General features: G+C 40.9%; 2 protein-coding genes and 1 long non-coding RNA gene across 6 annotated transcripts in view; 1 reads left to right on the top strand and 2 right to left on the bottom strand.

Moving 5' to 3' along the window:
* Positions 1–121,917, bottom strand: part of ccdc141 (coiled-coil domain containing 141) — a 142,616-nt gene extending 20,699 nt beyond the window's left edge. For both annotated transcript variants that reach the window (XM_072261776.1, XM_072261777.1), the window contains exons 1-20: positions 121,657–121,917; positions 121,278–121,400; positions 104,502–104,693; positions 103,832–103,940; positions 98,838–99,091; positions 97,891–98,010; positions 94,930–95,124; positions 83,076–83,248; positions 62,201–62,342; positions 45,960–46,079; positions 44,686–44,877; positions 44,034–44,207; positions 37,190–37,369; positions 34,934–35,059; positions 33,354–33,542; positions 24,895–25,074; positions 24,650–24,799; positions 9,302–9,442; positions 8,994–9,191; positions 3,743–3,926 (exon numbers count right to left, since the gene is read on the bottom strand). In XM_072261776.1, coding sequence (XP_072117877.1) covers positions 3,743–3,926; positions 8,994–9,191; positions 9,302–9,442; positions 24,650–24,799; positions 24,895–25,074; positions 33,354–33,542; positions 34,934–35,059; positions 37,190–37,369; positions 44,034–44,207; positions 44,686–44,877; positions 45,960–46,079; positions 62,201–62,342; positions 83,076–83,248; positions 94,930–95,124; positions 97,891–98,010; positions 98,838–99,091; positions 103,832–103,940; positions 104,502–104,693; positions 121,278–121,400; positions 121,657–121,758 — 3,244 coding nt within the window. In that variant the 5' untranslated portion in view covers positions 121,759–121,917. The remainder of the gene's footprint in view (positions 1–3,742; positions 3,927–8,993; positions 9,192–9,301; positions 9,443–24,649; positions 24,800–24,894; positions 25,075–33,353; positions 33,543–34,933; positions 35,060–37,189; positions 37,370–44,033; positions 44,208–44,685; positions 44,878–45,959; positions 46,080–62,200; positions 62,343–83,075; positions 83,249–94,929; positions 95,125–97,890; positions 98,011–98,837; positions 99,092–103,831; positions 103,941–104,501; positions 104,694–121,277; positions 121,401–121,656) is intronic.
* A 28,291-nt stretch (positions 121,918–150,208) lies between these two features.
* Positions 150,209–288,130, bottom strand: sestd1 (SEC14 and spectrin domains 1). Of its 3 annotated transcripts, none has more exons than XM_072261772.1 (19): positions 287,918–288,130; positions 273,127–273,190; positions 268,190–268,281; positions 260,818–260,926; positions 252,825–252,915; positions 234,983–235,096; positions 223,622–223,735; positions 202,396–202,493; positions 195,864–195,919; positions 188,332–188,543; positions 181,287–181,409; positions 170,443–170,637; positions 169,959–170,073; positions 162,873–163,032; positions 159,976–160,057; positions 159,733–159,855; positions 158,007–158,198; positions 154,162–154,295; positions 150,209–151,212 (listed from the first exon to the last, which is right to left on the bottom strand). In XM_072261772.1, the coding sequence occupies exons 3-19, from the start codon at positions 268,242–268,244 to the stop codon at positions 151,089–151,091; spliced, it is 2,097 nt and encodes a 698-aa protein (XP_072117873.1). In that variant the 5' UTR covers positions 268,245–268,281; positions 273,127–273,190; positions 287,918–288,130; the 3' UTR covers positions 150,209–151,088. The 3 variants fall into 3 exon arrangements, with proteins under 3 accessions (XP_072117873.1, XP_072117874.1, XP_072117875.1); XM_072261773.1 differs by lacking the exon at positions 287,918–288,130 and adding an exon at positions 287,725–287,838; XM_072261774.1 differs by lacking the exon at positions 273,127–273,190.
* LOC140199528 (uncharacterized) lies at positions 197,263–268,027 on the top strand. The gene is made up of 4 exons (XR_011886438.1): positions 197,263–197,418; positions 255,742–255,794; positions 257,702–257,889; positions 265,784–268,027. It is a non-coding gene; the product is annotated as an uncharacterized lncRNA (long non-coding RNA).
* Positions 288,131–288,358: the final 228 nt, after the last annotated feature.

Raw genomic sequence — 288,358 nt, 5'->3', positions numbered from 1 at the left:
TGCGCTCAATAATCCCATGCTAGTCATTAGGACTGCTTGTCCACAGTGCCCATGGTTCTTATCAATCACTGGATCAACTTGTGTTGAGCAGGCAGAAATGTGGGTAAACTCTGCTAGTTGATAGGAAAGGCTGGTGAGTAAAGGAAATATCAGGTACAGTTTTAACAATACTTAAATGCTTATTTTCTGACTTTTAGCAGCAAAATTGGCACAGTACACAGAAATGGGATCAAATAAATGGAAGTAGTACATTACTTTAATACCACATTAACTAGTTTTGAAAAATATTTCATTGACTGAGAACCCAGTTGGGGCATGATGAAGATTTTCTTTGAAATGAGAAGTTTCAATGAAGCTGACTTCCATTCATTCCAGAATGATAAGTGAAAGAACATCTGCCCCACATACAGAGGAGGAAGGTGTAAAAACCTATCAAGTAACCATACAATGGGAGGTAATAATAGCACAGTGCCTTGTTTCTCATTTCAGGACAGCAAAGCAATATGTGAAAGGGTTCGATTACCCAAGGATGGCAGGCAAGTAATACAATGGCTTTTCTTCCTCCTTCCCAAAAGTTAATAATGCATCCCCTGCACACTGCACTTGTGGAATTCAGTAACTCAGGTGTGCACAGCTCTCTAACAATCACTTGTACACAGAAATATTAAGTCTATTCTTTCACTTTTGGAATCCCCAAAATATTAAAACACATTTCTTCTATTATCTGTTCTGGATTTGCTGCTCTTTTTGATTTTATAAATGACTTGTGTGAGGGAATGGCAGGGTGGGTTATTAAATTTGTAGTTGGCACAAAGGTTTATGGTGGATAGTATGGGAGGTTGCTATGGCCAGTGGGTCACTGATAGGTTGCAGAGCTGAGCTGAGAAGTAAGTGGCAGATGAGGTTCCATCTGGAGAAGTGTGAAATGATACACTTTGGAAGATTGGACAGGAAGGCAGAGTACACAGTTAATGGCGGGATTCTTAACAGTGTGGAAGAACAGAAGGATCTCGGGGTCCACAACCATATATCCCTCAAAGTTGCCATTCAAGTTGATAGGGTGGTTAACAAGGCGTATAGTGTGTTGGCCTCAAGAGTCAGGGGACTGAGTTCAAGGGCTGCAAGATAATATTGCAGCTTGAAAAAAACTCCGGTTGTATTATGTTCAGTTCTGGTCACTTCATTGTACAGTAGGAAGGATATAGAAGCTTTAGTGGGGATGCAATGGAAATTTACCAGGACGCTGCCTGATTGAGAGAGCATGTCATACACAGAATGTAGAATGTAGAACATAGAACATTCAGCACAGTACAGGCCCTTCAGCCCACAATGTCAATGTTGTGATGACCTTTTAACCTACTCTAAGATCAATCTAATTCTTCCGAATTACATATCCCTCCATGTGTCTATCTAAGTCTGTGAAATGTCTCTAATCTGCCTCTCTCTTCACCCTTGGCAGCACATTCCATGCACCCACAACTCTCCATGTTTAATTAAAAAAAACAAAAAAAAAACCACACACCTTTGACAACCCTATCTTTCCTTGTCTCCAATCACCTTAAAATTATACCCCTTCGTATTTGCTCTTCCCATCCTGGAAAAAGTCGCAGGCTGTTCACTCAATCCAAGTCTTTTATCATCTTGTAACTTCTGTCAAATTATCCCTCATCTTCCCCCTCTCCAAAGAAGAAACCCCTAACTCACTCAACCTACCCTCATAAGACATAAGCTCTAGTTCAGGCAGCATCCTGGTAATCTACCTCTGCACCCTCTGTAAAGTTTCCACATCCTTCCTACTGCACAATGAGGCGACCAGAACATAACACAATATTCCAAGAATGGTCTAACTGGGGTTTTATAGAGCTGCAACGTTACTTTGTGACTCTTGAACTCAATCCCCCAATTTTATGAAGGCCAACACAGCTTTCACCTTCTTAACCACCCTATCAACTTGTGTGACAACTTTGAGGGATCTATGGATGTGGACCCAAAGTCCTTCTGTCCCTCCACACTGTCAAGAATCCTTATGAGCAAAAGTTGTGCAACTAAGCTTTTCTTTTTGAAGCAAAGTAGGATGAATCCATCACAGGTAAAGCCTTCCCCACCATTGAGTACACCCACATGAAGCATTGTGGCAGGAAAGCAGCATCCATCATCAGGAACCCCCTCCACCCAGGTCACACAGTCTTCTGTCTGCTGTCTTCAGGAAGGAGGTGCAGGAGCCTCAGGGCTCACACCACCAGGTTCAGGAACAGTTATTACCTGTGAACCATCAGGCTCTTGAACCAAACGTTCACTCAACTTCACTTGCTCCATCACTGAAATGTTCCCACAACCTATGGACCCATTTTCAAGGACTCTTCATCTCATGTTCTTGATATTTATTGCCTATTTATTTATTGCTGTTATTTCTTTCTTTTTACATTTCCCAGTCTGTTGTCTTTTGCACACCAGTTGAACGCCCAAGTCAGTGCACTCTTTCATCGGTTCTCTTATGGCTATTGGTCTATTATGGATTTACTGAGTATGCCCACAAGAAAATGGATCTCAGGGTGACATATATGTATTTTGATAATAAATTTTTGTTGGACTTTGAAAGAGCTTTATAGGATGATAAGAGGCATAAATAGGGTGGGAGCCAGCATCTTATTTGCAGGGTGACAAGAGGGCATATTTTTAAGGTGATTGGAGGAAAGTAAAGGGGGGGGGGGATGTCAGATGGAGGTTTTTACAAAGAGAGTGGTAAGTTCATGGAAAATCCTACTGGGGTGGTGGTAGCGACAGATACATTAGGGACAATTAAGAGACTCTTACACAGGTACATGGATGAGAGTAAAATGGCAGGCTATGTGGAAGGGAAGGATTAAATTGATACTGGAGTTAGTTGAAAGGTCAGCTCAACATCATGGGCTGAAGGGCCTGTACTACGCAGTACTGTTCTATGTTCTAACACTAACTAATAAACATTAAAACTTCAGGTGTTCCTCCCAAAGACAGACCATTGATACAACGTGATGGAGTGGTTCTAGAGGTTCCTGGGTGATCCCAGTGGGAAAAGGATGCAGAAGGCCCTGCACAGTCAATGAAAAACTCTGTCCCTCCCAGCTTTAAGAGTGCCACAGCCCTGAGCCCATGCTCAACATGTAGATGCAGCTCGTTTCTGCCTTATGAAACTAAATGTCTCTGTACTGATCACCTAAGTTTGTGACCATGGACTTAAATAGGAATTGCTTCCATAAACCACGTTTTAGGTTTTACAGAATAAACTTTCTCACAAAAGATAAATGTGAAAAATTCTGCTGTAAGCCAGAACCTCAACTGCTAGAAAAGATCATTGACCTGAAAATGTAATCTTTAGTCCCTCTCTAGACGATGATTTCCTAAACTCACAGAATTTACTTTGGCAGTTCACTCTCAGTTTTGTACATCAACATAACTATATATACCAGTTAGTATTCTTGCCTAGAGATCCCATAAGCGTCATGTGAATAAATACATGGAAGGACCACAAGTTGTTCTTTCTGCAGGTGAGATGAGGGCACCCTTGAGGCACAGTGAGTATATGAGTACTGACGGAGCAGAGTGAAGGAAAATTTACATTGCATCCAACCATTTAATACTAATTTGTATACCTTGATATTGCAAAGATGACAGGAGGAGTTAGGGCACCCTCCCTGCAGTGACATTACACAGCTTAGTGAGTGCAATAAAAAAAAGAAATGCAGTAACTATTAGCTCTAACCATATAGCCGTTTTGCCATATCTGTGATTTGTTGGATCCTCTCCTCCTGTTGTGGTACAGTAGGCCATACAAACTTCTCAAACTGCTTGTAGAGAATTGCCACTGCTTCCTTCGTCTTGCACTCGGAAGAATACTTTCCAACTCTAAATACTGTACCACTCGTGTCTTCACACCAGAACTGACTCTGAAATGGAGATTGTAAATATCAAAATCCTGTGTTTTTCTATACATAATATGTATACATATAGAGTCATATAAAAGTATGGCACAGAAACAGGCCCTTCAGCCTGTCTAGTCTATGCCAAGCCATTTAAACTGCCTGCTCTTATTGACCTGCACCTGGACCATAGCCCTCCACACCCCTATCATCCACGTATCTATCCAAACTTCTCTTAAACGTTGACATTGATCTCTCATGCACTACTTGTGCTGGCAGCTTGTTGCACAGTCTTACAACCCTCTGAGTAAAGAAGTTTTCCCTCATGTTCCCCTTAAGCATTTTACCTTTCACATTCCTCCACGATATCTGGTTGTAGTCCCACCCAACCTCAGTGCAAAAAGCCTGCTTGCATTTACCCCATCTATGCCCCTCATAATTTTGAAACCTCCTATCAATCTCTCCTTGATCTTTTACATTCCAAAGGAATAAAGTCCTAAGCTATTCAATCTTTCCTTGTAACCCAGGTCCTCCAGACCCAGCAACATCCTTGTAAATTATCTCTGTACTCTTTCGACCTTATTTACATCTTTCCTGTAGGTAGGTGATCAAAACTGCACACACTACTCCAAGTTACAGTAGTCTTGTACAACTTCAACATAACATGCCATCTTCTGTACTCAGTACTTTGATTTATGACGGCCTACATGCCAAAAACTTTCTTTACAACCCTATCAAACTGTGCCGCCAATTTCAATGAATTATGGACCTGTATTCGCAGATCCCTTGGTCTACCACACTCCTCAGTGCCCTACCATTCACTGACCTACCTTAATTGGTCTTACTGAAGTGCAACTCCTCTCACTTGCCTCCATTAAATTCAATCTACTAGTTTTCAGCCCATACTTCCAGCTGGTCCAGATCTCGCTGCAAACCATGATATCCTCCTCACTGTCCACTCCACTACCAATCTTGCTGTCATCCAGAAATTTGCTGATCCAGTTAACCACATTATCATCTAGATCGTTGGAACAGATGATAAACAACAGACCCAGCACTGACCCCTGAGGCACTCCACTAGTCACTGGCCTCCAGTCACAGAGGCTACCATCTACTCTCTGGCTTTTCCCACAAAACTAATGTCTCATCCAATTTACTCTCTCATCTTGAAAGCCTAGCAACGGAACATTATTGACCAACCTCCCATACGGGACCTTGCCAAATGCCTTGCTGAAGTCCATTTAGACAATAACCACTGCCTTGGCTTCATGAACTTTGCTGATAACTTCCTCAAAAAACTCTATAAGATTGGTTAGACACGACCTACCATGCTTGAAGCCATGCTGACCATCCTTAATCACTCCATGTCTATGCAAATACTCATATATCCTGTCCCTTAGAAAATGTTCTAATAACTTTCCCACCACTGATGTCAGGCTCACTGGCCTATAATTTCCTGGTTTATTTTTAGAGCCTTTCTTAAACAGGAGAATAAAATTGGCTATGCTCCAATCCTCTAGTACCTCACCTGTCCCTAAGGATGATTTAAATATCTTTGCTAGAGCCCCAGCAATTTCTGCACTTGCCTCCTGCAGGATCTAAGACCATAAGACATAGGAGCAAAATTAGGCCACCTGGCCCATTGAGTCTGCTCCACCATTCAATCATGGCTGATCCTTTTTTTCCATCTCCTCCTCAACCCCAGTTCCCGGCCTTCTCCCTATAACATTTGATGCCATGTCCAATCAAGAACCTATCAATCTCTGCCTTAAATACACCCAATGACCTGGCCTCCACAGCTGCATGTGGCAACAAATTCCACAAGTTCACCATCGTTTGGCTAAAGAAATTTCTCTGCATCTCTGTTTTGAAAGGGTGCTCCTCTATCCTGAGGCTGTGCCCTCTTGTCCTAAACTCTCCCACCATGGGAAACATCCTTTCCACATCTACTATGTCCAGGCCTTTTAACATTCAAAATGTTTCAATGCGATTTCCCCCCTCATCCTTCTGAATTCCAGCGAGTACAGACCTAGAGCTATCAAATGTTCCTCATATGATAGCCCTTTCATTCCTGGAATCATCCTTGTGAACCTCCTCTGGACCCTCTCCAATGCCAGCACATCTTTTCTAAGATGAGGGGCCCAAAACTGTTCACAATACTCAAGGTGAGGCCTCACCGGTGTCTTATAAAGCCTCAGCATCACATCCTTGCTCTTGTATTCTAGCCCCCTCAAAATGAATGCTAACATGGCATCTGCCTTCCTCATCACCGACTCAGCCTGCAAGTTAACCTTCAGGGTGTTCTGGACAAGGATGCTCAAGTTCCTCTGCACCTCAGATTCTTGGATTTTCTCCCCGTTTAGAAAGTATTCTGTACACTTATTTCTACTACCAAAGTGCATGACTATGCATTTCCCAACATTGTATTTCACACCTTGTCAGGCCCTGGGGATTTATACAGCCTAATTTGCCTCAAGACAGCAAACACCTCCTCCTCAGTAATATGTATAAAGTCCACGATGTTGGCTGTTTCCTTCTCCTGAGTAAATACAGATGCAAAAAATGCATTTAAGATCTCCCCCATCTCTTTTGACTCCATGCATGGATTACCACTCTCATCCCCCAGAGGACCAATTGCGTCCTTTGCTATCCTTTTGCTCTTAACATATATATAAAATCCCTTAGGATTCTCCATCAACCTTGTCTGCTGAGGCAACCTCAAGCCTTCTTTTAGCCCTCCTGGTTTCTTTCTTCAGTGTTCTTTTGCATTTCTTATAATATGCTTTATGCACCTCATTTGTTCCTACCCGCCTATACCTGCAATGCACCTCCTTTTTTTCTTAACTGGAGTCTCAATATCTCTTGAAAACCAAGGTTCCCTTCACCTGTTATCTTTATCTGATGGGCCCACACAAGCTTTGTACTCTCAAAATTTCTCTTTTGAAGGCCTTTCACTTACTTAGTACACCTTTGCCAGAAAACAACTGTCCCAATCCACACTTGCTAGATCCTTTCTGGTACCATCAAAACTGGCCTTTCTCCACTTTAGAATCTCAGTCCATGGACCAGACTTACCTTTTTGTGTATTTACTTTTAAAAACTAATGGCATTGTGATCACTAGATGCAAAGTGTTCTCCTACACAATCTACTATCACCTGCCTTGTCTCATTCCCTAATAGGAGATCAAGTATTGCACACTCTCCCATTGGGACTTCTATGTACTGATCAAGAATACTTCCCTGAACACATTTGACAAACTTGATTCCATCTTGTCCTTTTACAGTATGGGAGTCCCAGTCAATCTGTGGAGAGTTAAAATCACCTACTATAACAATCTTATGTTTCTTACAACGGTCTGAGATCTCTCTGAATCCGTGCCTCTAAATCCCACGGACTGCTGGGTTGTCTGTAATATAGCTCCATAACGTGGTCTAACTTTTGTATTGCTCAGTTCCACCCATAATGCCTCACTAGATGAGTCCCCCAGTCTACCCTGGCTGAGCACTGCCATGACATTTTCCTTGACTAGTAACACCACCCTTCCTCCTTCAATCCCTCATGCTGCCAGCCCTGCCCCTCCTGCAACCAAATTTCACTAATGGCTGCAATATCATAATTCCAGGTGTTAATCCACACCCTGAACTCATATGCCTTTCCTATGATACTTCTTGCATTGAAACATATGCAGCTCGGAACACTAGTTTTGAGTTTTGATTTCTGACTTTGTTTGAGGTCATAACAACATCTGTCTCCACAAGCTCTCCACTAGCTTGTTCTAGGCTTCTGGTTCCCATCCCCCTGCAACTCTGGTTTAAACCCCCACCCTCGTGTAGCACTAGCAAACCTTCCTGCTGGGATATTAGACCCCCTCCAGATCAGGTGCAAACCGTCCCACCTTCCCTGAAAGAAAGCCCATTGATCCAAAAGTCTTATGCCCTACCTCCTACATGACCTCCTTCACCACTTGTTAAACTGTATAATCTTCCTATTTCTGGCCTCACTAGCACGTGGCACAGGTAGCAATCCTGAGATCAAACCCTGAAAGGTCCTGCACGTTAGCTTAGCACCTAACTCCCTGAACTCACTTTGCAGAATCTTATCACTCTTCCTACCTTTTTCATTGGTACCTACATGGACCACAACCTCTGGCTGTTCACCCTCCCACTTAAGAATGCTGAGGACTTGATCCAAGATATTCTGTCCCCTGGCACCCAGGAGGCAACATACCACCCAGGAAACTCCTTCTAGTCCACAGAACCTCCTTTCTGTTCCCCCAACTAATAATTCCCTATCACCACAGCTCACTTCTTCTGGCCCCTTCCCTTCTGAATCACAGAGCCAGACTCAGTGCCAGAGACCTGACCGCCATGACTTTTCTCTGCTAGGTAATTCCTCAACCCTCATCCCCAACAGCATCTAAAGTGGTACTGTATACCTGTTGTTGAGGGTGTTAGCACAGGTGTACTCTGCAATGGCTGTTTAATCCCTTTCCCATATTTGTAAAAATGAAATAATGGTATTATTTCCACACCTAAATGGCCAGTGATGTTGTGGGGATGGAACTGGACTCTCTGACGGTCGTGTCTGAAAAGAGGATGCTGTCCAAGTTGCATGCCATCTTGGACAATGTCTCCCATCCACTACATAATGTACTGGTTGGGCACAGGAGTACATTCAGCCAGAGACTCATTCCACCGAGATGCAACACAGAGCATCATAGGAAGTCATTCCTGCCTATGGCCATCAAACTTTACAACTCCTCCCTTGGAGGGTCATACACCCTGAGCCAATAGGCTGGTCCTGGATGTATTTCCTGGCATAATTTACATATTACTATTTAACTATTTATGGTTTTATTACTATTTAATTACTTATGGTGCAACTATAACCAAAACCAATTTCCCTCGGGATCAATAAAGTATGACTATGACTAAATAATGTGTTCCATCTATGCCAGGACTATTGAAACAGCCAAAGGTCATTTCAAATGTATGTACATGTTTTTCACTTGCAATTAGTTACACAAGCAAAAATTAGATGTAAAGAACATACTATAGTTAAATTTATTGAGTACATTCAAATACATTGCCTACCTCTTCCATTGCCTTTTGTAAATGTACAGTCATGTCCATGTTTTGTTTGTATTCCTCTACTGTCTTGTTAAGTTCATTAAAATCCCTCTGTAATTCATTCAGGGATTCTTCAAGTGAATTTACTTCTGCTTTGTTCGTGCATATTTCAAGAGCTTTATTGACTTTTGTCGCACACTGAAGCATTTTCTTTTTGAAGTTCTTAATACAGAAAAATATAGATATCAGCTAATGTACATGTACAACAATCAGAGGGTGCAGTTGCACCAAATGATTATGTTCGGTCATTGAAAGTAGGTATACTGTTTTACCTTAATTCTTTCAATGTACATTTCAACTTGCTGGACTTGAGTCCTGGAGACCTTCAGATTGCAAAATTTTTCTTTTTTTTTCAGATGATTGAATTTCAAGTTGTTAAACTTCCTCTTGAGGTCTTTATAGGATTCTTTTAACTTCAAATAAATATTTTGACAAGATTATTTACTTATCTTGACTCTAAAGTATAATTTTAAAGAATCACATCTGAATATCCTTGATACCTTCAGGGGAATGATAATTATATAAATGATAACTGCAGTCAGAAAGAAGTCAGCTTATTTAATAGGCAGCTTCATTTATTACTTAATTGGAAGAACAATGCTTTGTCATAGGACAAATAAAGCATTTAATGGTACCAACAATAAATATTGTAGCCTTAGTTTTCAATGCAGTGCAGAAGTTTATTCAATTTACCGTCATCTATCTACGAACTTTGTAAGAACATTTACTGCTTTGTGAGCCTTCCTTTGAAATGGATTGACAGAGGCACAGGGTATGACAGAAGCACTGTCAGCTCATTTCCAGCCTAGGAACCAAATGCAGTGGCCTAGGTCACAGGCAAGGAAATTTGCTACTCTATACCAACGAGTGCCAATGTCAGCTGTTGTAAAATAATCAAATCAATCATTGCATCACGACGGTTGGAAGATATTTTCTTGCTCTGCAAGGAAAAGTTATAATGCATTAAAGGGTGGAGAAAACCGCATGTATTTCAGGAATTTTTAATCAGTCATTTAAACCTTTGCCACAATGGAAAATACTTCATCATCATATTGGGGTAGAAAGCATATATTGTTTCTCTTTTATAGGTAAAATAAGTGCAAACCACTCACAGCAGTAGGATAGCTTGTTCCTGATCTTTGCAGGCTTTGGTTCTAATGACAAATTTGGCAACATCATATTTCAGGCAGCCTATTTGATTAAGGTTCTTTAGTAAATGCAAGGAATAATCAAAGGAACAGAAATATTTTTCTCAACAATTATCCCAATGATTGCATCCCACTTCAATTTGAATGATTTGACTCATCCCTAAATTGGAATGTATCTGAAGGCATCATCCTACAGCCTGAAATTATTTCTCTGGAGATTGGCTCCTTTTGCTAGCACCAGAGGACATAACTGTACCCCGATGCAATTTTGTAGATGATCTTGGCCTCTTTGTTCTGAGATATGATGATTGCAGAACCAAATTAAATGGACCTGAGTAATTTCTGACTCTCCATGTGGGAGGATGGTGTAAAAGTACTGACCATACTTGTTTGAAATTATCCTAACCCATGACTGGGAAAAGGCCATTAAGATAAATGGATGATTTTGTGATATTATTGTCCAACAATTCTATCCACGAATTTGAAAAAAGTAATTGATTTGAATAGTATTTTCAAAGATGTCTTTTAAATTAATAGAAGGTAAATTGATAACTCTTGCATTTTCTTGTATACAGATTATCCACCAGCTAATGTCTCCCCTTCTATCCAATGGTTTCTCCAGACAAGCAATATTCTAATACCTAGATATTAGTGGGTACCCTGTTCAATGATGAGAGAATAAAATGCAGAGATAATTATTTCCCTATCGGAAGATGCAGGACATGCAATTGTTTTCCCTTTCCTTGTGGTTATTAATTTCACACAAGGAATTCAGTGAAGTGAGGAAACAGCCTCAATGTTACTGTGCTCAATCTAAACTATAGTTTATATTTATGTCGATATGTGTATTACTGAATTAAACTTAAAATTTAGTTCTCCAGAAATTGGGTAGTTTAATTCATTATTGATATTATTTCTTGTTTAAGGTTTGACTTTCAATACTGAAATACATCTCTAGAAATACATATTCATTAGCATGAAAATCACGCCATTATAATTCAGACTCATGTCAAAGAGAGACAGCTGTTCTCGATGACCCAACACCACATCTTTTTATAGGTTTAAAGTCACCAGCTTCTTTTAAATCCCATGATACTGACACCACTTGTAATGCAGTCTCTGAGATGGCTTCAGTTTTTATTTCACAAGAATTTTACCAACTAAGTGTCCAAGTTAGGCCAATATTCTCTCTATATCGAATATTTTCTGATGACTAGTTCAGTAGGTTATGTTTGTTGGTTCAATTTTACCTTCATTCTGGAAGTGTCTGTTCCTAAGCATAATTGTCATATCACAGCTGTTGATAGAGCCTTTGCCACCATTTGCTTAAACCTCCAACCCATGTGGTTTAAATAACATTTATAAAGCTTTTCTAACATTCAGCTTTTTAATACCGTTGTCATAGTCCTGAACTACCAACACAAGTGTTTAGATTTCAAATTAGGAAATACAAATCAGCCAGATTTTGTGGACAAAATAATATTGTGTTACGTTCTTTGACCTTCAATATATGTCACAGTCAAAGAATTTAAACATAAATTAAGCATAAGTATTTCCTTCTTCATATCTCATTATTGAGAACATCTCTTATAGAGTCATAGAGTATGACAGAACAGGAGCAGGTGATGTCTCTGTATGCTTTATTTTGCATCTGAACATAATCACTTCTGTGGCTGGTGAATAACAGGCTTGCCTGCATATTGCCAACCAATAGGCACACAGTATGTTACCTGCATTTTGCCAACCAATAGGCACACAATATGTTACCTCCATTTGCCAACCAATAGGCACACAATCTGTTACCTGCATTTTGCCAATCAAGTGGCACACAATATGTTACCTGCATTTTGCTAACCAATAGGCACACAGTATGTTACCTGCATTTTGGTAACCAATAGGCACACAGTATGTTACCTGCATTTTGCCAACCAATAGGCACACAATACGTTACCTGCATTTTGCCAACCAAGTGGCACACAGTATGTTACCTGCATTTTGCCAACCAATAGGCACACAATAGGTTACCTGCATTTTGCCAACCAAGTGGCACACAATATGTTACCTGCATTTTGCCAACCAATAGGCACACAGTATGTTACCTGCATTTTGCCAACCAATAGGCACACAATAGGTTACCTGCATTTTGAATTGGGTGTAATTAACCAAAAATACAAGCTGCTGCACCCTTCCAGCAGCCCTTTGTACATTTCTGCACATCAGATACCCCGCACTTAAAGGCTCAATTTTACAAATCTTAAAGTTACAAAATGAAACTTGAGGATGCTGTCAAAGCCAAAAATCTTAAATATTCTCTATTAATCTGAGAAATTAGCCCAGTCCAGATTGAAGGAACTTGCTACCTGATAAGCCAGTTAAAAAAAAATCTCCTCTATTCCACAGTTATTTAAGAACCAAGAGCCAGATTATTATGAGATTTTTGAATATAATCACATTGGAGTATAAATATTTGCTTTACTTTTTCAGTTTATTTTACAGGTGAGGAGAATACAGAATACCAGAAGGACATCTATATGTGCTTTATTGACCACAGCAAGGCCTTCGACTGTGTCGATCATGACAAACTATGGATCACATTAAGACACCTGGCCGTACTGGAACATTTGATCATCCTTATGCGCAATCTTTATATCAATCAAGAAGTAGCAGTTCAAATGGGAACAGGAAAAACAGAATGGTTCAGCATCCATAAAAGGGCGTGACATGGCTGTATTCTCTACCCCTGCCTATTTAATTTACACACCTAATTAATCTTCAGAGAAGGAGGAGTATACGAGGAGAATCAAGGGGTGAGATTTGGTGGCAGAACCATCAATAACCTTCATCATGCTGATGACACGACAATACTGGCTGAAAATGAAGAAGACCTGAAGCAGCTGCTAACCAACATCAAGGAACATAGCCTCAAGATGGGTCTGCATCTTAATCTGAAGAAGACTAAGATTATGACTACAGGCAGCATAACCAATTTCAATCTCAGTGGAGAGGAAATTCAACTGGTTGACAGTTTCAGCTTGCTAGAATCAATGATTAACTCTGAAGTGGCAAGCAGTCAAGAAATCCAATTAAGAATTGCCCTTGGCAGAGCAGCCATGAAGGATTTAGAGAAGATCCTTGGGAACAGGAATCTATCTCTACATACTATGATTCCACTATTGCAGGTGATGGTGTTATCATCGATATTATACGGATGTGAAAGTTGGATGGTAAAGAAAGATAGGAAGCGTATCAACGCCTTTGAACTGTGGTGCTGGACAAAATACTACATATCTCATGGACCTCTCATAGGTCTTCAACAATATCAAACCAAGTCTCTCTCTGGAGAGACTTGACAAGACTCAGCCTTTTGTTCTTTGGGCACGTCATGCAAGGAAACAGCTTCCTGGGAAAGGATATCATGCTCGGCAAGATGGAAGGAGAATGGAAGAGAGGAAGGCTGCCAATCAGGTGGCTGGACACAATAAGGACAGTTGTGAATGCAACGTTATTAACCTTTGTGAGGGTTGAAGCTCATTTAGGGCAACTATCCATAGGGTCGCCAAGAGTCGATAGTTAACACTTAACAACAAGGAGGATATCCATGTTAGATAGTTATGTAAGTCACACTTTATACTATAGGAAATGTAGAAATTGTGGCCTAGTGGCCCAACAGCCTTCCAAATACAGGGACCAGGATTCAATCCTGATCACAGATGCTATCTATGTGGAATAGACAAATTTTCCTCATTACCATTCTCCCCTGATTTCCACCAGGTTGTTCTTTTTCCGTCTGCATCGAAAGATGCACTGGTAGGCTAATTCAGCGGTCCCCAACCACCGGGCCGCGGACCAGTACCGGGTCGCAGAGCATGCGCTACCGGGCCGCGAGGAAGCGATATGATTTGGCGATATGAGTCAGCTGCACCTTTCCTCATTCCCTGTCATGGTCACTGATCACCCATTACACATGCGAAGTCATGACCCGCGCGTCATCCATGTCAGGGCGGGAAGGCGATCAACTCCTCAAGCTTGCAAGTGACGACGGGCTGAAAAGTACGTTTGACATAACATCTCTGTCAGCATTTTGGATCAAAGTCAAGGCTAAATATCCTGAGATAGCCACAAAAGCATTGAAAACGTTGCTTCCATTTCCAACATTTTTCTGCGAAGCGGAGTTTTCTGCAATGAATGCAACGAAAACTAAACTGCGGAATAGACTGGACATAAAGAACCCCCTTCGAGTATTGCTGTCTCCCATCACCCCTCGATAGGACCGTCTTGTTGCAGGAAAACAAGCCCAGGGCTCCCACTGATTCAACGATATTGGTGTGTTGCAATGATTTTATATATTCATACGGGGAAAATATGTGCTGTGTGTTTAATATCCAAACGTTGCTTAAAATGTTATGATGCTATTGACTTACTTATATAACCATATAACAATTCCAGCACGGAAACATGCCATCTCGGCCCTTCTAGTCTGTGCCGAGCGCTACTCTCACCTAGTCCCACCGACCTGCACTCAGCCCATAACCCTCCATTCCTTTCCTGTCCATATACCTATCCAATTTTTCTTTAAATTATCATATCGAACCTGCTTCTGCCATTTCTACTGGAAGTTCGTTCAACACTTACTTCAAGCTCCCCTGATAATTGACTTATCATTATATCTGTGCGAGGAAAATATGCGCTCGGTGTTTAATATTAAATTCGTTAGATAAACCCTTTTAGAAACAAAATTGAGCGTATTACCCACTTATCACCTATATTCCGGTAGTGATTAACACCCACCCCCACGAACAGAATCGCCAAAAAGGATTTGCTTCGTGGGGGAGGTGAGCAGCTGGTCACAACGCGCATGCACATTGGTGCCCGCGCAAGGCTTCATGGTCATTGTAGTCTTTTGGGTAAACAACGTATTTGGCTCTACTCTTGTCTGTTGGCAACCCTACCCCTCCCCCCCACCCCGGTCGGCCGCTCCGCAAGAATATTGTCAATATTAAACCGGTCCGCAGTGCAAAAAAGGTTGGGGAGCCCTGGGCTAATTAGCTATTGTAAATCCTCCTTTAGTACATGTAAATACCAGAACAAATCAAAGGGAAGCTAGGTGCATAAATTGCAGGGTTGCATGTAAATAAAGAGGGCAGGGAAGGGAACTCATGACATTGTCCTATTGGCCCTCCATGTTGTAATAATTAAGAATTCTGCTTGCATACACCTACAAAAATAAAGACAAAACTGAACATGAAGAGTAGGATAGAGGTTCATCTTTAGAGACAAATCAACGGTACCGCAGGTAATGCTGCTGTTTCACACTTCTAGTCCAATTCTGACCACCTGTGTGGAGCTTATAGGTTTATACTTAAAAATAAAAGTTAATTACATGCACAAACAACCCCTACAAATACTGAAAAAGTAGAAACTAAAGCAAAATCTATTTTTTAAAACAGAGATTTCCCTCTCTTTTGCCTCCTCATCCATATTCCTGTGATTCTCATTGAAATCAAAGGGTCACGGAACTTGCACCAGACTAACTTAGTATGAATCAGAATCAGGTTTATTGCCACTGTCTTATATGACATGGAATTTGTTGTTGTGTGGCAGCAGTGCAGTAAAAAGATATAAGATTACTATAGATTACAAATTAAATAAATAGTGCAAAATAAGGAATAATGAGGTCATGTTCATGGACCATTGAGAAATATGATGATACAGGGGAAGAAGCTGTTTCTGAATTGTTGTGTTATACTTCCTTCCTGATGGCAATAATAAGAAGAGGGTATGTCATGAACTGTGAGGTCCCTAGTGATGGATGCTGGCTTCCTGAACCTCTGCCTCTTGAAGATGTCTTTCATTGTGAGGAGGTTGTGCCCGTGATGGAGTTGCTAAGTCCATAACCCTTTGCAGACTCTTGCAATCCTGTCCAGACTCCATACCAGGCTGCAATGCAACCAGTCTGAATGCTCTCCACTGTACTGTACATCTGGAAAAAGTTGCATGAGTTTTTGATGACATACCAAGTCTCCTCAATATGTTGAGCCCAGAATAGATCCTCCAAGATGCTGAAATTCAAGAACTTGAATCTGCTTAGCCTTTCCACTGTTGACCCCTCAATGAGAACAGATGCATTTTCTCCTGACTTTCCCTTCCTGAAGTCCACAGTCAACTCCTTGGTATTGCTGACATTGAGTCCAAAGTTGTTTTATGATACCTCAAAGATGTCGCCAGCAGTTTTTGTAGACTTCCTCCAGTTTGCCTACAAAACAGCATATTTTTTTTCATGTATTTCTTTTCTTTTCAAGGTGGCTGGGGTTCTGTCAGAGTCCATGACCTAAACTGCAAACAGTGACTGCTTGTGCAGCCTGGCATTTCTCTCTTCTTTCTTTCTCTCTCTCTCTCTCTCTCTCTCTCTCTCTCTCTCTCTCCCCCCTTCTACTGCTGCTTGTGTGTGGGGGAGGGAGCTCTGATGTTACTATCATTCATTCTTTGAGATGTCTTCATGGATGTCTCTGTGAAGAGTAAGAGTTTCAGATTGTGTACTGTATCCATTCTCTGATATGAAATCGAACTATTTAAACCATTTGAAACACTCAGCCAGCTCATCTATCTCACCTCTGTCCAACTCCTCATTGCAATCTGAGATTTTGCGAACAATAATGATGCCAGCTGTGAATTTATAGATGCATTTGAGCTGTGCTTGGCCACCTGGTTGTGGGTGTAAAGAGAACAGAGCAGTGGGCTAAGCATGCATTCTAGAAGTGAACCTCTATGAATTGTCTTTGAGGAAGAGATATTATTTGTGCTGTTGACTCCCATTAAGTCATAGGTGGAACAGGCTGTTGTATATAATATTTATTAGAAATTACTATAATTGCACATAGAACCATAGAACATTACAGCACAGAAACAGGCCTTTTGGCTCTTCTTAGCTGAGCCAAACCATTTTTCTGCCTAGTCCCACTGACCTGCACCTGGACCATATCCCTCCAAACACCCCTCATCCATGTACCTGTCCAAGTTTTTCTTAAATGTTAAAAGTGATCCCACATTTACCACTTCATCTGGCAGCTCATTCCACACTCCCACCACTCTCTGTGTGAAGAAGCCCCCCCCTAATGTTCCCTTCAAACTTTTCCCCCTTCACGCTTAACTCAGGTACTTTGGTTTTTTTCTCCCCTTGCCTCAGTGGAAAAAGCCTGCTTGCATTCACTCTATCTATACCCATCATAATCTTATATACCTCTATCAAATCTCCCCTCATTCTTCTACGCTCCAGGGAATAAAGTCCTAACCTATTCAACCTTTCTCTGTAACTGAGTTTCTCAAATCCTGGCAACACCTTTGTAAACCCCTCTGCACTCTTTCAACCTTATTTATATCCTTCCTGTAATTTGGTGACCAAAACTGCACAATACTCCAAATTTGGCCTCACCAATGCCTTATACAACCTCACCATAACATTCCAACTCTTATACTCAATACTTTGATTTATAAAGGCCAATGTACCAAAAGCTCTCTTTATGACCCTATCTGCCTGTGATGCCACTTTTAGGGAAATTTGTATCTGTATTCCCAGATCCCTCTGTTCTACCACACTCCTCAGTGCCCTACCATTTACCTTGTATGTTCTTTCCTTGTAAGGTTTTTCCTTCCAAAGTGCAATACCTCACACTTGTCTGTATTAAACTCCATCTGCCATTTTTCAGCCCATTTTTCCAATTGATCCAAATCCCTCTGCAAGCTTTGAAAACCTTCCTCACTCTCAACTACACCTCCAATCTTTGCATCATCAGCAAATTCGCTGATCTAATTTACCACATTATCATCCAGATCATTGATAGAGATGACAAATAACAATGGACCCAGCACTGATCCCTGTGGCACACCACTAGTCACAGGCTTCCACTCAGAGAAGCAATCCTCCACTACCACTCTCTGGCTTCTTCCATTGAGCCAATGTCTTATCTAATTTACTACCTCTCCATGTATGCCTAGCGACTGAATCTTCCTAACTAACCTTCCATGCGAGACCTTGTCAAAGGCCTTACTGAAATCCATGTAGACAACATCCACTGCCTTCCCTTCATCCACTTTCCTGGTAAACTCCTCAAAAAACTCTGATAGATTGGTTAAACATGACCTACCATACACAAAGCCATGTTGATTCTCCCTAATAAGTCCCTGTCTATCCAAATACTTGTAGATCCTATCTCTTAGTACTCCTTCCAATAATTTACCTACTACCGACATCAAACTTACTGGCCTATAATTTACTGGATTACTTTTAGAGCCTTTTTTAAATAATGGAACAACATGAGCTATTCTTCAATCCTCCGGCACCTCACCTGTAGATACCGACATTTTAAATATATCTGCCAGGGCCCCCGCAATTTCAACACTAGTCTCCTTCAAGGACCGAGGGAATACCCGGTCAGGTCCTGGGGATTTATCTACTCTGATTTGCCTCAAGATAGGGCGCCCATTCAGAACAGAAATGTGAAGAAGTCTTTTTAGTCAGAGGGTGCTGAATCTATGGAATTTGTTGCCACGGGCAGCAGTGGAGGCCAAGTCATTGGGTGTATTTAAGGCAGAGATTGATAGGTATCTGAGTAGCCAGGGCATCAAAGGTTATGGTGAGGAGGTGGGGGAGTGGGACTAAATGGGAGAATGGATCAGCTCATGATAAAATGGGGGAGCAGATTCGATGGGCCGAATGGCCGACTTCTGCTCCTTTGTCTTATGGTCTTATGGTCTAAGATAGCAAGCACCTCCTCCTCCTCAATCTGTATAGGTTCCATGACCTCACTACTTGTTTGCCTTATTTCCATTGACTCCATGCCAGTTTCCTTAGTAAATACGGACACAAAAAAAACATTTAAGATCTCCCCCATTTCCTTTGGTTCCATACATAGCCGACCACTCTAATCTTCAAGAGGACCAATTTTATCCCTTACTATCCTTTAGCTCTTAATATACCTGTAGAAGCTCTTTGGATTATCCTTCACCTTGACTGCCAAAGCAACCTCATGTCTTTTAGCCCTCCTGATTTTGTTCTTAAATATTTGTTCGTACTTCTTATACTTCTCAAGCACCTTATTTGCTCCCTGTTTCCTATACATGTCATACATCTCTCTCTTCTTCTTTATCAGAGTTCCAATATATCTTGAGAACCAAGGATCCTTATTCTTATTCACTTTGCCTTTAATCCTGACAGGAACATACAAGCTCTGCACTCTCAAAATTTCTCCTTTGAAGGCCTCCCACTTACCAATCACATCCTTGCCGGAGAACAACCTATCCCAATCCATGCTTTTTAGATCCTTTCTCATTTCTTCCAATTTGGCCTTTTTCCAGTTTAGAATCTCAACCCGAGGACCAGATCTATCTTTATCCATGATCAAGTTGAAACTAATGGTGTTATGATCACTGGAAACAAAGTGTTCCCCTACAGACACTTCCGTCACCAGTCCTAACTCGTTTCCTAATAGGAGATCTAATATTGCATCTCTCTAGTTGGTACCTCTATATATTGATTTAGAAAACTTTCCTGAATGCATTTTACAAACACTAACCCATCTAGACCTTTAACAGTATGGAAATCCCAATCCATGTGTGGAAAATTAAAATCCCATACTATCACAACTTTATGTTTCCTGCAGTTGTCTGCTATCTCTCTGCAGATTCGCTCTTCCAATTCTCGCTGACATTTAGACGGAGATGTAACATAAAGATTTTTACTCCTTGTGTATATGAAGATGTAAATAATAAAGTCAATTCAATTCATTTAGGGTTGAAAAACATGGCATATTTGTTGTATATTTTAAAAAAACAGGAAGTCACTGACTTAAATAATAATAATAAATAATAATAAAGCCCAAGACTGGATGATTGTGGAGTTATTGTTTTACATGAGTTAGGTAAAAGCACTGCAGATTCCCTAAGAGGTAACCACCAGAGTTCTGTTGATTCAGGAAAAATTCCCTTAGATTGGACAGTTATCCAATTCATTCTACCAGCTAAGAGAGAGAAATACCAGTGAAAGTAAGACCAGTTACTTAACAGCAAACTAACAAAATGCAATTAAACTGCATTTTCTGTGTCTGATAGAAATAGTATGATAACATTTTACTGCATGCTTAATAATTCACCAGCAAAGGAAATGTAATATCACATCACAAGTGGAATAAAGGAAATTACAATGGCATGACAGGGGAACTGGCCAAACTTGACTGGAAAGGGACACAAGCAGGAAGGACAGCAGAGCAGCAATGGCTGGAGTTTCTGCAAAAACTGAGGGAAGTGCAGGACAGATATATTCCAAATAAGAAGAAATTTTCGAATGGAAGGACACTGCCGGGGCTGACAAGTGAAGTCAGATCCAAAGTAAAAGCTAAAGAGAGGGCATACAAGGAAGCCAAAGCTAGTGGAAAGATAGAGGATTGGGAAGCTTTTAAAACTTGCAGAAGGAAACTAAGAAGGTCATTAGGAAGGAAAAGATGAATTATGAAAGGAAGCTGGCGACTAATATCAAAGAAGATACTAAAAGCTTTTTTTAAATATATAAAGGGTAAAAGAGAGTTGAGGGTAGATATAGGACCAATAGAACAGGGGTCCCCAACCTTTTTTGCACCACCAACTGGTTTAATATTGACAATATTCTTGCAGATTGGACTGGATGGTGGGGGGGGGGGGGGGGGGAGCGGTGGTGTTAATCACAACCAGAATATAGGTGATAAGTCAACTATACGTCACTTATAAGTGGCTAATACACTCAATTTTGTTTCTAAAAGAGTTTATCTAACGAATTTAATATTAAACACACAGTGCATATTTTCCTTGCATGAATATTGATAAGTCAATAGCATCATAACATTTTAAGTAACGTTTGGATATTAAACACACAGCACATATTTTCCTCATATGAACATATAAAATCATTGCAACACACCAACATTGCTAAATCAGTGGGCGCCCTGGGCTTGTTTTCCTGCAACAAGACGGTCCTATCAAGGGGTGATGGGAGAGAGCGATACTCGAAGGGGGTTCCTTATGTCCAGTCTATTCCGCAATTTAGAAATCATTGCAGAAAACTCCGCTTCGCAGCGATATGATGTTGGAAATGGAAGCAACGTTTTCAGTGCTTTCGTGGCTATCTCAGGATATTCAGCCTTGACTTTGATCCAGAATGCCGGCAGAGATGTTATGTCAAACATACTTTTCAGCCCACTGTCATTTGCAAGCTCAAGGAGTTGATCTTTTTCCCGCACAGACAAGGATGATTCACCGGGGACATTCACAAGTGGGTCACGGACCCATTCCTTTGCACATCTTGGGTCACTGATGACCTCGCGTGCGTTCAAGTTTAACAGTGCGTGACAGGGAATGAGGAAAGGTGCAGCTGATTCATATCGTTTCATATCGCCAAATCATACCATTTCCTCGTGGCCCAGTAGCACATGCTTTGCGGCCCGGTATCGGTCTGTGGCCCGGTAGTTGGGGACCACTGCAATAGAAAATGGCGCTGGAAACATTATAATGAGAGACGCAGAGATGGCAGAGGAACTGAATGCATATTTTGCATAAGTCTTCACAGTGGAAGATATCTGCAGTATACTGGACATTCAAGAGTGTCAGGGAAGTGAAGTATATGCAGTGAAAATTACGACTGAGAAGGTGCTCAGGAAGCTAATGGTCTGAGGGTTGATAAATCTCCTGGACCTGATGGAATGCACCCTCAGGTTCTGAAGGAAGTAGCTGGAGAGATTGCGGAGGCATTAACAATGATCTTTCAAGAATCAGTTGGTTCTGGCATTGTACCGGATGACTGGGAAATTGTAAATGTTACTCTGCTATTTAAGAAGGGTGGGAAGCAGCAGAAAGGAAACTATAGACCTGTTAGCCTGACATCAGTGGTTGGGAAGTCGGTGGAAACGATTGTTAGGGATGAGATTACGGGATACCTGTAGGCACATGACAAGAAAGGCCAAAGCCAGCATGGTTCCTGAAAATAAAATCCTGCCTGACTGACCTACTGCAATTTTTTGAGGAAATTACAAGCAGGGTAGACAAAGGAGATGCAGTAGACGTGGTGTACTTGGACTTTCAGAAGGCCTTTGACAATGTGCCGCACATGAGATGCTTAGCAAGATAAGATCCCGTGGAATTACGGGGAAGTTACTAGCATGGTTGGAGCATTGGCTGGTCAGCAGTAAACAGAGAGTGGGAATAAAGGGATCCTATTCTGGCTGGCTGCCAGTTACCAATGGAGTTCCCCGCTGCCAATGGAGTTCCAAAGGGGTCGGTACTGGGATCGCTGCTTTTTATGATGTATGTTGGTGATTTGGACTATGGGATTAATGGATTTGTGGCTAAATTTGCTGAAATAAAAAGATAGGCGGAGGAGCAGGTAGTGTTGAGGAAACAGAGAGCCTGCAGAGAGACGTAGATAGTTTAGGGGAATGGGCAAAGAAGTGGCAAATGAAATATAATATTGGAAAGTGTATGGTCATGTACTTTGTTGGAAGAAATAAACAGGCAGACTATTATTTACATAGGGAGAGAATTCAAAATGCAGAGATACAAAGGTACTTGGGAGTCCTTGTGCAGGATACTGTAAAGGTTGACCTCCAGGTTGAGATGGTGGTGAAGAAGGCAAATGTAATGTTGGCGTTCATTTTGAGAAGTATAGAATATAAGAGCAGGGATGTGATATCGAGGCTCTATAAGTCACTCGTGAGACTACTGTTGTGTGCAGTTTTGGGCTTCTTATTTTAGAAAGGATATACTGACATTGGAGAGAGTTCAGAGAAGATTCACAAGAATGATTCAACGAATGAAAGGGTTGCTCTATGAGGAATGTCTGGCAGCTCTTGGGCTGTATTCCCTGGAGTTCAAGAGAATGAGGGGGGGATCTCACAGAAACATTCCAAAAGTTAAAAGGCCTGAACGGATTAGATATGGCAAAGTTATTTCCCATGGTAGGGGAGTCCAGATCAAGAGGGCATGACTTCAGGATTGAAGGACATCCATTTAGAACAGAGATGCGGAGAACTTACTTTAGTCAGAGGGAGGTAAATTTGTGGAATTTGTTGCCACGAGCAACTGTGGAGGCCAAGTCATTGGGTGCATTTAAGGCAGACATAGATAGTTTCCTGATTAGCCAGGGCATCAATGGGTATGGGGAGAGGGAAGGGGAGTGGGGATGACTGGAAGAATTGGATCAGCCCATGATGGAATGGTGAAGCAGACTCGATGGGCCGAATGGCCTACTTCTGCTCCTATAGCTTATGGTCTTATGGTCTCATCTTTAATTTTTAAAAGTTTATTTAGAGATACAGCGCAGAAACAGCCCTTCCAGCCCAACAAGCTGCACTGCCCAGCAACCCACTATTTTTTTATAGGTTACATATAAATAGTGGTGTCAAAACGGTTGTTGTACATGTCTAGTGTGGTAGTGTAGTGGGTAGTGCTTGTCCCTCTCACTTTCAGCTTCCACCGCTGGTTAGCAGTCCTGTGAAAAGGAGAGCTGAATGTGTAAATCTCTCTCTGCCAGTACATAGCCTCTCCAATAGCAAGCCATATGTAATGCCTCCTCACAGTGACACTTGGAAACTGAGCTCCTTTTGGACTCAGGCTGAACTACAGAGGAAAGGGAGGAGCTCTGGCCCCTGCACAAGTAGCACATGGGCCCACCGGTGGGAGGAGACGCCCTGGTGCTCGTGAACCAGATCACCAGCTATGAGTAAATAGCCCCAATGCCTCGTGGGCAGCCTCGGGTTATGGGAGTCAACCCAAACAGCAAATCCGGAGTGGAGCCCTTAAGGCGGCTGGTTGTCATTGAACATCTTTCTGGCAGCTCCTGCAGCCAAGCTAATGTCGAATGTATTGCTTTATAAGCATTCCTTTGGACTACACTGATGAGACTGCAAGGGGGATCTTGACGACTGGGTATCTCAGGATCTCCATACCTTTCGCCCAACTTGTGATGACGATAAGCATCACCTATTGCCCTTCGTGACACACAGATGACAACCATATATAAATATAACATAAATTTACATACCAGAAAGTGGTGAAATCAACAATGTGGACCGGGAACCATTGTTTAGAATTTAAAGGTGCTTATTTCTTAGACACCTTTATTTTTAGCAATGACAAACTCATTGTTGCAAATATAGAGATGCTGGAAGTTTCTTTAGATATATTCACCAATTTCAAATCTGAAAAGTGCATCAGTAGTCAAAAGCCAAGTAGATATCAATTATACCAGAGCAAGTTCGTCATCTTGAAGAGGAGCTTGATGGTAGGCTGAAGAAAAGTAAACAGGGGAACAGCAAGCACTGACTGAGAGTCATGTAGCAATCTTGAAATTTGACATGGAAATTGAAATGTACTTGGTGTTACAATTTCCAAAGAGTCCTTCCTCATGGAAATATTGAAATGAATTATTTGAAAAAAATCTTTTATTTTACTAACCTCACTTATTTCTTCCCTTGTGGTACAGTAGTGTAAGTTTGCTTCCAGTTCTTCTACCTGTTGGTGTGCCTTTGCACTCCACAGGGCACTGCCACTTTCTAATTCTTCAAGCTGTTGCTGAAGAGAGACCACTGAAGCCTGGATGAATTTCTACCGAAGGAAATCAGAAAGATGAACAAGCTTGGCATTGGATGTCCAAATCTGAGTAAACAGAGTGACTACTGTGCAATTCAGACTTAACTTACAGAATGCTGTGTAATAGAGATGATGTCCATTGCTAATGTGACGGACAAGTTATACAAATGACACACATGTGCTTGATTTTCTTGATGTAGTCTGAGTTGGATCTTAGCTTGACTGCTGTTGTCTGGGATTGTCAATATTTCAGGATATTCTAGCTCTCCTGACTCCATCATATCCTGGAGCTGAAATAAAATCCATTAAATTATATTTCATACCAAAAATTATGATAGGTGACTAAAATAATTGGGCTAATTAAGTAGACCTAATGTAAAAATCAATTACAAAATGAAATTACATTGAGAACATTTCACATTTTGACAAATAATACATCCACTTTAAACTGTGCTCTTCGAATTTATCAAATTTGGGTAGCACAATGGAATGGTTAATAGATCTGCTGCCTCAGAGTACCAGTGACCCATGTTCAATTCTCAGCTCAGACGCCATTGCCTAGAGTTAAACGTTCTCCCTGTAACTGTATGGGTTTACTCTGGTGGCTCTGATTCCTCTCACATCCCATAGATGCACGAGTTTGAAGTCTAACTGGCCACAGTAAATCTTGTCTGTAGGTGAGTGATAGAGTCTAGAGGAAAATGATAAGAATGTGGAAAGGATAAAAAAGAGATTAATGTAGGATAAATGAAAATGGATGATTGATCATTAGTGCAGACTTGGGGGAGGGGCACTGAAGGGGCTTTTTCTATGAAGTAATTCTCTATGACTCAGCAAATTTCCAAAAATAACTATTTACTTAATAATAACTAAAATTGTAAGAATTGTTCTTGTTTTACAATTCCCATATTTCCAGAGCAAAGCCACTCGAGTTTTATTGTCAAATGTACAAGCAGATATCAGCACACGTGTAATGAAAAATTTACTTGCAGTATCATCACAGACACATGGCATCTAATAAGTAGCATTCTCAAGAATAAAAAAATGTAGATTACGCATATTTTTATAAGAAAGAACCCAAAGAACAAAAAAGTCAATTTTTGCACAAAGTGATCAAAAGTGCAACTATCATACCAGTGCCAAGAAGAGCAGGATGAGCTGCCTTAATGACTATTGCCCAATAGCACTCAGATCTCCTGTGATGAAGTGCTTTCAGAGGTTGTTCATGGCCAGAATTAACTGCTGCCTGAGCAAGGACTTTGACCCATTAGAATTTGCCTACTGCCACAACGGGTATTTAGTGGACGCAATCCAACTGACTATCCAGACTGCCTTGCAGTGCCTAGACAACAGCAAAATATACATCAGGCTACTGTTTATTGATTACAGCTCAGTGTTCAATACCAACATTCCCTGAGTATTAATCATCAACATTCAAAACCTGGGCCTCTGTACCTCCCTCTACAATGGGATCTTTGAGCTCCTCGTTGAGACCGCAGTCAGTACAGATCAGTAGTATCTCTTCCTAACTGCAATCCACAGAGGCACATCCCAAAGACACGTGCTTAGCCAACTGCTCTGCTCTCTCTACACTCATGACTGTCTGACTAAGTACAGCTCAAATGCCATTTATAAATTCACAGATGACTCCACTGTTGGGATAATATCAGATGGCGACAGGGTGGCAGAAGGGAATGAGTTAGACTGGCTGGTTGAGTGGTGTTGCAACAACAACCTAGCACTCAACGTCATCAAGAACAAGGGATTGATTGTGGAGTTCAGAAAGGACAAGACAGGAGAACACACACCAGTTGTCAACAGAAGGTCAGTAGTGAAAAGAGTGAGAAGTTTCAAGTTCTGGGGGGGTGTCAATGTCTCAGAGGATCTATCCTGGGCCCAGTATATTAATGTAATTACAAAGAAGGCACACCCAAGACTGCTTCGTTAGGGGTTTGAAGAGATTTGATTTGCCACCCAAGATTTATGTACATTTCTATAGATGTGCAGTGGAGAGCATTAAGACTGGATGCATCACAACGTGGTACATTATCTAGGTTCCAATGCACAGATTGCAAGAGGCTGCATTCTCAGCCAGTTCCATCCTGAGCCTGACCGTCCCCACCAGCGGGCACACCTTCAAGGGATGGTGCCTCGAGAAGGTGGCATCCATCACTAAGAAACCTCACCATCCAGGACAAGCTCTTTTCCCGTTACTATAATGGGGAGAGGTACAGACTCACACTCAGTGATTTAGGAACAGCTTCTTCCCCTCCGCCGTCAAAGCTTCAGAAGAGCTCGGGAATATTACCTTGTTATTCCTTTATTTGGACTGTATTTTGTAATTTATAGTAGTTTAATGTTTTTGCATTATACTGCTTCCACAAAACAACAAATTTCACACTATTTTAGACAGTAACAATAAACCTAATTCAGACTCTGAGAAACTAACATTCCATGCCTTTATCATCCTTCCTTTGCATGCTAATGCCTTGTTAGTTTTGCTCTCCAGTGTATTCTCTTCAATCGTATTTAAATTATATTTAATCCCATGTCTTTATCCCATTTTACTTTCATGTTATCTTTTTATTGTTGTTTCTCATCTATTGTGCTGACTGCAATCTTCAATTGTGCTTACCATGTCCAAATCCAAATAATTATAATTCAAAGAGAAACTTGAAACAGCCATTGAGCTCAGGTATCACATGCATACCCTTTACCTATTGCCAGACTTGAGCTATCAAAACATTCCTTTAACCCTTAGCAACACGGCAGCACAAAAGCTCAGCTAGTAGAGCTAGCTGTCTCATAGATCGGATGACCCAGCTTCATTCCTGATCGCCAATGCTGCTGTGTATAATTTGTAACTTTTCCCCATGATCAATCATGTGGCATTTTCCCCACGTGCTCCAGTTTCTTCCCAAATGCAGGTTAGCTGGTTAATTAGCCTCTGCAATCTACCGTGGGGTGAAATCTTGGGTGGAGGTGGAGGAATGATGGGAATGTGTGGAGAAAGTAGGAAAAAGGAATAACTAATGTGGCATGGGGTAGTTCTAGCTCCATCATGGAGAGTCCAGAGCCAGTCTGTGAAAGGAGGAGGATTGGGCATGGGGCTAGAAACCTCATCCAGTAAAATCCAAATGCAACGAAAACACCAGTGGAAGCTCTGAAGATATCATCACTGGGAGAGGAAGGATACACCACAAAGATGGGCTGCTCCTGGGAAAACTTGAAAGACTGGCCCAGGACAGAGTACTCAGGCAAGCTGCCGTCAGTAACCTATGCCACTGCAGGGGTGATGGGTTCACTCCCTGGCATAGACTCAGTAAGCAGTAAGAAAAATGGCATGGTAGACATCACCAGCTTCTGTTCTTTCTCCCCCTTCTACTGAAAAAAAGCTTTTATCAGCCCCAGTTAGATTTAATAAATGGTATCGTTGCCATGGTCTCTTTGTTATTAACTTTCAGAGGCTCCTTATTCCAGGTACTGCTGTATAGGTTCATGGTGAGCTTCCTTAATAATTCACAAAGTGAATGAGATGAGGGCTTTCCTAAATAAAAGCTGAAGAATATGCAAACATCACCAGCCACAAGTGCAGAAACTCCAAAGATCTACCTCGAAAGGGAAATCAAGTGGTCCTTACTCACTAGTAAACTGCTTATTCATATTTTTTTTTGGCAGAACTCCTTGACTCCAAATTCTGTTATATCCTTGATCCAAATGTGGACCCAGCAGCTTGTTCTGGCTCAGTCTGAATCCTGTAGCTTCTTTGCCACCACTTTGTTGGTTTATCTTTATCACAAAGGAGTACAGAAAGGGGACACTTCATCACCTTCCTAAGAGTAATTGGGGATAGATAATAAATGCTCGTCTTGCTATCAAATCTTATTATCAATCAATTAATCATTCAATAAATCGATAGATAGGGAAGTAGAAACGTGTCATTGGCATTTGAGCACAAAACTTAAGCATCAAGGCCTGCAGTTTGCGGCAACACAGATAAAGAAGCTCTAGGAGATGTGGACTGTAATGTGAGGTTGGAACTCAGAAGACCAGTGTTAATAGGACTGCAGAGAGGCTGGTGCACGCCTAAAGTACACAATATGGAGTGCCCGGGGAATGGAACTGCTTTGAAACCAATAATAATGAGCAAATATTTAAAATTTCCTCCAGAAGTATTGTAGATTGTCTCAGGTGGGTTGAGGAGTGCAATAGCCTAAATTTTACTCACTTTCTTTAACAAGAATAACATCATGTTGGCATGCTACTCTGCTTTGCATTCCATATCAGGTTGCAGAACTGCCCTACATAAGTAGACTTATGAAAATATGCCCCTCTATAATGGCACAAACCCAGAAAAAATGGTAGGAGCTAATTAGTATATGTCAGTGGCAGATCCATGGTATCATTTAACCCAGTACAAGTGGCATTTATATACCAGTCCACTTACGAGTGTCAGGAATATAATAACAAAGAAACTCTTTGATGCTGTTGAACCCATATAAATTAGACCTGGTGTCAGGGCAGTAAGTGCATTAATTTCAATGGAAAGAAATGTCTACAAGGAAGAAAATAGGTTTCAGTGAATTTATATATTTTTAATTAAGATAGTGAAATTATTTTAATTGATATTGTCAGGAGAGTGACAACTTGCAGGGTGGGAGTCATTTGAAAGCAGCAAGTCTCATCAGAACTGAGTCTTATTTGTGCAAATAAATAGAAAAGCAATGTAAGCGGATTGGCCATTGTTGCAGTGGGCCAGTGTTAGAGTAGCCAGGCTTTGGCTCAACTGGTTTCAGCAAGAGCAGGCCTGGGCTCAAGGTATTAAGTGTTTTAGAGTCATTTACTTGATTGCAGAATTTAAACTTAAGAAGTTCGATCCAAAGGTATAACAGGTGTAGGCAAGATGGTAGTTAAAGCAGTGAGATGTGGGATTGCAGGGCACCTCACAGCCTCACTGATGACTACACCTGCAGGAAGTACAACCAACTTCAGCACCTGACTGACAAGGTTAAGGAACAAAAGCTGGAGCTGAATGTACTCAAGATCATCTGGAAGGGTGAAAAAACTCATAGATAAGAATTGTACTGAAGTGGTCACACCCAGAGTGTGGGTTTAGACAGTAAATGGTTGACCACTGGAGGAAGTAAGGGAAGTGAGCAGTCAGTGCAGGGTTCCCCTGTGGCTATTCTGCTCAGCAACAAGTATATCCCCTTTGGATACTGCTGAGGCAGAATGATCTATCAGGGACAGAAGCAGCAGCCAGGCCAATGGCAATGTGGCTGGCTCTGAGAGTCAGCAGGGAAGGGTAAAGTCAGGCAGAGCGGTAGTGATGGGAGACTCAATAGTCATGAGACCATAAGACATAGGAGCAGAAGTAGGCCATTCAGCCCATCGAGTCTTCTCCACCATTCCACCATGGGCTGATCCAATTCATCTGGTCATCCCCACTCCCCTGCTTTCACCCCATACCCTTTGATGCCCTGGCTAATCAAGAACCTATCTATCTCTGCCTTAAATACACCAATGACTTGGCCTCCACAGCCATCTGTGGCAACAAGTTCCACAGATTTACCACCCTCTGACTAAAGTAATTTCTCCGCATCTCAATTCTAAAAGGATATCTTTCAATCCTGCAGTCATGCCCTCTTGTCCTAGAATCTCCTATCATGGAAAATAACTTTGCTATATCTAATCTGTTCAGGCCTTTTAACATCCGGAATGTTTCTATGAGATTCCCCCCTCATTCTCCTGAACTCCAGGGAATACAGCCCAAGAGCTGCCAGGCATTCCTCATACGGTAACCCTTTCATTCCTGGTCGGGAGGTAGACAGCAGATTTTGTGGCCATGAAAGAGAAGCCAGGATGGTGTGTTGCCTCCCAGGTGTTAGGGTCCAGGATGTCTCAGAGAGGCTGCAGAAGATTTTCAAGTGGTAGGGGGAGCAGCCAGAGGCTGTGCCACACATTGGCACAAATGGCATAGGTAGTAGGGGGAAGAGGTCGTGTGCAGTGAGCACTAAGACTTAGGGAAGAGGCAGAAGAGCAGAACCTATGTAAGAATTGCAGTCAGTGGGATGAGATGAAGTGCAACATGGGGGCAAAATTGAAAAGGGTGACAAATCCAGGAGAGAAGGTGTTATATTTAAGTGGTCATGGTGTACAGAATAAGGGAGATGATCTTGTAGCACAATTAGAAATTGGCAGGTATGACATTGTGAGCATCACTGAATTGTGGTTAAAAGAAGATCATAGTTGTGAGCTTAACATCCAAGAACACACCTTGTAATGAAAGTACAGGCAGGAAAGCAGAGGGGTTGGGTGGCTCTTTGGGGAAAAAATGAAATCTAATCCTTAGAAAGAGGTGACATAGGATTGGAAGATGTAGAATCCTTATGGGAGATAGAAGAGGCATGTAATAAGGGCAATGTTACAATAAACATGGGGGATTTCAATATGCAGGTAGATTGGGAAAAATAGGTTGGTGCTAGCTCCCAAGAGGGAATTTGTAGAATACCTACAATATGTTTTTAGAGCAGGTTGAATCCACTCAAGGAAAAGCAATTCTGTACAGGATGTTGTGTAATGAATCAGATTTAATTTGGGAGCTTAAGGTAAAGAAACCCTAAGGAGACAGTGATCATAATATATTAGAATTCACACTGTAACTTGAGAGGGAGAAGCTAAAGTCAGGTGTATCAGTGAAGTAAAAAGAATTACAGGGGCAAAAGAGAGGAGCTGGCCAAAATTGATTGAAAGGGGACACTATCAGGAGTGAAGGCAGACAGCAATCTATGGAGTTCCTGGGGGCAATTTGGAAGGCACAAATTCGAAAGGGAGGATGAGGCAACCATAGCTGACAAGGAAAGTCAAAGACAACAAAAATTAGTGGGAAATTAGAGTATTGGGAAGCTTTTAAAAACCAACAAAAGGCAACTAAAAGAAAATGTGGGAAAAGATAGAATACAAAGGTAAACTAGACAATACCATAAACAAGGCTACCAAAAGATTTTTCAGATACATGAAGAGTAATAGAGCAATGAGAATGGATATCAGACCACCGTAAAAGGATGCTGGAATGGTGGTAACTGGGTTAAAGAAATGGAAGACGAACTTATTTTTCACTGTAGAAGATACTAGCAGTATGCCAGAAATTTGGGAGTGTCGAGAGGCAGAAATGAGTATAGTTGCTATTAAGGAGAAGGTGCTTTGGAATCTGAAAGTTCTGAAGTCACATGAACCAAATGGACTACACCCAGGGTTCTGAAAGAGGTAGCTGAAGAGATTGTGGAGTAATGATCTCTCAAGAATCTCTAGATTCTGGGGGACTGGAAAATTGCAAATATCACTCCATTCTTTAAGAATTCTAGGTCAGTTAGCCTGACTTCAGTGGTTGGGAAGATGTTTGGAGTCCATTATCAAGGATGAGGTTTCCAGGAGGTGCATGTTAAAGTAGGCCAATATCAGCATGGTTTCCTCAAGGGGAAATCTTGTCTGACAAATCTGTTGGAATTCTTTGGGGAAATAACAAGCAGGACAGACAAAGGAGAGTCAGTAGATATTGCTTACCTGGATTTTCAGAAGGCCTTTGACAAGGTTCCGCATGAGGTAAGAGCCGATGGTGTTACAGGAAAGAAAACAACATGGATAAAAGATTGGCTGCCTGGCAGGAGGCAAAGACTGAGAATAAAGGAGATTTATTCTGGTTGATTGTCAGTTGTCTATTGGTGTTCTGCAGGGGTTGGTATTGCAACTAATTCTTTTCATGTTATATATCAATGACTTGAGTGATGGATTTGATGGCTTTGTGGCCGTTTGCAGATGATACAAAGATGGGTGAAAAGGCAGATAATATTGAGAAAGCAGGGAGGCTAGAGTGGGACTTAGACAGATTAGAAGAATAGACAAAGAAGTGGCAGGTGGAATGCAGTGTCGAGAAGTGAATGGTATGCACTTTAGGAGAAGAATTAAAAGCATAGACTGTTTTCTAAGTGGAGAGAAAATGGAGTCCTTATGCAGGATTCCCTTAAAGGGCAACTTGCCGGTTGAGTCGGTGGTAACGAAAGTAGTTGCAATGTTAGCATTCATTTTGAGAGGAATAGAGTATAAGAGTAAGGATGTGATGCTAAGACTTTGTAAGATATCGGTCAGACTGTAATTGGGTATTATGAGCAGTTTGGGACTCTTATCTAAAACAAGTTGTGCCGGCATTGGGGAGTGTCCAGAGGAGGATCATGAGAATGATTCCAGGAATTAAAGGCTTAATGTATGAGGAGCATTTGATAGCTCTACCTTGTACGTGCTGGAGTTTAGAAGAATGAGGGGGGATATTATTGAAACTTATCAAATATTGAAGGGTCTAGATAGATTGGATGTGGAGAGGATGTTCACTATAATGAGTGAGTCTTGATCCAGAAGGCTTAGCTTCAGAATAGACAGTTATCCATTTAGAATAGAAATGAGGAAGAATTTCTTTTGTCAGTATGGCACTACTGTAATTACATTCATCATTACAGAACTGAAACGTACTTGCACATTCTCACATTACATTCAAGTATTTAAATTTGGTGCAGACCTCTTGAGTTGTATGATGAAATTTAATCGCCATGAGGAGGAGCATTTCATAATCTTTTATTTTATTCTTTACTTGCTGATGAACCTTAATGAAATCCATCATTTTTTCATTTCTTTCCTTTGTAGAAACGCCTTTCAATGTCCAAATCTCTGCTGTTTTTATTCTGTATTCCACCTCAGCATTCAATTGCTAGTAATAAGGAAAAAAAGCACTATTTTAATATTGCAGAATGAATAATTTACAGTAAATTGCAAAAAATGACATAACATTCCAGTACTTGACTTTCAGAGAGACTTTCACATCAGATATTTCAATCATGTTAAAGGTCATTGGATTCAGATTAGATTTTATTATGTTTAAACAACTTTCTACATACAGTAGGACCACCTTTACTGCAAAACATATTCATAATGAAAACAAAAATAAAGAAAACTTAGTTACAACTCTAAGGAAGAAGATTAAGTACACCATTATAAAAGCTATTATTAATGTTCAGTTTACTAAATATTGGAGAGAATCTTAATGACAGCTCACAAGATATTTTCAAGAAAAAGAAAAAAATACATTAAACCTATGTTACTTCCAGCTCCTATCTTCTATAAAGACCCAGCTCTCCTCCATTGCAACACTTAACAGCTCCAATGATTTTCCACTTCCATTAGGTGTCGATCACCTTTTTATGAAGAAATTTTACTAATGGTCATTACTATTGGCTTTTTACTGAGGTTGTAAGATGTTTTTTTAAATCTCTGGGGGATGAGATTTACTTTATGCCACAGTTTTCTCCCCATTTTCTCCTTCCCTGATACCCTATGGTTTGTGATCATTTTAGCCCCAAACCTTATCCTGACTTTCTGTCCACAAGTGCAAATGTCCACCAATCGGGAATAGAACTATTGATGAATTTTCTCTGATTTGTAATGTTATAACCAGCTGTACTATTTCTAAAAGGTTAACTCAGAATCAGAATCAGCTTTAATATCACTGGCAAGTGACGTGAAATTTGTTAATAAGCAGCAGCAGTTCAATGCAATACATAATCTAGCAGAGAAAAAAATAATAAAGTAAAAATAATAATAATAAATAAACAAGTAAATCAATTACAGTATATGTATATTAAGTAGGTTTAAAAATGTGCAAAAACAGAAATACTGTATATTAAAAAAAAGTGAGGTAGTGTCCTTTTAGGAAACGGATGGCAGAGGGGAAGAAACTGTTCTTGAATCGCTGAGTGTGTGCCTTCAGTGTGTACCTGATGGTAGCAGTGAGAAAAGGGCATGCCCTGGATGCTGGACGTCCTTACTAATGGATGCTGCCTTTCTGAGACACTGCTCCCTGAGGATGTCCTGGGTACTTTGTCGGCTAGTACCTAAGACGGAGCTGACTAGATTTACAACCTTCTGCAGCTTCTTTCAGTCCTGTGCAGTAGCCCCTCCAAACCAGACAGTGATGCAGCCAGATGATGGGGTGAAATTATAGCTTTTCATGGCACAGTGCATTTTGTTTTAACATCGATCATCAAGCTTGCAGTACATCTTAATTACTTTCACAACTGCTGTTTGAATGGAAGCACTTCTTACTTGTAACTGGGGTTTAGCTTTATTGAACTTATCTTGCAATTTCACAATAGCTTCAAGATTGCAACCAAGCTCAAAATTAGACTTTGGAACAAGGTCATCTTCCAGCATCTTTAAACCATGAATTGTCTGAATAAAACAAGAGAACTGCATTGACCTTTCATGTGAAATAATATTTACATTCTCAAAATTACTGGTAAGTGAACAACACAACACTTTACATAAACACACATATATATTTATAAACTTGAATAAAAATATACATTAATTGAGACCTAGGCTATCGATTAATGGAGGATGAATAACTAGGATATAGTAATTAATATTAGCATCTGAGGAACAAAACACATGATGCTAACACTGTTCTGAGCAGAATTATCTGCAGCTTAATGTGAAAAAGACTAAGGAGTTGGTGGTAGACCTGAGGAGAGCTAAGGTACCGATGACCCCTGTTTCCATCCAGGGGGTCAGTGTGGACATGGTGGAGGATTACAAATACCTCGGGATACGAATTGACAATAAACTGGACTGGTCAAAGAACACTGAGGCTGTCTACAAGAAGGGTCAGAGCCGTCTCTATTTCCTGAGGAGACTGAGGTCCTTTAACATCTGCCGGACGATGCTGAGGATGTTCTACGAGTCTGTGGTGGCCAGTGCGATCATGTTTGCTGTTGTGTGCTGGGGCAGCAGGCTGAGGGTAGCAGACACCAACAGAATCAACAAACTCATTTGTAAGGCCAGTGATGTTGTGGGGATGGAACTGGACTCTGATGGTTGTGTCTGAAAAGAGGATGCTGTCCAAGTTGCATGCCATCTTGGACAATGTCTCCAATCCACTACATAATGTACTGGTTGGGCACAGGAGTACATTCAGCCAGAGACTCATTCCACTGAGATGCAGCACAGAGCGTTATAGGAAGTCATTCCTGCCTGTGGCCATCAAACTTTACAACTCCTCCCTTGGAGGGTCAGACACCCTGAGCCAATAGTCTGGTCCTGGACTTATTTCCTGGCATAATTTACATATTACTATTTAATTATTTATGGTGCAATTGTAGCAAAAACCAATTTCCCCCGGGATCAATAAAGTATGACTATAAGAAGTTCATGCATTGCACATGGAATGACAAATGCTGTAGATTTCACCAGTCTCTATCAGGTGCTATGGAAGTAGGGTGCGTGCAAAGATCATGTTTCGTTGTTTTCAAATACACCAGTTGTAATTACAAAGAGGCCGCCCAAGTGCTTGCTGCACAAAATCCCTAGAACCATTTGAAACTCCAGTAAGTTGTAAATGAAACATTCCCATTAGCAGAAAGAATATGTGTTCTTTGTAGAAAAAGTTCAGTCTTCTCACACTGAATAGGTAATTTAAAGACATGGAGGGTACAGTTTGAGAAAAATGTTCATTACCTGCTTGGAAAACTAATTAGAGTGGAGTCTAATTTTTGCAGGTACTATTAAATCTTGGTGGGTGGCAAGGTGGAGATATATCTCAACCAAAGGAGCTGTAAGGTGCTCCTTTCCTCCACTAGCCCACAGGTCACTCTTGGGCAAGGTGTGGCACCTTCTTGGTGTTGTGGTAACTAATAATGTTATTCCTACACTACTCAGCCACTCCCACATTGAAGGAATTCACATATTGTATAAGCGGCGTTATCAATAAAGTCTTTTGAATTTCCTGTATGCTGCTGTGTTGGTGTGTGCTCTGCACTATCCCTCCCTAATGAACACAAAAGTTAGCCTCCACACCCCCGATCAGGGTCACCTGAAATCATAGGAGAGGTGGCGGATGGTCATATATACAGCTGGTAGATATCACAAGTCCTGGTTATGTGACCACTGATGCCTGAAAAGTATTGATTATGGCTGGGTCACCAATCTTGTAAAGACCCTGAAGGTATTGGCAAACCACTTATGAAGAAAATTTGCCAAAACAATCATGGCCATGGAAAGACCATGATTGCCCACATCATACGACATGGCACATAATGAACAAATGATTAAATCTTGAGGAGATCAAGGGTGTTGTCTACAGTTTCTATCACAAACCTTAATGATCCCATCTCCTTTCCTGCAGATTAACTAAGGCTGGTCCAAACTACTCAAAACATTTGCCATTGTATTTGAACCTGAGATTAGAGCAGGTTCAGATTACATTTTCAGGAACTAATACATAATCCAATGAAAAATTAATTTAAAAATTATCTACTAGTGAGCAAAAGTCATATTAATAACAGTATTTCACAAATGACATACCTTTTTAAGCTCTTCTTTGAATTTCTTCCACTGTTTTTTGACTGATCTAATTTGGTTTAACTGAAGCTGACAACTTGTCCACTGTTCTGTGAGATTCAATTTTCTTTTATCTAACCGATCAATGGTACTTTCAAGTACATTTTCTGACTTTTTCAAGTTTAAATCCAAACTATCATCTTTCTGAAAAAGGAAAAATAAACTCATATCTAGAAGCAGCTGCATTGTGTGAACGTTTTGCAGTAACAGTTCTTTCTTCATTGCCTCAGTTTGTACTCACAGGTTAATAAAGAGAATTTTTCAGCCAAAGCAGCATAAAATAAATCAGCTTTCATTTGCAATTTTAGTTAAGGACAGCTTGGTCCTCCTGCAGTCGAGGTATGATAAGGGTCTTTTTAAACACACCCTTATATCAACATACTTCTTCTATAAGGGGAACTACCATGAACAAACGGATGGGGTGACCAGGGGATCGCCCTTGCTGCTGGCTATTTCTAATTTCTACATGGAGAATGTTGAGGAGAGGGCTCTGTGATCATCATCTTTATGTCCCAAATGCTTTTTCAAATATGTTGACGACACCTTTGTAGTATAGCCTCATGGACTCCAGGCACTCCAATAGTTCTGAATAGCTTACATCCAAACATACAGTTTACGATGGAGATGGAGAAGGAGAAGAATGGTTGCATCCCATTTCTAATACGATGGAAATCGGACAGTAGCCTCGGAAATGGCGTCTATCAGAAACCCACTCTCACAGATTTATGTATACCTCAACAATAACAGCCACTATCATGCTTCCCAATATAAGAGCAGTTCTTTCTACTTTGAGTAACTGTGTGAAAACTATTTCGCACCCGGAGAATCTCCCCAAGGAAATAAGATGCTTACATACGACATTCCTACAGAATAGCTCCAAGGCAAAGGAAATCAATCGGGCTCTTAAAGGAGCCAACAGAAAAACCAGGAAACCTAACAATGAAGAGGATCCAGCCACTTCAAGTCATCTTCCCTCTACTTCCACAGTTTCTGGAAGGATTGCCAGGATCCTGAAGAAATACCAGATTAATACCCTTCACAAACACATAAGGAAGCTTAAATCACAGTTTATAAAGGTCAAAGATGACCTGAGGATGGTTGGCATTTACAGGATTCCCTGTGAATGCAGAGCAGCATGTAATGGCCAGGCAGTTCGCACGGTGGAAACCTGCAGCAAGTAGCACAGGAGGTGTTCCTTTGTGTTACCTGGAGAAATCGGTAGTAGCAGAACAGTGCACTTGCAATGGCCATAGGACTGACTTTGACAGCATAAAATACTGTGCTGCACCAATGGCTTTTGGGATCACCTGGTAAAGGAAGCCATTGAAATAAAACTGTAGGAAAAGAATTTTAACGAAGTTGAAGGTCTCATTCTAAGTAAGAACTGAAATTTGATTGTAAACAAGGTGGGTCAGTGGAAACCTAATTGGATGAGGACTAACCAATCTGGAGGAGTGAACGATGGGGCTATAAATATCACCAGACTAGATCTGCCCAGGCAACATCCCTGATGAAGTTCATAATTGAATCTGACAGTCTTTATATACATTGATAAACTTGAAGGAGGAATACTTTTCTGCTGGTATCCCACAGTTTGCTGAATTTATAACTATATCAATACCTGTCATTTACATGTCATGTTTGTAATGTTTTGTATTGCTGCTTCAAAAAACTAACTTTAATGGTATTTACACCCTGGGTATGTGCGTCAATGATAGCAAACATGAAATTGAATATATATAATTAATATGAAATCATTGCATAAAGAGGCCAATCACATGAGTTTTAAATGAACAGAATGTACCAGAATTTCATTTATGTTTTGAGTCAGTATTTTCATATTCAAATTTGAACCAATTATATAAAAATGCTGGAGACATTCTGTTATAATATACACAAAATGCTGGAGCATACAGCAGGTCAGGCAGCATCTATAGAGGGAATTGCATAGTTGAAATTTTGGGCTGAGACCCTTCATCAGGACTGGAAAGAAAAGGGGCAGAAGCCAGAATCAAAAAGTATGTTGAGGAGGAGGAGGAAGATACGTGAATCCCTGTGAGAGGGGGAAGCAGGAGGGTGAAGAAGGTGGAAATAATGAGAGAAACTGGGAGGTAATAGGTGTGAAAGGGCATGAACTCTTAACTGTTACTATTTCCACATGTGCCAAATGGCCTATTGCGGTATTTTCTACTTTTATTTGACATTTCTAACATTTGCAGTTTTTGATGTTCATTTCTTGAACCAATTCTAACTCACAAGGGCAAATGAAATTTAAACAGACGCCCCAGGAAGTATTTCCATGTGAGAAGAAAATTCCAGCTGAGTTGAGGAACCTGAATGAAAACTTAATGGTTTCTTGGAGTTCAGGATCGATAACAGGTAAGTCAGGAAAAGAAGATGTAAATGCAAGCATCAATTAGAATGAGTTGAAATTGCAGACAAGCTTGCACTGAATGAATCCTATTCTCTGCCCTGTGAAAAATAGTTTTGAATGCTTCCCATAACTATTCATTTACTGTTTATCAAAAGATTCAGCCAGGTTCTTTAAGCCATCACTGCATCATGTCTGCTAAAATTGCCAAGCAAGTTTCAGGCTAAGTTATCACTACTGGGGTTCATTTGAAAATTCTGTCCTGTGTGTAAGGTCACCTAAATGAGATAGCAGAATTTGCTGTCTCCGATTCTCCTGTCTGAAATGAGGACTATGGTTCCCAGGGACTGGGTAAATGGCCGATGATTCATTAAGTCCCAGTAATCTTACTATTTTGTATTCAACTGATGGAAGAAAAATCAAAAACCCTCTAACTGTTCTGTAGTCAGACTCCTACTGATATTATAAAAACAAGTTACATTGGAAATTGAAATAAAAATAGGAAATATGAATCAAGATCTATGTTTCTTTAAATACCCTTTACATTTTCCACCTTTCAATATTCAGTACACCTTTAACTCAATTTTCAGTCATCAGCCTGAAATATCAGTCCTGCTTCAGATGCTCGTCAATCTGATGAGAATCTCCAGCAATTTCTGTTTATATCTTTTTAGTGAAGGGATTGGTATTAGGAAACTAAATACATAACATCTCTGAGCAAGTTTGTGGTTGGATTCAAAGGATGAAGCATCAACCTGATTAGACGATCTTCTCGACAGAGTTTTGCCTCTTCCAAATAAGTCAGTAGAAAGTTCCTATTGCCCAAGGGCCAAAAAAGCATGCCGAATAATAGCTAACCCGAAGTCTCATGCAGCAGAAAAGGAAAGTGCAATAACTACTGGACGGACCACTAATATTCAGAATCAGAATCAAATTTATTATCATTGACATATGTCGTGAAACTTTGTTTGTGGCAGCAGTACAGTGCAAGCCATGAAAAGTTACAATAAAAAATAAATAATGCAAACGAGGAACAGCGGGGCAGTATCCATGGACCATTCCGAAATCTGATGGCAGAGGGGAAGAAGCTGTTCCAAAAAGGTTGAGTGTGGGCCTTCAGGCTGCTGTGCCTCCTCTCTGATGGTAATAATGAGAAGAGAGCGTGTCCAGATGATGAGGGTCCTTAATGATGACTGCCACTTTCTTGAGGCACTGTCTCCTGAAGACGTCCTTGTTGGTGGGGAGGCTTGCTGAACCTACAACCCTCTGCAGCCGCTTTCAATACTGTGCGTTGGAGACTCCACTCCAGGCAGTGATGCTTTCCACTGTACATTTGAGAAATGTGCTAGCATATATCTGCTGGCATGCTTTCTTTATAATTGCATCAATACCCTTTCCACTGTTGACACTTTAATGAGGACTGGTGTCGGTTCTGACTTCCCCTTCCTGAAGTCCACAATCAATTCCTTAGTCTTGCTGATACCAAGTGTGAGATTGTTGTTTTGATACCACTCATTTAAGGCATCCGTTAGTCTTGCAAGACCATGGATCTGTGCCTGGAAAGTCTTCACTCTCCAGGGCACAGGCTTGGGCAAGGTTGTGTGGAAGACCAGCAGTTTCCCATGCTGCAAGTCTCCCCTCTCCACGAGACCGATATTGTCCAAGGGAAGGGCATTAGGACCCATACAGCTTGGCACCAGTGTCGTCGCAGAGCACTGTGTGGTTAAGTGCCTTAGCTGGGGCTCGAACTCACAACCTTCAGATCGCTGGTCCAATGCCTTAACCACTTGGCCACGTGCCCATGCATCTCAACCACTCAACCAGCTGATATATCTTACTCCTGTATGCCTCCTCATTGTCATGTGAGATTCTGCCAACAGATTTATAGATGGTGTTTGAGCTCTGCCAAAGCCACACACTCATGAGTGCAGAGGGGTTTGAGCAGTGGGCTATAAACACACATCTTCGAGGTGTGCGTGTATTGACTGTCAGCAAGGAGGAGACGTTACTACTGATCCACACTGACTGTGGTGTCCCAATGAGGAAGTCAGGAATCCAATTGCAGAGAGGGGCACGGAGGCCCAGATTTTGAAGCTTGTTGATTAGTATTGATAGGATGATGGCATTGAACACTGAGCTGTAATCGATAAAGAGCAGCCTGATGTATGTTTTGCTGTGGTCTAGGTGCTCCAAAGCCAAGTAGAGAGCCAGTGATATTGCGTCCACTGTAGACATGTTGTCGTGGAGGCAAGTTGCAGTGGTTCTAGGTCCTTACTCAGGCAGGAGTTAATTCTCGTCATGACTTAACCCCTCAAAGTGCTTCATCACAATGGATGAGAGTATCTCTGCCTCTGGGCAATAGTTATTGAGGCCGCTCACCCTGTTCTTTTTGGGCACCAGTATGATTGATGCTCTTTGGAAGGAGGTGGAAAAATCTGACTGCAGCAGTGAGAGTTTGAAGATGTTTTTGAAAACTCCATCCAATCGTTCAGCACAGGTTTTCCGTATCCTGTCAGGTACACCAGCGGGGCCTGACGCCTTTTGAGGGTTCACCTTCTTGAAAGATGTTCTGACATCAGTCTCCGAGACAGAGATCACAGAATTGCCAGCTGTCGTAGGGATTCACACTCGTGTAATTTACTATTTTCTCTTTCAAAGACTGCGTAAAAGGTTTTGAGCTTATCGGGGAATGAAGCATCACAGCCATTTACGCTGCTAGGTTTTGCCTAAAATTAAATAATGGCATGCAAGCCCTGCTACAGCAGCTGTCGTACATTCAGTTGTGTCAGGAAATCTGCACAGAATTGCCTTTCCGCTCTCATGGTGGCCTTCCACGGATCATACCTGGACTTCTCGTAAGATTCTGGATCCCCTGACTTGAACGCCACATATCCACATCTCTAGCCCTCAGCAGACTGCAAATCTCCTGGCTCATCCGGAGATTCTGGTTTAGGTACCGCATGCTTGATATGTTCTCAAAGGCATGCACTCATCCACACAGGTCTTGATGAGGTCAGTAATGAGTGTGGCACATTCATTCAAATCCAAAGACAAATCTCTGAATATGGTCCAGTCCACCAAGTCAAAGTTGCTCTGTAAGTGCTCTTCCACCTCCCTTGACCATACCTTTGCATTCCTCACCACTGATGCTGCCGTCCTCAGTCTCTGCCTGTATGCTGGGAATAGAAGTACAAAGAGGTGATCAAACTTGCCAACGTGCAGGTGTGGGAAGGCAGAGTAAGCACTCTTGATGGTAGTGTAACAGTGATCAAGTATATTGCTTCCTCTGGTACCACAGATGACATACTAGTGGTAGTTTGTCAGAGACTTCTTCAGGATGCAAGATCTCGGTGAAAGCACAAATCAGCTGCATGAACCTCAGTGTTTAATAAAGGCCAGCAAGATATGGAGATGTCAAAAACTGCTGGGAAGCTGGTGGTCCTACCAAATATAATAGTGGGCCCTTTAAAGGACATTTCTTTCCACTTCCTGCCTGTCAGCCTACAAACCAAATTATCTAGATGGCAATTTATTGCTCTAAGTTTTCAGATATTCAGTTGGACAATACCTGGGTGTACTTTGACTAGTCTGTGGAACAGCTCTCCCGATATAAATACTAGTTCTTGGATGTGTGTGACCAGGATTTGTAAGATTGACTAGGCTGGGGGCCAATTTGGTATGCAAGTTAATATCAAGTGGCCCATTCAGCATTGATCTATTCTAGTTTCAGTGTAGAACTGAGTGAATGTTAAGCATTTCAGCATATATTTCACAGTCAACCCTGTAAGTGAGTCTAGACTTAGGGCACAGTACATATAAATCAGACTGGATAAGGCAGCTAGATATTATCTTCTAAGGGCAGTTATGAACCACAATGGGTTTGCATGGCAACCTGATAGCTCTGAGGCCACCATTACTTCCAGCTACTGTTTTTGAAATTTCACTGAAATTACATTCCACAGTTGTGCCATTGTAATTTGAATGAATCAAAAGCGGGGTTAAAATACTATCTACGAGAAACACGAAGGCATTTATGAAAGCAACCTGTCCCAGTGACTGGTGACAGTGGCCAAATAATTAAATAGATAGGATGTGAATCAAATATCAAAATATCTTTTTACCACATGGGTAAAATTTGCTTTCAACGATAGTTCCAGGTCGAGGAGTAGTAGCAGTCTATTTGCATACCACTTCAACCATTTTCTATGGAAATGGAAATATTAACATCAGCCACTACAGTCACATAAATATAACAGGATACACCACACAAAGCTGTCGGAATATAATTTGGGAATCAAGTCTTGAACGGCTATAGAGAAAGAAGGCAAATGCAAATATAAATCAAGAAGTTAGGTGAAGGACAAGCAGTCTAGAATCATATATTTTTTCAAAACTAATTCAGGATTTTCATCAACATGGGTTAATTGGAGTACTTACCATATTTACTGTACTCTTGAAGTTGAATGCCAGATCTTGGAGAACAAGAAAGTTCTTAAGGACTAATTGCCATTTGGAATCAGCAAGCTCCAGCACTGACCTAGCAGTTTCTTCGCTGTCTTTTATTGTCAGAGATTGGTAACAGTCCTCGAAGCTTCTCATAGATGCTTCAACCTAACTTGTATCAAATGTATCACAGATTACTTTCAAAATTAACTCGTCACACAACACGATCTTGAAATTCAGTGAATAGTTTGATGATGGGCAAAAATTATAAACAAAGAAACAAGAAAGCAGATTATTCAGCAACCATATGAAAATACATAGAATTTAAAAAAAAAGGGGGCTAAATTCAATGGCTGCTGAATATGAACATCAAGATTATAACGCAGGTGATTAGTTAATTGAGCAAGGGATCAATATTGTAAGTGGCTAACACAGTGAAGAATCTAAATAGAATTTAATCAATAAAGTATTTTTCATTATTAGAAATATGAGCATATTAATATGCATAATATGAATCAAAATTTTGTAACAAAGTTTAGCTAATCTGAGAACTAAAAACTGTAATTAATTTTTTTACATTTGAAATTAGCATAACAATATTGAAAAGCACAGCAATTGTTCAGTAAGCTAAATGTAAACAATTCACCTCTTCAGCTTGTTTCAGAAAGTTCATGTAATATTGCAAGTGATCAATTCGTGCATTCAAGTTCCAACACAGTCCTTTCCATTCTGCATTCAGAGTAATAAACTTTTCAGAAAAAGATATTACTTCAGAGACTTCAAATGTTTCTGCCTGTTTAATGATGTCTTCAATATGTTTTAATTCACTTGCTATCACCTGAAACAAATACATTACTCCATTAACATACATTGGACCAATCAAAAGAAGATCCATTTATAAATGTTGGGCGGTATTGACCAGAGGAAGAAAAAGTTTACACAGAATTTTTAGTCAATAGCCCTTTACAGACTTGAATTATCAGTACTCTCTATTCATGCTACCTGAAATGATGAGTATTTCCAAAATTTTCCATTTATATTTTTTCCATATTTTGGCATCATCAATGTTTTATTTTTATTTTGATGGAAGGCCACATTTCTTCTTTTATCTATGTGCCCCATGCACCCATATGAAGGATTCCTGCTTTATTACATTACACATTTATTGGTGATTATAACCTGAGTGCATTTTTTCCTTCCTCAGCCAAAATACATGCTGCTTGGTACATTAATTTACAATTGTAAATTACCCCTAGTGCAGGTCATTGATAGGAGAATCAGGTGGAGTTGAAGACCATGGGAAGAACTAATTATGGGTAAATAAGTTGGAATTGATCTGAAAGTTGGTGTAGACTTGATAGGCCAAATGGCCTTCTTCAATGTCATCAGGAAATACAAGGTAATATCAGAACTAAAGTTGCTACAGACTCCTATTTTTTTTAAACCCAACATGATTTATGAACTTTAAAAGGGTTAAAGGAAGTATTTCAATTTGCGGTCTGGCTTTCCTTAACAAAATATCAAGAAAAACAAATCCCTTGCCCCTAAAAAATCTGAATCCATTCAATATTTTTGAAAGAAGAGTGTGCATAACATAATTGTAAAATAGTAACTCAATAGTCACAAACAAGAGAAAATCTGCAGATGCTGGAAATATGCAAATTAAATCTGTAAATTAATAGTGTTCTTTTGTGTGGATAATACTAGCATTAATTTCTCTGTGATTTGATTCATTTGTGATTGATTGACTGGTAAAGTGACCTTAACAGGAATTTATTGGGCTTTCTACCACCAGTATATATATTTTGATTCCTGCAATATTGTTATTTTAATAAGCACTTACATATATAATGATAAAACAATAATACTCTCCCTCCATTCAAAAATAGATTTAGAAAAAAGTCTGTAAATATGCATTACCTTTGCTTGATCAGACAGTTCCAGATATTTGTTCAGAACATCTTTGGTTTCAGAGAGACAGGAACCTGGCTCTAACTTACTGGAAAGTTGAGATCTGCATGCCTGAAGATACCCTAAGACCTTGAGAAACAGCACATCTTTGGTTAAGGCAATTTCAGAAAAAGTAACCTGAAACACTGATGCAATCTACAGCTTATTAGAGCAATCTAAGGTAGTCATTTCTAATGATAGGAAAATGAGAAATTTGTCATACAAGTATTACTTTCATTGGATTAATCCATGTGCTGTTTATAGATATCTTAACCTATGATTTAACAAAGTTAACCATTGTCAACAATACACAAGCTTTCAACTATTGTTATTTGATTGTTCTTAAAATATATTTCTATTCAATTAACAATAACATTTTCTGGAAAAACATGTTCATTTGCTTCAATAACTTAACCTTTGGTGACCTGAAAGAATGGAAGCATTGAAAAGGAAGAAACAGTTCCCTGGAAAGAAATCTATTGTCTCTGCTGTTGAAGTTTGTTTCAACATTGTTATTTAATATAATTTCTTAAAACTTCTTCACACCTTTAGCTATCAAAATGGATTCCTTTGTGTTTTGCTCAGTCAAGCGCCAGACATCAACTCTTTTCAAAAGTACAATTTTATTTAATTTGTTTTATTAGTTATGACAATGTCATTTGTGAAACCATCTAAGTGTTGTGTTATTTCAACAAGTTCTCCTAGACAAAGTTACCATCTGAACAAAAACAGCCATTTATCTGACTGAGCACAAAAAATGATCCGGTTTTCAGCTTGTGTTGAAATGTATTAAACTCTTCCTCTTGGTGTTTGTTACTGAATGTCATCTGTTTGTGCCAGTTCCTTGCAACAATGGACTAAATGTTTTCATTCTCTGATATTATTATACAGTACTTGCACCCAAATTATTAGAATATCACAACACAAATCTGTTATATTCCTACCATGTGTTTGTAAAACTACTAATTAACTAATGAAACAGATTAATGACTGCTGGACAGCAGAAATCCATACCTACCCACATGTGTATAGGCAGAGGCTCACCAAGGAATAGTACTTCTGAAATGATTTGTATGTCATTATTGGTTGCCACCTCTACAGCCTTCTATGAAGAAGAACTTTCTGTCAGAGGTTCAACGGGGCCTTATGAATCACTATGAAAGTAACCATCACTGGAGGCTTCACTACTACAGGCTTCTGCAGCCTATGAGAAGAGACACATCAAGGGTGTTGTTGTCAGCATTTTACAAATGTCTCACACGGCTTACATGCCAAGGGACACAGGACATTTCTATTTATAGGAAACAGACAGAACATACGCTCGGTTTCATATTGCAGGCAAAGTACACAAAAATTGCTATTCATTGCTCACTTTTTGCAATCAGAGCATTCCTCTACTTAAAAGGCATCAAAGTTGACCATACCTTAACTTCAAAAATAGCTTCATGCAGTTGTGTGCCTGATTCCCCACCCCGAATGTCTTCACATTAAAATAGTCAAATGTCCCTATACTTTTTCGACCAAGGGCCAATTTAACAGAATATCTAATCAGAGGAAAGGCATTCTCCATAGCTTATACAGCTTTGAGCAGCCCTATCATTGAAAGTACATCCCAGCCACTCAGCATGTCATGGGGAGAGATTACCGGAAGTTTGAGAAATTGATGTTCATGCTCTCAGGTTGGAGGCTACCCAAACGAAATGTGAGGTGTTGCTCTTCCAACCTAAGAAAAGGCCCTAGACTGACATGTCAGAATGGGAATGAGGAGTGGAACTAAAATGGTTGGCCACCGGGAAGTGCTCTGTGTTGCAGATGGAGTAAAGATACTTGACACAGTGGTCTCCCGAACTATATCGGTTCTCACAAATGTAGATGAGACTGTACTGAGAACACTGGTTACAGTAGATAACCCTGACAGACCTCTTGGTGAAGTATTGCCTCACCTGGAAGGAGGAGGAGTCCGAAACATCAACCGTTTGTTCCTCTGCATAGATGCTGCCTGACCTGCTGAGTTCCTCCAGCATTTTGTGTGTGTTACTCTGGATTTCCAGCATTGGCAGAATCTCTTAAGCAGCCCTTTGATCTTCAAGCACAAGAACAACACCCCAACTTGAGGTTAAGAGGGCCTTTCCACCTTCCACATTAATTGAACATAAAACATACTTGGATTATCTACAATTCATCAAGGGATATCTTGGAATGGTCTAAATGATAACAGTTCATGTGCCTCACAACTCAAATGAGTGAAATAAAATAGCAATTCAGTTAAACTTATGTGATCCATATACCTGTTGTCCATTTATGAGTGTCTCTTCTATACAAGTCTGATAAAACAAATATGTTAAGTTTTCTGGACATCCCAGGATGGAGTCAATAGCTGATATCCTGTGCACTGGAAGCCATGACAGCCCTGACATTGACTGCTCTTCCTGTGTTTTAGCAGCTGAAGTGAGGCAATGTATCCACATTAGTGATTGAGATGTATGAACATTCCATTTCTCATTCTACTCCCCAACACGCAACAAACAGGACAACATAGCAACTACAGGCCTTCTTGTCTCTGGAGGCCAAATCTAGAAGATCAGTTAAGATTTGGAAGGTGTAATCAACTCTGTCTAAATTCTTTGAGCCCGAGGTGCTGCCCAAAGCCCTGAGAGAGTTTGGGGAAGACAACTGAGATAATTTTGACCCAGAGTCTGCAAGGCTGCCATCTGTCAGCTTATTAAGAGAAAACAATAACCAGTTGCATCAACATGTGCAAAACTTTCCCTAAAGCTCATTATACACTCTTTTATGAATGATAATGTTTGAAGGCACCCTGCAGCATCATCTCACATATGCCAAAGTTGAGCTCCTTATTTTTCTCTCTCCTTTTGTAGACTCTTTTGACAAGCTTACCAATACCTTGTACATCCTGTTCATCACTGCTGGCCACAGTGGTCTGTGTTTCCTCCTGTTCAGCAAAGTTTCTGAAGTCAGTAGCCTCTGGCAGTCAATCAGAACAGTTGTCCCTTTTGTCAATCCCTGCTCTTGCTTACTTAAGCTCTAAGAGTAAGCTATTGCAATCCAATCTACCAGCCAAAGACACTTAATCAAAATGGCTGCAAACTCATTTCCTATGTCAGTAGATCTCTAGGGTGATATTTCCTTTGAAGGATGCTTGCTTCACTGTAAGGAGATTTTGTTCTATCTGTATTGCTCTTGAGGAGAAAGGAATAATAACATTAAGTGATGCAATTTAGGAACCTATACATAATCAACCAAATTGTCCAATATTACAGTTCACTGAAGTGAATTTGTCAGATGGGGGAAGAAAGATCAATACTGCAACCTTCCTCTGCTGGGCATCTAACACCATTGCCAAAACTTGGAGATGCTTACTCCTCTTTCATGCCAGCAGGGATATTTAACTCCTGTGAGCTATTTCTGGCCCTGGTTCCCTTTCTAGCAGGTCATAATCTCTACTTCTGTAAGAGAGACATGACATACCTGTGAAAAACTTTGAAGAATGTATGTGTTCTTCAGAGCCCAGAACAATGGAACATAAACATAAGGAACAGTTAAGATAAGAATATTCATTAATAATGCAACCGTCAAATGTGCCTAATGTGCCAACTTCCAATCCACACTTTGGTACATCAAACCACCAGGCTGTGCTCCATGTTGCTGCATTGTAAAAAAACAGAAACAGGAGGATACAGTACAGAAAGTTGTACAACACTGGCCTGATGAAAGAACCAGAACCAGGTTCAATATCACTGGCATACAGTATGTCTTCGCAAAATTAGTTAACTCAGAATTACAGTAAATTATAGAACATAGAATAGTATAGCACAGTACAGGCCCTTCGGCCCACAATGTTGTGCTGACCCATGAACCCTGCCTCCCATATAAGCCCCCACCTTAAACTTCTCCATATACCTGTCTCTTAAACTTCACTAGTGTATCTGCCTCCACCACTGACTCAGGCAGTGCACTCCATGCACCAACCACTCTCTGAGTAAAAAACCTTCCTCTAATATCCCTCCCTGAACTTCCCACCCCTTACCTTAAAGCCATGTCCTCTTGTATTGAGCAGTGGTGCCCTGGGGAAGAGTCGCTGGCTATTCACTCTATCTATTCCTCTTATCATCTTGTACACCTCTATCATGTCTCCTCTCGTCCTCCTTCTCTCCAAAGAATAAAGACCTAGCTCCCTTAATCTCTGACCATAATGCATACTCTCTAAACCAGGCAGCATCCTGGTAAATCTCCTCTGTACCCTTTCTAATGCTTCCACATCCTTCCTATAGTGATGCGACCAGAACTGGACACAGTACTCCAAGTGTGGCCTAACCAGAGTTTTATAGAGCTGCATCATTACATCGTGACTCTTAAACTCTATCCCTCGACTTATGAAAGTTAACACCCCATAAGCTTTCTTAACTACCCTATCCACCTGTGAGGCAACTTGCAGGGATTTGTGGATATGTACCCCCAGATCCCTCTGTTCCTCCACACTACCAAGTATCCTGCCATTTACTTTGTACTCTGCCTTGGAGTTTGTCCTTCCAAAGTGCACCACCTCACACTTCTCAGGGTTGAACTCCATCTGCCACTTCTCAGCCCACTTCTGCATCCTATCAATGTCTCTCTGCAATCTTTGACAATCCTCTACACTATCTACAACACCACCAACCTTTGTGTCGTCTGCAAACTTGCCAATGCATCCATCTACCCTTACATCCAGGTCGTTAATAAAGATCACGAAAAGTAGAGGTCCCAGAACAGGTCCTTGTGGGACACCACTAGTCACAATCCTCCAGTCTGAATGTATCCCCTCCACCAAGACCCTCTGTCTTCTGCAGGCAAGCCAATTCTGAATCCACCTGGCCAAACTTCCCTGGATCCCATGCCCTCTGACTTTCTGAATAAGCCTACTGTGTGGAACCTTGTCAAATGCCTTACTAAAATCCATATAGATCACATCCACTGCACTACCCTCATCTATATGCCTGGTCACCTCCTCAAGGAACTCTATCAGGCTTGTTAGACACCATCTGCCCTTCACAAAGCCATGCTGACTGCCCCTGATCAGACCATGATTCTCTAAATGCCCAGAGATCCTATCTCTAAGTGTCTTTTCCAACAGCTTTCCCACCGCAGACGTAAGGCTCACTGGTCTATAATTACCCAGACTATCCCTACTATCTTTTTTTAACAAGGGGACAACATTCGCCTCCCTCCAGTCCTCCGGTACCATTCCCGTGGACAACGAGGACATAAAGATCCTGGCCAGAGGCTCAGCAATCTCTTCCCTCGCCTCGTGGAGCAGGCTGGGTAATATTCCGTCAGGCCCTGGGGACTTATCCGCCTAATGTATTTTAACAACTCCTACACCTCCTCTCCCTTAGTATCAACATGCTCCAGAACATCAACCTCACTCATATTGTCCTCACCGTCATCAAGTTCCCTCTCGTTGGTGAATACCGAAGAGAAGTATTCATTGAGGACCTCGCTCACTTCCACAGCCTCCAGGCACATCTTCCCACCCTTATCTCTAATCGGTCCTACCTTCACTCCTGTCATCCTTTTGTTCTTCACGTAATTGAAGAATGCCTTGGGGTTTTCCTTTACCCTACTCGCCAAGGCCTTCTCATGCCCCCTTCTTGTTCTTCTCAGCCCCTTCCTAAGCTCCTTTCTTGCTTCCCTATATTCCTCAATAGACCCATCTGATCCTTGCTTCCTAAACCTCATGTATATGCTGCCTTCTTCCACCTGACTAGATTTTCCACTTCACTTGTCACCCCCGGTTCCTTCACCCTACCATTCTTTATCTTCCTCACCGGGACAAATTTATTCCTAACATCCTGCAAGAGATCTAGAAACATCGACCACAAGTCCGTAGTACATTTCCCTGCAAAAACGTCATCCCAATTCACACCCGCAAGTTCTCTAGCTTTATAGCCTCATAATTTTCCCTTCCCCAGTTAAAAATTTTCCTGTCCTCTCTGATTCTATCCTTTTCCATGATAATGCTAAAGGCCAGGGAGCGGTGGTCACTGTCCCCCAGATGCTCACCCACTGAGAGATCTGTGACCTGACCCGGTTCATTACCTAGTACTAGATCTAGCATGGTCTTCCCCCTAGTCGGCCTGTCCACATACTGTGACAGGAATCCGTCCTGGACACACTTAACAAACTCTGTCCCATCTAAACACTTGGAACTAATCAGGTGCCAATCAATATTAGGGAAGTTAAAGTCACCCATGATAACAACCCTGTTATTTTTGCACCTTTCCAAAATGTGCCTCCCAATCTGCTCCTCTGTATCTCTGCTGCTACCAGGGGGCCTATAGAATACCCCCAGTAGAGTAACTGCTCCCTTCCTGTTCCTGACTTCCACCCATACTGACTCAAAAGAGGATCCTGCTACATTATCCACCCTTTCTGTAGCTGTAATAGTATCCCTGACCATATATATATATACACACACACACACACATATATATATGTATGAATAAATACATAAATATATAAAATAGTTAAATAAGTAGTGCAAAAGCAGAAATAAAAAGTGAAATAGTGCTCATGGGTTCAACGTCCATTCAGAAATTGGATGGTAGATGGGATCAACGTGTTCCTGAATCACTGAGTGTGTGCCTTCAGGCTTCTGTATCTACTTCCCGATGGTAACAATGAAAAGAGGGCATGTCCTGGGTGGTGGGGGTCCTTAATGATGGATGCAGCCTTTTTGAGGCATTGCTCCTTGAAGATGTCACGGATATTACAGAGGCCAATGTCCATGATGGATGAATAATTTTACAACTCTCTGCAGCTTATTTCAATACTGTGCGGTAGCCACCGTGCCTAACCACCCCCCCCCCCCCACAACCCCATACAGAAGGTGATGCAGCCAGTTAGAATGCTCCCTAGGCTACATTTGTAAAAATGAGTTTCTCTGCAACTTTTTAGAGTTTTAAGACTGGAACATGTTAAAAGATTTAGCTGCCAGCCTTGGTGAATATATTCACCAACTTTACGGGCTTTATCAGCCGTGTTGAGGACTGTGTAGCAGAAACCACAGATGAACCAGGAGATCTACTCCCTACTGAAATCCATATCTGCACCATTCGAATGAGATGACCTTACCTTTACAAGAAATCAAGATGCAACTTCCATAAAGCTATCAGTGATGTTAAGACACAATATCAGCAACATGGCGATGCGTTGCGGGCAGCTTATAAAACTTCTAAATATACTTCTTTTGAACTACTCACACTGCAATTTGCAGCCTTAATTTCTCTTGAAGTAACATACTTTTAAGCCATCTTAATGAACTAGCAATTTTGCAATCGTCTGAAGGACTCTGTGAACTTAACTCTTAGGCATGCTTTAAGCAGATGAAGATACAACGTCACAGCTGAAAGAGAGGGCGGAAGGGAGATAAGGTGGTGAACTGTATCAGGAAATTTGCTGATGACACCAAGAATGGAGGTGTAGTGATCAGCAAGGAAGGCTATCATGGCTTGCAGAGAGATCTGGATCAGATTGCAAAATGGGCTGAAAGTGGCATTTGGGATTTAATGCAGACAGGTGTGAGGTGTTGCACTTTGGTAGGACCAACCAGGGTGGGTGTTACACAGTGAGCGGTAGGTCTCCAAGAAGTGCCGTAGAACAAAGAGATCTGGGAATAAAGGTTCTTAATCTGTTGAAAGAGGTATCACAGGTAGATAGGGTCATAATGAAAGCTTTTCGTATATTTGCCTTCGTAATCAAAGTATTGAGTACAGGAGATGGGATGTTATGTTGAAGTTGTATAAGATGTCAGTGAGGCCTAATTTGGAATATTGTGTGCAGTTTTGGTTGTCCACCTACAGGAAAGATGAAAAGAAGGTTGAACGAGTATAGAGAAGATTTACAAGGATGTTGCCGGGTCTGGGGGACCTGAGTTATAAGGAAAGATTGAACAGGTTAGGACTTTATTCCTTAGAACATAGAAGATTGAGAGGAGATTTGATAAAGGTATACAAAATTATGAGAGGTATAGATAGGGTAAATGCAAGCAGGCTTTTTCTACTGAGGGTAAGAGGGACTACAACCAAAGGTCATGGGTTAAGGGGGAAAGGTGAAAAGTTTAAGGGGAATATGAGGTGAAACTTCTTCACTCAGAGAGTCATGAGAGTGTGGAAGGAGCTGCCAGCACAAGTGGTGCATGCAATCTCGATTTATGCAAAGTTTGATAGGTACATGGATGGTATGGGTGTGGTCGGTTATGGTCCCAGTGCAGGCTGATGGGAGTAGGCACCTTAAATGGTTTTAGCATGGACTAGATGGGTGGAAGGGCCTGTTTCTATGCTGTACTTTTCTATGGCTCTGTGGGCCCAGTATGATTGATCTTTCCTCGTTAGATAGCCTTTTCATTGTAGGAATCCATGCCATGAATGTCTTTCCTTAAATAAGGAGACCAAAATTGGATAATTCATAACGTAACACTTTACAAAAAAGACACTTCATAACAAATAGGAATGGAAACCAGTATTGAATATTTGCTACTTCCAATGGATTAATTACTAAATAGATTACTTCTTATCCTTGGTGCTTTCTCAAACCAATTCTGGTTATGCAAGTGAAATATCATAGCCTACAAGATTCAAGATTTTTTATTGTCATTTCCAGTACATAAGTGTAATGGAGAATGAAATAATTGTTACCAGAATCCAATATAGAACAAAACAAACACAATAAGATAAAGAATTCAATAATAAAAAACACAATAAATAAAAATACATGTTATATACATAAGAATGTTACATAGCTTATATACATAGATTGATCATATGTACATGAAGTGATGCTAAGTACAGGAGCATCTGTACATAAGGTGACTATGACAGGAAATGATACAGTGGTGGTGGTGGAAGGGATATGGTGAGGTGGGTTAGTAGGTACAGGTGTTGATCTGCCTTACTGCTTCGGAAAGTAACTATTTTTGAGTCTGGTGCTCCTGGTGTGGATGCTACATAGCCTCCTCCCTGATGGGAATGGGACAAACAGTCCATGAGGAGAGTGGTATTATCCTTCATGGTATTGCTGGCTTTTTCCCGGCACCTGTCTGTATATACTGTATGCAGACTGAGTGCTGGGAAGTAGGATCAACCAAAGTAGTTCTTTTTGGATGGTGAGGGATCAGAGATTTGAATGGTCTCCTTGCTGTAAATTTGTGTTACGACATAAATTTGCCTCTGTTTAATCTAAATGCCTAAGAATTGGACAAAGAATCTTTAACCTAGAACACAACCCTGTTTCTATTTCCTTTAAAATTACCTGAGTGCTTCAGACATTTTCTGTTTTTACGTCCATTGTAAGTGTGGTTTTGTGCACAAGAGATATTGAAGTTATAAAATGTTGCATACATTTTCAATCTGTTTTAGCTCATTTGTAATGAGAGAGATATTGTTCAAAAGCAATGGCCCAATTCCTCAGAAAACAATAGGATTGCTATAAGAGATCACCACTGAAAATTATAAGGGTTGCCTTCCTCCTAATGTGCTTATCACCTATCTACATCTAGTTCCTGTATTGGTTTATCCTCAAGGTTTAATTCCATGTTCCTGAAAATTCCAAGTAGCACAGAGTACGGTATTGGCATCTGGCGTTTGATGGGTTGATCAGGGTAGAATTGTTGGCACTGAATTCTAGGAAATCCTGTAACATCATGGAAAACTTTTTTAAAACTTTCAAAAGACATGTCCTTGGTGCTCTCTGAGCCAAAAGACAACCCTACTGAAAATGCAACATTTGTTCCACGTGATAGCGATTAGCTTCCTGGCTTATGTTTGCTAAGCTTGTCTTCCAAACACAGCTGATCAAAAACAGTTGTAAGTAAACTTACAGCTGACAGTTTGTTTAGTTTCTGGTTGTAAAATGAAGTCAGTCTTCAGTTCTTAAAATGTAAATGGAAAGCAATAGGCAGTTTTAAGTTTAAAAAAACACACCCTCTATATAGCTTTACAGACACTGCCTGTGGAAAGTCACTACACCTGTTTTTTTATTGCTCAAGATGCAGTATAGAACAATGGGTTGTTTAATTTGGGTTGTTTCAAACAGACAAGCTTACTCTTAAGTTGCTTAGTTCAAGGAAGCTTGTTGAACAGATGGATAATATCGTTTAGCATATTAATAACTAATGTGTTTTAGTGGGTTTATGTACTCAGAAGTTAGCTTTATGGTTGTTCGTCCACCATTGATGTCGATGAGGACCTCGACACCATTATGATGGTGTCAAGACTAGCGCGTGATTTGGATTTAAGTGAGGGAGAGTTGCGCAGCATCAGCCTCACTCTCTCTTCCCAATTCCCATCTGAATTCAATGGCAAGACAAAGTCTAGATGGCTGGAGATGGGACTAGGCGCAGTGGATGACCAGGACGTTTTCTGTGTCTTGTCCTGCTCTACGCGTTCTACGACGCCTGCAGAGACCGCCTTCTTGACCGTTGGACCTTCCATTGGTCTCGTCCGCTCAATCTGCCGGAGTCTGTCTTCACATGCTGGGATAGACAACTCCCTATCTCGCCGAGGGTTTGAGACCCGTCGGCTACCCTCACCTGGTTTAGCCGGCTTGTCGAAGCCGTTGCCCGGGGTGTGGCCACTGTCACATGCAAACAGCTACAGGGAGCCACAGGTGAGAGCTGAGTGCCAGGTGGGGACCAAAGGTGGACTAACCGCCCTGAAAAGGACGCGACATGTTCCCCCACGAGGTGCTACCCCTCCCTGACACCCCATACACCCTATAAAGTTAGCTTTATAGCATTATTGTGAATTGTGAGTATTAGCTGAAGAACTATGTCTCCACAGACCTCTTAGACCATTCATGTTAAAAGGATAGCTGAGGAAGTATCATATGCATGTGAAGTTAACTATGTGGGAGAAAAGGGGTATAAATGTAGAGAGCTGTTCAAGCTTATTATGAATAGGTAAGGAACATCAAGAAGAAACACTGGGTGAACCAGAATGCATTCCTCCAGCTTCAGGTTCTGCAACGGATGACTTGTTTGTCTGCATTGTGATATGTTTTGTTAGTTTATAGGAAATGTACCTGTGTTATGGAAATTCTTTGTGTTTGAAAAATCCTTTATGCTTTATGATTTATGTTTTGTGCTGTGTGTTCTGTGTATTAGAAATGATTTGTGATTTGGAAATTTTTAATTAGCAATCTCTGTGAATTTTCAATGTCTTTTAAAAGTGTTGTGGGATTTAAATCAGTATGACTGAAAATAAATTAACTGTGTTTTAAACTGCTTTGTTAGCTGAAAATATCTTCTCCTTGGTGGGGAGATGGACCCACCATTCGAATAGTGGGCATCGGCAGTTAAACTTGCCGCGGAAAATAAACAGGGAAGTAAACTATCTTTTGAAGATTGGGTACTTATAGTATAATTTCCCTTTAGTGAGAGTACTTGTGGCTCTTTGTATCTGCTAGGGCTTAAACTCATCATTTGAGTTTAGAACTTCATCGTCAGCAAACCCAATGCCATCACCCCCAGACTACAACAAAATGCCAACCAATGTTTGTGCTCACAATTGTGAGTCTTGGACCCACAATCTTCTGATTAAGGAGCCAGATTACTATTAACTGAGCCAAGCTATCCTCTACATTATACTGCAGTACTGAATAACACCGAGAGGCTGATATTTATAAATCATTCTATCTGGATGCATAACAACTTGATATGGAGACTGTTTGCATGTAGCCGCAAGGAAGTGCAGAGAGTTATAGACACAGCTGAGCGCAACACTGAAACTAGCCTCCCCTCTGTAGACTGTCTATACTTCTCACTGACTCAGTAAATCAACCACGTTATCAAAGACCCTACCAACCACAGACACTTCCTCTTCTCCCCTCTCCTAAATATAAAACTCTGGAAGCAAGTATCATCAGATTCAAGGACAGCTTCTATTCCGCTGCTGTCAGACCTCTTGTAGAATAACACGGACCCTTGACCACACACAGTCTACCTCATTATGACCTTGTCCGTTATTGCTTAACTGCCCTCCATTTTCTCTGTAGTTTTTACACTTGTTATTGTTTTAACTTGTTCTATCTCAAAGCATTGTGTAATAATTGTACTGTATCTGTATGAACAATATGGAAGCTTTTCACTACATCTCGGTTTATGTGACAATAATAAACCAATTCCAGTCATAAACATGAAACAGATAAAATCTTGTTACTTGATTTTCGAATGGACATTTACTGATATTTCAATCAAAATTATTCTGCTAATTTGAAAGATCGATACAGCTGATGTTCTTGGACTGCTTAATATTTATTGTCATTACAAACAAAACGCAAATAATTTCTAAGCAGCATTACAGGGAACATTGAGGAACAGGGATTTTGCTGTACAAGTGCAAGACTCCCTGAAGGTGGCAGCACAGATGGATAAAATGGTAAAGAAGGCTCATGAAATACTTAAAGAAATTTTGCAGATGCTAGAAATCCAAAGTAATACACACAAAATGTTGGAGGAACTCAGCAGGTCAGGCAACATCCATGGACATGAACAAACAGTTGACGTTTAGGACCAAAACTCTACTTCAAGACACCTATGACACTTGCCATGAAGTGCTTGCCATAATTAGCAAAGGCATGGAATGTAGGAGTACGTAGGTTAAGGTAAAATCTTTAAAAACTTTGAGTGGTGAGTTATGAGGTGAGACTGGGTGATCTGTATTTATTTATTATAAACGTGTATAGGTAAGGTAGATAGGAGGACACTTTCCCCCATAACAGAGTAACTAAACCTACTTTTAGTTCAAAGTTCAAAGTAATTATTATCAGAGTACATACATGTCACCATATACAACTCTGAGATTCTTTTTCTACGGAAGTACTTAGCAAATCTACAGAAAAGTAACTGTAAACAATGGACAACACACTGCACACATGCAAATATAAAGAGCAATAAATAACAAGATAAATAACTACAATTAATGTAGATAATAATAATAATAATAATAAATATTTTATTGATCCCGAGAGGGAAATTCTTCCTCTTTTGTTCAAGAGCCTGATGGTTGGGGGGTAGTAACTGTTCTTGAACCTGGTTTTGTGAGTCCTGAGGCACCTGCACCTTCTACTTGTTGGCAGCAGCAAGAAAAGAGCGCGGCCTGGTGGTGAGGATCTTTGATGATGGATGCTGCTTTTCTATGCAAACACAAGGAAATCTGCAGATGCTGGAATTTCAAGCAACACGCATAAAAATTGCTGGTGAACGCAGCAGGCCAGGCAGCATCTATAGGAAGAGGTACAGTCGACGTTTCGGGCCGAGACCTTTCATCAGGACTAACTAAAAGAAGAGATAGTAAAAGATTTGAAAGTGGGAGGGGGAGGGGGAGATCTGAAATGATAGGAGAAGACAGGAGGGGGAGGGATGGAGCCAAGAGCTGGACAGGTGATTGGCAAAAGGGATATGAGAGGATCATGGGACAGGAGGTCCGGGGAGAAAGAAAGGGGGAGGGGGGAAGCCCAGAGGATGGGCAAGGGGTATAGTGAGAGGGACAGAGGGAGAAAAAGGAGAGAAAGAGAAAAATTTTAAAAATATTAATAAATAAATAATGGATGGGGTACGAAGGGGAGGTGGGGCATTAACGGAAGTTAGAGAAGTCAATGTTCATGCCATCAGGCTGGAGGCTACCCAGATGGAATATAAGGTGTTGTTCTGCATTTCTATGACAACATTTCATGTAGATGTACTCGGTGGTTGGGAGGGTTTTACCCATGATGTACTGGGCTGAATCAAGTAGGAATTAGGATGAGCATTTAGAAATTTAGAGAGGATAGGATACGTGCTTAAAAATTTAAAGGGAATTTAATGAAGAACTTTTTCACCCAGTAGGTGGTTGGAATCTGGCTGCAGCACCTGAGTGGTTGGTGAAGGCAGGTAGTCTCACAACATATAAGAAGCACTTAGACAAACACCTGAATTGGCCGTACATAGAAGGTTAGGGAACAAATGGAAGGAAATGGGATAAGCATAGAGAGGTACTTGATTGTTGGCATGGATATGGTGGGATAAAGGGCCGGGGCTATGCTGAATTACTCTATTACTCCAATATATAAACTGTCATATAGGAACTAGTGGCATAATGGTTAAATTACTGAACCAAGAAAATCTGACATCTAGGTTAACAAAATCCAAAGACAGCTGTTCGACACCTATCTTAGCACCTGGAGAATGTAAATTCAGTTAATTAAATATTATGGAATTTTGAGAACCTCAAGTGGCATATGCCCGACTCTTGTGCTTATTACTTGATTCCTTTTGAAGTTATTGTTGAAAATCAACACATATACATAGTTTTCATCTGGAAAATTGTGTAATTGAAAGAACTCAGTTTCTCATCGTTCCTAGAACGGACTCATTTAGAGTTACTTTACTTTACTCCATTCCAGAAACACTGCCCTTTTGGCATTTGAATTCCCTGTAAGTTTGTGCTTACAGCATAGTCATGGACACAGTGAAAGCTTCCATCAAAAAATTCAAGGTAGTTCTGAAGTATGATATTGAGGTCAGCTGGGGTCATTGGGGTCATTGGGGTCATTGGGGTCTCGCTTCCCGCCATTACAGACATTTACACCACACGCTGCACCCGTAAAGCCAACAGCATTATGACGGCCCCACGCACCCCTCATATAAACTCTTCTCCCTCCTGCCATCTGGCAAAAGGCACTGAAGCATTCGGACTCTCACGACCAGACTGTACAACAGTTTCTTCCCTAAGCCATCAGACTCCTCAATACCCAGAGTCTAGACTGACATCTAATCATTTATTATTCTATTGTAATTTGTCCTCTACTGTGCCTATTGTCTTGTTTATTATTTATTGTACTGCCCTGCACTGTTCTGTGCACCCTATGTAGTCCTGTGTAGATCCGTAGTCTAGTGTAGTTTTTGTGCTGTCTCAGTTAGTCTAGTGTAGTTTTGTGTTGTTTCATGTATCACCATGGTCCTGGAGGAACATTGTTTTGGTTTTACTGTGTACTGTACCAACAGTTTATGGTCGAATGACAATAAAAAGCAACTTGACTTGACTTCACTTCAATTTGTTACGCTAGTTCTTCAAAATCTACATACAGACCCTTCAGTAATTATCAACATAATCCTGCTCCTGCAAATTTGCCTTGTTCTGTATTTCAGTATTTCTGTATGTTCAAGACAGCTTAATTTGCATCCTAATTTTAGATGGTCTTTCAAATTTACAATGACTGATAATAGCTGCAATTGCTTATACTTCCATAGTTATAACCATAAAATACAATGAATTAAAGATGATCATAATGGGAAACAACTATAAATGCAAATCATCCTCATATCAAGTTATTAACATAATTACTTATATATTGATTCCTGCTTATTAATAATGATTTCTTGTAAGGACATCACTACCAAATGAAATATTGTATGTTAATAACTGACATTCTTATATTCACAGCCTACTGAGAAGAAAGTGGGCAAGAATACATATTGTTTGTCCATTTCCAACAATCAGCCTGGAAAATGAGATAAAATATTGTTGAATTAAACATTGATGTTAACTGAACATTTTTACACTGCCAAGAGTGCACAAGCAATAATGCATAAGGCCATAATGCATGTGGGTTTCTGCAGATGAAAATATGCATAAATACAATAGTATGTTGGTACACTCTCCACTTACCTGGGTTGTAGTATCTGCAACACTACACAAGGAGTTCAGCTTCATCCAGGAGTAGAGAATTTTCTTGATTGGCATCCATCCATTGCCCTAAAATTTTATGTTCTCAACTATTAACATACTTTGGTTACTGAGTGAGTCACTTACATGATGCATTGGAGGAACTCAATGAATTGGCTTAGCCCCTGATTTTCCCTCCATCTCACAAACCACTCTGACATGTAAATATACCATTGCTAGTTTACTTTGGATGAGATCAAATCTGGCACTCTTCTCTTGACAACACTGCAAAGTATCTTCATCATATAGATTGTAGTATTTTGAGGAGATGGCTCACCACTACTTTGTCAAGGACACTTGGATTCGGGGAATGAATACTTGGAATACCAGACATATCTACATCTCATGAAAGAAAATGAATAATAACATAATCTTTTCTTTGAAGTTTCCAAACACAGTTAAGGAACATGTTTTATTAAAAGGAATACATTTATTTGTATTGTATGCTTATACCTTTTCAAAATGATCATCAAATGAAGCAGTCAGTTGTTGTTTCTTTGAAGTTAATTCCTTATCAGCAAAGCATTGTCCAGTCAGCTGATCTGCTCTCTGTTGAATGTAGCCAATCATCTCCAAAATTCCAAAGGCTCTGAAACTGAACATACAGAGACAGCTGCTGATATGTCTCCGCAGCCAATAAAGGGACTGAGGGAGTACTAAATGAATTCAGGGTATTTATTCACTTAATAAAAATAGCCAGGCCTTTGTAACTTATATGCCTCCATGAAAAGCAAATCATCCCTTTGACCTTGCAAATTTGAGTGTTTGGAAACTGTTGCATGCCAATGTTAAACGGGAACTGCCTTTTAAAAATGCAAACAACAGGAATTCTGCAGATGCTGGAAATTCAAGCAACACACAAAGTTGCTGGTGAACGCAGCAGGCCAGGCAGCATCCCTAGGAAGAGGTACAGTCGACGTTTCAGGCCGAGACCCTTCGTCCTGATGAAGGGTCTCGGCCTGAAACATTGACTGTACCTCTTCCTAGAGATGCTGCCAGGAACTGCCTTTCAAATTTTTTAAACAAAGAATCATTTTTGCACATGAATGAATCTTAACTGGGAGACAAAAGGACTGCAGATGCTGAAGAGCTAAAAGTAAAAGCAGAAAATGCTGGAAACAAAAGCAGGTCAGGCAGCAACTGTGGAAAGAAATAAACAAAGGGACATGTAAAAGCTGTGAAATGTAGTCAGAGTTGTTGCAGAGACAGAAACCAAAAGGGGAATATTAGAAATGCTAAACAGATCAGGAAATAACCATGGAAAGAAAAATTAGGTAAACATATACAAAGTTTTTCTCTCTCCACTGATGGTTTGCGGTTTCTCCATGCCCTACCTGATTGATAGATTAATCAGCTTCCCTGATTAACCCATCAACCACTTGCCTTCATTAATAGTTTATCACCTCAGCAACCTTGGTCTCATTCTATCAGAGACAGCCCCTTTCTCATGTCCATCCCTCCAACCACCCATCCACCCCATTCTCATAATTTCTACAAGTAAAATAAATTGGGTTCCCACATTTCCAGTTCTGATGAGAGCCCTCAATCTGAAAGATTAACTTCCTTTTCCTTACCCCCATGCTGCCTGGCCTGCTGAGTGTTTGCAACATTTGCTGACTTTACTTCCTTGTATCAAAATGTAATTTTAATTCATAAAAATAATTTTTGAAAATATGTTTAACATTGTCTTTATTTCCAAGCTGTGAGCTTTGTTTAGTTTTTAGCTAAGGACTTTATCTTCACTTTAAATCTCTAAAAAAGAAGTCACAAAACTACAGTTTATAAATACATAATATGTATTCTTTTTTTCCTTGTTGTCGTGCTGCCACCTATGGACAGTTTATACTGCACACTGGCTCTCAAAATGAAGGGCATCATTAAGCTTTCAGGACAATTCTGAAAGCATGACAGGCTGACAGCTTGTTCCACACTCACAATCCTCTGAATGAAGAAGTTTCCTCTCATGTTCTCTTTCACCCTTAACCTATGACCTCTGGTTGTAGTCCCACCTAATCTCTTTGGAAAAACCCTATCTATACCCCTCTTAATTTTGTAAACCTCTGTTAAATTTATTCTCAATCTTCTACATTCCTCTACATTCCAAGGAACAAACTCCTAACCTATTAAATCTTTCCTTATAACTCAGGTCCTCCAGTCCCTGCAACATCCTTGTAAATTTTCTCTGTACTCTTTCAACCTTATTTACATCTTTCCTGTAGTTATGTGACCAAAACGTCACACAATATTCCAAATTAGGCCTCACCAATGTCTTATACAACTTCTAACTAACATCCCATCTCCTGTACTCAATACTTTGTTAATGGTATTGAGTGTAAAAGATTATTTTAAGTATGCTTGTGGGCATATTAGAACGAGGACTAGAAATTTATAAGTGTGGCCTCTCTACAATAGTAAGAGAAAACTACAATGAATTCTGGTGATTGGGCCATCAGTTAATCAGTCAGTTGCTTCTTTGGGACAACTCTTAAAGAACAAAAACAGATTGAGAAAATAGTCAGGATTCCCCTCGTTTACTTGGAACACTGCGCTGCTTAATTGGGGCAGGAGACGGTGGCCAAATAGTTGCTTACTAGCGCCAGTCACGTGAACTTGTATGCCCGTTCAACACTACACCATGCTTAGAGCAAACAGTTTTTAAATGGCATCAGTTGTATGTGTTTCTGTTCAAAAAGCAGTGATCTTTGTCACTGATAGCTGACAAGAAATAACAGTAAGACAATTCGGAACTGTTTTGCTCATTGTGGTTTCAAGCATTCTGGCTTGGTGATGCCAGAAATGACTCGGAGTAAAAATGAAATTATTTCACTACTTCAACAAGTTGGGAACTATGAAGAATTTGAAGGCATCGATAATCATCTTGAATCCTACATGAAAATGATGTTTTGGAGGACATAATCATCAAAAGCATTGTATGAAGGTAGTCTATTATCCGCACTAGGTGCCTGCGTTGATTTTATAAATTTACAATTAATCAAAATATCATGGCACTACACTGGATGAATTCCTCCGTCAATATCTATTAGGAACCAATACAGTTTTATACTACTGTAATAGTATTGGTATTGTTCAAATTTCTTCTGTATTTCATTTAAATACATAATTTGTTACTCAGTTAAAGAGTAGTTTGTCTTTTTCAAACCTATTAAACTATTGCCATGAAACTTCTGGTAATTGGGGCAGCCACTTAATCGCGGCCAAAACTTATTGGTCCTGATTTGTCCTAATTAACCAAATCCACCGTATCCAATAAATGGAACACAACAGCTGTTCATTTTATGCTCCTTGTAGGAATTGCCATGTTTCATAAACAGACATGAAAATTGAAAATTTACCTTTTTCAAGAAATTTCCAAACACAGAAATGCTACATTAACATCTTCAATCCCCTAGGATAAATGGCATGTTTTGGCAAAGGCATTATTGAGAAAATTTGTGGCAACAGTAATGTATCAAACAGGTAGCTGATATTTGCTTTTTCTGTTTGATGCTTGTCCATGATATCGAAACATTTCTGATACATTTTGGATATACTGATAGTACATTTCATTAGCAAGACCAAAAATCAGTCAAATAGTTAAACTTTAAAATCAAATTCAATGTTTATGCATCAAATAAGGCAATCTGTTAAAGATATGATCTCCTATTCATTAAATTTTTTTATTCTAATCTGCATAATTTAATCTAAATGAATATGAACTGCAAACACATCCAATATTTTGCTAATGGAACTTTGTTTCTATACAATTCTTCACAAATCCAGGTGCATATATACTATGGGTCGTGATTCAAATGTGTACTCAGTGAGGGTCATGAAGGGAAATAACTCCAACCATTTCCTGGGCAGATCTATCTGCCCATCATGTTTCTCCTCACCTGTTCTACCAATTGTTTGCTAGCCTAACTTACCCATCCCTCTCACCTCTTTATTATAGCAATTTCCCCTCGACTGATACAGGGGCTCAACCCATAATATACACGTTCCTCCAGATATGGCCTCATTAATAACCAATAAAATCCTACTTTTGTATTTAATTCTTCTCACAACTTTCATAGCTTCTTACGTCCTCTTCACAATTCAGTTTTCAACCTTTATTTCTGTCATTTCCAAACTTAAAGCTAGGAATAGGATTTATAATATAATCTACAGCACTACACAAAAGTCTTAGGCACATATACATAGCTAGGGTGTCTAAGGCTTTTGCACAGTACTGTATATTATGTTGGAAATAATTCATAAAATGTGTAGCTTGGATGGTTGATGGCTGGGTTAAGTCGTTCTCCGATCTTGGTAAATTACTTGCAAATGTTTTATCATCATACGAGGAGACATCATCAGTGCGCTGCGAATTGTAGTGTGTCTTCCAAATGCTTGGCCTTTGATATAGTTATCAATGAGATGATTGGTCATCATTACAGAAACTCAATTGTGATGCAGGGAGGAAATCTCTCACTGATTGGTTGAATGGCAAACCTTGTGTGTTGTGGTCTGGAATTTTGCCTGAATAGGCTCATAAATAGGATTGAGCTCTACATCTCTAGTTGCAGAATTGTTTGTGGAAAACCATGCTCCTAGGAATTCTCTTGCATGGCACCTGTTTGCTTGTGCCCTGACCTTCACTGATGCCCAGTCCAATATGCAACCCTCTCAATCTTCATGGGTAGAGACTAGGGAGAGTTGGTCATGCCACTTCACAGCCAGTTGACATACATGGATCCTCGAGGATAGTTTTCTCCCAGTTTGGCCAACATAATATTTACTACAGTCCCTGCACTGGATTTTGTAGACCTCATTGGTCTTGTTCAATAGCTTCGTTCATTCTTTTGGTATGCAAAGTACTCTCCTCAACATTGGCTTATTTCTGCTTCCCAACCACCTACCTTCCTGTTTTTAACCAATATATAGTATTGTGCAAAAATCTATGTAAAAGGATGTGTAGTTTTTGCAAAGATGAAAATTTTATAACATCCCTGGAAACTTTAAAAAAATGCAATTCCCTTAAGATTCAAGTTTATTTATCATGTGTTCATTATAGAATGCATTGTTTGCATGAACAACCAACACACCCAAAGGTGCGCTGGGAGCAGTTGGCAAGTGTCACCATACATTCTGGTGCTAACATAGCACGCCCACATTGCTTGGCAGAATAACACAAAACATGACAACAAAACAACAATAGCAAAGCAGGTTCTGATCCTTCCTCCTCCTCACTCACATACAGTGCCTACAAGAACTATTCACCCCCCCTTGGAAGTTTTCATGTTTTATTGTTTTATAACATTGAAGCACAGTAGATTTAGTTTTGTTTTTTGACACTGATCGGCAGAAAAAAGACACTTTCATCCAAAGTGTAAATAGATCTCTACAAAGTGATCTAAATTAGTTACAAATATAAAATACAAAATAATTGATTGCACAAGTATTCACGCTCCCTCTTTAATATGACACACCAAATCATCACTGGTGAAGCCAATTGGTTTTAGAAGTCCATAATTAGTTAAATGGAGATCTGTTTTTGGAGACCTGTATGCAATCAAGCTGTTTCAACTGATTGTAGTAAAAATACACCTGTATCTGGAAGGTCCAATTGCTGGTGAGTCAGTATCCTGGCAAAAATGACACCATGAAGACAAAAGAACACTCCAAGCAACTCCAAGAAAAGGTTATTGAAAAGCTCAAGACAGGAGATGGATACAAGAAAATTCCTGTCACTGAATATCCCTTGGTGTATAGTTAAGCCAATCATCAAGAAATGGAAAGAATATGGCACAGCTGTAAATCTGCCTACAGCAGGCTGTCCTTAAAAACTGAGTGACCGTGCAAGAAGGGGACAAGTGAGGGAGGTCACCAAGAGACCTATGACAACTCTGGAGGAGCAACAAGCTTCAGTAACTGAGATAGGAGGGACTGCGCATACAACAACTGTTGCCCAGGTGCTTCACCAGTTGCAGTTTTATAGGAGAGTGGCAAAGAGAAAGCCACTGTTGAAAAAAGTCACATGAAATCTCAGAGTTTTCCAGAGGTATGTGGGAGAATCTGATGTCAGCTGGAAGAAGATTCTATGGTCTGATGAAACCAAAGTTGATCTTTTTGGCCATCAGACTAAATACTATGTTAGTATAAGCCAAACACTGCACATCATCAAAAACACACCATCCCTTCTGTGAAGCATGGTGGTGGCTGCATCATGCTGTGGGGATGTTTCATTGTAGCAGGCCCTGGAAGGCTTATGAAGGTAGAGGGTAAAATGAATACAGCAAAATACAGGGAAATCCTGGAGGAAAACCTGATGTAGTCTGCAAGAGAACTGCGACTTGGGGGAAGATTTGTTTTCCAGCAAGACAATGAACCTAAGCTTAAAGCCAAAGCTACACAGGAATGGCTTAAAAATAACAAAGTTAATGTCCTGGAGTGGCTAAGTCAGAGCTCAATCCAATTGATAATTTATGGTTGGACTTGAAAAGGGCTGTTCACTCATGATCCACATGCAATCTGACAGAACTTGAGCAGTTTTGTAAAGAAGAATGGGGAAAAACTGCAGTGTCTAGATGTGCAAGGCTGATAGAGACCTATCTACACAGACTCAAGGTGTAATTGCTGTCAAAGGTGCATCTACTAAATACTGACTTGAAGGGTGAATGCTTATTTATATTTGCAATTAATTTAGATCACTTTGTAAAGATCTGTTTTCATTTTGACACGAATGAGCCTTTTTCTGTTGATCAATGTCAAAAAAAAGCTAAATTAAATCCATTGATTCAATGTTGTAAAACAATAAAACATGAAAACTTCTAAGGGGTGAATAATTTTTATCAGCACTGTTCATAGCTGTTTAACCCCAGAACAGACCTCCAGCAGACTCAGACTTGGGCCAGCAGACATTGGGCTTCAACCACCCCAGCAGACCTGCAAAGATTCGCAGACTCAAATTTGGTCAATGGGCCTCAACATCCAGATTTCCGATTCAACCCTTGGGGCTTAATCCTCAGCACTGACCCCAGGACACGCCACTCACCAAACACTAGGTATCAAACTCCAACTTGCTGATGACAGGACCCTGAACACAAGGGTTGAACACTGGTCTCACCAATTTGTGAACCCAGAGGGTCATCAGAACGCATTCCTCCTGCCCACATGGAACCCTGACCCCTGAACTCACAGACCTGGGGGGTGGGGTCCTTGTCCACCTTCTGCCAGGCTTACATCCAGTCATGAATGTCTCGTGTTCTCATCGCTGGCCTTCAAATGTGGAGTGGAGACTTAGGTTCTGACCTGATCTCTAAATCCCTCACAACCCTGTCCTTAAACCCTAACTTAACTCCTCTCTCTGTTCCTGAACCATTCCCACAAACCCAAAAGAAAAGAACTAAATCTCAGCCACGGCTCAGTAGAAGGTGCAGCTCAGTGCCATATTGATTTTCTTGATTTGCATCTTGATTTGTCATAAGGCAGGAAGAGTCCTGAAATAATCTGTACTTACCCAGGTGAATGGGGTCACAGCTGGCCAATCCCAATACAGTCCAGATTCCAAATGGGCTGCACAATAGTGCAGCAAGAGCTGTAACCGCCTCACAGGTGTAGCAGCCTGGGTGCTATGGATCTAGTGCAGGGGTTCCCAACCTTTTTTATGCCATGGACCAAAACCATCAAGCAAGGAGTCTGTGGACTCCAGGTTGGGAACCTCTGACCAGGTGTGTGTGGTTTACACTTTCTCCCAATGAGGTGTTAAGAGTGAGCTCCCTCACTTCCGCCCCCTGACCCTCAGGGCTGTGTCCTAAGCACCCTCCTTTACTCTGTGTATACACATGACTATGTCGCCACCCACAACTCCAATCTGCTAATTAAATTTGCTGACGACCCTACACTGACAGGCCTAATTTCAAATAATAATGAGGCAGCCAACAGAAAGGAAGTCATCACCCTGACACAGTGGTGTCAAAGAAACAATCTCTCCCTCAAGGTCGCAGAAACAAAGGAGCTGGCTGTGGACTACAGGAGGAATGGAGACCGGCTAACCCCTATTGGCATCAATGGATCTGGGGTTGAGAGGGTGAACAGCTTTAAGTTATTCGGCATAAACATCACTGAGGATCTCACGTGGTCAGTACATGCCGGCTGTGTGCTGAAAAAGGCATAACAGTGCCTCTTTCACCTCAGATTGTTGAAGAAGTTTGATATGGCCCTCCAAGTTAGACAATAGGTGCAGGAGTAGGCCATTCAGCCCTTCGAGCCAGCACCATCATTCACTGTGATCATGGCTGATCATCCACAATCAGTACCCTTTTCCTGCCTTCTCCCCATATCCCTTCACTCCACTATCTTTAAGAGCTCTATCTAACTCTTTTTTGAAAGAATCCGGAGAATTGGCCTCCACTGCCTTCTGAGGCAGAGCATTCCACAGAACCACGTCCCTCTGCGTTAAAAAGCTTTTCCTCAACTCCATTCTAAATTGTCTACCCCTTATCCTTAAACTGCGGCCTCTGGTTCTGGACTCTCCCAACATCAGGAACATGTATCCTGCCTCTAGCATGTCCAATCCCTTAATAATCTTATATGTTTCAATCAGATTCCCTCTCATCCTTCAAAATTCCAGTGTATACAAGCCCAGTCGCTCCAATCTTTCAACATATGACAGTCCTGCCATCCCAGGAATTAACCTCGTGAACCTGCGCTGCACTCCCTCAATAGCAAGAATGTCCTTCCTCAAATTTGGAGACCAAAACTGTACACAATATTCCAGGTGTGGTCTTACCAGGGCCCTGTACAATTGCAGAAGGACCTCTTTGCTCCTATACTCAATTCCCCTTGTTATGAAGGCCAGCATGCCATTAGCTTTCTTCACCACCTGCTGTACCTGTATGCTTACTTTCAGTGACTGATGAACAAGGACACCTAGATCTCCTGGTACTTCCCCTTTTCCTAACTTGACACCATTCAGATAGTAATCTGCCTTCCTGTTCTTGCCACCAAGATGGATAACCTCACATTTAACCACATTAAACTGCATCTGCCATGCATCTGCCCACTCACCCAATCTGTCCAAGTCACCCTGCATTCTCATAACATCCTCCTTACATTTTACACTGCCACCCAGCTTTGTGTCATCTGCAAATTTGCTAATGTTACTTTTAATCCCTTCATCTAAATCATTAATGTATATTGTAAATAGCTGCGGTCCCAGCACCAAGCCTTGCGGTACCCCAGTAGTCACTGCCTGCCATTCTGAAAAGGACCCATTAATCCCTACTCTTTGTTTCCTGTCTGCCAACCAATTTTCTATCCATGTCAGTACCCTACCCCCAATACCATTTACTCTAATTTTGCACACTAGCCTCCTATGTGGGACCTTATCAAAGGCTTTCTGAAAGTCCAGGTACACTACATCCACTGACTTTGCCATGTCCAGTTATAAGAACATTCTATAGGGGCACGATTGACAGCATCCTGACTGGCTGTATTACTGCCTGGTAAGGGAACTGTACTTCCCTCAATCGCAGGACTCAGCAGAGAGTGGTGTGGGCAGTCCAGCACATCTGTAGAAGTGAACTTCCCACTATTCAGGACATTTACAAAGACAGGTATGTAAAAAGGTCCCAAAGGATCATTGGAGACCTGAGTCACCCCAGCTTCAAACTGTTCCATTTGCTACCATCTGGGAAACAGTACTGCAACATAAAAGTGAGAACCAACAGGCTCTGGGGCAGCTACTTCCACCAGGCCGTCAGAATGATTAATTCATGCTGACACAACTGTATTTCTATGTTATATTGACTATCCTGTTGTGCATAATATTTATTATAAATTACTGTAATTGCACATTTTACATTTGAACGGAGACGTAACGTAAAGATTTTTACTCATTTATGTAAAGGATGTAAGTAATAAAGTCAATTAAATTCAATTCAATTCATTGATTTTCCTGGGTCCTCTGATTTCCTCCCACATCCCAAAGGGTTGTGATGGTGGGAGATTTTAATTTCCCCAATATTGATTGGCATCTCCCGAGAGCAAGGGGTTTAGATGGGGTGGAGTTTGTTAGGAGTGTTCAGGAAGGATTCCTGACACAATATGTAGATAAGCCTACAAGAGGAGAGGCTGTACTTGATCTGGTATTGGAAATAAACCTGTAAAGATTTCTACACACTCAGTGTTTGGGAATATACACGATGTTATGTCATGGCAATAAGCAAAGGTGTAAACGAAACTAAGCCACACTTACATTCTAATGCTAAAGGAAGCTGCTTTGCCACCACTGTGGCCAGTGTGAGAAGTAAAGCTAAAACTGTATGTGGAACTAATGAAAGGGAAATGGCCTTGTCAGTCAAAAGGGTTTGTCAGTTCTGCAAAAATACATTGGATTAATGCCCTCATAGTGAGAAGATTGCCTTCCTTAAAGACAATGGTGTCTGCTTTGGCTGTTTGTGGACAGAATACAACAGCAAGGGTTGCAGAAACTGTCTTTCATGCAAGGTATGCATGAAATATTTCAGGCAGTGGCAAGCATCCCAGCATACTTCATATTCACTCTAATGGAAAGGGTGTAGAATCAAACAAGCCGTGAAAAAAAAAAAAATCAGACACAGGAGTGAGTAGTGACCTGATATTTAATGGCCTGTTTGGGGCTGGTGATCATGATTGTAAATTTCCCAGAATTCCAGTACAAGTGAAGTCTAAGACAATGTCTAATAAGACAGTGGTTACTCGTGCTTTACAAGCTCAAGGAAGTACAGTAGTGTTTTGCACAGTAAGACTCATAAACAAGCTCAACCTCACAGGAAAAGGGACATGCATTCTCAAAAGCACCATGGGTCAAGAGAAGATTGTGAGTAGCTACATTGTTTCAGGATTGGAAGTGGCTGGCTAAGATGGAGAAAACTATCGTGAACTACCTAACATCTATACGCAGGAAAGCGTGTCTGTCCACAAATGGAACTTTCCAGAACAGAGGGATTTCCAGGAATGGTCTCACCTGAAACATGTCCATTTGCCAGAGATTGATTCAGAAATTGAGCTGCTGACAGGGACAAATGTGCCTAAAGCACTGGGGCTGTTGCAAGTGATTTGCAAAGTTAATGGTGGACCCTATGCAATTCCAACAATGTTGGTTTGGACTGTGATTGGACCACTGAAAGGAGCCATGGTGATGGAAGAGACTGTGCATAGCCAGAGGGGACAGTTAACAGGATCTCATATTTCAATTTGGATGAGCTTTGCCTTTGAACCTGGCTGTTCAAGACAGACTTCCATGTACACAGTCAGAATGAACAACCCAGTTTGTCAAAAGAAAACCACAAGTTTGTGGAGCGGGTTACAATTTCTCCGAAACTGGTCAATGGCCACAACAGATTGGCTAACCTTCGAGAAGGAAGGAGGCTAACATGTCAAATAAAGGAAGATAACTGAACAACGTGATCTAAATCTAAAGAAGCGGTTTAATAAGGATTTGTCATTTCACACTGACTAAACAGCTGTCATGAAGGATGTCATCTCCAAAGATTACGCCAAAAGAGTGTCAGCAGAGGATTTGGAAAGCAGTGATGGTATATTCCATATCATGGTGTTTATCACCCCAGAAAAGAGAAGCTTTGTGTAGTATTTGACTGTGGAATTACTTTTCAGGGAATATCACTTAATACTCGGCTCTTATACAGACCAGATCTTACTAGCTCACTGACTGGAGTCATAATCAGATTCAGAAAAGAACCAGTGGTGATCTGGCAGCTACTTAATCAATGTTTCATCAGGGTAAGGTACCAGTGGAAGATGCAGATCTGCCGAGGTTTCTCTAGTAGCCTGATGGTGACCTTAGCCAAGATATGGTGGATTTTTAGAGTGGTGGTGGTACATGAGTTCAGTGAAGGACATAAAGATACGGAAGGCGCTGGCGTGGAGGGCTATGAACGACATGAAGGAAATCTGGAAGTCGAACCTGACCAGGGGGCTTAAAAAGAGGATTTTCATTCCAGTCATAGAGTCCATTCTCATGTACGGATGCGAGACGTGGACCCTCACCAAGATGATGCGCAAGTCTCCAGATGGTTGCTATACATGAATGCTCCGGATGGCTCTTGACGTGAGCTGGCAACAGCACATGACGAACGTCGAGCTCTATAACAACCTACTGATGCTCTCCACTAAAATCGAGGCGAGAAGACTGCAACTAGCGGGGCACTGTCTACACCACCCCAAGCTACATGCCAGCTTAGTCATCATATGGGAGCCCAAGTAGGGGAGGATGAACCCTGGGCGCCCTCCCAAGACTATGGTCAACACGCTCCTAGAACACAGCGGCGCAGCTAATGTAGATGAACTGAACACACTGATGAGGGAGAGGGAGAAGTGGAGAGTCCGTCATCGTGCCCGAAGCTGGCCCCCTAGGCCTGAGTCGACATAGTAGTAGTGGTGGTACATCTCTTTGGAGAAACTTCATCACTAAGCAGCTATGCCAATTTCACTCTAAGGAAATGCACAGAAGATGTTGAAGAACAGTTCAGCCATGAGATGGTGGATAAGGTTTTGCATTGCTTCTTTGTTGATGATTGCAAGTGTCAGTGTCCCTCTGAGGAAGAAACGGTGTCTCTCTATCATGACCTTGTATCCATTTGTGCTAAAGGTGGCTTTTGACACTCAAAGTGGATAAGATAAATAATTTATTGATCCCGAAGGAAAATACAGTGTCACAGTAGCATTACAAGTGCACAGATATAAATATAAGAGAAGTAGAAAGAATAAAAAATGAGTTACCACAAACAGTGTAACAGGAGGGCGTCATCACTTTGCTGGTTACAGGTTGACTCATTATAGAGCCTAATGGCCAAGGGTAAGAATGAGCTCATATAGCGCCATTGAAGTCAGTTTCTATTCCTTGTTTGGAACTCACTGCTGCTACGATGGCAAGCCGTATAGACACACTGTGGAGGAAGGAGATGCACGTACAGCTTCATGACTCAGTGTATTGGACTGAAGGTACTTCTAAGCTGAAGTATATCAAGAAGGGAACCTCCAGATTCTGAAGCCGCATTGCTAACAGAGTTTCAGAAATTCTTAAGGTCTCACAAGCATCTCAATGGAGGTATGTAAACATTGTAAGTAACTCAACAGATGTGGACTCTAGGGGTTTGAAGGTGAAAGCATTCCTGAAGAATGAGACATGGGTGTCAAGGCCTCAGTATTTTTTCAGCCTCAATATCTTTTCAGCCTCAAAGGCTGTGAATCTCGATTGTTCTGGAGAACTTCTGGTAGATGATCCAGAAGTCAAGAGAAGTGTTACAATGAATGCCACGCAGATTGAAGAGGACGTGAATGCAGTAACATGCAAAATCCATCACATCACCTTGGACCTGTCTGAGCAAGGAAGTGGTCTGAATTCTTAGATTTAAGATTCTGCTCTTGTTTCTTAGCCAGAAGAGGAAGCAATTGTACTCAATCTGATTGGATGAAGAACAACAAGGGTATTCCATAAGACCATAAACCAATAAGATACAGGAACAGATTTAGGCCAATTAGACCATCAAGTCTTCTCCACCATTTCATCATGGCTGATCCAATTTTTCTCTCCGCTCCAATCTCCTGTTTTCTCCCTGTATCCCTTCATGCCCTGACCAATCAAGAATCTATCAACCTCTGCCTTAAATATACAGTACATAAAAACTTGGCCTCCACAGCAAGCTGTAGCAAAGAATTCCACAGATTCACTCTCTGGCTATTCTTTGGAGAGAAAGATATTTTCAGATGAACCTCCATTTACACATGTAGAAGTGAACTACTTCGGACCTTTTGAGGTGAAGTGCAGAAAGAGTACGGTGAAGAGGAATGGGGTCATATTCACCTGTCTAGCTATACAAGCTGTTCACATCGAAATAGCATCTTGTTTAGACACAGATGCCTTTGTGAATGCACTTTGATGCTTTATAGCAAGACGAGGACAGGTTCGTGAACCATGCTCTGGTAATGCGACAAACTTTCCTGGAGCTAAGTGGGTGTTGCGAGAAGCCATTCAGAAGTGGAATCATTCACGGATCATAGATGTCCTTCTTCAAAAAGGAACTAAGTAGATTTTTAACCCACCCAGCTGGTTCACCTCACAGAGAAACATGGGAGAGATTGATCAGCTCTGTGCGAAAGATCCACAATTCCACCATGAAGGTACAGAATCTTGACGAAGAGGGTTTCCTTTGTGAAGTGGAGGGTATTATCAATGTTCGTCTAATCACTAAATCATCCTCCGATCCCAATGATTTTGAAGCACTAGCACCCAACATTTGTTGCTTCTGAAGACCTCACCATCCTTACCATCAGTAAAGTTCCAAGAGGAAAATATGAATGCTCATCCAATAGGTGTCAAACTTGTTTTGGAAACAGTGGGTCAATAAGTATTTACTACAGTTACAGGAATGTCAGAAATGGTCAGGTATAAAATGCAATTTTCTCCCAAAAGTCATTGCACTTGTAGTTGACAATAGCCCCTCAAAACTCATGGATCATGGGAAGAGCCATTCAAGTCTTACCAGATATAAGAGGATTTGTGCAGCAGGTGCACAACAAGACCAAGACCAGCTGTATGGACAGGCCTATAACCCAGATCAATCTTCTATAGGAGGCAGAGCTTTGAGAACGCTTTATGACTTTAACTTGTGTCACTGACTTGACAGAGAGTGGTGGTAAAAATCACTCTGTACCCGGCTTAATGCTGGTAACCTCTGTTACGTAACTTCACTGAAAGAAGACAGAGGGTATTTGCATGAATGTTAAGATGTTTGTTCTTGAAGATTTCATTGTCTCCTATTTTTAGTAGTATGTAGTTGTGATTATTGTAATGTAATAATTAGGGGCTGGGATGTAGGAGCCACGTATCTAATTTCTGTCCGTCTGGATTGTATTTTGTGTTGCGTGTTTATTATGGGTAATTTGCATGTGGGTTGGGGCGTGGAAGAAGCAAATGAGTGCAGTTACATATTCATGTTTAGTTCAGTTTTTGTCTAGTTGGAGCCAGGGAATGAGCTGGAGGGTGATTTTTTTTTTGTTGGTTGTTAACTTCTCTATAATGCTAAAATTGCTAATTTAGTTCAACTGCTCAGTTATGCTAATTAGAACGTTAATTTTGCCACATCGCTAGTCTTGTTAGTTTTTTTATAGCTACAAATTTTTCTTCTTTGCTGGTTTCATAATAAACGATTGAAAGTACCATTTTTTGACTTTGAACTCTAGTTACTTTAGAAGCGCGTCACACAGAGTCATTCCCTGAGTGGTTTTGATTTGTTTTCAAGCAAAATTTTACAAGAGCCTTTGGTGAAATACCAAATCTCCTCATATTCCTAATGAAGTATGGTCTCTGGCCTTCTTTGTGATTGTATCAATGATGGACAAGCAGGAGGATGTGGGAGTTAAAAATGGGTGGAAGATCCCAGGCCTTGCCACAATCCCAGTCCCAAGCTTTAAAAGATATTATACAATAAGCCAGCTCTGCTCACACATCTGGCCAATTCCTAGATCAAGCAGCTCCTTTTTTTTGATGTTTTGCACTGATTGTGAATACACCTCAGGTCTTCAGCAGAACCTAGTGTAATTTTCTTAAAACTATCAATTAGTATTTCAATGGAAATATTTCCAAATTAATTAATGGAATCAGTTCTAAAATGTGTTTTCTAAACTACAAGGTTCAGGCACAGGTCAGGAGATTATTGTGAGAGAGCTTACTGAACAATGGGAAACAGTCCAAGCTTTTTCTTGACGATAAGTAGGCTGGGCACTTATTCGAAACATAGAAAAACCTACAGCTCAATACAGGCCCTTTGGAACACAAAGCTGTGCCAAGCATGTCCCTACCTTAGAACTACCTAGGGTTTACCCATAGCTCTCTACTTTCCTAAGCTCCATGTATCTATCCAGGAGTCTCTTAAAAGACCCTATCATTTCCGCCTCCACCACCACTGCCTGTAGCCCATTCCACGCACTCACCACTCTATGCGTAAAAAATTTACCCCTGACATCTCCTCTGTACCTACTTCCAGGCACCTTAAAACTACGCTCTCTCATGCAAGCCATCTCAGCCCTGGGGAAAAGCCTCCAACTATCCACACGATCAATGCCTCTCATTATCTTGTACATCTCTATCAGGTCACCTCTCATCCTCCGTCACTCCAAGGAGAAAAGGCTGAGTTCACTCAACCTATTCTCATAAGGCATGCTCCCCAGTCCAGCAACATCCTTGTAAATCTCCTCTGCACCCTTTCTATGGCTTCCACGTCCTTCCTGTGGTGAGACAGCCAGAAATGAGCACAGTACTCCAAGTGGGGTCTGACCAGGGTCCTACATAGCTGCAACGTTACCACTCGGCTCTTAAACTCAATCCCATTATTGATGAATGCCAATGCACCGTATGCCTTCTTAACCACAGAGTCAACCTGCGTAGCAGCTTTGAGTGTCCTATAGACTCAGACCCCAAGATCCCTTTGATCCTCCACACTGCCAAGAGTCTTACCATTAATACTATATTCTGCCATCATATTTGACGTACCAAGATGAACCACCTCACATTTATCTGGGTTGAACTCCATCTGCCACTTCTCGGTCCAGTTTTGCATCCTATCAATGTCCCGTTGTAACTTCTGACAGGTCTCCACACTATTCACAACACCCCCAACCTTTGTGTCATCAGCAAATTTACTAACCCATCCTTCCACTTCCTGATCCAGGTCATTTATAAAAATCACAAAGAGTAGGGTCCCAGAACAGATCCCTGAGGTACACCACTGGTCACCGGCCTCCATGCAGAATATGACCCGTCTACAACCACTCTTTGCCTTCTGTGGGCAAGCCAGTTCTGGATCCACAAAGCAATGTCCCCTTGGATCCCATGCCTCCTTACTTTCTCAATAAGCCTTGCAAGGAAGTACCTTATCAAATGCCTTGCTAAAATCCATACACACTACATCTATTCTCTGGATCCAAGCCTTCTCAGCACCATTTCCTAAAAAAAGTTAGTGATAGTTAAAAATAAAAGTAATTAAAATTAATATACACAAAATGCCGGAGGAACTCAGCAGGTTAGGCAGCATCCATGGAAATGAGCAATCACTTGATATTTTGGGCCGAGACCTTTCTTCGAAACGAAAGGAAGGGGGAAGATGCCAGAATAAAAAGGTGGTGGGAGGGGAAGAAGAATAGCTGGGAGGTGATATGTGAAGTCAGGTGGATGGGAAAGGTGAAGACTGGAGATGAAGGAATCTGATGGGAAAGGAGAGTGGACCATAGGAGAAAGGGAAGGAGGAGGGGCACCAAGGTAGGTGATAGGCAGGTGAGAAGAGGTAAATGCCAGAGTGGGGAATGGGGGTGGGGGGGAATTATTTTTATACCAGATGGAGAAATCTTTATTCATGCTATCAGGTTTGGAGGCTACCCAGACATAATACTTTATACTTTATTGTCGCCAAACAATTGATACTAGAACGTACAATCACCACAGCAATATTTGATTCTGCGCTTCCCGCTCTCTGGATTACAAATATTAAATATTAAAAATAGTAAAAAAATAGTAAATATTAAAATTTTAAATTATAGATTATAAATGGAAAATAGAAAAATGGAAAGTAAGGCTGTGCAAAAAAACAGAGAGGCAGGTCCGGTTATTTGGAGGGTACGGCCCAGATCTGGGTCAGGATCCATTCAGCAGTCTTATCACAGTTGGAAAGAAGCTGTTCCCAAATCTGGCCGTATGAGTCTTCAAGCTCCTGAGCCTTCTCCTGGAGGGAAGAGGGACGAAAAATGTGTTGGCTGGGTGGGTCGTGTCCTTGATTATCCTGGCAGCACTGCTCTGACAGCGTGTGGTGTAAAGTGAGTCCAAGGACGGAAGATTGGTTTGTGTGATGTGCTGCGCCGTGTTCACAATCTTCTGCAGCTTCTTTCGGTCTTGGACAGGACAACTTCCATACCAGGTTGTGATGCACTCTAGAAGAATGCTTTCTACGGTGCATCTATAAAAATTAGTGAGGGTTTTAGGGGACAGGCCAAATTTCTTTAGTTTTCTCAGGAAGTAAAGGCACTGGTGGGCCTTCTTGGCAGTGGACTCTGCTTGGTTGGACCAAGTCAGATCATTTGTGATATTGACCCCGAGGAGCTTAAAACTTTTGACCTGTTCCACTTGCGCACCACTGATGTAAATTGGGTCATGCGGTCCACTACTCCTTCTGAAGTCAACAACCAATTCCTTCGTCTTGCTGACGTTGAGAGATAGGTTATTGTCTTCACACCGTGCCACCAGGTTCTTAATTTCCTCTCTGTACTCAGTCTCATCATTACCTGAGATATGGCCTACAATTGTTGTGTCATCAGCAAACTTGTATATTGATTTTGATGGAAACTTGGCTACACAATCATGGGTGTACAGTGAGTACAGCAAGGGGCTGAGTACACAGCCTTGTGGGGCACCGGTGCTCAGAGTGATTGTAGAGAGAGCTTGTCCCCTATTTTTACAGCCTGGGTCCTGTCTGTGAGGAAGTTGAAGATCCAGCTGCACATCTAAGTGCTAAGGCCCAGGTTCTGGAGCTTAGGAATCAGTTTATTTGGAATGATGGCATTAAAGGCAGAGCTGTAGTCAATGAAAAGGAGCCTTACGTATGCATCTTTATTCTCCAGGTGTTCTAAGGAGGAACGTAGAGCCAGAGAGATGGCATCTGCCATTGACCTGTTGTTCCGGTAGACGAATTGCAAAGCATCGAGATTGACCAGTAGGCTGTGGTTGATGTGTGCCACAACCAATCTCTCGAAGCACTTCATAGCAATTGATGTCAGAGCCACAGGTCGATAGTCATTCAGGCATGCCACCTTGCTCTTCTTCGGCACTGGGATTATTGTTGCCTTCTTAAAACACGAGGGGACCTTAGACTGAAGCAAGGAGCAGTTGAAGATGTCAGCAAACACTCCAGCTAGCTTGCTTGCACAGGCCCAGAGAACCTGTCCTGGGACGCCATCTGAACCCGTCCCAGGACGCCATCTGGGCCCGTCGCCTTCCTTGGATTTATCTTCAGGAAGGCCCTTCTAACGTCCTCCTCGGTGACAATGAATCTCGATGCCACCAGGTCCGGTTCATCTGGAGGGAGCGGGACACTCCTCTTCTGTTCGAATCTTGCGTAGAATACGTTAAGTTCATCAGGAAGAGAAGCACCACAGTTATTGATATTCTCAGCCTTTTCTTTGCGCCCAGTGATCTCATTTAGACCCTGCCATAGTCTACTGGCATCCCTCTGGTTAGCCTGGGCTTCCAACTTGGCTCAATATTGCCTCTTGGCACCCTTAATGGCTTTCTGGAATTTACGCCTGGATTCCGTGTAGCGACTGGTATCCCTGGACCAGCTCTAGCCTTTAAAAGGGACTTGACCTCATAATTCGTCTAAGGTTTCCAGTTAGGGAATACCTGGATTGTCTTGTGAGACACACAGTCCTCTGTGTATTTCCAAATAAAGTCCGTGACAGCTGAGGCATACTCATCAAGGTTAGCTGCCGAGTCCTTGAATACTAACCAGTCCACCAATTCAAAGCAGTCACGGAGGACCTCATCCATTTCCTCTGTCCAACGCGACACTACTTTTGACACCGTGACCTCCCGGTTCAGTTTCTGTTTGTAAGCCGGGAGGAGGAGTACGGCCTGATGGTCCGATTTTCCGAAGTGAGGTTGTGGGATGGAACGGTAGGCATCCTTGACTGCTGTGTAGCAGTGGTCAAGTATATTCGGGCCTCCAGTGGGGCAGGAGACATGTTGGTATAACTTTGGCAGCGCCTTTCTGAGGTTGGCCTGGTTAAAGTCCCCGGCTGTAATGACCAAAGCCTCCGGATACCTGGTCTCAAGTTCACTGATGTTGGCATACATTATGCTCAGAGCACACTCCACGTCTGCCTGGGGGGGAATGTAGACCGCTGTCAGTATGACCGAGGTGAATTCCCGTGGCAGATAGTAAGGACGACACTTCACCGACAGGTGTTCCAGGTCCGGGCTGCAGGAGCTTGTCAGTGCCACTGTGTCCTAACACCACGCAGTGTTGATCAGTAGGCAGACACCACCTCCCCTCGTCTTGCCCGAAGACGCCGTGCGGTCCATACGATGGATCGAAAATCCCTCTGGTCGGATGGCACAGTCGGGGGTGGCAGGGGAGAGCCAGGTCTCGGTGAAACAGAATACACAGCAGTTCTGCATCTCCCTGCAGTAGGTGAGTCTCCCTTTAAGATCATCCACCTTGTTCTCTATGGCTTGCGCATTAATATGAGGTGTTGCTCCTCCACCTTGAGGGTGGGCTCATCGTGGCACAAGAGGTGGCCATGGACCAACATGCAGGGATTTCTTCCTTTGTGACACTCTTGTCTCTCCCGGCACTTATTCCTGCAAGTGGCCACAGTGCTACAGCTGCCCATTCACCTCCTCCGTTACGTTTAATCAGGGCCCCAAACAGTCCTTTCAGGTGAGGCAACACTTCTCCTGCAGATCTGCTGGGGCCGTCAATTGCATCCAATGCTGCCAATGTGGCCTCCTCGACATTGATGACACCTGTCATAAACTGAGGGACTGCTTCATCGAGCACCTCCACTCCATCCGCCAAAAGTGGAACTTCCTGGTGGCCCAACGTTTTAATTCTGATTCCCATTTCAACATGTCTGGCCAAGGCCTCCTCTTGTGCCACAATGCTGCTTTGGATTTCCAGCATCTGCAGGATTTCTTGAGTTTATAATTAGAATCAAGAAAGCCTTCAAAAAGACTTTTGATGAATGCAACCTTTTTGAGAGTGTATTCCTCATTGTTCCCCTTATCACTACACTACCTGCTCACACCACCAAGATTCTGCATTCCTCCCACACTTCCGCTCCATCACTCCAAACCCAAACTAACCCATTATTGAGTATTAAAACAGTCTCATGAGAGGTAATCATTCTCTGCATATTATCAACATGGAGAAACTTTGAGGACTTTCAAAGATATTAATAATAATCAATCTATGATAGCACCATAGGAGTTATAAGGCAAAGCATTATCAACCAAAATTAGAATGTCAGGTCATTTAAGATGTAGAATACAATAATGAAAATGGATAACATGTTAAGGTAAGCATTGCAAAATATACATAAGAGATCTGGTGAATATCAGGGAAACAAAAATCTTCATGAGTGACTTTTCTAATTGCTATATCACAACTTGTACAATTAATCAACATCGCACAAAATGCGACTATGACTGTTCTGTATGTAAGAAAATCTCCAGTCACTGATATTTTACTTGGAAATTTGTGCATTCTAAATCCAACATTCACCGTAATCTACTCCTTACCTCTCAGAGTCAGCTTTATTCAGGAGCATTTCCCCCTTCAGTAGAGCATCTGAAGTTGCATCCTCGATTGCAAGGCACAGAGTCTTATGTTCTTTAGAGAGTTCTGGCAAACTAAGTGTCTTCATATTAAGTTGCTTCAACTTATTCTCTATGCCTCCCAGTGCATCAAATCCCTTTCGATGGAAACACAATATCAGTAAACCATACTACATCATACATGGATGTACAACAAGCATTTTAAAAAAAATGGAAAGCCTCTAGCTAACGTTGAAAACATGGTGTTGCAGTATTAGTTGGTGAATTTCAGATAACATTGAGGTGTATCAGGTTGCTATATAGCCAAAAGCTTTTCTGTGAATTTCAGATAACATTGGGGTGTATCAGGTTGCTATATAGCCAAAAGCTTTTCTTCTCATGGTTATCGCTTCAGAAAGGTTCAAATAGATAAAGCTCTTTTAGTTATCAAGTAACTAAAGTACAGAATATTCAGAGATTTCAATCCATGTTATTAGCTTTGATGATGAGACCCATTTCTAGCTGTGAAATCATATTGCAGTAGTTGTAAGACCCATCAGGTTCATTCACTCAGAACTGGAATTAAGTTGGCTAGTGAAAGAAGAGAGGGTAACTATTAAAAAGATACAAGTACCAAGAAAGCCAGTGTGCAAAGCTTATGTCCTGCACCTGATATTCATTTTGATCCTATTTGATTAATGGCATTTTTACTTTATTTGGTATCTCTTAAATGAGCTTCCAAAATATTATTTTATGTGGTTTCATTAACTTATTCTGATTGAATTGTTATCTCTGCAGATGGTTAAACCTTTACCTGGGATTAATGGGCAAATGCAAGTTGGGGTTTTGGGAAATATCAACACCAAGAGGAGGGGAGGGGATAAAAGCCAGCCTCACTCACTTTATCAGCAAACAGGACATTCAAAGTTCTGTCTCCTCATTTAGGCTAATTAACAGATCTGATTGCTTTGATTCCCACTTCGTGTTGTATTCTGTTATTATGATGTTACACTTCACTCATCATAATAATTCATATTATAAAAATCATAATAAATCATATTACACTGGTCATTTGGTTTTCCAGACACAATTTTAATTCTCGCTAAAACCAAAAAATTGAAAATGAACTTTGAAAGATAAAAGATAAATGATCCAATTTCTTCTGTAAACATATACATACCATACATAATACACATTATTCAGGATGATTAATCGAAATGTCAGGAAAACCACAAATGCACTATATACTCAGGTGGGTGATCAATGACAAATCATTTTAAGTCCTGAAGAAGGGTCTTGACCCAAAACGTTGACTGTTCATTTCCATGGATGCTACCTGATCTTCTGAGTTCCTCCAGCATTTTGTGTGTGTTGCTTTGGTTTTCCAGCATCTGCAGAATTTTGTGTTTAATTTTAAGTAGCTGTATTTTTTTAAATTCAAAGAACATAGATGAACTTCAATAAAAAATAAATTACAAAAAAAAAGATCAGTCTATCAAGGTGCGAGTCTATTTTTATCATGCCTAATTTCTTTCCAGGAAATTGTAGTGAGATTCCTTCTTGAACCAGTAGTATTTGATCATTTCAGTGGACGGTTTTAAATCAACCATGTTGCTGTGGATTTGAAGTCACACAACACATTGAGTAACAATGACAGGTGTTCTAACCAAAGCTTGTATGTGAACCCACTGCATATGTTTGTACCACTTTCAGATCATAAGAAATAGGGGTGAAAATGGCCACCTGGCCCATCAAACCTGCTCTGCCATTCGATAAGATTATGGCTGATCCGGTCATTGACTCAGCCTTTCCCAGCACTGATCCCCACAGCAATCCGCTCACCGCTGATGGCTAACCAGAGCAACACCCTTTTATCCCAAGTCTCAAAAAAGTTTAACGTTCAGAGGTTCAAAGTAACTTTATTATCAAAGTACATGTCACCATACATAACGCTGAGGTTCATTTCCTTGTGGACATTCACAGTAAAAACAAGAAACAGAATAGAATCGATAAAAGACCACACCCAGCATGATGGAAAAACGAGCATTGTGCAAGACACCAAACTGTACAAATACAAAAATAATAATAATAAGCAATAAATATCAAGACCCTGACCTAGAGTTACACTCCGACTTCAGTTCTTTGCGGGAATGTGACTCACTCTCAGGGCCTCATGACCGGCCGCTTTTTGATTTATTGTATACAATTCTCTGACATTAAATGTACCTATTGAATGTACGATGAAGAGCCCTTGAAAGTGAGTCCATAGGTTATGGGAGCAGTTCAGTGATGGGGTAAGTGAAGTTGAGTGAAGTTATCCCGTCTGGTCCAGGAGACTGATGGTTGAGGGGTAATAACTATTCCTGAACCTAGTGGTGTGGGTCATGAGGCCCCTGTAATTTCTTCCTGATGGCAGTAGCGAGAAGAGAGCATGGCCTGGGTGGTGGGGATCTTTGATGATGGAGCTGCTTTCTTGTGACAATGCTCTGCGTAGATGTGCTAAAGGGTGGGGAGAGCTTTACCTATGATGGAATGAGCTGTATCCACTACTTTTTGCAGCTTTAATTCAATCTGCCTTCTATTGATGAATGGACCCTCTGTCCGTGCTAATACATTACCCCAAGCCCCAAGCCTCCTTATCTTATGGTTAAGGTTTTTATGCGGCATCTTATCAAACGCCTTCTGGAAATCCAAGTATACAACATCCACCTGTTCCATTCTATCCACCGTGCTCATTATATCCTCAAAAACTCAAGAAAGTTTGTCAAACAGGACCTGCCTTCAAGAACCCATCCTGATGGAACCACTTTTATCCAGATGCTACATTCCTGGTGTTACATTCACAGTCTTCCACTCAGCCGAGACCTGGCTAGAGGCCAGTGAATCTTTGGTAAATTATCACAAATGCGTCCACTGTAACTTCTGCTATTACTTTCAACTCCCTGAGATGCATCCTGTTGGGACTAGGGAATCTGTCTACCTTTAGGCACACTAATTTGCTCATCGCTGTCACTTCAGTGACAATGATTGTATTGAAATCATGATCAAGATTACTATTTCTGTCTTTTTGTTCCAGATATTACATTCCTGGATTATTACTTCTCTGGGTTCAATAGCACCAACAACTATACATTGTCATAGAATTTAGAACAGTGCAGCACAGCACAGGCCCTTTCGTTCATGATACTCTGCCAAACTTTTAACTTATTCCACCATCAATCAAACTCTTCCCTCATACATAGACCAAACCCATTCATTTTCCTCCCATCCATATCACGGCCCTAATGTACCAGCATCTACCACTGCATCTGGCAGGGTATTCCAGGCATTTACCACTCTGTCTAAAAAAATCTACTTCTGACATTTCCCCTAACCTTTCCTCCACTCATCTTAAAAGGACGTCCTCTGGTATTAATACACCCGGGTTAAAAGGTGCTGGCTTCTATCTATACAACTTTATCTCACCCTCCTTTGCTCCAAAGCTTACTCAACCTTTCCTTGAAAGACATGTTCTCTAATTCACCTTCTCTAAAGTTTCCACATCCCTCCTATAAAATGGTGACCAGAACTGAGCACAGTGTTCCAAGTGTGGACTAATCAGAGCCCTAGTGTGCATTATCTTTTTTATTTACTTTGTGTGGTAATGCAGTATTATCCATAATAAGTCAAAAACAAAATTCAAAAAATGCTTTAAAAGTATGCATTTAGTAACAATACAACATTAAAGAAAGTAATTGCTTATTCATGTTTGGTCACAATATGTACTGGATAGTTTACTCAAATCTGTTACCCAGAAATGACCCCTTGCTAATGATGTGGAATAAAACAGATCATTAAATTATTAGACTGGAATGAAATGAACATGTCTTTCAATATTGTCTTTGCATGTGAAATCCTCTATTTGTAACTCATTAAACCACCAAATAAAGTGTGAAAGCTGCATTTGTCAACCACTGAGTTCACAATATCTTCAAATACCTTTTATATTAGCCAACATGTGTGAGGTGATTAAGTATAATTGGTAATTATTGTTTAAAAGGGTATAAATTACTCACAAGAACACATGTTCTGCCTGAAATAACTGATGTGCTTATCACTCTGTAAGCAGTGACTTCCTTTTAGAAAATTAGAGGGATGCAAAGTGGTTTGCATCACTTAAACAGTTGTGCCTAGTTTAAAATGAATGGTTCACCACTGCAAATAAAGAAGGGCAATCTTATTCAAGAAGTAATATCACCAAAAGATATTTTTAAAAATATAATTAATCATTTGAAATAGTTGACAAATTAAATTGGATGTATATGTGTAAAGGAAACTGGGTTGAAAAAAACAATGGATTTAACTTTGGGGTTTAAAAGATAATCTGTTAAAACAGTCAGAAAAATAACTCCGGCCATTAACTGGGCACAGTTAAATTTTAATGTTGCTCTTATCTTAGAGTTGTAGAGAAGCAGATCCAATGGGTCACCATATCCATACATTTAATCGAAAACCTATCTACACTAATCCCATTTCCACCTTACCTTCCTCAAAACCTCTCCAAACTACCTACACCTTACCAGAAACACAAATCTAATTTTATACATCACTGCAAAAGATGAAAGCTTCTCACTATCTACCCTGTCTGTCCCTCCCATGATTTAGATAGCTCAATCAGATATTCCTGACCCTGCTTCACTCCAAATGAAATAAGACACAGCCTAACCTTACTTCATTAGCTCCATGATACTAACCAACAGGTCGACAGTAGAATAATTTTCAGTGAAACACAGCATCAGACAAAGCTGTCTCACAGCCCTGACACCTTTCTCAATTTTTCTAACTGCAAACTTGCACCTCACTTCTAGCAACCTCCCTGTGAGAGTAAAACTAATCAAGTTAAAAACTATTTAGCCTTTGTGACTACATTACAGATTTCAGTTTACCCGAACCTTCGTATCAAGCTGTAGTACTCAAATGATACCTGTATTTGTGTATGGTAGGACATCACATTCCAAGAATTGTCAGTTTGTTCAACAAAGCAGATGAGTGGCTGGATTTTACGGTCAATGTCTGCTAAACCAAGGTTCTTTGGCAACATACCTGATTGCAGCACACTATCTTCAGTCAATAAAGTTGTGAAAGCGGAATACTTCCCAGTACTATCCTATAGTAAAGGCAGACATCGATGATGAAACTTGCCAGCAACTTCAATTTATCGACGACTTACAATAATGTGAAGAGCAAGAGGATAAGGTGTGAGAGAATAAAACTAATCAAGTGTGACAGTGGAAAAGTGTGTATGGAACTGGAAAAGATACCAGAGATAGTTAATGAGTACTTTGCTTCAGTATTCACTACAGGAAAGGATCTTGGCAATTGTAGGGATGACTTACAGCGGATTGAAAAGCTTGAGCATATAGATATTAAGAAAGAGGATGTGCTGGAGCTTTTGGAAAGCACCAAGTTGGATAAGTCTCCGGGACCGGACGAGCTGTAACCCAGACTACTGTGGGAGGCGAGGGAGGAAATTGCTGAGCCTCTGGCAATGATCTTTGCATCATCAATGGGGACCTGAGAGGTTCCAGAGGATTGGAGGGTTGCGGATGTTATTCCCTTATTCAAGAAAGGGAGTAAGAATAGCCCAGGAAATTATAGACCAGTGAGTCTTACTTCAGTGGTTGGTAAGTTGATGGAGAGGATCCTGAGAGGCAGGATATGATTAGGAATAGTCAGCATACTTTGTCAAGGGCAGGTCGTGCCTTACGAGCCTGACTGAATTTTTTTTGAGGATGTGACTAAACACATTGATGAAAGTAGAGCAGTAGATGTTGTGTATAGGGATTTCAGCAAGGCATCTGATAAGGTACCCCGTGCAAGGCTTATTGAGAAAGTCAGGAGGCATGGGATCCAAGGGGACCTTGCTTTATGGATCCAGAATTGGCTTGCCCACAGAGGGCAAAGAGTGGTTGTAGACAGGTCATGTTCTGCATGGAGATCAGTGACCAGTGGTGTGCCTCAGGGATCTGTTCTGGGACCCCTTCTCTTCACGATTTTTATAAGTGACCTGGATGAGAAAGTGGCGGGGATGGGTTAGTAAATTTGCTGATAACACAAAGGTTGGGGGTGTTGTGGATCATGTGGAGGGCTGTCAGAGGTTACAGTGGGACATTGATAGGATGCACAATTGGGCTGAGAAGTGGCAGATGGAGTTCAACCCAGATAAGTGTGAGGTGGTTCATTTTGGTAGGTCAAATATGATGATAGAATATGGTATTAATGGTAAGACTCTTGGCAGTGTGGAGGATCAGAGGGACCTTGGGGTCAGAGTCCATAGGACACTCAAAGTTGCTGCGCAGGTTGACTCTGTGGTTAAGAAGGCATATGGTGTATTGGCCTTCATCAACCATGGGATTGAGTTTAAGAGCTGAGAGGTAATGTTACAGCTATATAGGACCCTGGTCAGACCCCACTTGGAGTACTGTGCTCAGTTCTGGTCACCTCACTACAGGAAGGATGTGGAAACCATAGAAAGGGTGCAGAGGAGATTTACAAGGATGTTGCCTGGACTGGGGAGCTTACCTTATGAGAATAGGTTGAGTGAGCTTGGCCTTTTCTCCTTGGAGTGATGGAGGATGAGAGGACACCTGATAGAGGTGTATAAGATGATGGGAGGCATCGATCGTGTGGATAGTCAGAGGTTTTTTCCCCAGGGCTGGAATGGCTAACATGAGAGGGCACAGTTTTAAGGTGCTTGGAGGTAGGTACAGAGGAGATGTCAGGGGTAAGTTCTTTTTTATTAACGCAGAGAGTGGTGAGTGCGTGGAATGGGCTGCCGGCAACAGTGGTGGAGGCAGATATGATAGGGTCTTTTAAGAGACTCCTTCATAGGTACATGGAGCTTAGAAAAATAGAGGGCTATGGGTAACCGTAGGTAATTTCTAAAGTAAGTACATGTTTGGCACAACGTTGTGGGCCAAGGGGCTTGTATTGTGTTGTAGATTTTCCATGTTTCTACTTAGGAAAAAAAAGATATTTGAAGATCAAGGCGATTATCTCCTATTTCTGTCTGAGATCTACAAGCACTGCAAGGCACCAGAAAAATACAGAACAACATAGGCTACCCTCTAATCCTCTGGTACCTCACCTGCTGCTAAGAATGATGTAAATATCTCTGCTAGGGTCCCCAGCAATTTCTGCACTTGCCTCCTGCAGGGTGCTAGCAAGCACCTCATTGGGCCTCAGCTGCCAGTAGGATTGCATGCAAACTCAGTTTCAACAGTTAAGATTTGTCTCTGAAAAATCATTCAAATTAACCGGAAGGGTAAACAAATGAAGGTCTAATTAGTCTTAGTTGGCCATGTTAGTCTTGCCATGACATTCGTTCATCCCGTGCTAAACTCTCAAAATAAGTACTCTATTCTGAGCACTGTCATACAGTCATTGAGTCATAGAAAAGGACAGCAAGGAAACAGGCCTTTCATCCAATCTAGTCCATGTCAAACCATTCAATCTTCCTACTCCCATCAATCTGTACCCGGACCATAGCCCTTCATACCACCACCATCCATGTACCTATCCAAACTTCTCTTAAATGTTGAAATCGAGTTTGCATGCAATCCTACTGTTGGCAGCTCAGGCCCAATGAAGTGCTTGCTAGCACTCTGCAGGAGGCAAGTGCAGAAATTGCTGGGGACCCCAGCAGAGATATTTAAATCATTCTTAGCAACAGGGGAGGTACCAGAGGATTAGAGGGTAACCAATGGTGTTTTGTTCTTCAGGAAAGGCTCTGAAAATAAACCAGGAAATTATAGGCTGGTGAGCCTGACATCCATGGTGGGAAAGTTATTGAAAGATATTCTGGGGGACTGGACATACAACTCATCGACTCACAACCTGGAGGTCCTCCCTTTAACTGAGCACCTAACCCCCTGAACTCTCTTTGCAGGACCTCGTCACTCTCATTGCTACCTAAATGGACCATGACCGCTGGCTTTTCACCCTCCCACTTAAGAATGCTGTGGACATGATTTGAGATCTCTCAGACCCTGGCACCCAGGAGCCAACTTACCATCCGGGAATCTCATTCTCCTCCACAGAACCTCCTTTCTGTTCCTCTAATGAATCCTGCATCACCACAGCTCACCTCTTTCCGCACCCCCCACCTTTCCTTCTGAGTTTCAGAGCCAGACTCAGTGCCAGAGACCTGACCACTGTGACTTTCCTCTTCCAAGTGAACACCTCCCCAACAGTACTCTGCACTGGCCATTTAACCCCTTTCCCCTTCCAGTTTCCTGTGTCTTGCACCTCCAGTGTGACTACCTCTCTGTATAGTCATAGTCATAGTCATATGTCCTATCTATCACACCCTCAGCCTCCCAGATGACCTGGAGTTCATCCAGTTCCAGCTCCAACTCATTAACGGCAGGTGGGGGGGTGTTAGAAGCTGCAGCTGGATGCATTTCCTGCAGGTATAGTCATCATGGAGGTCTCCCTACCTTCCCACATCCTGCAAGAGGGGCATTGCACTATCCTGCCTAGCAATCCCTACTGTTCTAACTGAGCAAATATAAAGAAGGAAGAACAATAAACTGTCGGGGGGGGGTGAAAAAGAACTCTACTTACAGCTTTTTTGCCTTCTCTCACTTAAGCATCTCTTCGCTGAAGCCTCAAAGAGCTAAAGTCTAAAAAATCCCCTTTCTAACTCTATCTACTCCAAGAATGGCTGCTCTGCATGCCCCGCCTTACTTTAAAATGCTGTGGCCAATCAATTCCAAACGCTGATTGGCCACTGTTCAAAGCTCCAAACTGCTACCAGTTTCTGCCTTTTGTACTCGATCGGCAAACCTGATTGAACTTGAGTCACAGGACAGGATCACCAACTGGACAGAAAAAGATTCAGGGACATGTTGTATCCCCACTAAATACAACATGTCCATTGTGGGAATCTCTAGCCCATAGCATATGCCAGGTGTGCTCCACTTGGTAAGCTATCTATGAGCCCACAGCATTAACCACCAACTGCCCAACTGTGTCAGAGTCTGGGCCTATCAGCTACCTAAACAAACTACATCCTGGACTTCCAGTGAAAATTAAGTACACACTCTGAATTTTTACTCCAATTAAAAAGGGTCATACACCATTTTAATGATTAATTTTTGATTTCATAATCATTCATTGGTCAAATTCAGGGTGCTTCTGTGGGCATTACTGAAATACTGCAAGCACATATGTCAAATAAAGTGGTTACAATAAAAATACACACAATGGTGGCAGCGAAGCAATCGTCATTATCATTTGTTGTGAAGCAACAAACCATCTCACAGTTTATTCACAGAAGCTGGTTGCCATGCTCTACAAATAGTTACGGCATTGACCAGCTTGTTTGGTTCGCACCTCAGCAAAGGCATTTACTTCATCTGAGGTACACGCTTCTGATGTGTCAGATGCAATCCCAACATCTTCCACCCTTTGCAGCAAGATTTCATCCCACTCCAGGCAATTCAGAAGGCACCAACATTTGTCAGCACACTGTGGAACAGCAGGAATGTAGTAGAAGCAGCTTCATAAAAAACAAATTGATTTTCAAAACTTTATATCGATGGAATTGCACTGAACTGATTTTCTGAACACCCTCAAACTAAATTATTTTCTTCTATTTATTTTATAATTGATTAATATTTTTGCTCGTTTGCTTGCAACTTCCTGATCCACATTAGGGAACAGGCGAGCATCTCTCCTGGTATCAGAAAATTAATACTTCAGTTTGCATTTTTATTGTAATACTCAGATACATTTAGAAAGCAGATCAGAGACAAGAGTAAAAATTGAGTGAAACAGATCTATATTTACAGGAACTTGCAAGTGTGAGAAAATCAAAGGTGAAATCTTCAAACTCATTTTATGTGTATGAACACAAATTTTGGTCCAGATCTCAGGATTAAAGTATTATGATGAATGAAGCAATGCGTCAATGGGTTAAGCAACATAACTAAACAAATATGAGAAATTGATTTGGTGTGAGTGGCACTATCAAGTTTCACTGGTATTGGTATGAGATGGTATCCATGCCAGTATGTAGTATGGGTTTGATTTAAACAGTCACTGAATTGGTTGTCTAAAATGGCTTACATACTTTAAACCTCAGAATAAGACTGCAAGTATTTATAGAGGCACAGATTGTTTTGGAAAACCAAAAATAATCAGGGAACAAGGATGACCAGGCAGATCTTGACACCAACTAATACATTATTGCCAATTGGTTATCATTCTGTTCACAATTTATCATCTGGATGATGACCAAACTGGCTGGTGGCTAAGCCAAAAATCTGTGACATGAACACACAGTTAGCACCCTGGATGCAATACAACCATTACATTCTTATAGAAACTGCTTCTCCAGCCCTATTATTTTTTAAAGGCACTTGATACAAGTTAAAATGACTGTATTCACATTATCTGAAACACATAATCCTCTAACTACAAATCAGAGATCTGAAAGATTCAGCATTGGCTCACTAGCTGAGCTCCCTTTGTACCCTTGCCTAAATTAGGATGAAAAATTGATGAAAATGGAGTGAGACTTGTACGCCCTGGACCACTTCTACAGGGTACTTGGAAATTTCTGGTATCTTTTACAGAGGTGAATCAGTTGTGCCCATACGTTCTCAGCCCTCTCGGAGGTTAATTGCCTGAAATGTTTATGCATTATGTAGATTTCCGGATAAAGCATCATGAAGAGATACCGTATATTACAACAAAAATCCTGATGGTATCCACATTGTGTAGTGACAGTAGCAGCAAACTGCTCCACAACATACAGATCCTAGACTTAATGCAGACACACTGCAATTCAAGACTGCTTAATGATAGATACCAGTCTATCACTCCACTCATCATTGGACCCTATACAGAGTAACATGTGAGTCGTCAGAGAATTTATTTCTCAGATCCAACACCAGTCAAACCTGGTAGAGTATCGTAAGAGTTCCAACTGGAGGAGTAGGTTATTAAGTGTTTCATGTGTTTAATTAATACATTTTAATTAAGTAATCTATTTGATTAAATTGCTTTAGTTCCTGAAGGTCTCTGAAATGCTGACACATTTAAAACCTTTTAAGTTACATTCACAAATAAGAGAAAATCTGCAGCTGCTGGAAATCCAAACAACACACACAAAATGCTGAAGGAATTCAAAATTACAATGTTGGCTTTGCCTCCCATCGGGATATTTCCAAGGGCACCACCTGGGAACTACTTGCCTTGAGGGCAACACAACAATGTGCTAGAAATCTCCAGGGTACAGAAGGCTGTCCTAATTGTTCCTTGGCATCCATCAATAGCTCTGGTGGATGGATGCTGCAGGCAATGGGTCAAATTTGATTTGATTTGGTTCAGTATTATTAATGAAAGAGATTTTTCAATGTAATTTTATCAACATTGCTTCCTTTATCCTTCTTCCAAAATCATTCATTTATTCAGGTGCCTTGCCATTCGGCGTGTGCGATCATGTACCTGACCCTCCGAATTGTACTTGTTGCCTCCCCTGTTTCTAACCATGATGTTATTCCATCTATCATTTTCATTCTCTGCCTGCCTCTGCTTCTTTTTCCTTCCAGCTTTCCAGTTGTAACTAAATGTTCTAACGTCTCTCTTCGCATGATGTGTCCAAAGAATTTTGATTGCTGTTTTCTGATTTTTGTTATAAGTAATGTACGTTTTGTAACTCAAATCAACTACAGTCTTCCAAAATAGAACACAACAAATATCAACTGATCTTCCTAACAAAAGTGTACGCTACGTAAAGATGTCTTGGATGTATAAAGCACAAATGTTAACATGGCCGCAAATCAAAACTGACCTTATTTGCACTTCTAAAAAAGTCATATGCCTCTTGAAGCAACACATCTCGATCCTTCATGAGGAGCCAAAACTCCTCACACATCAGTTGCATTTTCTGATTTTGAAGTGCCATCTGTTCCTTTTCTGTGATCTCTGCATTAAGCAATATCTCGTCAGCCTCACCTTTCAATCTTTCAACCAGTGAGGTAAATTCCTGCAATAAAATAGTTAAAATTTTTTTAAACTTCCAAAAGCCACAGAGAAAACATCTGAAAAAATATATAACTATGTTAAAAACACAAATACGAGGAAATCTGCAGATACTGGAAATTCAAGCAACACACACAAAATGCTGGTGGAACGCGGCAGGCCAGGCAACATCTGTAGGAAGAAGTAAAGTCGACGTTTCAGGCCGAGACTCTTCATCTCGGCCCAAAACGTCGACTGTACTTCTTCCTATAGATGCTGCCTAGCCCACTGCGTTCCACCAGCATTCTCTGTGTGTTGCCATAACTATGTTAATTTTATATCCCGTAATACAGACCAGAAAGCATGTAAAATGGTGATTATTTTGAAACAATTATATTGTCTATTACTTCCAGTAAAAATGTAAAGGCAGCAGCCATTTGATTCACTAATTCCACATCAGTTCTTAAAGTATTTTCATCAGTCCTATGATCCCATTTATTTGTGTGTAGTCTACACTCATTTGCACGCCGATCAACTCCACAACCAACTTACATGCTAGAACATTAACTGAAAAACATAAGCATTTTATTTATGTAACCATCCTTATTGTGGTATCTTATTAAAAGCCTTTGGAAAATACAAACGCTGGTGGCTTCTTTATTTGTCTTGTTATTTATTTCCTCAAACAAAAATGCTAATATATTTGTCAAACATAATTTTGCTTTTATAAAATGATGTCTTATCATGTTAAGCATCTGTTATTGTATATTATTAATGGACTACAGCATTTTTAACTCAACTGATGTCAGAACAGTTCATCTATAAAGTAATATTGATGCACCCTTGCTATTCTTGAGTAGCAATTTATTTGAAACCAAAATGTTAACAGGACCTCCAAAATGTGTGAAGTAACTTGCAGCACATTTTCTGTTAGAAAACCCTTTTCCCACAAGCAGGTTAAAGTGCAGCTCAGAGGACTCAAGGGCCTGTTGGCAGCTGTTTCTTTTCAGAAGCCAGTGATAATAAATTATATTCTGATCCTGGTTATCCACTTGCTTTTGCTAATATACGCCAGGAAGCACAAGGAATAGGACGACATAAAAGTTCAAGTGAAAATTGCATGTCAATAGCAATTTCCCATTTCCCAAGGCAATTGCTTACCTGCATACAATTGCTCTGCAGTGAAACCTGGCTGTGAATGCATTCACAATTTCAATGACTTTGATCTTAAATCAGTACACACTTGAACAATGAAAGATTATTATGTGTTTGTACAATACTTACATGGAGTGATAACTTTTCTTTCTACATTTTATAAGTACCTTACATGACAGCAAAGTAACTACTTAGTAAGCTCCAAAGTTAATGATTAAATTTCATTTTGTTCTTTTTAAAATAAAAACAAACATGTACATTTTATTTCACTTTAGTATCCTGGTCTAAAAATTTCAAGAAATGTTGTGTTTCAATACTACTTCATGCCAGGGAGATGATATGGATTAAAAGTTAGAACATAGAACTGAAAGTACAGTATGGATCCTTTGGTCCACAGTGTGGTTCTGCCATATTTAACACACTCCTTGTTTAAACCCCTTCTCTCCCACTCAGCCTATAATCCTCTATTTTCCTTAGGCCATGTGCCCAATGTCACTATTACATCAGCCTCTACCACCCACCCCAGGCAGTGGGCTCCAGGCACCGACCACGCTCTGTATAAAAAACCTACCTCTGACATCTCTTCTAAACTTTACTCCATGCACTTTGAATAGATATTTTCTGGTATTGGCCATTGCTGCCCTGGGAGAAAGGTGCTGGTCCTGTTTATCTGTGCCTCTCATAATTTTATACACCTCCATCAAGTCACCTCTCATTCTCCTTTGCTTCAAAGAGAAAAGTGCTACCATGCTCAACCTTTCCTCATTCAACATGTTTTTTAATCGTGGTAGCATCCTGGTAAATCTCCTTTGCACATGCTCTAATTTCTTTCTAGAACCAGAAGTGCAGTCTAACCAGAGTTTTACAGAGCTGCAACATTACCTCACATCTCTTCAACTCAATTCCCCAACTAATGAAAGTGAACACATCATACACCTTCTTAACCATCCTATCAACTTGCACAACAGCTTCAACAGATCTATGGAAGTGGACCACAAGATCTCTCTGTTCCCCTACACTGCTAAGAATCCTGCCATTAAGGTTGTACTCCACTTTAAAGTTTGATCTTCCAAAGTGTATTATTTCACATTTTTCCAGATTGAACTCCATTTGCCATGTTCTCAGGCCAACTCTGTACTTTGTCTATATGCTGATGTAACCTACAATAATCTTCTGCATTATCCACAACACCACCAACCTTCATGTCATCTGCAAACTTAACCATCCACTTCCTCATCCAAATCATTAATAATAATTACAAAGAGTGGGGGCCCCAGAACAGGTCCCTGTGGAACACCACTGGCTTTGATCTCCAGGCACCATCATCCTCAGCATTCTGCAGGCATATCAATTCTGAATGCACACAGCCAAGATTCCATGGATCCCGTGTATCATGAGCCTACCGTAGGAACCTTGTCAAATGCCTTACTAAAATCCAAATGCACCACATCCACCACTTTACTTTCATCCGTATGTTTTGACACCTGCTAAAAAGATTCATTCAAGCTCAAGAAGCACAGTCTGCCCCTCATGAAGCCACACCGACTAGCCTTAATAAGACAATGTTTCTCCAAGTGCTTGTAAATCCTGTCGCTAAGATTACCTTCAAATGCTGTTCTGGAGAGCGTCCACATACCTTTGCTTTACACTCAAGCTCTCGGTGTTCTTGCTGCAGCTGTTCATTTTCAGTCAGGGATGAGCCCAGTTGTTCATTCTGTAAATATGTCTCACCATGGTGCTGAAACCACTGCATCACCTTTGCCAGTTACAGAGAAGGTAGGTAAATATATTTAGTATAAAGCATAATACGGACAAATTATACTCACCTATTTTCATTCATAGCAATCAATGAAATAGCATAGACACCACATATAGCAGTCATACTTATATTGACTTCTGTAAATGCATGGGTGCATGTTTAATGCATGTTTACTGAAAAATATTAAGTCATGAAGCTAATTACAGTTATAAGGTAAGACAATTTATAACGAAATAAAACAACTGAATGATCTGTAAGAATTTAGTTTTCTTAGTTTTAAACTAAATCTAAAATTCCTCTTAATATTTAAGACTGCATGGAAGAAAATTACCATTTATACTTAAGTCAAATAATTATAAATCATTATTATTCAATTTGGCAAGGTGAATGGCAATTATTTTATGTTATTTTCTCAGCTAAAACTGAGCTTAAATGAGAACAGTTAATTGTTTTAAAAGGACGTACATTTAAAAACAGAAGTGAAAGTGAATCAACCTGATAGAAAATATTTTTCATCCCATTAATGAAAACAATGAATTCCAAACCCTTTCCCAGTGATCTTTTGAAAGTGATTTTTAAACTTCAGGAGGTAAAAATTGGTGGTATTTATTCTCCATTCTGAGATGTGCTCTTGAAAGTTGCACTTGATCACCAGTTTTATTTTGGAAAAATTGTAAAATCTTCAAAAACAAACTATCAATGGCAGCTCTTTTAACCAATTAATATATCCCCAAAAAGAAAACAATTCGGTACTGGAGCAAGAATTGAACTACTTCCAGAATAAATTTGCAGAATGTTAGTAAAAATATAGATTGGACTCTTACCTCATCTACCTGCTGCTCCCACTGATATAGTTGCAGAATTTGTTCCAGACCGCACCGCTGGTGATGGGATTGTTCCTCCACCTGTCTCCTCCTGTCCTGTAGCATTTCCAATAGACTCTCAATTTTCATGCAGCTGCTATGAGCACCATAAATTAATTCAGAATTTATTTTAGATCCAGGCGCCTTAAACTCTTTGATAATGGTGATGAGTTCTTGACTTTTGTTAAGAAGATCCATTGAGTTTGTTAAAAGAACTACAACAGAAGTAAATTGCTCAGAATCAGATCACAGTTCACAAACAGTCAGCATTTGATATACTTCTAAAATCATTTATATCAGATTTTTGTTCGCAGAAAATTTCAGATAATGATTAAAATACACACAAAATGCTGGACGAACTCAACAGGCCAAGCAACATCTATGGAAAAAAAAAGTTCCTGCTGAAGGGTTTCAGCCTGAAACGTCGACTGTACATTTTTCCATAGATGCTGCCTGGCCTGCCGAGGTCCTCCAGCATTTTGTGTGTGTTGCATGGATTTCCAGCATCTCTCGTTAATGATTGAAATATGATTGGAATGTATCAGTCCTACCTGAATGTCTATTAATTGGCTCATATCTTCTCTAATTCATTACCAATGTTTTTCCTGCTTTTTCTTTTAAAATCTCCATTGTTGCAAAAGCAAGGAAGTTATAAACTTATCTGCAGCCTCCACTGTCATGAATGTTTTGTAAATGATCTGGAAGACGTATATTTGTGTGAGGTGACTGGATATCAGGCCACCCAACCTCAAAATTGGAAGGCTCTTTCAAATGATTGAGAACATGTACACATCCAATTTGAACCACTCCAATCAACAGTGGTGCTATGATATTATACCACTTTGCTTCTAATTTCAATGATCTCTCAGCATGTTGCTTATTCTCTGCTCAATGAGTGTCAATTCTTCTTCCTGGGCACATTGGTTGAAGGTTTTGAAAACTCATTGAATTCTGGGATGGTACAAGTGGATTGGGAAAAAAAAACAAGTGCGGTTCCCATGTTTAAGAAGGCAAGGGGTCAAAAATTGTCTAGTTAGGTTAATATGTATTATTGACAAAATGTAAGAGTCAATAATCAAAGAAGAAATAGCTAATCACCCAGTAAAGCTTAGTCTAATCAAACAACTGTCAGCATGAAAAGACAAATTATGTTTGATAAACTTTCCTGAGTTTTGAGAATGTGATAAGCAGAGTAGCTAGAGGGGAATTTGTAGATGTGGATAATTTGGATCTACAAAATCATACAATAAGGTGCCATACAAAAGGTTGGTTCACAGTTTAAATGTTTATGTCATTAGAAGAATTGTGTTCACACGGATTGAAATTGGTTAGCACATAAAAAAGAGTTGGAATAAATGAGCCTCTTTCATGTCAGAAGGATGTAACTAGTGAAGTACCCTAGGAATCAGTTTGTAGCCCTTAGTTACTTACTAAGTACTTTAATAACCAAGAGTAGGTGTCCAAGTTTGGCAGTAATACAAAAAAGTAGATGGAAGAGCAAGTGATGATGAGGTTATAATTACGCTGCAATGTGATATATTTAGATTGAAAGAGGGAACAAAAACTTTGCAATTAAAATGTAATGTGGAAAAGTATGAAGTCATGCACTTTGGTATGAAGAGTCAATAGGCAAGTTAAAAAAAATCACTGCAAAAAGAGTACAGTACAAAGGGTTCCAGATGTTCTTATGCATGAATCGCACAAGGTTAACAGACAAGTGAAAATGCAAATGGTATGTTTGCCTTTATTGCAAAGGATCTGAGTTTAAAAATAGGGACATTTTGTTACAATTATACAAAGTGTGAGCAGGACACATACGAACAATTTTCAGGTGAATGAGTCATCTGTCACAGAAATCGAAGTTCGAGGAATGGATTCTAGTTCTTCTTTCTGTAGCCCCATCTCCCTTGTTCTCCTTGTCATTCCTAACAATCTCCAATGTTTGTGATACTTATATTATGTTCTACTAAATTATATAATCTGCATATGATGTTTTCCAGATACCTTTGCTGGGACAAAGTAATTCACATGGATGGTCTTAAAAGCTTCTGGCAACAGAGATCACAAACATCCACAATTAATACTGGGAGTTTGACCCTCTGAGTACACAAATATCCCAGCTTGTAACCATCTTTGATGTGCTAAGTGACATAACTGCATTGTCTTGTGCTTGGCTAATGCAGACAAGAAGAGGTCACTTCACTTTGCAAAGTAAACTCTTAACAAGCAGCAACCCAATGTGGGCTATCAGCCTGTATTCTGTAACAGTTTGGAAAGCTCTGCATCCAAATTTAAACTGATTGTTGTTTGCAATCTACATTAAGAACTTGAGAATTATTCTTGTTTACAACTAAAGGCTGAGCAAAGAATATATGTTAACTATTTAACATTATCACCAAATTTTGGAACGGTCATGTCACTGTGCTGGAAAGCTGAGCTCAGCTCTCAGGCCCTGGACAGTGAAATCCGTCACTCCACAACAATAACCATGGACTGTGCAAATAGTATGCAATCACTGATTTTCAATAAATATTTTATTTTTCATTGAAATTGAGTTCTTTATCACTTAAAAATAGGCATAGTACTGTGCATAGTTCTAGTGCCCTTACCCAAGAGGGATACACGACCATAAGACACAGGAACAGATTAGGCCATTTGGCCCATCGAGTCTGCTCCGCTATTCAATCATGGCTGATCCTTTTTTTTAACCTCCTCTTCAACTCCACTTCTCGGCCTTCACCTCGTAACCTTTGATGCATTTCCATCAAGAACCTATCAATCTCTGCCTTAAATACATCCAACAAACCGGCCTCCACAGCTGCATGTGACAACAAATTCCATAAATTCACCACCCTTTGGCTGAAGAAATTTCTCCTCATCTCTGTTTCAAAAGGGCGCCCCTCTATCCTGAGGCTGTGCCTTCTTGTCCAAGACTCTCCCAACATGGGAAACATTCGAGTATTTCTTCTTTTTTGGAATACACATGTCCTGCACCTTCCTCATTTTTCCCAGAAATGCACGCCATTGCTGCTCTGCTAACATCCCTGCCAGCAGCTCCTTCCAATTTACTTTGGCCAACTCCTCTCTCATACCCCTGTAATTTCCCTTACTCCACTGAAATACTGCCACATCAGACTTTACTTTCTCCCTATCAATTTTGAAGTTAAACACAATCATTTTGTGATCACTGGTTCTTAAGGATTCTTTTACCTTAAGCTCTCTAATCACCTCCGGTTCATTACAAAACACCCAATCCAGTATAGCTGATCCCCTAGTAGGCTCAACGACAAAATTGTAGTATTAGAGGCAATATAAAGAGATGCACAAGGCTAATTCATGGAAGAGATAATTATCCAATCAAGAGAGGCTAAACAAGTAGGGGGTCTATATTATTTTAAGTTCAGAAAAATTAAGAATGATCTCAGTGAAACATATTTAAGATCATAAGAGGGCTGTTTTCACCAGCACAAGACCCTTGAACCAGGGAACAGTTTCAAGATAAAGAGCTAGTTATTTTAAACAAAGGCACATAGAAATTTCTTCATGCAGGAAGTGGTAAGTCTCTAGAATTTCTGTCCCAAAGGGTTGTGGAGGTTAGATCATTAGAGATATTATTAGGGAATCAGAGAGTGGTATTGGATCTTTCAGTACATTAAGTTTACATTAACCATGAACCACCCATTTAAACTAAACCTACAATAACCCCATTCTTTATTCTCACTACATTGTCATTGAAAATGGAGTTAGATCTTTTTTTTTGAAAGACCAGGGAAGTTGAGGACTATGAGAATTTGGCACAGTAGAGTTGAGGCCAGGGGCAGATAAGCCATATTGTATTGAATGTTGGGACAGGCTTGAGGAACCAGGTGGTTCTCCTCTGTTCCTATTTTCTGGTTCCTTGCATTTGATATTTAGGCCAGAACAGGATTCAGTCATAACTCAAGTGTGCCAGGCTTGCTATTGAAAAATGACAATCAATAAGGGAAAATTAACATCATTAAGAGAAGGAAAAATATGCAAGGAATTCAAACTGCAGGCAGATAGTTCACCTTCCATCACTTGAGATGCAATTGTTTCTGTGTCAACTTCTTGGGCCGAGACCCTTCATCAGGACTGAAATGTCCAAAATGTCAAATGTTTACTCTTTTCCATAGATGCTGCCTGAACTACTGAGTTCCTCCAGCATGTTGTGTGTGCTGCTCGGATTTCCAGCATCTGCAGATGTTCTCGTGTTTGTGAATCACATTATCTGCATGTTCCCTATAAATTACAACAGCTGTAGCTCACCCACACCAACAGTGGAATCAAATTGCAAATGTAGAATTAGTCAAGCTACTGGCATCAATTAAAAACGCAAACACTAGGAAATCTGCAGATGCTGGAATTTCAAGCAACACACATAAAAGTTGCTGGTGAACGCAGCAGGCCAGGCAGCATCTCTAGGGCCTGCTGCGTTCACCAGCAAGTTTTTATGTGTGGCATCAATTAACATCTTTCCCTGAATGCATTCTTTTTTCTCTACCAGTCCATACCAATATGAAAGAGATAATGTAAATAATTAAACTACTTGCATTTACACAATTGATCAAAGCCATCTCTGTGATCTTAAGAGTGATTGTTGATAACTTTCTCAAAAAATGTTGAGCAAACAAAAGGACAGAAAATTGAAAGGTGTAGATAACAAAACAATGTTGTACCAATACTACAGGTGTAGTATTAACCTAGTTTTTCATACTTTTGACAAAAGATGATTGACCTGAAACATGAATACTGTTTCTTGCTGCACAAATACTGCTGACCTGTCTGTGAACAGCCTGTGATTACTTGCCGCACACTGTCAAAATAATTTTATAAAGATCATAATTTTATGGCCAAGGAAAAGGTTTGTATTAACCTCATTCTGCTTCCCCTTAGCAATTAAGAATACTTAGGCAAAATTCAATGCAACTACTTGCCTTTCTTAAGCTGTTGGTGTTCGTACAGAAGTTGCTTCAAAGATTCCAGGTCATCAAGTATCTGATCACTGTTCAGAAAGTCTTCAGCTTCATCAATTTTTATAGCAAACTGAAAAGTATATTTTATTTTAGCAGAATCAATTTTAAGATAGAACATAGAACAGTACAGCACAGTACAGGACCTTCAGCCCACAATGTTGTGCCGACCCTCAAACCCTGCCTCCCATATAAGCCCCCACCTTAAATTCCTCCAAATACCTGTCCAGTAGTCTCTTAAACTTCACTAGTGTATCTGCTTCCACCACTGACTCAGGCAGTGCATTCCACGCACCAACCACTCTCTGAGTAAAAAACCTTCCTCTAATATCCCCCTTGAACTTCCTACCCCTTACCTTAAAGCCATGTCCTCTTGTATTGAGCAGTGGTGCCCTGGGGAAGAGGCGCTGGCTATCCACTCTATCTATTCCTCTTATTATCTTGTACACCACTATCATGTCTCCTCTCATCCTCCTTCTCTCCAAAAAGCCCTAGCTCCCTTAATCTCTGATCATAATGAGGCTTTAGTGAAGAGACCATTAAGCAATAAACTTCCATTAAACAACACTTTAAATTTATGATCAAAAAATTGGCTTTGATAGTTTAAAATCATATTTCATTGCTCATTACTGACCTCCAGAGCTTGATCAAAGAACTCAGAGGCCATTTTTAAAAGTTTCTTGCGACTTTCAAGCAATTGGTTGAGTGTTTTCCAGTTCTCTCCCAGAGACTTTCCCATCTCATCGTACAATTGACTCTGGTCTATATGGGCCTCCGCTGTTTTGTCAGCTTCATGCAGCAAATCTTTGACACCTTCTTCATGTGCCTGTTACAGAGAAAGACCCTAAAAATATTTATGTTTATTATGCAATAAAATATTTATATTGAAAACAATTTCAATATCTTACTTTTTCCCAACCAGTTTGGTTATGACTTCTGACTTTTTATTCCTAAACATTTCTTCTGGCTGGGGCAATTGACTCAGCCCAACTCTGTGAAAGGATTTTTTTACTGTCAAATAAGCCTGCTGATCAAACATTGAATTCGATAATTTCACCAAATAACTAACTCTGGGGTAAGAAACAACATTAGTAAGGGAAACACGAGGAAATCTGCAGATACTGGAAATTCAAGCAACACACATCGAAGTTGCTGGTGAACGCAGCAGGCCAGGTAGCATCTCTAGGAAGCGATACAGTTGACATTTTACCGAGACCCTTCGTCAGGACTAACTGAAGGAAGAGTTAGTAAGAAATTTGAAAGTGGGAGGGGGAGGGGGAGGGGGAGATCCAAAATGATAGGAGAAGACAGGAGGGGGAGGGATGGAGCCAAGAGCTGGACAGGTGATTGGCAAAGTGGATATGAGAGGATCATGGGACAAGAGGTCCGGGGAGAAAGACGGGGTGGGGGGGGAACCCAGAGGATGGGCAAGGGGTATAGTCAGAGGGACAGAGGGAGAAAAAGGAGAGTGAGAGAAAGAATGTGTGTATATAAATAACAGATCGGGTACGAGGGGGAGGTGGGGCATTAGCGGAAGTTAGAGAAGTCAATGTTCATGCCATCAGGTTGGAGGCTACGCAGACAGAATATAAGGTGTTGTTCCTCCTACCTGAGTGTGGCTTCATCTTTACAGTAGAGGAGGCCGTGGATAGACATGTCAGAATGGGAATGGGATGTGGAATTAAAATGTGTGGCCACTGGGAGATTCTGCTTTCTCTGGCGGACAGAGCATAGGTGTTCAGCAAATCGGTCTCCCAGTCTGCATCGGGACTCGCCAATATATAGAAGGCCACATCGGGAGCACCGGACGCAGTATATCACCCCAGCCGACTCACAGGTGAAGTGTCGCCTCACTTGGAAGGACTGTCTGGGGCCCTGAATGGTGGTAAGGGAGGAAGTGTAAGGGCATGTGTAGTACTTGTTCCGCTTACAAGGATAAGTGCCAGGAGGGAGATCAGTGGGGAGGGATGGGGGGGACGAATGGACAAGGGAGTTGTGTAGGGAGCGATCCCTGCGGAAAGTGGGGGGGGGGGGGGAGGGAAAGATGTGCTTAGTGGTGGGATCCCGTTGGAGGTGGCGGAAGTTACGGAGAATAATATGTTGGACCCGAAGGCTGGTGGGGTGGTAGGTGAGGACCAGGGGAACCCTATTCCTAATGGGATGGCGGGAGGATGGAGTGAGAGCAGATGTATGTGAAATGGGGGAGATGCGTTTGAGAGCAGAGTTGATGGTGGAGGAAGGGAAGCCTCTTTCTTTAAAAAAGGAGGATTTCTCCCTCATCCTGGAATGAAAAGCCTCATCCTGAGAGCAGATGCGGCGGAGATGGAGGAATTGCGAGAAGGGGATGGCATTTTTGTAAGAGACAGGGTGAGAAGAGGAATAGTCCAGATAGCTGTGAGAGTCAGTAGGCTTATAGTAGACATCAGTAGATAAGCTGTCTCCAGAGATAGAGACAGAAAGATCTAGAAAGGGGAGGGAGGTGTTGGAAATGGACCAGGTAAACTTGAGGGCAGGGTGAAAGTTGGAGGCGAAGTTAATAAAGTCAACAAGCTCAGCATGCGTGCAGGAAGCAGCGCCAATGCAGTCGTCGATGTAGCGAAGGAAAAGTGGGGGACAGATATCAGTTCTCAGGATGAGGCTTTTCATTCCAGGATGAGGGAGATGTCCTCCTTTTTTAAAGAAAGGGGCTTCCCTTCCTCCACCATCAACTTTACTCTCAAACCCCTTGCCCATCCTCTGGGTTTTTCCCCCCCTCCCCCTTTTCTTTCTCCCTAAGCCTCCTGTCCCATGATCCTTTCATATCCCTTTTGCCAATCAACTGTCCAGCTCTTGGCACCATCCCTCCCCCTCCTGTCTTCTCCCATCATTTTGGATCTCCCCCTCTCCCTCCCACTTTCAAATCTCTAACTAGCTCTTCTTTCAGTTAGTCCTGACGAAGGGTCTCGGCCCGAAACGTTGAACGTTTCTCTTCCTAGAGATGCTGCCTGGCCTGCTGCGTTCACCAGCAACTTTGATTAGTAAGGGAATCTATGGACTTATCAAATGTCACAAAATCATTTTATTCAATACTGCTTAAAAGTGAAGGAAAATTACAATGCTTATATTCTGCCTGTATTTGACCCCAGATCAAGCAACTTTATATATTTTAAAACTATATTTCTTTTGTTGATAACTGGCCTCCAAAGTTTACTTGAAGACTTCATGATCTAAGTTTAAAAGTATTGTACAAGAGTTAACAGGATATCTGACAAAGGCTGGTAAAGATTAAAAGTTGGTAGTCGTCCAGCTTCTCATCATTTAAAATCAAACAATGCCGGGCAAGCAGTGTCTGTGAAAAAGAAAGCAGGCCTGGAAATCTAATCGTGTTGAGCTTATTTTTAAGTGATCCATAACTCAATTTCAATGAAAGATAAAATATTTATTCAAAATCAGTGCTATTTGCATAGTCCATGGCTATTGTTGTGAAGTGACGGATTTCACTGTCCAGGGCCAAGAGTTGAGCTCACTTTCCAGCACAGTGACATGACCTTTCCGAAGGCTGGTGATAAAGTTAAACAATGAACAAATATTCTTTGCTCAGCTTTTTGTGGTAAGCAAGAAGCATTTTCAAGTTCTTAATGTAAATTGCAAGCAACAATCAGTTTAAATTTGGATGCACAGCTTTGCAAAGTGTTATAGGATACAGGCTGCTAGCCCATATCAGGTGGCTGCCTACTAAAAGTTTGCTTTGCAAAGTGAAGTGACCTCTTCTTGTCTGCATTAGCCAAACACAAGACAATGCAGTTATGTCACATAGCACATCAAAGGTGGTTACAAGCTGTGATACTTGTGTACTTAGAGGGTCAACCTCACAGTATTAACTGTGGATGTTTGTGATCTCTGTTGCCAGAAGCTCTTAAGACCATCCATGAAAATTATTTTGTCCTAGCAAAGGTATCTGGAAAACATCATATGCAGATTATATAATTTAGTAGAACATAATATAAATATCACAAACATTGGGGATTGTTAGGAATGACAATGAGAACAAGGGAGATGGGACTACATATTGTATCAAAAGGACAGGCAGGAGGGCAGAGGGGGTGGCAGTGCCCTAATGGTAAAAATGGAAATCAGATCATTAGAAAGATTTGACACAGGGTCAGATGGCGTTGAGTCAATATGGCTAAACGAAGAAACTTTAAGGGTAAAAAGACCCTGATGGGATTTGTATACAGAGCCTTAAGTCGTAGTAACGATGTGGTCTACAGATTACAATGAGAGATAGAAAATACATGGCAAAAGGGCAATGTTACAATAGTCATGGGAGAGTTTCAGTGTGCATGTAGATTGGAAAAATCAGGTTGGTGCTGGATTCCAGAAGGCGGAATTTCTAGAATGCCTTTGAAATGGCTTTTCAAAGCAGCACCTAGTTGCAGCCACTAGGGGATCAACTATTCTGGATTGGGTGTTGTGCAATGAACCAGAATTGATCAGAGAGCTCAAGGTAAAAGAACCCTTAGGGCAAGTGATCATAATTTGATCAAATTTCTTCCTGAAATTTGAGGAGAAGCCAAAGTCAAATGTATCAGTATTATAGTGGAATAAAGGAAATTAGAGGTGAGAGAGGACCTGGCTAAAATTGATTGGAAAAGAACACTGGCAAGGATGATGGCAGAGCAGCAATGGCTGGAATTTCTGGAAGCAATTCAGAAGGCACAGGATATATACATCCCAAAGAGGAAGAAATATTCTAAAGGCAAGATAGCACAACTGTGGCTAACAAGAGAAGTCAAAGCCAACATAACAGCCTAAGAGAAAGCATGTAATAGAGCAAAAATTAGTGGGAAGTTAGAGGATTTGGAAGCTTTTAAATACTAACAGAAGCAACTAAAAATGTCATTAAGGTAATGACAGAATACTAAAGTAAGCTAACCAATAATATTAAAGAGGATACCAAAAGTTTCTTCAGATACATAAAATGTAAAAGAGAGGCGAGAATGGATATCAGACCACTGGAAAGCATGCTGGAGAGGTAGTAATGGGGGACAAGGAAATGGCGGATGAACTGAATAAGTATTTTGCATCAGTCTTCACTGTGGAAGACACTTGCAGTATGGTGGAAGTTCCAGGTGTCAGTGGTCATGAAGTGTGTGAAGTTACCTTTACTAGGGAGAAGGTTCTTGGGAAACTGAAAGGTCTTAAGGCAGATAAGTCACCTGGACCAGATAGCGTGCACTCCAGGGTACTGAAAGTAGTGGCTGAAGATATTGTGGATGCATTAGTAATGATCTTCCAAGAATCACCAGATTCTGGAATGGTTCCAGAAGACTGGAAAACTGCAAATGTCACTCCACTCTTCAAGAAGGGAGAGAAACAGAAGAATGGAAACTGTAGGCCAGTTAGTCCGACATCAGTGATTGGGAAGTTGTTGGAGTCAATTATTAGGGATGAGGTTTCAGGGTAGTTGGAGGCACATGATAAAATAGACCGTAGTCAGCATGGTTTATTTAAGGGAAAATTTTGCCTGACAAATCTGTTGGAATTCTTTGAAGAAATAACAAGCAGGATAGACAAAGAGGAATTGGTGGATGCTGTGTACTTGGATTTTCAGAAGGCCATTGACAAGCTGCCACACATGAGGCTGCTTAACAAGTTACAAACCCATGGTGTTACAGGGAAGATTCTAGCATGGATAAAGCAGTGGCTGACTGGCAGGAGAAAAAGAGTGGGAATAAAGGGAGCCTTTTCTGGTTGGCTGCTGGTGACTAGTGGTGTTCCACAGGGGTTTGTGTTGGGACCAGTTCTTTTTACATTATATGCCATTGATTTGGATGATGGACTTGATGGCTTTGTTGCAAAGTTTGCAGACAATATGATAATAGGTAGAGGGGTAGGTAGTTCTGAAGAAGTAGATAGGTTGCAGTAGGACTTAGATTAGGAGAAAGTGCAAAGAAATGGCAAACGGAATACAGTGTCAGGAAGTGTATGGTCATGCACTTTGGTAGAAGAAATGATAGAGTCGACTATTTTCCAAATGGAGAGAAAATACAAAAAACTGAGGAGCAAAGGGACTTGGGAGTCCTCGTGCAGGATTCTCTTAAGGTTAATTTGCAGGTTGAGTCTGTGGTGAGGAAAGCAAGTGCAATGTTATGATTCATTTCAAAAGGCCTAGAATATGAAAGCAAGGATACAATGTTGAAACTTTAGAAAGCACTGCCGAGGCCTCACTTGGAGTATTGTGTGCTGATTTGGGACCCTTAACTTATAAAGAATATGCTGAAACTGGATAGGGGTCAAAGGAGGTTCACGAAAATGATTCCAGGACTGAATAGCTTCTTATATGAAGAGCATTTGATGGTTCTGGGCCTGCATTCACTGGAATTCAGAAGAATAAGAGGGTGACCTCATTGAAACCGATCGAATGGTGAAAGGCTTGGATGGAGTGAATGTGGAGAGGATGTTTCCTATGGCAAGAGAGTCTAAGGCCAGAGGACACTGCCTCGGAAAAGAGAGGCATCCCTTGAGAATGGAGATGAGGAGGAATTTCTTTAGCCAGGGTGTGGTGAATCCGTGGAATCTTTGCCACAGGCAGCTTCGGAGGCCAAGTCTTTATGTACATTTAAGGCAGATGTTGATAAATTCTTGATCGGTCAGGGCATGAGGGGATATGGGGAGAAGGCAGAAGATTAAGGCTGAGAGGCAAATTGGACCAGCCATGATGAAATGGTGGAGCAGATTCGATGGGCCAAATGGCCTTACTCTGCTTTGCAATCTTATGGTCCAATAGTCCTATTGCCTCATCTGCTGAGTTACTTCAGTGTTTTTGTGTGTTACTCTGAATTTTCCTGTGGTGGTCCCTTAATCAAGATGCAGGTATATGTTGACCTGCTGTGAGCTAAATGAATAGTGCACTTAGTGGCTGAAATGTTTATAAGACCACAAGACATAGGAGCAAAATTAGGTCATTTGGCCCATCAAGTCTTTTCCACTATTCCATTATGGCTGATTTATTATTTCTCTCAACCCAATTCTCCTGCTTTCTCCTAATATCCTTTGATGCCCTCACTAATCGAGAACCTATCAAGCTCTGCTTTAAAGATACCTAATGACTTGGCCTCCACAGTCATCAGTTACAATGAATTCGACAGATTCATCACCCTCCGGCTAAAGAAATTTCTCATCATCTCTATTGTAAAGGTCATCCTTGTATTCTGAAGCTGTGCCCTTTGGTCCTAGACTTCAGCATTATAGCAAACATCCTTTCCACCTGCCCTCTATCTGGGCCTTTCAGTATTTTAAACACAAGGGACTCAGCAGATGCTGGAACTCCAGAGCAATGAGCAATGCACCCTTTATCAGGACTGGAAAGGAAGTGGGAAGACACCAGAACAAAGAATTATGGTTTCATTGTGGACTCACAGCTTAATTCGGGGGTTCCCAACCATTTTTATGCCATGGACACCTACCATTAACCAAAGAGGTCCATAGATCTCAGGTTGGGAACCATCGGTTTACGTAAAGATTCAAAGAACTGAATTTCATTCCCACCACAGTAACCTGAGGATTTAATATTAATGACTACTATAAAGGAATAAATATTGAAATAGGTAAACCCATAAACCTTAAAAAAAATTGTCCGTCGCTGAAGGAAATCTGCCAGCCTTAGCTGCTCTGGCCTATATTTGATTCTACACCCAATTGGCTCTTCAACTGGTTCAGAAATGGTTTGGTAGGTTACCTGGTTCAGTGGTTATTAAGGGATTTATATCCCAATATATAAAAAAAACAGAAGATGTTGGAAATATTCAGTAGGTGTGAAAGGAAAAACAGGATTAGCAGAGCTTCTCTTCCCACAGATATGGTCAGACTGGCTCAGTATTTCATTTATTTTTCCATTTTAGGTTTTCAGCACCTGCAATTTTTTCAAGCACCATTTTATTATTCAGTCAGAGACTTAGCAGTTCAGTGAGTTCCTATTCATCAGAAAATGTTAGAAGCTATCAATTACAATACAGAGAAAACGGCAAAAATTGGAGGAATGGGAAACAAAAGATAAGGCTTGCAGCAGGTTGGAAGGTAGAAGGAAATATGATAAAACAGAAGGGGGTGCTATTGGGACAAATAATGAAAGAAAATATTATTGTGGAGAACATGTAAACAGGAGCAGCAGAATTGTTATCTGAAATATGTTGAATGCAGAGTCCTGAAGGATATTACACCCTTCAAGGCTTAAATTAAGCTTTGATGGAATTGTATAAACAAGCCAAAGAAAGAGGGTGAATGGAGAATTAAAATAAGAGGTGACTTGGAGAACTTACCACACCATTTTCAGAATATTAATATCACTTATAAGCACAATTTCATTGAACTGCTATAAATAAATGCAATAAAAAAATTCCTCCCCTCTTCCAAAATCAATTTCCCATTGCACAACAACTAGAGGCACAGATCTATAACATAAACATGATGACAGAAGTCCAAACCATTACAAGCTAAATATGATGATCACTGCAAATATTTGCATTTCAATAAGACTGATAATGAAAGCTGGGAGCACGAAAGAGTCCAGTGGCAATATTGTGGACTCCAAACTCTGAGCTTGGTAGTTCAAATTTTGAGGGGAAAAAAAACTTGAAATAATTGTCATGGTGGATTAAAATAAAATATAGTTTTCTATTAAAGGACACATGTAGAGTCTCCATTTCATTTATTTTAGCTTGTGCCCGCAGCTATTTCTTTCTCACATTAAGTATGCCATAACAGAGCTGGAAATGTGCAAGTCTGTCTGCCTGGTAATTTCCTCTGCTGACAGAAATGATGATTAATTAGAACAATCTCACATTTCATGTAACAAGAAGGGTAAGTTTTTAGTCTCAAGCCTTAAATTAATATTTGCTCCATGCACTAGGCCAGTTTTTAATTCACTCAAGGGATGGATTTTTTTCTAGATGCTGTCATTGTGATAACCTCCAATAAATATAGGATCATGATTAATCATGAATCATGATTTCTACAAGACACAATTTGTGTTAAACTTGACAAAAGTTATGATACATAAATTAAAGGGTATTCATTCACAACCAGAAAATGTAGATTTTAATTTTGATGTTCTTACAACTCTTAAATCACACAAAATTATCATTTCAAAACTATCTTTCAAACAAATGGTTCAGTCCTTAGCATTGAAGATGAAAAATCCAGGGTTAATTGCAAATTCTGTGCAGAGCTTTTGCATCATTTTACAGTTAAAAACACCATTTTTAATCATAAAATTAATTTAGGTGAAAAAAACCCATTTGGCCCCACCCAGTTTATCCATATGAAAGGATACTCTCATGTTCATTCACTTTTGACTGCTTTCTACTTAAAAAGTCAGTTGAATAAACTCAAACATTTCAATAAAATATTCCGGATACAAATCATTAACTTATTTACAACACAGAAGGTGGCATATGGCCCATCAAATTCATGCAGTTTCCCAGCAGGAGAATCCTATTGGTCCCAATCCCCCTTCACTAATGCACCTGTAGTCACACATGCCCATGAACTCCCCTTTGATTCATACAGTAGCCAATTAACATACCAACACTTCATTTGGAAGTGAAAGGAAAATGGGACACCTGAAGGAAGCTTCGTAAGATCATAAGGTCTAGGAGCAGCAGTAGGCTATTTGGCCCATTAAATCCTCTCCACCATTCCATCATGCCTGATTATTATCACCCTCAACCCCATTCTCCCTATAACCTTTGATGTCCTTACTAATCAACCTCCATTTTAAATATACCCAATGACTTGGTCTCCACAGCCTTCTGTAGCAATTAATTTACCAGATTAACTAACCTCTGGATAAATAATTTCCTCCTCATCTTTGTTCTAAAGGGACATCCTTCTATTCTGAGGTGGTGTCCTCTAGTCCTAGAATCTCTCACAACTGGAAACATCCTCTCTACATCCACTCTATCTGGATCTTTTGATACTCAATTGGTTTTAATGAGATCCCCTTAAACTCAAATGAGTACAGGCTTAATGCCATAAATGCTCCTCATATGTTTACCCTTTCATTCCTTTGATCATCCTAATGTACCTCCTTTAGTCCCTCTGCAATACCGGCACATCCTTTCTTAGATAAGGGATCCAAAACTGCTCACAATACTCCAGTGCCTTATAAAGCCTCATCATTACATCCTTGCTTTTATATTCTAGTCCTCTCAAAATGAATGCTGACATTGCATTTGCCTTCCTCACTACTAACTCAACCTGCAAGTTAACCTTTAGGGAATTCTGATCAAGGTTTCCCAAGTTCAATTGCACCTCTGATTGCTGATCTGCTCCCTTTTCAGAAATCTGGATAATTGGCCAATCAAGCAGCTAGCCCAATTAGCCAAAGATAGCCAGTTTCATGGAAATAGTTAAAAAGGTATAAAAAGGCAAACTACCATTTTACTGATTAACAAGTTATGTACACACAAGAGAAAATCTACAGATGCTGGAAATCCAAGCAACACACTCAAAATATCCTGCTGAAGGGTCTCGGCCTAAAACATCGACTGTACTCCTTTTCCATAGATGCGGCCTGGCCTGCTGATTTCCTCCAGCATTTTGTGTGTGTTGCTAAAAATTATGTATTTAAATTAACTACAGAATAAATTAGAACACTACCAAAACTACTACAGTACTATAAAACCGTATATTAGTTCCTAACAGTTATTGACAGAGGAATTAATTCAGTATTTGAAGACATGTTCTTTTGATTGACTGCAAATTAATAAAATTAGTGCAGACACCTAGTGCAGATGACAGACTATATTCAAACAGTTCTTTCAACAACTGTATCCTACAAATCTTCATTTTAATTGTAACATTCAAGATAATTGTCGATACCTTCAAATTCTTTGCAGTTGCTAACTTGTTGAAGTAGCAGAATCATTTATTTTCACTCCCAGCCGTTTCTGGCAACTCCAAGCCTGAATGCTTGAAACCACAGTGAGCGAAACGGTTCTGTGCTGTCCTACAGTTTATTACTCACTGTCACTGCTTTCTGAACACAAACACGCAAGTAACGTTATTTAAAAACTGTTCACTTCAAGCACAGTGTAGTGTCTAATAGCCATATGACATGCAGGTGATTGATACTGGTTAGAAGCAGTCACCTGCCCCCAATTAAGTGGTATAACATTCCAAATAAATGAAGGAAATGCCGGCTATCTTGATTTGTTTTTGTTCTTTAAGAATTGTCTCAAATGAGCAGCTGCCCCTGACTAATCAATGGCCCTATTAACCAGAATCCACTGCAGTCTATTCCTTTATTACTTCTACCTTTATTACTCCTACACTGTATTCCATCTATCACTTCTTTGCCCAGTCTCCAAATACGTCCAAGTCCTTCTTCAAATTCCGTACCTCCTCAACACTACCTGCCCCTCCACCTATCTTTGCATTGTCCCCAAGCTTGGCCACAAAGCCATCAGTTCCATACAGAGAGCACCCAGAGCTAGAGGCAGCAGCCTCACCCATTATCCTGCCCACCCTGCTGCCATTCTGTGTTTCAGTGTGTTCTGACCTGCTGGCCAAGCAAGCCTGATTGCAGGGATTTAAATGAGATTACCGTGAATATTAAGGACAAGTATTGGGCCTGTGGCAGGAATATCCAGGCCAATATCCTGAAAATTGCAAGTGCAGGTAATTATTTTGGGTACAATAATTATAGAGCTTAGAATGCAGGAATACAGAAAAAAATTAAAAAATAAATTCAGCTATATAAAAATACTGCCTTCAAAAGGCATGAAGGGTTGTAAATACAGTGCAGATCAGACGGCATCTATATTGCTTTAGTCTCTCCCATAAAGAAAAGACATAGAATACTATTTTTAAAAGTTTTTTACGCAGAGAGTGGAGAGTGCATGGGATGGGCTGCTGGTGACGGTGGTGGAGACGGATACAATTGGGTCTTTTAAGAGGCTCCTGGATAGGTACATGGAGCTTAGAAAAATAGAGGGCTATGGGTAACCCGAGGTAATTTCTAAGGTAAGTACATGTTCGGCACAGCATTGTGGGCTGAAGGGCCTGTATTGTGCTGTAGGGTTTCTATGTTCTAATACTGTGAGTAATGCAAATGTTGTAAAGAGGAAAATGAATACAGAGCCAGCCACTAGGATTATCATTTCTTTTTTTCAGCATGAGGCAAAAATATTTATTTCTTCATGTTAGGATGTCACTGTGGAAGATCATAAACTTAAAATTACTGATGAGAAAATACCATGTAGGATTATTCTTTTTATGAGTGATTTTTAATTATTTCTTTGCTGCGAGGTGCATCAGAGACAGTTGCATTTCTGTAGTTTAAGAGAACAGGCTAATACTTGAAATAGAGACAAATAGGTTATGTAGAAAGTGAGAGAAAATGGGTAATAATATCAATTTTATGAGTGAGTTAATATTTGTTTAGGAGTGAATTTGGCATTACAACTGGTAACAGTGAAAGAGAAACCCAACACTCTATTGTCCTGTATTTCAGCATTTGCCAACACTGAAACTTCATTAAAAGGTTAGTAATAAGAAAATAGTCAACATTAGAATATATACAGTACTGTGTAAAAGTCTTTAGGCTCATATATATAGCTAGGGTGCCTAAGACCTTTGCACAGTACTGTGTTTATCAATGTGGAGCACAAAGTGAGTTTGTAAATCTGGCAGGAGCAAAGGATGTTGGGAATGATGAGGGTGTGGGATAGGTGGCAGCAGAGAGGAGTGCCAGGGACAGGGCAGGGGGTGGGTGGTGGTGCAGTTGCAGGCACAGGCACATCCAGCCCTGAGACACCAGGCAAGGTCATTTGCTCCTCTGGTGCTTCCTGCTCCCTTCCCTCTCCCTTCCCCTTTCATCCTCCCTGTCCCCTTCCCACTCTCAGTCCACAATAGAGACTCATATCAGAATCAGGTTTATCATCACTCACAAGTGTCATATATATGTGTGCCCAAGACTCTTGCACAGTACTGTATATTTATTTTTTTCTGTTTATGCCTTTGTCTCTAGCAAATAGTCATTAATTAATTTATAATTACAAATCAAGGATTTATCTGAATAGTTAAAGAGAAATAACTCCCATTCATCTATTAATAACAGCAATTTCATGGCTAGGTTTTTGTTCTTAAAAGCCAATGCGGTTTCTTTCACTTAAAATATTGTTTCTATATATAGATTTGCTTTTACAGCTTTTTTTGATGAACAAAGCCCTTTTCTTTATATGACCAAATAAAAAGAGAAGTCAGTGAAACCTTAAATATTATGCTCTTTGCTATTATAGGGGTCAGCTCAAGATAAAACTTGAACTGACACCAGAAACTTGTTTGTGCTCAGCTCACACTTGCCTGCGTTTCCTTGGCCGACACTGTGGTGCAAACAGGTACTTAGTCTAAGAACTGAACTAGAAGCAATGACTTTCTTTGACTTAACTGTGCTTTATTTTCCAATAAAACAATTAGTCAGTAAGATATATGAAATCTCAAAAAGGTTAAATATAATTGCATATAAAATTACTGGTTAAATCATTGTATCATAATAATGTCCCTAGACTAAATTCTGACCAAAAATGATAGCCTTAAGTTGTTTTAAATCTGCCACATTGTGCTTTGCAGAAAATAAAATACATGTTTCTTCTACGTAGCTTATTTCAGTTTTAATCATTGGTGATTTGAGGTCTGGTACCTGTGAGAAAGTATTACCTGCTTTTTTTTTTGCTTGGATAAAAGAAAAATAATTTAACTGACCTGATTGGAGGGTAGTCCTGTAACAATAGAGTTTGATAATGAGCGAAAAGAAGATTGGAGAAAATGCATTCTACCTAGTGAATTTTTGCAAAAATAGATTTTAACATTATAGAATGGATTATTTATGTAATTTGGGCAAGTATTGAATCCAGGTAGGTTGGACACAGCCATAAATGCAGAAATGTTTCACCTCCATTTTGCCCCAGTGGTCTGTGGCCAAATCTAACTGCAGAAAACCATTGTGCACCAATATGAATATTGCGCTGAAGCAAGCACAGAATTACAAGCCAAGCAAAAAACAGTTTCTGAAAAGCTAGATCTTTAAATCTATTTACAATATACAATCAATTTTTTGGGATTAAATAGATTAAATATCATAGGGCTGAAGGATGAGATTGGGCAGAATTTGCTGAGTGCATCCAGGGACGTTTTCTGAGGCAATTTGTAGTTGGCCACACTTGAGAAGGGGCAACACTTGACCTCCTCTTAGGAAATGAGGTTGGACAAATGGCTGACATGTCACTGGTGCAGCACTTCCGGACTAATTCCATTAGTTTTAAGATATTTATGGGAAAAGGAAGGGCTGGTCCACAAATTAGAAGTCCTAAATTGGAGAAGGGCTGATTTTGATGGTGTGAGACAGGAAATTGCAAATGTTGATTATGAGAGGTCTTTAGCAGGTCTAATATGTGGAAAGCTTTTAAAATTGAGATAGGAAAAGTTCAGGGTCAGCATGTTCCTGTTGGAGTGAAGGCCAACGCTGGCAGGATTAGGGAGATAAGAAATTCTGAAGCTCTAATAGGGGAAGAGGGAGAGGCACTGTGTCTGGTATAGGAAGCTGAGAATAAAGTACTAAAAACAAAGTAGGAGTACACTTTAAAAACAAATTAGGAAAGCAACTAGGGCACAAGATATATCTATGGAAGATAAGGTAAAGGTGCATCCTAAAAGATACTCTAAATATATTAAAATCAAATGCTAACTAGTAAGAGAGTAGTCTTCCATTAAGGATTGGTGTGGCAGTCTATGTGTGGAGGTATGGAAGAATGGATGAGGTCTTAAATTAATATTTGACATCTGAACTTGCCATGGAAGCTGCTGACTTCAGAGGAGAGAACAGTGATACCCTGAAGCATATTGACATCACAATGAAGGAGTTATTGAAGTGCATGAAGATTGATAAATCCCTAGGCCCAAATTGGGTGTGTTCTAAGGCAATGTGGTAAACAGGGGAGGAGATTGCTGGGGTCCAGTCACAGATTTTTGTATCTTTATTAGCTTTGGTGAGGTACCTGAAGTTTGCTAATATTTATCAGGGATGGCTAGTACTTAAGAAGGACTTCAGGATAAGCCGAGAAACTGCAGGTCAGTGACACTTACGTCAGTGATGAGGATACTATTGGAGGAAATTCTGAGGGACGGGATTTATTTGCACAGGCTTATTCGGGATAGTCAGCATGACTTTTCCAAGAAAGATCATGACTCACAGATTTGACACAGTTTTTTGAGAAGGCAACCACAAGGAATGACAAGGGCAAGGTGGTGGACATTGTCAACATGGACTTCAGCGGTTTTTGACAAGGTTCTGTATGGTAAGCCAGAATACATGAGATCCAGACAAGTGTAAAGTTAGGGACAGTCAACGTTCTGGGCTGAGACTCTTCGTGATGAAGGGTCTCGGTCGGAAACGGCGACTGTACCGCTTCCTATGGATGCTGCCTGGCCTGCTGCGTTCACTAGCATTTTTTATGTGTGTTGCTTGAAATTCCAGCATCTGCAGATTTCCTTGTGTAAGTGTAAAATTATACATTTTGTTAAGTTAAACCAGGCAAGAACATAGACAATGAAAGAAAGTACCCTGGGGAGTGTCAGTGAACAATAAGACCTTAAGGTAAGTATAGTTCCCTGAATATGGAGATATAGTGGTCAGCAGCAGGTTCCAAACTTACTGCTTCAGGGAACATTCAGACCATTCCAATCCTACTTTAGTGGTATCAAGTGTCGATATTTCAGTATGTGATCAGTTGTGAGTTACTTGTACTTCTCAGTGACCTCTGAAGTAAGAACCCACTCACTTTTTTAACACACGGTACTATGACAAGATTTTACTGAAGAAGATTGGTGATACTAAGATTGATGGAGGGGCAGGTAGTGTTGAGGAAACAGGTAGACTGCAGAAGGACTTAGCCAAATTAGGAGAATGGACAAGAAAGTGGCAAAAGAAATACAATGTTGAAAAAATGCATGGTCATGCACTTTGGTAGTAGAAATTTAATGTGCAAACTATTTTCTAAATGGGGAGAAAATCCAAAAATCGGAGATGCAAAGGGACCTGGGAGTCCTTGTGTAGAACACCCAAAAGGTTAACTTGCAGGTTGAGTCAGTGGTGAGGAAGGCAAATGCAATGTTAGCATTCATTTCAAGAGGTCTAGAATACAAGAGCAAGGATGTGATACTGGGGCTTTACAAGGCACTGGTGAGGCCTCATCTTGAGTATTGTGAACAGCTTTGGGCTCCTCATCTGAGAAAAGATGTGCTGGCATTGGAGAGGGTTCAGAGGAGGTTCACAGGGATGATTCCGGGAATGAAAGGGTTATCATACAAGGAACATTAGATAGCTCTGGCACTGCACTCGCTGGAATTTATAAGGATGAGGGGGGATTGTCATTGAAATTTTTCAATGTGGATGTGGAAAGAATGATTCCCATGGTGGGGGAGTGTAGAACAAGTGGGCGCAGCCTCAGGATAGAGGAGTGATCATTTAAACAGAGATGCGGAGAAACTTCTTTAGCCAGAGAGTGGTGTATTTGTGGAATTTATTACCACAGGCAGCTGTGGAGGCCAGGATGTTGGGTATTTAAGAAAGAAATTAATAGGTTCTTGATTGGGCATGGCATCAAAGGACTCGGGGAAAAGGCCAGGAGTGGGGCTGAGGAGGGAAAGAAAGGATCAGGCATGATTGAAATGCAGAGCAGACTTGATGGGCCAAATTACCTATTTCTGCTCCTCTGTTTTATGGTCTTAAGATGGGTTCAGCAAGAAAGCCCAGCAATGCAGCAAGAACTTCAGTCCCAAGAATAGGAAACACACCATTTGTCCTTCTCCTTACTTCTTATGCTTGCATGTTAACCTGCTGCATTCTAGTCAAGATTCCTCTGTAAATTGTAACTGTTAACTTCTCACCATTTAAAATATGTGATGTTCTTTTCTTATAAATTTAAACAACTTTACAATTTCCTATATTGTAAAAGTCCACCAACTGCTTATTCGTATGTTGAAGCTGGCAAGGTTCTTTTATAAACTCTTTGCATCAAGAACAAAATTGCCTGCCTGATCCATTTTGATGTAGTGCTCTCCCACTAACCTTACCAATTCCAAATGGATTAATTCTAATGGAACCAGTGTGATAATAGCCTCCAGATTTTTCCTTCCTAAATCTGTACTTGTAGCAAGTCAATGGTGCAACCAAATGAGTAGCTCTTTCCTACAGTTTTATTTTCTCTCATTCAATCTCATAAACATGTACTTTTCTGTGCCAACAATGAATAAAGATTTGGTAATGTTAAGCTCTAAGTGGAAAATAAAATATGTAGATTAATCTCATTGCCTGAGTGATATGAACACTACCAATTAATGATTGTCTGGGCATTCTATACCCCCTTACCTTCAGTTTAATGAGAAGGATCTCATGTTCATTCAGTAATTTCTTGGTTTCATCCAGATTACTGCCAATCTCGAGTAGATTTGGTTTTGATTCAACAAGCTGAAGTTCCACGCACATCCCAGACTGAAATACAAAGAGTAATTATTTAACATGAAATCACGATGACCATGACTTTTACTTTAAATTGTTGTTTTATATTTTATCAAATTGTAAGTAACACTTGCAAAATGCTATAAGATTCGAAGTTTTAGAAAGCCACTTAATACAGAAACATGCAGAATTTTATGTGAATGATCTGCCAAATTTAGCAAAGTTACCTATATCAAAGAACAATAAAAACACAGCGCAGTTAACCATAAAGAGAGAAAAAGCAACTTGCCTTTAGTATAGCTACAACAATTCTTGAGTCTCCTATTTGGACAGCTACTGTACTAACAGTCGTTGCTGAAGGTCGACCTCCAAAATTACTTTCACTAGACATACCTGCAACTTCACAATTCAAATAGCGGATAGATAAATCCAACAAACAGAATTTTTCAAGTAAGTGTAAATAAGGTGTTAAGTAACATTTAAACAATTAAGTTGAATGTTCATTACGGTACAGTATATGTATTCAGAAAAAAGGCTCGGCTAATACTGGTTAAGGTTCCACAGCAGAGAACAGCTAGTTTAAAAATAGAGTAAGACAGCATGTGTTGTATCACTGCTTTAGAAAGCTGACACATCTCTATTTTGACAGCAATAATCTGTCAGTTCTGTTCCTTTATCAACAGAGAAACAACGAATGTGGTCCTCACAAAATAAAGTGACCTTGGAAGACTGAATGGAAACAATAACAACTTGAAAAAAGTTATTTTGTCCTGCAGTAAGAGCTGTAAACATAAAGTTGACTCATGAAGAGTATTCAGATGAATTTTGTGAAAACAGAAATTGGTATTGCTCCCATGTTTTATTTCTGAGCTTACAGTATAATTAACACACTGGTGTTTTAATGTGCAAAAAGATATGAGTTAATATAACATATTAATGTTGAATGTTGCATGTTCCATTCTGAGAATATACGAGAACATACCAGCATCTAAACAGTTACAATTTATTACATTGACATTAGTTTTGTCCAAGTGCAACATTTTTTTATAGGAATGAGCAGAACGTTACTGATCTTACCAGAATTACACAAGCTTTCTGGATAAATTTGGTTTCTGGAAATAGTTACCAGTAAGATATTGAAAGAATCTTTAGAGGCAAAAATGCTTCATTTTCTAAATCAAGGAAAGTGAATTTGGAATCACCAGTTAACCGTGCACAGTACAACTACAAAAACATGGAAGAATTTAACAATATTATATTCAAATATCAGTTTTGGTCACTTGTAGAAAAGTTAGGGTCATACAGCACTACAGCACAGAAAGAGGCCCATCAGCCCATCTAGTCCATGCTGAACTATTAATTTGCCTAGTCCCATCAACCTGCACCCAGACCATAGCCCTCTATACCCCACTCATCCAGGTACCTATCCAAATTTCTCTTAAATATTGAAATTGGCCCTGCATCCATCTCTTGGGCTGGCAGCTTCTCAACACCCTCTGAGTAAAGAAGATTCCCCTTCATGTTCCTTTTAAACATTTCACCTTTCACTCTTAACCCATGACCTCTAGTTGTAGTCTCACCCAACCTCAATGGAAAAAGCTTGCTTGCAATTACCCTATCTATACCCCTCAGAATTGTGTATACCTCTATCAAATCTCCCCTCAGTCTTTTACATTCTAGGGAATGAAGTCCTAACCGGCTCAACCTTTCCCTGTAACTCAGGTACTCAAAATCCAACAACATGCCTGTACATTTTCTCAACGCTCTTTCAATCTTATTTACATCTTTCCTGTAGATAGGTGACCAAAATTGCACACAATACTCCAAATTAGGCCTCACCAACATCTTATACAATTTCAACATAACATCCAATTTCCTGTACTCAATATATTGATTTATGGAGGCCAATGTGCCAAAAGCTTTCTTTATGACCCTATCTGCCTGTGACACCACTTTCAACAAATTATGGATCTGTTTTTCCAGATCCTTCTGCTCTACCACACTCCACAGTGCCATAACACTCACTGTGTAAGACCTGGCTTCCCAAAGTGCAACACCTCACACTTGTCTGCATTAAGTTCCATCTGCCATTTTTTCCAGCTTGTCCAGATCCCACTGCAAAATTTGACCATCTTCCTCACTGTTCACTACACCACCAATTGTGGTGTCATCCACAAATTTACTGTTCCAGTTTACCACATATTCATGCAGATTATTGATATAGATGACAAACAACAATGGACCCAGCGCCAATCCCTGTGCCACTCCACAAGTCATAGGCCTACAGTCAGAGAGCTAACCATTTAAACCACTCTCTGGCTTCTTCCACGAAGCCAATGTCTCATCCAATTTACTACCTTATGTCACACAGGTGAGAAACTGCTAGAAAGTTCAGCAGTCTAATGAACAAGGAGGCAATTAAAAGAGAGAGAGAATATGGCGAGCTGAGACACGAGCTGGGAAGTCACCATGGTAACAGCTCAGATCAATTGAGCTAACAGAGGCTGGAATTTTGGATGGATTATAAAAAGTTGATCCTTTGGTCTGATAACGGCAGAGGAGACACGACACGAGAGAACTGCGGAAGTTACCCGAGAAACCACTGGTGGAGTTTAAGACCACCACAAGGGTGGAGGCGACGGACCGATTAATTTCAGCCCGTGATTACCAATGCGGGTAAGAGCTTGCCTGTGGGGGTCTGTTGTTAGCGAACCCGTGCCGTGGGTTAGTAGACTGTTCCCTAAAAGGGGCTCTGTCCATCTGTGTCTGTGTGGGAGTCACACCAAGTGACTCTGAAGACTTCGGAAGCAAGAACAACTAAAACTACCAACTTGAACATCATCTCAATTAACTCTCTCTCTCTCTCTTCATCAATTCAACTCGACACAACACAAAGTGAACTGAACTAGTCACAAAGTTACCTGACACCGTAAGACTGATATCTATCTCCTGGACTATTATTTATTTTTGTATCCACACACACATTTACAGACATATATATAAAATAGTTTATAACTTGTATTGTATTATTAAGTTTAATTATATTAATTCTCAGTAATAATAAATATAGTCTTAATTTATAGTAAACCAGACTCCAGGTGTGTTCCATGTCTGCTGGTCCTTTTCAACCCATCACGGGGTTTGTGACACTCATCTTGAATGCTGAGCAGCTGAACCTTCTTGACCAACCTTCCATGTAGGACCTTGTCAAATCCCTTGCTAAAGTCCATGTAGACAATATCCACTGCCTTGTCTTCATCAACTTTCCTGGTAATTTCCTCCCAAAAACTCTATAAGATTGCTTATACATGACTCACCATGCACAAAGTCATGTTGACTATCCCTAATCAGTTCCAGCCTATTCAAATACTTATATACCTGCTCTCTTAGAATATATTCCAATAACTTTCCCATTACTGATGCCAGGCTCATCTGCCTATTATTTCTTGGCTTATTCTTAGGAACAACATTAGCTATCCTCCAATCCTCCAGCGCCTCACCTGTGGCTAAGGATTTTTGAAGTATCTCTGCTAGGGTCCATGTAATTTCTACGCTACCCTCCCACAAAGCCTGAGGCAACACAATGTCAGGGCCTGGGGATTTATCCACCTTAATTAGCCTAAAGACAGCAAACACCACCTCCTCTGTAATCTGTATAGGGTCCACGATCTCTCTGCTGTATTTCCTCACATCTATTGAGTCTGTGTCATCTCCTGAGTAAATACAGATGCAAAGAATCCATTTAAGATCTCCCCCACCTCTTTTGGTTCCACACATGGATTACCATTCTGATCTTCCAGAGGACCAATTCTGTCCCTTGCATTCCTTTTGCTTTTAGCATATCTGTAGAAGCCTTTGGGATTCTCCTTCACCTTGTCTGCTAGAGGAACCTCATGTCTTCTTTTAGTCCTCCTGATTTCTTTCTAAAGTGTTCTCTTGCATTTCATATACTCACGTACCTCATTTGTTCCTGCCTGACTATACGTAATATGAACCTGCTTAATATCTCTCAAAAACCAAGGTTCCATAAACCTATTATCCTGCCTTTGTATTCTCAAAATTTCATCTTTGAAAGTCTCCAATTTACCAAGTACACCTTTGCCAGAAAACAACCTATCTCAATCCACACTTACCAGATCCTTTCTGATACCATCACAAGTGGCCTTTTTCCAATTTAGAATCTTAATCCAAGGATCAGACTTGTCCTTTTCCATAATTACTTTGAAACTAACGCATTACACTCTGTCACCTGCCCTGTTTCATTCCCTAATATCGATATGGGAAATGAAAAGTCACAACTATTGAGTAGTAAATACTATTCTGAAGTGGAGATCTAAATCTGAATTTTTTTTTGGTAACTTTGTTGAAATAGCCTTCAGTCTATGATTTATAAGCTCTGTTCTTGTCCTGAGAAACACTATAACAACACAGAATATCGAAGCATTCCAGAATTAACAGGAATTTCAATTTTATCAGAAACATGAGGGGATATCTGACACAGTTGATCCATTCATGTGTCCTGTCTTTAACTAGTGGTCCCTGTTTAGTTAGTGATCTCTTCTACCACTATACATGTTGAGCCTAAAGAGATGGACAGATTTTCTCAGTTCCACAAACGCACTGCTGGCCACCACATGTTATCACGCCGTACTTCACTTCATACCTCATCAGTTATTGACAATGGCATTTGAACAGTCTGATAGTGTGCAGGCCCAAAGCATGCAAGTGCTGGTTCAGGCCAGTGTGCTTGCCAAGTGATAAGAAAACAAAACCCTCCTCTATCCACAAGGTCCTTCCACCCCATCCCAAGACCAAGAGTGTAGGTGATTTAAATCAACTTTTTTTCCACTACAAGATAAGTAATTCTATTTCTAGTAAATGTTTTTTGTATTGTTTAATGTGAAACTACATGCCAAATTCAGCAGAAAAAGAGAATAATTTGGTAGAATAAAAACTGCGATATTAATAGTGAATAACATGTACTGCAATGCATCACACATTGCTGTAAAAAGACCAGTGCATTTGTCCACCTCCTGTGGTGTATCATATGATAATTCTGCATTTACATTTTGTAGGCTTTAAAGAAAACACTTGGAACAGAGAGTAGTTGAAATTCATATCCATTTACTACAATATCTCAAACGTTTGGCAATATAATCAGAGATGCAAAGTGGCTCATGTAGTTTGAATAATGAGCTACCGTCAAGCAAAGCTATTTAAGACACTTAATTTGTTAGTTTTAATTGCTGTGGTCTCATTCAAAATATTCAACATGTGTAGATAATTTTTAGAAAAAAATCACAGAGTTGTGGCATATGGGGAAGTGGCATCGGAGATAAGGCCTGGAGCATATCAGCCATGCTAATATTTAATGGTAGGTTGTAAATCTAGTCAGCTCCATCTTGGACACTAGCCTACAAAGTACCCAGGACATCTTCAGGGAGCAGTGTCGCAGAAAGGCAGCGTCCGTTATTAAAGACCCCCAGCACCCAGGGCATGTCCTTCTCTCATTGTTACCATCAGGTAGGAGGTACGGAAGCCTGATGCACTTACTCAGCGATTCAGGAACAGTTTCTTCCCCTCTGCCATCCGATTCTTAAATGGACATTGAAGCTTTGGACACTACCTCACTTTTTTTAATATACAATATTTCTGTTTTTGCACAATTTTTAAAAAATCTATTCAATATACATAATTGATTTACTTGTTTATGATTATGTTTTTATTTTTTTTCTTTCTCTGCTAGATTATGTATTGTATTGAACTGCTGCTGCTAAGTTAACAAATTTCACGTCACATGCCGGTGATAATAAACCTAATTCTGATTCTGACTCTGAAGTCTGAAGGATAAGGCCAGCCGGCTCCGGCTCCTATTTTCATATCTCTTATGTAAAATGGGTTACTTGCAGGGCCACCAGATTCAAAGTTCAAAGTACAAAGTTCGAAGTTCAAAGTACAAAATATGTATAAGGAATACAACTGACATTCCTTTCTCCTGCTAGCAACCACGAAACGAAGAAAGACCATGGATATCGTTCCAGAAAAATATCAAACACGCAATGCATGAGAAAATGAACAAAATGAGCAACCGGCAAAATGCGAGTGAGCAACACAGATTATCGACCTCAAACTCGGAGACCAGGAGTATTCAGTTTAGTTCAGTTCAGCAGCAGCAGCCGACTGCAGGCTGAGAGCCCCAGTCCTCACTGAAGAGCCCCAATCCTCACTTACTGCCCCAGTCCTCACTGAAGAAACCCAGTCATCACTGAAGAGCCCCAGTCTTCACTGACTGCCCCAGTATTCACTGACTGCCCCAGTCCTCACTGACTGGCCCAGTCCTCACTGAAGAGCCCCAGTCTTCACTGAAGAGCCCCAGTATTCACTAACTGCCCCAGTCCTCACTGAAGAGCCCCAGTCTTCACTGACTGCCTCAGTCCTCACCGAAGAACCCCAGTCATCACTGAAGAGCCCCAGTCTTCACTGACTGCCCCAGTATTCACTGACTGTCCCCATTCTCACTGAAGAGCCCCAGTATTCACTAACTGCCCCAGTCCTCACTGAAGAGCCCCAGTCCTCACTGACGAGCCCCAGTCCTCACTGACTGTCCCAATGAAACTGTTCAAAAACAGCACAGAGTCACCAGAATCCAGTAATACATACACCATGAATCTCAAAGTTCCCCAAAGCAAGTCCACAGCCATGAGCTATGTGGATTAATCCTTGCAACATGGAACCCAAGACCCCTACACTTTCCTCTGACAGCCACTAGCAAGAAGGAGAGGAAGACCACTCAAATGCAGGCAGACAGCGCTGAACTCTGCTCTTGTCTTTGTGACTTCATCCTTGCACAGGGCCTCAATCGGAGAGAAGCAATGGAGTCAATCATAAGCTTGTGCCTCATCTCCAGGCTCCCAGACCTCCAGACCACACACTGCATTCCCAACCTTACCCAACTCCCTATGAGACAGAAAAGGGCTAGATCGCTCAATCAGCCCAAAAACACACCATCAAAATGTAAATCACAGGCTCCAATCACATGCAGCTTATCAGTAGAAGTAAAAGAAGTATTTTTGTCTGCAGTATGTGGCCGGTGGCCGTGTTGTTCACTGGTGTCTTTCAAATGGGTATAATACTCTTTTTTGCTCATGCTAAATACCAGTTGTGAACCATGATAATTTATCCCCAATCAAAACTTCCAATGAGTCTGTCATATTTCAGACTTGCGGTAAGTGACATTTAATTTATAGGCCAAAGACAACATTAGTATAATATAATGAAAAGGTTTAATAATGCAAAAGTATATGTCTGTGTTTGGCACAGTGAAAAATGATCATCTTGATTTCAAATGATATCTTTTGAACAACCAATAACCAAATAATTGAAGTAATTATTAAATATTATCTTAGTTCCCAAACTGAGGACAACTGTATTTCTACTTGGATGTAAAAAGGTGATTTACTAAACTAGAATACACAGTTATACACAGAAACATCTGCATTATTCAGATCAACTAAGGATGCCATCTCTGTCGCTCTCCACATTGTACTGGGACACCTGGAGCAGAAAGACACTTATGGCAGAATGCTTTTTATCGACTACAATTCTGCCTTCAGCACCATACTCCCCAACAAGTTGCCCATTAAACAACACAATCTGGGACTCAATACATCAATTGGCAACTGGATTCTGGACTGTCTTACCAATCACAACCAGACAGTCAGGCGAGGCAGGTGCACACCCACCTCCCTGACCCTGAACACCGATGCACGCCAGGGATGTGTACTGAGCCCACTGCCTTACACTCCTTTCTCCCATGACTGTGCCCCCGCCTATGCCATCAACCCCACCAGCAAATTTACAGACACTGGACCATTCACAGTGACTGGATTAATTACAAATAACAATGAAACAGCAAACAGAAAGGAGATGCAGAAACTGTCTGAATGGTGCAATAACCATAACATTTCTCTCAACAACACCAAAAAAAAAGATTGATTTCAAGAAATTAAGAAGATATGGGCAAGCTCCACTACTCACAAATGATGAAGCAGTGGAAAGGATCTCCAGCTTTAAGTTCTTGGGAGTGAAAATGACAGAGGAACTCTCTTGGACCAACAACATCTACTTAATAGTAGGGAAGGCTCAGTAGTACCTATACTATCTTAGGAGTTTAAAGAAAGTGAATGTACCCCCAAAACTGCTGGTAAACCTTTACTAATTGAGAATTGACAGTATGGTACACTAGCTGCAACAAGATGACCGAAAAGCATTTCAACAAGTGATCAGGACTGCATAGATCATCACTGGGAAACAACTACCAGATATGGAAATCATCTACAACTCATGATGTCTACAACAGGCTCGCAAATCCTAAGAGCTTTCTACAGGGGCACAATTGAGAGCATCCTGACTGGCTGCATCACTGCCTGGTATGGGAACTGTACCTCCCTTAATCGACAAGACTCTGCAGAGAGTGGTGCGGATAGCCCAGCACATTTGTAATTGTGAACTTCCCATGATTCAGGACATTTACAAGGACATATGTAAAAAGGGCCCGGAGGACCATTGGGGATCCGGGTCACCCAAACCACTATCTATTCCAGCTGCTACCATCCCGGAAACAGTACCACAGCGTAAAAGCCAGGATCAACAGGCTCCGTAACAGCTTCTTCCACCAGGCCATCAGACTGATTAACTCACACACATTTGAGTGTACTCTATGTTACATTGACTGTTCTATTTATTATAAGTTATTATAAATTGCTATGATTGTGCATTGCACATTTAGACGGAGACATAACGTAAAGATTTTTATTTCTCGTGTACGTGAAGGATATAAGAAATAAAGTCAGTTCAATTCAATTCAATTCAAATTGTGATGGACTCATCACATCCCAGTGATCACTTGCTCAATGTCCTAACATCTGGCAGGAGAGACAGAGGTATCTTTGCATGGACATCCAGACTGAAAAACAGTTTTTTCCCCAGGGCTGTCATGCAACTTTACAATGCACTCCTCACCCACCCAGAATCCATAGGCACCATGGACAATCTCTAAATTCAATACAGTGGCATAACTATTGATGCTATTTTGTACCTAAACATTGTATTTTCTAACGTGGGCATGTGCAACACTTGAATGGGGGCAGCCACTGTTTCTTTTTAATTTTAAAGTTGTTTGTTTTTAATTCAGTTGCAACTTAGATGTCATTCTAAATAATTCAGACATTATTTTAAATTTAGTCATTGTGTTTTTAGTAATTGAATTGTCAGTATACTGTTTTGCACTGAATGGAGTAGCACTGCAATTTCATTGTCCTCGTCAATGATAATAAAGCTCTAACTAACTCTTCTATTTTCTTAAAATTGACAACCACAGTTTTGCATCCAAATAATTATAGATTTTTGCTATATTTAACCTTAATTATACCTAAACATTATGTCTTCATTGCAAATGGCAATTCCTTCACTGATTTTTAAGCAGGTTTGCCACATATTTCTATTAAAATATCATTAAGCATCAGCTGTTGAAGATACCAGAAATAGCTCAGACAGTGTATGTTGTGCTTTATCAGAAGCTTGTTCCATTTTTGTCATCACAGCCACTACAGATCTGCCAACCATATATCATTTGCACCATCATATCTTCTAGTGCTTCAGAACTGCACAACCTAATTATTTGACTGTTATTGTGTCTCTTGTTCAGTTTGAATTCGTTGTTTTCCCCAAATAGTAACCTTATGGTGCTGACTTAATTTTCCAAAAGTATTTTAATTTGAAAGGTATCAAAGCAATCTACATAACCAGAAATATTGATTCAAAAGGAATGCCAAAGTTTCAAAGAAAAATAGATGCCACAATAGTAATCTTTAAAATTCCAATCTCAGTTAACATAGAAACATAGAAACATAGAAAATAGGTGCAGGAGTAGGCCATTCGGCCCTTCAAGCCTGCACCGCCATTTATTATGATCATGACTGATCACCCAACTCAGAACCCCGCCCCAGCCTTCCCTCCATACCCCCTGATCCCCGTAGCCACGAGGGCCATATCTAACTCCCTCTTAAATATAGCCAATGAACTGGCCTCAACTGTTTCCTGTGGCAAAGAACAAGGTGGAAAGCTAAGGCTTTTCAATAGAATGTATTTGAATTCCAATTGAAGGTTTAGCACAAAGAGTTTGTACTTGCAATATAAGCAGCTGCTTAAAATACATTTAGTACTTACTTATTCTGACAACTGTACACTCAAGAAGAGTCAATCTCCATCTAGTTGCAGATGTAGAGAGAGAGGTCACCTGTGCTCTGTGTTTAAATGCTTGCACTTAATTCAGTGCAATTCTCCTAATGCTCAAACATAACTATGGGCAAACATGTGTCTCTGTCCATGAAGCTGGATGGGGGGGCGGGGTGTAGTTGTTTAAGGTGAGGGAGATGGTAGTTGAATGTGTGGCTGAGGAGTTGGTGCAGGGAGCAGGGTTTTAGATTTTTAGATCATTGGGATCTCTTCTGGGGAAGGTGGGACCTGTACAGATTGGATGGGTTGCACCTGAACTCGAGGGGGAGCAATATCCTTGCAGGTAGGTTTGCTAGCATGGTTCAGGAGGGTTTAAACTCATTTGCGAGGGGGATGGGACCCAGAGCGATAGAGCAGTGAAAGAAGTGCTTGGAGTAAAGCCAGATCTAACATACAGAGAGGCTTTGAGAAAAGAGAAGCAGAATAAACGGTGTAAAAACAGTAAGGTAGAAGGGCTGAAATGTGTGTACCTCAATGCACGAAGCATCAGGAACAAAGGTGATGAACTGAGAGCTTGGATACATACATGGAATTATGATGTAGTGGCCATTACAGAGACTTGGCTGGCACCAGGGCAAGAATGGATTCTCAATATTCTTGGATTTCAGTGCTTTAAAAGGGATAGAGAGGGCGGAAGAAGGGGAGGAGGGGTGGCATTACTGGTCAGGGATACTATTACAGCTACAGAAAGGGTGGGTAATGTAGCAGGATCCTCTTTTGAGTCAATATGGGCGGAAGTCAGGAACAGGAAGGGAGCAGTTATCCTACTGGGGGTATTCTATAGGCCTCCATTTTAAATTTAGGAATACTCCCGATGGAGGGTCTAACCTGGCATGAGTAATTTTCCTAGATGAATACAAGAGCTGCTCAATAACTTTGTGTTCCATTGATGGATTCTCTAAGTCTTTCTTCTGAGTGCTGTCACAGAATTACTGGTCAGCAGGTATAAAAAGGTCAAAATCTAGTGTTCATACACACATGCAAAGAAATCCAGGAAAATACTGCTATTTCAAAGTATAGCTTGCGTTTCACCACAAAAACTGCCCAATGTTGTTTTTTAAAAATAATTTTGAAAGATTATAATGTTTGGATACCAAATTGTACTTGAAATAGTGCAGGTCATAGTAGGGATGGTTATACCTTCAGTAGTTGAAATATTCAGATCAAGATTAGGAGTGTGGTTCAGAAAGTAGCAACTAAATGTAGCCTCATCACCCTTAATGTGTGCAAGTAGATATCTAAGTGAGTTAAGGCCATGACTTATGAAGTTGGATTGAAAGAAGATATTCAGATGAGAAAGATTGTGGAACTCCTTGTGAACTGTGCAATGGTAGATCTCAATGAAATAAATGCTCTTGTATTAGTTGTACTTCCCACACAATTGCTGAATCCTGTTGTGCTGCTGCTCCTTTTCCATGTTGCCAACTGGAATTAAGAATCAAGTTCAAGTTTATTGTCATCTGACTGTACAATGAAACAAAACGACATTCCTCTGGACCATAGCGCACCCACACCACTTCTATCATACACAGCACATAACCCAAAAGATTATACTAAGGTAAGTTAATAAAATATAATTATGGTAAGGAGCTGGAGATCCAGGCAGGATTTGAGAAGGATTTCTTTTCCACCTGGAAGTAGTTGAAATCTGGAACACTACACCTAGAGTTTGCGAGGTGCTTTGGTAGTATTCAGATGAGCGCTTGAAACAGTATGGCTTAGAAGGCTATGGACCAAGCTCTTGGAAATGGAATGGATACCCAATGGTTGTTACAGATCTGGGTGGGCTGAAGGGCCGGCTTGTGTGCTGTAGGACTCCATAGTTCTAATTCGTATCAAATGTTTCAGAATTGATTATGAGCGAGATGCCTGCACTGAATAGTTCCCACTGGAAGAAATGAACAATGACTTTCCTTCTCAGTCCTGAAGAAGTGTCCTGGCCCAAAACATCGATTGTTTATTCTTTTCCATAGATGCTGCCTGACCTGCTAGTTCCACCATCATTTCGAGTGTGTTGATTTGATCCTGAATATGTAATTTATGAACTTCAAACTACTTGATGCATTCTGACTACTGCCAGATAATCCAATTGTCCAATTCATAACTTTTTCCTTTCTGCTTTATTTTGCGACTTCCAATGTCATATTGTATCCAAGAGCGATCTCCTATACTTAAGCATAAGCCACGCAGGGCATAGCAGCTAGCGTGATATTAATACATCTCGGAGCATCGGAGTTTGGAGTTCAATCCTGGCATTCTCTTTAAGGAGTTTGTACCTCCTCCCTGTGGAATGGCTGCATTTTCTCTGGGTGCACCAGTTTCCTCCCACAGTCTAAAGAGGTACTGCTTAGTAAATTAATTGGCCAATGTAAATTGTCCTGTGATTAGGCTAGGGTTAAATTGGAGGTTGCTGGGTGGTGTGGCTCAAAGAGATGGAAAGTCCTATTCTGACTGTATCTCGGGTAATGACGAGTTTGAGTACAGAGAGGAAATTAAGAACCCGATGGCATGGTGCGAAGACCTATCCCTCAACGTCAGCAAGACGAAGGAATTGGTTGTTGACTTCAGAAGGAGTAGCAGACCGCACGACCCAATTTACATCAGTGGTGCGCAAGTGGAACAGGTCAAAGGCTTTAAGTTCTTCGGGGTCAATATCACAAATGACCTGACTTGGTCCAACCAAGCAGAGTCCACTGCCAAGAAGGCCCACCAGCGCCTTCAGTTCCTGAGAAAACTAAAGAAATTTGGCCTGTCCCCTAAAACCCTCACTAATTTTTATAGATGCTCCGTATAAAGCATTCTTCCAGGGTGCATCACAACCTGGTATGGAAGTTGTCCTGTCCAAGACCGAAAGGAGCTGCAGAAAATCATGAACACGGCGCAGCACATCACACAAACCAATTTTCCGTCTGTGGACTCACTTTACACCGCACGCTGTCAGAGCAGTGCTGCCAGGATAATCAAGGACACGACCCACCCAGCCAACACACTTTTCATCCCTCTTCCCTCCGGGAGAAGGCTCAGGAGCTTGAAGACTCCTACGGCCAGATTTGGGAACAGCTTCTTTCCAACTGTGATAAGACTGCTGAACGGATCCTGACCCAGATCTGGGCCGTACCCTCCAAATATCCGGACCTGCCTCTCGTTTTTTTGCACTACCCTACTTTCCATTTTTCTATTTTCTATTTATGATTTATAAATTAAAATTTTAATATTTATTAATTTTTACTATTTTTAATATTTAATATTTGTAATCCAGGGAGTGGGAAGCGCAGAATCAAATATCGCTGTGATGATTGTACGTTCTAGTATCAATTGTTTGGCGACAATAAAGTATAAAGTATAAATAAATTGTGAGAAACGTACTTTCACTTTTCAATCAATAAGCGACTGAGGCAGGAAAAGTTAAAACAACTGCTTATTTACTGTAATTCACCTGGATATTGCCTGGGATGAAGCGATTCAGATGCAAGCATAGAAGGAGTTTTTATTTCTTCGGAATGGAGAAAGTTGAGGACAGTCCTGATTACTTATTGTGGTGATGTAGATGGTTCTGAAAGAGTGTGAAGTGATTTTGAAAACAAGGTTTATGTTAGTACCTTTTAATGAGTAAAGTTTTCAACAGTGGGTGACTGACCAGGCTTTACTTGTCCTAATTAGCTGAAGAGGTTATGACAGAGTTTTTTTTTTATTTCAAATATACTTTATTCAAAATTAAATATATACAATAAACCATTCAATAACTTTCCATCCTTTACATACGTTTTCATTATAGTCAGTACATATCCATATTTATAGCCACCCACGTGGCACTCCAGTTGTTCACCTTACCACATCACTATTGAGGGGTATACTCCCTGCCACCCGACCCCTCCCACTCCCACGGGTGAAGAAACCTATACCGTGGTCCTTCTCCACCGGGCCCTTGCGGTGGCTGCACCGAGTTTCAGTGCGTCTCTCAGCACGTACTCCTGCAGCCGAGAATATGCCAGTCGGCAGCACTCTCCCAAGGACATCTCCATGTGCTGGTAGATCATCAAGTTTCGGGCCGACCAAAGAGTGTCTTTCACCGAGTTGATGATCTGCCAGCAGCACCGGATGTTGGTCTGTGTGTGTGTCCCCGGGAACAGCCCGTAGATCAGAGAGTCCTCTGTTACGCAGGTGCTGGGGATGAAACATGACACTAACCCGTCCATCCTCCTCCACACCCTCTTTGCGAACTGGCAGTGTGCAAAGAGATGGGTCACAGACTCCTCCTCACTGCAGTCCTCCTGTGGGCAGCGAGGTGCGGAGATGACGTTCTGGGCGTACAGGAGGGCTCTGACTGGGAGGGCCCCTCTCACTGCCAGCCAGGCGAGGTCTTTGTGCCTGTTGGTGAGGTCTGACGATGAGGCATTTTGCCAGATGAACTGGACGGTCTGCTCAGGGAACCACCCCACTGTGTCCATCACGTCCTTCTCCTGCAGTACCTGCAGGACATTACGTGCCGACCACTGCCTGATGGTCCTGTGGTCAAAAGGCATTCTCCTGGAAGAACTTTTCTACGTAGTTGAGAATGCACCTCATCCTGAGAGCAAAATATATGACCATGTCTCTTTATCCACTCCCCTTTATATTTCTTCTCTCCTTCACAGCTCTCTTTAAACTTAAATGCTGCTTAAATGAAGGTATGTGCACAGTTCACAGTTCATGTTTTTTACAGGATTTGATGTAAATAAATGTAGGAAATGGCCACACAATAGTTCATCACCTTTCATTGCCTTTTGATTGTTGTCAGTGTAGTTTGCCATTCCACAGTGCAATGATAACAGCAATTATCAGTACCACTTAACGTACCATTGAAGTGTTACAGTTATAGAAAGCTCTCTGGGGCCTTTCTGGAATGCAGACAACCATTCTAAAGCCGAAGCATAGAATATGCACTGAAAAAATGTGTTACCTTCACCTCTATAATTGTTTTTATTTTTAAATACAATCTCACTTATTGAGATACAGTGTGGAATAGGCCCTTGTTCTTCGAGCTGCGTCACCCAGCAACCCCCAGTTTACATAGGACAACTTAAAATGACCAATTAACCGATCAGTACATCCTTGGACTATGGGAGGAAACCGAACACCCAGAGGAAACCCATGTGGTCTCAGGAAGAACGTACAAACTGCTTACAGTTGTGGGAAATGAACCCAGATCACTGGTATTGTAAAGCATCGTTCCAGTCACTATGCTACTGTGCCATAGAGTGAGTTGAACACATGGATGATAATGAGCCACTGCACCAGCCGCCAATGTAGCCAAAAAGTAGCGCTTATTGAAGAGTGTAGGACTAAATATCAGCAGAGTTCAGATATATAAAGATTGGTAGAGAAGCCACTGAGGAAATTACATAAACAGCTGAATCTGAAAGTAGACAAACAAGAGGAACAACACAAGAATCTGAAAGTAGCACAGGTAGACATTGATTTGATGATTGAAGGGCTTCTCGTTACTGAAAGCATAGTACTAAGCAGAGTTGTTTCAATATTATCTGCCAAAGAATGCAGATGCTGGAATGTGGAGCAAAAACAAAGAATGCTGGAAGAACTCAGCAAGTCGAGCAGTATTTGTGGCAGGAAAAGGTAGAACTTGATGTTCCAGGTTGAGACCTACATCAGGACTGAGAGGGAAGACAAAAGATCACCAGTACGCATCAATGCAAGGAGGAGGTGTGTGAATGGGACAGATGAGGCAACCATTTTGTGTATCACCAGCACTCTGTCTGCAACAGCCATCTCAAGTTTCCAGTTGCATGTCGTTTAATCTATGATCCACTTTCACATTGTCAAGTCTGTCCTCTAGCTTCCTCATTGCTATTGAGATGCCAAATGCAAATTAGAACAGAGAACATAATACAGCATAGGAACAATATTGTGCAGAACCAAAAAAACTGTCATCAAATGGCCAACTAAACTAATCCCCTCTGCCTATACAATGTCCATATCATTAATATGCCTTTCCAATTACGTATTTGCCTCTACCACCACCACCCCAGGTAGCGCAATCCAGGCGTCCACCACTCTATATATAAAAAAAACACGTCTCCCACATCTTCTTTGAAATCATCCCCTTTCACTTTAAGAGCATGCCCTTTGGTTTTAAACATTTGAACCCTTGGAAATAGATGCTGTTGTCTATTCTATTTATGCCTCTCAGATTCTAATAACCCCTGTCAGATCTCCCCTCAGCCTCCACCGCTCCAGAGAAAACAACCCAAGTTTGTTCAACCTCGCATTATAGCATATGTCCTCCACCATTTTAAACCTCTTCTGCAGCCTCTCCAAAGCCTCGACACCCTTCCTCTAATGGAACGACCAGAACTGTATGCAATCCTAATTTTATAAAGCTGCAACATAACCTGCTAACTTTTGAACTCAGTGCCTCAACAAATAAAGACAAGTGTGCCATATGCCTTGTGTAGCCACTTTCAGGGACCTATAAACTTTGATCCCAAGATCCCTCTGATCCTCAATATTGTTAAGGATCTTGCCCTTTACAGTATACTCTCCCTTCACATTTGACCTACCAGGGTACAACACTTCATGGCTGGCCTGGCTGAACTCCACCTGCCATTTCTTGATCCAACTTGCTCATCATCTCTGTTATCCACACCATCACCAATCTTCGTAACACCTACAAACTTATAGCCCACTGATGAACCTATTCATCCAAGGTCATTTATATACATCACGGACAGCAGAGATCCCAGTACAGATTCCTGCAGAATACCACTAATCACAGACCTCTAGCTTAAACAATGGAACATTAGATACCTGGCAGTCCTCCAGGACCTCACCTGTGCCCAGAGTGGACACAAAGATATTGGTCAAGGCCCTAACAATCTCTTCACTTGCCTCGTTCAATAACCTGGGGTATGTCCCATCAGGCCCTGAGGACGTACCCACCTTAATGTTTTTCAAGAGACTCAACAATGGCTCCACTTTTACTTCAAAATGCCAGAACATATTAATACTGTCGGCAGTGATCTCCTTATCCTCCATGTCCTTCTTTGGTGTTCTCCTCCCACACACTCCTTGTGCCTCTAGTTTTCTTATTGCTCTGATCACCTCTGCCATCCCCTGCCCCACTGAGTTCCACCTGCCATAATGTGCTTCCACCTATTTCCCAGTCTCTGTCCTACACTCCCCAGCGGCATAGTAAATGAAAGACTGATGGTTTACCAAAATCACATTATGTGGACAAATATTTAGCAGCCCAGATGGAAGCTTTATAATATCATCTCTACCAACAAGATATCTTGGTAACACACACAAAATGCTGGAGGAACTCAGCAAGCCAGGCAGCATCTATGGAAAAGAGCAAACAGTCGATCTTTTGGACTGAGACCCTTCAACAGGACTGAAAAAAAAAGGAGAAGTTAGAGCAAGAAGGTGGGGGGTGGGGAGGAAGAAGCACAAGGTGGTAGTGATAGATGAAACTGGGAGGGGGGAGGAATGAAGTACAGAGCTGGAAGCTGATTGGTGAAAGAGATAAAGGGTTGGAGAAGGGAGAGGGTAGGATAGAATGGTAGAAAGGGAAGGTGGAAGAACACCAGAGGGAGGTGATGGGCAGATAAGGAGCTAAGGCAAGAGAGGGAAATGGGAATGGGGGGAAATGGTAGAGGGAAGGGGGCAACTACAGGAAGTTTAAGAAATTAATGTTCATGCCATCAGGTTGGAGGCTATCCAGATTGAATATAAGGTGTTGCTCCTCCAACCTAAGTGTGGCAATAGAGGAACAGAGGAGGCCATTGGCTGACATGACACACCCACAAGATTCTTTTTTTTATATAAAAAGGAGGTTCAGTGGTATCGGATAATGGTAGAGAGCACGCTCAGAGTGACTACTTGGGAGACTATCCAGATATTGAATTTGGTCAAGACAAAGGAACACCAAGCCCAGTCCTCTGTGAAAGATCATCACACAGACTAAGAAACAGTGAATATTACCAATTCAGACTTCTCCATCACTGTTCCACATACATGTTCTTTCTGTAGTGATTAAGGCAAGATGGCGCACTATATCTGAAATACACAAACTACATATGCTTCAAACTGCCTCCCAGACTGAAGCACTAAATGGTTGCTGCAACTTCTTGTACTTAAGTTACAAACATTTAGCTCCACTAAATGTACTGGCATTGAATCATAGAGTCAAGGCTACGACATAGATGCTTTGTGTAAATAATCAATGCATCTCTAGCCAATATCCTCTATTGTGTGTGTGGCCTCCATTGGTCGTGGTCGACCATGGGTACTGGGCCTCTGGTAGTCGCTGGTTTGTCAAGCAGCGTCGACTGCGGCTATTGTGTGGATGTGGATTTAAAGTAATCAATTTGCAGCAACATTGGAGAATAAATTAGCACAATATTAGACTTGAACTTTGTACCTTCCACATGTGCTTAAATAGCTAAACTTGGCATTTCCAATAAGTGCTGATAAACCTGCTCTTCGAAAGATAATGGGAGTTTTAGATTTAGATTATGAGAACACTCAGTCCTCTATTATTGTCATTTAGAAATGCATATATGCATTAAGAAATGATACAATGTTTCTCCGGAGTGATATCACAGAAAACAGAACAGACCAAAGACTAACACTGACAGAACCACATATTTATAACATATAGTTACAGCAGTGCAAAGCAATACCATAATTTGATGAAGAACAGACCATAGGCACAGTAAAAAAAAAGTCTCGAAGTCCCAAGTCGATTGACTCCCGAGTTCCCGATAGCAGGCGGCAAAAGGGAGAAACTCCCTGCCATAAACCTCCAGGCACCGTCAACTTGCTGATACCTTGGAAGCAGCCGACCACAGCCGACACTGAGTCCATCTGTCCGAAAACTTCGAGCTTCCGACCAGCCTCTCTGATACAGCCTCCCGAGCGCCATCCTCTGCCGAGTGTCTTTGACCTCTCTCTGGCCGCTGAAACATGCAAAGCCGAGGATTTCGAGGCCTTCAGCTCCAGAGATTCCGGTTACCACACAGTAGCAGCGCCAGCGAAGCGGGCATTTCAGAAGTTTTCCAGATGTTCCTCTGTGCTCTCACATCTGTCTCCATCAAATCAGAATTGTGCACGGTCGCCTACTTGACAGATAACAGATATTCATCACTGAAGTGGCCGCGCGAGCTGCCGTCGTGCCGCCATCTTCTCCCCCCCCTCCTGGGAGGAGTTGTGATTATGGTTTAAAGTTGATGAAGTTAACGTTAAGCCAGAAGGTGTAAAGGATGTGAAAGTTTGAGAGCCGGCAGTTAGCCTGGGTATCCTCCATAGGTATGTACTGCCAAAAGTTCAGCAATCTTGGTACCTGGATTTACTTTCCTTTTATCATACTGCCAGGGCACAAAAACCTCCTTTTCCTTGCCATGTTTGACAAATTTTCTTCCCCTCTAGTATTCAACCCTACATCTCTAGTATTCAACGCTACGTACAATGCCTATAAAAAGTATTCAACCCCCTTGGAAGTTCTCACATTTTATTGCTTTACGACATTGAATCACAGTGGACTTAATTTAGCTTTTTTTTTTGCTCTGATCAACAGGAAGAGACTCTCACATCAAAGTGAAAACAGATCTCTACAGGGTGATCTAAATTAGTTGCAAATATAAAACAAAAATTAATTAATTGTATAAGTATTCACCCTCCTTCAAGTCAGTATTTAGTAGATGCGCCTTTGGCAGCAATTACAGCCTTGAGTCTGTGTGGATATGTCTCCATCAGCTTTGCACATCTGGACACTGCAATTTTTCCCCATGCTTCTTTACCAAACTGCTCAAGCTCTGTCAGATTACATTGGGATCGTGAGTGAACAGACCTTTTCAAATCCAGCCACAAATTCTCAATTGGATTGAGATCTGGACTCTGACTTGGCAACTCCAGGACATTAACTTTGTTGATTTTAAGCCATTTCTCTGTAGCTTTGGCTTTATGCTTGGGGTCACTGTCTTACTGAAAAACAAATATTCTCCCAAGACGCAGTTCTCTTGCAGATTGCAACAGGTTTTCCCTGTATTTTGCTGAATTCATTCTACCCTCTACCCTCACAAGGCTTCTAGGGCCTGCTGCAGTATGATGCAGCCACCACCATGCTTCATGTTGGGATGGTGTGTTTTTTGATGATGTGCTGTATTTGGCTTGTGCCAAACATAGTATTTAGTCCGATGGCCAAAAAGCTCCACTTTGTTTTCATCAGATGGTAGAAACTTCTTTCAGTTGACATCAGTCACCCACATGCCTTCTGGTAAACTCTAGCTGTGATTTCATGAGCTTTTTTTCCAACAGTGGCTTTCTCTTTGCCGCTCTCCCATAAAACTGCGACTGGTGAAGCACCCGGGCAACAGTAATTGTATGTACAGACTCTCCCATCTCAGCACTGAAGCTTGTAATTCCTCCAGAGTTGTCATAGGTCTCTTGGTGGCCTCCATTTCTTGCATGGTTACTCAGTTTTTGAGGACGGCCTTCTCTAGGCAGATTTATAGCTGTGTCATATTCTTTCCATTTCTTGATGATTGACTTAACTGTACTACAAGGGATATTCAGTGTCTTGGAAATTTTCTTATAACTATCTCCTGATCTGTGCTTTTCAATAACCTTATAGTGGAGTTGCTTAAAGTGTTCCTTTGTCTTCATAGTGTAGTTATTGCCAGGATACTGATTCGCCAGCAGTTGGACCTTCCAGATACAGGTGTAGTTTTACCACAATCAATTGAACCACCTTGACTGCACATGGTGATCTCCATTTAACAAATTATGTGACTTCTAAAACCAATTGGCTGCACCTGTGATGATCTGATGTGTCATATTAAAGGGGGTGAATACTTATGCAATCAATTATTTCGTGTTTTATATTTGTAATTGATTTAGATGAATTTGTAGAGATCTGTTTTCACTTTGACATGAAAGAATCTTTTTTCTGTTGATCCATGTCAAGAGAGAGCCAAATTAAATCTACTGTGATTTAATGTTGTGAAACAATAAAACATGAAAACTTCTGGGGGGGGGCGGAATTTTTTTTTATAGGCACTGTACATCTTTGGAGTCTTATATACTTTATTTTTGGATCCAATTTGTTTCATTACATCCACCTTATCCTTCAACATTGTCATTTACGTTATCTAATCATTTAAAATGTCACCACAAAACCTCTAATTTTATAAAATTGCATAATGATCATCTGTACTGATTGATCCAAGTAAATGTGTTAACCTATACAGTCAGCTTAATATAAAAGAGTTCATCAATTTGAATAAAATCTCATCTTACCAAGTGCTAACTTGTTTGACTTTGGAAATTCAGTGGAAATATTTGGAAGAGAGCCACTATTCAGATCACAAGGAATTGCACTATTAAACTCCTCGATAACGTTATTATACAAACTACCATCAGCTAACTCTCATACAAAAGAGAAATATTGATAATGGTTTTGAGCATTACAGATCTCACAAAACCTGGGACAATGTGCACAATGGGCCCAAATTCATATGTACTTTTCAGTTAACCATATAAAAATTACAGCACGGAAACAGGCCAACTCGGCCCTTCTAGTCCATTCTGAACTCTTACTCTCACCTAGTCCCACCGACCCGCACTCAGCCCATAACCCTCCATTCCTTTCTTGTCCATATATCTATCCAATTTAACTTTAAATGACAGCATCGAACCTGCCTCAACCACTTCTGCTGGAAGCTCGTTCCACACAGCTACCACTCTCTGAGTAAAGAAGTTCCCCCTCATGTTACCCCTAAACTTTTGCCCTTGAACTCTCATGTCCTCTTGTTTGAATCTCCCCCACTCTCAATGGAAAAAGCCTATCCACGTCAACTCTATCTATCCCCCTCATAATTTTAAGTACCTCTATCAAGTTCCCCCTCAACCTTCTACGCTCCAAAGAATAATGACCCAACTTGTTCAACCTTTCTCTGTAACTTAGGAGATGAAACCCAGGCAACATTTTAGTAAATCTCCTCTGTACTCTCTCAATTTTATTGACATCTTTCCTATAATTCGGTGACCAGAACTGTACACAATACTTCAAATTTGGCCTCAACAATGCCTTGTACAATTTCAACATTACATCCCAACTCCTATACTCAATGCTCTGATTTATAAAGGCCAGCATACCAAAAGCTTTCTTTACAACCCTATCCACATGAGATTCCACCTTCAGGGGACTATGCACCATTATACCTAGATCCCTAGATTCTTCAATGCCCTACCATTTACCATGTATGTCCTATTTTGTTTCGTCCTACCAAAATGTAGCACCTCACATTTATCAGCATTAAACTGCATCTGCCATCTTTCAGCCCACTCTTTTAACTGGCCTAAATCTCTCTGCAAGCTTTGAAAACCTACTTCATTATCCACAACTCCACCTATCTTAGTATCAACTGAATACTTACTAATCCAATTTACCACCCCATCATCCAGATCATTAATATATATGACAAACAACATTGGACCCAGTACAGATCCCTGAAGCACACCACTATACACCGTCCTCCAATCTGACACACAGTTATCCACCACTACTCTCTGGTGTCTCCCATCCAGTCACTGCTGAATCCATTTTACTACTTCGATATTAATGACTAACGATTGAACCTTCCTAACTAACCTTCCGTGTGGAACCTTGTCAAAGGCCTTACTGAAGTCCATATAGACAACATCCACCTCTTTATCCTCGTCAACTTTCCTGGTACCATCATCAAAAAATTCAATAAGATTTGTCAAACATGACCTTCCACGCATAAATCCATGTTGACTGTTCCTAATCAGACCCTGTCTATCCAGATAATTATACATACCATCTCTAAGAATACTTTCCATCAATTTACCCACCATTAACGTCAAACTCACAGGCTGATAATTGCTAGGTTTACTCTTAGAACCCCTTTTAAACAATGGAACAACATGAACAATACGCCAATCCTCCAGCACCATCCAGTTTCTAATGACATTTGAAATATTTCTGTCAGAGCCCCTGCTACTTCCACACTAACTTCCCTCAAGATCCTAGGGAATATCCTGTCTGGACCTGGAGACTTATCCTCTTTTATATTCCTTAAAAGTGCCAATACGTCCTCTTCTTTAATCATCATACTTTCCATAACTACCCTTCTTGTTTCCTTTACCTTACACAATTCAATATCCTTCTCCTTTGTGAATACCGAAGAAAAGAAATTGTTCAAAATCACCCCAACTCTTTTGGCTCCGCACATAACCGTCCACTCTGATTCTGTAAAGGACCAATTTTATCCCTCACTATCTTTTTGCTATTAATATAACTGTAGAAACCCTTTGGATTTATTTTCACCTTACTTGCCCAAAGCAGCCTCATATCTTCTTTTAGCTTCTCTAATTTCTTTCTTAAGATTCTTTTTACATACTTTATATTCCTCAAGCACCTCATTTACTCCAAGCTGCCTATATTTATTGTAGATCCCTCTCTTTTTCCAAACCAAGTTTCCAATATCCCTAGAAAACCATGGCTCTCTCAAACTTTTAACCTTTCCTTTCAACCTAACAGGAACATAAAGATCCTGTACCCTCAAAATTTCACCTTTAAATGACCTCCATTTCTCTATTACATCCTTCCCATAAAACAAATTGTCCCAATCCACTCCTCCTAAATCCTTTCGCATCTCCTCAAAGTTAGCCTTTCTCCAATCCAAAATCTCAACCCTGGGTCCAGTCCTATCCTTCTCCATAATTATATTGAAACTAATGGTATTGTGATCACTGGACCTGAAGTGCTCCCCAACACATACCTCCGTCACCTGCCCTATCTCATTCCCTAACAGGAGATCCAACACTGCCCCTTCTCTAGTTGGTACCTCTATGTATTGCTGCAAAAAACTATCTTGCACACATTTTACAAACTCCAAACCATCCAGCCCTTTTACAGAATGGGCTTCCCAGTCAATGTGTGGAAAATTAAAATCTCCCACAATCACAACCTTGTGCTCACTACAAATATCTGCTATCTCCTTACAAATTTGCTCCTCCAATTCTCGCTTCCCATTAGGTGGTCTACATTACACCCCTTTAAGTGTCACTACACCTTTCCCATTCCTCAATTCCACCCATATAGCCTCCCTAGATGAGCCCACTAATCTATCCTGCCAGAGCAACGCTGTTATATTTTCTCTTACAAGCAATGCAACACCTCTCTCTCTTGCTCCTCCAATTCTATCACACCTGAAGCAACGAAATCCGGGAATATTTAGTTGCCAATCACACCCCTCCTGCAACCATGTTTCACTAATAGCTACAACATCATACTTCCAGGTATCAGTCCATGCTCTAAGCTCATCCACCTTTCTTACAATGCTCCTAGCATTAAAATATTTATATGAGCCTGCTTCATTAGAGAGCATGTCTTATGTGGATAGGTTGAGTGAGCTGGGGCTTTTCTCTTTGGAGAAACAGAAGATGACAGTTGACTTGACAGAGGTGCATAGGATGATAAGAGGTGTATATCAAGTGGACGGACAGAGACATTTCTCCCAGAGTGGAAATGTCTAATACGAAGCAGCATAATTTTAAAGTGATTGGAGGAAAGCATAGAAGGATGCCAGAGGTAAATTGTTTTTACAAACAGAGTGGTAGGTGCGTGGAGCAAGCTACGAGGAGTGTAGTAAGAGGCAAATACATTAGGGACATTTAAGAAACTCTTAGATGGGCACATGGATAATGGAAAAATGGAAGGATATGTAGGAGGGAAGATTGACCTTTGAGTAGGTTAAAAGGTCAGCACGGCATTGCAGGCTGAAGTTGAAAAGCAGGACCTCGCGGGTGGTAATCTCAGGATTGCTACCTGTGCTACATGCCAGTGAGGGTAGGAATAGGATGCTCTGGAGGATGAACAAGTGGCTGAGGAACTGGTGTAGGGAGCAGGGTTTCAGATTTCAGGATAATTGGGACCTCTTCTGGGGCAGGTGGGACCTGTACGAGAGAGACGGGTTACACTTGAACTACAAGGGGACCAATATCTTTTCAGGGAGGTTTGTTAATGCTACTGGGGAGGCTTTAAACTAGAGTTGCAGGAGGATGGGAACCAGAGTGCCAGAGCTGACAGTGTGGCTGGGGTGAAAATAAATGATGTTAAAAGTTCAAGCAAATCCGCTAATAGAAAGGTTGTGAGTGGTGGTAAAAATCTTCTGAGGTGTATATATTTCAATGCTAGGAGTATTGCAGGGAAGGCGGATGAATTGAGGGCGTGGATTGACACGTGGAATTATGATGTTATAGCAATTAGTGAAACTTGGCTACAGGAGGGGCAGGACTGGCAGCTTAATATTTCAGGGTTCCGATGTTTCAGATGTGATCGAGGCAGAGGAATGAAAGGTGGGGGAGTAGCATTGCTTGTTAGGGAAAATATTACAGCAGTGCTCAGGCCGGACAGATTAGAGGGCTTGTCTACTGAGTCTTTATGGGTAGAGCTGAGAAACAGGAAAGGTATGGCCACATTAGTGGGATTGTATTACAGACCTCCCAATAGTCAACGAGAATTGGAAGAGCAAATCTGCAGAGAGATAGCAGGCAACATAAAGTTGTGGTGGTAGGGGATTTTAATTTTCCATATATTGATTGGGTCTCCCATACTGTTAGGGGTCTAGATGGTTTAGAGTTTGTAAAATGTGTTCAATATATAGAGGGACCAACTAGAGGGGATGCAATATTGGATCTCCTGTTAGGAAACGAGTTAGGACAAGTGATGGAAGTCTGTGTAGGGGAGCACTTTGGTTCCGGTGATCATAACACCATTAGTTTCAACTTGATCATGGACAAGGATAGATCTGGTTCTAGGGTTGAGGTTCTTAACTGGAAGAAGGCGAAATTTGAAGAAATGAGAAAGGATCTAAAAAGCGTGGATTGGGACAGGTTGTTCTCTGGCAAGGATGTGATCGGTAGGTGGGAAGCCTTCAAAGGAGAAATTTTGAGAGTGCAGAATTTGTATGTTCCTGTCAGGATTAAAGGCAAAGTGAATAGGAATAAGGAACCTTGGTTCTCAAGGGATATTGCAACTCTGATAAAGAAAAAGAGGGAGTTGTATGACATGTATAGGAAGCAGGGAGTAAATAAGGTGCTTGAGGAGTATAAGAAGTGCAAGAAAATACTTAAGAAAGAAATCAGGAGGGCTAAAAGAAGACATGAGGTTGCCTTGGCAGTCAAAGTGAAGGATAATCCAAAGAGCTTTTACAGGTATATTAAGAGCAAAAGGATTGTAAGGGATAAATTTGGTCCTCTTGAAGATCAGAGTGGTAGGCTATGTGTGGAACCAAAGGAAATGGGGGAGATCTTAAATAGGTTTTTTGCGTCTGTATTTACTAAGGAAACTGGCATGAAGTGTATGGAATTAAGGGAAACAAGTAGTGAGATCATGGAAACTGTACAGATCGAAAAGGAGGAGGTCCTTGCTGTCTTGAGGAAAATTAAAGTGGATAAATCCCCGGGACCTGACAGGGTGTTCCCTTGGACCTTGAAGGAGACTAGTGTTGAAATTGCAGGGGCCCTGGCAGAAATATTTAAAATGTCGCTGTCTACAGGTGAGGTGCCGGAGGATTGGAGAGTGGCTCATGTTGTTCCGTTGTTTATAAAAGGATCGAAAAGTAATCCGGGAAATTATAGGCCAATAAGTTTAACGTCAGTAGTAGGTAAGTTATTGGAGGGAGTACTAAGAGGCAGAATCTACAAGCATTTGGATAGACAGGGACTTATTAGGGAGAGTCAACATGACTTTGTGCGTGGTAGGTCATGTTTGACCAATCTATTGGAGTTTTTCGAGGTGGTTACCAGGAAAGTGGATGAAGAGAAGGCAGTGGATATTGTCTACATGGACTTCAGTAAGGCCTTTGACAAGGTCCCACATGGGAGGTTAGTTAGGAAAATTCAGTCGCTAGGTATACATGGAGAGGTGGTAAATTGGATTAGACATTGGCTCAATGGAAGAAGCCAAAGAGTGGTAGTACAGAATTGCTTCTCCGAGTGAAGGCCTGTGACTAGTGGTGTGCCACAGGGATCAGTGCTGGGTCCATTGTTATTTGTCATCTATATCAATGATCTGGATGATAATGTGGTAAATTGGATCAGCAAATTTGCTGATGATACAAAGATTGGAGGTGTAGTAGACAGTGAGGAAAGTTTTCAGAGCCTGTAGAGGGACTTGGACCAGCTGGAAAAATGGGCTGAAAAATGGCAGATGGAGTTTAATAGAGACAAGTGTGAGGTATTGTATGTTGGAAGGATAAACCAAGGTAGAACATACAGGGTTAATGGTAAGGCACTGAGGAGTGCAGTGGAACAGAGGGATCTGGGAATACAGATACAAAATTCCCGAAAAGTGGCATCACAGGTAGATAGGGTCGTAAAGAGAGCTTTTGGTACATTGGCCTTTACTAATCAAAGTATTGAGTATAAGAGCTGGAATGTTACGAAGAGGTTGTATGAGGCATTGATGAGGCCGAATCTGGAGTACTGTGTTCAGTTTTGGTCACCAAATTAAAAGAAGGATATAAATAAGGTTGAAAGAGTGCAGAGAAGGTTTACAAGGATGTTGCCGGGACTTGAGAAACTCAGTTACAGAGAAAGGTTGAATAGGTTAGGACTTTATTCCCTGGAGCGTAGAAGAATGAGGGGAGATTTGATAGAGGTATATAAAATTATGATGGGTATAGATAGAGTGAATGCAAGCAGGCTTTTTCCACTGAGGCAAGGGGAGAGAAAAACCAGAGGACATGGGTTAAGGGTGAGGGGGGAAAAGTTTAAAGGGAACATTAGGGGGGGCTTCTTCACACAGAGTGTGGTGGGAGTATGGAATGAGCTGCCAGACGAGGTGGTAAATGCGGGTTCTTTTTTAACATTTAAGGATAAATTGGACAGATACATGGATGGGAGGTGTATGGAGGGATATGGTCCGTGTGCAGGTCAGTGGGACTAGGCAGAAAATGGTTCGGCACAGCCAAGAAGGGCCAAAAAGGCCTGTTTCTGTGCTGTAGTTTCTATGGTTCTATGGTCTGCAATGTTTCATGTTTTAAGAACTTAGAATTGTCGGATAAAGACTAATTTTCTTTCAGTTCCCTAAACTGGAAGCTGGCTACAGGAATCAAAATAGAGTATGACTTTGTCTATTAATGATTTCAACTCATTTGGCTGGATATCCTCAACATTCACATCCTCATTCTATTATGCAAGAGACCTCTGACCCAAACTTAGACGTCAGCTGTATCAGGTTTCCTATTAATATTCTCATTGTGTTGAAATCATGATTCATCTAATGTTTTTGTCTAGTTCTCATTGTGTTGAAATCATGATTCATGTAATGTTTTTTGTCTAGTTCAGTCTCCATTGGCTGTCCTTCCTCATACTTAGTATAATCCACATTTGACATCATTTCTCTATTTACAGCTCAACTGAGAACATTGCAATACAGGTTCCTCATACTATACAGGTTTCTGAATTAATAGAATCCCATTTCTATTACGAAGGAGAAGGACATCAGCAATACACAGTGCACATGTTGGATTTTATTTTGCAAGGATGAGAATCTTAATCCCTAATGCAAAATTCCTGCTTAAAATTGGTTTTCAAAACAAATACAGTTGTTTATTTATATTTTAAAGCTCATTATCCACAATTATCATTTAATATGTAATTAGTATAATATGCAAAACAAATGTTTAAAAAATGAAGAAATACATCATAGGCAATAAGTGTACATTTCTTATTGGCACAAACTAAAGCAGCAACTTTGGAAAAAATTTAAAAATTAGACATAATTACAAGGGAAACATTTTATCAACATCTACTAACAGGTATATTAAAAGCTAAAAGTTCCACAGAACCTGTCTAAGAACATAAAAGGTAACTGCTTAGTGCATGGACACTCTAAAAGATTTTATAGCACCACTAAGCTTTTTTGCCAACCACCAAAGTAATAGTTGACAGGACTGTAAAGCTCTAGGAGTAAGAATTCAGTTCAGTGCAATGTCTCATATTTCACTCTTACGTATTTCTCAGATCTTATTATCATTGCAGCATTCATCCATATGGCTTCTACAGTCAAAGCTGACAATGGCCTTTAGTCAACTGCAAGCTGCAGAATATGCACGAATGAGACTGTTTCCCGACATGGCAGATACAGTTGTACCATAATTGTAGATATATAATGCGCATCAGGGGTATCAGCCTTATTTTCAAATGCACAACAGTGCACATTAATTTTCAAAAATTGCTTCAAGGTCCACAATCAATCCTCTTAGTATGTATACCTGGATTTGGATCCACTTCCAGTATAAGATGGTGGCATAATATGTAAAATAAGTTTTAATAACTGAGCGTTGCACTAGAAAGGTGACTCTGTACTCCGAATAACCATTAAAAAAAGATTCATTAACTGTCATGTGAGACTGGTTCTAGAGTTTCTGGCTTCTTCTGGCTAACCACTCTCATTTTTTCACGAATATGTTCTGCTGTAGAGGCCGTGTCACTTGGACTTCCAAAGTATTGTTCAGTTCTGGAAAATTAAAATATTATATTTAAATTTAGATAAAGCAATATCATTAAAATAAAATGTGAATGAAACCAGGATGCCTTAAGTATTTCAGCCATTCCATCTTTCATTGACTAAGAGTTATTGATCAATTGCAGGGTTACAACAATAAAGTGGGGAGTGGAGTTGGAAAAAAACGGCTGAGATTGAATGGCAATGACTTGATGGGCCAAATATCTAATCCAATTTTATACCCTGTGTTATGGTTCATATCAAGGTAACAAAACAAGGTTACCTGGACTTGAACCATGACACGATAGGGTATACATGCAGAATTAGACATTTTACTGTGCCAACAAATTCTCCACAGTATGCACTCTGCAAGTCAGATATCTCTAATTTAAACTGTCAAAAGTTTTATTTATTTTATTTTGTTATTTTAATTATTTCTCTAAAATTCTTCGTATCAATCTCCATAAACCAAACTTCTTAAAACTCAAACAACAGGAATTCTGCAGATGCTGGAAATTCAAGCAACACACATCAAAGTTGCTGGTGAACGCAGCAGGCCAGGCAGCATCTCTAGGAAGAGGTGCAGTCGACGTTTCAGGCCGAGACCCTTCGTCAGGACTAACTGAAGGAAGAGTGAGTAAGGGATTTGAAAGTTGGACGGGGATGGGGAGATCCAAAATGATAGGAGAAGACAGGAGGGGGAGGGATAGAGCCAAGAGCTGGACAGGTGATAGGCAAAAGGGGATACGAGAGGATCATGGGACAGGAGGTCTGGGAAGAAAGACGGGGGGGGGGACCCAGAGGATGGGCAAGAGGTATATTCAGAGGGACAGAGGGAGAAAAAGGAGAGTGAGAGAAAGAATGTGTGCATAAAAATAAGTAACAGATGGGGTACGAGGGGGAGGTGGGGCCTTAGCGGAAGTTAGAGAAGTCGATGTTCATGCCATCAGGTTGGAGGCTATCCAGACGGAATATAAGGTGTTGTTCCTCCAACCTGAGTGTGGCTTCATCTTTACAGTAGAGGAGGCCGTGGATAGACATGTCAGAATGGGAATGGGATGTGGAATTAAAATGTGTGGCCACTGGGAGATCCTGCTTTCTCTGGCGGACAGAGCGTAGATGTTCAGCAAAGCGGCCTCCCAGTCTGCGTCGGGTCTCGCCAATATATAAAAGGCCACATTGGGAGCACCGGACGCAGTATATCACCCCAGTCAACTCACAGGTGAAGTGTTGCCCCACCTGGAAGGATTGTTTGGGGCCCTGAATGGTGGTAAGGGAGGAAGTGTAAGGGCATGTGTAGCACTTGTTCCGCTTACACGGATAAGTGCCAGGAGGGAGATCAGTGGGGAGGGATGGTGGGGACGAATGGACAAGGGAGTTGCGTAGGGAGCGATCCCTGCAGAATGCAGAGAGACGGGGGGAGGGAAAGATGTGCTTAGTGGTGGGATCCCATTGGAGGTGGCGGAAGTTACGGAGAATAATATGTTGGACCCAGAGGCTGGTGGGGTGGTAGGTGAGGACCAGGGGAACCCTATTCCTAGTGGGGTGGCGGGAGGATGGAGTGAGAGCAGATGTACATGAAATGGGGGAGATGCGTTTAAGAGCAGAGTTGATAGTGGAGGAAGGGAAGCCCCTTTCTTTAAAAAAGGAAGACATCTCCCTCGTCCTAGAATGAAAAGCCTCATCCTGACAGCAGATGCGATGGCGCTAAACGGCGACTCCTTTGCTTGCATCTTCGAAAGCAGCTCTATTTCCAACTTTAATATCTTTATTTTTCCCTTTCAGGGTTCTTTTGAAGACCCTGACCCGGAGCTACACACTGACTTCGGTTCTTTGCTGGAATGGGACCCGTTCTCGGGGTTTCAGGACTGGCCGTTGTTCAGCACGCCAAGGGTTCAGCAGGCCTGAGGGTCCAGCTCAGATTTGGAGGCCTAAGATCTCGGGGCTCTGGAAACGGGCGGATCAAGGGTCGGTGTCATGGCAGGAGACCAGTGTGTCTTCGGGATAGTTGGAAAATCTACTGCTGTGGGTCCGAAGACCCGGGATTTTTGCAATCTTCAGGCACAGATCCCCCAAAAAAGCAACATAATGGACTTTTAACATCGTAAACCAGCGAGTTCTTTGTTATGTCTTTGGGGTAACTGCAAGTCTGTGTCTTTGTTATTGCTTTGCTCACGCTTGAGTGCTCAATGGCGGTACTGATTCTTGCTTTTTTTTTGCCGGGGGAGGTGGGGGGGATTGCTGCTCAGTGCCCCTTACACACGGGGGGGGGGGGGGTGCTGGGAGGGGACTTTGGGGTTCTCATGTTTAACTGTCATTCCTTCTTTGGGGCACCTCCCTGTTTTCATGGATGTTTGCGAAGAAAAAGCATTTCAGGATGTATATTGTATACATTTCTCTGACATCAAATTGGACCTTTGAACCTTTGAAGTTTCCTGTTCTAAACTTTCAACATTAAATTGTATATAATGAACTGCACTTGTTATCCAACTACAAATACAATTTTTGTAATAACTTCTTTTAGTTACTCCATCGGTCTGCCAACATTATATTTGCAAAATATTTTCTATTCTCTCCAACTTGCTTTAGTTCCTAAAGTCTGGCGATTTTTCCATTTCCTCCACCTAGCATTATTGGCTGATTTAACAGCTGTCTTGGTCCTGTATTTGAGAAATTGCTCTCTAGCAGGCTTAAAAAAATTTAACAAAATTTCTACGTTCACTGCTCTTCCGTAATGACCCACCATTGATTTATTTGTTTATTTAAACTATTTCCGTCCTTTTACTATAACGAACCTTGGAACTTCAACATTATAAGCACCATCTAAAAACAGCTTTTATTTTAAAAAAAAACTTTGATCAGAAAAATAAATACATTTACCCTGTCCTCCACAGGTTTTAGTGTTCAACAGATGATAAATACCACTTTAACTGAACGATACAGCAACAAACAACATCTTACCCATCAGGGTAAATTACAGGCACTGTTAGTCGATCTAATAAAGTTTTTCCAGTTGCTTCAACTTCATCACATTTTTCGAGAAGTTCTTTCCAGGCTTCAGTTTGTTCTTCCAGTTGGGAGTTATCCTTCAGTATCTGGAAAAAAAAGTTGTTAATTGCAAAGTAAAGTAGTAGTCCTCTGAGTAAAACTGCAATTACTTCTAATTTATAATTAAATACAGTTGACTTTGTTAGCTGAAAAATATTTAAATTTTATATTTTATTTTCTACTTCTTAAAAAATGGTATTTTCAAGTTTCCTTGACTGTAAAAACGTAGTGGGCTAGATTATATTCATAACCAGTTGGCAGTTCCTTAAGAGAAAGACATGTTAGAGTGTATCAGCTCATCCTCATTCTATCTCTCTGATTGTCTGGCCTTGCTTGCAGCTTCATGCAAGTTATGATTGGCAGGCGTGGCGATCTCATGAATGTTGGGGGGGGGGTCATAGACCTTCATATGAAAGATAAGTGACGCTACTTGTTCATCATAGATATTTACAAACTGTGGAAAATGCCTTCTGACAGAGCAGTCTATCAGTTTGTACCTCCCAAGGACTGCCTGCTGGTCACAGACAACTTTATGGAGTGGCTACAGCAATGGGGCTTCAAGAATCTCAGGAACTACACAGCTGCAAAATTACAATAACAAGAATTTCACTGGAAATAAACCCAAAGCATTGGTGAGCTCAAAATAATCTACCCCAACATGATTTATAGACCACTGCTATAGTCTATCACCAGGTTTGAATTTGTCAATTTGTCAGCTACTTGCTAATGTTCAAGCATCAAGCCAACTAAGACATAATATAATTAAACATATAATACGTTACAACAATATATGCAAGGACACTGTTATGGCACTGGGTAGAAACAAAATTGAATACATAAATAAAAAAAACAGCAATTAGCAATGTGAAGTTGAAAGTAGTGTAGAAATTTCATTTACATTGGACACATTGTAAAAAAATTAGCTGACACATTGGAAAAATGTCAAATTTTCTTTTCTCTGCCCAAGTGGAGTGGGTATTTATGAGGCAAATTAGAAATGTGCTTCTCATCTTTCCATTCCCTAAAGATTGCTGATTCTCTTTGAAAGGACTAATGGAAGCTGATAACAACAGCAAACAGTCATTTAACAGACTCCATTCACAGAAATGTAATGAAGAAACTACACTTAGGCTACGTCCATACTACGCCGGATAATTTTAAAAATGCCGGTTTCAAGTATAAACAGGCGTACACACTAAGCGTTTTTCAAAATATCTCTGTCCACACTAATACGGATATTTGGGCGAATCTCCTCTATTGCAGGGGTCCCCAACCTTTTTTGCACTGCGGACCGGCCCACCCGGGGGGGGAGGGGAGGGTTGCCAACGGACAAGAGTAGCAGTCAAATACGTTGTATTTACCCAGAGAAAGACTACAATGACCCAGAGAAAGACTACAATGACCATGAAGCCTCGCACGGGCACCAGTGCGCATACACGTCGTGACCTGCCGATTTTTTCCCTCGCAAATCCTTTTTGGCGATTCTGTTCGGGGGGGGGGGGTGAATCATGACCGGAATGTCGGTGATAAGTGGCTAATAAACTCAATTTCATTTCTAAAAGGGTTTATCTAACGAATTTAATATTAAACACACAGCACATATTTTCCTCGCATGAATACAGTGATAAGTCAATTATCAGGGGAGCTTGAAGTAAGTGTTGAACGAACTCCAGTAGAGGTGGTAGAGGCAGGTTTGACATTATCATTTAAAGAAAAATTGGATAGGTATTTGGACAGGAAAGGAATGGAGGGTTATGGGCTGAGTGCAGGTCGGCGGGGCTAGGTGAGAGTAGCGTTCAGCATGGACTAGAAGGGCCGATATGGCCTGTTTCCCTGCTGTAATTGTTATATGGTTATATAAGTAAGTCAATAGTATCATAACATTTTAAGTAACGTTTGGATATTAAACACACAGCACACATTTTCCCCGTTTGAACATATAAAATCATTGCAACGCACCAATATCGCTGAATCAGTGGGAGCCCTGGGCTTGTTTCCCTGCAACAAGACGGTCCTATCCAAGGGGTGATGGGAGACAGCGATACTCAAAGGGGGTTCCTTATGTCCAGTCTATTCCGCAATTTAGTTTTCGTAGCATTCATTGCAGAGATATGTTGGAAATGGAAGCAACGTTTTCAGTGCTTTTGTGGCTATCTCAGAATATTTTGCCTTGACTTTGATCCAGAATACCGGCAGAGATGTTATGTCAAACATACTTTTCATCCTGCCGTCATTTGCAAGTTCATGATCTTCTTCCCGCACTGACATAAATGACGCGCGGGCAATGACCTCGCGTGCGTAATGGCTCAACAGTGGGCGTGACAGGGAATGAGGAAAGGTGCAGCTGACTTCTATCGCCAAATCATATTGTTTCCTTGTGGCCCGGTAGCACATGCTTTGCGGCCCGGTGGTTGGGGACCGCTGCTCTACTAGGCACGTGCAGGACACACAGAAAACAAGCCAAGAGGAAACAGTATACTTAGTGCGCGTTTGTCCAGTTACAGAGTAGAAAACTTAAAAGAAATTGCTCTTGGCTCTCGCTAAAACTAAAAAAAAACAAATACTTGAGCGTATGGAGGCAACCGACAGGGAGTTCACGGACAGTATGACCCGGCTGACGACGAACACTGAAAAACTGACCAACTCTGTTGCATTAATAAAGCACCTTGTTAAATGTATAAGACATGTCTGCATCAGTGTTATCTTGTATTTCCATACAATGTTACATTAGGCTGTTACACATCTATTGTCAGAGAAGTACTTGCATAAATAGGTAAACCACCTTCATACAAGCAGGACAGAAAACGGCAATGTGAGTATACTTATTTATTCAGTAAGCTATGGGTCAAAGTATTTGGTGAGTACATTTCTAACTCTTCTGGCTTCAGTCTCGTTGCCGTCTGTTCTGAAATAGTTAGGTTCTGCGAAGCGCAGAATCAAATATCGCTGTGATGACTGTACGCTCTAGTATCAATTGTTTGGCGACAATAAAGTAGTAATAATAATTATAAGAAGAAAACAATGAAATGCCGCACTGCCGCCATCTGTTCCGGCACGTCATGACAGCAGTTTTAAAAAGCTCCAGTTACCCCGTACACACTGCAACGGATAATAGGCGTTTTCAGATTTATTCACTCTGGAGACCATTTCTGAAAACCTCCATTTTCGGGGGATGAAAACACCGTTTTAGTGTAGACAGAGAGTCAAAACGAAGAGAAGAAGCTTTGTTTTCAAAATTATCTGGCGTAGTGGGACGTAGCCTTAGCTTTGTCTGCTTCAGCAAATGATTGAAACTGGAGCAATGGGATTGGACCAGCATTACCTGAATAAAGAACTTCAAAAAATTTCACAAACACTTGGAAATAAAACACTTTCTTAAAAGCTCAAATACTGCAACTTCTTTTCCACACAGCATAAATTTGAATAGTCAGTGATTGTGCATGATAACAACACCAATTCTTGTAAAGCAGAAATTTCCTCAAGCAGTTGCTAATTAGCCAATTTCAGTCTTAACATCACAATAGCTTGGAAATACAACAGACCTCATTTGCTGAGGTCAAAACAAGAAAAGAAATTCTAATCACACAGAATCAGCCTCAGATATAAAGCCCACTCAGATAAGCACTCTGTTAATAATCATTGGCTAAGCTCATAAATGCTCCTAAATGATTATGGCAGTCATTAAGCTAGGATGAGAAAAATAGAATTCATATTGTGCATTCAGATACCCAAGATAAAAAATTAAATAAGACACAAGCCTTTTCAGCAGCTAAGTTGAATGCGTAACCCAAATTCAGTCTGTGAATCCGTTCCTCAGATGTTACTGTGAACTGTTTCCAGACTCTATTCAGTCTTGGTAGCGTCTCTCCTGAGGACCTTGTGGTACATCGTAGAGATTGGCAGAGCACCACTGTAGCCTGCAGCAACTGCCTTCCATAATCATAGGTGCTCTGTATAGTGTATCATTAAATAAGATAGAAAACAGTATGTTACTTAAGGTACAATTGATATTAACTTATTTTATAAAATTAGCATTAAAAACAGGAACAGGTAAGTTTTGAAGTGATCACACTTAAGCTATTTAGAAATCATTAGCTTACAAGACTTCACAGAATAATTCAAGTATGCTAAATTGGCAAGAGTATCGAAGTAATCAACATCACTTCTTTTTTCACCCTACTCCTTATTCCGTATAACTCAAGGGATGATTTCTATACACATCCAATGTATTTTCACCCATTTAAAAGAAACACTTATGTTAATTTTTATTGAAACTCAGTTCTTAGTTTTCACTTTATACTGCAGCAGACACTTAATGGTTCTGATTGACAGTGTCCTACATGTGCACTTTTTATTTCATTGATATTCTCTCCTTGACCTCTTTGCATTGTTCAGTTGTATTAAAAATGCCTTTGTCTTGCAGTTCCTAGTTGAGATTGTAATATTTTAACTTATTTTTCCCCCTTCTACTGCCTTTTTATGTTTGCTTTTTTAAAAAATATTTATTACAATTATAACCAAATTTCCTGTAACCAAAGCAAACAGGCAAAATTTAAGAGATTTCAAGTAGAAGTTACCAAAAAAAAACAGGAGTTTTCAAATAGTATTCAAAGAAATGTATCAAGAGCATGTTTTACAGTAGGCAACAATGAACAGAACCTAGGGCATTAAGAAACCCTGAGCACATCATATTGTCCTTAATCAAGGCTTAATAGTGCAATACAGGTAACATATTGTGGAGTTGATTCTTCACTGTATACAATAAAATAGAAATGAATCAAAAGGCATGACCCTATTAATTAATATACACTTTTATATAATGTAGAGCAAATTAATTGCTCCACAACCACGAGACAAAGGTGGGTAATTACCTTGTAATTCTAAACAAACAATGCAATATCAGAAAATATGACCAGAAGAATATTTCACTCTTTTAGCAAGAGTTGGATAGACAAAAAAAATTTCAAAATAGTGCAGTGCCTGTAGTGAGAACCAACCACAAATCCTTTACAATGCATCTAACATTAAAAAGTATTCCAAGGTACTTCAAAGACACAGAAGTAAGAAATGGGGAAATTTGAAGCTGCGATCAAATGTTTGCTCAAAGAAATTGGCCTTAAAGAGGATCTTAAAAGAAGGGAGTTGAAAAAAATGGTGAGATTTGGTAATGGGATTCCAGAATGATAAGTCCAGGCGTACAATGCAGAGTTAGAAAAATGGAGGAAGAAAATTTTCAAAACCCACCTCTTCATCACCCCTTCTAATACCTCCTCCTTTAATGGTGTCCATGATTTTCTTAAGCCTCAATGAAGTGCCTTGGGAGCTTTCTCTACGATAAAGTCACTATATAAATGAAAGTTGTTTTTCTGGTGTTCATAGCTCTATTATTGACCAGCTAATTATCGCCAGTGCTGTATTCAGGTAATCTTGTTTGTTTCCTATTTGAATATAAAGTAGCTAAAATAATTTGTGTATCAAATATACCTGAGCAACGTCAACAAATTTACGATGTTTTTCCAAGAGAACTTTGGCTTCCTGTGCATCGTCTCCCAGTCTAACATGTGTCTTCAGAAGGGCTTCCAAAAGCTCACTTAACCATTCAACAGCCTTTTCAAAGAGCAGATAAAAGAAACAATTTACAACTCATCTGGGTAATGTGGTATTATCAACTAAAATCAATTTTGATAGTCAGTAAATTTACCTATCACCTCAAGTTCAATGTCTTACCTGTGCAGCATCCTCTTCACATTTGAAAAGCTGTACCATCTGAAGCATTTTTAGTCTCCGTACATCCACCATATCTTCACATCTATAAATTTCAGAAGAATAGAGCTTAGAAAAATATGAAGGGCTATAGGTAAGCCTAGTAATTTCGGCACAAGTTCGGCACAACTTTGTGGGCCGAACGGCCTGTATTGTGCTGTAGGTTTTCAATGTTTCTAACAGAAGCCATTAACCATATAACAAAAAGCCATTAACCATATAAAGCAGTTATTCTCTTATATTTTGACCAGTTAATAAACTCCAATTTCATTTTAATGGAATTTAACTGATAAGTTTCCTGAACAGCTTCAATTTTAGTAGATTTAACTTGAAATAGTAACATTACAGCACGTGTAATTTATCAGCAATATTCAATGCTATTCCAATATAAACATGCAGCTCCAATTATACTGTACATTTTACAGAACGTGATATAAAAGCCAAAATTGCTGGAAACAGCAAACCAGGCAGTACCTGTGGAAAAGAAAGAGTTAATGTCATCAGAACCACTGGGGACTCATAGCAACTGCACACTGGGATGTTACGAATTGGAAACAGATGTTCGCAGGGAAACGTACGGAAGAAATGTGGCAAATGTTCAGAGCATATTTGCATGGGGTTCTGCATAGATACGTTCCAATCAGACAGGGAAAGGATCATATGGTACAGGAACCGTGGTGTACAAAGGTTGTTGTAAATCTAGTCAAGAAGAAAAGAAGAGCTTATAAAAGGTTCAAAAAATTAGGTAAGGATAGAGATCTAGAAGATTATAAGGCTGGCAGGAAGGAGCTTAAGAATGAAATTAGGAGAGACAGAAGGGGCCATGAGAAGGCTTTGGTGGACAGGATTAAGGAAAACCCCAAGGCATTCTACAAGTATGTGAAGAGCAAGAGGATAAGACATGAGAGAATAGGACCAATTAAGTGTGACAGTGGAAAAGTGTGTGTGGAACCAGAGGAGATGGCAGAGGTACTTAATGAATACTTTGCTTCAGTATTCATTACGGAAAGGGATCTTGATAATTGTAGGGATGACTTGCAGCAAGCTGAAAAGATTGAGCATGTAGATATTAAGGAAGAGGATGTGCTGGAGCTCTTGGAAAGCATCAAGTTGGATAAGTCACTGGGACTGGGCGGAATGTACCCCAGGCTACTGTGGGAAGCATAGGAGGAGATTGCTGAACCTCTGGCGACAATTGCTGCATCATCAATGAGGACGGGAGAGGTTCCGGAGGATTGAAAGGTTACGGATGTTGTTCCCTTATTCAAGAGAGTAAGGGTAGCCCAGGAAATTATAGACCAGTGAGTCTTACTTCAGTGGTTGGTAAGTTGATGGAGAAGATCCTGAGAGGCAGGATTTATGAACATTTGGAGAGGCATAATATGATTAGGAATAGTCAGCATGCTTTATCAAAGGCAGGTCGTGCCTTACGAGCCTGACTGACTTTTTTTTGAGGATGTGACTAAACACATTGATGAAGGTAGAGCCGTCGATGTAGTGTATATGGATTTTAGCAAGGCATTTGGTAAGGTACGCCATACAAGGCTTATTGAGAAAGTAAGGAGGCATGGGATCCAAGGGCACATTACTTTGTGGATCCAGAACTGGCTTGCTCACAGAAGGCAAAGAGTGGTTGTAGACGGGTCCTATTCTGCATGGAGACTGGCGACCAGTGGTGTGCCTCAGGGATCTGTTCTGGGACCTCTACTCTTTGTAATTTTTATAAATGACCTGGAGGAAATGGAGGGATGGGTTAGTAAACATAAAGCTTGGGGGTGTTGTGGTTAGTGTGGAGGGCTGTCAGAGGTTCCAGCGGGACATTGGTAGGATGCAAAACTGGGCTGAGAAGTGGCAGATGGAGTTCAACCCAGACAAGTGTGAGGTGGTTCATTTGGTAGCTCAAGTATGATGGCAGTGTGAAGGATCAGAGGGATCTTGGGGTCCGAGTCCATAGGACACTCAAAGCTGCTACGCAGGTTGACTCTGTGGTTAAGAAGGCATACGGAGCATTGGCCATCATCGACCATGGGAATGAGTTTAGAAGCCAAGAGGTAATGTTGCAGCTATATAGGACCCTGGTCAGTACACACTTGGAGTACTGTGCTCAGTTCTGGTCGTCTGACTACAGGAAGGACGTGAAAACCATAGAAAGGGTGCAGAGGAGATTAACAAGGATGTTGCCTGGATTGGGGAGCATGCCTTATGAGAATAGGTTGAGTGAACTCGGCCTTTTCTCCTTGGAGCGACAGAGGATGAGAGGTGACCTGATAGAGGTGTACAAGATAATGAGAGGCATTGATCGTGTGAATAGTCAGAGGTTTTTTCCCAAGGCTGTAATGGCTAGCACGAGAGGGCATAGTTTTAAGGTGCTTGGAAGTAGGTACAAAGGAGATGTCAGGGGTAAGTGTTTTTTTTTAACGCAGAGGGTGGTGAGTGTGTGGAATGGGCTGCTGGCAGTGGCAGTGAAGGTGGAAACGATAGGGTCTTTTAAGAGACTCCTGGGTGGATACATGGAGCTTAGAAAAATAGAGGGCTGTGGGTAAGCCTCGGTAGTTTTAAGGTAAGGACGTGTTCGGCACAGCTTTATGCGTTGAAGGGCCTGTATTGTGCTGCAGGTTTTCTATGTTTCTATGAATTGTCCCAAGCTGCAGCATAATTACAAAGCTATTTTTGCAGCTAATTCAACTTCAGATCTGAAACATTTAGACGGAAATCCAACAAATGCAGTCAGTTATTGGGTTATGTCAATACATCTCTATAAAACCTGACCATTACATAAGTTAATATTTCTTAAGCATTATTTTGTTCCCACCCAACATAGAGGGACATTATAATCTGCATATTGAACTGTTAAATTATACCTTTGCTTTCGAAGCTGCATATCTTCCATTAGGCCTTGAATATGTTCTATATTATCTTTATTTTCAATGGAAACATCTTTCCCAAATGTCCAAGGAGCTTGGGAAGTCATTTGGTCTAAAAGACCTTGACCCTTTTCCTGTAAATTCTGCAAAGCAGTATCTACAAAACAAAAACATAGTAAGATTAGATTGCTTACTATCACTGCAGCATCAGGAATAAGACTACAGCTAGAAGGAATCTACAGGAATACTATTATTTAAAACAACTGATTTTTGATGCACAACTTAACTATTTTCTGCTGTAATGATCTTTTCAGATGACTGATAATGTAAATAGTTCTATCTCCCTAACTAGCTCTTAAAGATTTCCTTTTTATTCCTCACTCAAAAATTCCGCTCTCAGCACGTCAAGCTACCATCCAACATACAACACCGATTTCCTTTCCAAAGTTATTGAATGCTGTTGCCTTCAAACCCTGGTCACCTTGGACTACCATGAAATCTGCACTCAACAAACTATATTCAGTGGTCAATAGCTTTGATCCAGAACATGAGAAAGCCAGCAGATGCTAGAAATCCAAAGCAACACACACAAAATGCTGTTGGATCTCAGCAGGTCAGGCAGCAGCTACGGACATGAATAGATAGTCGATGTTTTGGGCCGTGACCCCTCCTCCGTACTGATAAGGAAGGGGTAAGAAGAAAGAGGCTAGCTGGGAGGTGATAGGTGAAGCCAAGTGGATGGGAAAGATCAAGGGTTGGAGAAGAAGGAATCTCTGCGGTCCTGATGAAGGGTTCCGGCCCAAAACGTCGACCGATCTTTTCCACTGATCCTGCCCGACCTGCTGAGCTCCTCCAGTGTGTTGTGAGAAGAAGGAATCTGATAGGAGAGGAGAATGAAGGAGGAGGGGACCCGAGAGAAGTACTAGGCAGGTCAGAAGAAGTAAAAGGTCACAGTGGGGAATAAAGGAAGGGGAGAGGGGGTTTGCTTACTGGAAGAAGAAATCGATATTCATGCCATCAGGCTGGAAGGTACACAGACGGAATATAAGACGTTGCTTGCCCAAACTAAGGGTGCCCTCATCTTGGCACAAGAGAAGGCCATGGACTGACATGTCAGAATGGGAATGGGAACCAGAACAGAATTAAAATGTTCGGTCACCAATTTAGAGGAAGCCGCATCGGGAGCACCAGACACAATAGACAACCCCAGCAGATCTGCAGGTGAACTGTTGCCTCACCTGGAAGGACTGTTTGGAGTCCTGAATGGAGGTGAAGGAGGTGGTATATGGGCAGGTATAGTGCTTAGGCTGCTTGCCGAGATAAGTGTCGGGTGTAATGAATGGACAAGAGAATTGTGGAGGGAGCGATCCCTGCAGAAAGTGGGGGAGGGAGGGGGGAGGTGGGAAGGTAAAGATATATCTTAGTGGTAGGATCCCTTTGGAGATTGCGGGTTGCAGAAGATAGTGTTTTGGATGCGGAGCCTGATGGCGTAATAGGTAAGGACAGGAGGAACTCTATCATTATGAAGGTAGTGGGAAGGTGGGTTGAGAGTGTATATACAAGAGATGTGGGTGAGGACAGTATCAATGGTGGAGGGAGGGAAGGAGGGAATCCATGTTCTTTAAAGAAAGTGGACATCTCTGATGTCGTGGAATGGAAAGCCTAATCTTGGGAACAGAAACATTGAATATCTATTTATTTCCATAGATGCTGCCTGATCTGCTGAGTTTCTCCAGCATTTTGTGTGTGTAGCTTAAGATACCCTAACCAGAAGTACTTTCTATAATTCGCAATGTCTTCAACCAGACCAAATGCAGAGTGTGTTATCAAAATACTATCAGAATGTTTCACTAGAGGCCCAGACACACTTGACCACTGCTATACAATGATCAAAGACTCCTACCAATCCATTCCCCTCCCCACCAACTTTGGTAAATTAGACCACTAGCCTGTGTTTCTACTCTTTGCATACGAACTAAAGCTGAAATGGAAGGATCCAGTACAGAAAGCTGACTTGAGGAAATTCATGGACTTCTATGCTTTGAGTCAGTAGACTGGTCCACGTTCACAGACTCAGCTGCCAGCCTGGATGAATACGTCACTACTATCATGGACTTTATTAGCAAATGCAGTGAAGATTGTGTATTAAAGAGGGCAATCCTGGTGTTGCCACAGCTTAAAACACGGAATAACCAGGAAACCATTCCCTACTGAAGCATTTAAATCAGGTGACCCTGACCTTAACAAGAAATCAAGATACAACCTCCATAAAGCTATCAGCGATGCTAAGAGACATTATCAGTACAAAATCATCTCCCAGATCAGTTGTCAGTTGTGGTGGGGCTTACATTCTATAACAGGCTACAAAACAAAGTTGGTCAGTATCGCCAACAACAGCACATCTCTTCCCATTGAGCTTACAGCATTCTCTGTATGTTTTGAAGAGAAAGGAATGGTTATGTCACCACCCTCCCCACCACCGTCCAATGCACCTGAACCAACAGTCAGAGGGCAGATAAGATCAGTCTTCAGGAGAATGAACCCATAAGGTCACAAGACTGTAGGAGCAGAATTAAGCCATTTTAGCCCATCAAGTCTGCTCCGCCATTTCTTCATGGCTGATCTATTTTTCTTCTCAGTCTCAATCTTCTGCCTTCTACCCGATCAGACCATAAGACATAGGAGCAGAATTAGTCCATTTGGCCACAGAACCCGCAGAAATCATCAGGTCTTGATGTTGTCCCTGACTGTCTCCTTAGATCAGGGGTTCCCAACCTGGGGTCCATGGATCCCTCAGTTAACGGTAAGGCTCCATGGCATAAAAAGGTTGGGAACCCTTGCTTTAGATCCTGTGCAGATCAGCTGGCAGGGTACTTGTAGACATTTCTAACCTCTCCCTGCTTCAACCAGTGGTTCCCACCTGCTTTAAAAACATAAGGAAAACATGCCTTAACAACTACTGTCCAATGGGATCCACCATCATCACGTTCTTTGAAAGACTGGTCACGACATTCATTAACTCTAGCCTTCCAGACAACCTCGATCCACTGCAATTCACCTAAATGTCGAAACAGGTCTATGGTGGACACCATCTCCTTCACCCTACATTCATTACTGAACCACTGGGAGAATAAAAACATCCATGTTAGACTATTGTTTATTGACAACAGCTCCACTTCAATATTACAATCCAAAGCAAACTCATCACCAAACTCCAGTCTTATATACCAACTCTGTCCTTGAGCACATTGGTTCCAAGGTTGTCAAGCCGAGGGGTGGTAGTGGGGACAAGCTCCCACTACCTAAAAGTGCTCCTCACGGCAGGTGCCTCAAATAGCCTCTGACAACCAAGTCCAATTCCTGGCCTTCTCATGTGGCTTAGCCTCTAAGCCCGGCAGAACCGTTTCTACTGACAGGAGAAGGGGCGAAGGCGGGTCCTGGCGCCTTAAAACCAGTGCTTCGGGTAGATTGAGCTCATCAGCCTGGGAAGGCAGTCCATCTAAGAGAGGGAAAACTCTGATTTCAAACCTCCGCTGCCTTGCAGCCATACCCACTCATGGGAAAGGCTTCAGGAGTAAACCCTGAGGACAAGTCCGGAGCTGGAGTACCTAAGGCAGTCCAACATTGCCTTCAACCTCGTTCTGGCAACTCCTGCGATGACACTGGTGCCAAGCTGTATCGACCTTTGCCCTTCCCTTGGACAACATCGGTGTCGTGGAGAGGGGAGACTTGCAGCATGGGCAACTACTGGTCTTCCATACAACCTTGCCCAGGCCTGTGCTCTGGAGAGGACACTCCAGTAGACTTTCCATGGTCTCATGAGGCTAACGGATGCCACCACCACCACTTTGAGCATGTCAACAAGTGTGTAGATAGTGACATCACAAAAAGAAATAAAAGTTCTCCCCAATCAGAAACCATGGATGAACAGAGAGGTTTGCCTCTTGCTCAAAGCCAGAGATTCAGCCTTCAGATCTGGAGACTGGGAGGCTTACAGCTCAGCCAGGGCCAACCTGAGGGGGGGAATCTCTCAGGCTAAATACACAAACAGAGGAGCGAGGCGCATTACAACTCTTCGGACCCCCGGCGCATGTGGCATGGCATACAGGTTATTACAGACTTCAGACCACCTAGTACTGTGTCTCCTTCCAGCTCTGACGAGCTCAATTACTTTTACGCTCGCTTTGACGAAGGGAACGAGGTCACCCTCAAAGCAGATCTCCCACCTGGTGAACTGCCTCTCTCACTTTCCACCTCCGATGTTTGCGCCACCCTGAGCAGGGTGAATGTACGGAAGGCAGCCAGTCTGGATGGAATACCTGGCTGTATGCTCAGAGTCTGTGCAGGACAGTTGGCCGAGGTCTTCACAGACATTTTCAATCTGCCCCTGGCCCAGGCAGTTGTCCCCGCAAGCTTCAAGATTGCCATCATTGTGCCAGTACCGAAGCATTCCACTGCCACGGGCCTGAATGACTTCTGCCCAGTTGCACTCACCGCCATCATTGCAAAGTGCTTTGAGAGACTGGTTCTATCACATCTGAAATCCTGTCTGCCCACTACCCTGGACCCCCATCACTTTTCCTATTGCACCAACAGGTCTACAGAGGACACCATCTCCACAGCACTTCACTCTGCTCTGATCCACCTGGACAGCCCCAACTCTTACATCAGAATGCTGCTCATTGACTTTAGGTCGGCATTCAATACTGTGATCCCCTCCAAGCTGATCGCCAAACTTCACCAGCTTGGTATCAGCTCATCCCTCTGCAATTGGACCTTGGACTTTCTGACTAACAGACCCCAATCTGTTAAGTTAGACAACCTCTCCTCCTCCATTCTCACCCTGAATACCGGTGTGCCTCAAGGCTGTGTGCTGAGCCCTCTTCTGTACTCCCTTTTCACCTATGACTGCATTCTTGTACACGGTTCTAACTACATAATCAAGCTCGCAGACAACATCATGGTGGTTGGCCTGATCAGAGGGGATGACAAGACGGCCTACAGGGACGAGGCAGAGCACCTGGCCGCGTGGTGTGCCGACAACAACCTGGTCCTTAACACCCAGTAGTGGAGCGTGTATCAATTCCTTGGTGTCCACACTTCCGATGATCTCACCTGGTCCCTGAACTCCTCCATCCTGATCAAAAAGGCAGAACAGCGCCTTTAATTCCTGTGGAGCATCAAGAAAGCTCACCTCTGTCCCAGGATACTGACGGATCTTTACCTCTGTACCATTGACAGCATGCTCACCAACTGCATCTCAGTGTGGTATGACAATTGTCCCGTATCGGACTGCAAAGCACTCCAGCAGGTGGTGAAAACTGCCCAGCGGATTATCGGTACCCAATTGCCCACCATTGAGAACATCTACCATAAGCGCTGCCTGGGCAAGGCGAAAATCATTTCAAGGACGCATCTCACCCTAACCATGGACTTCTTACTCTTCTCCCATCCGGTAGGTGGTACAGGAGCCTCCGCTCCCGCACCAGCAGGCTCAGGAAGAGCTTTTTCCCTGAGGCTGTGACCCTGCTGAACCTCACATCACAGTGCTAAGCAGTATTGCACCCATATTGTACTGTCTCAGTACTTCTATATTTGTGTGCTGTAGCACTTACTTTTTACTCACAGTTCTTTTGTAAGTAATACTATTCTTTTGCACTTCTGGTTAGATGCTAATTGCATTTCATTGGCTTTGTATCTGTACTCGGCACAATGACAATAAAGTTGAATCTAATCTAATCTAATCTTGCTAGAGGATCCTTCACTTCCTGACCAACAGATCACAATCAGCATCACCTCTGCCATGATTGTTCTAAACACTGGTGCTCTCCAAATTCCTAGGAACGAACGTCACAAGTAGCCTGCCCTGGCCCAACCATACAGATGCCATTACCAAGAAAGCTCACCAACACCTCTACTTCCCCAAGACGCTCAAGTACTTTGACATGTCCCCTCAGACTCTTACCAATTTTTATCAATGCACTATAGAAAGCATCCTATCTGGATGTGTTATGGCTTAGAATGGCAACTATTCTGCGTGCGATCAAAAGAAACTGCAGAGTTATGGACACAGCTCAGCATATCTCAGTAACCAACCTTCCAGCAATAGATTTGGTCTGTACTTCTCGTTAAATTAGTTATACCACCAGTTTAACCAAACACCTCACCCACCCTGACCATTCACTCTTGTTTCTTCCATCAGGCAGGAGATCCAAAAGCCTGAAAGCACATACCACCAAGCTCAACAACAGCTTCTACCCCATTGTTATGACTATTAAATGGTTCACTAGTACAATAAGATGGACTCTTGACCTTGCGATCTTCTTTGTTATGATCATGCAGTTTATTATTTACCTGCACTGCACTTCTCTGTAACTGTTAATTCTTTATCCTGCATTGTTATTGTTTTACTCAGTTCTACCTTAATGTATTGTATAATGATTTGATCTGTATGATTGTTATATAACACATTTTTAAACTCTATCTCAATCTATGTGATCTAAACCAAAAACATGACTTTTATCTAACAAGGTGTTAACAGCCTGAAAACATAACTTTATTTCTCTCTCCATGATGTTACCTAACCTGCTGCATAATTTCAGTAATTTTATTTCAGATTTCCAGCATTTGCAGTTTTCTTTAGCTTTGCAATTGAATCTCATCTAAAATTCTTGTTTTCATGTCACTAATCAAGTTTTCATTCTTTCAGCAGCTGTCAAATAGCTTCAACCAATTTTATGAATGACGTTGGCCATTGAAGGGGTCTGGCAGTGGATGCACCAAGTGTTGATATACCAAATGGATTTTATGATTTCCCTCTTCACCTCCAGTTGAACGTGAAGGAAACTCAGTCATAACAAACTTAATATGTAGTGACCCCATTGACTTTGCTACCACTGGCTGGGAAGAAACATGAACCAGCAGCTTCATCCACATTTAAAACATAGTGATAATAAAATAGATAAAGTGTGGGTGATTTAACTAAATGATTGATTAAAATGGCTCAATATATTATGATTTACTGAGTATTTATGGTATTTTAACTGATTTTATGAAATTATTATACAACTTTCTCCCACTTACCAACACTCTTTAATTTTTCTTCCAAGAGTTTCAAAGTTTGCTGAATGGCAGTTCCATCAGCTGGTGCTACATCAGCACAAAGCATTCCAAGTAACCCATCGAGCTGCTGGGACAACTGTGAAATATCCATTAATACAACTTAAGTTTCAAGTCTGCAGATACTTTGCACAATATTCATTCATTTGAAACAATAAAAATGAACATTTAAAAATAATTTTAAAATTCAATTAATACAAATGCATCATCTTTGCAGAAGAGTGATATTCTATGTAACTCCATGCACTCCATACTCATCCATTCCTAACAGATCTGTCAAATTTGTGGCGGCAATGAGACAGATGAATGCCAAGGAATTCATTTCCAACCAGTAACACTAAACATGAATGGAATGAATTTTGGAAGTGGAGTATTATATTGATACCATTTACTTAAATTCTCTCTGCCCCAGAAAATGTAAAATGTTTTCCATTAACAAGCAACTTACATCCTGAGCAATACTGTGGAATTCAAGTGCTGTCTGTAATACATTCTGCCTAAACTCCAGTTGGCTGGCCTGTCGATAGCATACGTCACTTAGTTGTTGTTGTAATGCTTTTAGCTCAAGCAGATCTTCTTCATCCCCTGCATTCAACAAAGCTGCAATCTGCTGATTAAGCTCGACATATACCGCAAACCATTCCTGTAAATAAATTGAAATTACAGTAAAAGACACAGCTCTTACTCAATAACCAAAACATATTGTCTTTCTTTGAGAAGATTTCAATTTTTTTTATTAACACATTATCTACTAATGTTAAAAACCTGCAAAAGAGATCTGGCTAGAATATTAACTATCATACTTCAATTGCTAATGATGAAAACAAAGTACATACTACTTCCACTTGGAAGTTAACTGACCGTTTGAACATTACCAAATCACAGCATGACACAAAACAGGTGCCATACCACCATACCCGTTCCAGCTCTTTTGAAAATTCCCATTCGTCAGCACCTTTGCCAAATTCCCAAATTGTTTTGACCTTCATATCTTCATACAATTTCACTCTGAATACTTTTACCTATTGATAGAAATGCACTGCCTCTGGTCATGACATCTTCACCTTCTAATGTGAACTCTCAAGCATTGGGACCACTATCTAAACTATTCTGAAACGTCAATAATCCATGAAATTTGCTAACCAGCACCTTCTCCAGCAGTTGAGGCTAGCCTCCATTGGCAAACATAATAAAGATAATAGCAAGCACTGAAAATTATATCATGGAGAACTGTGCCCTAATGACTTTAAAATGTACATTTGATCACTCTGAGATTTACTGACAAAGTTAACACTAGTATGTGATTCTGTCAATAATGGCTAATGTAATGGGGGAATACTATTGGGATGCTGTCAATAATGGCCAATGCCTCTGGGAACACTAACTGATTGGGTACAAGTTAGGTACAAATTTAACCTTTCACATAGGAAAATATGCACAAGAAAACATAATGTTTTTTGAATTATCTTGAGCTCCCTTCCTTGTTACTACAAATGAAACTGCCACTAAAGAGTTGAAAGAGATTAAATCTTTCCTGATTTACTGTTTAAGCATTCTAGAATACACAACAGCATTCATTTATGTCAATATGCAACAAATTTCAGACTCTCACCTTTTAAGTTTCTTGGTTACCCAAAAGAATTCAGTCTAATGTTTTAAATATAACCCACAATGAAGATAGAACATAGAATAGGACAGCACAGTACAGGCCCTTCGGCCCACAATGTTGTGCCGACCCTCAAACCCTGCCTCCCATATAACGCCCCACCTTAAATTCCTCCATATACCTGTCTAGTAGTCTCTTAAACTTCACCAGCGTATCTGCCTCCACCACTGACTCAGGCAGTGCATTCCATGCATCAACCACTCTCTGAGTACAAAAAACCTTCCTCTAATATCCCCTTTGAACTTCCCACTCCTTACCTTAAAGCCATGTCCTCTTGTATTGAGCAGTGGTGCCCTGGGGAAGAGGCGCTGGCTATCCACTCTATCTATTCCTCTTATTATCTTGTACACCTCTATCATGTCTCCTCTCATCCTCCTTCTCTCCAAAGAGTAAAGCCCTAGCTCCCTTAATCTCTGATGCATACTCTCTAAACCAGGCAGCATCCTGGTAAATCTCCTCTGTACCCTTTCTAATGCTTCCACATCCTTCATATAGTGAGACGACCAGAACTGGACACAGTACTCCAAGTGTGGCCTAACCAGAGTTTTATAGAGCTGCATCATTACATCACGACTCTTAAACTCTATCCCTCGACTTATGAAAGCTAACACCCCATAAGCTTTCTTAACTACCCTATCTATCTGTGTGGCAACTTTCAGGGATCTGTGGACATGTACCCCCAGATCTCTCTGCTCCTCCACACTACCAAGTATCCTGCCATTTACTTTGTACTCTGCCTTGAAGTTTGTCCTTCCAAAGTGTACCACCTCACACTTCTCCTGGTTGAACTCCATCTGCCACTTCTCAGCCCATTTCTGCATCCTATCAATGTCTCTCTACAATCTTTGACAATCCTCTACACTATCTACAACACCACCAACCTTTGTGTCGTCTGCAAACTTGCCAATCCACCCTTCTACCCCCACATCCAGGTCATTAATAAAAATCACAAAAAATACACCCCCAGAACAGATCCTTGTGGGACACCACCAGTCACAATCCTCCAGTCTGAATGTACTCCCTCCACCACCACCCTCTGCCTTCTGCAGGCAAGCCAATTCTGAATCCACCTGGCCAAACTTCCCTGGATCCCATGCCCAAGATCTAGGGCACTGACAAATATATGCACGACATTCTACTTCATTGTAGTCTCACAGTTTCTTTCCATTACCATTTCAATATTGTTTCCACCATATAAATGATTCTTTTAATGAATTGTCCCATAACATAAATACAAACGTAGAAGTAACTGAAATGATGATGATGACACCATAGTGGACACTGGACTGTGAACTCACAAAAGGAATTTAATAAAGTACCAGAAACGAACCAATTCAGAAAATAGACAAACATGTTCAAGTTAACTGACCTTTCCTGACTGAAGCAAAACATACAATGAGATGAAACAAGAGATGAATCAGGAGCATTCCAAGACAGGTTCTTATGGTAGGTTTTTCCTTAATATAATGTTTAATGATACAGCACGACAACAAGCGTTTCTGGCTCAACGAGCCCACGCTGTCCAATTACACCCATGTGACCAATTAACCTATTAACCCATAGTCTCTGGAATGAAGGAGGAAACCCATGCGGTGACAAGAAAATCTTTTAGAGACAGAGGCTGAATTGAAGCTAGATCACTAGTTCTGTAATGGTGACACACTAACTGCTACGCTACCATGTCACCTAGTTCAGAAAAGCTATGATGAAACTGGTTATGCACATTAGGGCAGTAAATAGCAAACAAGAGTATACAAAGCCTCTCACAATTATGAGTCAGACAACAACCAGAATATTTTATGAAGGATTGGAGAAGATACCAAAAGGTATTCTCAAATCAAACACAGGAGTGGCGATTATAAGGAGAAATTACATTTAGGAAGGATGTCAAAAATTGGAGAAGATACAAAAGGGTACTCAACCCAGAGATGGTGATTATAAGGAGAAATTATAAAAATTGAGCTTCTTTCCTTAAAGACTAGAAGGTTAAGCAAAGACCTAACAGGAGTATTCAAAGTCATGAGAGGTTTTAACAAAGCAAATAGCAAAAATGCATTTATTTTGATAACTGAACCCTGTCTTCAAAATAATTAACAAAAGAAATAAAAGGAAAGCACAGAGATACTTCTTCCACAAAAAGTTATCAAGACAACGAATTCATAATCTTATCACAATCATTTCTTTTGTTCTCTCTACCTATCCTCCTTTTAAGCAACTTAAAACACTCTTGCTTTATAGTTTACACTAGCTGAAAAAAACACGTTGAAGCCTCTGTCTTCACAGATATTGATCACCTGCTGAGAATAAAAACATATATTCAGTTTTTACACCCAAAAAGACAGAGGTCAGAGAAGTTCTCATATGAACTTAGCCTACATCTATGTTTTGACAATTTTATGAACATGACCATTTATTGGAAGTGACTCTGCTGATAACTTATTTTTAGAAAATTTGATAAATTCAATCATGAATTTATTACATTACGTGCCTAGAATGCGATTGCATCGCTATTTAATGAAGTCAGCATAACGGATATATTTATCAATCTAATTCTGCAACAATTTTCAGTGTATTTGATTTAAGGTAAATTACTAATCTTAATTTCATCAGGTCCTGATTAAAGATACTTTCAGCAAACTGCCTAGCAGTCACAAAAAAAAACAATTATTACATTTTGCATTATGTTGCAGTTACTACACATGCAAAGACCAAAACTGAATTTCACTTTCATTCTGTCTAATTAACTAAATAAGAGTTTTGCAGTATATTATTCAATTACATTTATTTGCAACATACTGTATTTTAATTTTTCAGAGTGAGAAATTGAATGACAATTATGTCTTAGTACAACTTAAAAGGGCTTGATGAGCAACCACCTTTTAAACACTATTAGCATAATACCTGGTTACAAGATACATTATCACTATATTAAACAATTCTAAAGTCAACTTCTATTTTCAGAATCAAAATATTAGGGCAATTTTCCATGTCAAATTTTATTCAATATATTATTCAATTTAATATTATATTCAATATAATATTATTAGATTGCAGGAATAATGGGACATTTTTTCTAAAAGTGTTTTTAAAATACAAATGTCATGATCGCAATGAAAAGGAGAAAGATTTGAAATCAGGTAACCCCTCATAAAAGTTCTCAAGAATAGTTCAAATAATGCATTGTAAACACAGTCAGGAGTTCCTGATTAAACTCAATCTGTGCAGCAGAGCTTTGGAACAAGAGACAAATGAAAGCAGGACTTGCAGAGTGACTGGTAGAATCCTCAGTCCCTCTGGTCACATGCTTCTCTGAACGTGGCATTACAGGTAGGCAGAGTGGTGAAGAACTCTGGCCTTCATCGGTCAGGCTCCGGAGTATAGAACTTGGGTGGTTATGTTGCAGTTGTACAAGATGGTGGTGCAACAGCATTTGGAATATCGTGTTTGATTTTGATCATCCTACCACAGGAAAGAGGCCATTAAATTGTAAAGAGTGCAGGGAAGATTGTGGGAACTTGAAGGACTCAGTCATGCAGAGGTGTTGAGCAGGTTGGGATTTTATTCATTGGAGAATAGAAGAATGAGGGGTGATCTTAGAGAAGTGAATAAAATCTTGAAGGGCAGAGATAAATGAATATACTCATTTTATCATGGTTGGAGAATTAAGAACTGGAGATTATAGGTGGTGGTGGGGGGTAAGATTTAATAATAACCTGAGGGGCAACTTCTTCATACGGACCATGGTCAGTACATGGAATGAGCTGCCAGAGGGAGTGGTTGAGGCATGTACATTAACAATATTTTAAAATTATTTGAGCATGTATATGAGTAGGAAAGGTTTTGAGCCATATGCACTGAATGAAACTAGTTTAGAGGAGAATCTGATCAGTGTGGACCAATTGGGCTGAAGGGCCTATTTCTGTAATGTACAGCTCTATTAGACTGTTCAGTGTTTTCTTTATAATGATAATTGCAGTCAAAAATAAAGAAACCCTCAAAACACTAGCTGGACCTGCCAGGATCGTCACCTGCAACTAGAACCACCACCAATTTCAAAATAGATTATAAGCTCCTAGCAGGAAGGTTTATTAATGCTGCACAGCAGGGTTTAAACTAGAGTTGCAGGGGAATGGGAACCAGAGTGACAGAACAGTTAGTGAGAGGTTGTGGAGGAAGATGCTCTAAGACCTCAGACAAAGTTGGCAATCAAAAGGTTGAGTAAGGTACGACTAGTGACCTGAGCTGCATGTATGTCAATGCAAGAAGTATCATAGGAAAGGTGGATGACAGTGCTGAAGATGAGGTAGCTGGCTTAGAGAGGCAATGTGTAGTGAGGAGAGGCTGTAGATAGGGTAAAATTGCAGTCAACATGATGAGCTGCAGTGTAAAAGGCAGGCAAAATCAAAAAGGGTAAATACAGGACTGAAGGTGTTATATTTGAATGTAAACAGTAGATGGAATAAAGTAGATGAAGTTGTAGCACCCTGAATGATGGCTGAAGGAAGATTATAACTGGGAGCTTAATGCCAAGGATACACATTGTATCAAAAGGAGAGGCAGGAGGGCAGAGCGGTCGGTGTTCTGTTGGTAAAAAAAAAAATGAAATCAAATCATTAGAAAGAGGTGACATAGGGTCAGAAAGTGTTGAATCATTGTGGATAGAGCTAAGGAACTCAAAGGGTAAAAAGACCCTGATGGGATTTGTATACAGACTCCCAAACAGTAATAAAGAATGTAACCTACAAATTACAACAGGAGATAGCAAATGCTTGCTGAAAGGTCAATGATATGGATTTCAGGAGGGTGAAGTGCCTTCAAGACAGCCTTTTAGAGCAGCTTATGGTTGAGCCCACTAGGAGACCAGCTATTCTGGATTGGGTGTTGTGCAATGAACCAGAATTGATAAGATAGCTTAAAGTGAAAGAATCCAGAGGGGCAAGTGATCGTAATATGATCAAATTCACCCTGAAATTTGAGAAGGAGAAGCTAAAGTCAGATGTATCAGTATTACCGTGGTAAAAAGGGAATTATAGAGGCATGAGAGAGGAGTTGGTCAGAATTGATAGGAAAAGAACACTGACAGGGATGATAGCACAGTACATCCCAAAGAGGAAGAAGTATTCTAAAGGAAAGATGACACAACTGTGGCTAACAAGAGAAGTCAAAGCCAACATAAAAACTAAAGAGAGGGCATATATTAGAGCAAAAATGAGTGGGAAGTTAGGGGATTGGGAAGCTTTTAAATACCAACAGAAGGCAACTGTAAAAGTTATTAAGGTAAAGATGGAAAACAAAATCTAGCCAATAATATTAAAAAGGATACCAAGTTTCTTAAAGATATATAAACTGTAAAACAGAGGTGAGTGTGGATATCGGACCACTGGAAAATGATGTTGGAGAGGTAGTAGCGGGGTCAAGGAAATTAGCAGATGAACGGAATAAATATTTTGTACTAGTATTCACTGTGGAAGACATTTGCAGTATGGTGGAAGCTTCAGGTGTCAGAGGTCATGAACAGTGAAAAGTTACCATTACTAGAGAGAAGGTTGTTGGGAAACTGAAAGGTCTGAAAGAAGACAAGTCACCTGGATCAGACGGTGTAAACTCCAGAAGGAAGTAGCTAAAGAGATCATGGAGGCATTAGTAATGATCATTCAAGAATCACTAGATTCTGGAATGGTTCTGGAAGCCTGGAAAATTGCAATGTCACTCCACTATTCAAGAAGGGAGAGAGGCCACTATTCAACAAAGGAGAGAAGCAGAAGAAAGGGAACTATAGGCCAGTTAGTCTGACCTTGGTGGTTGGGAAGATGTTAAGGATGAGGTCTCGCGGTATTTGAAGGCACGTGATAAAATAGGCCATAGTCAGCATTGTTTCCTCAAGGGAAAATCTTGCCTGACAAACCTGTTGGAATTCTTTGAAGAAATGAGTAGGATAGACAAAGGAGAATCAATTGATGTTGTGTACTTGGGTTTTCAGCAGACCTTTAACAAGGTGCCATACATGAGGCTGCTTAGCATGCTATGAGCACATGGTATTACAGTAAAAAATCTAGCATGGATAAACCAGTGGCTGATTGGCAGGAAGCAAAGAGTGGGAATAAAGGGAGCCTTTTCTGGTTGGCTGCCGGTGACTAGTGGTGTTCCAGTGGGGTCTGTGTTGTGATGAATTCTTTTTACTTTGTATGTCACTGATTTGGATGATGGAGTTGCTGGTTTTGTTGCAAAGTTTGCAGATGATACAAAGATAGGTGGAGGGGCAGGTAGTTTTGAGGAAGTAGAGGGGCTACAGAAGGACTTAGATTAGGAGAATGTGCAAAGAAGTAGCAGATGGAATATAGTGTTGGGAAGTGTATGGTCATGAACTTTGGTAAAAGAAAGGGTTGACTATTTTCTAAAGGGAGAGAAGATACAAAAAACTGAGGGGCACAGTCACTGGAGAGTCCTGTCCTGCTGAAGGGTTTCGACCCAAAATGTTGACTGTACTTTTTTGCATAGATTCTGCCTGGCCTGCTGAGTTCCTCCAGCATCTTGTGGGTGTTGCTCAGATTTCCAGCATCTGCAGATTTTCACTTGTTTGGGAATCCTTCCTCAGGATTCCCTAAAGGTTAATTTGCAGGTTGAGTCTGTGGCGAGGAAGGCAAATCCAATGTTAGCATTCATTTCAAGAGGGCTAGAATTTGAATGCATGCAATATTGGGTCTTTATAAGGCACTGATGAGGCCTCACATGGAGTATTGTATGTAATTTTCGACCCCTTATCTTCAGAAAGATGTGCTGAAACTGGAGAGAGTTCAAAGAAGGTTCACGAAAATGATTTCAAGATTGAATGGCTTGTCATACGAAGAGTGTTCGATGGATCTGGGCCTCTATTCACTAGAATTCAGAAGAATGAGGGGTGACCTTATTGAAACCTATTAAATGGTGAAAGACCTTTTTTTTTTGAAAAGAGTGGATGTGGAGAAGATGTTTCCTATGATGGCAGGGTCTAAGACCAGATGACACAGCCTCAGAATAGAGGGGCGTCATTTTAGAATGGAGATGAGGAGGAATTTCTATAGCCAGAAAATGGTGAATCTGTGGAATTCTTTGCCACAGGCAGCTGTGGAGGCCAAATCTTTATGCATCTTTAAGGAAGAGGTTGATATATTCTTGATTGGTCAGGGCATGAAGGCAGGAGATTGGGGCTGAGAGGAAAATTGGATCAGCCATGATAAAATGACAGAGCAGACTTAATGGGCAAAACAGCCTAATTCAGGTCCTATATCTTATTGTCTAAAACATTTATTTTTTTTAATGAAACTCTTGGATGCACTCATTTTGCTTTAAAATGCAATTTAATTGTATTCTTATTTGGAAAAAAATATAAAAGTAATATTTTGAAGAAGTGAAACAACACAATTGGACATCTGTTACGTTTACTAATGAAAGAAACAGTTCGTAACATATTGCACTGTAACTAATACGCCAATTTGCATTCAGAAAGTTTAATACTCTCTCCCGTTAAATCATTTTGTACAGTGCCAGCAAGCCTTGGTCAACATGACTACATGAAAAACTGTGTCTCTATTTTAATAACAAGTTGTGCTGATCGTTCTAATTTCAATGAAAAGTAAAAGAATGACTAAGTCGACATAAACACGCAGTTAACCTACAGCTAGTCTGGTGTAATTGAACATGGTTCTCCTTTCATTTAATAAGTAGAGATCACATGGAAACAAAAAGTCTAAGAATGCCAAAATCCTACATCCTAACAATTGCTTCTGCATACACTGTTATTATGATACAGAAATTTGATAAAATTATGAACAATTTTATCATTATATGTGCTACATAATAATTTTCTTGGGGTGCTATGATACTCTATGTGGCAATGCTAAATTATGCAAGCACTCAAGATTTGTCTGAGGACTGAGTATTTTCCAGGAGAATCACTGAAATTGTAAATCTGATTAAATAATAAAATAAATGGGTGAACTCCCAAAAGGTTCTCATTTCCCTCCAATTAAATTTATTGTAACCATAAAATATGGTTGAGTCACAAGAGCTTGGGAGGCAACTCTATGGATCAGCACATGTTGATTTTTTTTTCAGATCTTTGAATAGACTTGATGGGAAAATGAAAAATGTGTTTTATCTGTTTCCAAATATTTGTTGTTGAAGAACAATACCACTCTATCGTGAAGCAAGGTAATATAGTAAGTAGAATTTGTCAAACCCCCAACTTCACCAAAGATTGAAAATTAAATTTACTGTAGCACTCGTCTGTCCCTAGGCTATGTGACTTTTAAGAGACATTTTCAAACGGTGGTTGGCATGGTGCATGAATGCAGTACCAGTCTATTATTGCTTACTTTGAAACATCGTAATGTACAAACAAGTACACTGAATTCCAGTTAATTGGGACACATCAGGACCAGTACATTTTGGCCCATTAAGTGGCTGCCTTATCAGCCAAAATTTCATGGAAACAGTTAAAGAGGTATAAAGAAACCCACAACGAAGCTTTTAACTGAACAAGTTATGCATTTAAATGAAATACAGAACCAACTAAAACACTACCAAAACTACTACAGTACTATAAAACTGTGTATTAGCTCCTAATAATTATTGACGGAGGATTTCATTCGATGCACACTGACGTGTTCGTTTGATTGACTGTAAATAAACAAAATCAGCGCAGACACCTAGTGCAGATTATTGACTGCCTTCAAACAGTGCTTTTGATGATTGTATTTTCCAAATCTTCATTTTAATTGTCATGTTCAAGACGATTGCCAACGCCCTCAAATTCTTCATAGTTCCTGCCTTATTGAAGTGGCAAAATAATTGATTTTTACTCCAAGTCAGAATGCTTGAAACCACAGTGAGCAAAGCAGTTCCAAATTATCTTACTGCTTATTACTTACTAACTATTAGTGACAAAAATCACTGCTTTCTGAATAGAATCACACAAGTGATGCTATTTAAATACTGCTTGCTTGAAGCACGATGTTGTGTCTAACAGCTGTGCAAGTGCAGGTGACTGACACTAGTTAGAAAATGTTCGGCAAGTCTCCTATCCCAATTATGCTGCATAATCTCCCAAATAAATGAAGGGAATCCTGGCTTTTTTAAAATTTTGATTTTGTTCTTTAAGAGCTGTCCCAAATTAGCAGCTGCCCCGATTAAACAATGGCCCAATTAACTGGTAGCTACTGTACTTTGAATATTAATGGCTTCAAATTCTACAATATTAAGTTTAAAATTAATTTTGAACCTTAGCATCTATCACACAAGGCTAAGACTTGTAAGCACCCTTGAAGTGATCATTTGATACTCTCAAGTACATTTTCTTCTGGAATACTAATCTAGTCATTATGTTTCTCGCCTCTCGTTCCATCTATTTCAGGTGGAAAAATTATGTACTGTAGAAAGGAACCATTTATGGATATTTTATTTGCATGCTATTTTATCAATGCAATTTACTTTTAACTCTCATCTTTCCAATGCTAACTTCTACAACCAACAAAATTATAGCTAACATTATGAATTCTTTCAAACAAAACCCAAAGAAATGCTTGCATTCTCAAATCTATGAATGCCAAATAGACTTATCTTGAAAACTTGCAAAACCAATCGCTTACACTGTGCTGACTTTCTATTTCTTCATGTTTTTGTTGTAAGGCTTGTGAAGCTCGAATAGAATCTCCAATACCCCACTGTGTCCTGAGTTGCTCTGATCCAGGTCCTTCCAGCCAGTTCACAACCTGAAGTGAGAAAATATTTTTGGTGATCTGAATAGCAAACCCTCATCAAAAGAAAATTATCCTCAAGTATCTTTGCGCAAAATAGAAAAATGAAAATTCAAAAATATGCAGTACAATATGGCTGAGGAAGCACAGAAGCAATATAAAATTGCACAGTTTCAGTATTAAGTTGCAAAATTTGCATTTAAAAAAACTCTTGGTATTGATTCTTAAATGACATGGACGCTGAATGCACACTGGTGACGCAAATTGTGCCAGTCACCATTTCAACGTTTGCATTAGGACTTTCCAACCAACACCCACCAAAACATGCAGAGCAGACCAACTGGGACATCAACATTTCATGCTTTCTGATGCCAGCAAAAACTGGATTTTGGTGCAATCAATTTGTGATTTAATTTAGTGTTTGGGGAGGACAATAGGTCACGCACCATAAGATACAAATATATCCCCGCAAAAGTTTGTGCAGTGAACTGATAAATCATATGTGCAATTTCTGTTTGAGAAAGATAGGGCGTGGTGATTGTAAGGCTATTGCTACTGTTAGCAGGACATGAAATTTTTTATGCAAGATCGCTAATCTTCTGCGGCACTGGATTCGGGTCCTTGGGAATTAATACATGGAACAATAGGCTATTAGGCATCTGGTATCTCTGGGAAAGGGGTGGGGGTTGCTGAATATGCTGTTTGTATGAAAAATACCCCCAAGTATTACAGTACATCACACACTACCATTCTATGCTTAAAACTTCAGTAAATGGCAGAACTACTTGAAATCTCCCTAGCTTTTTAAATATCAATGTTTAACACCGCAGATGGCACGCCAGCAGTCCTATCTCATTACAAATTTCAGGAGATTTGGTATGTCACCAAAGAATGGCAAACTTTCATTCTGACTGACTGTGTCACTGTCTGGTATGAGAGTGCCAATACACAGGATCAGAAAAGCTACAGTGGATTATATACTCAACCAGCACCATCATGGGCACCAGCTGCCCCACCATTGAGGACAGCATTATCTCAAGAAGGTGGAATCCATCATGAAGGACCTTCACCATCCAGGATATGCCCCCTTTTCATTACTACCATCAGGGAATAGGTACAGGAGCCTGAAAATGCATACTTAAGATAGCTCATTGCAGGGCTAAGCTACCATTTAAACTAAAACTGTTTAATTGTAAATGCCAAAGGGACAGTGTAATTTATCCAGCAGCACACAAAATGCTGGAGGAACACGGCAGGTCAGGCAGCATCTATGGAGGGAAATAAACTGTTGATATTTCTGACTAGAACTGGAAAGGAAGGAGGCAAAGACAGAATAAAAGGAAGGGGTAGGGATGGAGCACAAGCTAGCAGGTAATAGAGGAGTCCAAGTGAGAGGGAGAAGGCAGGTGGGTAGGGGAGGGGGGATTATAGGAAATGATAAGAGAAGCTGGGAGGTAGGTGGAGGAAGGAAATTGTTAAAGAAGAAGGTACCTGATAGGACAGTAGGCCATGAGATAAAGGGAAGGAGGTGGGTAGGTCGTGAAGGCAAAAGGAATGGAAGAGAAGGGATAAGAGGGCCAATGAAATGAGGAGAAACAAAGGTGGACAAGGTAAAGCCGAGGAGAATGGTTACCAGAGTCAGATTTTAATGCTCTCAATTTGGAGACTACCAATTCAGATATGAGATGTTGCTCCCCCAGCCTGGCCTCATCATGGCATAGCGGAGGCTGCAGACAGACATGTCCACATGGGAGTGGGAAGTGGAATTGAAATGGGTGGTCAACAATATAAAGGAGACCAAACTAGGAGACCACTGTATGCAATTAGAAACCATAGAAACCATAGAAAAACTACAGCACAGAAACAGGCCTTTTGGCCCTTCTTGGCGGTGCCAAACTATTTTCTGCCTAGTCCCACTGACCTGCACACGGACCATATCCCTCCATATACCTCCCATCCATGTATCTGTCCAATTTATTCTTAAATGTTAAAAAAGAACCCACATTTACCACCTCGTCTGGCAGCTCATTCCATACTCCCACAACTCTCTGTGTGAAGAAGCCCCCCCCCACCCAATGTTCCCTTCAAACTTTTCCCCCCTCACCCTTAACCCATGTCCTCAGGTTTTTTTCTCCCCTTGCCTCAGTGGAAAAAAATCTGCTTGCATTCACTCTATCTATACCCATCATAATTTTAAATACCTCTATCAAATCTCCCCTCATTCTTCTACGCTCCAGGGAATAAAGTCCTAACCTCTTCAACCTTTCTCTGTAACTGAGTTTCTCAAGTCCCGGCAACATCCTTGTAAACCTTCCCTGCACTCTTTCAACCTTATTAATATCCTTCCTGTAATTTGGTGACCAAAACTGAAAACAATACTCCAGATTTGGCCTCACCAGTGCTTTATACAACCTCATCATAACTTTCCAGCTCTTATACTCAATACTTTGATTAATAAAGGCCAATATACCAAAAGCTCTCTTTTGGCACTAATTAATGGCACTAACAGATCACAGTTAAAGCACTGCCTTACCTGGAGGGACTATTTAGGACACTGAATGGTGTTGAAAGTGAGGAGCTGTTGGGGCAGGTATAACACTATGCAAAATTGCTGGCTAAAGTGCCTAGATGGAGATCAGTGGGGAAGTACGAAGAGACAAAGGAGTCACGGAGACAAGCAATCCCTGCAGAAAGCAGAGGGGTGGAGGGAGAGAAAGATATGTCTGGTGGTGGAATCCTGTTGGAGATCGTGAAAGTTGTAGAGAATGAAGTGTTGGATGCAGTTAATACAGTGACACGCAAGAATCTGATCAATAAAGACAGCAATTGTTTATGAAATCAGAAAGTTAATAGTACACCAAAATCCAATTTTGCCAGTTGTAATACAATTAATTGCAAAGTCTAGAAAAACAAACTCTTGAGTTTACAACAATCAGAGCATCTTTTCTGATTATAGAAGACTGTTGGAAGATTTATTTAACATTTGTTCAGGGGATATTTGTGTGGAGCTCTGCATAGGTACGTTCCAATGAGACAAGGAAAGGATGGTAGGGTACAGGAAGCTGATGTAAATCTAGTCACGAAGAAAAGAAAAGCTTACAAAAGATTCAAAAAACTAGGTAATGATAGAGATCTTGAAGATTATAAGGCTAGCAGGAAGGAGTTTAAGATTGAAATTAGGAGAGCCAGAAGGGGCCACGAGAAGGCCTTGGCGGACAGAATTAAGGAAAACCCCAAGGCATTCTACAAATATGTGAAGAGCAAGAGGATAAGACGTGAGAGAATAGGACGAATCAAGTGTGACGGTGGAAAAGTGTGTATGGAACTGGAGGAGGTAGCAGAGGTACTTAATCAATACTTTGCTTCAGTATTCACTACGAAAAAGGATCTTGGCGATTGTAGGGATGGCTTGCAGTGGACTGAAAAGCTTGAGAATGTAGATATTAAGAAAGAGGATGTGCTGGAGCTTTTGGAAAGCTTCAAATTGGATAAGTCACTGGGACCGGACGAGATTTACCCCAGGCTACTGTGGGAGGCAAGGGAGGAGATTGCTGAGCCTCTGGCGATGATCTTTGCAGCATCAATGGGGATGGGAGAGGTTCGGGAGGATTGTAGGGTTGCAGATGTTGTTCCCTTATTCAAGAAAGGGAGCAGAGATAGCTCAGGAAATTATAGACCAGTGAGTCTTACTTCAGTGGTTGGTAAGTTGATGGAAAAGATCCTGAGAGGCAGGATTTATGAACATTTGGAGAGGCATAATATGATTAGGAATCGTCAGCATGGCTTTGGCAAAGGCAGGTCGTGCCTTATGAGCCTGATTGAATTTCTCGAGGATGTGACTAAACATATTGATAAAGGTAGAGCCGTAGATGTAGTGAATATGGACTTCAACAAGGCATTTGATAAGATACCTCATTCAAGGCTTATTGAGAAAGTAAGGAGGCATGGGATCCAAGGGGACATTGCTTTGTGGATCCAGAATTGGCTTGCCCACAGAAGGCAAAGAGAGGTTGTAGACGGACCATATTCTGCATGGAGGTTGGTGACCAGTAGTGTGCCTCAGGGATCTGCTCTGGGACCCTTACTCTTCGTGATTTTTATAAATGACCTGGATGAGGAAGAGGAGGAATGGGCAACTAAATTTGCTGATGACACAAAGGTTGGGGGTGTTGTGGATCGTGTGGAGGGCTGTCAGAGTTTACAACAGGACATTGATTGGATGCAAAATTGGGCTGAGACCTGGCAGATGGAGTTCAACCCAGATAAGTGTGAGGTGGTTCATTTCGGTAGGTCAAATATAATGGCAGAATATAGTATTAATGGTAAGACTCTTGGCAGTGTGGATGATCAGAGGGATCTTGGGGTCCAAATCCATAGGACACTCAAAACTGCTATGCAGGTTGACTCTGTGGTTAAGAAGGCATACAGTGCATTGGCCTTCATCATTCGGGGGATTGAGTTTAAGAGCCGAGAGGTAATGTTGCAGCTATACAGGACCCTGGTCAGACCCCACTTGGAGTACTGTGTTCAGTTCTGGTCACCTCATCACAGGAAGGATGTGGAAACCATTGAAAGGATGCAGAAGAGGTTCACAAGGATGTTGCCTGGATTGGGGAGCATGCCTTATGAAAACAAGTAGAATGAACTCGGCCTTTTCTCCTTGGAGTGACGGAGGATGAAAGGTGACCTGATAGAGGTGTATAAGATGATGAGAGGCATTGATCATGTGGATAGTCAGAGACTTTTTCCCAGGGCTGAAATGGCTAGCACGAGAGGGCATGATTTTAAGGTGCTTCGAAGTAGGTACAGAGGAGCTGACAGGGGTAATTTTTTTTTTTTTTTTTTTTACGCAGAGTGGTGAGTGTGTGGAATGGGCTGCTGGCAGCATTGGTGCAGGCAGATATGATAGGGTTTTTAAAGAGACTCCTGGATAAGTACATGGAGATAAGAAAAAAAAAGGGCTATGGGTAACCCTAGGTAATTTCTAGAGTAAGGACATATTCAGCACAGCTTTGTAGGCCAAAGGGCCTGTATTGTGCTGTAGGCTTTCTATGCTTCATGATAATTACATAAGATATATTTTATTCATTGTTAAATGTTCTAGATTTGTTCTATGGGCAACACTATTAAATGACCTGCAGGCTAGCATTTCTGTGTGTCATTCACAATTTAAAATCAAAGAAATGGTTAAAAAGACACCAGCTCTAAAGATACCAAGCAATCACTGTCAACAACTCCTGGCAATGAAAATTTTAAATGAACAAAATTACAAGCTAGATATTTTAAACACTATTTATTGAAACCTTAAAACATCAACATTTCATCTCCACAATAAAGTACAGGAATGTTTTTGTTATCACCAATCTTCAAAACTAACAAGGCTCAGCTCTACCAAAATCTGGAAGGTATATCTGAAGCCACATGAAGTTCCACTGAAGCATTACTCTGTCCTTACCGATCAACATTTACTCTAAAACTGTCCTGAAACTTAAAGAATCACCTTATTTTAAACTGTGCCATGAATTAATGTCTCCCTAATTCTGAACTTGTGTGAACTCTTCCTACTTCAAAATAGCTGTTTCCTTTCATTCTAGTCTGTCCTGCTTGCCTGGCTTTATCAACAAAATACAATTAGTTGCAGGGATTGGAACACCTTCACTCAATCCTTCTATTGCCTTCTCGTCTTTTAAGTGCTTTGATTGTGATGTATGTGGATATTCAGAAAAATTTGGAAAAGTAATTAAAACATAACTATGGACTCTGAGATGTCACTAAATAAAAGTGAAGGTCCCAAGAGGAAAACTTGCAGCACAATAGAACTTCCAACAAATAGATGACAGCAAGTGATGATAAGAAGAGGTAAGAATGAAGAAAGGAAAGGAAAGAAAAGACAGAGATCAGCACAGTGGATTCCAGTAAGTTAGGCCATCAGCTAACTGGGACAGCCACTTATCCTGGACAAATCTTTAAGAGCAAAAACTAATCGAGAAAATAGCCCACATTCCCTTCATTTATTTGGGACACTATGCTGCTTAACTGGGGCAGGAGACTGTTGCCGAACAGTTTCGAACTAGCGTCAGTCATGTGCACTTGCTTGGCTGTTGGACACAACACCGTGCTTTGAACGAACAGCTTTTAAATAGCATCACTTGTGCGTTTGTATTCAAACAGCACTGATAGTTCATGAGTAATAAACAGGAAGACAATTCAGGACTACTTTGCTCACTGTATTTTCAAGCATTCTGGCTTAGAAGTGGCCAGGAGTGAAAGTAAACTATTTCACTTTCAACAAGATAGGAACTTTGAAGAATTTGAAGGCATCACCAATCATCTTGAGTGTTACATTTAAAGTGAAGATTTGGAGGATACAATCATTGAAAGCACTGTTTGAAGGCAGTCTACTACCTACACTAAGTGTCTGCACTGATTTTATTCATCTACAGTCAAAAGAATACATCAGTGCCCACTGAATGAATTCCTCTAATGACTATTAGGAACTAATACAGTTTTATAGTACTGTAGTAGTTTTGGTAGAGTTCTAATTTGTTCTGTATTTCATTTAAATACAATTTTTTACTCAATTAAACGGTAGCTTGTCTTTTTATACCTTATATATTTCCAAGAAACGTCGGCTAATTGGGGCAGTCGCTTAATTGGGCCAAAATGTACTGATCACGATGTGCATCAATTAACTGGATTCACTGTACCTGGTCAATTTTTCTTTGCAGTATATTTGATATTTGAACAATGGCACAGAAAATACAATCTTAAAGTTTGTTGATCAGATAAAAGTAATAAAAGGTCAGTTTCAGTGGATCATAAATAGAGTTTGACTCTAATCAGAAATCTCTTTTAGCTGTAATTCAATGAACAAACAGTAAACATAACTCAGATCAAACCACCACAGTTTGCTGAAAGATTGGTAATTTTTGTTCACCTGCATAACTTTTTGCTGTATCTCCTCAAGTTGAGTACGTTTACTACGTTGTCTACAGACCTCTTGATATCGTGTATACTGCTCTCGTAGAGAATCCAGTAGTTTTACAACTTTGGGCTGAGCTAACAACTCATCATCCATTGGTGACCATGACATGCCTCCTTCTAATCCGTTAAAGCGCCGCTGTTGCAACTCTGATAGCAGTTCATGACCTTTAGAATAAGGTTAGAAAATGTCTAAATACATACTCAGTCTCACAACATATACCACAAGTCAAAACATCATTTATATGAAAAATAAAAGATTAAATTTGCAAAAAGGCTATTCACAGACACTGATTAAGGAAGCATTTGTTCGGACACAGAATATTTTCTTGTAAGGCTAATAGCTGCTGCCTTTTGACATAATTCAGGCATTTCATCTAAACAAGGACCTGAAAATTTCCTGTTTGCATGTAATTTTATGCCTTCATAAGCATAAATTTCAGAACAATAAAATAGACCGCATCTTATTGTACAAGACTTCAGGAAACTTGAACAAATATGCAAAAACTTTTAGAGCAAGATGGGGAGGGGAGTATATAGTGGGTCATATCCAAAAAAAATTGTGTAATGAACTAGATTTGATTAGGGAGCTTAAAGGAACACTTTGGAGGCAGTGATCAGAATACCAAACAATTCACCCTGGCAAGAAGCAGCTAATATTGGATGTATTGGTATTATAGTTGAGCAAAAGCAAATACAGAAGTAGGAGAGAGTTGAATGGAAGGGGAAACTAACTGGGATGATGGTAGAGCAGTAATTCCAGAGTTTCTGGAAGTAATATGGAAGAATCAAGATCAGTTCAGACCAAAGGAGAGAGGATAAGGGAACCGTGGCTGATGAGTAAAGTCATAGAAAGCATAAAAGCAAACAGGAGAGCAAAGAATAAAGCAAAAATTAGCAGGAAGCTTAAGGTTTTAGTGGGTAACCTTTAAAAACCAACAGAAGGCAACTAAAACTGTAAAAAGGAGAAAAGATAAAATATGAAGGTAAACGAGCTAGTATTATACAAGAGGATATCAAATTTCTTCTTTCAGTTAAATGAAGAGTAAAAGAGAGGCAAGAGTGGACACCTGACATTGAAAATGACGCTGGATAGGAAGTACTGGGGAGGAAGGAAATGGTGAATACACTGAATAAGTATTTTGCATCAGTGGTATGCCAGAAATTCAAGGAGGTCAGGAGGCAGAAGTGAGTGTAGTTGCTATTACTAAGGAGAAGATTTTGGGAAGCTGAAAGGTTTGAAAATGTACAAGTCACGTGGATCAGATGACCACAGGACTCTGAAAGAGATATCTGAAGAGGTTATGCAGGCATTAGTGGTGATCTTTCAAAAAACACTAGTTTCTGGAATGGTTCCGGTGGACTGAGAAACTGCAAACGCCATTCCACTCTTTATGAAGGGAGAGAGGCAAAACATAGGAAATTATAGACCATTTCATCTCACTACAGTGGCTGGCAAGATGTTAGAGTCTGTTATTATAGATGAGGTTTCAGACTACTTGGAGGCAGCATAATAAAATAGGTTGAAGTCAGCATGCAAACAAAAAATGCTAAAGAAACTCTGCAAGTTGGGCAGCATCTATGGAGGGGAATAAACAATTGATGTTTTGGGTGATTGGGATTGGAAAGGAAGGGGATAGAAGCCAGTATAAGAAGGTGCATTGTGGGGAAGGAGTACAAGCTGGCAGGTGATAGGTGAAACCAGGTGAGGAAGAAGGTGGCGAGGAATGAAGAGAGAGGAATCTGATAGGAGAGGATAGAGGATAAAGGACAATGGAAGAAAGGGAAAGAGAAGGGGCACCAGAGGGAGGTAATGGAAGGGTGAGGAGAAGAGCAGGAGCAAGAAAAGAACCTGAATAGGGAATGTAGAAAGTAGAGGCAGAGAAGAGAAATTACCAGAAATTAGAGAAATCTTAGATCATGCTAACAGGTTGGAGGCTACCCAAATGGAATATGAGAAGGTGTTCCTCCAACCTGAGCATGGTCTCATTCTGGTAGTAGAGAAAGCTATGTACCAAGATGTTGGAAGGGAATCAAACGTTGAATCAAAATGAGTGGCCACTGAAATTTTGCCTTTTGTGGGGGATTGAGCAAAGGTGCTCAGCGTACCAGTCTCACAGACATACAAGTGGCTGCACTGAGAGTGCCCAATACAGTAGATGACCCAGACAGATTCAGAGATGAAGCCTTGCCACACCTGGAAGGATTGTTTGGGGTCATGAATAGGGGTGAAGTAAGAGGTGTAGGGGTATGCAGAGCACTTATTCTACTTGGAGGGATAAATGCCAGGAAGGAGATCAGTGGGGTGAGCAAAACTTATGGAATGTGGAGAGTGGGGTGGGGGGGGGGGGGGGAAGGGAAAGATGTGCCTAGTGGTAGGATCCTATTGTAGATGGGAGAAGTTACAGAGAATAATGTGCTGAATATGAACGTTCATGGAGTGGTAGGCAAGAATATGTGGACAGGAGGATGCTATGGTGACAGGAGGATGGGTTGAGGGCAGATGTGTGGGAAGAAGATGCAGGTGAGGGCACCATCAATGGTGGTGGAAGGGAAACCCTGCTCTTTAAAAAAAGGCAGATATCTCAGATATTCTAGAATGGAAACCTCATCCTGAGAAGATGCAGCAGAGGCAGGGGAGCTGAGGAAACTGAACAGCATTCTTACAAGCGACAGGGTGGGAAGAGGTATAGTCAAGATAACTGAGAGTCAGTAATTTATAAAAGATAACAGTAGATAGTTTGCCTCCAGAGCTGGAGGGAGAGATTGAGAAAGAGGAGAGATGCGTCAGATATGAAACCTAGTAAATTTGAGGGCAGGGGAGAAGTTGGAGGCAAACTTGATGAATTGACGAGCTCACCATGGGTGAATAAAGCAGCATCAATGCAGTCATCAAAGCAGCGTAGAGAGAATGGGTACCCATGGCTGCACCTTGGGTTCAGTGAATGTGGGAGGAGCCAAAAGGGAAATTGTTGAGTGTGCGAACCAATTCCACCAGGTGGAGCAGGGCGGCGGTGGAGGGGAACTGGTTACGTAGGTTGTCCAGAAGGAAGTTGAACGTTTTAAATCCTTTCTGATAGGGGACAGAAGTGTACAGAGACTGGACATCTATACTGAAAATGAGGTTATCAGAACCAGGGAACTTGAAGTGATCGAGAGCGTGTTAACGGTCATGGATGTAGGTGGGAAAGGACTGAACTAAGAGAGTCAAAATGGAGTCAATATACACAGACATAAGTTCATGGGGCAGGAGCAGGCAGAAACAATGGGCTTACTAGGACAGTCAGGGTTGGATCTTGGATAGGAGGTAGAAGTGAGCAATGAGAAGTATGGGAACTATGAGGTTGGTGGCAGTAGATGGGAGACCTCCAGAGTTGACGAGTTTGGTGATGGTGTGGGAGCCAATGGCCTGATGCTCTTTAGTGGGGTCCTGTTCAAGAGTAAAGTAAGAGGTGGTGTCTGGAAGTTGCTGCCTGGCCTCAGCAAGGTGGAGGTCAGTCCACCACACTACAAGAGCACCCCCCCCCCCCAAATCTGTGGGTTTGATGGTGAAGTTCAGATTAGTGCAGAGACAGTGTATAGTACTGAGGTCAGAGGGCATGAGGTTTGATTAGGAGACAGAACTGCTAAAGATGAGACAATTATTGTCTCATCAGGAGTTAGAAATTTAAAAAAAAAATCCAGGGTGGGGTGTCCAAGAAAAGGAGGAGGGTTGAAGACTGGGGAATGGGTCATCGGAGGGGTGGGGGTGGGGGGATATCTGTGCCAAAGATGTAGGCTCGGAGCCAGAGGTGACAGAAGAGAGCTCGGTGTCATGGCGGATGAGGAAAACACTGAGGTGCGAGCACAAGGAGACAAAGGCAAGGCCATTGCTGAGGACAGAGCGTGCTGCCTCAGAAAGGGGAAGGTCAGAGGGGATGGTGATGACAGGGTAGGGATTAGAGCTGGAGTCAGGGGAAGGATGACTGGCATGAGACAAAAAGTGGGAATGATTTACTCGTGTTCTGGATCATTGTTTTATTACATTATTCAACTTCTATTTCATTTCATGTGACTGACCACGACCTTGACATTCTCTTGTAAAAAGTCTTGACAAGATTTTGAATTAATTGTTCCCTCAATGATTTCAAGCAGTCCAGGCCCTGAGGCAGCATAGCAGTCCCAAACCATATTGCTTCTTCCACCATGCTTCACAATTGGGAAGAGGTTTTGGTGTTGGTGTGCAGTGTTCTTTTTCCTCCAAACATAGTGGTGAGCATTTCTGCCAAAAAGTTCAACTTTTGTCTCACCTGTCCACAGAACATTGTCCTAGAAGCATTGTGCAAAATTCAGGTGGTCTTTTGCAAAGTTGAGAAATGTAGCTTTTTTTTCTTTTGGAGAGCAGTGGTTTCCTCCGTGGTGTCCTTCCATGAACACCACTCTTGTTCAGAGTTTTTCTTATAGTGGACACATGAACAGAAACTTTAGCAAGTTCCAGACTTCTGCAGATCTTTTGCTGTTACCCCTGGGTTCTCTTACACCTTCATCATTGCACGTTGTGATCTTGATGTGATCTTTGCAGGACACCCACTCCTAGGGAAAGTAGCAACAGAACTGAATTTCCTCCATTTGTAGACAATTTCTCTTCCTGTGGACTGATGGACACTCAAGTCTTTCGAAATGCTTTTACAATCTTTTCCAGCTTTATGCATCTCTATTTTCTTCTTCTTCTTTTTCTACTACTAAGGTCCTCTGAAATTTATTTTGATCGAGACATGGTGCACATAAACAAATCTTTCTTGAGAAGAGCAGGCTTTGTCAGTAACCTGACTTTGTGTGCCTTTTTTATAGGGCAGGGCATGTCTACAACTCACACCTCCAATCTCAACTCATTGATTCAAACAACTGGCTCCAAATAGCTTTTGTAGAAGGCATTATCCCCAAGGTTCACATACATTTTTGAACCTAGACTGTGATTGTTTAAATGGTGTACTCAGCATTGACAAGAAGTAGTACAGTTGCTTGTGTGTTATTAGTTTAGGCAGATTGCGTTTGTCTATTATTGTGACTTAGATGAAGAACAGACCACATTTTATGAGTAATTAATGCAGAAAACCAGTAATTGCAAAGGGTTCACAAACTTTTTTCTTGCAACTCTATGTTAATGACTTGTTTGATGGAAGTGATGGCTTTGAGGCCAAGTTGACAAATGATACAGAGATAGGTGGAGGGAAACAGGGAATACACTGAAGGAATTGGACAGTTTAGGAGAACAGGCAAAGAAGTGGCACGTGAACTACAGTGTGGGGAAGTGTATGGTCAATGTACTTTGAAGAATAAAGATGTAACTGATTTTCTAAACGGCGGGGGGGAGGGGGGTGCGGAATTCAGAAGTCAGAGATGCAAAAGGATTTGGGAAACCTATTGCAGGATTCCCTGAAGATTAACTTGCAGGTTTATTCATTAGTATGAAAGGGAAATTCAATGTTACCATTCATTTTAAGAGGACTAAAATATAAAAGCAAGGACGTAATGCCGAGGCTTTATAAGGCATCGGTCAGACCACACTTGGAGCACTGTGAGCAGTTTTGGGCCCCATAGCTAAGAAAAGATGTGCTGACATTGGAGAGTGTCCAGAGAATGTTTATTGGAAAGACTCTGAGAATGAAAGGTTAACGTATGAGGCACATGACTCTGGGTCTGTACTCTAGGAGAATGTGGGGGAATTTCATTGAAGCTGACTGAATATTAGGCCTAGATAGAGTTGATACGGTGAGTATGTTTCCAATTGTGGGAGACTCTAGACCAGAAGGCACAGGTGCAGAACAGAAATGAGGAGGAATTTCTTTAGTCAGAGGGTGGTGATCTGCAGAATTCAGTGCCACAGACAGCCATGGGTACCATCGTTAGGTTTTCTTAAAGTGAATGCTAATAAGTTCTTGATTGAGAGCCAAAGTAAATTTACTATCAAAGTATATACAAGTTACATATATACTACCTTGACATTCATTTTCTTGCAAGCATTTACAGAAAAATAAAGAAATGCAATAGAATTTATGAAAAAAAACATACAAAGACTGACAAACAACCAATGTGCAAAGGAAGAGAAATTGCACAAATAAAAAATACATAATATTGAAATCAAGAATTGTAAAGCCCTTGAAAGTGAGTCTGTAGATTGCAGGATCAATTCAGAGCTGTAATGAGTGAAGTTATTCACGATGCTTCAGGAGCTTGATGGCGATAAGGTAATAATTGTTCCCAAACTGAGCAGGATGGGACTTAAGGCTCCTGTACCTCCTGCCCAATGATAGTTGCGAGAAGAGAGCATGACCTGGATGGTAGGGACCCTTTATGTTGGATGATGCCTTCTTGTGGCAGCACTCCACATAAATGCACTCAATGGTGGGGAGGGCTTTGCCTGTGGTAGACTGTGCAGTGTCCACCAATTTCTGTACACTGTTTCATTCTTGAGCATTGTTGTTTCCATTCCAGGCATGAGAAGGAAAATAAATTGGTCATGATCGAAAGGTGAAGCAGACTCAATAGGCCGAATGGCCTAATTCTGCTCCTGTGTCTTATGGCTGATGGTCAAACAAGGAAAAGTAGGTTTAATTATCTACCTATTCAAAACAAAACTTCAACATTGTTCTGCCAAGAATGATTATTCAGATTAGCAACTTGACAATGCACTACCTAATCTAATGAGCTCACCACAAGAACAGCTAAGTAGACAACAGACCTATTGGTCTTCCTGCTTTCCAGGTAGAATGTGACTAGTTACATCCTCAGAATAGTTGCATGCAATGATTGCCAGTGGATGAGTGGTAGCATTTATTTTTAAGTAGTACTTCATTACAGAACAATGCAAACGTTGGGGGTCATCTGTCATAAAACGGAACACATCCTATAAGCTTGGAGGAGCTATAGTTCAAATGAACCATATTCTGAAACAAAATGGAAGTATTTGCAGAACAGGACATAAAAATATTTAACTAAACTGGAAAGAAAAGATGAACAGTTGCATCTGTAAACCGAATGCAAAGCCAATTTTAGTTTGAAAATTATTTCTATGAACAACAGATCATCTAAACTACGATCAAGAACCAAAAAAAGAACATTAATGGGAAAGTCAATTTTCACATATGGGAGAAGGTAACACAGAATTTGTGAACAACAGGAATTCTGCATTTTGTCTTTGGGAATAAACAAACAATACACTGATGAAAGCAGTGGCAATCTTCTTCAACATGAAAATCATCATTGTTATTGATATTATGATAGCTTTAGTGGATACTTGCATAAGGAGGAGTTTCCTCTTTTAAGCAAATAAAAAGTCCATGATCACATTATCTGAATGGTAACATAAGAATAATATTACACTGCCATTTGCTACACATTGTACTATATCTGCACATCTATCTAAAACAAACACAGAAACAGAACTCAACTCACTTTTCAAACAACTGATATTAAAGTATTTTAAAATGCATAGATATCAAAATCTACCTGTTTGCAATACTGTTTCTGGATCCACGGAAGGAAGAAAACTGTACTCTACAGGTCTGCAAATTTTAAAAGAGGGTTAATCTTTTTAGATGCCATTTGGGGTACAAAACAAAAGTCATAGAAGTACCAGTTATGGACTTTTACCATTTTGGTTGGTCTTGGAAATCTCTAAAGTTTACCCCCATCTAATGACAATAATCGATACTATGTCATTTATGATGTACTTGAAAACTGGTGTCAGCAAGTATAAATCAAAGGATAATTCAAAGTTTAAGGGATCTAGCTTGGGTCTGAAAATATACTTGACCTAAAACTAGAATACTACATCTAAGAGGGTCTTAAGAAGAATGCATGAATGCAAACTACTCAAGATGCTAGTAATGTGAAATACAAAATGCTGGAAATACGCAACTGGTCAATGGAGAGGATACAGCAAACAAGAAAGAGTTAATTTATCAGGTCCATGACAAAACACTAACATGCAATTTTCTTAGAGGTGCTTATAATTCACTGATGAACCACTAGCATTTCCCAGAGCAAGTTTCAGGAAGTTTAAACAGGAAGTGCCGAACTCACTGCCTGCACTTTGGTGGGGATTTGTCAAACAGCACTCAGTTTTTGGACTCGCACCGACTTTTCGCAATTCCTCAACACACACTGGGGAATTGCTGAAACCATGCCAGATTAGTTATTTCAGTACTTCAATGTGTGTTGCCAGATTAGACTTAGTGTAGGAACAAAAAGTCCTTTCATTGCAAAGCAGAGTAATGGTTGTAACTCTCAAGGGTAAATATTATACAATTGACTTTCTGAATTAAGTGTTTACTTAATTTTCCTGACTTATTAAAAAGTTTAAGATCTTAATTAAAAAGTATTTAAGAACTTTAGAAACAAGAGTAAGAGGAGGCTGGTCAGCCCTTAAACTTGCTTTGCCATTCAAAAAAGTCAGGATTCATCTAATCTTGGCCTCAGTGTCTCTTTCCCCACTCTCCAAAGACCATACAGTTCATATATCTGACAATCTACACTTTTGACATATTCAACAATTTAACCTCATTAGTTTTCAGGAATACAGATTCCAAAAAATCAAGAGTGAAGTAATTCCACTTCAACCCGTTTTAAATCCTGCCTCATAGTTTGAAAAAAAATCCCAGCTGGAGAAATATTTATTCAGAAACATAAGACTACCCCTCACTCCAACCACAATGTTCTCAATCTTTAATTATATATCAACCCTTTCATCCCAGGAATCAATCAAGTGAATCCCATGTAAGTATTTTCCTCTTTAGATATGGAAACCAAAGTCATGCAGCACTTTAGGTGTGGTTTCACGAGCAGTTTAGGTGTGGTTTCACAAGCACTTTGTAACATTGTGTCAATTGCCTCCATGGTTTTAGAACTTTCGGACTTACTCATGTGAGTCCGAACAGTTTTGTCTTAACAATGTCTTAACATGCAAGGCTCTTCCACCAGTGTGAGCATTCAGAACTGGAACAATCTTTGGCAGCAAGGAAAAACTGACAGAGCTAGAAAAAGTCCTTGTACAGTATATCATGTAAGTCTTTTCACTGCTGGCAGCAATACTGCAGCATTTAATTAATTTCTCTCGTACAGATGCAGTTTGTCCTGCAGACTTTTCTAGCAACTTGTTTTTTTTTTTTAATCAGTATGTAATACTGTTTTCACTTTAAAGCATTTGAAAGTTTTAACAATATACTGTAAATTTCAGTTGGTACCAGCTTATAATGAGAATAGATACAATTTATTCAAGACGAAATAAAAATGCAATGGTCTATCAACTTCTGAAGATTAATTAACTCAATTTAACAGTCTCTGTTCAAAATAAATTATCTTTTCTCTTTTTATCTATTCTCATTTTTGTCCTCATCTCCTTATCCTAAATGTTTAACAATGAAGGTGGAAATGAGCACATTACAAATAAGTCAATCATTTAAAATATTTTTTTTTACCAACGAAAAGATCGCAAGGAAAATCCATAGAAATAAGCAAGATATGACAATTTTTGAAACAGTCGAATGTATTATTTAGAGAAGTTGAGAGATAATATCAGATGAATAGGTTGGGTTGAATTATGAAAAATGATTTGTGGTTACTAATGGCATTGGTCTGCTCTTGAAAATAGTAGCACTGAGATCTAATGCAACGAGTGAGTGAGTGAGGCCTCTGTCGGTCAGGGTTGACCATGGATTTTGCGTTCAAGCCGTCTAGATACGCAAGTTTGGGCAGTACAATATGGAGACCAAGTTGTTGCCCATGTAGCAAGCTCCCCCTCTCCATGCATCTGGTGAACCCAAAGGACCAGCAGAGACCGATACAGTTTGGTCGCAGGAGTTGCCAGTCAGCGCTGATCTCAACCTAGGACCGCCTTAAGACTCCAGCTGCAGATTTTTCCCCTCTGGGTTTGCTCCAGAAGCCTTTCCCATGAGTAGGTATAGCTGCAAGGCAGCGGAGGGTTGAGATCAGAGTTCTTTTCTCCTAGCTACGCTGTCAACCACAACTGATGAGCCCCACCTGCAGTATTTACTTTCATGTATTAGTAATTAACCTAGACCAAATATTCTATTAATGATGAGCCATTTCTTATTAAGTGGTTTAATAATACAGTTGGGCCTTAGTTATGTGTAATTTGTGTCCGCTGATGTTACGATAGTTCTGTTTACACTTGTCCACATTCCCACCAAATCCCAATATCCTTCAATTCCCATAGCATTCAAATTCAATCAATTTCAGTCTTGAAAATACCCAGAGAGAAGAGAAAGTAGAAAGGTGTGATTGACTTAGTGTCATATATACCAGAGTGCAATTAGCAAACTTAAAGATTGAGTTGATGCTATATCTGACCAGAAAGGTGGGGACACAGGAAGCAGAGCAGTGTTATGGGTCAAGGTGGATGAAATATTATAAACAATTCTAATTAAATGAAGTCTGCTAGTCAAAATGTCCAGGAGCCAGTTGCAGGTGGGGGCTACACTGGCAAGGTCCAAGAGATTGAATATGAGCTTATCAGCTAGTATGGTGTTGAAGGCTGAGCTGTAATCAATTATTAACATCCTGAGATGTGTATTCTTATTTTTGAGGTCATTCAGAGTTGAATATAATGCAGGAGATGTTGGTAGATTAGTTCAAATTAAATTAAATCAAGAACATAGATGGATGTCATGATGAATTTTGAGGAAACCTGAGAGGAATGGGAAAGAGATAAGCAAAGCATATACAGAACTAGCCAGAAGGGAACCAAAGGAAAACCAGAAGCCTTTGAAAGTTAATAACAAGCATTCAAGTTTGATAAAAGAATATAACTGCTGTTCTTTGCTTCTGGTTTCAAGGCACCAGTTCATTTAACAATTCTGTAGCATTCAATTAAATTCCTTGGTTATTAATACAGTAATGTGACAATTATAACTTTATGTTGTACAAAAGATTTTCATTTTAGACCTTGACGTCTTAGGTCAATATACACAAATCATTAAGAGCTTATGACACATGTCCACAAATCAATTAAACCAAATCAAACTCAGCTTTGACTAGCAAAATAGAATTGAAAAATAGGAAAGCTGTGTTAGATTGGTACTAAACCTTAAACATGTCACTCTTTGTGTACTTAGAATTGTTACACAGAAATGTGGAAAATCTACAGATTACAGGCCCTTCAGCCCACAATGCTGTGCTGACCATGTAACCTACCCTAGAAGTTGCCTAGAATTTCCCTACTGCACAGTCCTCCGTTTTTCTAAGCTCCATGTACCTATCTAAGACTCTCTTAAAAGACCCTATTGTATCCACCTCTACCACCTTCACTGGCAGTGCATTCCACACACCCACCACTCTATGTGGAAAAACTTACCTCTGACATGCCCCTTGTACCTACTTCCAAGCACCTTAAAACTATGCGCCCTCGTGTTAGCCATTTCAGGCCTCTGGCTATCCACACGATCAATGCCTCTCATCATCTTACACACCTCTATCAGGTCACCTCTCATCCTCTGTCGCTCCAAGGAGAAAAGGCCAAGTTCACTCCACCTACTCTCATAAGGCATGTTCTCCAATCCAGGCAACATTCTTGTAAATCTCTTCTGCACTCTGTCTATGGTATCCACATCCTTCCTGTAGTGAAGTGACCAGAACCGAACACAGTCCCCCAAGTGGGGTCTAACTAAGGTTTTATGCAGCTGCAACATTACCTCATGGCTCATGAACTCAATCCCAACGGCTGAAGAAGGCCAACAGACCATACGACTTCTTAACAACACTGTCAACCTGTGTAGCAGCTTTGAGTGTCCTATGGACATGGACCCCAAGATCTCGCTGATCCTCCACAGTGCCAAGAGTCTTGCCATTAATATTATATTCTGTCTTCAAATTTGACCTACCGAAATGAACCACTTCACACTTATCTGGGTTGAACTCCACCTACCACTTCTCCGCCCAGTTTTACATCCTGTCAATGTCCTGCTGTAACCTCTGACAACCCTCCAGATTATCTACAACACCTCCAACTTTGGTGTCATCAGCAAATTTATTAACCCACCCTTCTACTTCCTCATCTAGGTCATTTATAATAATCACAATGAGAGGGTCCCATGAACAGATCCCTGCAGAACACCACTGGTCACTGACCTCCATGCAGAATACAAACAATCCACAACCACCCTTTGCCTTCTGTGGTCTAGCCAATTCTGGATCAACAAAGCAAGATCTCCTGGATCCCATGCCTCATTACTTTCTGAATGAACCTCGCATAGGGAACCTTATCAAATGCCTTACTGAAATCCATATACACAACATCCACTACTCTACTTTCATCAATGTGTTTTGTTATATCCTCAAAGAATTCAATCAGGTTCGTAAGGTATGACCTACCCCTGACAAAGCCACGCTAACTATCCCTAATCAGGTCATAAATCCTGCCTCTCAGGATCTTCTCCAACAACTTGTCCACCACTGAAGTAAGACTCACTGCCTATAATTTCCTGGATTATCTCTACTTCCTTTCTTGAACAAGGGAACAACGCTTGCAACCTTCCAATCCTCTAGTATTTCTCCTGTCCCTATTGATGATGCAAAGATCATCGCAAGAAGTTCAGCAATCTCCTCCCTTGCTTCCCACAGTAGCCTGGGGTATAGCTCATCCGGTCCCAGTGACTTATCTAACTTAATACCTTTCAAACACATCCTCCTTCTTAATGCCAATACACTCAAGCATTTCAGTCCACTGTAGGTCATCCCCACAATTGCTAAGGTCCTTTTCACTGGTGAATACTGAAGCAAAGAATTTATTAAGTACCTCCGTTACCTCCTCCAGCTCTATGCACATGTTGCCACTCTCAATCCTGAATGGTCCTATTCTCACACGGCTCATCCTCTTGCTCTTCAGAAACCTGTAGAATGCCTTGGGGCTTTATTTAATCCTGCTTGCCAAAGCCTTCTCATGGCCCCTTCAAGCTCTCCTAATTTCATCCTTGAGCTCCTTCCTGGAACCCTTGTAATTTTCTAGAGCTCTAACAGTATCTAGTTTCTTGAACCTTTCGTAAGCTTTTCTTTTCTTAACTAGATTTTCTACATCCTTTGTACACCATGGTTCTTTTATTCTGCCATTCTTTCCCTGCCTCAATGGGATAGACCTATGCAGAATGCCATGCATTTCCCTGAGAACATCTGCTCCCAATTTATGTTCACAAGTTCATGCCTAATAGCATCATATTTTCCCCCTACCCCAATTAAATGTTTTGCTAAACTTTCTGCTCCTATCCCTCCCCCGGCACTATGGTAAAGGAGATAGAGTTCTGATTACTACCTCCAAAGTGCTCTCCCACCGAGAGATCTGACACTTAACAAGGTTTATTTCCCAATACCAGATCAAGTACAGCCTCTCCTCTCTAGTTGACTTACCTACATATTGTGTCAGTAGACCTTCCTGAACACACCTAACAAACTCCACCCCATCTAAATCTCTTGCTCTAAGAAGATGACAGTCCATATTAGTAAAGTTAAAATCACCTATCACAACAACCCTATTATTATTGCACCGTTCTAGAATCTGCTTTCCTATCTGCTCCTCGATGTCTCTGTTACTATTGGGGGGGGGGGGCTATAAAAAAACACCCAGTAGAGTTATTTCTCCCTTCCTATTTCTGACTTCCACCCACAATGACTCAGTAGACAATCCCTCCGTGACTTCCTCCTTTTCTGCAGCTGTGATACAATCCCTGATTAGCAGATCCCTGATCTGCCCCATTAAATGGTTTTGAAGCACTGCGCAAAAACAATTTACCAGATAACCAGAATTGCACTGCAATAGTTAAATGAAAAGATAATAAAAACTGGCCCGAATTCTACAGGAAAGACTAAGAAGTAACCTAAAGGAGACCATTAAAACTAGCAAGGTATTTATTAAGCACCTATACAGGTGCACTGTTTTTACTTCAGGGGAAGAACACAGTCAGATACCATCAATACAAATTCACACTACTTTCTGATTCAATTGTAAAATCATCTTGTACATGATTTTTACCTTTCTTTCTCCTGTTGATTACCTCTTTCAGATCCATTATTAATTAAAGCTAGCTCATCTAGCAATGATGTTGATTCCTTCGTGAATTTCTCAAAAACCTAAGTTGAAAAGGAAAATTTCAGCTTTAACATATTTTCAAAATGATTTTCAAGTTAAAACTAACTCACACACAGATGCACAATAACTTTTGCATTTAGTGATGGGGATCAGAATCAAGTTTATTACCACTGACCACTGTTGTGAAAGTTGTTGTTTTGTAGCGACAATAGTGTGCAATACCTAAAATTACTATAAATTACAATAAGAAATAATTTTTTTAAAAATCGATGTTACAAAAAGCAAGCAAAATAGTGAAGTGGTGTTCATGGACCAATCAGAAATCTGATGGTGAAGGAGAAGCTGCTGCTTCTAAAAATGTTGAGAGTGTGTCTTTAAGACTCTGTACCTCCTCCCTGGAGGTAGCAGTAAACGGAAAAGGGTAATTTAGCAATTGCTCTTTCTTATCAGTCCTTTGATACCATTCATTTAAATGCTGTGGTTACCATACCAAGTCATTTTCTCCAACTTTCTGCAAAAACAGAATCCATTCATTATCCAGGTATAGCCTGATATTCAGATGACAGAATCAATCATTTACTGCGTGTTTCTTTTTGGTTACATCTGATGCAACCTCAATTATTATCTGAATGGCAATATTATGCATTATATTAAAAATCTATTTATTATACTTGCAATACAGGATCAGACAATTCATGGAAAACTTACTGATTCCAAAAACTCAAATTGTTTCAAGAAACCTGAGATTACAAGCATTCAAATTATTGATGCTTGAATTAAACCCAAATACTTAGTAAAAAAAAAATTACTGGACCTGCTGTTTTGAGAAATAATACATCATTTTCATAGAACTGTATATGTGGAATCATGCAAGGAATGCTGGCTACTCTAACCATTACTCATTTGAAATGTACTTAAACTACTTTAAGTATAAATTATCTGAGCTTAAATTTTCTGGCTTGGGAAATCTTTAGCTTGGATTGAATTATCAAAGTAAATGCTAGAAACTGCCAAAATATAGGCCATAAGTATTCTGAGCACGTTTACTACAAGTAGCACAGGGCTGCGAAAAGACATAAGCATCCTCTTTCTTAGCAAGTGTTGGATCTCCAGCTGTGAGGCAATCTATGCACTGTGTCTAGCAAACAATCAATGTGCTGATTCATCATTCTCTCTATCATGAGTTGGGGCCCTGTGAGCAACAGGAATTCCTGATTGAATATGGAATCTGAATAGAACCGCAAACACATGCAGCACCAAGATTTCATTACGAAATCTCAGCCAATCTAATCAATTTATTTATCCATTTCAATAACCAAAGGATAGTTCCAAAGAGCAATATAGAATCAAAATAACATCTGCCGAGGTAAATACAAACCCTATCCAAAAACATCTTGGAAAATGATCGCATTTCTCAGGAATGTAATTTGGGAGGTAAGAAAAGATCCACATCACTCCAAAAAAATTCTTCAAAGTTAGCTACAATTTTTACCAGAGAAACAATACACCATAAAGTAGAAAGATGAAGAGATTGATAAAGAATATTAATCGGTTTTCTTCTTTAGTACTGAAACCCAATTGACATGCTGCAATGCTAAATTCAAGGTATTGTATTTAACATGATGGATTTCTTAAACCATTGTTTAATCACTGGAAGTTGGTTTTCTTAATTTAAAAACGTGCAGAAGGAAACTAAGAAGGTCATTAGGAAGGAAAAGATGAATTATGAAAGGAAGCTGGCGACTAATATCAAAGAAGACACGAAAAGCTTTTTTAAGTATCTATAGGTAAAAGAGAGCTGAGGGTAGATATAGGACCAATAGAAAATGACGCTGTAGATATTGTAATGAAAGACACAAAAATAGCAGAGGAACTGAATGCATATTTTGCATCAGTCTTTACAGTGGAAGACATCTGCAGTATACCGGACATTCAAGAGTGTCAGGGAAGTGAAGTATGTGATGTGAAAATTACGACTGAGAAGGTGCTCAGGAAGCTTAATGGTCTGAAGGTGGATAATCTCCTGGACCTGATGGAATGCACCCTTGGGTTCTGAAGGAAGTAGCTGGAGAGATTGTGGAAGTATTAACAGTGATCTTTCAAGAATTGATAAGATTCTGACATTGCACTGGACGACTGGAAAATTGTAAATGTTACTCCGCTATTTAAGAAGGGTGGGAAGCAGCAGAAAGGAAACTATAGACCTGTTAGCCTGACATCAGTGGTTGGGAAGTCATTGGAATCGATTGTTAGGGATGAGATTACAGAGTACCTGGAGGCACATCGCTGATGATACAAAGATAGGTGGAGGAGCGGGTAGTGTTGAGGAAACAGAGAGACTTAAATAGTTTAGGGGAATGGGCAAAGAAGTGGCAAATGAAATACAATGTTGGCCATGCACTTTAGTGGAAGAAATAAACGGGCAAACTATTATTTAGATGGGGAGAGAATTCAAAATGCAGAGATGCAAAGGGACTTGGGAGTCCTTGTGCAGGATACCCTAAAGGTTAACCTCCAGGTTGAGTCGGTGATGAAGAAGGCAAATGCAATGTTGGCATTCATTTCTAGAGGTATAGAATATAAGAGCAAGGATGTGATGTTGAGACTGTATAAGGCACCCGTGTGACCACACTTGGGAGTAGTTTGTGCAGTCTCGGGCTCCTTATTCTAGAAATGATATAATGACATTGGAGAGGGTTCAGAGAAGATTCACGAGAATGATTACAGGAATGAAAGGGTTACCATATGAGGAACGTCGTCTGGCAGCTTTTGGGCGGTATTCCCTGGAGTTCAGGAGAATGTGGGAGGATCTCATAGAAACATTCGGAATGTTAAAAGGCCTGAACAGATCAGAAATGGCAAAGTTATTTCCCATGGTAGGGCAGTCTAGGACAAGAGGGCATGACTTCAGGATCGAAGGACGCCCATTTAGAACAGAGATGCCACGAGCAGCTGTGGAGGCCAAGTCATTGGGTCCATTTAAGGCAGAGATAAATAGGCTCTTGATTAGCCAGGGCATCAAAGGGTATTGGGAGAAGGCAGGTGAGTGGGTATGACTGGAAGAAGTGGATCAGCCCATGATTGAATGGAAGAGCAGACTCGATAGGCTGAATGGCCTATAAGGTGATTAAGGAGGCTTGTGGAATGCTTGCATTTATTAGTTGAGGCATTGTTCAAGAGTCAAGAGGTTATGTTTCAACTTTATAAAACTCTGGTTAGGCCACATCTGAAGTACTGTATACAGTCTGGTCGCCCCCACTATGGGAAGAATGTTGAGGCTTTGGAGAGAGCGCAGAAGAGGTTTACCATGATGCTGACTGGTTTGGAGAGCATATGCTATATATGAGGCTGGATAAACATGAGCTTTTTTTCTGGTGTGTCAGAGGTTGAGGGAAGATCTGATAAAGCAGTGATTCCCAATGGGGGAGGTTACTTGCCCTAAGGGGGCTTTAGGGGGAATAGAAGCTGCTGGGGGGTGTTCAAGATTCTCGGGGTGGGGGTGGGTGGGGGGAGGCAGTAAGTGGCACTCTACCTTGAGACTTGTGACCTGTCTCACCATGTCAACACACTGCCAGTGTCAACACCTGAAAGGCATTTCCAGTTTTGATCATTTCATATTTTAATTTAGCCCTGTGGATAAATACATATGGCTTGATCTCTATGAGTCTGAAGGCGGTGAAGCCTTGAATTCTAATCCTGCTGAGAAACAGAAACTAAAGAAAGTGCATTAATACAATGTTACATTCCTGAAGTATGGTTTTATTCTATTCCCATCAGATCAGCAATGCCCCATGTGTCTTATTTGGAATACTGTACTGTCTAATGAAGCATGAAATCATCAAGATTGCAGGAACACTTCTGTAAAAAGACACCTTGAAAGGGCTACTTATAGTATTACTCAGTTCCCCAAGATGAAAGTAGTATTTGAAAAGCATTGCACACAAGAAAGCTAAAAATTACCTTAATAGTGGTCTCATTGCTTCTTATAACAATTCCAAAATGATAGCAAAGTGTGGGAAATCTCATACAATGGGTGGAAGGTTAATAATGCCTGTTGCTCACCAGGTTCTCAGAATGGAAATCAGTATATTAAAATCAATTACTTTGAGTAATAACTCTGTAGCTCATCGTATTGATGAAATGAGTGATGACATTGTGTATCAACTATGCACAGAGCTACAAACAACAGAGTTTGGGATACAACTCGATAAGTCAACTGTGCGAGATAACAAGTCATTGCTATTAGAACAGATGCGAGGAAATATGCAGATGCTGGAAATTCAAGCAACACACACAAAAAATGCTGGTGAACACAGCAGGGCAGGCAGCATCTATTGGAAGAAGTACAGTCTATGTTTCGGGCCGGGACCCTTCGTCAGGACTAACTGAAAGAAGAGATAGTAAGAGATTTGAAAGTGGGAGGGGGAGGGGGAGATGCAAAATGATAGGAGAAGACAGGAGGGGAGGGGTGGATCTAAGAGCTGGAAAGTTGATTGGCAAAAGGGATACCAGGCTGGAGAAGGGAGGGGATCATGGGACGGGAAGCCTAGGGAGAAAGAAAGGGGGGGGGAGGGGAGCCTGGAGGGTGGAGAGCAGGCAATGAGTTATAGTGAGAGGCACAGAAGGAGAAAAAAGAGAGAAAAAAAAGGGGGGAAAAATAAAAAATATATTAAAAATATATTAAATAATAAGGGATGGGGTGTGAAGGGCAGCAGGGGCATTAACGGAAGTTAGAGTAGTCACTATTCAGCATATGTATGGTTTATCAAAAATGGACAACTTTATGAAGAGATTCTCTTTTGTAACAAGTTAAAAACAAATATCAATAGAGAATCAATCTGTGTATTGAGGATAAAACTATTCCGATTAGGAACATGATTTCTAGTGCAACAGACGGAGCACCATATATGACAGGTTGCCAGGCTGGTTTAGTAGCATTTATGAAAAAAGAAATTCCAAGTCTGTTTGCAATCCACTGTGTAATTCATCGTCAGCATCTCGCAGCAAAAACCTCAGCCATCAACTTTTTTCAAGCACTACTCTTGTAATATCTGCTTTCAACAAAATTAAAGTTCATCCGTTAAACAGCAGGACATCTTGCCAGTTTTGCCAAGATAATGATCAAGAGGTTGAGCACTTGCTTCTTCACACTGAAGTGCAATGGCTGTCAAAAGGCTGCTGCTTTAAACATTTCTTTGATCTTTTTGACATTGTAGTTGAATTTTTGCTTAAAGCCAACAACAGCTTGGGAAACAAGACTGAAGCTCTCTGTGGAGATGTGTGGCATACCTAGCAGATGAGTATGACAAAATGAACATTCTAAATATGAAACTGCAGGGTGAGAATTTCAATTTAATCCAGGCAAAAAGTGCAGGTCCACTTTTATCAGAAAATTGTAAATACACAAGCAAAACACTGGGAGAAGAACGTTCTCACAGTTTTCCTGCATGGAAAATATGGAACACTCTTTCATAAACAGTGATTTGCAAGAGTACTGCTTACCCCTGCAGTCACCGAAGGATTTTCAGAATCAATTCAAGGATTACAATGATCTGGAAATTCTGGACTGGGTAATTAACCCAATTCTTTGCAAGGTAGAAAAACAGGAAGAGAGCTTGCAAGAAGAAATGATTGAAATTCAGAATGATGAAAAAACAAAAATGCCTTTCAAAAATCTTGGCTTTTGTGGTATGTGGCTACACTGTCATACAGGTCTTTGGAGAAGAGCCAAACTGCTCTTCAATGCACTTCCATCCTCCTACCTTGTTGAAAGAGGCTTCAGTGCAGTGAACCACATACTTACAAAAGCAGAAACCGTTTGGACATTGCTACACGTGGGGACTTGAGGTTTTTGCAGTCACAACTTGAACCAGGTATTTCAACTTTTGCTAAAAAAACCATCAAGCTCAAGGATTACATTGGTATCGAAGCTGTTGTACAATGCACAGGTATTTTTTAAGCTAGGTTTAAAGACAAATAAAAAATCAAAGCAGAATCATTTTTCTCATGTTAGCATATGGTAGACATGTTTTTAAACTATGGGGGCGCTGAGAAAATATATTCTGCTTAAGGGGGGCAATGGCAAGTATGAGGGTGCTTTAGGAGGGCATTGGCAAGAAACACTGTGATAGAGATTATGAGAGACAGACAGAATGGATAGAGAGTATCTGTTTCCCAGGGTTGAAATGTCTAATACCAGAGGGCGTGTATTGAAAGTGAGAGGGGAGGTTCAAGGAGGACATGAAGGGTAACTTTTTACTCAGAGAGTGGTGGATGCCTGGAATGTGCTGCCTGTTATGGTGGTAGAGGCAACTAGATTAGAGGCTTTCAAGAAATGTTTGGATAGGCACATGAATGTAATTAAGATGGAAAGATTTGGACATTGTGTAGGAGGGATTAGTGCTTGGGTGTTTTTGATTTGCCTTTTAGCTGGTTTGGCACAACATTGTGGGCTGAATGGCCTGTTCCTGCACTGTACGTAATATATAATATGTAAGGAAAAAGTAGCAAATTTTACCTGCAAATTAATTCTCTCTTTCTGACTGTGGGCTTCAGCTATGTCATAAAATTATATAAAAGACAAAACTAGCACTTCAAGTTTCCTGCAACCATGCTGAGTTGAAATACAGTTCAATAAAATCCCCACCATTGATAAAAATCTACCATCACAACAGGTCCGTATCAAATGCCATTTCACTGGCTCTCCACTCAGCTCTGGAACATCTAGACATGGAAGATGTACATCAGGATGTTCTTCATTGACTCAGCTCTGCATTCAATAATATCATTCCCTCAAAACTAATCAATAAGCTTCAAGACCTAGGAGGCAACACCTCCTTGTGCAACTGGATTATCAATTTCCACACTTGCAGACCTCAATCAGTCTGGATTGGCAACATCTCCTACACAATCTCAATCAGCACAGGTGCACCACAAGGCTGTGTGCTTAGCCCCTTGGTCTACTTGCTTTATACTTATGATTCTGAGGCCAAGAGCAACTCCAATACCATAATGAAGTTTCCTGACGACACCACTGTTGTGGGCTGAATCAAATGAGGCGAGAAACAAACATATAGGAGGGAGATTGAGAATATGGTTGAGTGGTGCCGCAACAACAAACTCTCATTCATTGTCAGCCAGACCAAAGAGCTGATTATTGACCACGGGAGGAAGAAACCAGAGGTCCATGAGGCAGTCCTCATCAAGGCATCAGAAGTGAAGCTTCTTTACAAGTTTACGCAGATTCAGCATGTCACCCAAAATTTTGACAAACTTCTGTAGACGCACAGTGAAGAGAATACTGACTAGTTGTATCACGGCCTGGTGTGGGAACACTAATGCCCTGGAATGGAAAAATTACAAGTAATGGATACAGCCTAATCCATTCCGTGTAGAGCCATCTCCACCATTGAGCACATCTACACAAAGTGCTGTTGAACGAAAGCAGCATCCATCATCAGAGATCTCCCCTATCCAGGCCATTTCACTGTTGCCATCAGAAAGAAGGCACAGTAGCCTCAAGTCCCACACCACCGGGTTCAGGAACAGTTACTACCCCTTAACCACAAGGCTTTTGAACCAGAGGGGATAACCTCACTTACCCTAACACTGAACAGATTCCACAATTTATGGGCTCACTTTTAAGAATTCTACAACTCATTCTCTCGATATGTATTGATTAATTATATAGTATTTTTATTATATTTCAGTTTTGTATTTGCAGCTTGTCATCTTTCACACATTAGCTGTTTGTCCATTCTGTCATGTGCCGCTTTTCATTGAGCCATTGTGTTTCTTTTTATTTACTGTGAATGCCCACAAGAAAACAAATCTCAGGGTAGTAAATGGTGATATATAATAAATTTACTTTGAACCTTGTATTAAACAATTCAATTAAGCTCCAAAAAGAGAGTTATACCTTGGTGGGTTGGTAATTAGAATTACTGGGCAACCTGCTTCTAGCATCCTGACAAATCACATTCCTGAAATCAGCAAATCCTTTTAAATATTTAGACTCACATTAAAGATCTCATTAGAGCATGACTGAAATGTTAACCAAACAGAAAAATTAACATAGATATGCCATTAGGTGGAAAAGATCATTCAAGATCAGTTTTGTTTTCATTTCTTTCTGAGAGCAGAAAGTGCAGACATTGATTCCTAGCATATGGATGGATGTGGGGGGAGCCTTGACCCACTGAAAGCCACTCTAGTGAGAATGGGTCAAATTTACAGCTTGATAAAGTTTATTATTGCTGACAGAATTTACCATTAATTGCCTTATCCCCACACAAAAAAAGTTGCATTTTCATTGAAATTGCACATCAATAGTTAATACCTAGGGTATTAATATTTATTGAATATGATCACTTCCAATTACAGGTGTCAGAAAGAGGGTTAATGATTGTTTTAAACTATACATGAATATAGCATGCTTAATCAAAATTAACTTAAGCTGTTCATTGGCCAGAATCAGAGTGGTAATGAAAACTATAATGAGAACAGCAAAGAGAGCGTGAATAAAAAGAGAAGGCATAAAAATAGTAAAAGGGTTGGAGAAAGAATACAGAACAATACCTTCAGCTGACCTTTTAAGACCATAAGACAAAGGAGCAGAAGTTGGACATTCAGCCCATCGAGACTGCTCCACCATTTTATCATGAGCTGATCCATTCTCCCATTTAGTCCCACTCCTCTGCCTTCTCACCATAACCTTTGATGCCCTGGCTACTCAGATACCTATCAATCTCTGCCTTAAATACACCCAATGACTTGGTCTCCACTGCTGCCCGTGGCAACAAATTCCATAGATTCACTACCCTCTGACTAAAAAATTTCTTCGCATTTCTGTTCTGAATGGGCGCCCTTCAATCCTTAAGTCATGCCCTCTCGTACTAGACTCCCCCATCATGGGAAACAACCTTGCCACATCCACTCTGTCCACGCCTTTCAACATTTGAACATTCAAAATTTAACCTACTCCAAGTTCAATCTAACACCCCCCTCCCACATAGCCTTCCATCATCCCCATGCCTACCTAAGAGTCTCTTAAATCTCCCTAATATAACCACCTTTACCACTCCTGCCTGCGTAAAAGACTTGCCTCTAACATCCCCCTATACATTCCTCAATCATCTTACAATAACACTTAGTGACCACTTCCTTTGATACACCTGCTCATTAATGCAAATATCTAATCAGCCAATCAAGTGGCAACAACTCAATGCATTAAAGTATGCAGACACAGTCAAGAGGTCCAGTTGTTGTTCAAACCAAACACCAGATTGGGGAATAAGTGTAATCTCAGTAACGTTGAGTGTGGAATGATTGTGGATTTGAGTATCTTAGAAACTGAACTTCTGTGATTTTCATTCACAACAGTCTCTAGAATTTACAGAGTATGGTGTGAAAAACAAAAAAAAATACCCAGTGAGCAGCTCTGTGGACAAAAACTCCTTGTTAATGGGAGAGGTCAGAGAAGAATGGCCAGACTAGTTCAAGCTGACAGGAAGGTGACAGTAACTCAAATATTCACGCATTATAACAGTAGCAAACAGAAGAGATTCCCTGAATGCACTACATGTCAAAACTTGACCATAACAAGTTCCACTCCCAAACAAGAGAAAATCTGCAGATGCTGGAAATCCAAGCAACACACACAAATGCTGAAGAAACTCAGCAGGCCAGGCGGCATCTACTGAAAAAAGTACAGTCGACTTCTCAGGCCTTCAGCAGGACTTGAGAAAAAAATTCTCCGGAATTTCTGCCATCTCCAACGGGATCCCACCACCAAGCACATCTCCCAGTGTGGCCACCTATATATCTTATTCCTTTGATTAAGAAAGGCAGTAGGGATAATCTTGGAAATTATAGACCAGTGAGTCTTTCAGTGGTGGGCAAACTATTGGAGAGGATGCTCAGAGAAAAGATACAAGCATATGGAGAAGCTGACAGCGAAGCAGGTGGATGCTTCCCTGGTGTCATGGATTCTTGATTACCTGACTGGCAGACCACAGTACGTGTGCTTGCAACACTGTGTGTCCGACAGAGTGATCAGCAGCACTGGGGCTCCACAGGGGACTGTCTTGTCTCCCTTTCTCTTCACCATCTACACCTCGGACTTCAACTACTGCACAGAATCTTGCCATCTTCAGAAGTTTTCTGATGACTCTGCCATAGTTGGATGCATCAGCAAGGGAGATGAGGCTGGGTTCAGGGCTACAGTAGGAAACTTTGTCACATGGTGTGAGCAGAATTATCTGCAGCTTAATGTGAAAAAGACTAAGGAGCTGGTGGTAGACCTGAGGAGAGCTAAGGTACCGGTGACCCGTTTCCATCCAGGGGGTCAGTGTGGACATGGTGGAGGATTATAAATACCTGGGGATACGAATTGACAATAAACTGGACTGGTCAAAGAACACTGAGGCTGTCTACAAGAAGGGTCAGAGCCGTCTCTATTTCCTGAGGAGACTGAGGTCCTTTAACATCTGCCGGACAATGCTGAGGATGCTCTACGAGTCTGTGGTGGCCAGTGCGATCATGTTTGCTGTTGTGTGCTGGGGCAGCAGGCTGAGGGTAGCAGACACCAACAGAATCAACAAACCCATTCGTAAGGCCAGTGATGTTGTGGGGATGGAATTGGACTCTCTCACGGTGGTGTCTGAAAAGAGGATGCTGTCCAAGTTGCATGCCATCTTGGTCAATGTCTCCCATCCACTACATAATGTACTGGGTGGGCACAGAAGTACATTCAGCCAGAGGCTCATTCCACCGAGATGCAACACAGAGGAAGTCATAGGAAGTCATTCCTGCCTGTGGCCATCAAACTTTACAACTCCTCCCTTGGAGGTTCAGACACCCTGAGCCAATAGGCTGGTCCTGGACTTATTTCATAATTTACTGGCATAACTTACATATTACTATTTAACTATTTATGGTTCTATTACTATTTATTATTTATGGTGCAACTGTAACGAAAACCAATTTCTCCCGGGATCAATAAAGTATGACTATGACTACGATGACTATGACTATAGTCTAATTAAGGATAGTCAGCTTGGCACTGTGAGAGGCAGTGAGGGGCTGATTGAATTCTTTGAGGTAGTGATAAAATAGTTCGATGGAGGTAGAGCAATGGATATGGTGAATATGGGTTTTAATGAGGTCTGCAACGAGGTTCTCCATGATAAGCTCATTCAGAAAGTCAGGAGGCATGGGAACACAAAACTGCTGCGTGGATTCAGAATTGGCTTATCCAATGAAGGTAAAGTGTGGTAGTAGGGATGGACTCTGCTTAGCCAGTGATATTCCTCATGGATCTATACTGGGGCCCCTGATCTTTGTGATTTTTGTAAATGATGTGGTTGAGGAAGTGAAAGGGTAGTTTTAGTAAGTTTGCAGACAACATTAAGTTGGTCATGTTGTGAATACTGTCGAAGGCTGTCATAGGTTACAACAGTAATATTGACAGGACACACAGCTGTGCTGAAAAGTGGCAGACGGAATTCAATATGAAAAGTGTAAAGCAATACACATTAAAGTGTCGAATTTAAAGACAGAGTGCAAGGTTAATGGCAGGATTCTTAGTAGTGTGGAGGAACTGCAGGATCTTGGGTTCCACATCCATAGATCCCTCGAAATTGCTGTACAAATTGAAATGGTGGTTAAGAATGTGTATGTTGTGGTGGACTAAGTTTATTAAGAGCCATGAGGTGATGTTGTAGCTCTATAAAACTCTGGTCAGACCAGTCTTGGAGTATTGTGTTCAGTTCTGGTTGCATCAGTACAGGAAGCTTTAGAGAGGGTGAAAAGGAGACTTACCTGGATACTGCCTGGATTAGAGAGCATGTCTCAAGAGGATAGGCTGAGTGAGTGAGAGCTTTTCTCTTTTGGGTGAAGGATGGAGGTGTACAAGATCATAAGAAGCATAGATAGAATGGCCAGCTACCAATAACTTTCTCAGGGTGGAAATACCTAATACGAGAAGATTTAGTGGCACTTTGTTAGGTACAGGAGTGGAACCCAGGCAACACTCGCAAAATGCTGAAGAAACTCAGCAGGCCAGGCGTACAGTGGCCATTTTGGGCCAAGACCCTTTGGCAGGACAGGAGAAAAAAAGATGAAAAATAGATTTAAAAGGTGGGGGAAGGGGAGAGAGAAACACTAAGTAAAAGGTGAAACCGGGAGGGGAAGAGATGAAATAAAGAGCTAGGAAGTTGATTGGTGAAAGAGATACGGGGCTGGAGAAGGGGGAATCTAATAGGAGAAGACAGAGAACCTTGGAAGAAAGAAATGGGGAGGAGCACCAGAGGAAGGTGATGGGCAGGCAAGGAGATAAGGTGAGAGAGGGAAAAAGGGTTGGAGAATGGTGGGGAGGGGTGCATTACCAGAAGTGCGAGAAATCAATGTTCATGCCATCAGGTTGGAGACTACCTAGTTGGAGTATAAGGGGTTGTTCCTTCAACCTGAGTGTGGTCTCATCACGACAGTGGAGGGGCAATGGATTGACATATCAGAATGGGAATGGGAAGTGGAATTAAAATGTGCAGCCACTGGGAGATCCCCTATTATTCTTGCAGTCAGCGAGAGCAAAAAGATCATTGACAAAGGTTCAGCAATCGCTTCTCATAGTAACCTGGAGTATATACTGTCTGAGTTGGGGATTTATCCATCCTAATGTTTTTCAGAAGTTACGCACAGCCTCTTTTTTTTAATGTTGATGTGTTCCAGCATATTACCCTGTTCTACATTGTCCTCACAATCAAGGTTCCTTTCACTGGTGAATACTAAAGCGAAGTATTAAGCACCACCCCTATGTCTTCAGACTCCAGGCACACAGTTCCTCTTCTATCCCTATTCTCACTCTAGTTATCCTTCTATTTTCCATGCCTGTGCAAAATGTCTTGTGGTTTTCCTTAATGTTACTTAAGCCTTTACATGTCTTATTTTAGCTCTCCTAAATCCCTTCATAAGGCTAGTTTATAACTCTGTCTGATCCTTGCTTCCTAAAGTATGCTTCCTTCTTCCTCTTGACAAACACAGTTTCTTTACCTTACCATCCTTTCTCTGTCGCAATGGGACAAATTTATCTCGAAACCCATGTATGTGCTCCCTACACAATCCCGACATTTCTATTGTACATTTCCCGGAGTACATCTGTTCCCAACTTATGCTCCCAGGTTCATAATTTGCCCTCCCCAATTAAATACTATCCCATTCTGTCTGCTCGTATCCCTGTCCAATGCTATGCTAAAGACCTGGGAGTCGTGGTCACTGTCTCTGAAATGCTCAGTCACGAAGAGATCTGTCCCTTGACCAGCTACTTTGCCTAGCACTAGACCCAATATGGCCTGTCCTCTATTGTGTCTGGAATCCTTCCTGGACACACCAAACAAATTCTGCCCCAACTAAACCTTTTGCACTATCACTTTGGTTAAATACAATTTACTCTTAACAGAACCAAACTGACAGAATTTTAATAAAGTAACAGAATTGAAGAGGGTGATGCAGTTGATGTGGTATACAACAGTATTGAAGCACACAACATAAAAGGAACAATGATGAACAGCAGGCGAGAGTCGAAGTGAATGGCTGCTCAATTTTTCTGTGGTTAAGAAGTTTCAAAAGGAACAGAGAGGAAGGTAAAAGAGGTGGGGGAATGGCACGGAGGATTGAAACTCAGTAAGGCCAAAAATAGGAAGATGCACGTGGATGCTGAGAGGAGCACAACATACTGTATGAATACATTGTATTTGCATGCATGAGGAAAGAGGGTATTTACAAACAGTAGCAAGGGAGGAGATAGTTCAAACACTGGATGTATTTAAAAATTCATAGTATTGAGGTATTAAAAAGGTTAGCAGAATGAAAAGTAAGAAATTCTCCTGGACTAGATGGAAAACATCTTGGGATCTTGAGCGAAGTACAGGAAGAAATCGGGGTGCATTGACTGTAACCTTTAAAATTCTTTGGATATGTAGGTTGTGTAAGAGAACAGAATCATGTTACTACCTTGTTCAAAAAAGGACGTAAACATAACACTAACAACCACAACCAGTTCAACCTCACCTCAGGTGATTATTAATCCTGTCTTAGATTTATGTTTCTGAAAGATTTCAGATGTTACTATTTGGACCCAAGTTCAGAGCATATTTGCATTCTAATCATATACAGTATAGATTCACTCAGAATTGTTTAAATTCTCTTCACGCTGGCTCTTAAAATCATTGACTGAATTTTAAAGGTCAATATCTAGCTTGCAATAAAACTGAATTTCCCAGTAGTTTTCATTACAGCTTTTTATTTTAATTCTAGGTGACTCTTAGTGAAAATGAAATTAAATTGATAACCAGGAGAGACATGCAGAATCTTTGTCAGCAGACATGAGGAACTACAAAAGTTAAAAAAACCTAATGGGAGCTGTGTGTAGATCTCCAGGCAGCAGTTAAGGTGTGGAGTACAAAATATAGCAGGAGATAGAAAAGGCATGTGAGAAAGACAATGCTAGAGTTAGCATGGGGGACTTCAACATCCAAGTAGGGAAGATGAGGTGAGTAGTAGACCACAAGAAAAGGAATTTGTGGAATGCATAGAAGACGGATTTTTAAAGCAGTTTGTGTACAGCAAATTCTGGTTTTGGCATTATACAATCAGGCAGATCTGTTCAAGGAGCTTAAGGTGAAGGAACCCTTAAGAGACAGTGACCAAAATGTGATAGAATTCACCCTGCAGTTTGAGAGAGAAGTTGAAATCTAATGTAACAATATTAGTGTTAAGGAGAGGCAACTACAGGTATGAGGATGAAGCTAGACAGAGTTGATTGGAAGGGGTCCTGACCATAGAAGGCAGTGGAGCAGCAATGGCAGGAATTTCTGGGAGTTATTTGGCAGAATTTCATTCAAAGGAAAAAGAAAACACACTAAAGGGACAACAAGGCAGCTATGGCTGGGAAAAGAGGTCAGTAACAGCATAAGAGCAAAAGAGAAGGTATATAATATGTCAAAGACTAGTGAGTAGCAAGAGGATTGGGAAGCTTTTGAAAGCCAGAAAAGTACACTAAAAGAAGCTGTAAGGCAGGGGAAGATGAAAGTAATCTAGACAAAGATGAAGGTAATCGAGACAAAGAAGATTCGAGAAACATGATAGATTCTACAGATGCTGGAAATCTTGAGCAACACGCACAAAACGCTGGACAAAGTCAGCAGGTCAGGCAACGTCTATAGAGGAAAATTAACAGTCAATAATTCAGATGGAGGTTGTTAGGATCTTGATAGTAAAGGTGTCAAAAATTATTGGTAGAAGGCAGGAGAATGGAGTTAAGAGGAAAGATAGATCAGTCATGATCAAACTAGATTTGATGGGCTGAATGGCCTAATTCTTCTCATATGTCTAATGGACTTGTTATTAAGGATAAATTTCAGAGCACTTGTAAGTATAGGCCAAAATAGGATGAAGAAAGCATGGTTTTGTGAAAGGGAGATGAAACCTGAAAAATCTGTTAGAATTCTTTTGGAGAATTTTGGAGAGAGGCAGGACTACGCAGGCGTGTGATGTCGGCCAGTGAAGCGTGGAAGATTTAAAAGGTCAGAAATCCTCATTCAGGTTTAATTCGGAGAAGGAAGTCTGAGAATCTGAGCGGGAGTGCGGCGGAAGCCATTTTGAATTCTTCATTTTTTCATCAGAGTTAAGAGAGTTAAGAGACTGCGTAGGCGTGTGATGTCGGGCTGTGAAGAGCAGAAGATTTAAAAGGAACACAGCCTTATACAGCGGACAGCGTCATTTTGCGGGCAGCGGAGTGAGCCGGGAGCAGAGTGAAGGCCTAAGGGCTTTGGTTCAATGGGCTTAGGCGGAAACGGGCAAGGCGAAGTAGGTTTGGTTTTCAATTTTTCCTATTTGAGGAAAGGGGGAAGTGTGAGGGCAGCTTGCTGTTCTCTGTGTCGAATGTGGAAGGTCCTGGAGTCTCCTAGCCTCCCGGACATCCACATCTGCGCCAGGTGCGCCGAGCTGCAGCTCCTAAAGGACCATGTTAGGGAACTGGAGCTGCAGCTTGATGACTTTCGTCTGGTCAGGGAGAGTGAGGAGTTGATAGAGATGAGTAACAGGCAGGTGTCACACCAGGGCCACGGGAGGAAGACAAGTGGGTCACAGTTAGGAGGGGGAAGGGGAAAAGTCAGGTACTAGAGAGTACCCCAGTGCCCCTTGACAATAAGTACTCCTGGGGTGGGGGGGGGGGGAAACAGCTTACCTGGAGGAAGCAACAGTGGCCGCGCCTCTGGCACAGAGTCCGGCCTGTAGCTCAGAAGGGTAGGGAAAGGAAGAGGAGGGCAGTAGTAATAGGGGACTCGATAGTTAGGGGGTCAGATTGGCAATTCTGTAGATGCAGTCAGGAGACCCGGATGGTAGTTTGCCTCCCTGGTGCCAGGGTCCGGGATGTCTCTGATCGCGTCCAAGATATCCTGAAGTGGGAGGGTGAGGAGCCAGAGGTCGTGGTACATATAGGTACCAATGACATAGGTAGGAAAAGGGAAGAGGTCCTGAAAAATATAGAGAGTTAGGAAGGGAGTTGAGAAGAAGGACCGCAAAGGTAGTAATCTCGAGATTATTGCCTGTGCCACGCGACAGTGAGAGTAGGAATGCAATGAGGTGGAGGATAAATGCGTGGCTGAGGGATTGGAGCAGGGGTCAGGGATTCAAGTTTTTGGATCATTGGGACCTCTTTTGGCGTAGGTGTGACATGTACAAAAAAGACGGGTTGCACTTGAATCCTAGGGGGACCAATATCCCGGCGGGGAAATCTGCGATGGCGACTGAAGAGACTTTAAACTAGAATGGTTGGGGGGGGGGGGGGGAATCAAATTGAAGAGACTAGGACAGAGGAGGTTAGTTCACAAATAGAGAAAGCTAGTAGACAGTGTGTGAGGGAGGATAGGCAGGGGACAGAGAACAGGAGCATTCAGACCGAAGACGTAAGGGAGAAGGAAGAAAAAGATAACAAAGTTGTTTGCTCCATTGGGGATAAACAGAGAGTAAGAGGTGGAGAGTTTCTTAAATGCATCTATTTTAATGCTAGGAGCATTGTAAGAAAGGTGGATGAGCTTAGAGCATGGATTGATACCTGGAAATATGACATTGTAGCTATTAGTGAAACATGGTTGCAGGAGGGGTGTGGTTGGCAACTAAATATTCCAGGATTTCGTTGCTTCAGGTGTGATAGAATAGGAGGGGCAAGAGGGGGAGGTGTTGCATTGCTTGTCAGAGAAAATATAACAGCGGTGCTCTGGCAGGATAAATTAGTGGACTTGTCCAGGGAGGCTACTTGGGTGGAATTGAGGAATGGGAAAGGTGTAGTGACATTTATAGGGGTGTATTATAGACCACCTAATGGGGAGCGACAAGTGGAGGAGCAAATTTGAAAGGAGATAGCAGATATTTGTAGTGAGCACAAGGTTGTGATTGTGGGAGATTTTAATTTTCCACACGTTGACTGGGAAACCCATTCTGTAAAAGGGCTGGATGGTTTGGAGTTTGTCAAATGAGTGCAAGATAGTTTTTTGCAGCAATACATAGAGGTACCAACTAGAGAAGGGGCAGTGTTGGATCTCCTGTTAGGGAATGAGATAGGGCAGGTGACGGAGGTATGTGTTGGGGAGTACTTCAGGTCCAGTGATCACAATACCATTAGTTTCAATATAATTATGGAGAAGGATAGGACTGGACCCAGGGTTGAGATTTTTGATTGCAGAAAGGCAAATTTTGAGGAGATGCGAAAGGATTTAGAAGGAGTGGATTGGGACAATTTGTTTTATGGGAAGGATGTACTAGAGAAATGGAGGTTATTTAAAGGTGAAATTTTGAGGGTACAGGATCTTTATGTTCCTGTTAGGTTGAAAGGAAAGGTTAAAAGTTTGAGAGAGCCATGGTTTTCAAGGGATATTGGAAACTTGGTTTGGAAAAAGAGAGGGATCTACAATAAATATAGGCAGCTTAGAGTAAATGAGGTGCTTGAGGAAGATAAAGAATGTAAAAAGAATCTTAAGAAAGAAAGAAGATATGAGGCTGCTTTCGCAAGTAAAGTGAAAATAAATCCAAAGGGTTTCTACAGTTATATAAATAGCAAAAGGATAGTGAGGGATAAAATTGGTCCCTTAGAGAATCAGAGTGGATGGCTATGTGCGGAGCCAAAAGAGATGGGGGAGATCTTGAACAATTTCTTTTCTTCGGTATTCACTAAGGAGAAGGATATTGAATTGTGTAAGGTAAGGGAAACAAGAAGAGTAGTTATGGAAAGTATGATGATTAAAGAAGAGGAAGTACTGGCGCTTTTAAGGAATATAAAAGTGGATAAGTCTCCGGGTCCAGACAAGACATTCTCTAGGACCTTGAGGGAAGTTAGTGTGGAAATAGCAGGGGCTCTGACAGAAATATTTCACGTCATTAGAAACGGGGATGGTGCCGGAGGATTGGCGTATTGCTCATGTTGTTCCATTGTTTAAAAAAGGTTCTAAGAGTAAACCTAGCAATTATCGGCCTGTGAGTTTGACGTCAGTGGTGGGTAAATTGACGGAAAGTATTCTCAGAGATGGTTTATATAATTATCTGGATAGACAGGGTCTAATTAGGAACAGTCAACATGGATTTGTGCGTGGAAGGTCATGTTTGACAAATCTTATTGAATTTTCTGAAGAGGTTACCAGGAAAGTTGATGAGGATGTTGTCTATATGGACTTCAGTAAGGCCTTTGACAAGGTTCCACACGGAAGGTTAGTTAGGAAGGTTCAATCGTTAGGCATTAATATCGAAGTAGTAAAATGGATTCAGCAGCGGCTGGATGGGAGATGCCAGAGAGTAGTGGTGGATAACTGTGTGTCAGATTGGAGGACGGTGTCTAGTGGTGTGCCTCAGGGATCTGTACTGGGTCCAATGTGGTTTGTCATATACATTAATGATCTGGATGATGGGGTGGTAAATTGGATTAGTAAGTATGCAGATGATACTAAGATAGGTGGAGTTGTGGATAAATAAGTAGGTTTTCAAAGCTTGCAGAGAGATTTAGACCACTTAGAAGAGTGGGCTGAAAGATGGCAGATGAAGTTTAATGCTGATAAATGTGAGGTGCTACATTTTGGTAGGACTAATCAAAATAGGACATACATGGTAAATGGTAGGGCATTGAAGAATGCAGGAGAACAGAGGGATCTAGGAAAAATGGAGCATAGTTCCCTGAAAGTGGAATCTCATGTGGATAGGGTGGTGAAGAAAGCTTTTGGAATGCTGGCCTTTATAAATCAGAGCATTGATTATAGGAGTTGGGATGTAATGTTGAAATTGTATAAGGCATTGGTAAGGCCAAATTCGGAGTATTGTGTACAGTTCTGGTCACCAAATTATAGGAAAGATGTCAATAAAATTGAGAGTACAGAGGAGATTTACTAAAATGCTGCCTGTGTTTCATCTCCAAAGTTACAGAGAAAGGTTGAACAAGTTAGGTCTTTATTCTTTGGAGCGTAGAAGGTTGAGGGGGGACTTAATAGAGATATTTAAAATTATGAGGGAGATAGATAGAGTTGACGTGGATAGGCTTTTTCCATTGAGAGTGGGGGAAAATCAAGCAAGAGGACATGAGTTGAGAGTTAAAGGGCAAAAGTTTAGGGGTAACATGAGGGGGAACTCCTTTACTCAGAGAGTGGTAGCTGTGTGGAACGAGCTTCCAGCGGAAGTGGTTCAGGCAGGTTCATTTAAAGTTAAATTGGATGGATATATGGACAGGAAAGGAACGGAGGGTTATGGGCTGAGTGCAGGTTGGTGGGACTAGGTGAGAGTAAGAGTTCGGTACGGACTAGAAGGGCCGAGATGGCCTGTTTCCATGGTGTAATTGTTATATGGTTATGTGGTTATATAATATGCAGGCTTAACAAACGAGAGTTGGTGGATGTTATTTACTTGAACTTTCAGAAGGTCTTTGACAAAGTGACGCACATAAGACTGCCAGCCAAGAGCCTATGGTAATCAAGACAAGGTACAAGCATAGATAGAAAATTGGCTGACTGGCAGAAGTCAAAGGATGGGCCTTTTCAAATGGTTGCAGGGAACTAATGGAGTCTCGCAGTGTTGGGATAACTTTTCACTTTGTATATTAATAATCTGTAAGGAACTGATGGAATTGTAGCCGAGGTTGTAGACAATACAAAGATAGGTGGAGGAACAGGTGCTGTTGTGGAGGCAGGGAGTCTGCAGGACTCCAAGAGGTTGGGAGAGTGGGCAAAGAAATGGCAGGTGGAATACAGTGAAGGGAGGAGTATGGTTGTGCTCTTTGGTAGAAGGAAAAAAGACATAGACTGGTCTCTATTTATGCATTTTGATAGGAAGAATAAAAGATTTTTCTTTGAAATGGAAAGAGGATTCAGAAATCTGAGGTCTAAAGGGACTTGGGAGTTTTAGTTCAGAATTCCCCTATGGTTAAATTACAAGCCAAATCAGTAGAAAAGAATGCAAAAGCAAGCTGGCATTGGTCAGACCAGATTTGGAATACTGTGCTGGCCCTACAGGAGGTTCACAAGAGTAATACCAGGAATGAAAGGTTTTACATATGTTGAGGGCTTGATATCCCAGAGCCTGTATGCAATGGGAGTTCAGAAGTTTGAGGAGGGGGTTTCATTGAAGTCTACCAGATACCGAAAGGCCTAGATAAAGTGAACGTAGAAAGCACCTTTCCATTAGAAGGAGAGTCTAAACATAGTCTCTGAATAAGAGATGCCCCAGAAAAACTGAGATGAAGAGGTATTTCTTCAGTTAGAGAGCTGTGGAAGCCAAGTCACTGGGTGTATTTTGTGCTGAGAATGGTGGGTTCCTATTGGTAAAGGGGGTTAAGGGTTACAAGGAAAAGCTGGGGTAATGGGGTTGAAAAACAGCTATGATTGAAAAACAGAACAGACTCCATGGCTGAATGGACTAATTTTGCTCCCACTGTGACAAATTTAAATTCCCTATTTAGTTCACTACTGCCTTAGATATTATCTGACATACATCAGCTCCTACTATGCACTATTCAGTAAAGTCCAGTCAAGACATGATTTAAAATAATCAGGAAAGCTACTATTAGCTGATCACTCCTATATAATAAATTAACATTATGTATGCTGATTTTACAACACTTAAACGTCACAATACTAACCAATCTTTTGTTCAGCCAGTCTATGTGGTCGTACAGAAGTGAACCTCCAAATTCTTCTGTCAATTGACATGGTTCTATGTAGCGTGTAAGCTTGTTGGCAGATACCAAAATTACCTGTTGAAAATAAAGTGAGTAAGCAAGACACTTAATAACACTCCATAATAAAAAACACACAGCAGAGTTCTAATTTCAAAACTCATACACATCTTTTCATTGAATTCTAAGTGCACTACTGTGGAGTCCCACAACAATTCTCTTCACAATACTGAAACTGAATTACAAAGATACAAAAATTCAAAGTGAATTTGTGTTTCCATCATCTGAATGAAACAGACTTACTCAAATTAAACTATAAATTCTAGAATAGCAATCTCCATCATTGGTAACAGTGTTCAACTTTGATTCATATAAGGTACAAAAATCTGTAATTTTATTTCCTCCAGGAATGAGTTTTAACTTCAAATATACAAAAAAAAAAAATTTGCAACCTGAAGTATTCTACAAACATATACAGTATATCAAACAAATAATATTGTTTAGTGTCAATTAAGAAATGCTAGGTCCCATGGTATTCACCCACTAATCAATAAATAAATGTTCAGCCTTATCACTGCCACCTATCATGGTGGCTGACAATGTTACTGAAGTACAGAAATCTGGCTGCAAAGCAACTAAGGCTGGCCATTATATATTTCAGGTTACTTAGCTTTTAGACAAATATGGCAATATGGAAAAGAAGCTGAAGTATGCTTAATTTTAAAAAAATGGGATAATAGCACTAGAGAGAAAGATTCTTACATCCAAAGATCATATATAAACAGCAATAGGCAGAAAAGTTGGTATGAGTTGTAACTATAAAGGCAATGTCAAAAACCTAGGGAGGGATGCAATAAGAGTATAAGATAATCATGGGCCATTATATCTATGTATAAAGCAGATATACTAAATTAGCAGTAAATCATAGAGGATGAATCATTTAAGTCAAAAAATATATATAGTGCATTTCCTATGTGGTTAGAGTCTGCAAGGTGTTGGTGCACAAAGGGACTTGGGTGTCCTTGTGCACAAATCACTAAAAATAAATATACAGGTTCAGCAAGCCATTAGAAAGTTAAATAGTACATTAGCTTTTGCCGCAAAAGAACCTGAGCACAATGGCAACCCACTGTCAATGCAACCACTGGCAGAACTATGTAGAACAAAAGATGCTGCAAATTTGGAAGCAAACAAATCAGCTTGAAAAAAGACTGGGAAAAAAATCAGATCTAGAAAATTGTAATGTTATTGCCCTCGAAGTTAAGACCTGTAATGACTGTAAAGGGGCTGGATTTCTTTTCCTTCTTCAGAATTGTCTGATGATGATGATGATGTTGAAATTGCTTGAAAAAGATAACACCAAAAATCAAGCAAAGATCAAACTTAATGAAGGATACTCAACAGTTGTGGCAGGGCTTGAATACTATCACCTCTGTTACATACCCCATGGACGTCTTGTGACTGTCTTATGACCATGATGTAATTGTGTATCTTATGACCATGATGTAATTAGATAGATAGATATACTTTATTAATTCCGAGGGAAATTTGGTTTCGTTACAGCTACACCAACCAAGAATAGAGCGTAAATATAGCAATACAAAAAAACCCAACAATCAAACACCAGAATGCAAACTATGCCAGATGGAAAATAAGTCCAGGACCAGTCTATTGGCTCAGGGTGTCTGACCCTCCACGGGAGGAGCTGCACGTTCGATGGCCACAGGCAGGAACAATCTCCCATGCCGCCAAGTGTTGTATCACGGTGGAATGTGGCCGAAGTCCAACAGTAAGAAGTTCAATATCCAGTCTGCAAACACATTCCTCGATCGTAATAAACCCCGGATTGCACCATCCGTTGTTAGCCAGAACAGTAAGCACCCAACTCTTACGCTTATCGCTATCAGTGCACTTCCGGTCAGCTGGAACTGAGTATCTTAAGAGCATGATGTAATGGTCTTGCGGAGGTCACATGATGTAATTTTCCCGCCAGTGAGGTCACATGATGACCTGTTCTCAACAGGTATATAAAGGAGACCTCTGGTTTGACGCAGTTAGTTTTCAGTTTAGTTTTGTGTTAGTTACTCTGTATAGCAGCATATTCGTCCTATGACGCAGTTTCGTTTTAAAGTGGAGTTCTACTTTCTATTTTAAGTAGGATTGGAGAGTGAAGACCTTACCAAAGTACAGGAATTCACTGAGTCAAGTAAAACTGATATCGTTTGGCGTTTTTGGAGAGGATCGACCTTTATTAAATTTTCGTTCAAGAAACAGTGACCTGCATGAGATAACCTCTGCTAAAGTAGGAAAGGTTGTGCAGTGTCTATTCTCCAGAGGAAATGGTCAGTTCCTTTAAACCATTTTATTTCTGTCGTTGTGAATCCTGCGGACAAGGCAGGCTCCGGCTGGGATCAGCAGTAACGTCACATCTTCGAGGAATTCTTTACTTCAGGAAAGTCTCTCCTAATTGACTGTATAAATCTCTTGGACTTTCGAATTTACCATTCTAAGAACTGTGTTCGAATTTACCACTTTAAGAACTGTTTTCGCATTTACCCTTTTAAGAACTGCTCCAGAGTTGCCGTATAGCAGTTAACTTCCGGTTAAGTTAGTCGTTTAGATACATTTCGCTATTTTTGAGCAGAGTTTAATAAATGTTTGTTAGTTTTTATAAAACCTGACTCAATTCTATATTCATTGTTGCCGGTCAGGTGACACCACTTATAAAGCTAAATCAGCAACATAGGTGACACCAGCTGCTTTGCTTCCAGATTAGCTCAATGCTCGCTTTGACAGTCAAAACATGGAGGAACCATCACAAACTTCCACAGCTCCCAGTGATCCTGTGAATTCAGTCTTGGTATGCAAGGACCCTTCAGGAGGGTGAACCCATGAAAATCAACTGGCCCAGACAGGGTACCTGGCAAAGTACTAAAGACCCATGCTGATCAACTGGGTGCAGTGTTCACTGAGATCTTTAACCCCTCGCTTCGGCAGTCTGTGGTACCAATCTGTTTCAAGCAGGCTTCAATTATACCAGTGCCCAAGATGAATGTGGTGTCCTGCCTCAACGACCATCATTGAGTAACACTTAGGTTGGTGATGAATCATATCACCTGCCTGAGAAGTGACTAAGATCCACTCCAGTTTGCCTACCAGAGCAACAGGTCCACAGTAGCTGCCATCTCATTGGCTCTTCAATCAACCCTGGAGCATCTGGACAGCAAAGATACATACATCAGGATGCTCTTTATCAGCTACAGCACAACATTCAATACCATCATCCCCTCAAGCTCCTAGATCTTGGCTTTGAGTGCTACTGGTACCATGTAACCCAGTACTACCTGTTGCATGGTCGGGTGATCGGCGACTAAACCAGTTCCCCCATCAGGCTTGCCTGGTGAGGAGGGTGGCTAGACACCCTGCAGGACGAAAAACAAGACCTGTCAAAGGGCAGATGAACCCTCTCATAGGGTCAACGGCCATATAGCAAACACGTGCCGTGAAGTGCGGAGAGGGCATCCCTTGCATCGAAGCTTGGTCTGGCCATTCATTGCAACAGAACTTCTCCCAGCTGTCTTGGACCCTACCGTGCCGCTGGATCTGGGAGGGCTTGTCAAGAGGGTGGGTCTGGACCTGTGCAACCCCCTACTCACCTAAAATCCATTCACGCACACGCTGTTCCTTACAATTTTAAGGAACCATCGTCATCCTATGGGATGGACAGCCGGAGAGAGAGAGACAGAGACAGAGACAGAGACAGATATATATCTTGGCCTGAATACCTCCTCGTATAACTGCATACTCGCTTTTCACTTATGACTGCGTAGCTAAGCACAGCTCCAATGCCATATTCAAGTTTGTTTATGACACCACAGCAGTAGGCAGAATCAAAGGTGGTTATGAATCAGTGTATAGGAGTGAGATTGAAAATCTGGCTAAGTGGTGCCATAACAACAAGCTTTTACTCAATCAGCAAGACTGAGGAGTCAAATCATTGACTTTGGAAGAAGGAAGCCAGAGATATATGAGCCAATCCTCAGAGGATCAGATTCTGTTATGGTTATTATTCTATAGACTTATTGAGTATGCCCTCAAGAAATGAATCTCAGGATAGTACATGGTGAATCATGTACTTTGCTAATAAAATTATTCTGAACATCATGTTACTGACCTCTATATCTCTTTGCTGTTCAACATTTCTTCATTATTTGAGATACAGCCCACTACGGTGGTATCATCTGCAAACTTGTAGATGGAGTTGGAGCAGAATCTGGCTACGCAGAGTGTATAGCATCACAGCTTGGTAAGGAAACACCAATGCCCTTCAATGGAAAATCCTACAAAATGTAGTGCATACGGTCCAGTCCATCATGGGTCAAACCCTCCCCACTACTGAGCACATCAACATGAAACGCTGTCACAGGAAAGCAGCATCCATCATTGGGGATCCCCACCACCTCGGACATGCTTTCTTGTCGCTGCTGTCATCAGCTGGTAGGTGCTCAACTATCAGACTCTTGAACCAAAGGAGAAAACTTAACTCAACTTCACTTGCCCCAACATTGAAACATTCCCACAACCAGAATTCTCACTTTCAAGAACTCTTCCTCACATGTTCTTGATAATTATTGCTTATTTATTTATTATTTCTTCTTTATTTTTGTACATGCAGTTTGTCATATTTTGCACACAGATTGAATGCCCAAGTTGGTGTAGTCTTTCCTTGATTACAGAGCTTAAGGTAAAAGAACCCTTAGGGGAAGTGATCATAATATGATCAAATTCACCTTGAAATTTGAGAAGGAGAAGCTAAAGTCAGATGTACCAGTATTACAGTGGAGTAAAGGGAATTACAGAGGCATGACAGAAGAGTTGGCCAAAATTGACTGGAAAAAGAACACTGGCAGGGATGATGACAGTGCAGCAATGGCTGGAATTTCTGGAAGCAATTCAGAAAGCACAGGATATATACATCCCAAAGAAGAAGAAATATTCTAAGGCAAGCGGACACAACCGTGGCTACAAGGGAAGTCAAAGCCAACAATAAAGCCAAAGAGAGGACATATAATAGAGCAAAAATTAGTGGGAAGTTAGGGAATTGAAAAACATTTAAATACCAATGGAAGACAAATAAAAAAGTCATTAAGGTAAAGATGAAATACGAAAGTAATGTAGCCAATAATATTGAAGAGGATACCAAATGTTTCTTCAGATACCTGAAGTGTAAAAGAGAAGCAAGAGTGGATATCAGACCACTAGAAAATGATGCTGGAGAGGTAGTAATGAGGGACAAGGAAATGAGGAGGAACTGAGTAAGTATTTTGCAAACACGAGGAAATCTGCAGATGCTGGAAATGCAAGCAACACACACAAAAAGTGCTGGTGAACGCAGCAGGCTAGGCAGCATCCACAGGTAGAGGTGCAGTCGACGGTACCTCTTCCTATGGATGCTGCCTGGCCTGCTGCGTTCACCAGCATTTTTTGTGTGCGTTGCAAGTATTTTGCATCAGTCTTCACTGAGGAAGACACGTGCAGTATAGTGGAAGTTCCAGGTGTTGGGAGCATGAAGTGTGTGAAGTTACCATAACCAGGGAGAAGGGAGAGAAGGTAGATAAGTCACCTTGACCAGATGGTGTACACCCCAGGGTTCTGAAAGAGGCGGCTGAGGAGATTGTGGAGGCATTAGCAATGATCTTTCAAGAGTCACTATATTCTGGAATGGTTCCTGAGGACTGGAAAATTGCAAATGTCATTCCATTCTTCAAGGAAGGAGAGAGGCAGAAGAAAGAAAACTATAGGTCTGTTAGTCTGACTTCAGTGGTTGGGAAGATGTTGGAGTGAATTGTTAAGGATGTGGTTTTTTTCAGGTACTTGGAGGCACATGATAAAATAGGCCATAGTCAGCATGGTTTCCTTAAGGAAAAATCTTGCCTGACAACTCTGTTGGAATTCTTTGAAAAACTAACAAGCAGGATAAGCAAAGGAGAATCAGTTGATGTTGTGTACTTGGATTTTCTGAGACCTTTGACAAGGTGCGACATGAAGATGCTTAACAAGCTACAAACTCATGGTATTATAGGAAAGAAACCAGCATAGATAAAGCAGTGCCTGATTGGCAGGAGGCAAAGAGTGGGAATAAAGGGAGCCTTTTCTGGTTGGCTGCCGGTGAACAGTGCTGTTCCACAGGGGTCTGTGTTGGGACCGATTCTTCTTACATTATATGTCAATGATTTGGATGATGGAGTTGCTGGCTTTATTGAATTGAATTGACTTATTTCTTGCATCCTTCATATATAAGGAGTAAAAATCTCTACGTTATGTCTCCAACTGTGAAAAGTGTAATTTATAATAAATAGTATATACAACAGGACAGTCACTATAACACAGAAATACAATTGTACCAGCATGAATTAATCAGCCTGATGGCCTGGTGGAAGCAGTCCAGGAGCCTGTTGGTCTTGGTTTTTATGCTGCAGTACCGTTTCCCAGATGGTAGCAGCTGGAACAGTTTGTGGTTGGGGTGACTTGGGTTCCCAATGATCCTTCAGGCCCTTTTCACACACCTGTCTTTGTAAATGTCCTGAATAGTGGGAAGTTCACATCTACAGATGCATTGGGCTGTCTGCACTACTCTCTGCAGAGTCCTGAGATTGAGAGAAGTACAGTTCCCATACTAGGCAGTGACACAGCCAGTCAGTATGCTCTCAATTGTGCCCCTGTAGACAGTTATTAGGATTTGAAAGAGGTGCTGTTGTGTCTTTTTCACCACACAGCTGGTATGTACAGACCATATGAGATCCTTGGTGATGTGTATGCCGAGGAACTTAAAGCTGTTTACCCTCTCAACCCCAGATCCACTGATGCCAATAGGGGTTAGCCCATCTCTATTCCTCCTGTAGTCCACAGCCAGCTCCTTTGTTTCTGTGACACTGAGGGAGAGGTTGTTTTCTTGACACCACTGTGTCAGGGTGATGACTTCTTCTCTGTAGGCTGCCTCATTATTATTTGAGATTCGGCCAATCAGTGTAGCGTCGTCAGCAAATTTAATTAGCAGATTGGAGCTGCAGGTGGCGACACAGTCATGGGTATACACAGAGTAAAGGAGGGGGCTTAGGACACAGCCCTGAGGGGCACCTGTGTTGAGGGTCAGAGGGGCAGAGGTGAGGGAGCCCACTTTTACTACCTGCCAGTGATCTGACAGGAAGTCCAGGATCCAGCTACACAAAGCAAGGTGAAGGCCTCTTGATGAGTCTGGAGGGAATTATGGTGTTCAATACTGAACTATAGTCCAACAATAGCATTCTCACACAAGCAAAGTTTGGAGATGATATGAAGATAGGTGGAGGGGCAGTTAGTTTTGAGGAAACAGAGAGGCTATAGAAGGACTTGGATAGATTAGGAGAATGGACAAAGAGGTGGCAGATGTAATACCGTGTCAGGAAGTGTATGGACATGTATTTTCGTACAAGAAACGAAAAGGTTGACTATTTTCAAAATAGAGAGAAAATACAAAAATCTGAGGTGCAAAGGAATTCTTGTGCAGAATCTCCTAAAGGTTAATTTGCAGGTTGAGTCTGTGGTGAAGAAGGCAAATGCAGCGTCAGCATTCATTTCAAGAGGACTAGAATATAAAAGCAAGGATGTAATGTTGAGATTTTATAAAGCACTGGTGAGGCCTTCAATGGAGTATGATGAGCAGGTTTGGGCCCATTATCTTAGAAAGGATGTGCTGAAACTGGAGAGGGTTCAAAGGAGGTTCACAAAAAATGATTCTAGGATTAAATTGCTTGTCATACGAAGAACGTTTGATGGCTCTGGGCCTGTATTCACTGGAATTCAGAATAATAAGGGATGACCTAATTTAAACCTATCGAATGGTGAAAAGGCCTTGATTGATTGGATGTGGAAAGGATGTTTCCTATGGCGGGTTTGTCCAAGACCAGAGAACACAGCTTCAAAATAGAGGGGCATCCTTTTAGAACTGAGATAAGGAGGAATTTCTTTAGCCAGAAAGTGGTGTATCTGTGGTATTCATTGCCATATGTAGCTGTGGAGGCCAAGTCTTTCATATATTTAGGCAGGGGTTGATAAGATTCCTGGTTGGTCAGGGCATGAAAGGATACAAGGGCAAGGCAGGAGATGGGGGCTGTGAGGAAAAATAGATCAGCCATGAAATGGTGATACAGACTCAATGGACCAAATGACCTAATTTTGGTCCTACATCTTATACTCTTCTTGAAGTTAACCCTTTTAAAGAAATATTCATAAATAAACAGTTGAAGATGAATTGTTTCAACTCCAAGGTACATGATGAGATGAATGAGGAACCCTTACCCAAAAAAGGATGTTCTTGCCTTTGAAAGAGGGCAGCGAAGATTCATTGAAATGATCCCATGAATGTCAAGTTTTCAAGACAGTATTCTTGAAATTTTAGAGAATGATGAGAAAGTACATCAAAACATCGCAAGCTTTTATAGGCTAACACACACAAAATGTACAGTCGGCAGGACAGTTCTGGCCCAAAACGTCGACTGTACTTTTTTCTATAGATGTAGCTTGGCCTGCTGAGTTCTTCCAGCATTTCTATATGTTGCTCAGATTTCCAGCATCTGCAGATTTTCCCTCTTGCAGGACAAATAAGGATTAATATTTCCCTCAAATGTTCTACCCAGTGCTTGGATCAAAACTGTTGCAATAAAGCCCTGTACACCTCTGATGAATCAGGGTGCTGGAAATGCCAAGGGAACATTCCAAGCACTTTGTCAGGAGTATATCTTTCCTCTTTCACAGCCCCTGTTGATCTCTTCCCTGTCCCTAATGCATATTCTATTTCTGTATTCTTGCATCTGTCTTGTGGGGTTAATCTCAATTAAAACGGATTGTCAATTAAATTATTAAAATATGGCATTATGCAATTTTATATTTGCTTTAGCTTATTCCAGATTTTTAATCTGCTGTTGGAAGAGACTGTTTTAACTGGAAAATTTCAAGTCACAAGAAATGAGTTTTGCTGCATATTCCAATGCACTTTTAACAAGGTAAACAATTTGCTCTTGAACGATCAGAATCTCACATCAAACTAGAACTGAGAAATAACTGGACTTTAAATAATTGAATCTGACAACTCCAAACAAGTGCCCACATTGCCTGGAATGTTCCAAAGTTGACAATTATTAGCAATTGTTTGAAAAACAGAGAATGCAGTTTCTCTAGCAGAAAATTGAAGGCAGTGATAGTTTTGGTATCGAGTATATGCTGAATCTAATTTGATCAGATTATCACAAAATTTATTTGGTGGTGCAGTTTGTGGATCTGCTGCCTCAGCAACCCTGGTTCAATCCTTTCCCCCATTGCTGTGTGGAGTTTTCTTGTTCCTTCCATGGCCATGTGAATTTTATCAGTGTGCTCTGTTACTTACATCCCAACACAGTGCGGATGGATCAGTTAATAGACTGCTATAAATTGCCCACTGTTGTATGGTAGGTTCTATGATGAATGGTAGAATCAGGGATTTGGGGTGTATGGAGTAGTTGCTGGGAATATGGGCTAGTTTATGGTGGGATTAATGGAGAAATAGAGCTTGATGAGAGTGCCGAAGGGTCTGTTTCCATGTTACAGTAGATCACTGAGCCAGAATACAATGAATAAACTAAAAATAGTGCTAAGTTGATTCTGTTTTCTTCCAAAACGTTGTTTTTCTAATTCTTTCAAAGGATTCAAAGTGCATTTATTACCAAAGTATGCATAAGTTATACAACCTTCAGATTTGTCTGCTCACAGGCAGCCACAAAGCAAGAAACCTGAAAGAACCCAACTTAAAAAAGACCAACATCCAAAGTGCAAAGAGAAAAATAAACACAAACCATGCGTACAATAAAAGGAAGCAACAGCATTCCGAACCAAATTGAGCCCATAGATCCGAATCCCTGGAGCTGCCTGATTAGGCCCAAAAGCCTTGATCTCAGTTTATCATATAGCGGGGCAAATTGGCACGAAGCTCGTAGCACCTGGAGCAGTCTTACATCCTCAGCACCATGGAGAAAGGAGTGAATATTGTGAGAGAGCGTGAGTGAAATCAGCCTAATCCTTGCCTTCGGTCACACTTTAAAACTTTCCAGTGTTAAAGAAAAAATAAATCTGTTAATATCACCAAGGTGAAACTTACTTAGTTCCTGAAAGGTAGCCTTGGGGAAGTGAACAGTAATCCTTTAAACACAAATTCAGTAAAGCATAATTTAAAGAGTCAAAAGGCAATAAATGAATGAACTATTATGGACCAAATATACTAATAGTTCAAAGTACATGATCAAAGTATGCATACTTTATACAACCTTGAGATTCGTCTCCTTACATGAAGCCACAAAACGAAGAAGCCCAAAAGAACCCATTAAAACAAATGAAGACCGTCAAACACCCAATGTGCAGAGAAAAAAAAACAAATCAGCAAACAGTAAAAGTAAGTAAATATCATTCAGAACTGAAGATCATGAAAGTGAGCCCACAGACATGAAGCCGATTCAGAAGCAGGCCACAGCCTCAGTTCAGCGCAGGGCCAATTAAACTTTGCAGATCAGCGAGCTGAACTGACGGGTGAGTAAACCTCACAGAGCAGTGAGCTGAACAGGCACGCATCTCATCTCTTGCCCCAACACCATGATCTTTTCAACCTGGCCCAGCGCTTAAATTGTCCAAACCTCGGGTCATTCCATGCTCTTGGACCCGACCCGGGCCCTGCATCAACTTTCTGGTTCTGCCACCCCAGCAATGACCACACAGTAACTCATTCCCTGCACTTGAGTCTGGGCTCCAGTGCCTTGATTCGGCTGCCATGCCACAGCCGCATTGCACCTTTTGAGTCTTCTGTTCACACCACAAAATGTCAAGTCATGCACTTCAAAAGCTCAACTCCGAAAGGGAAGTTACAGGTTATTATTTGCAGTGATTGTTTACCAGAAGAAGCATTATTAATGAAGTATTTAGTTGTTTTCTTTGTTTTGTTTGCTGCCAGTAAGTAGTTGCTGAGTTTCACCAGCACCATCTTAAACCAGAATATACCTTCCACCTCCAAAAGGGTTTAGTTTTCGGATAGACAGTAATCTATCTTCTGATACAATTACGATGGACATTTTAGAAATGTTTAAAATTTTTATCATTTCAGTTTGTGGACAGAATGAACATACCGCATTGCTATTGTTTATGAGTACTAGAACCTAATTTTAATTTCTAAATTAACAGTTTGAAAATGAATGCAAGTAATTTTGAAAGCTATAAACAATTTTAAACAAAGTTAATATAATATAGGGGACACAAGTGTTCATATACCTCAAATCCCAGTCTATCCTTTTCTTTCCAGAAGCAGAAGTGAGTCACTTTCTTGTCCCAGAACTCATCTGGTTTCACCACACAGACAAGCGACACTTCAGCAGGAATCACATTCTAAATAAGAAAAGAAAATCAGTTAGACTTCCACATATAGAGCCTAATTATGAAAGCATAAGAAAGAAAATGACTACATATTGGGCACTGTGTTTCAGGCCTTGGTGCCTGAAATATATCCATATTTTATCTGACAATGAGTGTCATGATCTTGTCAGTGATCAATGACAGAAAAGGTCTATGCTCCAAGTGGTAGCATCCAGCAAAGGTGTCTTTGTTTCAGTGGCATAATATGTTTTTCAGGTAGTGGATTCAGCCCATCACATCACGAGTAAAGCCCTCCCAACCACTGAGCACATCTACATGAAATGCTGTCATAGGAAAGCAGCATCCATCATCAGCCATCCCCAACACCCAGGCCATGCTCTTTTCTCACTGCTGCCATCAGGTAGAAGGTACAAGAGTCTCAGGACTCTCACCACCAGATTCAGGAACAGTTGCACAGTTGCTGTCCTCTGCACTCTGGGTGATTTTTCATTGATCCTGCTTCAGTTACTATTCCATAGATTTGCTGAGTATGTCCACAGGAAAATGAATCTCAGGGTTGTATATGGTGCCATACATGAACTTTGATAGTAAAACTTACTTTGAATTTTGGTTCAGGACCCTGGTGGCTGAGGGGTAACAACTGTTCCTGAACTTGGTGGGTTGCGACTCCAGTCTTCTGTACCTCCTTCTCACTGGCAGCAGCTGGAAGACAGAATGGCCTGGACGATGGAGACACTTGATGGATGGTGCATTCTCATGGCAGCTCAATGTAAACATACTCAGTGGTGGGAAGGACCTTGCCTGTGACTGGGTTGTATCCACTGCTTTTGTGATCTTTTCTTGATTTTATGTTTGTATAAACTTCTAGCGGGTCTCCCCTCAGCCTCTGATGACAACCCAAGTTTGTCCAGCCTCTTGTAGCTCATAACTTCTTATACAGATTGCAACATGGTAAATCTCCTTGGCTCCTTTTCCAAAGCCTCCACGTTCTTGCTGTAATGGAATGACCAGAATTGCCCCAGAAATACTCCAAGTGTGGCCAAATTTTACATAACTACAAATGACTTCCTTACTCTTATTATCAGTGTGCTGACCAATAAAGGCAAGCAACCCATCTTCTTGTGAGGCTATTCTTACTGATCTGGATTTGAACCCCAAGAGCCCACTATATATCAATGCTGTTAATTTTCTTGTCATTAAATGTATACTTTCTCCTTACATATGACATCCTATATCCTTGGACTTCTGCTGCAAAGTGGTACATTAATGGTCACTCCTCCAGATCAGCGAAGGAGCATGGTGCAAATTCAGCTCTCATTGATGGACATTCCATACTCTTTATTGCATTCACCCAAAACAAAGTTATGCAGCTCTTCTTCATTGTCATAACCTTTCTTACTTATGGACATTAAGAACAATGTGAAGTTCAGCCATAACATTGAACTTTTCTCCTTAAGCAATGCAGCTAAACTATGAAAATCAAATCAATTAGACAACAAGAGACTAATGCCATAGGGAGCAAGAATAAACTGGCGGAAGCAATAATTAAAAACAGTGGGAATGATAGAATGGTTTTAATATATATTGTTTAGTCTTCTTACTGAATCGATGGACTGGACTGTATTCAGGGACTCATCTTCGAATCTGATGAGTATGCCACACTTGTTACCGACTTCATTAAAAACCTGTGTGGAGGAGTGTGTGGCTATAAAAACTTGCTGTATATTCTCAAACCAAAAGCTGCGGATGAACCAGGAGGTTCAACGTCTGTTGAGGGCTGGATCTGTGGCACTTAAGTTTGGCGACCCAGGTCTGCACAGGAAAACCAGGTAAGACTTGCGGATGGCAACTTCAAGAGCGAAGAGGCAATTCCGAGCAAGGATGTAGGAGACATCGGATCCACATCACCTCTGGCAGGGTTTGCAGGACATTACTTCCTACAAAGTGAAACCCAATAGCATGAATGGCAGTGATACTTCAGTACCAGACAAGTTCAAGGCCTTTTATGCCCACTTTGAAAGGGAAAATACAACTACACCTGTGAGGATCCCTGCTGCACCCAATGATCCTGTGATCTCTGTCTCCGAGGCCGATGTCAGGCTGTCTTTTAGGAAGATGAGCCCTCGCAAGGTGGTAGGCCCGAAGGAGTACCTAGTAAGACTCTGAAAACTTGTGCCAACCAACTGGCAGGTGTATTCAAAGACATTTTCAACCTCCCACTGCTATGGTCGGAAATTTCCACCTGCTTCAAGAGGGCAACAATTACATCCATGCCCAAGGAGAGTAGCGCGAGCTGCCAGTAAGGGCCTGGACCCACTGCAATTTGCCCATCGCCACAATAGGTCTACGATAGATACAATCTCATTGGCTCTTCATGTGGCCTTAGATCACACAAACAATACAAACATCTGTCAGGATGCTGTTCATTGATTATAGCTCAGAGTTTAACATCATCATTCCTACAGTCCTGATCGAAAAGCTACAGAACCTGGGCCTCTGTAAATGATTCCTCAGCTTCTTAACCGGAAAGCCACAATCTGAATGGAATGATGATAACATCTCCTCCTCACTGATGATCAACACTGGTGCACCTCAGGGGTGTGTGCTTAGCCCACTGCTCTACTCTCTCTCTACCCATGACTGTGTGGTTAGGCATAGTTCAAATGCCTTCCATAGGTTTGCTGATGATACAACCATTGTTGGCAGAATCTCAGATGGAGATGAGAAGGTGTACAGGAGCAAGATATAGTGTACCAGCTAGTTGAGTGGTGTTGCAGTAGCATCAGTAAGACCAAAGAGCTGATTGCGGACTTCAGAAAGGGTAAGACAAGGGAATGCAAACCAGTCCTCATAGAGGGATCAGAACTGGAGAGAGTGAGAAATTTCAAGTTCCTGGGTGTCAATATCTCTGAGAATCTAAACCTGGTCCCAACATACTGATGCAGCTATAAAGAAGGCAATACATCAGCTATATTTCATTAGGAGTTTGGGGACAGCATTCTTTCAGGCTGCATCACTGTTTGGTATGGGTGTGGGGGCAATTGCACAGGATCGTAAGCTACAGGAAGTTGTAAAATTTGTCAGCTCCATCATGGTTACTAGCCTCCATAGCATCTAAGATATCATCAAAAAGCCGTGCCTCAGAAAGATGCCGTCCAATATGAAGGACCGCCACCACCCAGGCATGCCCTTTTCTCATTGTTACAGACTGGAGGAGATACTGAAGCCTAAGCACACACATTCAGTGACTCAGGAACAGCTTTTTCCTATCTGCCATCCAATTTCTAAATGATCACTGAGCTCGTGAATACTACCTCACTTTCTTCTGAATTTGCACTATTTTTAATTTAACTATTTAATAATACATATATACTTACTGATTTAATCAATGACATTTATGAGACTGGAATAATATCAGAAGGGATGGGAAAAAATCAGTACTTATCACTTTTCCTAAGAAAGCTGGAGCAATAGAATGTGAATTACATAGGACCGTAAGTTTAACGAGTCATATCACCAAGATACTTCTAAGAATTTTGATGACAAGAGGTAAAAGTAAGATACAAGCTGAAATAGGCAAAGAACAATGTGGCTTTGTGAAAGACAAAGGTACAAGAAACGCAATATTGATGTTAAGGATACTATCAGAATGAGCTATTCAAGTGCAAAAAGATTTGTTTGTTTTATCGACTACACAAAAGCATTTGATAAAGTGAAGCACAGTAAGTTATTTGAAATATTACAGAAAGCTCTAGATTTGAAAGACCTCCGCCTAATCAGAAATCTGTACTGGGAACAAACTGCCGCCGTAAGAATAGATGGAGAAGTGAGTCAGTTTATGAAAATCAAGAGAAGCGTTAGACAAGGGTGTGTTTTCTCCCCTGATTTATTTAATGTGTACAGTGAAACAATATTACAAAAAATAAGAGACATCTTGGGGATCAAAGTTGGTGGTGAAAACATCAATAATTTCAGATATGCAGATGACACTGTGTTAATTGCAAGTACGGAGGAAGAACTACAAAACTTAATTGATATAATTATTGAAGAAAGTGCAAAAATGGGTCTATCTATCAGAATGACAGAATGTATGGTGATATCCAAAAAGGAGAATCCTATCTGCAGGCTGACAATAAATGGGGAAGACATAAAACAAGTAAAGAACTTTGCTACTTAAAGAAGCTAGGTGACATCAGATGGCAGGTGCGACTTGGACATCAAAAGAAGAATAGGGATGGCAAAAGACACCTTTATGAGAATGAAGAGTAGACTGACCAATACTAAACTATGCATGACAACCCGCCTCAGAGTACTGAAATGTTACGCTTATCCAGTTATGTTATATGGCTCAGAATGTTGGACAATATCTAGTAGCATGAGGAAACGAATTGAAGAAGCAGAGATGTGTTTTTTGAGGATGATGCAAAGAATATCATGGATGAAATGAATATCTAACGAGGATGTCAAGAACAGAGCAAACAAAAAGAAAAATAACGTATGAGATCATGAAAAGGCAACGTAACTGCATTGGACCTGCGATTAGGAAAGAGGAGTTATAATGCACGGTAATTATGGGAAAGATTGAAGGGTATTTTGCACAAGGACTCACAAGTCCCTTTGCACCTCTGCATTTTGAATTCTCTCCCCATCTAAATAATAGCCTGCCCGTTTATTTCTTCCACCCAAGTGCATGACCATGCACTTTCCAACATTGTATTGCCACTTCCTTGCCCATTCCCTTAAACTATCTAAGTCTCTCTGCAGGATCTCTGTTTCCTCAACACTACCCACTCCTCCACCTATCTTTGTATCATTTGCAAATTTTGCCACACATCCATTAATACCATAGTCCAAATCATTGACGTACATCGTATAAAGCAGCGGCCCCAACACTGACCCTGTGGAACTCCACTGGTAACTGGCAGCCAGACAGAATAGGATCCCTTTATTCCCACTCTGTTTTTTGCCGGCCAGCCAATGCTCCACCCACGCTAGTAACTTCCCTGTAATTCCATGGGCTCTTATCTTGCTAAGCAGCCTCATGTGCAGCACCTTGTCAAAGGCCTTCTGAAAAAGCAAGTACACCACGTCTACTGCATCTCCTTTGTCTACCTTGCTTGTAATTTCCTCAAAGAATTGCAGTAGGTTTGTTAGGCAGGATTTTCCTTTCAGGAAACCATGCTGACTTTGGCATATCTTGTTATGTGCCTCCAGGTACTCCGTAATCTCATCCCCAACAATCGATTCCAACAACCTCCCAACCACTGATATCAGGCTAACAGGTCTATAGTTTCCTTTCTGCTGCCTCCCACCCTTTTTTTTGTTATTTTAATTTTTTATTGAAGTTCATCATCAAACAAACATTTCCACAAGATGTATTTCAGATATTGTACATGTATATCATATAATTATATTTGCCACAAATCTCCACATAATATTTATCTGAGGTATACACCTATAGAAAAGAAAGGAAAGAAAGAACAAGCAAAAGGAAGTAGGGAGTGATCTTTTTTACAACATATTAATTGATTTGTGAGAATAAAATCGGGCCTATGAGGTGTTATGTAGTTGAAGCATTTTTCCCAGTATGAATCAAATTGTTCCAACTTATGATTAAAAGATGTTATCTTCTCCATTTTGAAAATGTCCATTGTAATTTCCATCCATCCGTTTAAAGCTGGGCTCTCCTGTGATAACTATTTCCTGGTAAGAGTCTTTTTACCAGTCACCAGCAGTATATTTATTAAATACTTATCTCTTTTCAACCATTCTTGAGGTATATACCCAAAATATATGGTCTTACTCTCTAGAGGTATTTCACATTTAAAGATGTCTTGTAGGGTATAGTGTATCCCACTCCAATCGTCTTTGATAACAGGGCAATCCCAGAAAATATGATAATGGCAACACACATCAAAGTTGCTGGTGAACGCAGCAGGCCAGGCAGCATCTCTAGGAAGAGGTGCAGTCGACGTTTCAGGCCGAGACCCTTCGTCAGGACTAACTGAAGGAAGAGTGAGTAAGAGATTTGAAAGTTGGAGGGGGAGGGGGAGATCCAAAATGATAGGAGAAGACAGGAGGGGGAGTGATGGAGCCAAGAGCTGAACAGGTGATTGGCAAAAGGGATACGAGAGAATTATGGGACAGGAGGTCCGGGAAACCCAGAGGATGGGCAAGGGGTATATTCAGAGGGACAGAGGGAGAAAAAGGAAAGTGAGAGAAAGAATGTGTGTATAAAAATAAGTAACGGATGCAGACTGGGAATAGACTGTCAGAATGGGAATGGGATGTGGAATTAAAATGTGTGGCCACTGGGAGATCCTGCTTTCTCTGGCGGAAAGAGCGTAGGTGTTCAGCAAAGCGGTCTCCCAGTCTTAAACTTTTCGATGATTTTAAGTTCCCTGGCCCCCACCACTTTATTTTCACCATGGATGTCCAGTCCCTATATACTTCCATCCCCCATCAGGAAGGTCTCAAAGCTCTACGCTTCTTTTTGGATTCCAGACCTAATCAGTTCCCTTCTACCACCACTCTGCTCCGTCTAGCGGAATTAGTCCTTACTCTTAATAATTTCTCCTTTGGCTCCTCCCACTTCCACCAAATTAAAGGTGTAGCTATGGGCACCCGCATGGGTCCTAGCTATGCCTGCCTTTTTGTTGGCTTTGTGGAACAATCTATGTTCCGTGCCTATTCTGGTATCTGTCCCCCACTTTTCCTTCGCTACATCGACGACTGCATTGGCGCTGCTTCCTGCATGCATGCAGAGCTCGTTGACTTTATTAACTTTGCCTCCAACTTTCACCCTGCCCTCAAGTTTACCTGGTCCATTTCCGACACCTCCCTCCCCTTTCTAGATCTTTCTGTCTCTCTCTCTGGAGACAGCTTATCCACTGATGTCTACTATAAGCCTACTGACTCTCACAGCTATCTGGACTATTCCTCTTCTCACCCTGTCTCTTGCAAAAACGCCACCCCCTTCTCGCAATTCCTCCGTCTCCGCTGCATCTGCTCTCAGGATGAGGCTTTTCATTCTAGGACGAGGGAGATGTCTTCCTTTTTTAAAGAAAGGGGCTTCCCTTCCTCCACTATCAACTCTGCTCTTAAACGCATCTCCCCCATTTCACGTACATCTGCTCTCACTCCATCCTCTCGCCACCCCACTAAGAATAGGGTTCCCCTGGTCCTCACCTACCACCCCACCAGCCTCCGGGTCCAACATATTATTCTCCGTAACTTCCGCCACCTCCAACGGGATCCCACCACTAAGCACATCTTTCCCTCCCCCGCCCCTGCTTTCCACAGGGATCGTTCCCTACACGACTCCTTTGCCCATTCGTCCCCCCCATCCCTCCCCACTGATCTCCCTCCTGGCACTTATCCGTGTAAGCGGAACAAGTGCTACACATGCCCTTACACTTCCTCCCTTACCACCATTCAGGGTCCCAAACAGTCCTTCCAGGTGAGGCAACACTTCACCTGTGAGTCGGCTGGGGTGATATACTGCGTCCGGTGCTCCCGATGTGGCCTTTTATATATTGGCGAGACCCGATGAAGACTGGGAGACCGCTTTGCTGAACACCTATGCTCTGTCCGTCAGAGAAAGCAGGATCTCCCAGTGGCCACACATTTTAATTCCACATCCCATTCTGACATGTCTATCCACGGCCTCCTCTACTGTAAAGATGAAGCCACACTCAGGTTGGAGGAACAACACCTTATATTCCGTCTGGGTAGCCTCCAACCTGATGGCATGAACATCGACTTCTCTAACTTCCGCTGATGCCCCACCTCCCCCTCGTACCCCATCTGTTACTTATTTTTATACACACATTCTTTCTCTCACTCTCCTTTTTCTCTCTCTGTCCCTCTGAATATACCCCTTGCCCATCCTCTGGGTTTCCCCCCGCCCTTGCCTTTCTTCCCCAACCTCCTGTCCCATGATCCTCTCGTATCCCTTTTGCCAATCACCTGTTCAGCTCTTGGCTCCATCACTCCCCCTCCTGTCTTCTCCTATCATTTTGGATCTCCCCCTCCCCCTCCCACTTTCAAATCTCTTACTCACTCTTCCTTCAGTTACTCCTGACGAAGGGTCTCGGCCTGAAACGTCGACTGTACCTCTTCCTAGAGATGCTGCCTGGCCTGCTGTGTTCACCAGCAACTTTGATGTGTGTTGCTTGAATTTCCAGCATCTGCAGAATTCCTGTTGTTTGCGTTTTTAAATATGATAATGGTTTGCATTTTGATTTCCATAATTTCTCCAGCAAACAGGGAGGTTACTATCATAATGGGATTTCTGAGAGGGTGTAATAAAATATCTTATCAAGTTTTTCCATCCAAGTTCCCTCCATTTCTGTGAACTGGTACACTTCCATTGACACCTCCGTATTATTGTCCATTCTTCCTCAGATATAATTGCCCCTCCTTCCTTCTCCCATTTTGTTTTAATATATGAGTTGAATCTGTTTTCACACGCTTGAAATGATCCGTTATCTGAATTATATGCTTTTCTAAATAGCTCTACCAAACATGTACTTGCCTTGGTTACATTTTTAACCCTCCTATTAACATACTGTTGCATCTGTAGATACTATTAAAAGTCTTGTTTTTCTACTAAGTGTTTCTCTTTAAGCATTTCAAAACTGAACAGTGTTCCTTCTTTCATTATATTGCAGAGAACTGTTACTCCTTTAGCTGTCCAGTCCTTAACTCTAGCATCCAGCTTATTCGGCGTAAAATCTGAGTCATATGCACACCATTTAGGAATTGCATTATCTCCCTCTAGTTTATATTCTTTTATAATAGTTTTCCATATTTTAAGAGCCCATTTCACCCATGGATTATGTATGTACCTTTGTAGGTTGTTATCAGCCAAAATTGCCTTATGGGGATGGGAAGTATCCCCTCCTCAATGTTTTTCCCATTGAGCGGCATATGATGGGTTACACCAACATATCACAGCTCTCAACTGTGCTGCAAAATAATAACCTCTGAGAGAAGGTAGGCCTCATCCCCCCTTTTCCTTGGCTAATTACAAAGTTTTGAGACGAACTCTAGGCCTTTTACCCTGCCATATATATCTTGATAACATTTTGTTCCATTCATTGAAATGATTCTGATTAATCTCTATTGGTAGGGTTTGAAAGAGATATAATAGTCTGGGCAATATATTCATTTTAACAGATTCAATCCTTGAACTGAGACTAAAAAAAAGGAAATAGGTTCCATCTTGTTATATCTTCCTTAATTTTTTTTATATATAAGCTGATAATTGCATTTTGATAATTTTGACAAATCTTTTGGTATAATGATGCCCAAATATTTGAAAGACAATATTTGCCTCCTTCCACCCTTCGTAAAGAGCAGAGTAACATTTGCAATTTTCCAGTCATCCAATACAATGCCAGAATCTATCGATTTTTGAATGATCATTGTTAATACCTCCGCAATCTCTCCAGCTACTTCCTTCAGAATCCAAGGGTTCATTCCATCAGGTCCAGATTTATCCACCCCCAGACCATCAAGCTTCCTGAGCACCTTCTCAGTCATAATTTTCACTGCACAAACTTCACTTCCCTGACACTCTTCAATGTTCGGTATACTGCAGACATCTTCCACTGTGAAGACTGATGCAAAATACGCATTCAGTTCCTCTGCCATCTCTGCATCTCTCATTACAATATCTCCAGTATCATTTTCTATTGGTCCTATATCTACCCTCGACTCTCTTTCACCCTTGATATACTTAAAAAAGCTTTCAGCATCTTCTTTGATATTAGTCGCCAGCTTCCTCTCATAATTCACCTTTTCCTTCTGAATGATCTTCTTAGTTTCCTTCTGCAAGTTTGTAAAAAGCTCCCCAATCCTCTATCTTCCCACTAGTTCTGGCTTCCTTGTATTTTTTTGCTTTCACTTTGGCTCTGACTTCACTTGTCAGCCATGGTAGTGTCCTTCTCTTTGAAAATTTCTTATTTGGAATATATCTGTCTTGCACTTCCCTCATTTTTCACAGAAGTTCCAGCCATTGCTGCTCTGCTGTCTTTCCTGCAAATGTCCCTTTCCAGTCAACTTCGGCCAGATAATCAAATGGCAATGTAACTTGGATTCAACGCAATAAATATCTGACATGGATTTTTTTTCCAGGCATGATTTTACTATATCTAGCCAACAATTTTACAGCAGTGACATTCCCATTGCAAGAATACTAACAGCAGATTCCAGTGGTTTATATTTATATACATGCGTACTTCACATTCTGAGCACCATGCTCCACTCAGGTGATAAGCTATTAGAAAAGATGTTAGCAATTTCAAAGTGGTTACGTTCTTTGAATTTAACAGTACAGAAATAAGCTATTTGTTCCGCATATGTTCAAATTGCTCAAAAACAGTAAAATAGTTAGTTTTATTTTATCCAGAGGTCAGGGCTGGCTGTCAGTGCAAATGATGCATTTCATTGTATGTTGTTTTGATGTACATGTGATTAATAAACAAAAGTGTAGACAAATGAAATGACGATTCCAACCAAAAGGTCCAAGATACAAAAATAAGAAAATAAAGTCTGGACAGTAGATGCCACAGACCAAGAGGACTGAATCAGCCCAGATGAAAAAAAACTCAACTCTTCATTCCCTCTTACTGACTTGACACACTAACCCTATTTTTTACTTAGAGATACAGTGCAGAACAGGCTCTTCTGTCCCAACTAACCTCACATTATTTCTGTAAGAAATAATACATTTTGTCCTTGATATTAGAGGAAGTTTTTTTCACTCAGAGAGTGGTTGGTGCGTGGAATACACTTCCTGAGTCAGTGGTGGAAGCAGATACACTAGTGAAATTTAAGAGACTACTAGACAGGTATATGGAGGAATTTAAGGTGGGGGCTTATATGGGAGGCAGGATTTGAGGGTCAGCACAACATTGTGGGCTGAAGGGCCTGTACTGTGCTGTACTATTCTATGTTCTATGTTCTATAAAGCTCTGTTGCAGTTTTTTTTCCATTCTTCTTTTTCTTCTTCATGTGCCTTGCGCATTACACGCTTGGGCAATCATGGCTCTCCACATCAAACAATCCCTCACAGCGTCAATGATACCTCGCACACTTAGATTTGTTAGTTCTTTCACAGTGTCCATTTATTTTCTTCTTGCCTTCCTCTTCCGCGTTTCCCAGGCATACGGCCTTGTAATGTAAGGCATTCTATTTCTCCCTTTCTGATGACATGGCCCAGGAAGTTAAGTTTCCTCTCATTTAATGTTCTCATTAAAGATCTTTTTGTATGGGTGTGTTGGAGTACTGTCTCATTTCCATTAATGAATTTTAAAATGAATGCTCTGCATTAATGATTTTACCTCTCTCTAGTTTTTTGAACTGGAATACATTTGCAAATTCAAGCACCAGTACTCTTCCTACACCCTCAATCAATTGAAAGAGCTTCTACTAAAAGAAAACTTCAACACAAAGCAGATTAAAAATATTACAGCCCAAGTCTGGAGCTAATTTAATTCAGAGAAAATATTCTTAATAACTAGCTTTGCCCCTGCCTGAAGCATCCTTATCTGGCTATACTTCAGGCAAGTGCCCTCTCAAATTACCATATTATAAAGCATAGAAATAGGCACCCACCTCAATTTAAACCATCTTTCAGCACTTAGCACATAACTTTCAATGCCTAGGCAATTCAAATACTCATCTATATACTTGATAAATGGTGTCAGCTACTCCATATTCACCACTCTCTCAGGCAGAGTATTCCAGGTATTTGCCAACCACTGAATAAATAATGCATTTACCCGATCAATATTGCTCATAATCAGTTATATCTTATCAATGGAATGCAATTTCTCTACTTTGAGATAATCTCTACGATGAGACAACCATTTTTCCCCTTTGTATTTCTTTGTTCATACTTTGTTCTTGTAATACTTAATAAAACCACCATAACCACCAAATGTATGCTTTGTTCTTGATTTCTGAAAAATCCAGATCAATATTACCACTCCCCCACCCCCAAATCAATGTCCTATAGTCTTGTGTACCTCTGATATGGGGAAAAGATTTCCTGTAATCTACCCTATCTATATCCTTCAGTTTTATACATCTCAAATATGCCCCCTCTTAACCTCCTCCACTCTATCGAAACAGGCCTCGTCTCCCATAACAAGAGCACTTCATCATGGGCAACACTCTGATGAGTCTCCTCTGCACCCTCTTACATCTCTCCAATAGTGTACTGATCAGAAATGCATGCTGTAGCCCAGATGAGGTCTGACCACTAACTTATGAGCAAAACATCCTTCCTCTTGTATCCAAGATATCCTCCCTCGCCATCCAGACCTAAATGAATCCTTACAATGTGATTTTAATCTCCATGTCTGCTCCCCAGCCCCTTTCTCCAATTTCACTATTCTGAGTATGCCACTGATTCATCATCAATTAGTTTATGATCAAACTATATCAAACTTGATAAACTCATTGTCACTTATATTCTGAGTAGATGCAGCAGACGGGTACTCTCACAACAATTAAGTTTCTAGATGAGTACTTGAATCAGGGCATAGAAGGCTACAGATGAAGTTATGGCAAGAGGGCTTTTTTTTCAATAAATAGATGGGTAACCTAGTGATCAATACAGACATACTGTATGACTACCACCTCCACTCCTTGATCTACCAAACCACTCAGAATCTAAAATACCAAGTAGCTCTTGATCCTTTCACCAATTTCCTCAACTTAAAACTTGATTCTTTGCTCCTACAAAATCATCATCTTCATCCTACATAATCATCCAAAGTGTAACATTTCAAGAAACATACTAAGATATGTCTGATTTAACCATCCATTTCCAGTTTTAGCTGCACAAAATTAAATACTCAATCACAGGTCTCCTTTCTTCAGAAGACCTTTCCTCCACAACTTTCAACTGGCTTCTGCCTCACCAAACTTGTTTTCTTACATCTTAAGTCCATACTTTCACCCTTAGTCCAGTCCCTCAGAAGTTCAGTCTGTTGCAATTCAGATGTCCTCTGCCACTTCGACAGTTTCCAATTCCCTAGCCCTAAAATGGCTGATCATTACCATGAAAGTACAATCCCTCTTGAACTCTCTGCTTCTTATATCCATTCCTACCAACTACATGTTGCACTTTTCCACGTAGCCAAAGAAGAAGCCATTCTTGTCCTTTCACTTTTCCTTTCCAATCATCCAGAGACCCAGACAATTATTCCACTTGCACAGCTTCCAATTGAGAACAATGTACTTGGTACACACCAATTGGTCTCTACTTTGGAAAAACCAAATCACTCTAGAGAATACCTGCATTCAGTCTGCTTCCCCAATAATTCTCCATCCTAATCTGACCTTTGTGTGTCCTCCTGCACTAAATGAATCCAGAACAGGTTTGTGGAAAAACTCCCTCTCTCACATCTGGACACTTTGGAGCCTTGCAGACACAGGTTCAAATTCCATATCTTTAGCAACTGAATTTCATTCTGTATCAGAATTTATCACATCCTCCACCATATTTGCTCAGATTTACTCTTTTTATTAGTGTAGTGTAAACTGTGGGGCAAGTCTCATAACTTATCTACTCAAGAACAAATAGAAGAAGCATCATCACCAACTAATTGCTCCTATTAAGCTACTTGAAAGACTAATTTGCTCTATTTAGTCCCAATGAAGGGTCTCAGCCTGAAATGGCGACTGTTCGCTCTTTTTCATAGATGCTGCCTGACCTACAGAGTTCCTGCAGCATTTTGTGTTTGTTGCTTTAGATTTCCACCAGTTGCAGATTTTCTCATGTGTGTTGCTCTAATTATCCTTGTCTGCAACTTCAAGCTGCTTAAAAAATATTTTCGCCAGTTCTGATGAAGGGTCTCTGATCTGAAACATCAACTCTGCTTCTTTAGTCAGAAATACTACATGACCTGCTGAGTATTTCCAGCACTTTCAGTATTTCAGATTACCAACATCTGTTGGTTTGTTTTTGATTTCTCCACTCTCTTCTGCAAGAGTTAAATATTCAAGGAGATACATGAGACTGCACTGCTTGAATCTGAAGCAAAAAAATGTGCTGCCAGAGGAACTCAGCAGGTCAGACAACATCTGAGGTGGGGTGGGGGGGAAATGGACAGCTTATGTTTGAAGTCAGGACCTTGATGAACCTACTGTGTTCCTCCATAACCTCATTGTTTTACATATTCAAGGTTTAAACTGGAGAACAAAGACAATTCCTGGCCTTTAGTTTCTCCCCAATTGTTTTTTTTTTTAAGTGCAATTTTGTCTTACCAGGAGCTTACCAAGAACATACCACTAGTTCAACAAACACTGTGCATCTATGGTTTCCTAATTCCATTTAGGATTCACTCTGCCCCAGCTGTATATTTATGTATTTCCCTTCTCATCTTGCCAAAGTTTTCACAGGGATGTCAAAGGCACCTTGGAGAGGGCTTGAAGGGAAATTCAAAAGGCAATAGCAAAGAGTGAAGGAAAAGACACAAGTGAGGTCATGGAAGAAAATCAAAAAACAAAAGAATGTAGACATTGGAATTAACAGCAACACACAACAGATGCTGGAAGTCATGATAGGTCCAGCGTCACCTACGAAGGGAAATGGACTGTCAATATTTCGTGTTGAGACTCTCCATATGAAGTTAGTACAAAATATTCCAAGGATGGAACAAAATGCTAAGAATAATAAAGAAGCTGAAGGCAAAAATTGGCACAGCAAAAATTGTAACAGCAAGGAGAGGAAGAAAATAAGTACAGAGTAGCTCACAGTGCTAAAGGAACAGCAAATTGAGCAGCATCTATGGAGGGGAATAATAGTGAACATTCCAGGGCGAGACCTTCATCAGGATAGATAAGGTGCAGAATTTCCTATTCAGAAAGCTTTCTAATGAGCACTGAAGTACCATTTGAATAATAAAGGGACTTCTATGGAATAGAGAACCCCCAAGATAACTATGCAAGTTTTAGAGTGATGGGAGTGTGGTCTAGTTTAGGATTACCATAAGTACCCGATACATTTACAATTTTACACAACTGAGGATCTGTAAGGTAGCATGAAGTTAAATCTCTTGACTTTGCTGTAGTCTAAATTTTACTTGTATTAATGGATCCAGAATTTATTGCAGATTTTTCAAGCTATAAATGATTACTCTTATGCGCTCTAAATGCCAGAACATGAAATGGTTTGTACCAATTCGATAACCCAATGATAATATCGAGGATGTTATTACAAAATCTTAATAATTCTTTGTCACCCGATATTAAGTGTGTAACATCATAAGTTTGTGTGTAAGCAGCCTACTTCCTCCCCAAGTTGCTTGTTTTCTCTCCTGTAAGATCCAACATATTATTACTCATTTTTATTGGAAATAATTTGATGCAAATTAAAATATATCTCCAAAAAAATGACACCAGTTATGACTCCTACAAAAATGTGCTGGGTTGACAATTGAATCTATAATACTTACTGATAAGATTAATTCTTTTTAGTACTGAAAACAAATGAAATAGCTTTCATTAAATTCATGATTAGAATTTATAGTTACTGAAATTTCACATATTTTCCAACTGAGACATACAGTAGGTTCAACCAATCTCAACGGATTCCTTTATCCATATGATTGCGGAATTGCTTGGCTTAGTTTGGAATACATAACTCCTATGTCAAAAAACTATTAATTGGAATTTTTTGCAGGCAATTGCAGATGCTAAACTGCCAACTCTGCCGTAACTCAAAAGTTTCCCAAGCACTAAAAAAAAATGCAACATTTGGTCCAAAATACTACCTTTCAGCCCAAACTAAACAAATCTCATGTTTCTTAATACCCTGCTAATAGAAAGAAAATCTACATTTGAATTTCATACTGTAATTTAAGTTGCATATTTTCAAAATACCACTAAGCCAACTAAATTAAACATACGGTGCCTATAAAAAGAATTCACCCTTCCTACTTGGAAGTTTCCATGTTTTCTTGTTTTACAACATTGAATCACATTAGATTTAATTTGGCTTTTTTGACACTGATCAACAGACAAGATGAAAAGAAATTTCTACAAATGAGTCTATAAATTTATTACAATTATTAAACACAAAATAACTGATTCCATAATTATTCACTCCCTTCAAGCCATTATTTAGTAGACACAACTTTGGCAGCAATTACAGCCTTGAGTCTGTGTGAATAGGTCTCTATCAACTTTGTATATCTGGACACTGCAATTTTCTCCCATTCTTCTTTACAAAACTGCTCAAGCTCTGTCAGATTGCATGGGGATTGTGAATGAACAACACTTTTCAAGTCCAGCCACAAATTCTCTCATGGATTGAGGTTTGGACTCTGACTTGGCCACCGAGAACATTAACTTTGTTGTTTTAAAGCCATTCCTGTGTAGCTTTGGCTTTATGCTTAGGGTCATTGTCTTGCTGGAAAACAAATCTTAAGTCGCATTTCTCTTGCAGACTGCATCATGTTTTCTTCCAGAATTTCCATGTATTTTGCTGCATTCATTTTATCCTCTACCTTCACAAGCCTTTCAGGGCCTACTGCAGTGAAGCATTCCCACAGCATGATGCAGCCACCACCATGCTTCACAGTAGGGATGGTGTTCTTTTGATGACGTGCGGTGTTTGGCTTACGACAAACATAGCTTTTAGTCTGATGGCCATAAAGCACAATTTTCATTTCATCAGACCATAGAACCTTCTTCTTCAGTGTCCCCCACATACCTTCTGGCAAACTCTAGCTGACATTTCATGTGAGCTTTTTTCCCCCCAAACAGTGGCTTTTTCTTTGCCACTGTCCCATATGACTGAATACCCTGGGCAATAGCTGTTACATATGCAGTTTCTCCAAACACAGCCACCGAAGCTTGTAACTCCTTCAGCACCATCATAGGTTTTTTGGTGGCCTCCCTCACTAATTCACTTCTCGCCAGGTCACTCAGTTTTTGAAGATGGCCTGCTCTAAATAATTTACAGCTGTGCCATATTCTTTCCATTTCTTGATGATTGATCTAACTGTACTCCAAAGGCTATTCAGTGACTTGGAAATTTTCTTGTATCCAGCTCCTGACTTGTGTTTTCAATAAGCTTTTTATGGAGTTGCTTGGAGTTTTTTTTTGTCTTCATGGTATAGTTTTTGCCAGGATACTGAGTCACCAGCAATTGGACCTTCCAGATACAGGAGTATTTTCGCTACAATCAATTGAAACACCTTGACTGTGCACAGATGACCTCATTTCACTAATTATGTGATTTTAAAGGAGTTGAATACTTATCCAATCAATTGTTTTGTGTTTTATATTTGTAATTAATTTAGATCACTTTGTAGAGATCTGTTGTCACTTTGACACAAAAGAATCCTTTTCTGTTGATGAATTGTCAAATAAAGCCAAATTAAATCCACTGTGATTCAATGTTGTAAAACAATAAAACATGAAAACTACCACGGGGGAGTGAATATTTTTATAAGCACTGCTACACTGGGGTTATAAAGACTCAAATTATGCCGTTATACGGTTCTTCATGTGCTATAATATGAAATAATAACATGTCCAGTCACTTTAAGAAGCTTGAGCCTTTCTTAAAGTGAACTAATTTTAATGAAGTAGCTGGTACTTGAGAACAATACAAATTTCAATAATCTGTTCCAAACTGTTGCATTTAAGTCAAATTAAACTGTCTACCTCAAAAAACAAATTACATGCACATGTAATAGGTGTCAAGAAACTTCACCTGCAGCATCAGCACAACAGTCTTCACTACATTCCATTGAGATTTCCGACCATCCACAATAACAGTAAAACCTCTGGCTTTACACTTATCACTGCAAGAGAGAAAATAATCATGGATTAATCAAAAATGTATTATATACATATTATATTATTTCATATATTACATTAATATATTATTTAAGTTCTTGTTCCAAAATATTCTAAGCTTTCATAGATAGTGCTTTTAAAAAAAAATCAAGCATTTCACAATAAACTATTTGTCTGATTTTAATTAAATACATTTACTTTGGAGAGCTCAAAGGTCAAAGCTGAAATACACAAAAGAGTACTACAGAAAATTCAGTGTTGATGAATATCTAGAAAAGCATTTGCCTTTTACAAATTCATAGCTACATAAAGCAGGGGTCCCCAACCCTTTTTGCACTGCGGACTGGTTTAATACTGACAATATTCTTGCGGACCGGCCGACTGAGGGGTGGGGGGCGGTATAGGGTTGCCAACGGCCAAGTGTAGCAGTCAAATACATTATGTTTACCCCGATAAAGACTACCATGACCATAAAGCCTTGCGCGGGCACCAGTGCGCATGCGTGTACGTGCCGATTTTTTCTACAAATCGTTTTTGGCGATTCTGTTCGGGGGGGGGGGTGTTAATCACGACCGGAATATAGGTGATAAGCGGCTAATACACTAAACTTCATTTCTAAAAGGGTTTATCTAAAGAATTTAATATTAAACACACAGCGCATATTTTCCTCGCATGAATATAGTGATAAGCCAATTATCAGGGGAGGACACGGGAGCTTGAAGTAAGTGTTGAACGAACTTCCAGTAGAAGTGGTAGAGGCAGGTTCGATATTATCATTTAAAGAAAAATTGGATAGCTATATGAACAGGAAAGGAATGGAGGGTTATGGGCTGAGTGCAGGTCGGTGGGACTAGGTGAGAGTAGCGTTCGGCACGGACTAGAAGGGCCGAGATGGCCTGTTTCCACGCTGTAATTGTTATATGGTTATATAAGTCACTTATAAGTCAATAGCATCATAACATTTTAAGTAACGTTTGGATATTAAACACACAGCACATATTTTGCCCGTATGAACATATAAAATCATTGCAACACACCAATATCGCTGAATCAGTGGGAGCCCTGGGCTTGGTCCTATCGAGGGGTGACGGGAGACAGCGATACTCGAAAGGGGGTTCCTTATGTTCAGTCTATTCTGCAATTTAGTTTTAGTTGCATTCATTGCAGAGATATGTTGGATATGGAAGCAACGTTTTCAGTGCTTTCGTGGCTATCTCAGGATATTCAGCCTTGACTTTGATCCAGAACGCCGGCAGAGATGTTATGTCAAACATACTTTTCAGCCCGCCGTCACTTGCAAGCTCGAGGAGTTTATCTCCTTCCCGCGCTGACATGGATGACACGCGGGTAATGACCTCACATGCATTCGAGCTCAACAGTGGGCGTGACAAGGAATGAGGAAAGGTGCAGCTGACTCATATCGCCAAATCATATCGTTTCCTCGTGGCCCGGTAGCACATGCTTTGCGGCCCGGTGGTTGGGGACCACTGACGTAAAGCACTTAGCACTTGGTAGATGTGAAATTTTTCACAGCGCAGAGGATACAAGAAAGAAAAAGGAGAAGATAAGGGACAAAAGTACACCTAAGGTTTTAAAGATATTTTAAAAAATAAGCCTAAGAAAAGTCCTGAGTTTCAGCAAATAAGAATATTGTGGATGAGAGCATTTTTCATTCACAACTCACTTCTGTATCATGTTGCTTTCACACTCACGGCTTCAATCCATTTCAGTCTAGCGTCCACTTGGGACTCCCTTTGGCCCACTGAGTCTATGCCAATTGACAAGGAACTGTTTATTAATCCTTTGAACCACAAAGGCAAAGGCCTTGAAAGCATTTGTAACATAATAAACTAGCAAACCAATGCACCGCAGCAGTTGTATGTGCATCCTACGAAAACGTAATTCCAAAACATGTCCCAATTCTGTGTTTTCATCGACCCAAAAAGGTTTCAAGCACAATCTGCAAACTACGTATTTTACTTCACATTTTTAATTATATCCCCATGTTAATCCTGAACATCCACCTAGCATCACAACAGTAATAAGCATTCATTATCAAAGTACACAACAGATCAAGATACAAGGTCATTACATTCTCATGCGCACTCAGAAGTTGCTTGTGGTTCTCAAGTCAAATAATGGGCAAAGATATTTTTCAGGCCTATTATTTTGTAAATAAGAGAGAAATGTGACAGAATACTGTGATAACAGGATATAAAACATACACACTGTTTAATACAAGAGGCACACAAACTTTTTGTAACTTCGCTCATAAATGTCTATGGGTTATAGATATTGTTAATATTATCTGCTCATGTTTGCTTTATCTGTCGTGTTAATACTCCTAAATGCAAATGTTTTTATCACAGGAAGCTAGTAACAATTATTCATAAATGTCAGTGTTTCTTGTGAAACTGCCTTTATTGTGTTTTGTTATTAAGGTTACTGTGTACTTGCAGTGAAGTACAATGTCTATACTAGAAAACCTCAACACAGATATTGAATCCTAAACTAATTTGACAAACGTAAAATGACCGCAACAAGTTCAATGTCCTGTGTTTCAGAATAGTAGAAGGATTTCCAAATTAGAGTTGGTCCATTTCACAAGCACTCAGCAGGTCTAACTAGCATAAACATGAAAGGTGCTTGGTTATGTTATTTATGGGTCAAAGCAGAAATATTGTTTTGGAATTTACTGTAGGATAATCAATAGCAGCTGCAGAGAAGACGAGCACAAATAATTGTCATTTATGATTGATATGGGAAAAAATGGGAACTCTTAAAAGAACCCACGTTTTGATCACACTTCTTCTCTTCCTCTGGCATTTCAGAATTTCTTACACCTGGTTCCACATGAAAAATACAGCCTGAGTCTGGAGTCTAGGTAAATCGCACCATGAATGATGATAATGAAATCTTTAGGAACAGAAATCTTTCACTTGCATGATTTGATACCTTTTTTATGTTATATGTTAATGATTTGGATGATTGAATTGACGGATTTGTTGCAAAGTTTGCAGACAACTAAAGACAGGTGGTAGCGCAGGTAGTTTTGAGGAAGTAGAGGCGCTACGGAAGGAATTAGACAGATCTGGACAATGGGCAAAGAAATGGTAGATGGAATACAGTGTAGCAAAATGTATGGTCATGCACGTTGGTAGAAGAAATGAAAGGGACAATGGAGGGAAAATACAAAAACTGAGGGGCAAAGGAAGGGACTCTGGAGTCCTTGTGCAGGATTCCCCAAAGGTTAATTTGCAGATTGAATCTGGGGGGAGGAAGACAAATGCAATGTTAGCATTCATTCCCAGAGGACTAGAATATAAAAGCAAGGGTGTAATGTTGAGACTTCATAAAGCACTGGTGAGGCCTCACTTGAAGTATTGTGAGCTGGTTTGGGCCCCTTATCTTAGAAAGGATGTGCTTAAATTGGAGAGGGTTCAAAGGAGGTTCACGAAAATGATTCCAGGCTTGAACAGCATGTCATATGAAGTGTGTTTGATGGCTCTGGGCCTGTATTCACTGGTATTTAGAAGAATGAGGGGTAACCTACTTGAAATCTATCAAATGGTGAAAGGCCTTGATAGGGTGGATGTGGCGAGGATGTTTCCTATGGCGAGGGGGGGGGGAGAGGAGAGAAAGAGCCTAAGACCAGAGGACACAGCCTCAGAATAGAGGGGCATCCTTTTAAAATGGAGATGAGGAAGAATGTCTTTTGCCAGAGAGTGGTGAATCTGTGGAATTCTTTGTCACAGGCAGCTGTGGAGTCCAAGTCTTTATGCATATTTAAGGCCAAGGTTAATAGATTCTTAATTGGTCAGGGCATGAAGGGATATGGGGAGAAGGCACAGGTGACTGGAGCTGAGAGGAAAAATGGATCAGCCATGATGAAATAGCGGAGCAGACTTGATGGGCCAGATGGCCTAATTATACTGCTATGTCTTATGGTCTTAAATTAGAATGAATACATTTGTACATCCAATGTATTTTTTCTGTTCACAGTTAATTGGATAAAGAGTTTTGTTCTGGAATGTATATGCATTAATACATGTGTATTAATATATACACATTATGCTAATTTAGAATTCTGTGCCTCTAAAAGCAGAATATTCTTTATTCTTAACACAGGCTTTAACCATTTAGTAATGATGAAGTCAATGTTCTTCAGAGCACACCACAATCTACAATGAAATGTCTGGGTTTCTCTTCAAAGAAATATTAAAAATGTGATTAAAACATGCATTGAGTGCACAGTTATTCTTATGTTGATAGAAACTCTTCACTAGCCAATGTATATTTCAAATTTCTCCTAGTTTCTTACACAATTAATTGTAACAAATTTATTAACTTGGTTTGCTAGCTTATTATATCATAAAAGATTTCAGGGTCATTTTATCTATGGGATAGAAGATTAGTGCAAATTTTCCTTGATAATTGGTATGGACTAATTGGGACAAAGGCCTGTTTCCTTGCTGAATGCCTACGATCTCCACCATCCTAAAAAGAGTAAAATGAGGCAGCTCTTCTCACTGTTATCCCTGGAGAGTTACAAGTTGCTGCAAATAAAGGACTGTATTTCTCTATCCATTTTAAGCAATTAAACTTTGTGATTTTACAGGTACAGAAAACACTAAATACTTCGACGTGACAGAAAAATGACAATAATTGCTATGTAAGAGCATAACAGCATCAGATGGTACACAGATAAATTAATGAAAGTTTTGCTGAGTGTAACCTGCAACCTACATTTAATGGTCATATTTGTCCTCACCTTGCACTTAACCATTGCAGATCTTCAAAGCAAAGTTTGCTCATCAGAAATGTCCGGCACCTCGTGCAGTTCATGTGCAGGCCAGAAACATGCATCTACCTACTCTTGGACACACACACAGTTGCTGACACAAGCTTCATAGAGATGGCAAAGCCATTCTACAAGCTTTGGAATACATCTGGAATCTGTCACCATGTCTGGCACTGAGGTAAGCATTCAATGTCTCAAACTAACTTTCAGTGTATTTATGGATGTGTGTGGTAAATGCAGATAGTGTATTGTGAAACTACCACTCATTAACCCTAAACCTACAATATTAGCCTCAAAAAACAGCTTCAATGCCATCAAAATCCATCATGGCTTTATAACCCTCGCAGAATGCACTTATAGTTTCAGATCCTTGATGCATCTTTAGTCCTAATTTTTGACACAAATATGATGGTGCAGGTTTTGTACAAGTTAGTCAAAACAGCATGGTTTACACTATTACCCCCCTCCCCAGTACTGATCATAAAATGGTATAATCGCAAGATCAGAAGAGATGAACTGGCTCATAGGATCAGCACTTTCAAAAATGTAATAAATCTTAAAAATTAGAACATGCTGTAAATACAAATGGAAATTTCCAAAGCAGTATCTACACCTGAAATACAAAACTACAAATTCTAAGAAGATTCTTCATCAGCCAAAGCAATTTGTCTCAGTTAGTGGAAGCTTTACTCTCCATACGAATCATAAGTTGTTGTACCAGGAGTGAGACTGGCGAGGACGGATATGGACAAGGAAGGGAGTCCCGTAGATTTGCTCAGTTCCTCTGCCTCCACCACATCTGTTCTTGGGATGAAGTTTTCCATTCCAGAACATCTGAGATGTTTCCATTTTTCAACGAACAAGATTTCTCTTCCACCACCATCAATGTTGCCCTCACCTGTATTGCCTCCATTTCACGCACATCCACCCTTACTCCATTCTCCCAGCATAATAGGAATAGGGACTCCTTATCCTTACCTACCACCTCACAAGGCTCCGTAACTTCCGCCATCTGCAATGGGATCTTTTCTTCCCTTAGCCACCTCTGCTTTTTGTCAGAATCCCTCATCTCCCTTGTCAACTCGTCCCTCCCCACTGATCTGCCTCCCGGCACTTATCCCTGCAAGCATAACAAATACTACACCTCCTATACCTCCTCACTCACCACCACGCAGGGCCCAAAACAGTCCTTCCAGATGACGCAACACTTCACCTATGATCCTGTTGGGATCATCTATTGTATCCCGTGCTACCAGTGCAGTAGCTTCTATATCATTTGGATGATGGGGGTGGTAAATTGGATTAGTAAGTATGCAGGTGATACTAAGATAGGTGGAGTTGTGGATAATGAAGTAGATTTTCAAAGCTTGCAGAGAGATTTAGGGCAGTTAGAAGAGTGGGTTAAAAGATGGCAGATGGAGTTTAATGCTGATAAATGTGAGGTGCTACATTTTGGTACGACTAATCAAAATAGGACATACATGGTAAATGGTAGGGCATTGAAGAATGCAGTAGAACAGAGGGATCTAGGAATAATGATGCATGGATCCCTGAAGGTGGAATCTCATGTGGATAGGGTGGTGAAGAAAGCTTTTGGTATGCTGGCCTTTAATCAGAGCACTGAGTATAGGAGTTGGGATGTAATGTTGAAAATGTACAAGGCATCGGTAAGGCCAAATTTGGAGTACTATGTACAGTTCTGGTCACCAAATTATAGGAAAGATGTCAACAAGATAGAGAGAGTACAGAGAAGATTTAATAGAATGTTACCTGGGTTTCACCTCCTAAGTTACAGAGAAAGGTTGAACAAGTTAGGTCTTTATTTTTTGGAGCATAGAAAGTTGATGGGGGGACTTGATAGAGGTGTTTAAAGTTATGAGGGGGATAGATAGAGTTGACATGGATAGACTTTTTCCATTGAGAGTGGGGAAGATTCAAACAAGAGGACGTGAGTTGAGAGTTAAAGGGCAAAAGTGTAGGGGTAACATGAGGGGGAACTTCTTTACTCAGAGAGTGGTAGCTGTGTGGAACGAGCTTCCAGCAGAAGTGGTTGAGGCAGGTTCAATGTTGTCATTTGAAGTTAAATTGGATAGCTATATGGACAGGAAAAGAATGGAGGGTTATGGGCTGAGTGCAGGTCGGTGGGACTAAGAGTGGTGAGAGTAAGAGTTCGGCACAGACAAGAAGGGCCGAGATGGCGTGTTTTCGTGCTGTAATTGTTATATGGTTATATCAGTAGACCCGAAGCATATCGGGGTACCAATCAGTCAAACATCTTTGCTCTGTCCACCATAAAAAGCTGCATCTCTCAGCGCCTACCCATTTCAATTTGACTCCCCAGTCCCATAATGGCATATCTGTCCATGGCCTACCTCCTTTACTGTCATGATGAAGATAAACAGGTTGGAGCAGCAACACCTCATATTCTGTCTGGGTAGCCTCCAACCTGATGGCACGAACATCAATTTCTCTACCTTCAGGAAATTTCTTGTCCTGCCTCCTCTCTTTTTCCATTTCACTTTATGGTTACCTTCTCATCCCTTCTTTTCTTCCTATCTGTTCACCACCTGCCTCTGGCTCCCCTCCTCCTCACCTGTCCTTTGTTGATTCCTTTTCCACCATTTATTCACCTCCACAGATGCTGTTTGACCTACTGAGTTCCTCCAGCATGTTGTGTGAGTTGCTCAAAATCTGACTAATTTTATTTCATGAGGATTTTGTAAATGGACTGTCAAAGGTTAGTTTAATATTTCAAAAATACAGGAACATAAAAACTGGGTGAGAGATAAAAACATTACCAAACATAATCACTGGATGAAAACCAAAGACGCTGGGAGACTGTTCCCACAAGTCAACTTTAAATCTTTCTTCTTATAATTAACAATTTACTGAAAGAGATTTATGTCAATTAAAGAAAGATGTACTTAAAAAGATGGTTGAGAGTACACTTTTACAATACTTCTGACTCTTAAACGATCTTGGTATAGTGACCATAAAAGGATTTGTCAAAACAATGTTAATTATTAATTTAGTAACTTGTGGCCATTTGGTTAATAAAGATAATTATATCTTTAAAGTATAGGACAAAATGCATGAATAAAGTCACCTTGGAATGCTGAGCAAGTAATCCAGAGTTACACTTAACTCCTCCATGTTTGTTTGCTCTGAACAGAGTGGAATTGTTAGGATAAGTCCACTCCTTCTATCCTTGCCTCCTGAAAAATACAAGTTTTGTTAGCATTTGTCTTTAATAAAGTTAATCAATACAAAATCTCATTAGAATCTAATCACATCAAAAACCTCAACTGGTTCTCTTCCCACAGATGTGGCCTAACCCAACAATCTTTGTTTCTATTTTAGACCTCCAGCATCCACAGACGTTTGATTTTCTTCCCCCACCCATCATGCCCATGCTTGGTCACCTCCGTAATCTTACTAAGATGAAGTTATAACCATGATCTTTATGTGTTCAATGCATTTGTAACAGTGAAGTCTACATCATGTTGACTTTTCAAGAGTTAGATACTTTATTGATCCCAAAGGAAATTACAGTGTCACAGTAGCATTACAAGTGCACAGATACAAATATTAGAAGAGAAATAGAAAGAATAAAAAATAAGTTACCACAAGCAGTCTAACAGGAACGGGTCATCAGTTCCCCGGCTATAGGTTGACTCATTATAGAGCCTAATGGCCGAGGATGAAAATGACCTCATATGGCATTCTTTGGAGCAGCACAATTGTCTTAGTCTATTAGTAAAAGTGCTCCTCTGTTCAGGCAAGGTGGCATGCAGAGGGTGAGAAACATTGTCCAAAATTGCCAGGATTCTCCAAAGGGTCCTTTGCTCTCCCACAGCCTCCAGTGTATCCAGTCTGGCTCCTATAACAGAGTCAGCCTTTCTAATCAGTTTCTTGAATCTGTTGGCATCACCCATGTTGATGCCATTGCCCTAACACACCACTGCATAGAATATTGTGCTGGCAACAACAGACTGGTAGGACACGCGAAAGAGAGGTCTGCATACTCCAAAGGACTGCAGTCTCTTCAGAAAGTAGAGGCGACTCTGGCCTCCGAGCTGATGCTCCACTGAAGCATGTCATCCAGGTGCACCTCCTTCACAAACTCATTTCTTCAACATTAGGTGGCTCAAGATGGGTGGAACGGCAGTGTACTGGTCAGCACATTTCTTTACGGTGGCAGTAATACGGGGTCAATTGCTGCCGCTGTCCATAAGGAGTTTGTACTTTCCTCGTGACTGCACAGGCTTCTTTTGGATGCCCTGGTTTCCTTCCACATTCCAAAAAATATACAGATTAGGGTTAGTAAGTTGTGAGCATGCTATATTGCAGCTGGATGCATGCAGACACTTGCGGAGTGCCCCAGCACATCCTCTGACTGTGTTGGTCACTGACATAAATGATGCATTTCACTGAACATTTCGATGTACAAATAAAATTATTCTTTAAATCTTTATCATTTAGACTTCTTTTTCATTACAATCCAATTTAAAACATACCAATTTTGATTTTACACAGCTTCTGTTTCAATAGAATGCAAGAAAAAGTGATGAGCTTTAGATGAAGTTAACGCTATTCACTGCAAAGTCTGTGAAAGAATAGAGACTATTCTTAGAAAAAGATCCTTATCACCAGAGATCAGAGGTAACAATAACATGAAAAAGTGGGAGTGGTTGTAGATTCAGTGATGTTTACCTAAAAAAGAATGTGCAAGAGTGGCTTTGCCATTCAGTAAATGTAAATGAACTTGTTGAATTATTCCCCAGGAGGTTTCATTTCCAAGATCTAATAAAATTATAATTGCACAGCAACAATCTGAAAGCAGAAAATAAATCGGTGTCACAGCACAATGTGTGATCTGTCCTGCATTTCAGTAAATTAAGGACTTAAATTAAGAAAGATGGGAACTATTCCCATCTTGCTAAACAATTTTCTGCCATAGATCAATAGGAAAGAATCTGGCTTAGATGGCATCCTGTGCAGATAAGCAGGCGGGCATTTGCAGAAATTTTTATTCTCTCCCTGCTTCAGTCTAAGGTTCCCACCACTATTATCCCTATATCCAAGTAGTCTTAATAACTACTAACCAACTGTTTTGACATCTACTATTGTAAGGTGCTTCAATGGCCGTGCCATGCACTGACTCCAGCCTCCAGGACAACTTCCACCCACTGCAATTCATCTACCACCAAAAACAACATCTGCCACAGACCTATCGCTCTAGCCCTACATTCATCTCTAGTGCATCTTAACAGTAAACACATCTATGATGGGACCATTGTTTATTGCCTACAGCTCCACCTTCAATACAATTTCAAGCAAACCCATCTGCAAACTCCTCAAACTGGGACTCAGTAGTTCCTTTTCCAACTGAATCCTTGACTTCCTGACCAACAAACTGCAAATCAGCAAGGAGAAGCAGCAACACCTCCACCGTAATTATCCTCAACACCAATGCCCCACAAGGCCTCCTTGTACACTCACAACTGTAGACACAGATTTAGCTCCAACTCCATCTGCAAGTTTGTCAATGATACCACCACAGCGGTCCATTTCTCAAATAATGAATCGCAGTACAGGAAGGAGAACCTAGTGGCATGGTATCATGATAATCTTCCCATTAATATCATCAAAACAAAAGAGTTGGTCATTGACTTCATGAAGTCGGGATTGGGTTGTAGTTCACATGCTCCTGTTTACATCAACGGAGTTGCCGTTGAGAGGGTTGGAAGCTTCAAGTTCTGAAGAGTGAACATCACAAGTAGCTTGTCCTGATCCAATCATCACATAGATACCATGACCAAGAAAGCTCACTAGTGTCTCGACTCCCTCAGGGGCCTGAAGGAATTCAACATGTCCCCCTGACACTCACCAATTTTTAACTGGCGCACCATTGAAAGCATCCAATCCAGGTGCATCCAGCTCATTATGGCAACTACTCGACATGAATTCAAGCTGCACAATCATGGACACAGTTCAGTTCAGTTCTGAAACTAGCCTCCCCACCATGAAGAGTCTACACTTCTTCCTGCCTCAGTAAAGCAGCCAGCATTATTAAAAACCCCGTCCACTCCAGATATTCTCTCTTCTCCCTCCTACCGTTGACCAGAAAATACTAATGCTTGAAAACAGCTATGGTCAGGCTCAAGAACAGCTTTTATCCCTCTGTTAAGAGGCTATTCTTTATATGAGGCTCTATAAAGCACTGGAGAGGCCTCACTTGGAGTATTGGGTGGAGTTTTGGGCCCCTTATCTTAGAAAGGACATGCTGACACTAGAGAGGGTTCAAAGGAGGTTCACAAAATTGATTCCAGGATTGAACGGCTTATCATATGAAGAGTGTCTGATAGCTCTGGGCCTGTATTCACTGAAATTCAGAAGAATGAGTGACCCAATTGAAACATATTGAATGGTCAAATGCCTCGAAAGAGTGGATGTTTCCTGTGGTGACAGAGTCAAAGGAACAGAGGACACAGCCTCAGAATAGAGGGGCATCCTTTTAGAACAGAGATGAGGAGGAATTTCTTTAGCCAGAGAATGGTGAATTTGTGGTATTTATTGCCATAGGTAGCTATGGAGGCCAAATCTTTATGTATATTTAAGGCAGAGCGTGATAGATTCTTGACCAGCCAGGGCAAGGAGGGCTAGGCAGGAAGTTGGGGTTGAGAGGGAAAATGGATCAGCCATGATGAAATAACAGGCTCAATAGGTCAAATGGCCTAATTCTGCTTCTATATCATATGGTCTTATTCATTGGTTCACTTGTACAATAAAATGGACTCTTGACCTCAATCTACCTCATTAACACCTTGTAACTTATTGTCTAACTGCAGTGCGTTTTCTGTTACACCTTATTCAGCACTCTGTTGTTCCACCTTGTATTACCCTAAACGCACTGTTGTTTGGACTGAATTGATCTGAGTGGTATGCAAGATAATTTTTTTTACTGTACTTCCGTGCATGTGACAATAATAAACCAATCTAACAATTTAGAAATTCCACACAGAGACAAAGTTCTCAGCTTTATGGCTTCAGTAACATCAGGAGGCTTAGAGATGCAGGTTTCTTTTTTAGATAAGATAAGAACAATTTTTTATTGTCAAAATTAAGATAATAAAAGCATTACAATAAATTAATCAACAGGATGAAACATGCAACTTTATTTGCAATCCTAGTGGAAAATGTTCAAATCCATCTTTGATATCCAGAAAGTGAAAAAGACTGCACTTTGGGAATCTGGTTTTGTGCAGAAGTCCATTAGATATTCTTGGTAAACTTGATGCCAACAATACTTTTTATATCAAATGATTATCAACACGATGGAATCTATAAATATTGTTCCAAGTTCAAAAAATATTTACACAACTTGGAAGTTTTACTTGTCCTCCCAAAGGAAAAAAATTCAAGGTTACTGTGCTATTTAATGCTTATCAAGAGAATGCTTACAGTAAAAAGCAAGGTAAGCTAACTGAATTTGTTACAAAATATTAGCTAAGGGGCACTTTTGATCATTTTTGTTTATAAGGTTTAAGTTTACTGGTGAAATTTCAATACTGAGACCTAGACAAAACAAAAGTAATAAAAGGAGGCACAAAATAATGTACATCCAATTGTCTTAATATTCCACACAATTTTCTTTCTTGTAAACTGTGAAATTAACTATTAGAGGTAAACTTGAAAATTTTAGAAATTAAAGCATCATTTTGACAATATACATTAGTTATTATCGGAAAAGTTACAGGTAAAGCTTTATATACCCGAAATGTCACAACTTGTCTTTTCAGAATCAGGTTTAATATCACCGGCATCTGTCGTGTATTTGTAACATATGCAAAATGTTGGAGGCACTCAGCAGGTCAGACAGCATCTATGTAAAGGAACAGAGTCGATGTTTCGAGCTGAGACCTTTCATCAGGACTGGAAAGGAAGTGGGAAGGAGCCTGAATTTTGAGGGGGGGAGCTTAGGATGATGGTGCCCAACAGTGACTCCTCTGCTTGCATCTTTGGAAACAGCTCTATTTCTATCTTTAATATCTCTTTTTTTTCCTTTTCAGGGTTCTTTTGAAGACCCTGACCTGGAGTTACACGCTGACTTCAATTCTTTGCAGAAATGGGACCCGCTCTCAGGGCCTCACGACCGGCCATTTTTCGATGTGCCAAGGACTCAGCCCTGGAAGCCTAGCGTGCCTTTAGGGTGCCGGATTTTCGTGGCTGTGGAGGCAGGTGGATTAGAGGTCGGTGCCGCCTCAGAAAACTGGTGTGTCACAAGATATGGAATATCATAAGCTCCAAACTGGCTGTGTGCCCAGAGACCCAAGATCTTTGGATGCAGAGCTCAGGAAAAGTGACACAACAGACTTCTAATACCATAAAATTGGTGAGTTGTTTTGTTATGTCTCCCCTCTCTCTGTGAAATGGGGGCAATTCTTTTTCCCTTATTCAGGAGAGAGAGAGCCTGTGATATGTCAAATTACCTGGTGAACGAATAGTCTTTGGGGTACTGTAAGTCTGTGTCTTTACTGACGCTTTGCTGCATTCTTGAGTGCTTGCTGGTGGGTGCAGATGCTTTTTTTGCTGGTGGAGGAGTGGGGGGCTCGTCGCTTGGCTGCTGCTTATGCGTAGAAAGGGGGAGCTGGGGGTGCTTTAACTGGCATTCATTCTTTGGGGCACTCCTCTGTTTTTGTGGATGTTTGCAAAGATAAAGAATTTCAGGATGTAGTTTCTACACATTTTTCAGACATTAAATTGAACCTATTGAACAAGAATGTGGTGGAGGGAAATAGTACGAGCCAGATGGTGATAGGTGAAGCCGGATAAGGGGAAAGGTAGGTGGGTGGAAGAGAGAGATGATGTGAGAATCTGGTGGGTGATAGGGGAAGAGATAGGCTGAGGGAGGAGGAATTTGATAGGAGTGAATAGTGGACCATGGGAAAAAGGAAATAACAGGCACCAGGGGGAGGTGATATGCAGGTGGGGAGAAGGGATAAGAGCAGGAGTTCCCTTTTGCCATGTACCTTTACCATGAATCAAGGGGTCTGTGGACCCCAGGTTGGGAACCCCTGGGTAAGAGGGAAGCCTGAATGGGGAATAGGAAAATACAGAAGTTAGGCAAATTGATGTTCATGCCATTAGGCTGGAGGCTACCCAGACCAAATATGAAGTATTGCTCTTCCAACCTGAGAGTGCCCACATTGTGGCAGTAGAGATGGCCACGGGCTGATATATTCGAATGGGAATGTCCGAGTGGAATTAAAATAGTTGACGAATGGGAAATCCTGCCTGTTGTAGATGGAACATAGGTGTTCAACAAAATGGTCCCACAACCTACACTGGGCCTCGCTGATACAGAGAAGGCCACACAGGGAGCACTGGATACAGTATACAAACTGACAGACTTGCAGGTAAAGTGCTTCCTCATCTAGAAGGACTGTTTCATTCAAACGTGCTTTAGTAGTAGTGTAGGATAATGGCATCACCACAACAAAGAATATGTATCTGCCTCTAGCACCAATCCTGGCATTATGTCCTATGCATTTACTACTCTGTGCAAAAAAATCTTCCTTAGACACTTCTTCTATACTTTCTGCAAATCACCTTAAAATAATGTCCTTTCATAATAACCACTTTCACCCTGAAAAAAAGATACTGGCTGTCCACTTATCTATGCCTCTTACGGTCTTAACCTTCATCAAGTCACTTTTCATCCTCCTTTGCTCAAAAGAGAAAATCTCTAGCTCCCTCAACCTTTCCTTATTAAGACATGCTCTCTAACCCAGGCTTTATCCTGGTAAATCTCATCTGCACCCTCTCTAAAGCTTCCACATCCTTCCTATTAAGCAACCAGACCTGAATACAATAATTCAAGAGTGGTCCAACCAAATTGTTATACAGCTTCAACATCTCTAGAACTCAATTCTCTGACTAATGAAGGCCAATACACCATAAACTTTTATAACCACCCTATTAACTTTCATGGCAACTTGGCGGGATCTATGAACATGGACCCCAAGATCCTCCCATCCCTCCACACTGTTGTAAACCTGTACTCTGTCTTCCAAAAGTGTACCACTTCACATTTTTCCAGATTTAATTCTGCATTCTATCAACGCCCCACGAACCAAGTAAAAAAATCAAGCAGTACTACTTTCAAATTTTGTATGAGTAAACAGCAACATTAAGCCTCTGATCAAAATATATGCACAACTATATTATCTTTAAAAAAAACAATATTCTACAGTATTAGCATTACATTTTCTGATATCCAATGCAAACATTCCACGAACTGAAATTGCTGATGAAACCCCAATGACGCATATTTGAAAAGTTTCTTTAATATGTAACCTTAATACTACTAATAAAAAAAAGCATTTATTAAACCAAGTATGTATATAAGTGGGAACACAAATCTTTCTGAGAATTACTTAGCACGTACAACCATCAAGTAACACAAAACACTATACCTGAAAGAAAGGCTAGCCTTTTCTTCAGAATAGGCAACATACTTGTGGCTTCCATTGTTTCAGGATGAGATTGGTCACAAGTGTCCACAATTCTGTAAGAAAAAATATACACTGAATCAGCATTATTTCAAAAAATTAGCTCTACCTCAGAATATGTGGAATAAGAATAGTAGTGAGTCAATCACTAATTCAGCAACATTACTTTTACCCATTTCTAGGCATCAACTCTAATCCTTTGAGTGACCCATGCTTTGATAAAATCCACCTTGGATACACAAGCAAAATAAAATCCCCTTCCTCCTGCTGGCTCCATGCCATTTCACTGACTGTACATCGGGCATATAACTGTACCTCACAACAAATGTAGTAATGAAGTACCAGGAACAACTGATATGACACACACACAGAGAACAACTCACAGTAAAGTAACCATTTTAACACTTTTATTCCTGATTATATCTTTGCCAAAAACTATTGAATTCAATAACAATTCTGCCTTTGCAAGTGAGCATCCATGACAGGTTTTTGCCACTTTTTTTAGATTATGAGGACGCTCAGCCCTCGTTTATTATCAATTAGAAATGCATGCATTAAAAAATGACACAATGTTCCTCCAGTATGATATCACAAAAACACAAGACAGACCAAGACTAAAACTGACAAAAACCACATAATTATAACATATAGTTACAACAGTGCAAAGCAATACCATAATTTGATAAGAACAGACCATGGGCACTGTAAAAAAAAAAGTCTCAAAGTCTCAATAGCCCACCATCTCACGCAGACGGTAGAAGGAAGAAACACTCCCTGCCATGAGCTTTCAGTGCCACAAAGTTGCTGATGCAGCATCCTGGAAGCACCCGACCATAGTCTGACTCTTGAGTCCGTCCGAAAACTTCGAGTCTCTGACACCGAGCACTTCGACCCCGGCCGCCAAGCAACAGGCAAAGCCGAGGATTCGGGGCCTTCCCCTCCGGAGATTTCGGATCACACAGTAGTAGCAGCAGCAGCAGCGAAGCAGGCATTTCAGAAGTTTCACCAGATGTTCCTCCGTGCTCTCACATCTGCCTCCATCAAATCAGAATTGTGCATGGCCTCCTACTTGACAGATTACAGATATTCATCACCAGAGAGGCCACACGCGCTGCGTCGCGCCGCCACCTTCTCCTCCTCCCTGATGCAAACTTATTCCATAAAATCCAAACTTGGATAAACGATCAAATTCTTGTCTCCAGCCACCAACTCCAAACTGTTGCTCTAGGTATCAGTTTCTTCACACTGCACGGGTTTACAATCAAACAACTTTCTACACAAAACACTTGCCAATATGACACATACATGTAGAATGACAATCAGAATCATGTTTCAGGACATTCTAGTTTCATCAAATGTACTTGGATGGAAGTTACTAAACAATGTTGTCTAATATGGCCTTAAGTGGGGTCTTGAAATGCAAGTGATTAACATGTATGTGTGTCACATTTCCTGTAAACTACGTGAGCGGTGAAACAGTGCACAAGTTACCAGCATTTGTGGAACTGTGAAGAAATTAGGAATTTAAATACATGAATGAAATAATATTGAATTCAATAAATAGCTAATATCATTCATGTGGACAACAAAGCAAATCCCCAATTACTGAAATTTCTGGTTAATTGGGACAGATCAGGACCTGTATGTTTTGGCCCAATTAAACAGCTGACCCAATTTGTCCAAGTTTTATAAAAATAGCTACAAAGGTAATAACAAAAACAAAGATAAACTATCATCTGAGTAACAAATTCTGTTACCCAGATTATAACTCAGCTTTAAATGAAATACAAAACAAATTAGAACACGACAAATATTACTACCATACTATAAAACTGTGTATTAGCTCCTAATAGTTCTTGATAGTACACTGTATTGTTCTTTTGATCGACTATAAATGAATGAAGTCAGCCCACAAACCTAGTGCAAATAATAGTGTAGATAATACTTCCTTCATACAATGCTATGATGATTGCATCCTTCAAATCTTCATTTTCATTGTAACATTCAAGGTGATTGTCAATACCTTCAAATTCTTCATAGTTCCTAATTTGTTGAAGTAATAAAATTTTCATTTTCACTCCTAGCTGTTCTGATATCTCCAAGCCTAAATGCTTGGAACCACAATGAGCAATACTGTTTTGAATAGTCTTACTGCTAATTTCTCACCATTTGTCACCAATAACAAAGATCACTGCTTTTTCCAACACAAACACAAGCAACTAATGCTACTTTTAAAAACTGTTCGCTCTTAAGCACAGTGTGGTGCCTAACTGCCTCACAAGTACATGCAACCGATGCGAGCTAAAAGAAGTTGGGCAATAGTCTCCTGTCCCAATTAAGGGACATAGTGTCCCAAATAAACACAGGGAATCCCAGCAATGTTCTTGATTAAGTTTTGTTCTTTAAGAGTTGCCCCAAATAAGAGCTGCCCCGATTAATCGATAACTCAATTAACCGGAACCTACTGTAGATCCATTTAATTCACCAATTACTGTTAATGAAGAAAATGTGCCACATTACCCAAACCTGTACATTTTGAGATTCAACATAGTACTGTACAGATACACTTAACCAACTGGACAACAGAGTTGATCAAAGCTTTACAGTCATAGTACATCTACTCAAGCAATCAACAGGGAGGAGGTTCCACAAGGAGGAGGTGACATCCTTTATGATGGCAGTGCCCAAATCTGATGCCGATTCAATCAGTGTGGAAAATAGCTCACTTGTTCTTGACACAAAACAGGAGAAAAACAGAGCAGTCAATTACAGTCCCATCAGTTCACCGTCAACCTCAAAATAATTGCAAGGTATTATGTTATCAAACAGCTCTTATTGTCAACAACCTACTCTCAGATGCTCAATTCCCCTCCCCACCATCAGTAGTATATACAAGAGGTGCTGCCTCAGGAAGCCAACCCCTACCCAAATTCCCCATTGAAAAGATTCCCCACCCTCCGGGCATGCCATCTTCTCAGAGCTACCATCAGGCAAGAAGAAAAGAAGCTTAAATTCCACATAACCAGGTTCAAGAACAGCAATTTCCCTTCAAGCACTGGGTTCTTGAATTAACTGGCATAACGCTAACTACCACAGTCTAGCAATGCTATGACCAATTTGACTGATCAACCTGCACCAAAAATGGACTTTTTTTTTGTTCTAATGCCATTCTTTTTTGTAAAAATTGTGTACAATTTATGTTTAATTTGTGTTTTTCTAGTGAATATTGTTTATATGATTTTGTGCCTATGATGCTGCTGCAACTAAGTTTATAATTGTACATGGGCATGTATGTACTTGTGGATAGGATACAAATCCATGTACATATCTGGGGGCAGCACAGTAGCATAATGTAGTTAGTGTAATGTTTTACAGCACCAGCGACTTGGGGACCAGTTAGCACTGCTGTCTGTAAGGAGTTTGTATGTCCAGTTACCACCGCTCCCTCTATCTCCCCATGACTGCATGGGTTTCCTACAGGTGTGCCAGTTTCACCCATATTCCAGACATATGGGTAAGCAAATGTACGTTGGTGCCGGAAGCATGGCTACACTTGCGGGCAAGATATGCTACTTGATTCAGTAACATACTGAATTATATTGGGCAAAGTGCACAACTAAATTAAATTTACACATTTACTTGAAATTAAGAAACCAAGCAAAATACAAATTCAAATGTGTTAAAAGCATTGTCCAACTAAACTGCTCAGGTAAAAGATCGCCCATGACCTTACTGAATGACAGAGCAGGTGCCATGGGCCAAATTATCCTATCACTGAGTACATTCACAAGGAGCACTGCCACAGGAAAGCTGCATCCATCAAAGGCCTCACCTGTTCAGGCCTTGCCCTCTTCTCACATCTACCATCGGGCAGGAGGTGCAGATCACCTAATAGGTCACACACTATCGGGTTCAGGAACAGTTATCACCAAACAACTATCAGGCTCCTAAACCAGCGTGGACAACTTCATTCACCACTACTTTATACTGATCCTATGGCCTTAAGACTCACTTTCAAGGACTCTTTACAACTCATGTTTTCAGTACAGGTCGACCTTCACTGATCCAACCACCTGAAATCCGGTTCCTTCGATAATCTGCACTGAATTTTAAATTGTCCGCGCAACTGTAATTTCAAATTTTCCGGGCCACTGTACTAATCTGCTACGCATTGTTTTGGTTGCGCTAGATCTGTTCATGTGTTGGCACACTCTTGTAAGCACAGACAGGCGATTCCTGCTTGTTTTCCTGCATTTATTACTATCATTTGCGTGAGGCGTGGCCGCCCGGCACCCACCTGTTTCACCTGCCAGCGGCAGGGAAGCTGGCACACACTGGGTCAGCCCACCTTCTCACCCACCTGCCGGCAGTCACGCACTCCCTCCGGCGTCGCCCGGCCGGCGCTCCATTCTCTTCTGCCTATGACCTCAGATCAGATATGGTGACGCACTAAATTTAAGCATATTACTAAGCGGAGGAAAAGAAACTAACAAGGATTCTACCTTTGAATCCTTTGAAATTTTAAAGGTATGATGAGGCGGTTAGCTATTGCTTAATGTGATCCTTCTGTAATTCAGCATTTTCACTAATCCGGCACTCCTCAGGTCCCAATGGTGCCGGATTATAGAAGGTCGACCTGTATTATTTTTCATACACAGTCTGTCTTTTTTTGCACATTGGTTGTTTATATACAGTTCTTTTTCATACAATTTTATTGTATTTGATTTTTTTTCAGTAAATGACTGCAAGAAGATAAATCTCAAGGTAGTATACGGTAGCATATAGGTATTTCGATAATTTAATTTTAACTTTTGATTACTCTTGCTTCTACTTCATATGCTCTTATCGTTGACCTGCTTTATGAAGTTTTGTGGCTTATGGAAAGAAATGTTACCACTTACTTGAAGGAATTCTGTCAGCAGATGCATGATTCTTCAGTCTCAAAATTCATCACAAGTCAATGTCCTATAAAATACAATAATAAAGCTGATATAATGATAAACTGTTTCAAGGACTTTGCTGTTCAATGTTTAATATTCTGTGTTATTTGCTCAATTTTTGCCATTCATGTGATTGCTCTTTTTTGTGCTTTGGGTGCTTGATGTTTTCCTTGAACAGGTTCCATTGTGCTTCTTTGTTCATGGCTATCCGTGGAAAGGTGAATCTCAGGGTTGTATCCCGCATACATACTTTAACAAGAAATATACTTTAAATCCAGTATTAAGACAGATGTGAAAACTGGGAGTATTGTCAGGTTTGTAAATAAATTTGCAAAAGGGTGAAGATTTTGTCAAAGTATTACAGGACAAGAAGTCAGAATTTCAAGGAATACAGTAATGGATGATTGGAGAACAATTACAGATTGCAGTGACTTTGACATAAGCAAGGAAGCATACGGAAAAAAAGGCTGAAACTAGCAGTGAGGAGGAAGGTAGAAAAGTCAGACATTACAACCAGGGCAAGAGGGACTAACAACCCAACCTGCAACTTCCAAGAGGAAGAAACTTACCTACAAGCTACAGATCTACAGGACATAACCCCAGAGGAGCCTTGGGCGGGGTGGGGGGGGTGGGGTTGGATGAGCATCCCCCACCCCCCAGGACAGGAAAATCACCTTTGGCAGGCAGAGGGGCAGATTACTGGCAGGTTAAGTGGCCTCCAGCAAACCATCAGAGGAAGTGGCTGCAGTTTGAGAAGGACATAATCCATATTGAGGAGGCTATAGAGGTGGGGTGTAAAGGTTTTGCTGGCTGCTCTGCTAGATACATGGGTCACGACCAAAGAAAAGATGACTGGAGTCTCTTGGCATTTTAGTGCAAGGGTGTTTATTTGGTGCATCAGAAATCACTTACAAAAATTAGTGAAAATAGTGAAAAACAATTCCAATATTTCTACAAGTAAACACAACAATAGCTCCATATGTTTTCTGGCCCACTGTGAATTCCTCACAGTCCCTATCTCTCTCCTTCATTGAGGGCAAAGAGCTCCTTTCTTTGGCACTAAGACATACCATCTTTAATTACCAACAAAGTTAACTTAAGACTAAATAGGAATTAGAATACGATGCACCCAATAGTACAGTTACAATATTACAAAATAAACAGAAGTATCAACCCTAAATACAACATACAAACAACATTTACACATCCCCATTACTAAGGAAAGGGAATATTCTGCTGTGTATTGTGGGAAAGATACCATAAGGCCAACTGGAGCACATCAGCTTGGTTTAAAACTAAACTGAACTTTGGAGTTTGACTCTGATTGTACGTAGCAATGCAGAGGGAAAACAGTGGGTACACCAGGGAAGACATTAAAATGCGTACACTCACCGCAACAACAGCGAAATGAAAAGGCAATGTTTACCTGTGAATGAATTCGCGTGTCTAAGGAGTGCGCTTACTGTGTGCTCTCTGTCACATTACCACCTTTCTCTCCTGCAGCGACAATGCTCAGCAGCCAAAACAGGTAGTCTGCAGTAACCGTTTCTTTCAATGCTTTATAGTGGACACAGAATTTGAAGGGTTGGGGCTCCAGGTACCACCATGTCACTCTGGCATCCTTCATTGTAAGAATCCACATCAATGCTGTGTGGTCTGTGTAAAGATCAAACTCCCTGCCAAGGAGGTAGTACAGGAGGCTGTCAAAACCCCACATAATGGCCAGACACTCCTTTTCAACAGTGGAAAAGCTGGTTTCCCTTGGGAGGATTTCTCGGCACTGCTAAAGAACAGGTTGCTCGACTCCAGGTTGCCCTTGTGTCTGCATTGCTCCAATGCCTACTCCTGAGGCATCCACCTGGACAAGGAACCATTTGTCAAAGCGAAGGACAGGTGAAGGACACATGTGGGCTCTAAGGGCTTGAAAAGCATTTTCATCCACACTTGTCAAAGTCACTGGGTTGTTTACAAGGTTCCTAGTAAGATTCGTCAGAGGTACGGCCAGAGTGGTGAACTGATGAACAAACCTGGAATACCACCCTGCCAGACCCAGGAAAGACTCCACTTCCTTCTTGGTGTGAGGTCGAGGGATTGTTGTGGATCGCTTCTACTTTGTCCACCTGTGCTCAAACGTCTTCATGTCCCAGCTGGCAGCCAAAATATGTGGTTTCCCTTTTTGCCTACTCACTTTTTTTGTTGACAGAGGGCAAGACTGGTAGCATGGATATTCCCCAGGACCCTGTTCAGATGGTCCATATGCTCCGACCACATCTGGCTGTAGACGATCAAGTCATTTAGGCAGGCCGCACTGCAGTCCTCACAGCCTTGGAGCACCCAGTCCATCAGCCATCGGAAATTTGCTACTATGCCATGAAGACTAAAAGGCATCACGGTGAACTAAAACAAACCCAGGGGTATGTGGAAGGCAGTGAAAGGCTTTGTTTAGTAATCAGGGGAATCTGCCAGTAGCCTTTGCAAAGGTCCAGTGTAATAATGTAGTTTTCCCATCCAATCCTTACTAGTAGGTCACCAAAGCAGGGCATAGGACAACCATCAAAAAACAAGAAATGGCATTCAACTTCCAGAATTCAATGCATACCCCCGTGGTGCCATCCTTCTTGGGGATAATATCAATAGGACTGCTCAACTCACTAGTTAAAAGCTCGATGACTCCCAGTTCTGGCTTGGTCCAAATTGCATCCTTCAGGGACACCACAAGTCACTCTGGCACTCTGTAGCAGTGTTGTGCACTGAACCCTGGTGAGGTCTCATCCTGATGGAATTCTTTAGGACTTTTGGCAGCCCTAGTCTCTGCAGGAACAGCTGTGGAAAGTCAGTAAACACCATCTGCAGCTCCATAGTTAATGGCCATCAAGATCCAGGGCCCCTCCAGGCCTCCCCAACCCCTTCTGAGTCATCCTCTTCTGCATCCAGCAGACCAGGAGAGATGTGCTGTTGGCGGAAGAACTGGCATATTTCTTAGAACACCATTGACTTTCTAGGTTTTTTGGTTCCTCTCTTGCACAGAGGTTGTAAATCAGCCATTGCTTTGGTTTCAGCACAAAACCAAAAAGCGAACAAAATAAGAAACAGCACCATCTACTCCTGGGTTAACAGATGGATGTGACTGGCCATTTCTCTTCCTCAGTAACTCAAGTAACACAGGCTAATCTCTCCCCAGAGTCATGTCAATTGGTAATCTCTCCAGAACCCCCACTTTCATCAATAGTGAGTTCTGTCAGCGACTCAGACTTTCAGCCTTCATGGAAGCATTGGACAGGTGTTTAGTGACTGCAGCCAACACCAAAAGCAGGGGTATCATTTTCTTAATTAATGACAGTGAGCTACCAGAATCTAAACGACCTTTAACAGGTTTTCCATTAACTTTCTCCTCACATTCTTCTCATTTTCCATTACCATACTCACAATCATTACAGTCATTATCATCATCACCACACTCTCCCTCACTTGGTGTATAGCACATTCCTGACAATTTGGGCTTCTTGAAAGGACACACAGAGAACTTATAACCCGGCAGCTGACAATGGCAGCAAATAAGCCTTGAAGAAACTACCAAAGGTCCGTTGCCCTCATATCTCCCACTCTCCAATTTCGCATATACCCTAAGAGTCCCTTCAAGGATTAGAGTCTCTGCTGCTTCAGAATGGTGACCACGATGAAGCCCCCTTGCAGGCATCGCATGGCAAGGCGGACTGCAGTGTCCATCCATTGGCTCATGCTCTCGGACCCTTGTTCTGATGTCGAGAGGAAGAACCCACTGCAGATGCTACAGAACAATGGCCTCACCAGTCTCCTCCTTGGACTCCTGCTCTGGTCAAATCCATCCATTGTAGTGTCCCCTCAAGTGATAATACTTTTCAGTGGTTGACTCCCCTTGGTGGTATAGTACAGGAACGGGAGCGTAGCGATAGGTTGCTGCCAAGATATCAAATTTAACCAGCAGCACCTCCTTCAGGTCAGGATAGTTCTTGGACCTCTCTTCATCAAGAATTGTACCATTAGTAGTGGCACTAGCAGGCAGGCCCACTCCTCCTTTGGCCATTGCCATAATCCAGGCCATCCTCTCAAACCTGAGCAGCTAATTCCCAATATCGTCACCTTTTGATGCCAAGAAGGCATCATGGGACCTTTCCGCAGGCTTTAGTGCTCCTTTTTAAAAGCATCATCTCTCCTCTGCTGGGCAGACAAAAAATTTCTGAATACATTTTCCATGCAGGGTTCAGAGGTGGTGCCACTTGAAGGCCTTTCTGCTTCTGGCCTGAGTTTGGCCCTGGGCTGAAATTCTTCCTCCTCCAAGGTCTCCAGTGTTTCCCAGGCATCGGCTTCATTTTTAGCCTCAGAGTTTCTTGACTTGGAACCGCAATCCCATTCTCCCCAGAGTTGAATGTACCCCTTTGCGATTGGCCATCCAACCACTGCCACCATATGTTAGATACGTGGGTTATAACCAAAAACAAAATGGTTAGTCACTTAGCACTTTAGTGTAAGACTGTTTATTAAGTGCGTCAAAATTCAAACCTACAAAAATTATGAAAGTAGTGAAAAAAAATGCCAATATTTACAAAATTATATCTACAAGAATACAACAATAGCTCTGTACTTACTCTTGTCCAGTGTGAACTCCTCGCAGTCCTATCCCTCTCCCTTACTGAGGGCAAAGAGCTTCTTTTTTAAGCACTAGGCAATACTACCTTTAAGTACCAGAAAGTTAACTTACCACTACATATGAATTAGAATATGATGCATTCCATAGTGCTGTTACAATGTTAAAAAAATAAACTTAAGTTCTTCTCCTTCTTCCTCATGTGCCTTACGCGTTACATGCTTGGGCGATCATGGTTTTCCACATCAAACAATTCTTCACAGCGTCAATGATATCTCGCACACTTAAATCTGTTAGTTCTTTCACAGAAACATGAGTATCTACCTTAAATATAGTAGACAAACAACATATACACATTTACCCACCCCCATTACTAAAGAAATTGAATATTCTATTGTGTATTGCAGGAAAGGCACCATAAAGCCAACCCAAGCACACCAGCTCAGTTTAAAATTAAAACTAAACTTTGGTGTTTAACTCTAAATGTTGGCAGAATGCAGAGAGAAAACATTCAAGTGCGTACACTCACCACAACAGCAAAATGGCAAGGCAATGTTTACGTGTGAGTGAATTTGCATGTGTAAGGAGTGCATTTACCGATGTTCTCCATCACATGCTCGCTCTGCAGAACCTAATCTTTCCCTTGGCATAACAGAGGCTATAAAGAGAAGAACCATCAGACTGCTGAGCGTGCCTCCAGATGGCTGTGGATCAAGAGGCGTGACCTGTGGACTAATGATGCTGAGACTCAAGCTGGGGCCTGATCAACCTTGGCTGTGTTTTTGAACAACAATGTCTGATGCTGAAAGACCTGAGACACCCAATGACCCCGGTTACATCACTAATGACATGTCCTGATGCATCTGAGGATGCATCTCAACAACACTTCAGTTATAGAGCATGAAACTCAGTTTGTGGCTAAACAAAATCCTGACTCCACGTATTTTTTATCTTAAATAAGCGAGTTTACATTAGTCTAGAACAGAAAATTACAAATTTATAAAACTACTAGACAACGGGGTGACTTGTTGGGGCACCCTTTGAGAGAAGGGTAGTGCAGTCTGATGTGACCAGAATGAACATTAAATTTTTCTGAATGCTATTGCTATCTCTTTGATTTGGAAATTAAAGAAGAAAAACTCAGCTTATTAAAAGAAGAAAAATGCATAGCAAGACAAATATGTGACCAGAATGAACATTAAATATCCATGAAGTAAATTTGAAGGAATCGGGCTTGCTGGGTCGGGTATGGAATTAAATGTCCGATGTAATGATGGATTTGGCCTTGAATTATCACAGAAAGATTCCATCAATTCCTAGTTGGAATGACTTCTTTGGCACCAAAGGATGTCATTTGGAAGAGGCAATTGTATTGTCTGATGTTCTTCCTGAACTCGTTTGCAATAGGTTCATCATTGCTGTACAAATTGAGGAGTTCATTAGGTAGAGGCTGCAAATTGCCTATCCTGACCTTTCCCTTCAAACAGCAGAAATGTGCGGTTTCTCCAGTGAATAGGAAGGCACGACAGTGAGGGCATACTCTCGTCATCGAACCAACATCAGCAGAAATGTGACGGCATGCGAGTCGTGCATTTTGCCTTGCTCTTTCTCTGTTGAGGTATTGTCATTGAAAGCCGCCATTGTCGGCTTCAGCAACTCTCGCAATAATTACTCCGTGCTGCATATTCTCAAGTTGATCTTTCCTTTTCTCCCGTCTCTTCCTCTCTCCTCCTTCTCTGCCTGTTTTTGTCATTCTGGAGACACGCAGCCCTTTCATCCTTCGTCTCTTCATCTCTTCTACCATTTGTTCTTTTTCTCTGATTCTGGAGTCGTGCGGCCCTGACCTGATCGGATTCTTGTTCTCTCCTCCGTCTGTGCCTTATTGTTGTCATTTTGGAGACGACTTTGCCTGTCCTCCTCTGTCTTGTCTTCTCTCATCTTTTTTGTCCTGACTCTTTGATCCCGGAGTTGTGCAGCCCTGGCCTCATCCGATTGTTGTTCTCTCCCTCTCCTTGCTGCTTCCCGACGACGTTTGGCGTCATCACTTGACCATAATGTCCCCCTTCTCTTTCCATGCAGCATAATTAGGCTATCCATATATTTTTACCTAATGCTTGATAGAAGATAGGAAGCAGTAACACCAAAGCCTCCAAGCTGCTGAGGCTGGCTGTGTGCATGCATCGGGCTGTGGCATCCAGATTTCTGTGATGGCCGATCGGGTCTCGGGTGAAAGGCAGCCTGTTGATTTTTGGTGAATGAGCAATTTTATACGAATATATAACCCTGATCTTTGTCTGCATTCTGTAAGTTAGTGCATTTTAATTCGATTTAGCCAAAAAAAGTGCTGCTGTAATGCACCGTTTGCGCCAACTGGCGGTCACAAACAGACAGACAGACAGAGCATGAGAGTTTTAGTAGTATATAGATAAGACATGGCAAGAGATTGCAGCTGAGGGAAATGGATCAGCCATGATGAAATGGCACAGCAGACTATGACCGAATGGCCTAAATTTGCTGCTATCTCCCGTATCCCTTCATGTCCTGACTAGTGAAGAACCTGTCAACCTCTGCCTTAAATATACCCAATGACTTGGCCTCCATTAGCACCTGTGGCAATGAATTCCACAGATTCACCACTTTCTAGCTAATTAAATTCCTCATCTCTTTTCTAAATGGACATCCTTCAATTTCTGAACCTGTGTCCCCTGGTCTTAAGACTGTTCCACCATAGGAAACATCCTCTCCAAAACCTTTCAACATTCAATAGGTTTCAATAAGATCCCCCCCCCCATTCTTCTGAATTCCAGAGAGTACATACCCAGAGCTATAAAACACTCCTCATATGATAAGCCTTTCAATTCCAGAATTATTTTTGTGAACCAGCTTTGAGCCCTCTCTAATTTCAGCACATCCTTCCTTAGATTAGGAGCCCAAACTGCTCGCAATACTTTAAGTGAACCCTCACCATTGCCTTTGAAAGACTCAACATTGCTTTTACATTCTAGTCTTCTTGAAATGAATGCTAACATCGCATTTGCCTTCCTCACCACAGACTCAACCTGCAAATTAACCTTTGGGGAATCCTGCATGATAATGTTGCACCCCAGATTATTGAATTTTCTCACCATTTAAAAAATAATCTACACTTTTATTTCTTTTACCAAAGTGCAAGACCATACACTCCCCAACACTGCATTTCATCTGCCACTTACTTGCCCATTCTCCTAATCTGTATGTCCTTCTGTAACCTCTCTGCTTCCTCAAAACTACCTGCCCTTCCATCTATCTTCATATCACCTGCAAACTTTGCCACAAAACCATCAATTCAATATCCCAACAACGACCACTGTGGAACACCACTAGTCACTGGCAGCCAACCAGAAAATGCTCCCTTCATTCCCACTATTTGCCTCCTGCCAATCGGCCACTGCTTCATCCATGCTAGTATCTTTCCTGTAATACTACAGACTCTAATTTGTTAAGCAGCCTCATGTGCGGCAACCTGTCAAAGGATCTTCTGAAAGTCCAAGTGCAGACTATCCAATGATTCTCCTTTGTCTATTCTGCTTGTTATTTCATCAAAGAATTGCAACAGATTTGTCAGGCATGATTTTCCCTTAAATTTTATCATGTGCCTTTAAGTGCGGCAAAATTACATCCTTAACAATCGACTCCAACATTTCCCCAACCACTGAGGTCAGACTAACTGGCCTATAGTTTCCTTTATTCTGCCTCTCTCCCTTCTTGAAGAGTGGAATGACATTTGCAAGTTTCCATTCCTCTGAAACCGTGCCAGAATCCGTTGATTCTTGAAAGATCATTACCAATGCCTCCACAATCTCTTCAGCCACCTCTGTTAGAACTCTGGGTTGTAAGCCACCTGGTGCAGGTGGCTAACCTATCTTCAGACATTTCAGCTTTGCAGGGATCTGCTCCCTAGTAATGGTAATTTCATACACTCTGTCTCCACCACACTCAAACTTTTGGCATACTGCTTCTACAGTGAAGACCCAGGCAAAATAATTAATTCATTTTTTGCCCCCCCCCCATTACTCCCCCCAGCATCATTTTCCAGCAGTTCTATTTATCATCAAAACAGATTTCAGTAATCTATGTAGAGTATGATAAAACAGCAGACCCAAATCAAACTCTTTTCTAACTTATTAATGAGCCTGGAATTTCAGATATGCAATTTTTCCTGCAAAGTGACACCAATATGCAAAATGTTCCTATGATACTGTAAAATGATGTATATGAATTTAAGACAGGGTTTATAGAATTGTACTTAGAAACTATAAACAAGTAGCATGTTAAAATAATGAATTATTGGTAATATAATCTTGCAAGCATGTCAATAGATTATAGAAATAAAATGAACAGAAACTGAGATCAAGAAGGGATTAAATCAGTTTGCACCTCCTCTGCTAAATCCTTGCTAGATATGCTTTGATAAATACCAATTTATAGCTTTTAAACAGAACTAGAGTCAATAAACTAATAAAATTATTAAATGAAAACCTGTAAAAAGCTGACGCTGGAAATCTGCAATAAAAACAAAACTGCATGGAACAGTCAGGAAAACCTCTGGAAAGAGGAGCAGAGTGAACACTTCAGGTTATTTCAACTAATGGTCTGGACTTGAAACATTAAATGCAGCATCTCCAAGTTTGCGGATGACACGAAGCTGGGCGGCAGTGTTAGCTGTGAGGAGGATGCTAAGAGGATGCAGGGTGACTTGGATAGGTTAGGTGAGTGGGCAAATTCATGGCAGATGCAATTTAATGTGGATAAATGTGAAGTTATTCACTTTGGTGGCAAAAACAGGAAAACAGATTATCTGAATGGTGGCCGATTAAGAAAAGGGGAGGTGCAACGAGACCTGGGTGTCATTATACACCAGTCATTGAAAGTGGGCATGCAGGTACAGCAGGCAGTGAAAAAGGCAAACGGTATGCTGGCATTTCTAGCAAGAGGATTCGAGTACAGGAGCAGGGAGGTACTACTGCAGTTGTACAAGGCCTTGGTGAGACCACACCTAGAGTATTGTGTGCAGTTTTGGTCCCCTAATCTGAGGAAAGACATCTTTGCCATAGAAGGAGTACAAAGAAGGTTCACCAGATTGATTCCTGGGATGGCAAGACTTTCATATGATGAAAGACTGGATGAACTAGGCTTATACTCGTTGGAATTTAGAAGATTGAGGGGAGATCTGATTGAAACGTATAAAATCCTAAAGGGATTGGACAGGCTAGATGCAGGAAGATTGTTCCCGATGTTGGGGAAGTCCAGAACGAGGGGTCACAGTTTGAGGATAAAGGGGAAGCCTTTTAGGACCGAAATTAGGAGAAACATCTTCACACAGAGAGTGGTGAATCTGTGGAATTCTCTGCCACAGGAAACAGTTGAGGCCAGTTCATTGGCTATATTTAAGAGGGAGTTACATATGGCCCTTGTGGCTAAAGGGATCAGGGGGTATGGAGGAAAGGCTGGTACAGGGTTCTGAGTTGGATGATCAGCCATGATCATACTGAATGGCGGTGCAGGCTCGAAGGGCCGAATGGCCTGCTCCTGCACCTATTTTCTATTTTCTATGCTGTACAGGTGTCCCCCACTTTTCGAACGTTCGCTTTACGAAACCTCGCTATTACGAAAGACCTACATTAGTTACCTGTTTTCGCTAACAGAAGGTGTTTTCACTGTTACGAAAAAAGGCAGTGCGCAAAAAAAAGCAGCTCGCGATAAAAGGCAAAGCGCACCCTGAGCAGCCAAGCTCCTCCCCCGGAACTGCATTCTAGCCGGCATTGCTTAAACACATGCCTGTGAGCAGCTGTTAGCAAGATGAGTTCTAAGGTATTGGAAAAGCCTAAAAGAGCTTGTAAGGGTGTTACACTTAGCGTAAAACTAGACATAACTAAGCATTTCGATCATGGTGAACGAAGTAAGGACAAAGTGAGTTTGGCTTGTGGAAGCTGATGAAGATGAAGTTGAAGAGGTTTTGGCATCCCATGACCAAGAACTGATAAATGAAGAGCTGATGCAATTGGAAGGGGAAAGGATAACAATCGAAACCCAATGCAGTAGCGAATGGACCGAAAGTGAAGTCGTCCAGGAACTGAACGTGAAGCAACTGCGTGACATTTTCGCTGCAATAATTGCAGAAAAGTACAACTTCAATTTTGAAAGGGTACATCGGTTTAGGGCATATTTGCAAGATGGTTTGAGTGCTTACAAAGAACTGTACGATAGAAAAATGCGCAAAGCTAAGCAGTCAAGCATACTGTCATTTTTCAAGCCTTCCACATCAGCCACAGCAGACGACAAACCTTGACCTTCAACATCGAGGCAGGCAGACATAGATGATGATGACCTGGCTGCCCTGATGGAAATAGACGACGATGAGATGACACTCCAGTGCCCCACCACCCCAACCCCCGGGCCACAGACCGATATATTGTCGCAGAGAATGCAGCGGTAGGCGGGGTGCACCCAACACATCTGTAAGAAAAAAGCCGAAATAAACAAACTAATTAATTAGGTGCTGCCCAGCACGTAAATGTCGGACCAGATCAGATGCGATGCAATCGGCAATCACATCTGATCTGGGCCGACATTTACGTGCCGGGCAGCACCTAATTAATTAGCTTGTTTATTTCGGCTTTTTTTTAAAAATGTGCTGGGTGCGTCCCGGCTACTGCTGCATTCTCCGCGGATCGGTATCGGTTCGCTACCCAGAGGTTGGGGACCACTGCACCACCCCAGCCTCCGACGACTCAGCCTAACACACCATCATCAGTGTGCTCGGCGCTGTCTTCCCGATTCCGGTAAGTGATACTACACTGTACATACATTATTTCTACTTTATATGGGCTGTGTATTTTTATGTGTTATTTGGTATGATTTGGCAGCTTCACAGCTTAAGGGTTACTGGAGAGAGTGTTTCTGCCGAGAGCGCTTGTGTGAGATTTTTGCTACGGAGAACAGTGCGGCGACGATTGTAGAAAAGTATTTCTACTTTATATAGGCTGTGTATTTATATCATTCCTGCTTTTACTATAAGTTACTGTTATTTTAGGTTTTATGTGTTATTTGGCATGATTTGGTAGGTTATTTTTTGGGTCTGCAAACGCTCACAAATTTTTCCCATATAAATAAATGGTAATTGCTTCTTCACTTTACGACATTCTGGCTTGCGAACCGTTTCATAGGAACGCTCTACCTTCGGATGGCGGGGGAAACCTGTATTTCTCTTTCCACAGGATGCTGCCTGACTTGTTTTTTCTTTTTATAAATGAAATTAATAAATGCATTGACATACATAAAGACAAATATCTTGGATATTCCTCAGCAAGCATCTAAAAGCAACAGAAAAAAAACAGATAACATTGCAGAGTCCACAATAACTAGAGAAAATCAAAATTAAGTTCGATTGCTGATGAGACTGTTTGGTTCATTTGATAATAGATGAAGATTACATAACAAATATGTATATGAGGAAAAAATTAATTATATTTCATGTATAAAACTTTTTTGACACAAATGGCATCTCTGTCAAGTATTTAAAATGTGGACTTTATGTCAATGGAGTCAATATTAGCAACTAGCTATAAGTGACTAAAGGGCAATTTAGGTGTGGCTACTCACAACTTGGATAAGCAAGAAAAGAAAATAAAATATGCACCTCGTCGAAATTCTTGATTTATTTTCAATTTTGATGATGATCGTTAATTAACATTGTACGCTGCACTGAAGAAAGTACAAGATAACAATGCATAACTATATCAGACATCATTCACCTGTGACAAATTAAAAACAAGGAACCAAATTATGTTGTGGGTCTTCACAAGGCATTAAATATCAGGCAAAGGCAAAACAGAATTTAAAAGATATAATCAAGACAATGAAAATGCATGGCACTAGAAAATAATGGTTGAGGATATTATCATAAACAAGAGAAAATCTGCAGATGCTGGAAATCCAAGCAACACATACAAAAAGCTGGAGGAACTCAGCAGGCCAGGCAACATCTACAGAAAAGAGTACAGGTGATTTTCGGGCCGAGACCCTGCATCAGGACACCAGGCTAAGTACTTTTGCCAGTACTATATATCATACCCATCAATTCCATTTGATTCTTCCACCATTCACCCAAATTATTAGTGATTTACAGTAACCAATTAACAAAACAAACAGAATGTCTTTGCAATGTTTGAAATATAGGAGGGAGCCAGATTATACCAGAGGAAAGTCAGGAGAAAAGGCAAGTTCCAAACAGACAACACCAAAGGTCAGGATCAAATAGGTACAATATATAAATTAGAGTCAGCCTTTTCAGGAGTGAACCTAAAATTTGCAAAGGGTGAAAGCTTAGAACTCTTCTTCAAGCAGTAGTAGGTGTTCATTTAAATATTAGTTTAAAAGTCCAATCTTGAGGATTTCTGTTAACCAGTAAGCATTCAAAGATATGGGAACAAGGGCAAATAATTGGACTTGTCACAGGTCAAACATAATCTTGTGAAATGGTAAAACAGACCGAAGTACTTAAGTGGCCAAGTATATTTCCAAGTATATTCTACAATTAAAAAAACATGACATCAATTAAAGTTTATCGGCAAAAGATAGCCAACAACACACCAGTTTCCTATAATGGTGTTATATTATGTGCTCAAAAACCCAGAATAACTCATGAAATCTGCTATTCAGATGTAAGAGTTCGAGCAAGGTGACACCCTATTCACATACTGATACTTTTCAGCAAATAATCTGTATTATTCACTAAAATCTAGATCCACCGGGAGTAGTTTTTAAAAAAACAGAAGCAAAGTACTGTTTGGCAATTGGACTATTTTAATGGTTTTAACACAGTAAGCACCACAACTGGACATCTGAGACATGTTGGACTATGACAACCTGTGTTCTATTTGCATAAAGAAATGGAGAGACAGCCCTCACATTCCACATCATGTGAACAATTAAGCAGACTTCTTAACAGTTTGGTCTCAACGTGATAATGGGTTTAGACATCCCACTGATCAAATAAAAAACATTCATCAATCTGGTTTATGAAAATAATCTATTTTCTATCTTTGCAGTTACAAAGTATTTATTGAGTCATAAAATTATACAGCAAATAGGCCTTTTGACCCAATTCATCCGTGCCAACCAAAATACCCACCTAAACTAATCCCATTTGTCTGCTTTGGCCCATATCCTTTTAAACCATGTACCAGTCCAAATTTTTCATACACCTCCTCTGGCAAGGCATCCCATATACCCACCACTGTCGGTGAGGAAAAATAAACTACCCTTCCCACCCCCTTTAAATATTTTCCCTCTTATCTTAAACCACATCCTCTAAGTTTAGAATCTACCAAAGCAAAACAGTGTGACTATCAGTCCTCGTGATTTTTTAAACTTCATGTTCAGCCTCCTTCACTGCAGGGCAAAGCAGTCAGCTTCTCCAGTCTCTCTTTATAACTCAAGCCCTCCAATCTGTTCTGCAACCTCTGCAGCTTAATCACATCCTTCCAATATGCGGGCTGGGCAGCAACTTGATATTTCAGGAGAAGCAGCATTTGCTCTCTCATATCATGATCCGCTCCCAACCCACAGGAAGTACTCATTCAATCCTTTTCGAAAATGGCTGGAATAAACCCAACACAGCGCGCACCCCTGTTTTCAGCATCGGAGCTGTGATTTTAAATCCGCGTGGACAGGGGCATGGATTGCCATTAAAAAATAAAATAAAAACCCTACACCGGGGGTCGCAGATTGGGAAAATAACCGCAGCCACTCAATAGGCTGTGGGCGCTGCCACCGAACAAAGCTCCATCAAAACCAACTGATTCAGGCCTACTCTTCCCCTCGAGTCCTCTTCGGCCAAGCAATCATCTCAACCGTAAATTCTCTGGCATTTATATAAAGGACGCTCATTTTACCGGCGGCAGTGTTGGCAAACCGCTGGGCCGCAGCAACATGATCGGCGGACACGAGAGGACACGCCAGCAGCCCAGCCCGGGCCGGGGCGGCCGCCCTCCTTTGTTGCCCGCCCGGGGTGAACCGGGTTGCCCTGTCTCACGCAAAGCTCGCCGCACACAGGTGAAGCAACGCAAGCCCGCGCTCCCCGCTCACCTGCAGGCGCTGGCCGTGCGCAGCTCCCCTCTCCAAAGGCGCTCCTCTGGTCCCGTCCGGCCGCCTGCCAACGCAGCCGGACACCCACCCCTCCCTCAGTAACAACGGACGGCAATCGCATCAGGCAGCAGCGCTCTCACTGCAACTTGCCTCAATTAAAGCTTTTCTCCTTCTCTCTCTCTCTCTCCCCCCTCGCTCTCTCTGTATCCTCCCCGCCCACCACTCGCAGCAGCGCTTAACACAAGGCAAATTCACCACTACTCCAAAATTAACATTTCACGCTCAAGCCCGAAGTTTTCCCCACCCACTTTACGATGCCGTACTGTATAATTGAGATCAATGAACGGACCAAGTGAGACTCATAACAACGGAGAAAACACCCTACAATTGAGAGATGCTACGTTATACAGTATATGGAATCAGTGTTCATCCTACTTGCTT

This window comes from Mobula birostris, chromosome 6 (genome assembly GCF_030028105.1).
Source record: "Mobula birostris isolate sMobBir1 chromosome 6, sMobBir1.hap1, whole genome shotgun sequence".
In the NCBI taxonomy this organism is placed as follows: Eukaryota; Metazoa; Chordata; class Chondrichthyes; order Myliobatiformes; family Myliobatidae; genus Mobula; species Mobula birostris.
This window is presented reverse-complemented; position numbering and strand designations above follow the sequence as displayed.

Coding starts and splice junctions, on each gene's coding strand:
- sestd1 (XM_072261772.1), bottom strand. CDS start 268,244: ATGGAAGCCACAAGTATGTTGCCTATTCTGAAGAAAAGGCTAGCCTTT. Junction 170,638..181,286: donor AAATAGAAAGTCAGCACAGT/GTAAGCGATTGG, acceptor ATTTATTTACAG/GAATGGTTTGCGGTATATGT. Junction 154,296..158,006: donor TCAACTTAGCTGCTGAAAAG/GCTTGTGTCTTA, acceptor TTTTTTTTCCAG/ATACTGAAGGATAACTCCCA.